This window comes from Pipistrellus kuhlii, unplaced genomic scaffold (assembly GCF_014108245.1).
Source record: "Pipistrellus kuhlii isolate mPipKuh1 unplaced genomic scaffold, mPipKuh1.p scaffold_m20_p_19, whole genome shotgun sequence".
NCBI lineage: Eukaryota > Metazoa > Chordata > Mammalia > Chiroptera > Vespertilionidae > Pipistrellus > Pipistrellus kuhlii.
Window position 1 is genome coordinate 8,824,652 of NW_023425504.1, and position 288,358 is coordinate 9,113,009.

Genomic DNA, 288,358 nt, shown 5'->3' on the forward strand with positions numbered 1-288,358 from the left:
TCTGATGCTGGATTACCCTAGCCAGAAGAAACAAAGCCTCCGGCGGCGCTGAGCCTCAGACCGCCCCGAACTCCCAGTCTGGGCCAGTCCCTGGGGACCCAGGCTGGGCAGGGGGAGACGGGGCTGTGAGGTGGAGTCCTGGGAGCGCGGCGAAAGGCCGAGCCCCCGGAGTCGCGCACACTGCGCGCAGAGGACAGTCTGTTGACTCTGATCCTGGACTCCCCTAGCGGGAGAGAGAAAGAAAGCTCCAGACTGGAGGATCGTGACGAGGAGCAGGAGCCCCCGCTGGACACCTGCCAGCCGGGTGCCAGCAAGGAGCCGGGCGACGGGGCCTCCAGGGGGGGGGGTGCCCCTGAGCCCTCGACCGCTGAGCGCAGGCAACAGAGCCAAGGACCGGGGATGCTTCCTGGGTGGCGCCAACCCTGGCGACAGGCTGAAGCAGCGCAGGAGCCCGCGGAGAACAAAGGGGTGCCACAGGCCAACCTGCTGAGATTCCAGGACGGGAAGGAAGAAACAATAGAAGTTCTCAATGTGAAGAAATCAAGTGAGAGCAAATGATAGTAAAATTACTTAAGAAAGAATGCAAAGTATATCTTGAAAAATCAAAGACTAAGTCAGAACTCAACTCACCAGCCAACATTGCAACATAAATGCGTTTTTAAAAAAAAAAAGAAAGTAAGAAAGAAAGAAAAAGGGACAGAATGTTGGAACAGCGGCGACCAGACCTAGAGTGGCCAGGCACAAGGCAGTGGCAGCCGGGCCCGGAGCAGCAGCGGCCAGACCCCAGAGCAGCAGCGGCCAGAACCAGAGCATCAACAGCCAGCACTGGAGCAGCCAGTCCTGGGGCAGGGGCAGCCAGGCTTGAGGCAGAGGCGGCCAAGCCCAGGGTGGCCAGTCCAGGAACACCCAGACCCGGAGTGGCCGGGCCCGAAGAAGCCGGGCCCAGAGCAGCCGGGTTGGGAGCAGCCAGGCCCAGAACAGCAGAAGCCAAGCCCAAAGCATCCAGCCCAGGTGCGGCCAGGCTCGGAGCAGCCGGGCCTGGGGCAACTGGGCCCAGAGCAGCCGGGTCTGGTGCGGCCAGGCCCGGAGCAGTGGCTGCCAGGCTGGGAGCGGCCAGGCCCGGAGCAACCGGGCCTGGTGCGGCCAGGCCCGGAGCAGCGGCTGACAGGCTGGGAACAGCCAGGCCCGGAGTGGCCGGGCCCGGAGCAACTGGGCCCAGAGCAGCCGGGTCGGGTGTGGCCAGGCCTGTAGCAGTAACAGCCAAGTCCAGAGCAACTAGGTGGGGAGTGGCAGTGACCAGACCTGGAGCAGCGACTGCCAGGCTGGGAGCGGCCAGGCCCGGAGCAGCCGGGTCTGGTGCGGCCAGGCCAGGAGCAGCGGCTGACAGGCTGGGAGCAGCCAGGCCAGGAGTGGCCGGGCCCGGAGCAACCGGGCCCAGAGCAGCCGGGTCGGGTGTGGCCAGGTCTGTAGCAGCAACAGCCAAGTCCAGAGCAACTAGGTCGGGAGTGGCAGTGACCAGACCCGGAGCAGCAACTGCCAGGCTGGGAGCGGCCAGGCCCGGAGCAGCCGGGTCTGGTGCGGCCAGGCCCGGAGCAGTGGCTGCCAGGCTGGGAGTGGCCAGGCTCGGAGCAGCGGCTGCCAGGCTGGGAGCGGCCAGGCCCGGAGCAGCCGCGTCTGGTGCGGCCAGGCCAGGAGCAGCGGCTGACAGGCTGGGAGCAGCCAGGCCCGGAGTGGCCGGGCCCGGAGCAACCGGGCCCAGAGCAGCCGGGTCGGGTGTGGCCAGGTCTGTAGCAGCAACAGCCAAGTCCAGAGCAACTAGGTCGGGAGTGGCAGTGACCAGACCCGGAGCAGCAACTGCCAGGCTGGGAGCGGCCAGGCCCGGAGCAGCCGGGTCTGGTGCGGCCAGGCCCGGAGCAGTGGCTGCCAGGCTGGGAGTGGCCAGGCTCGGAGCAGCGGCTGACAGGCTGGGAGCAGCCAGGCCCGGAACGGCCGGGCCCGGAGCAACCGGGCCCAGAGCAGCCGGGTCGGGTGTGGCCAGGCCTGTAGCAGTAACAGCCAAGTCCAGAGCAACTAGGTGGGGAGTGGCAGTGACCAGACCCGGAGCAGCGACTGCCAGGCTGGGAGCGGCCAGGCCCGGAGCAGCCGGGTCTGGTGCGGCCAGGCCCGGAGCAGTGGCTGCCAGGCTGGGAGTGGCCAGGCTCGAAGCAGCGGCTGCCAGGCTGGGAGCGGCCAGGCCCGGAGCAGCCGGGTCTGGTGCGGCCAGGCCAGGAGCAGCGGCTGACAGGCTGGGAGCAGCCAGGCCCGGAGTGGCCGGGCCCGGAGCAACCGGGCCCAGAGCAGCCGGGTCGGGTGTGGCCAGGTCTGTAGCAGCAACAGCCAAGTCCAGAGCAACTAGGTCGGGAGTGGCAGTGACCAGACCCGGAGCAGCAACTGCCAGGCTGGGAGCGGCCAGGCCCGGAGCAGCCGGGTCTGGTGCGGCCAGGCCCGGAGCAGTGGCTGCCAGGCTGGGAGTGGCCAGGCTCGGAGCAGCGGCTGACAGGCTGGGAGCAGCCAGGCCCGGAACGGCCGGGCCCGGAGCAACCGGGCCCAGAGCAGCCGGGTCGGGTGTGGCCAGGTCTGTAGCAGCAACAGCCAAGTCCAGAGCAACTAGGTCGGGAGTGGCAGTGACCAGACCCGGAGCAGCAACTGCCAGGCTGGGAGCGGCCAGGCCCGGAGCAGCCGGGTCTGGTGCGGCCAGGCCCGGAGCAGTGGCTGCCAGGCTGGGAGTGGCCAGGCTCGGAGCAGCGGCTGCCAGGCTGGGAGCGGCCAGGCCCGGAGCAGCCGGGTCTGGTGCGGCCATGCCAGGAGCAGCGGCTGACAGGCTGGGAGCAGCCAGGCCCGGAGTGGCCGGGCCCGGAGCAACCGGGCCCAGAGCAGCCGGGTCGGGTGTGGCCAGGTCTGTAGCAGCAACAGCCAAGTCCAGAGCAACTAGGTCGGGAGGGGCAGTGACCAGACCCGGAGCAGCGACTGCCAGGCTGGGAGCGGCCAGGCCCGGAGCAGCCGGGTCTGGTGTGGCCAGGCCCGGAGCAGTGGCTGCCAGGCTGGGAGTGGCCAGGCTCGGAGCAGCGGCTGCCAGGCTGGGAGCGGCCAGGCCCGGAGCAGCCGGGTCTGGTGCGGCCAGGCCAAGAGCAGCGGCTGACAGGCTGGGAGCAGCCAGGCCCGGAGTGGCCGGGCCCGGAGCAACCGGGCCCAGAGCAGCCGGGTCGGGTGTGGCCAGGTCTGTAGCAGCAACAGCCAAGTCCAGAGCAACTAGGTCGCGAGTGGCAGTGACCAGACCCGGAGCAGCAACTGCCAGGCTGGGAGCGGCCAGGCCCGGAGCAGCCGGGTCTGGTGCGGCCAGGCCCAGAGCAGTGGCTGCCAGGCTGGGAGTGGCCAGGCTCGGAGCAGCGGCTGCCAGGCTGGGAGCGGCCAGGCCCGGAGCGGCTGGGCCCGGAGCAATTGGGCCCAGAGCAGCCGAGTCGGGTGTGGCCAGGCCTGTAGCAGCAACAGCCAAGTCCAGAGCAACTGGGTCAGGAGCGGCAGTGACCAGACACGGAGCAGCTGGTTGTGGAACAAACCAGAGCAACAGAGGCCAGGCCCGGAGCAGCCTGGCCCAAAACAGCTCGCTCCTCACCTGCCCCTGCCCCACGGCTGCCTCTCAGACATGGCTGGAAACTTTTGCGGGAACTTGAGGGTCTGCTGAATCAAGTGATGAAGGCTTATATCTGGATGTGTTGAGTTAGTATAGTCCTGGGGTGTTGATCTGTGAGTGCCTTGAGTGGGGCCTGGATGAGGCTGGTTGTCCTATTAGGAAATGTCTTTTGTGTGAAGTGTATCATTGGGCATGTGGAGGTATTATTGATATGAGAGAATGCTAAGTAACAGATTTGCTATCTGAAAAGGGATTTACTATCGGGGAAAGGGAGGGAGGAAGAGACTGAACATAAACTGTGCACCAATGGATGAGGATGAGGGGGCAGAGGGTGGGGTGGGAACCTGGTGGAGGGGGGAAGAAACGAGGAACCTGTGTAATAATATGAACAATAAAGATTGATTAAAAAAAAAAAAAAAAAAAAAAAAAAAAAAAAAAGGACACTATATTATTCCATTTAAATAAAACTCTAAAAATGCAAACTATTTATATTAAATATACTACTGTGCAGCTGTTTACATGTCAATCATACCTCAACGAAGTTATTTTTAAAATTTAAACTAATCTTTATTGAAAAAAATCAGATCATGGATTGATTGGACACTAGGGTAAGGAGTGTTGTGGAGCGAATGCTAGTGAATGACAAAATTAAAATTTAGGGAGCTTTTAATAGCCTTCCGGTGACTGCTCTCTCTCCATGCAGGGAGTCCAGAGAGCAGCCCCAACCCTTTGTGTGGGGTCCACTTTTAAGCACATTAAGCAAATCCTGTTTTTGCAGAACAAGTAACCCAAAGTTTTTCCTAAGTAACATTAGGATCATGCCATTGATGACCATGTTATTCACAGGGTCATCCTGTTCTTCAAAAAGCCGACAGTGATCTATGAAAGAAGGCCTACGTGCTGGGAAGGGGCCATGAGACCATATCTCAAGGCCTGGCCTGATGTCAGCACTGACAACTCTATCTGATCTCTCTGGAATGAGCAAAAATTCCCACTCTCCAACAGGAGGGAGGACAGGGTTTAAATAGGTTTATGAGGAAATTTAGGGGGTGATTTATATGTTCATTATTTTGATTTTGGTGATGGTTTCATGGGTGTATACTTATGTTGAAACTTACCACATTGTACTCTTTAAGTATGTATAGTTTGTTGTATATCCTTGAAACCTCAATCTGCTTAAAAAATATTTTAATAGCCGAGACCGGTTTGGCTCAATGGATAGAACGTCGGCTTGGGGACTGAAGGGTCCTGGGTTCGATTCCAGTCAAGGGCATGTACCTTGGTTGCAGGCATATCCCCAGTGGGGGGTGTGCAAGAGGTAGCCGATCGATGACTCTTTCTCATCGATGTTTCTAACTCTCTCTCTCTTTCCCATCCTCTCTATACAAAATCAATAAAATATATTTAAAAAAATATTTTAATATATTTTACTGATTTTTTTTACAGAGAGGAAAGGAGAGAGATAGAGAGCTAGAAACATTGATGAGAGAGAAACATCGATCAGCCACCTCCTGCACACCACCCCCCTCTACCCCCCACCCCCAGGATGTACCCGCAACCAAGGTATATGCCCTTGACCGAAATTGAACCTGGAATCCTTCAGTCCACAGGCCAATGCTCTATCCACTGAGCCAAACTGGTTTCGGCTTGAAAAAAAATGTTTTAATTGAATTTGATACTTGAAGAATGAACAGTGGGAAGTTGTGGTGCTGATGTTGGAGGAGCTCTGATGGCCTGGAGACTGAGAGCACTCCAGGTACAGAGAACAATGTGCAAAGTTTCTGGGGTTGGGGAGGGTATGACATGCTTGAGGAATTCAGAAAAGTCCTATTTGAATGGGTTGAGAGATCAAAGGGAAACACAGCAGGAGATGAGATAAGAAAGGGCAGCAGAGGCCAGATCATGCAGGGCTTCACATTCACCTATTCTTTTTTTTAAAAAAAATATTTGTATTGATCTCAGAGAGAAAGGGAGAGGGAGATAGAGTTAGAAACATCAATGATGAAAGAGAATCATTGACCAGCTGCCTTCTGCACACCCCCTACTGGGGATAGAGCCTGAAACCCGGGCATGTACCTTTGACCAGAATTGACCTGGGACCTTTCAGTCTGCAGGCCGATGCTCTATCCATTGGGCAAAACTAGCTAGGGATCATCTATTCTTTTATTAAATAGTTGTTGAGTGCTTAGTATGTTCTAGGTGCTATTTCAGGTATTTGGGATTGTATTTCTTTGCTAGGGCTACCATAACAAAGTACCACATAGTGGGTGGGCTTAAACAACATAAATGTAATCTCATATTTTTAGCAGATAGAAGTTGGAAGTCAAGGTGTCTGCAGTGTTGGTTCTTTCTGAGGCCTCTCTCCTTGGCTTGTAGATGGCTGTATTCTCCCTGTGTCTTCACATTGTCTTCCCTTTGTGCATGTCTGTATCCCAATTTTCTCTTCTTATAAGGGCAACCATATTGGATTAGGGATCATTCATATAAACTCATTTTAATTTTGTTGCCTTTTAAAGACTCTCTTTCCAAATAGTCACATTCTGTGGTACTGAGGGTTAAGACTTCAACATATGAATTTTTGGGAGGACACAGAGTTCAGCCCATAACAGGGATATAGCTATATATAAAATAAAGATACATTGCCTCATGGAGGGGGTCTCATTCTTGAGGGGGAAGAAAGAGAATAACCAACAGTCATAGTAAAGTATATAGACTCTTAGAAGGAGATAAGTGCTATGAGAATAAAAAGTATGGCAGAATGAGGGGATTGTGCATATGAGCTCTGTGAAGGTGGAAGTAAGCACAGAAGTAAAAAAGGAGAGTTACAGTTTTATTTTTTGTCCTGGGGTAATGAAAAACTATTGGTAGGTTTTAAACAGAGATGTGGTATGTTTTCTTTTGAAAAAGATCACTATGACTTATGGAAAATGAATAAAATGGTAGGGGAGGCAAGTAGAAAGATATGGCAGTAGTCCAGATGCAAGGTCATACTGACCTGAACTAAGGTGGTAGTAGAGGAATGGATGATATGCCTAGATTTAAGATATGTTAAGTAAATTGAATCAATAAAATTTGGTGATTGATTGAATGGAGAAGGTAAGGAAAATGGACAAAGCAAGTATGACTCCTAGGATTCTGTCTTGCATAAAAGATGGAGGATGGTGTCATTCACTGGGATAAGGAATACTAAAAATTGACCTGGTTTGGGAGAGAAGATCTTGAGTTTGATTTTCAATATGGTGAGTGAAATGCCTGTATGATACCCAAGTGAATATATCCAATGATCAAATAGATCTGGGAACCAGAAATATAAAATGGTAGATGCAATAGGAGTAGATGAGATCAACAATGACTGGCAAGACTACTTTGTTTCTCTGGTCTTTTTGCTTTCCCACTTTCTGCAATGATATTTCATACTTTCTCCATCCTATTTAAAACTTCTACCACCTCTACTCAACCAGCACACAAACACATACAACCACCACCACTACCACCATCATAAACTGAGATCCATATCCCAACCTCATCTCCTGAATCGTATCCACTATTCCCTTTGCTATACTTTCAGTTACTCCACTTTCTCTATCCCATCATTATTTATACATGCTCAAGACTTTCACATTTTGAGAACAATTTTCTTTGACCCCCACTTATTCCTCTAGCTATCTTTCTGTCTTTTCCTGCTTCATTGTGAATCTTCTCCCAAGAGTTGTCAATTCTCACCGCCTCCAGTTTTTCACTTCCCACTCATTTCTTGATTCACATTCATCTGTATTCCACCCCCACCATTTACTGAAATCTTTCAAGAATGTTGGCAGGATCTTCATGTTCCTACATCTAATGGCCACTTTTTGATTCTCCTTGTGATCTCAGGAGCATTTTTAACAGATGATAGCAGTTAAGAACAAAGATTGCTCTGTTAGACTGCCAAGCTCACTTCACCTATTTATGAAAAAAAAAGTCAAATACTCCTTCTTTAAAAAAAATCCTTTCTTTTTATTTATTTGTTGGTTTTGAGAGAGAGGAGGGAACACACAGAGAGAAATATCAATTTGTTGTTCCACTTATTTATGCATTCATTGACTGATTTTTTTTTGTTGCATTTTTCACGTTGCTTTAAGCAATTAAAAAGACAATCAGAATTAAGTGGTTGATCATTTTTTAAATTATTTTTATTATATCTTTACTGTTGAAAGTTGATTCTTGTATGTCTTGACCAGGGATTGAACCCATAACCTTGGCATATGGGGTCTATGCTCTAATCAACTGAGCTACTTGACCAGGACTGTCAGTTGTTATTTTAAATAAAAATGGAGTTCCAGCCCTAGCCTATTTTGCTCAGTGGATAGAGCATCAGCCTGAGGACTGAAGGGTCCTGGGTTTGATTCCAGTCAAGGGCACATGCCCAGGTTGCAGGCTCACTCCCCAGTAAAGGGCGTGTAGGAGGCAGCCAATCAATTATTCTCTCCCTCTCCCTTCCTCTCTGAAATCAATAAAATATTTTTAAAATAATGTTTTTAGCAGAATTAGTTACTAGAAAAGGAGGAAGATAATAATTTCCTTCAGGTTTTTTTTGTAACTCATAAAACTTTATAGACTATTGAAAAAATGAACTTTTTCATTGACAGTTAATTATAAAAGCACCATTTTTGTGGAAAAATGATGTTTTTAAAAATAGGGTGCCATGGAAAAAGCAGCTAGTCTAGTTTGTAACTCAACTGGGTAAGTTAAATATTTTTTGAAATGATCATCATACATTTTTTATGCAGAAGTGCTTTATGTATAATTCTTTTGTCACACAGAATATTAAGAAGATCTTCCTGAAGGGTTGAGATTTAATGAAATTAACATTGCTTACTGCCCCCTGAGGTAAAATTGGATTTTATTTTTCTTTCTTCAAGTGGTGATGAAAAAGCACTCTGGAGGCCTTAGCAACTGGATCTTAGCTTTCTTTTTTTACCACAAGCCCTGCTGCCATCGTCCTGCAAGTATTCAGTGTCCACATAGCCAATCCACTCATTGCACACTGCCTTGATTTGTCCCATTGTACCAGCAGTTGTACCCACCATAACATTTGTACCATATGTAAAAATGTCCATATCTTTTTAGATTAATCAGGATTTACCCTTAAGCTACTGAATAAAGTCACATTCCCTACGAGGTGGATTGTGGGAAAAAGTAAGGTTCTTTTAGCATAGAAGAGGAGCAGAATCAGTGTTGACAGTGAATCAAATGTCTTCATTAAAAAAAACCACAGGTGTAGTTGGAATAATTAAAGGGAAAATTGCATAATGGTAGGTTTGATCAGAAAGTACAATATAATTTTGAATTAAGATACATTTCTGTGGATTGCAAGGATAATCTCTGGGGTGTAACTGTTGGAGTGGATAACTGAGGGGAGGAGAGAGTCAGAGGTCAAGGATATAATGGCCAGGGCAGTGGGTGGATTGGCTATGTGGACTCTGAATACTTGCAGGACGATGGCAGCAGGGCTTGTGGTAAAAAAGAAGACTAAGATCCAGTTGTTAAGGCCTCCAATGGATAATAATATGAGAAAATGTTAACAGAGCTAAACAGTATGAACCTCAAAGGAGGGAGTAATAACTTGAAGGTGGCATTCTTTAATGTGGAGAATAGCAACCGCACCTTCCAGCCTATGGAATGTGGGATGTTGAGAGAAAAAGCAGGCACCATTCAAAAGGGCTACAAAGGAAATGGTGTCCCCAGAGGAAAATCAGATTTCCATTAAGGTAAAGAAGTGGAAGTATGCTCAGAAAAATGTATTAAGGATATAAAGGGATGTGATAGCTATACTGTAGCCATTCCAGAAAACACATTATGGGTTTTTTTGTTTGCTGAGAAAAGAGTGGAACTTTGGTTAACAAGAGAAGCAACAGAGTATTATGGTGAGAAGTATACTTGGCAAATGGAGCTGTGAGGATATATGACTAGAGGGGCTTAGAGTTGGGAAAACACCCCTGAAAATAAGCCTGTAAATTACCCTAGACATAATCCTGCTGGCCTGTGGGATCAGACCCGGACCTTCAAAATTCAGCTAAAGTTTGGGGGGGAAAAATGCCGTGAGATAATCATATCCTGAGGATGTGGGAGATGGGATGGTGTGAAGTGGGTAGGAACTGTTGGTCTTATATTTTGTTAGACTAAAGGACACCTCAGTCATTTTTTTGTTTTGTTTGTTTTTTAGAACATATGAATGTCTGCCCCAAAGAAGTGTGAAAATCCATACCTCTTAAGAGGGAGATGATTGCAATGAACTTATCCAAGTTCTGACCTTTGGAGCTACTTAAAATTATAAGGGATTTTTACGAGAGCACCTATTCAGCTATAAAAATCATTATTAACTCTAACTGGTTTAGCTCAGTGGATAGAGCATCAGCCTGCGGACTGAAAGGTCCCGGGTTCGATTCCGGTCAAGGGCATGTACCTTGGTTGTGGGCACATCCCCAGTGAGGGGGTGTGCAGGAGGCAACTGATGAATGTTTCTCTCTCATCAATGTTTCTGGCTCTCTATCCCTCTCCTTTCCTCTCTGTAAAAAAGCAATAAAATATATATATTTTTAAAAATAATTATTAAGTGCTATAAACAGTACAAAAATTTAGTTGGAAAAGACAGGTATGAATGAAGCACATCTGTAATCAGCTAATCAATGGGTCCGTGCTGTCTGTCACTACTTGAGTCAATTAAGCAGAGACAGGGTCAAATCATATATGAACATTTATTCCAATACTGCTGGCAGTATGAGAGAGCAGCAGGTCATCCATAAAAATCTGCTTTTCAGCCCCCCATAAACCAGCTGCTTATATAGGATAGGACAAACATTTCATGGAAAAATAGGAAGCTGGGATGGGACTCTATTGTTTGGGCAACCAGGATGTTAATCTATCAATGATAAGAGGCAGTTCTTGAATGAGAATGTTTTCAAGATTGATTCCCAGGTCCAAGGTTGACACCCAGGTCCTGGAGGGGTAGAACTCCCAGTCGTCAGAATGTCCTTTAACCAACACAAGGCAATCATGGTTAACAGAGCATGATTAATATTTCCCATAATCATAGCTAGTCTCCAATATTCTATTTTTACTCCTAACACATCTACTGGTTGCCTCCTGCATGAGTCCTGACCAGGGCCTGGGCCAGAGAGGAGCCTGCAACCAAGATACGTGTTCTTTCTAAATTTTATTTCTTTTTTTAATTTTTAATTTCTTCATTGATTAAGGTATTACATATGTGTCCTTATTCCCCTTTTACCCCCCACCCCCATCCATGCCTCCACCCCCTATATGAATGCATTTAAGTCCTTTGGTTGATCTCTCCCCCTTACCCTCACATCCCCTATCTTCCATGAGGTTTGATGTACTGATTGATGTTTCTCTGTCTCTGGTATGTGTTTTATTTTAATTAAAATATTTTTATTGATTTCAGAGAGGAAGAGAGAGAGAGAGAGAGAGAGAGAGAGAGAGAGAGAGAGAGAGAGAGAGAAACATCAATAATGAAAATCATTGATTGGCTGCCCCTTGCACGCCCCCCACTAGGGATTGAGCCCACAACCCAGGCATGTGCCTTTGACCATAATTGAACCCAGGACCCCTTTGGTCCGCAGGCTGACGCTACATCCACTGAGCCAAACTGGCTAGGGCTTGATTTAATATTTTTTTAAATATACATTTTATTGTATTTTTTTGTTTTTTGTTTTTGTTTTTGTTTTTTTACAGAGAGGTAAGGAGAGGGATATAGAGTTAGAAACATCGATGAGAGAGAAACATTGATGAACTGCCTCCTGCACACCTCTTTCTGGGGATGTGCCTGCAACCAAGGTACATGCCCTTGACTGGAATCGAACCTCAGACCTTTCAGTCCACAGGCCAAAGCTCTATCCACTGAGCCAAACCAGTTAGGCTCGCTTTAATATTTTTTAAAATTTCTTTATTGATTAAGGTATCACATATTTGTCCTCAACTTCCCCATTCCAATCCCCCACCCCTCCCCACTCTTGCCTCCACCCCTCTGTTGTCCTTGACCATTGGTTAGGCTCATATGTATGCACATAAGTCCTTTGGTTGGGCTTGCTTTAATATTTTAAGATACTGCTCCAATCAAACAAAATACTTATATCTAAAAAATCTCTACAGTTTTAATCTGACTAAAGTCTCTTGATTTATCATGAGTTTTTAAGGTAATATAACTACAACTAATCACTTCATTGTGGTCAATTTTATCTAAAATGGCACAGCACTAGCCCTAGCCAGTTTGGCTCAGCAGATAGAGCTTCAGGGTCCCTGATTTGATTCCAGACAAGGGCATGTACCTTGGTTGCAGGCTCTTCCCTGGCCTGGGCCCTGGTTGGGCTTGTGCTGGAGGCAGCCAATTGACGTGTTTCACATCAGTGTTTCTGTCTTTCCTTCTCTCTTCCACTTTCCCTAAAAATCAATAGAAACATATCCTCAGGTGAGAATTAATAAAATGGCATAGCACTAATAGATGGCTAAAGGCAAAGGAAGCAGTTTTCATTGCTGATAGGTAAATTGTTGTAGTAGTGATATGATTTTTGCCTATTTTCGTAGGCTTGCATTAGGCCACAGAAGAGTAGCATTGGACCCCAACCTCCTTGGTCCTGTGGAATCACAAAGATGAGATTTTCACCTAGATCTGAATGTTTCTTATCAATGCTCTTAAACCACAGCAGTTAAATATAGAATACTGCCTTTTGCAGTGGCCATTTGGAAAAATTCTTAAAACTGTATTGGCTCATTACTTTTGAAGTACAAAATCACATGGGTTGAAGTGATTTATAATTATACACACACACACACACACACACAGAGAGAGAGAGAGAGAGAGAGAGAGAGAGAGAGAGAGAGAGAGAGAGAGAGAGAGAGAGAGAGAGGGAGAGAATGTGTCATTGCAGCATCTCCCTGCCTTGGCTTCCTCATTCCAGTCAGTGAAATCACCTGTGATGAAACATTCCCAGATGTGCTATGGCATGCACATGCTTACCTTAAAAACATTGTTTTCAAGTCTACCTTCCAAATGTGCCTATGAAGTGAGTAGATAGGTAGGTGAGTGTGCCGAGTACATCTTGGATGCTTTATGAAATTTTAGTGCCACCCTTTGGCAGGTTCCCTCAACAGGTTGTCTCAATGTAGTTTTAAGCTTTACATATTAGTATATTCTATTGAGCACTTACTGGATTACTAGATACAAACTCTTAGATTTTCTGCCATTTATGAGAGAAACTTAAGAGTTAATCATGAAGGGTTGAGTCACGGGAGTACAAGCTTTGGAAAGGAACAGAATGAAAGGCTGAAGACAGCAAGATAGCAGAATGTTACCCAGAGCACAATGTGGGACCTTAAAATTTTTAGTGAAGTTGCCAATTTTAGAAAATCCTGTGTGCCTGGATTTCTTGTGAGAAATGGCAAAACTTATCTGAGTTTAATGCAGGACAGAACCAAAATAGCATGCATATGTGTCTGAGAGCATGGAGACACTGAAGTATGAGGCTGTAAAAGCATGAAAATCCTCTGGAGAGTGCTGAGATATAACCTGGAGTTTGGGGTGACTCAAGCCAATATCTGGGCTACACCATCATTAGATAGTGTGGACTCCCCTTGAATTGTTACAACAAAGTTGTCTAGTCTCAGTGGCCCATGCCTTTATTTCTTTCTTCCTCAGGTCTCAGATTATTTGTAATAATAACTAACATGTCTTCTATGTTCCAATCTTTTTATGAACATGCATTCTATACAGACCATTATTGGAGGGAAGGTTTTACAGATGAAGAATCTAAGCTCAGAGAAGTTAAGCAACTTATTCCAGTTTCCTTAGCTCATGAATCCATGCTTTTTCTAGTAAACCATATTACCTCACATGCTTTTTTTCACAGCTGTCCTCTGTATTCAAAAGGCATTCCTGACTTTTGATTTGTTCCCTTATTACTATGCGTAAGACTATATCCTTGTCATAGTCTATTTTCTATAGCATATTGACTAGAGAGCCTTGTGTAACAGTGTTGTAACCTGACAGGTGCAAAGAGTACAGTTGCCTTAGTTGTCACAAGAGAAGGTAAAAACCATTCAGGGTCACTAAGTCATATGTTCCTCTTGGTGTCATTGAGGCCACCTCAAGCCTCTGGAACATGGAAAATGATCCCATTATTTAAAGAATAAAACAAATAATTCATACATAGTACTGACATCAAGCAGACAATTAAAAATGGTTTTGATGGTTAACTTAGTAATTTTTGAATATAACATGTGTAGTGAGGTATGGGGGGGGGGTACAGAACAATTTTTCTGCGGTTAATTCAGTAAGTTTTAGTGGGGGAGTCAGGGCAAGAGAAAGTCTATTTCCAAGACCTTGAATGAAAATTTCTGGACAGGCTTGCAATAGACTCATTGTAGTCCAGTCATTCATTCATTGTACAGGTGGGTGAATTTTGAGGCCCTTATGAAGAAAGGTCACATAGCTAGTTAGTGGGAAAATGGAAATCAGTTTCTACTTTTGAAAAAGTACTCCAGACAATTATAATGGCCTCTTTTGTCTGTTCTGCCACCAAATGTCTGCAATTTTGATTCCTGTTTACTTATTCCCCCCCCCCCCCCAAATGGTAAGAATGAAGCAGAGAGAATCTCCAGGCAAAGTTTTCCAAAATACAATAGAATGGTAATGCAATATGTCTGGACAGTTTAGAATTAAAGGTATGGCCTTTAATATCTGTGTATGCCTGGATTTGCCATGTCAGCAGATAAGAATACAGCAGAAGACTTGTTTTTGTTCAGGCCTGGTTTAGCCACATCTTCCAGTCCCAGCCCTTGACTAGAAGTAATGGGAGAACTAGGCAATATTCCCCACTGTTCTCCAAAGGCCCTTCTCAAACTAAGCTTAGGTCCAACACAGCATCCCTATTTAAAGGCTATAAGTTGCCCAGCCAGCGTGATTCAGTGGTGGAGAGTTGACCTATGAACCAGAAGGTCACGGTTCAATTCCCAGTCGGGGCACATGCCCAGGCTGTGGGCTCAATCTCCAGTATGGGGCATGCAGGAGGCAGCTGACCAATGATCCTCTCTCACCATTGATGTTTCTATCTCTTTCTCCCTCTTTTAAATCAATAAAAATAAATAAAAGAAAGAACTTAGAAGGATAAGAAATTTAAGAACTTTGATAAAACACATTTTTTGAAAAGACTATAAACCCTAGATTCTCCTTGAGTCTTAATCCCAAGATGGCCAGCGCCAATGCCTAGCAGACTTCATCTCTCCAGAAGTAGGAAATGTGAGCTCCCAGTCAAGTAGGTGAAGCCCGACAGCAAACAATTTCACAGGCAGTTCAACATCAGCACCTACAACAGGTCAGGCACAATGCCCTTTGTTGGGAATGCAAGAGTAGATAAGCTCAAGTCCAGCCCTTACCACCTTAGAGACAAACAGGAAGTGTTTAACTGCTGTGAAAGAAGTCTGCTTAAACAAAAGCTGAGGGAACTCTGAAGAGAGATATCTAAAGGGAGTGCTGGTCTCAAAACCTGGGAAATCACCAATTGGATTGAGGCAGTAGAGACCCCTGTTAAATACCAATACTTTGGCTAGTAAATCAGATTAGCTGCAAGCCATATAGCCTCAAGCGAGTTTCTGAGAGTTTAGAGCCAGAACAAGGAAATTCAAGGGGGAAGGCTTTACCTATACTACCGTGTTTCCCTGAAAATAAGACATCCTCCTAAAATAAGACCTATTTACAGGTTTCCTTCTGAGTGAAATATAAGGCATCTCCCGAAAATAAGGCCCCCCCCCCCTAGGCTCTGTCTCAAAATAAAAATTAATTTACCATAAACTTTGTGAAACCTAAAGTGCAAGAAGTTGTGACTTGGGTGAAGAATTCATGGGAGAAAATCACTGACAGTTGCATTGCAAATGCACTGCGAGTAGGCTACCTTGACAAGAAGTACTCATTTAAAGACAGTGCTATTGCTAAACATGAGAGATTTGGTCCACTGATTATGAAAGAAATGGAGTCACAAGAAATTCACCAGGAAATTCAGGAATTGGATTGTTATGATGTTCCAGAAGATGTTGGCATGATTGTCATTGAATAAATGAGTATAATATATTCTTGATACTGTAGGATTCACAGTTTATCTGGTTTGTGTTGACAACTACCATACTGTATACAGGTAATAAATTTCCTTTATTTTCATTTAACAATAAATGTGTACCGTATTCTTCATCATGGAAAAATAAGACATCCCCTGAAAATAAGACCTAGCGCATCTTTGGGAGCAAAAATTAATATAAGACACTCTTATTTTTGGGGAAACAGGGTAGTACTAGTTGCAGGCACCATTGTGAAGCACACTGAAGTTTGTTGCCCCTCTGGAGTCTCCTCCCAAGTTTTGTTCCATTTAAAAAAGTTTTTTCTTTCCCTGAAAGGCCTTTCCCAGAAAGAATCCTAAATTAATTTTTCCTGATATGTGAATAATTCGAAATAGCAGCATCTCCCAGAATTGCCTGAGGATATGAATCACCTGGTGTCATTCTTAATTATATGTTTGATCTTTTTTTTCTTCTGGTGTGATGTTTTGATTTATAATAAGTATATAGTTGGTCTTTCCCCTGTTTCTGGCACAGAACTCCTAAAACCATTGGAACTTCCTAAGTGATGAGAGCAGATAAAGGTGTGTGGATATTCATAACCCCTTTTTCAACCACACCTGAGTTTGTTAATGAGGTGACTTTTGTATCCCACCTAAGCACTGGGTAGCTGGTTGCTTGAACCAACCACGTAATTTGAAGGTTGGAACTTTTAGTCCCATCTCACCCCTGACCTCTGGGGAGGGGTAAGAGATTAGAGATAATCAATCACCAGTAGTCAATTATTTAATCAATTATGTCTATGTAATAAAGCCTTCATAAAAAATAAAAAACACCCTCAAAAACAAGGTTTAGACCTAGCTGGTTTGGCTCAGTGGATAGAGGGTTGGTGCTGTGGACTGAAGGGACCTTGGTTCGATTTCCATCAAAGGCACATGCCTGGGTTGTGGTCTCAGTCCCCAGTAGGAGGTGTACAGAAAGCAGCTGTTCAATGATTCTCTCTCATCACTGATGTTTCTATCTCTCTCTCTCCCTCTCCCTTCCTCTCTGAAACCAATAAAAATATATTAAACAACACAACAAGGTTTAAAGAGCTTCCAGTTTGGTGAACCAGAATTCTCCCATGCTGGGCCTCAAAATCCATGGGGAGAAAAGCTTCTTTTTTGGGACCTCACCTATGTGTTTCTTCTTCTGGCTGTTGATTCATATACTTTAATATGCTTGATAATAAACAGGTAATTTAGTGAGTAAACTGATGTCCTGAATCCTGTGAGCCGCTCAAGCAAATTAATTGAACCCAAGGAAGAGGTTGTGGGAATCTCTGATTTATAGTCAATAATTCAGAAGTACAGTATAGGTAACAACCTGGATTTTCAATTGTCATCTGGAGGGCAGTCTTGTGGGACTGAGGCCTTTACCTCTGGGTGAATTGGACCCAGTGATTCCACTTCTTGATATATATCTGAAGAAACCCCAAACACTAATTTGATAGCATATATGTAGTGCTGTGTTCAACACAGGTTAGTTACAGTAGCCAAGCTATGGAAGCAACCCAAGTTACCAGCAATAGATGAGTGGGTAAAGTTGTGGTACATATATACAATGGAATATTACTCAGACATAAAAATGAATGAAACCTTACTATTTGCAACAGACATGGATGGACCTAGAGGGTATTATGCTCAGTGAAGTAAACCAGAGAAAGACAAGTACCATATATTTTCACTCAAATATGAAATTTAAACAGCAAAATAAACAAACAAAACAGAAACAAACTAGTATATGCAGAGATCAGATTGATGGCTGTCAGAGGAGAGTATGTTTGGGGGGCTTGGTGAAAAATGTGAAGGATTAAGAAGTAAAAATTGGTACTTACAAAATAGTCACAAGGATGTAAAATACAGTATAGGGAATATAGTCAAATAATATTGTAGTTATGTATGATGTCAGGTGGGTACTGAAAATATCAGGGGGGACACTTTACTACAGACATAAAATTAATATTGAATATAAACTCTCAATTAAAATTTAAAAATTTAGTTGAATCATAGGACACCCAGCTGGTATCAGAGAATTGGTGGTATGAACAAATCTACACTTTAGAATTGTTGGAGCGAATCTTACCTGAAAATTTTTATTCAGTAGGTCTAGGGTAGATTCTGAGAATATGTTTTAACAAGGACTCCTAGTGATTCTTATCTTCTGGCAAATTTGGGAAACCATGTTTAAAAGCATTATGCCCAGAAATTCATAATAAAGGCTTTGATCCCAAATGTGAAGTCTCAAACACACATACCTAAATAGTATATAGGCTTTTAAAATTGTAACAATAAAATAGACCTTATATATGAAGAGCATCCTATACTTACCTTATCACATATGCTATAAATATTACCACATTAGAATCTTTTAACAGCCTAGTAAATTGTTAAAAGGGTAGGCCAAGGAGTTTTGTACCCATTTTAGGGAAGAGGAAACACTGCCAGGGTGTAGCTTATAGTATAATCGGAGAGAAAATAAATATGCATTAAATGATGCAAGAACAAAACAAAGCAACATGCCTACTTTGTAAAAGAATACCTTATAACACAGAATACATGGTTTGAGGAATATGGAGCCTAAAGGTTGCCTGGGCAAGCAGGAGTCCAAAACCTCCCAATATTAGGAGATACGTCTGGGTTTGGAAATGTAGTTATTTCTTATGGTATCAGGAAATTTTTCTATACTGGATTCTCATGTGAACTGTACCAGTTACATTTTCTACAACTACATACTGTACCAAAAACCAGTCTGACCTGCAAGGGAAGTACAAACTTTGGTCCTTTTGCAATGCTCTGCTGCCTAACCAGTTTGTGTTTGCAAAATGACATGTGGCTAGGTCAAGATGGAGATGACCTAGTGAAGGGAGGGTGGTTGTTGTATGAGGCATGACTAAGAGGCTTTATGGGCCTACTTAGGGCCTCAGATGTTGAGGAGTTGAAGTATTTCATTTCATCCAGGCATTGGTGCTGGCAGCTGAGGAATTCATTGTCTAGATAGGAGGGAAAGGAAGATATTTGTGTGGCTAGTGATGATGTAAGCCAGGAAACATTGCAAAGCAGAATAAGCAACATTCTATAGTGATGGAGCAGGAGTCTTGGAAGTCCAATTTGTTTATTTTTGCTTTTGCTTCTCTTCCTCAAGGGACATGTAAAAAAAGATATTACTCAGACTGATGTCAAATGGTTTAGTACTTACGTGTTTTTCCCCCCCTATGGGTTTTATGGATTCAGGCTTTATATTAGTCATTAATCCATTTTGAGTTTATTTTTGTATATGGTGTAAGAAGAGTGATCCAGTTTCATTTCTTGCATGTATCTGTCCAGTCCAGTTTCATGATACCATAAACTACTGAATGGGAGAATATTTTCTCAAATGATATATCCAGTAAGTCAATTCCCAAAATATATAAGGAACACATGCAATTCAATAACAAAAAATAAATAAACAATATAATCTAAAAATTGACAGAGGACATGAAGAGCCATTTCTTCACAAAAGACATATAGATGGTCAACAGATGTGAAAAGATGCTCAACATCACTAATCATCAGGGAAATGCAAATCAAAAGCACCATGAGATATGTACACCTCACACATGTCAGAATGGCTATCACTAATAAATCAACAAGCAACAACAAAATCAACAAACAACAAGTGTTTCCTATGTTATGGAGAAAAGGGAATCCTTGTGCACTATTGGTGGGACTGCAAACTGGTACAGCCACTGTGGGAAACAGTATGTAGATTCCTCAAAAAACTAAGAATACTAGTAGATCTACCATAGTATCCAGCAATTCTACTTCTGGGTACTTATCTGAAGAAAACAAAAACACTAATTTGAGAAGATATATACACCCCTGTGTTTATTGCAGCATTATCTTTAAAATCCAACTTATGGAAGCAACCTAGGTTTCCATTGATAAATGGATGGATAGAGAATTGAATAGTATGCAGCTGTAAAAAGAATGAATTATTGCCATTTGCAACAACATGGATGAACCTAGAGGGTATTATGCTGCTAAGAAGTGAAATAAATAAAACAGAGAAATACAAATATCATATAGTTTCACTTATATGTGGAATCTTAAGAAAAACACCACAAAATAAATGAACAAAAATACTCAGAGAAGCAGAGACCAAAGAGATGGTTGCCAGATATGAGGGTGTGGGAGAATGGGTGAAAAAGGTGAAGGGTAATCCTATATAATAAAAGCCTAGGTGGCATCTTGCCTTCATGCGACACTCATGTCATCACAAGATGGCCAACACAAGATGGCCGCCCCCATGTTGTCACAAGATGGCTGCCACAATATAGCTGCCACAAGATAGCTGTTATAAGATGGCCATCACAATATGGCCACTACAAGATGGCCGGCAGGGGAGGGCAGTTGGGGGTGATTGAGTCTGCAGTGGAGCAGTTATAGGCATCAATCAGGTCAGCAGGGGACCGGTTAGGTGGCATTCAGGCTGAAAGGCAGAAGCAATTATGGGCAATCAGGCAGGCAGGTAGAATAGTGGTTAGGAGCCAGTAGTCCTGGATTGTGAGAGGAATGTCTGACTGCCGGTTTAGGTTCCAGATTGGAGAGGGTCCACTGAACCTCTAATATAGTTAATAATATTGTGATAAGTTTGCACTGTGACAGATGATTACTAGAATTACAGGGGTGATCACGTTGCAAGATATAAAAATGTTGAATCACTATATTGTACATCTGAAAAAAAATTTTTAATGGAAAGCTTCACGAATTTGTGCAGGGGACATGCTAATCTCTGTATTGTTCCAATTTTAGTATATGTGCTGCCAAAGTGAGCACATACACCTGAAATTAATATAACTAATATAATATTGTACACCAACTATATTTAAATTTAACAATTAAAGAAATAGTTCTCATGGGAGATCCTGGAAGTTTATTTGAGGACATGGCATTTCCCCTGGACCTTGAAAGATAGGTAGAATTGCAAAGTCAGAGAAGGACATTATTAAGTGGAGGGAATTTGTGAGAAAAGGCATCAGAAGCTTGAGCCCAAGGAATATCTCCTGATAGCCTATTGCTTATGTGAGTAACTGGGGAGAATTCTTTGGGCCTTATGCTTGTGGGAAGGGGACCTGTGGCAGCTGCACCTTGCCCTTCCTTTCAGAAATTAAAATTTAATTTTGATAATTCTATTTGTTTTATGGGACAGTCATATTATTTAAAAAATATTTTAATTGATTTCAGAGAGGAAGGGAGAGGGAGAGAGAGAACATAAATGATGAGAGAGGATCATTGATCCGCTGCTTCCTGCATACTCCCTACTTGGGATTGAGCCTGAAACCAGGCATGTGCCCTTGATCAGAATCAAATCCGGTACCCTTCAGTCCGCAGGCCAATGCTCTATTCACTGAGAAAAACCGGGTAGGGCTTGATAATTCTATTTTTAATGATACTTCAAGGGGCCTGTAGTTATTACTGTCTGTATGGCCACCTTTTAAGGGGGATGCTTTGAGGTAGCCAACACTGGTTGGATTTTCCCAGGCCTTGCTGTCTTTCATTGATTGGGTTAGAACCGTGGTTGGCAAACTGAAGCTCGTGAGCCACATGCTGCTCTTTGCCCCTTGAGTGTGGCTCTTCCACAAAATACCATGGCCTGGGTGAGTCTATTTTGAAGAAGTAGCGTTAGAAAAAGCTTAAGTTTAAAAAATTGGGCTCTCAAAAGAAATTTCAATCGTTTTACTGTTGATATTTGGCTTTTTTGACTAATTAGTTTGCCGACCACTGGGTTAGAGTATTGGGTGCATCAGAGAAGGATTAGAGAGAGCCTTAAATCCCATGCAAAGGGGTGTAGGTACTGCTGAAACATTGGGAAGTTTTAAGTCACCTTCACATCTTAGATAAATCCCTCTGATTGCTGTCTGGGAGATGGTGTAGATAGACAAAGGCAAAGATAGGAGAGTGTCCAAACAAGAGGCCAAGAAAAAGGTCATGGGGCCTAAACAGACAGCACTGAAGATGGAGTGGAGAAATTTGGTCAATAGGACATGTCTCAGAGGTAGAATCAACTAGTCTTTGGGGCTCACTGGATCTGTGAATACCTGTAGGGGAGTAGGAAGCAGAAAGAGTCAAAGGTGGCTGCATAACAAGTGTAAAGGCAGATGTAAGTCTCTAATCTCCTCAAGAAGCATAGAGAGGGGAGGGGAAGGGAGGGGAAGAGAGGGGAAGGGAAGGAGAGAAAGGGAGGAAGGGGAGGAGGGAGAGACTGGTCAGAGACAGAAGGAAGTAGTTTGGAGCACTGAGAAGGAAGAAACCCTAGAGGCCAGGTGGCAGTAAGGAAGCCCCTCCCTCAGCTCAGGCACCGCCTCCGGCTCCACCTCTTCTTCCTTTTCCCACCCATAACAGCAGATCTCGTCCTAGAGGGCGGAGAGAGGTGGCATTTGAGTCCTCCGGTATCCCAGCAGGCAGTGCAGCCTAGAGACGCTGACAAAGGACCGAAGGAGCAGTCGCAGCTGCTTTCCTTGGAGCCGGGTTTGCCGAGGTGAGAGTCCCCCACCGTCCTGTCACACAGTCCAACGACTTCGGGGAACCTGGGAGTTACATTGCCGGGAGACCCCATGGAAAGAACGAGGAGTCCCCAAACCCAGAGCCTGGCTCAGTGACTGACAGCAGGGCTCGGTGGCGCCAGGATGCGGGTGGGAGGTGGAGAGAAGGAATCGGATGGGTTTTTTTTCTGCTCTGTCTCTCTCCATTGCCCTGCAGTATGCGGATCCAGCCTCTGGTCTGGCCCGCTCCCGTGTGTGTTTCTCGTTCACGGGCGGAGGCAGCAGGCTCGGGAACCTTGCTGTGCTTGCCAAACAGAGTTCGGTTACCCCCGGGGATGCGACTCTGGGGAGAACTCTTTGACGGATGTTTTGAGGCGAGCTGGGGGAGGGAAGTTGACTCCGCGTTTGGGGTGACAGCGTCCTTGCCTTTCCTCCAGCCCTACCGGCCCACTCATTGAGCAACTGGAAGGAAATCGGCGGGTTGGGAGCGAGGCGTCCTGGGGTGGCTGGAGGAAGATGAAAGCGGGGTGGAGAGGCTGGGAGGGCGAAAGAACGCCTTCTTGGAATGGTGGGGGTTGGGCATAGGGGCTGTGTGGCCAATGCTTCCCCCTTCCAGGACCTCTGCACGCATCCTGATGGTTGCACCAGCTGCTCGGCTGTAAACAGGCTCACATGACCTGTTTCACTCGGAGCCGACCAGTGTGGGGATGGGGGCTGGAAAGGCTGGGCCAGGCCAATCAGCTGGAGCTGAAGTCCTAGGACAGACCTTTGATACTCTCTCCCCTGCCCTCCTGCCCTTAATCAGTGCTCTGCGGTTTCCATTTCTGGGTAAAATAACTGACATCTGTCCTCTACGGACGGTAGTAGCATTTCTGCACCAGTAGACTCAAAGACCTCTCCTATAGGAGAGCGCGAGGGCAAGCATTAGATGAAAACAGTCCCTGATTTTTTATTTTTTTTTTACTTTTGAAAGGAAATGAGATCGACGCCAACCTGAAAAATGGGATCTTTTGGATCTTGCCTAAAAAGCATTCCTGTTCTCTAGGAATGCATTGCATTCTTAATGTGAATTCCAGACAGGGAAAAAGAAAGGTCTACTTTTCCAGGCAGGGCACACACAGGGTTTAATATATTCTTGATGCTGAAAATTGTGTCGAAGTTTTCTAAGTGCTGGGAAATCTCTCTGACTATAAGATGCGATACTCTGGATATTGTATAAGGAGTGGACACCAACTTTTATATCATGGCATATTTGGTATAAAGCAGTTGGAAGTTTGGAAAATGGGGCCAAACAGGAGAGGAGTTTCTGAAGTACTTCTAGAAATTTCAAAATAAGAGGTATACTCAAATATTGGTATATTTGAAAATGTGGAATTTTGCAAATGAGATAGTTATGAAGATTCCAGATACATGTAATATATAATTAAGTATAATGCACAATATTCAATATACTGAATATGGGCAAATATAGGAAATAGAACAAATAGCTTATAGTAGTAAAATAATTCGTGTTTCTTCCCTTAACTTGTTTATGCATATTTTCTCCCCAAATTTTTTTCTCTCTAATATATCTTATTGATTTTTTACAGAGAGGAAGGGAGAGGAATAGAGAGTCAGAAATATCGATGAGAGAGAAACATCCATCAGCTGCCTCCTGCACGTCTCCCACCGGGGATGTGCCCGCAACCAAGGTACATGCCCTTGACCGGAATCGAACCCAGGACCCTTGAGTCCGCAGGCCGATGCTCTATCCACTGAGCCAAACCGGTTTTGGCCCCAGATATTTTTAATGGAGCTCGTTACATTTAACTCTAATTCTTGAAAATATGAAACAATAAACTCCAAGAAAAGCTTTCTCATTCTCTACCAGACAAAGTAATTTGCTATTCTTTTTCTGTTTTTTTAAAAGTTTAGATGGAAAATAGAAAGATTCATTTTTTTATTTTAATTAAAATATCTTTATTAATTTTAGAGAGGAAGTGAGAGGGAGAGAGTGATAGAAACATCAATGATGAGAGAGTCATTGATTGGCTGCCTCCTGCACACCCACTACTGTGGATCAAGCCTGCAACCTGGCCATGTGTTCTGACCGGAAATCGAACCTAAGACCTCATGGTTCATAGACTAATGATGCTCAATCACTGAGCCTCGCCAGCTGGGCGAAAATAGAGGAATTTAAAATCTTATCTAAAATTTAAAGGAGATTATCAGTATTGCTCTTAATCTGGTTTTGCTACTCTAGCATTCTGGAGAATCTTGCCCTACAATAAAACACATTAAGTGATTTGCTCATTGAGGGCTTTCATTTCCTCATCTGTAATATGAAAATTTTGTTTTTATCTCCAGGGCCTTTTGTAGTTCTCCAATTCCATAAAACAGTGCAGTTTTTTTTTATTGGGAGTTATTCTTGGCCAAAATAAAATTGTCAAATAAGCCAAGATATTGATATCGACTAAAAGAACATTCTGTAAGTAACAAGAGGTATCCAGAGTCCTAATATAAATAGAAATTACTGAATAGGTTGACCTGTACCTCTCTTTCTCATTCTCCTCTCCATCAGGAAATAGAAGATTGCCTCAGCGAAATCCTATTTCCAAAATCAGAAATAACAGTTCCACTTGACCTTCATAGCATAGTACAAAGTCTGATTCTTTTACTCATTACAACTTTTTTTCTGAAATAGGTGGTCTATGCAATCAGTGATGATGCTAGAATAAAAAGAAGGTGGTTCTAGCAGGGCCTCACTTTGGTAGTATCTTGGTTAGATCACCAGAACATTTTTTTTTAACTTTTCAGGTTTTGAAATTTAATTTTTCCAGCACATCCAGAAATTACCCATCAATCTTAGGGATTGACTCACACTAACCAAACTTAAGAAAGATTTCTTTGTTAATATATGAATGCCAGTTCACTAACTTACAGTGAGGAGTAGAACTGCCAAGCAGACCAAGAGACACATGTACAAGCCAGGGCACCCTTTTTTCTTGACACTATGGTTCTTGACCTTCCTTTATTCTGGATCGTTCTTATAATATCTAGTGGTCAATACATTCAACAAGATTACAACCTGTTATATAAAAGCCATTTCAGTAACACCTTTGTATGGATCTCTCCTAGTCTCTTGATAGACCTTGCAAAGCATCTCTAAAATCTGTTCCTCTCCATTTCTACTTAATCTAGGCCCTCATCATCTCTCCATGCCAAAGTGAGTTAACAGCTTTTTTCTTCTCATTATGACTACTCTAGAGTCAGGTGCTGTGCTTGACTGGTCTGTGGCAACCAACTTCCACTTAAGATCTTATCCAGTCAGTTCCCTGCTTAAAATCCTATGGAGGTTTCCCATTGCCTGAAGCAGTGGTTCTAAGTGTAGTATGCATTAGAATCATTTGGAGGGCCCCAACCCCAGAATTTCTTAAAAATTTTTTTTAAATATATTTTTATTGATTTCAGAGAAGAAATGAGAGGGAAAGAGAAATAGAAACATCAATGATGAGAATCATTGATTGGCTGCCTCCTGCATGCCCTCTACTGGGGATTGAACCCACAACCAGGGAATACTTGGGGGAGTGGTAATGGAACTGTGACCTCCTGGTTCATAGGTCAATGCTCAACCACTGAGCCATGCTCAGTAGATCTAAGGTGGGACCCGAAAATCAGCATTTCTAACAAGTTACCAGGTGAAACTGCTGCTGCCAGCACCACATGTTGAGAAACACTGGCATGCAGAATCAAATGTAAAGCCCCCTCAAACTTGGCTTACAAGATTTATCTCCATCCACCTCCAGCTTACCTTTCCTGTCTTATCTCTTTCATACTACTTTTTAACCATAGGCAATGCCAAAGCTAATTTTAAGAGTCCCTTTCATGTATTTATGCATATTCTTCCTGGAATTTATCCCTCTCCACTACCTCTGAAAACTCCTGTTTAAGGAAGACTGTTACTTTTTAAAAAAAATATATTTATTGATTTTTTACAGAGAGGAAAAGAGAGGGATGGAGAGTTAGAAACATCGATGAGAGAATCATCGATCAGCTGCCTCTTGCACACCCCCTACTGGGGATGTGCCCGCAACTAAGGTACATACCCTTGACCGGAATCGAACCCGGGACCTTTCAGTCCGCAGACCGATGCTCTATCCACTGAGCAAAACCGGTTTTGGCAAGACTTACTTTCTTTATGCTACCAGAGCATTTTATATCTACCCAGCATTTTAACACTTACTACATCATATTCTAACTACTATGTATATCTGTTTTCCCTTATAACCGAGTTGTGAAGGGTGAGAGCATGTTTCCATCTTTTTCCCACATTCCATAGCACAGTGATTGATATATAAGTGATTTGTCAATGTTAGTTGAATGAATTTGTGATTCTAAAACTTCTGAGAGTACTATATGTAGCAACATACATACTTCATATAATGAATTAGTGTGGATTTTGCTTTGAGAATTGCACATCTTGGAATAATGAAGACATTGAAATATTGTAAAACAAATGTTGGAAATAACTAGCTTAAAAGAAATATCTCAAAAAAAGACATTACTGGAGGGCATCCTTATTTTTTAAATGCTTAAAGCATGTACTACTCAACTTTACATCTTTTTTTGTTTGTTTTGTTACTTTTTTGTTGTTAATCCTCACCCGAGCATATTTTCCCATTGATTTTTTTCTTAAAATATACTTTTGATTACAGAGAGAAGGGGAGAGGAGAGGGAGATAGAAAAATAAATGATGAGAAAGAATCATTGATCGGGTTCCTCCTGAACGCCCCCTACTGGAGACTGAGCCCAAAATCTGGACATGTGCCCTTGATCAGAATTGAACCTGGGATCCTTTGGTCCACAGGCCGACGCTCTATCCACTGAGAAAAATTGTCTAAGGCTCCATTGATTTGTAGAGAGAGTGGAAGGGAGAGGGAAAGACAGAGAGAAATATCAATGTGAGAGAAACATTGATTGGTTGCCTTCTGCAGGAGCCACAACCAGAACCCTGGCTGGGAGGAGCCTGCAACTGAGGTACATGCCCTTGACCAGAATCAAACCCAGCACCCTTTGGTCGACAGGTTGTGGCTCTATGCACTGAGCCAAACCGGCTAGGGCTCAACTTTACATCTTTAATATGTAATAGCTTATCACTACATATCATTTATAGCAGGCAATCCCATTAGTAAGATATCAAATTATACAAAAAAAACCTAGCAAATTTATAAAAGCAAAAGTATTTAATATTGAGCATTGAACTATTAAAAAATATAAAGAGATTATAAATCACTTATATAAGAGTTAACTTTAGGAAAATCTCAATAGATGATATTGAAACTCAAAGAGGAAGATAACCGAGTTTATGAAATGGGAAGGAAATAGAGGTTTTCATGCCATTGAGAGTAAAGCAAAAGCACTTGTTGCTGTTAACTGTTTCTTACTTACTTGGCATTGGCAAGGACTGCACCAAACATGAAGGAAGAAGATAGCCCCTGTGCCCAGATAAAAGGCAGCAGGCCTGAAGGTGGAGCTAGGAACCCTAATCAGAGTAAACACAAGAGCCAGGGACAGATAGTACAATAAATTGCTGGTGTTCTGTAGCCAAGGAAATGGGTCAGTAGTTTCTGGGCAAGTCTGTACTTTGAAACATCCCTGTCTGTGTCAAGCTTTGAACCACTTTATTGTAAAAATAACCAAGTTTCACTTTTTTTTCACTTGATTTTTATTGCGGCCTCCTCTTCTCAAAAAAGGAGGGGCAACTGACAATGATTTCTGTGGTCTTAACAGTTTTGAATATATGGTGGTAAAAGATAGCGAAATTCCCCTGTTTATCTCATTCTCATCTTTTTCTGGTCAAGCCAAAGTGAGGGGAACAGAAAATAATGAAATTTGGGGGGTATTGGTCTCCCTGGACTGATGATAGAAAGTGTATGTGATGATTTCAGTGTATTTAGGCCTTTATTGGGGGGTAGGGGAGTAGTTTGCAAACTGATCACAAGGTGGTGTACAAAAATAGGATTTTCTTTCAAATTTCATTCAGGATTGCATTTCTGTACCTTTAGGGCAAGGGGGTGGAGGCGGGGGGCGGGGTTTGGCGCAGAAGGACAAGGTAGTTTCCTGTAGCACCAGCTCCCAGCTTCACGGTTTCCCTGTAAGGTCGAGAGTATGGGGGTATCTTGGAATCTCGTATTTCTTTTTCTTTTTTTCTATTTTTTAGCCTGGTATTTATAAACACTGTTGGCCCAGTTGGGCACTGAAGAGCCAGAGGAGCTGACGGGAGGGGAGGGAGTTAGAAGAGAGGGAAGGAATGAGTAGTGACGGCTGGTCGTCTGTTCTTTTACCCCAACGTATGGCAAGTAGCCACTATTGATTTACTCTTCCTTTAATTGGAATTCTTTGCCTGTCTTTGGATGAAGTGTGTTCACTTACAAGGAAGTCGCATTACTTGATGAAGGAGACAAATATTAGTAGACACCTATAGGTTAACTGATAAGCTCAGTATCTGCTAAGAGCCTAAACACTGAGCTTGGGTATATGAAGGATGAAAATAAAACCCCCACAGGAAAACAATATGGCACTATGCCTGAAGTCTGGGGAGTCAAAATTAATCCGCACAAAACAAAAGTCAAAATAGCCAATTTATACGGTACGTACATAACAGCCCGGCTGGTGTGGCTCAGCAGTTGAGCATTGACTTATGAACCAGGAGGTCACGGTTTGATTCCTAGTCAGGACATATGCCTGGGTTGTGGGCTTGACCCCCAGTGGGTTGCATGCAGGAGGCAGCCAATCAGTGATTCTCATCATTGATGTTTCTTTCCTCCCTTTCTCTCTGAAATCAGTAAAGACATATTTTAAAAAACAATAAAATCAGTGAGACCATGTAGATCCGCGTGGTAGAAGAAGACTTCAGAGAGAGGAGATTTGAACTAGGCTTTGAAGAATGAGGAAAATAATGGTGTCCAGAGAGAACAAATAAGACAAATCTTGGTTATTAATGACCTAATGAACATTTACTGACAACCATAGCTATTTTATACTAGTAGGCAGGAAAAGAAAGTGTGCACATCCTAGTAAGTGGAATTGTCTCTTGATATTTTCTTTATAAAACTGAAAAGGAAACATATATATCAAGAGCTGAATTTTGGATCATCCTTTGAGAACTCTCTGGAAAAGAAGGGACATTTTTAGAGATGAGGGCATGTGTGGGTGTTAAGCATTAGGGAGGCAGGACTTTTGAATTGAGACACAAAGGAGATGATGACTGTATAGGGAAGTATGAGTGGTGACCAGACTCCTTCCACCAATACACTGGTAAGTCCTTTACTTACCCTGAGCCTGCTATCCTCAGCAGGAAAATGAGAAGGCTCAGGAGCTAACATTCTTTGACTTTGTGCATGCTTTTATGAAAACAACCTTATAAATAAAGTAGAGGCCCAGTGCATGGATTTGTGCATTGGTGGGGCCTCTCAGCGTGGCTTGTGGGGATCGGACTGAAGCCAGCTCTCTGACATCCCCTGAGGAGTCCCATATTGCAAGAAGGCGTGGGCCAGGCCGAGAGATTCCACTAGTATATGATTGGGGCAGGGAAGGGACCACAGGAGGGCTCCAGGACATGTCTTACCTGTCTTGCCCAGTCCCAATTGGCTGGATCCCGGCAGCAAGCTAACCTACAGGTCAGAGCATCTGCCCCCTGGTGGTCAGTTTGCGTCATAGCAAACAGTCAAATGAACAGTTGGACACTTAGCATATTAGGTTTTTATTATATAGGATTTGCATTAAGGTTTTATTGGCTCAGTATATTATCACTCCCCAGAATTTTTGTACCTTATTGGTTTTGCAATATGGACTGGAGTGAAGAGAAAGTGTTAATCTCCAGAAAACCATCAATTAAAGGCAGGTGTTAGTTTCATTGGTTTGCTGAATTTGCCCTGGTGACCTGGTGCTAATTCCTCCCTAATTTCCATTGGTTGGACTTTAGGAGATAATATATTTTTGCTAAGATATGTGAGAAATGGAATCAGGGATCTGAAAAGAAATAATAAACTGCTCAAAAAATACTTATAGTGACCAGGGGATAGACAGCCTATTCATGACTTGTGGGGAAATGTGCACATATTTAAGTGGTAAAGATAAAGTTTTAAAAATTAAAACTAAAAATTTCTACTAAGCCAAAATATATATAAACCTAGTAAAATTTCTACTTTGGCCTGTGACGATTAACTTCTTAAGGTTATTTCATGGTTAGCTTTATAAGCCATCTTATATCCTTTATAACAAAATGTTTTACATTTTTCCAGGTTTGCCAGTTATCTTAAATAAACCTTAAATTTTTCTCATTGTAAGAGTTTGTGGTACACAAAATTATTTTAAATAATTGAAATCATTCTATTTTACACACAGTTTTAAGGTTTTTTAATGTTATTAAAGGATCATAAATTGGAAATACAATTAAAAGGGGTTTTTCACACATTGTTTTTAAATTCATCCTTGTGTTTCGAAATTGGCACCTTTTTCAAATTAGGCCTAGGAGAGTTATGTAACTCGAACTTAAAAAATTTTTGAGCTCTAGCTTTTGGATCAGCCCATGGACTAAAGAGTTCTGGGTTCAGTTCTGGTCAAGGGCACATACTTCAGTTGCAGGCTTGATCACCACCCTGGTTGGGGAGGAGCAGGAGGCAACCAATCAATGTGTCTCTCACATCAGTATTTCTCTCTGTTACTCATCTTCCCTTCCACGCAATCTAAAAATCATGGAAAAAGATCCTGGGGTGAGGATTAACAACAACAATAAACATTTGAATAGATATTCACAGTGTTCAGATTTTAAAAATGCAAAAGGGCATCTTGAGAAAACTCTCCCACCTTTGTTTCTGGCCACTCAGTTTGCCTCTCCAGGGGCAACCCTGGTTATCCTACCATTGATATTTTACCCATTTCCAAGAAAACAGGTTTGCATATTCTTTTATCTCCCTTTTCCACACAAATGGCAGCATGCTCTACACTAGGGGTGTCGAACTCAATCAGAGAAGGGGCCAAAATCTAAACTCCAGCCTAAATCGCGGGCCGAATGGTTTACTGAACAGGTTTACTGAACAGTCATAAACTGTCATTGTGATGGAAACACAGCGGAGTGCAGTGATGACAGCGCGGTGCGGGCCACATTGCAAGGCCTGGTGGGACGGATTTGGCCCGCGGGCCTTGTGTTTGACACATGTGCTCTACACTTTGCATTGCACCTTGCTTTCTCACTTAATGCTACACTTGAAGTTGTCCAAATGCATATTATACAAAGAACTTCCTCTTTATTCTTCACAGGTACCTGGTATCCCAACACATGGCTATATCATGTGTTATTTAATGAATTTACTATTAATGGATAGTTGGGCTGTTTCCAATCTTTTGCTAGTTCTTACTGAGTGCTTCACATAAACGTTATTTAATCCTTAGTGATGAAGAAAAAACAAAAACAAAATATCTTTCACATGCACTATTTCACCCAGGAGGAATATTTATCAATATACCAAATAAATTCCTAGAACTAGAATCTAGATTTGAGGGTATGCACATTTAATTTTGGCAGGTATAGTGGATGTGCCATTTTATATCCATGCCAGCAATGTTAAGAACATACCTGATTGCTCCCACCATGTGCTATAAAACTTGTTGATTTTTGCCGAAACCGGTTTGGCTCAGTGGTAGAGCGTCAGTCTGTGGACTGAAAGGTCCCAGGTTCGATTCCGGTCAAGGGTATGTACATTGGTTGTGGGCACATCCCTGGTAGGGGGTGTGCAAGAGGCAGCTGGTCGATGTTTCTCTCTCATCGACGTTTCTAGCTCTCTATCCCTCTCTTCTCCTCTCTGTAAAAAATCAGTAAAATATATTAAAAAAAAACCTTGTTGATTTTTGCCAATTTGATAGGTAAAAAGTTTTTAAAATATTTTTTAAAGAATATATATATATATATATATATGTATATATATATATATTTATATATATTTATTTATATATATATACATATATTGATTTTTTACAGATAGGAAGAGAGAGGGATAGAGAGTTAGAAACATCGATGAGAGAGAGTCATCGATCAGCTGCCAAGGTATATGCCCTTGACCGGAATGGAACCTGGGACTCTTCAGTCCGCAGGCCGATGCTCTATCCACTGAGCCAAACCGGTTTCGGCTAGGTAAAAACTTTTATCAGTATAGCTTTAGTTGGTATTTCTCTTGTGGATGAGGTTATACAACCTTTTGTAAGTTTAGGAACAATCTGTGTATCATTTTCTATAAATTATTATAGTGTTTGCTCGTTTTTATATTGAGTTGTCTTTTGGTAATGATTTGTAGGTTCTTTATATATAGTAGGAAAATTAGATATTACCTGTGCTATGAATTGAAAATGTTCTTTTGGCTTTGCTTAATAAGTATTTTGCCATGCAGAATTTTAAAAGTTTTAATATAGTTGAATTTACCTTTTTTTTTTTTTTTTTTTTTTTTTTTTGGTTTCTGGTTGTTAGAAAGTCTAAATTATAAAAAAGAAAATATTTCCCAAGATTTCTAGTGTTTTATGGTTTTCTTAATATTTTTAAAAAATGTGTCTTCATTGATTTCAGAGGAAGGGAGAGGAAGAAAGGGATAGAAACATCAATGATGAGAGAATAATCAAATGACAGCTGCATGCCTCCCACTTAGGATTGAGCCCACAACTGGGCATGTGCCCTGACTTCCTGGTTCATAGGTTGACGCTCAACCACTGAGCCACACCAACTGGGTTATGGTTTTATTTCTTTACATTTAAAGCTTTGATCCATTTGGAATTTGCCATAATTTTAAAATTTTATAAGGAGTAAGGTACAAATTCAACTATCTCCTACAAATCAGAAATTCCACCTTTTATCATAAGCTAAATTCTCATTCTAACAGTTTTATTATAGAATGAAATGTTAATTTTTATACAAATTTGGATGTTCTATTCCTAATAGTCAAGCTTACAAAGAAAGTAATTATGTCACTAATCATCAGTGAGAAGCAAATTAACACAACAATGTGGTATCATCTTACACCTGTCAGAATGGCTGCCATCAACAGATCAACAAATGACAAGTGATGGTAAGCTGTGAAGAAAAGGAAACCCTACTACACTACTGGTGGGAGTGCAGACTGGTGCAGCCACTATGGAAAACAGTATGGAGTTTCTTGAAAAAATTATGGGACTGCCATTTATCCAGTGATCCCATTTCTAGGAGTATATACTTAGAAATCAGACCAATCAGAAAGAATGTATGCACTCCTATGCTCATAGCAGTGCAATTTACAATAGCTAAGACCTGGAAGCAGCCCAAGTGCCCATTAGGAAATAAGTGGATAAAAAAATCTGTGGTACATTTGCACCATGGAATACTATGCAGCAGTAAAAAAAATGGTATCTTACCCTTTGAGACAGCATGGATGGACTTGGCTAAGTGAAGTAAACCAGTCAGAAAAAGACAAGTATCATATAATCTCACTTACATATGCAATCTAAAAACAAAATAAACTGATAAACAAAATAGATGCAGAGACACAGAAGCATGAAAGAGACTGTTGAATTTCAAAGGAAAGCTGGGGGTGGGTGGGATGAAATTAACCAAAGAACTATATGCATGTATACATAACCCATGGACACAGACAATAGTGTGATGAAGGCCTGGGGTAGGGGGTAGGTGTGGGCTAAAAGGGGTCAATAGGGAAAAAAGGGAGACATCTATAATACCTTTAACAAGAAAGATAAATTTAAAAAAACAAATAGGGAAGCAAAAAGAAAGTAATTATAGAGCTTATTATTTTTTAGCTTATTATTTTCTATTAAATAAGATACCAAACTTCTGAGAGTATATTATCCAAATGCAAATGTGTATGACTCTTAGGAAAAGAAAGAAATTCATGGAAAATAAAAATTCAAAATTAGGACTTTGTAATCAGATGCTTTTCAGAATAATCTTAGTTAAGTTTTATTGAAATGGATTGTTACTTTGGTATAGTGGAAAGAATACTGGACTAAGAAGCAAGAGGCTTGCTGACATTTTTTGTCTTAATTTGGTTTCTTCCTAATTTAATAAAACAACAAACAGAACATTGCCTGGCCTAGAGTAAGTACTAAAAGTTTTACATATATTTATAATTATTTTAAATCTTTATTGTTGTAAGTATTACATATCTTCCCCCACCCCCATTGACCTCTTCTGTACTGCCCCCACCCCAGGCCTTCACCACCCTATTCATTCAATGTAAGTGATTAATGAGAAAAGTTTGAAATTTCTTATGCATCATACAAATGTTAAATGTTACAAATAAAAGTTGATAGGCAAAAATGGGACATCTGTAATACTTTCAACAACAATGATAATAAAAAATGCAAAAAATGTCTAAAGGCACTTTTAGCTCAGTTAAAAACAACACTATTATGAGCTACATGCATGCTATGGATTATATGGACATAAAGTAGCATGATGATCTGTGGGGAAGCACTTGGTTGGAAAGTCTGTAAGAAGGATTCTCTGAGAGATCAGAGGTCTCTAGGGGGACCTTGCCGAAGACCGCAGACCCTGCCTTGACTTTTCCAAACAAGTCTGGGCCTCCAGGTGTTTTGCTTGAATCTTTATATTTAGACTTCAAAAGGTTCTTGCTTAAAGGACACTACAGACACATGTGTCTTCTCAAGAATGCTTACCCTGCCGGTAGTATCTAATAGTTAATTTTAGTTCAAGCTGTGGTTTCAATAAAAACCTAAGGAGGCAGGTGAATAGGGCTGTTCGGTTGCTATAGCCAAGCAGTCCCTTAGCCCTCTCTTTAACAGAAACATGTGTCAGAGTAATCATTAATCCATTGTTCAGGGTCTGCCAATTAGTCCTGGCAAGAATGATCTAGGAGAGTGTATGAATTATGACTTTTTTTTCTTAAACTGACAGTATTTTTTGGCTTTAAAAAAAACTTTACTGTTAAGAATATTGGAGATGTCCCCCTTTTCTCCCAATTACCCCCCTCCAACCAGTTTCTGCCCCATCCCAGGCCTTTACCACCTTACTGTCTGTGTTCATAGGTAAGATCTTTGGTTAATCTCTTCCCACTCCTCCCCCCTTCCCTTTGAGATTCGTCAGTCTGTTCCATGCTTCTATGCCTCTGGTTTTGTTTTATTCACCAGATTATTTTATTCATTAGATTTCTTGTGAATTTATTTTAATTTTTAGATTTTATTGTTGATAGATATGAATTTATTGCCATTTTATTGTCTGTATTTCTTCCCTTCTCCTCCTCCTCCTCCTCCTCCTCCTGCTTCTTCCTCTTCCTCTTCCTCTTCTTAAAGAATACCCTTAACATTTCATATAATACTGGTTTGGTGGTGATGAACTTCTTTAGCTTTTTGTCTGTGAAGCTATTTATCTAACCCTCAATTCTAAATTATGGCTTTGCTGGGTAGAGTAATCTTGGTTGTAGGTCCCTGCTGTTCATCACTGATAGTTGTAGGCACTCCCTTGTTGGTAACTGCCTTTCTCTTGCTGCTTTTAATATTCTTTGTCTTTAAGCCTTGTCATTTTAATTATGTTGTCTCTTGGTGTGGGCCTCTTTGGGTTCCTCTTGTTTGGACTTTGTAAACTTGTAAGGCTGTTTCTTTCACCAGGCAGAGGAAGTTTTCTGTTATTATTTCTTCAAATAGTTTTTTTTTAAGAGCTTCTAAGGTTTATTTTATTTTTAAATTTAATAATTCTTTATTGTTCAGATTATTACAATTGTTTTTCCTTCCCCCCCATTAGCTCCCCTCCACCCAGTTCCCACTCCACCCTCTGCTCTTATCTCCCCTCCTGCACTGTCCTCATCCATAGGTGTACGATTTTTGTCCATTCTCTTCCTGTACCCCCCACATCCCTTTCCCCCTGAGAATTGTCAGTCAATTCCCTTTCTATGCCCCTGATTCTATTATATTCACCACTTTATTCTGTTCAACAGATTGTTTTATTCATTTGATTTTTAGATTCACTTGTTGATAGATATGTATTTGTTGTTCATAATTTTTATCTTTACCTTTTTCTTCTTCTTCCTCTTAAAGAATACCTTTCAGCATTTCATATAATACTGGTTTGGTGTTGATGAACTCCTTTAGCTTTTACTTATCTGTGAAGCTCTTTGTCTGACCTTCAATTCTGAATGATAGCTTTGCTGGGTAGAGTAATCTTAGTTGTAGGTTATTGCTATTCATCATTTTGAATATTTCTTGCCACTCCTGTCTGGCTTGCATAGTTTGTATTGAGAAATCAGCTGACAATCATATGGGTGCTTCCTTGTAGGTAATTAACTGTTTTTCTCTTGCTACTTGTAAGATTCTCTTTGTCTTTTGCCCTTGGGCATTTTAATTATGATGTGTCTTGATGTGGTCCTCTTTGGATTCCTTTTGTTTGGGGTTCTGTGTGATTCCTGGACTTGTAAGTCCATTTCTTTCACTAAGTGTGGAAAGTTTTTGGTCATTATTTCTTCAAATAGGTTTTCAGTATCTTGCTCTCTCTCTTCTTCTGGCGCCCACATAATTCTGATGTTGGTATGCTTGAAGTTGTCCCAGAGGCTTCTTACATGATCTTCATATTTTTGGATTACTTTTTCTTTTTGCTTTTCTGGTTGAGGGTTTTTTTGTTTCTTTGTATTTCAACTCTTTGACTTGATCCTTGCGATTCTCGAGTCAGCTGATAGATCTCTGTATAATACACACACACACACACACACACACACACACACACATATATATATATATATATATATATATATATATATATATATATATATAAATAGTTTATTTTATTTTTAAATTTTTTAAAAAAATATATTTTATTAATTTTACACAGAGAGGAATTGAGTGGGACAGAGAGCTAGAAACGCCGATGAGAGAGAAACATCAACCAGCTGCCTCTTGCACACCCCCCACTGGGCATGTGCCCGCAACCAAGGTACATGCCCTTGCCCAGAATTGAACCCGGGACCTTTCAGTCCGCAGGCCGACGCTCTGTCCACTGAGCCAAACCAGTCCTGGCTAATACATATATTTTTTTATTTCACTCAGTGTATGCTTACCGTAATTTCTAGTTGGTCCTTTTTCATATCCTTGAGGATCTTGTTAAATTTATTGGCCTTTTCTAGGAAATTCTTGAAAAACCTTATAACTGTGGTTTCGAACTCTATATCCAGTCATTTGCTTTCCTCCATTTCTTTCATTTGTGATCTGTTCCTTGTCTCCTTTTTCGCTGCTTCCCTGAGTTGATAGGATGTCTTTGTGTGCTAGGTGTTCTGTATGGTCCAATGGGTCAGCCTCCCAGTTATCTGAGGTGGACACTTTTGGTGCACCCCTTTGTGGACTGTGTGTACAGTCTTGTTGTAGTGAAGTCTTGATTGTTGTTGGTGAGGAATTGACCTCCAGGCCAATTGGCTGTGAGTATTACTGTGCTGGGGACACACTTATTGGGCAGAACTTGTTTCAGTGGGGCTTTGGTGCTTACTGAGTCTGCCTCTTGAATGTGTTCCTTATGAGGATAGTTGAAATCTGGTGTCTTCTCACACAGACCAATGGATACACTAGTTTATGGATTTCCAATGGGGTGCAGGTCAGATACTGTCTGAGGCCACCCAGCAGGAGCTACAGTGAGAACTACAGTTTTCTTTGCTTGGGGTTTGGAGGTTTTGGAGCTGTCTGATTGGAGCTGTACTTTGTTAGGTTAAGCTGTGATAGGGCAGGCCATTTATATGCAAAAGCCACTGTGTGGAGCTAGGGTGGGTTTGTAGATTGTGTGGGGCAGAGTCTCAGGGTGTCACTAGGCTAGGGCGTGGCTAACAACGATGGCTACCAGTCAGCCTTCTCTGTGTTTCTGTGTTTCCAAGACCCCGCATCCCATGCTTCAATGCAGTAAATAATGATTACTGGCTGCACCTCTGCAAGAAAGTCACCCTCACTTTCTGACCTGATGGCCAAAAGTCCAGCTTCTCTCTGTAGGAGTTTGGGTCCCCATTGTCTCTCCAGAAACTGGATTTCAGAGTAATCGGGAACTTGTCTCCCTTTGGGTTGAAAAAAAGCAGCATATCCAATCGGCATATTCTCGCACCTCCACCTTCGTACGTCAGCTTTTCAGTGCTTGTGCATGTCTCAATGCTCTTTTCTCCTTCTTTCTAGTTGTAGAACTTCTACTCAGCCAGCTTTCCCGTGGTTCTGGGTGATAGACATTTTCTCTTTTAGTTGTAGTTTTAAAATTGTTGTGTGAGGCAGCAGTTTAGGTATTTATCTATGCCGCCATATTGGTTTCTCTCAAATAGGTTTTTAATAGCTTGCTCTCTCTCTTCTCCTTCTGGTACTCCCATAATGTGAATGTTGGAATGCTTGAAGCTAACATGCTCCTTAAACTATCTTCATATTTTTGGATTCTTTTTATTTTTTTTCTTTTGATTGTTTCTTTGCTTCTTTGTATCCCAAATCATTGATTTGCTTCTCTGAATCCTCTTCTTTACTGTTGACTCCCTGTAAATTATTCTTTATTTCAGTTAGTGAATGCTTGATTTCTGACTGGTCTTTTTTTTTTTTTTTCAGTTACTAAGTATTTATTTAGTTTTCAGAAAAAAAGTCTTATAAAAACAGTGAAGTCATATAATTTCACTTAAAAATTAAGTCTGTATAGCATTATATCATATCATATAGATAAAATATTGTGATAAATTACAAGTCATTGCAAGTTTTATTTATTAAACTTTACTTCAATTTGTTACTACTAATCTATTTGAGAAAGTATTCAAAACCTGTTTTCATAAAATAAAGTAAAATTTTGGAAATAAATTTGTATTAATGAAGAAAAACTATATAACTCATGATTTAATGATGAAACAAAATATTAAAACAGACACAATTATATTACATAAGTTTTGAATTGTAGTATTTCCTTATGTGAGTACCAGATCTCATGAAGTGCACTGGAGACTATGGTAGTAACCAAGGGTTTCTACTTATACCCGAATGGTTTTATATATAGTTCCAGAAATCAATATTTGATCATCACTTTCTTTGTATTTTACGATCTATAACAAGCATATGGATTAGTCAGTCATGTTTTTAATTAGGAGACAAATTTCCTGAAACTATATTATAAGTTCTTACAATAGAGACATCTCACTTATACAGGTGGAGTGCCAGGTGAAGACAAATAGTCTAAAATAAAAATGATAAAGGGAGCTCACTGAGATATTCATCAGACAAGTCAAAAGCCTCTTGGTTCAGTGAAGGCTCCTGGCAAAGTCATTTAACAAACAGCTTTAAAGTACTATAGAAAAATATTTTATTCTCCTTCTATAGAAAATGTCTTCTGGAGATATATTATATATTGGTTGATTGATTTCTTTTAAAATTAGCAGTATATTAGGCTGAAAATGGAAAGCCAATGGAAGTGTTAACATAATTTATACAGGCTGCAATTGTTAAGCAGTTTTATTCATTGTGGGAATAAATCTATCCCTCTGTTTGAAACTATCAATTAAGCTGAAGGCTAAAATTTATTAAAATAGATGTATAGTATGATATTCAATATAAGTAAATGCTTCATTTATCACTACTAAGTAAATGATTATAAGGAAAAATTATTTGAAAAAGATGGCACCCTGAGGTTCAGTTTATATTGCATTAAAAACAAAGTATTATGGTTAACTTACATTGTAAACAATAAGTACAAAGCCCCTATTAATTTGCCTAAAGTTCGCAACCATGTTTCCTTAATGTATTCACTATTTCAATTATCAAATCTATAGAATTTAAACTTGTATAAGCATATTTGAAACAATTAAGTGGCAAAAAATGTTATTTTAGTTGAAACAATACAGACAAAACCAAATATTTTCTTTTTGGGGGTGATTTTCTTTCTTTTTTTAAGTGATACTTTTTTTTAAATACATTTATATTTATTTCAGAGAGTAAGGGAGATGGGAAAGAGAGATAGAAACATCAGTGATGAGAGAGAATCATTGCTCAGTTGCCTTCCTGGGGGTGGAGCCCACAACCTGTGCATGTGCCCTTGACTGGAATCGAACTTGGGACCCTTTAGCCTGCAGACCAATGCTCTATCCACTGAATCAAACCAGCCAGGGCAAGGATTTTTCTTTTTAATCATTTTAAAGGTATATAGTACTGAAAAAACTTAAGTGACAGAAGTGATAAGTTATGTATTAAAAATCTATACATAATTTACTAAAACATTATTATCTCTATTTTATACATGAAATTGAGATTCAAAAAGTTTAATGGGTAGGCCATAATCATCATGATTTCTGACTGGTCTTTTTTTTATGTCTTTGACATTCTTACTAAGATCCTTGAAAGTCTCACTAAGTTTCTCTCTCTCTCTCTCTCTCTCTCTCTATATATATATATATATATATATATAAAATTATTATTATTGATTTTTGTACAGAGAGGAAGGGAGAGAGATAGAGAGTCAGAAACATCGATGAGAGAGAGTCATCGATCAGCTGCCTCTTGCACACCCCCTACTGGGGATGTGCCTGCAACCAAGGTACATGCCCTTGACTAAAATTGAACCTGGGACCCTTCAGTCCCCAAGCCAACGCTCTATCCATTGAGCCAAACCAATTTCGTCTCACTAAGTTTCTTGAGGCTCTCATTAAGAAGTCTCATTAAGATCCTTGAGTAATCTTATAACTATTCTTTTGAACTCTGTATCCAGTAGTTTGCTTGCTTCCATTTATTTCATTTGTGACATGTTTCTTTGTCTCTGCATTTAAAAAATATATATATATATATATATATATATATATATATATATATATATATTATTGATTTTGTATAGAGAGGAAGGGAGAGAGATAGAGAGTTAGAAACATCGATGAGAGAGTCATCGATCAGCTGCCTCTTGCACACCCCCTACTGGGGATATGCCCGCAATCAAGGTACTTGCCCTTGACCGGAATTGAACCCGGGTCCCTTCAGTCCGCAAGCCGATGCTCTATCCATTAAGCCAAACCGGTTTTGTCTGTCTCTGCGTTTTGGCTGCAAACCTGTGTTTGTTACTATGTGTTAGGTAGAGCTGTTATGTTTCCTAGAGTTGGTAGAGTGGCCTTTTGTAGTATGTGTCCTATAGGTCCCAGTGGCTCAGTCTCCCCAGTTACCTGAGCTGGGCTCTCTAGGTGTGCTCTTGTGTGGGCTGTGAACATTGTCTTGTAGTTGAGTCTTGATTGCTGTTGGCCTCTCTGGGAGTAGTTGACCTTCAGGTCAATTAGTTTTGAGGACCAGCTTCAACCACAGTGGAAGAGCTGCTGTGCAGAAGGCAAAGCCCAGCAGTGAAGCAGGGCAGGCTGGTGTTAGTGCCAGGTCTTGGGCCTTCAGTGATAGGTTTGGGGCATGCTGTCACCAGCTGAAGTTTGTTTGACAGCTTTTAGCAAAATCTGAAGCCTGAGCCAGTACAGACCATTCATATGGAAAAGCTGTTGCAAACAGCTTGGGTGGGGCTGTAAATTGGGTTGGGTGGGATCTCAGGGAATCTCCAGGGTGGAGCAACAGTGCGCTCTAGGCTGGTTGAGACTCAGCTATGCATGCCAGTCAGCCCTGCAACAGGGGAGGTTCCAGCCCAGGAACAATTACCCTTGCTAACACCCCTGTCTGGGAGAAAGCCATCTCCAAGTTTCTGTCCTGATGCCAAACATGTAAGTTCATGTGATGTCCTTTTAAGAGGAGCACCTGGGACTCCAGCAGCCTCCTTGTCATTCAACCACAATCTCTGCTGGTTTTTACTGCCCAAAGTTACAGGGACTTCTCTTCCTAGCTCTGGAATCCTGGGCTGGGGGGGTTGAGGGGGGGGGGGTGGGACCCCTTACTCCTCAAGGGCAGCCTCCACACAATCTCCCTCCCAATTAAAAAACAACATACTTGAGTGTTGGGCCAACCTGTTCCATGCCTCCACCCCTCCTACCCTCCTACTAATCTCAGTGTGCTTTCTTCTTTACTTTTCTAGTTGTGTGACTTCCATTCAGTTAGCTTTCAGGCAGTTCTTTTTTTTTTATTTATTTAATCTTTTTTATTCAGGCGGTTCTGAATGATGGCTGTTCTGTATATTAGTTGTAATTTTGATGTGGCTGTGGGAGGCAGTGAGTACAGGCATTTACCTACCCTGCCATCTTGGTTCTCCTGACAGTATTTTTGATATTTTTTAGGTAAAGAGAGAAGAAGGGGGAGGGGGGGGAGAGAGAGAGAGAGAAAGAGAGAGAGAGAGAGAGAGAGAGAGAGAGAGAGAGAGAGAGAGAGAGACATCAATTTTTGTTCCACTTATTTATGCATTCATTGGTTGATTCTTATATGTAACCTTATCAGGGATGGAACTGCAAGTTTGGTGTATGAGCTACCCGGCCAGGGCCTTGATTAGAACCTTTTCAACATTCTTTCTTACCTTCATGTTTCTGCATCTTTGCTTATGCTGTTCCCTCAGTCAGAATACCCTCCATACCTATCTCTAACCCCTACCCCTAGCATAGAAGTGTGCATATTTTTCTTTAAGAACTACTTCAAGTGCTATCTCCTGGCCTCTCTTCCAGGTAGAATTATTCATGTACTAGTAGTCTTATAATCTCCAAGTACTTAATATACAATAGTGTGCATTATAATAGACAGCTTTAATATTTATTTTATCAGTGAGACTTGAGTTTCTTGAGGACAAGGCCTGTGCATTATTTATCTTTGTATCTTTGTACAGCTCCTGACATAGTGCCAGGCCTATATATAATAGGCATTCAGCTGAAAGAAAAGGATAAAAATGTGCATGCATGACTATACAGTATCTTATTTGATAAAAGTGGGAAAGGCTTAAATCAGAATCACAGCATGTGTACTCTAAAGGCCGGTAAAACAACAACAACAAAAATTAATCATTTGTTATATTTATTATACTTTGAATATATGAGAACTTGAAAGCAAACTGTTAAATGCTTATGACTTGTTTTAAATGTGTGATCTACAGGGTGAGAATCAGGTATTTCCTGTGATAGTATGTTTTAGCTTTTGTATTTTATTTGAAAAAGTCACACAGGGTACTAGCTAAGTAATGTTGCTTGAAATTGGTTTCGGAGACAAATACAGAAAATTGCACTTATCAGTCAGACTTATGCCAGTTACAACTGCCTGGAACATATTCAACAACCCCCGAAGGAATCCAGCAAGGGCTTTGAAGTTTAAAGAAGAAAATAGCTCTCAGGAAGTCTGTACACTTGATGTGGAGGGGGCGGGGAGGAGGCACAGTGCCACTCACATACCAAGACCTACTTACTGACTTTGAAATTTCATAGAAAACTCCATGGACAGTTTGGATATTTGACTTCCAGACATTTTTGCTTATCTTTGGTTTCAGTAGAAAAAAGTTTGAAATAACTCTGCCATCCATGCTTCCTGAAGGCACTATCGTATTGTTGAGATGAGTGTGAAAATGATTCTCATGTTTTTCTTCCATAAACTGTGGAAACTTGCTTTGTTCTATATATTTTATTTGTTTATTTTATTGATTTTTATAGAGAGGAAGGGAGAGGAATAGAGCTGAGAAACATTGATCAGCTGCCTCCTGCACACCACCAGCCCCCCCCCCCCCCACTGGGGATGTGTCTGCGACCAAGGTACTTGACCTTGACTGGAATTGAACCTGGGACCCTTCAGTCTGCAGGTCGATGCTCTATCCACTAGGCTAAACCAGCTAGAGCTGTTCTATGTATTTCTTTAGTCTTTAAGAATTCTGATTGGCTCACATAAGATTGGTGGAGGGAATACTTAATTTATTAAAAAAATTGAAATTTAAAAAGAGTGATGTCTCTGATCTCATCTCTTTGAAAAGGGCTATTAAATTGAGGTACAAAGCCTTTAATCCCTCATTCAGGTATTAATGTTATTTGTGGAAGGTTGAAACCTTGAATGTGAAAGGAACATGTATAAATTTCTTTGCTTAGTTAGCTAAAAGCCTAGAGGAAAAGTCAAAATGCTTGTTTAAATTATTTGGGGGTCTATTTTAATGCACATTAAACATGCTTTTTCATGGTGGGACAGCAAATAAAAACAGGTATCATTCAGTTTTCTTTCTCTCTTCTCTTTCTAGATTGCCAAAATGCTTTGGAATTTTTAACTGACTTTAAAAAAAGTCCAAAATAGAGTCAAGACTGTGAAAACAGAAGCTGCAGCAAGGGGGATTCAGTGCCAATGCATCAACAAAAAAGACAACTAGAGTTAGTGAAAGGAAACCTTCCTGTTTTTGTGTTTCCCACAGAACTAATATTTTATGCAGATGACCAGTCAACACATAAGCAAGTGCTGACTTTATATAATCCCTATGAGTTTGCCTTAAAGTTCAAAGGTGAGTCTCCTAGGTCTATTTGATGGATTTAACTAGTCCCTACTAATTTTTTTACTTGTAGAAACTAATTTTTTTAAAAACACTAATGGCCATTGTGACTTTTTCTTTCAGTTTTGTGTACTACTCCAAATAAGTATGTTGTCGTTGATGCTGCAGGTGCAGTAAAGCCTCAGTGTTGTGTGGATATGTAAGTCCCAACTACTTCCTGGTAACATGTTTTAAATGTGTTAATATTTATATGTTTAACTTGAAAAGGTTTTTTTCTTGAAACTATTCCCACATAGGCATTTATTATACTTTGATTTTTTGCTGAAAGTTTTAGTCTATCAAAATTTTTTGGGCGGTAGTAAAGGGTAAAGTGAGTGAAATATATGGTAATGGAAGAACATTTGATTTTGGGTGGTGCTCACACAATGCAATACACAGTTAAGGCATTATAGAATTATACACTTGAAACCTATATAATTTTATTAACCAATATCAAACCAAGAAGTTGAATTAAAAAGAAAAATAAATTCTTGTTAAGTTACTAATGGATTCTAAATAGGTCAAACAAATACTTAATAATATTTTATTATGTTAGTACTGATGTGTGTTAATATTTCTGTGAACATTTCCTCATTGTTGTGCTTTTAGTTATAATGGACATTTATGATGGTAAAGTTTTAACTTATTCCTTTAAATTTCTCTAGCTATGATTAAGAAATTCAACTTTCTTTGGAACATCTTGCTATTATAGTGAAATTTGGGAAACTAATAATACTACACTCTCAGGGCAACAGTAATATAAGTTCATCCAAAATGATTCAGCTAATAAGTTTTGAAGTTAATCTATACAAACAGGAAGCAAGTGCATAACTACTCATCTATAAAAGGTTATCTGAGCTCTTCTAGATAATTTCTTCTTAGAGTGCCAGATAAATGACTGTTTGTTCAGGCTGTTCATACTTAATTTTCACTTTAGAACTGGTGATGACCAGATGGATCCATTGAACAGCCCTTAATTTAAGCCACCCGGTGAACTGTATTTGTTTAAATTTTCTGGGAGAATGAGAAGCAGAAGTCTTTTCTTTTTAATAGACTTACAACATTAAAATGATGTATCTTTAAGAATGTGTTTTTGCACATTTCTTTTGATTTTCATTCAGTACAAAATAAGCAAGGACTATTCCAAAGAAATGTAGTTTCTAGCCAAAAAAATGTGTAACCTTTGACCTAGTTATTCTGTGTTCCTTATTAAGAACAAAGTAAAATATATGGAATTTCAGATAATTCGTAAACATTGAAGTGCTTTATACTCTTTTCAGAGAGATACAGAAGTGTATTGTTAGCCTTCTGTTGGATTGGTCACACTGGATTACTCATGCAAATGCTTATTTTTATCTGCACTCATGGATTTCAGATTTTAAATCTAGGGTGAGGTTTGTAAAATGTGTTAATATTTTTGAATAAGTGGCAACAGAAACTTTTTTGTGGAGGAAGAAACAATTTCATGTACCTTATTTAGTAAATATTATTATATTCAGATATCCAGAAAAGAAGTCATTGCCAAAAGAAATTTTCTTTGCCCACAACTTGGGCATGTGCCCTTGACTGGAATCAAACCTGGGACGCTTCAGTTCGCAAGCTGATCCACTGAGCCAAACCGACTAGAGCTGCCCATCATATTTTACTTTTATTCTCTGTTTTAGAGTATGTGCTTTTATCGAATATTTCAGCAGTACCCATTTCCTTTTGGGTTATACTGTGATTTAAAAAAAAAAGCCTCATTAGCAAATCTCTGTATTTGAATATTTGGTGATAATCAGTTAATATTATTGGAATGTATGAAATCTCTTGCTGAATTCTGTTTGACAGCCCCCACCCCCAAAACCTAAACAGCATTTGTTATTTTTTAATGTTTTCAGTGTGATTCGTCATAAAGATGTTCGATCCTGTCACTATGGAGTAATAGACAAATTCCGTCTGCAAGTTTCCGAACAAAGCGAGAGAAAGGCTTTAGGAAAGAAAGAGGTTGTGGCTACTCTTCTCCCTTCTGCAAAAGAGCAACAAAAGGAAGAAGAGGAAAAAAGAATAAAGGAACCATTAAGTGATAGCTTATTTTTTGAGCAGTCTTTTCAACCAGGTAATTTTGGGTTATTTTTAAAGCTCTTTTGAGGTCTTACACATTTCTAACTTTAAAATAATCAGGGATCTAAGAATAAGTACTAGAATTGTCTCATTTTCTGTTCTTATAAGTGTATTTCTAGTATCACATGAGCTCACTTATCTAGGGGAAATGATAAACAGCATAGACTGATGAACAAGAACAGCAGCGATCAGACTGTGGGACCTCAGAGGGAAGGTAGGGGAGGGTGGGGATAAGGGAGATAGATCAACCAAAGGACTTGTGTGCATGAATATGAGCCTAACCAATGGTCACGGACAACAGGAGGGTGGGGACATGCATGGGGAGGGTTTGGGATGGGAATGGGGGGGGATGAGGACAAGTAAGTGATACCTTAATAAAGTAATTAAAAGAAAAATAATCTGTTGCTTTAAAAATAATCAACTACTTTTGAAACAGAACCTAGAGATTAGATACCTAAAATCAAGCCGAGGTCTAGAGCTGGACTTTCAGAGGAGAGGACTAGAGGGTGCTGTAAGGAGAAGGCAAATGTTCCCATATCATTTAAATCTATAAAACCTGAGAATGCAGGCACTGTACTTTATAATGCTATCACAATTTGGCAATTATATACTCTTGTTTCTGTGACTTTCCTATATCCTTTCTCATTTAATTAGTTTTAAGAAGGAGAGATTGTGTTTGGCAATAGGCCAAGCTTGGTGCACTGTTTATATTATTTCTGAAAAAAAAAAGTCATTAAAGTTGAAGTTAATTAAACTAAGTAGATTATAATATCCCCTGTGGGCTATTGATTCAATCCCTCTTTATTCCCCATTTCCTTCCAGCTTAGATATATAGAAGTGTTATGATATATTATTTCAACATTGACAGTATCCTCATCTTCAACTCTTTGGGCATCTTTCCTTTTTAATTTTTCATTATCTCCCTCCAACCCCATTAAAAGAGGAGGTAGATAAATTTTCCATAGAAAATCATGGGAACTTTTTGATAGTGATATATAAATGTAATAGCAGCTGCCCTTGAAATTGTCACATAAAGTCTATTTGTCATTATATTAATTCATAGATTCCCTATCAGTCTGTTCATCTTAGCATGTTTATTTTGATAACACAAGGAGTAATGCCTCTTTAATTTACTGTAGGCAAGGCTTCTCAGTCCATGTAGGGAGTGCCCACATTTTCTGGTGATAACAAAACTAGGGACTGGGTAGTAGCTAGTAGATTGATTTTTTTTCTCAGCAACTGTTATTGATTGACAGGACCAGTTTTTCTTATTTTGAAGCTGAAAGAGACCCTTTGTCAAATGCCACTTTGCCCTTAGATCAATATTAAGTTGACTTATAAGTATTTATGATATTCAAGATTTCCCTTTCACAATGCTTTCTCTAGAACAAGAAAGACCATAAAATATGGATATTTGTTTTTTTTATGTTACATTCATAATTTAACTGCCATGATATATGTATATTTTTAAATTTTATTTATTTTTTCATTTTTTATTAAGGTATTATGTGTGTACATATCTTACCAATTCTCCCCACATACTCCCATACATGCCCTCCCTCCCCAGAGTTTTACGTGATATTTTTAATTTAATTAAAAAAGGTCTGCTGCTTGCAGCTATAGATGCTTATGGCATTCAAATGGTGAAAAAAGTGATCTTTGGAACTCATTTGTATTTAACAAACCAGTTTAATAGCCAAGAATAAGAGTTAATAGTTTAGTTATATTTTTATCCTCTTTTATTTTTATTTTAAAATATATTTTTATTGATTTCAGGGAGGAAAGGAGAGGGAGAGAGAGATAGAAACATCAATGAGATAGAATCATTGATTGGCTGCCTCCTGCACTCCCTCTACTGGAAGTTGAGCCCACAACCTGGGCATGTGTCCTTGAACCGAGGACCCTTCAGTCTGCAGGCTAATGCTCTATCCACTGAGGCAAACCAGCTAGGGCTATCCTCTTTTATTTTTAAGTGTATGAGAATTCGGGTGAAAAATTATCCTGAAAGGCTAAATAATTACAATGTATATTAATTGAGCATTTTATTCTTACTTTATTTTTATACTGAATCTTTGGTATCTGAAATATATTAAAGTATTCTTCTAATTGTAAAATTGGAGTAGATAAATAAATGAAATTAGGTGATACTGGAATAACACGTGGTGATCTCTATTTTGAAAAACCAAATAAAAACAAAAAACGATGTCAGGAAGCTCAATGAAAGCAGGCCTCTTATTTGTCTAGTGTACCATTATGTTCTAGGCACAGAGTACAATTGTCCTTCTGTACCCAAGGATGACTGGCTCCAGAACCCCCCCCCCCCCAATTACTAAAATCAGCAGTTGCTTAAGTGTCTTATTTGGCCCTTTGTATCATGGGTTCCGCATCCTCCAACTGCAAGTCAATGGTTTGTTGAATCTGTGGCTGACTATAGCTTCACTGAACTTCTTATTTGGTAGGGTCTGTTGGGTTGGCTTTCTTTGTCTTACAATGTTTCCACTGCTGTGGACACTCTAGAGCAGTGTTTCCCAAAGTGTGGTACTCGTACCCCCAGGGGTACAGGAAGAGTTTGGTGGGGATGTGCACTGCACCGTGCTTAGCTGCGCCTAATTCTGCATTCTCATGATTACGAGGGGTACTCAGTGTTACGAAAATTATAGAAGGGGTACAGATATGTCAAAAGTTTGGGAAACACTGCTCTAGAGCAAGGGCGATATGTTTCTAATATGGAATTGAGTAAAGTTTTCTTCTTTAATAGAGTGTAATGGTGGATGATTTAGTCTATGTTGACAAAGTGCTATTTTAAACTTGTTTATTTTTTTTAAAACAGCCATGTGTCACTCAATCACTGGGATACAGTCTGAGAAATGTGTCATTAGCAGTTTTGTTGTTCAAACATCATAGAGTGCAATTACACAAATCTACTTAGTATAGTCTACTACACACCTAGGCTATATGGTATTGCCTATTGCTTCTAGGCTACAAACCTGTGTAGCATGTTAATGCCCAAAACAACACGAGATTAAATCAAGCACAAGAGAAAATGATGCAATCAAGAGATATGGAAAACATAAGACCTGTGAGGCTGCTGTGGCCTGCATAACATGGCATACTATTTTACAGCAAACTCTAGAGTAGAAAGAGTATACTACAAAATAATGATAAAAATTATATGTAGTATAGTAAATACAGAAGCCAGTAACATCATCTTTTATTATCATTATCAAGAATTATGTGCTGTACATAATTATACGTGCTGTACTTTTATACAAATGGTAGCTCAGTAGGTTTGTTTATACCAACAGCACCAAAAACGTGTGAGTAATGTGTTGTGCTATGACATTGTGATGGCTACAGTATCACTAGGTGGTAAAAATTATTCAGTTCCATTATAATCTTAGGGAACTGCAGTTGCATATGCAGTCTGTAGTTGACCAAAACATCAGATTTGTCACATGACTATAGTGAATTATGTGTGATTTCCAGTATATAGGATTCTCAGGTTTTCCATTAAGTTTTTCTGAACTAAATTTTTTTTTTTACATATTTTTATTGATTCCAGAGAGGAAGGGAGTGGGAGAGAGAGACAGAAACATCAATGATGAGAGAGAATAATTGATTAACTGCCTCCTGCATGCCCCAAACTGGAGATTGAGCCCACAGCTAGGCATGTGCCCTTGACTGGAACTGAACCTGAGACCCTTCAGTCTGCAAGCCAATGTTCTACCCAAATTGGCTAGGACTATCCAAATTTTAAAACAAATTGAGATTGTTTTCTGAGAAGTTTTGAAGTGGTATTATTTTTTTCATGTCTTCAGCTGGGAAAGTGTTTATAAGACATGCTATCAATACAACAATTTTGTGAGGCTCTTTGAGTGAGCTGGAAAATGGTCAAAGGCTATGCTCATGAAAGATTCGGAATTTTAAATGAATTGTAAAGCAGTAAAAATGGGATTTTCCCTTCTCAAGTTTATTGTCTAAAAACATATGGCAATAAAGTTTGAAAAGGAAGCAGCCCTTATAATTCTATACACTTAACAAATATGCTGATTAAATGTTCCACGTTACTTTCGAGGACTTGTGTATGCACATACATATAATGTATATATTAATTTAGTAGAAATTTAACTAAGGGAAACTCACAAAGCATACTTTTCCATAATACTACAGCCCAGGTTATTAAAAAGATGCAGCTGAATCTTCGTGGGTTTGTCTTTATTATATTACCAATGAACTATGTCTGCAATGTTTGGGTCAGTGCACGCTGGCTTAAGAAAATTAGGGTCCTTATTATTTATATAATAATAAAAGGTTGAAAAGGATATAAATGTCTATCAGTTGGGGATTGATTAAATTATAAATGTTTGTGAGATGGGATGCCAGGCAAGTATATACAAGGTTCTTATACAATGATAGATGGTTACATCAGCAGTAACATAAAAAGAGTATATTATAGTATAATGTTATAACAGTGTATTATAGTTTTATTTATGTAAAAATTATTTTACATGTTTATATGGGCATTAATAAAATCCAAAAGGATCTGTAGCAAGCTACAAATAGTGTTCTTTCCAGGAAGATGAGATTATATAGGAACCTTTATGATTTGTGTATCTCTATAAATTTTTACAACAATCATAAAAAGAGCTATTTTCTGCCCAGGCAGGGTGGCTCAGTTGATTGAGCATCATCCCGTGCACCAAAAGATTGCCAGTTTGATTCCCGGTCAGGGCACATACCTAGGTTGTAGGTTCCATCCCCAATGGGGCACTTATGGAAGGCAACTGGTCTCTCCTCTCTCCTCTCTCCTCTCTCCCCTCTCCCCCTCTCTCTTCCCTCCTCTCCTCTCCCTCCTCTCTCTCCGCTCCTCTCCTCTCCTCTCCTCTCCTCCTCCTCTCCCTCTCCTCCTCCCTCTCTCCCCTCTCCTCCTCGCTCCTCTCTCCTCGTCTCTTCCGCCTCTCTCTCCTTCTCCTCTCCCTCTCTCTCCTCTCTCTCTCTCTCCTCTCTCTCGCTCTCTCTCTCTCTCTCCTCTCTCTGCTCTCCTCTCTCTCTCCCTCTCCTCCCTCCGCCTCCTCTCCTCTCTCCTCTCTCCTCTCTCCTCTCTCTCCTCTCTCTCTCCCTCTCTCTCCCTCTCTCTCCCTCTCTCTCTCTCTCTCTCTCTCTCTCTCTCTCTCTCTCTCTCTCTCTCTCTCTCTCTCTCTCTCTCTCTCTCCAGGTGAGTATTTAAAAAAGAGAGAGCTATTTCCATTTTGAAAAACTTCAAGCATTTATGCAAAGGTTTTTTTAATTTCTCTAAATACTAAAGATTACTTGAAATTATCTCTATTGTAGGTTTGCAGTGTGCAGTGTAACTGTCAGTTTTCCTTGAAAACATATATTTGCAACAAATATAAATGTAAGGGTACTGCATTTATTAACTAAAACAAGACTTGTTTTGAGGTATTTCCCCCCACCAAATGTCCCCCTCTTTATCCCCCGTCCCCCCACCACTCGATTCCTGCCCCGCTCCAGGCTCTAGGCCTTTACCACTCTTATGTCTATGTTCATGGGCAAGATTTTAGGTTTTAATGCTATTAGTTTACCTCAAACAGTAATCACTATAAAATGTGAATTTGTTTTCATCTACCTGGTTTTGGCAATGCTCAGTTAAACTTTGCACAAAAGCTAAAGTATTAATAATTTAGAAAAGCTGCATTTAATAATAAAATAAACAGCATTATTTCATTAACAAAAGACAAAGATTATGTTGCTGTTGGCTATTCCTTTTAATGAAAGGAAGGGTAGTGGGAAAATCCAAATAACAGAAAATGCTCTTAGTGGGTTTCTTAAATATACTCATATCCATACACCCAGAACTGTAGAATAGTAAGGCTGATAATAAATGTTTTATAAATTTTATTTTATTGTGGTAAGAACACTTAACATGAGATCTACTCTGTTCACAAATATTTCAGTGTACACAACACTTTTGTTGACTATAGGTACAATGTTGTACAGCAGATCTCTAGACCATACTCATCTCACATATTTGAGACTTTATGTCCGTTGATTAGTAACTCCCATCTCAAACACTCACCAACCCCTAGCAACCACCATTCTACTCTCTGCTTCTATGACTTTGACTATTTCAGACACTTCATGTAAGTGGAATTTTGCAGTATTTGTCCTGTGACTGGTTTGTTTCACTTAGCACAATATTTGCCAAATATTGTTTCTGCTAATTTCTTCTTTGCTATAAATGGGAATAGAGCAGAGGGCAAGAGTTTCCATGGGCAGTTTTAAAACACTGAAATAGTGCCTTTTTGCTGCCATAACATTTATTAAATATATTTTATTGATTTTTTTTTTTTTTTACAGAGAGGAAGGGAGAGAGATAGAGAGCCAGAAACGTCGACGAGAGAGAAACATTGACCAGCTGCCTCTTGCACACCCCCTACCGGGGATGTGCCCGCAACCAATGTACATGCCCTTGACCGGAATCGAACCCGGGACCTTTCAGTCCGCAGACCGATGCTCTACCACTGAGCCAAACCGGCTTCGGCTGCCATAACATTTTCAAAATTGGTAGCAGGATACTGTAGTTATTAGGATCAAATGTCTGGAAACCTACATAAGATACTTCTAGAAGATAGTGGAGCTCTAGTGCAGTGTGTTTCAGAAAGAAATGCACATAAGCGATCCATTAGGGTACAGGAAGAAAACATCAGAATTTCAATGTCTATTTTTACCCCATTATTTAAAAGTTTTATATTAAGTGTAATAGGGCAGTATTTGTGCATATAATTTATAAACATAGACAGCTGATACTTGCTTGAACACTTTCTACTGATTACGGTGAGGAGAGTGTGTGGAAGAATACTAGCCTTTCAATAGGAACCCACTACATCACAATGCTGTTTCAACATTCCACCCTATGACTCAGAGAAGAATAGGCTTCCAGATAAGTTCAGCAGATAGGTCCCTATGGAATGGGAGTGATGGAGAAAGAATCCGAGAACTTAGACAAAACCAGAATCCTAGTGAATGGTGGGCAGTATATGTGAACAAACTTTTGTCTAAGTTGTTTTTGGAAGCAGCTCAGGGATTTTTGTCTTTTGTTACAGAAAACAGAACTGTCTCCTCAGGACCTAGTTTACTAACTGTCTTCCTGGCAGTGGTGTGCATTGCAGCTCTGATGCTTCCTACACTGGGGGATGTGGAATCGCTGGTGCCTCTCTACCTCCACTTAAGTGTGAATCAAAAATTAGTGGCTGCTTACATCTTAGGTAAGTAGTTTAAAGATTTGGGACATATGTGTAGGCAATATGTATGGCTTGGAGGTGGTAGTGATGGTCTTATGTATATTGGATGATGGTGGTGGTGTTGGTTTGATTTTTTTTTTTTTTATCAAAACATAAACAAGAGATTGCTTTAAAAACATGTTGAGGCCAAGTACATTTTAAGATTTAATTTTTGACTCACATTTAGTTCTTTTTAGTTTATTTAGTACCTGATACTGTATTCAATTATCTTATTTTTACTGACTTACAATGGCATAAAATGTGTAAAATGCATATATTCCATGATACAGCTTTTCTACTTCAAGGAATTGATCCTAGGGAACACTTAGACAAAGTATATACAGCGATAGAGATGAACAGTGTGGCTTGTTTAATATTGTGAACTTTTCTCTTTATTTTTATTAATTTCAGAGAGGAAGGGAGAGGGAGAGGGAGATAGAAACATCAATGATGAGAGAGAATAATTGATTGGCTGCTTCCTGTATGCTCCCCAGTGGGGATTGAGCCCATAACCTAGTCATGCACTATGACCTCCTAGTTCATAGGTTGATGCTCAACCACTGAGCCACACAGGCTGGATAATGAACCTTTCTCTTTAAACCAATTCCCCTTTTTCCTGTTAAGGCATTTTTGTCAGTCATCCTAATTTGAAAATTTATAATTACTTCAATGGAACATTTATTCAGTACCTGCCTAACGTGTGAAGGATTAAGGTTCTAGTGATGAATAACTCTTTGCTCAGAGTCTCTCATCTCTTTTGAGATGCCCATTTTTTTTTTTTAGTTTAATAAATCTTTATTGTTCAGATTATTACAATTGTTCCTCTTTTTCTCCCATAGCTCCCCTCCACCCCGTTCCCACCCCACCCTCTACCTTAATCTCTCCCCCCCACTGTCCTCATCCATAGGTGTATAATTTTTGTCCAGTCTCTTCCTGTATCCCCAAAATCCCTTTCCCCCTGAGAATTATCAATCCCTTCCTATTCTATGTACCTGATTCTATTATATTCACCAGTTTATTCTGTTCCCCAGATTTTTAATTCATTTGATTTTTAGATTCACTTGTTGATAGATATGTATTTGTTGTTCATAATTTTTATCTATTTTTTTCTTCTTTCTCTTCTTAAAGAATACCTTTCAGCATTTCATATAAAACTGGTTTGGCAGTGATGAACTTTAGCTTTTTCTTATCTGTGAAGCTCTTTGTCTGACCTTCAATTCTGAATGATAACTTTGCTGGGTAGAGTAATCTTGGTTGTAGGTTCTTGCTATTCATCACTTTGAATATTTCTTGCCATTCCCGTCTGGCCTGCGTAGTTTCTGTTGAGAAATCAGCTGACAATCGTATGGGTGCTCCTTTATAGGTAACTAACTGCTTTTCTCTTGCTGCTTTTAATATTTTCTCTTTGTCTTTTGTTCTTGGCATTTTAATTATGACTTGGTGTGGTCCTTTTTGGATTCCTTTTGTTTTGAGTTCTGTGCGCTTCCTGGACTTGTAAGTCTATTTCTTTCCCCAGGTGGGGGAAATTTTTGGTCATTATTACTTCAAATAGGTTTTCAGTATCTTGCTCTCTCTCTTCTTCTGGCACCCCCATAATTTTGATGTTGGTTCGCTTGAAGTTGTCCCAGAGGCTCCTTACACTATCTTCAACTTTTTGGATTATTTTTTCTTTTTTCTTTTCTGGTTGAGGGTTTTTTACTTCTTTGTATTTAAATCTTTGACCTGATCCTTGCGATCCTCTAGTCTGCTGATAGATCTCTCTATAATATATACTTTTTATTTAAGTCAGTGTATGTATAATTTCTAGTTGGTCCTTTTTTATATCCTCGAGGGTCTCACTAAATTTATTGGCCTTTTCTAGAAAATGAAAAATCTTATAACTGTGGTTTTGAACTCTATATCCAATTATTTGCTCTCCTCCATTTCTTTCATTTGTGATCTGTTTCTTTGTCTCCGCATTTTGGCTGCTTCCCTGAGTTGATAGAGTGACTTTGTGTGCTAGGTCTCCTATATGGCCCAGTGGCTCAGCCTCCCCAGTTACCGGAGGTGGACAATCTTGGTGCACCCCTTTGTAGGCTGTGTGCACAGTCTTGCTGTAGTTAAGCCTTGATTTTTGTTGGTATCACTGGAAGGAATTGACCTCCAGGCCAATTGGCTGTGAGGAACAGCTGTGTCTACACTGGGAGAACTTCTGTGCTGGAGATACCCTTATGAGACACGACTTGCAAAAAGCCTCTGTGCTCAGCTTGAATGGGGCAGAGTCTTAGGGCAGAGCAGAGAACATTTGTTTCCCTGTCAGACCTGCCCTAAGTGGCCCCTGGGTCTTAGTGTCCCATGAATTGCTGCAAGCACCTCTGAGAGAAAGCTGCCCTTGAGTTTTGCCTGCTACCAGACAGTCCAGTTTCTCCCCGAATGAGTCTGGGTCCCCAGAGTCTCACCCATAACTGGAGTTCAGTGCAGTTGGGAGCTTTTGTCTGCCTCCTGCTTGAAAAAGGCAGCCGTGAACTCAATTGCCTGCCCTCTCCACACATGTGCCTAAGTACCTCTGACTTCCGTAGCTCCTCTGAGTCTCAGTGTGCTTTTCTCTAGAATTTCCACTCAACCAGCTTTCCTGTCGTTCTGGATGATGTCTGTTTTTTCTTTTATTTGTAGTTTTGAAATTGTTGTGTGAGGCAGCAATTTAGGTGTTTACCTATGCTGCCATCTTGGTTTCTCCAAGTTGCCAACTCTTTTCATTATTCCTTGGTACATTCTCTTGTTTTAAAAAAATAATAATAAATAAAAAAATAAATATATATATATATATATATATATATATATATATATATATATATATATTATTGATATTTCAGAGAGGAGGAAGGGAGAGACATAGAGAGCTAGAAACGCAGATGAGAGAGAAACATCGACCAGCTGCCTCTTGCACACCCCCCACCAGGGATGTGCCCGCAACCAATGTACATGCCCTTGACCGGAATCGAACCTGGGACCTTTCAGTCCACAGACCGACGCTCTAGCACTGAGCCAAACCGGCTTCGGCTAAAAAAAAAATATATATATATATATATTTTATTGCATTTTAGAGAGAGAGGAAGGAATAGGGAAAGAGAGATAGATACATCAACAAAAGAGGAAGTCATTGATTGCCTTCTGCATGACCCCTACTGGGGGATCAAGCCCACAACCTGGGCATGTCCCCTGACTGGGAATTGAACTGGTGAGTTGTTGGTTCCTGTGTTGATGCTCAACCACTGAGCCACATTAGGCAGGCTGGTGCATTCTCTTCCTAATTTCAAAATTGTTTTCTAAATTGTCTCCCTATCTTCTGACTATGTCCCTTCTCTTCCTATTTCTGTCTTTTCCCATTATTCCACCCCCCCCCCAAAAAAAAAAATCTATTATATTGCTGTCAGATTGCTTTCCATTCTGTTTTGGTTTCACTACCAACACTCCCTGCTCAAAAACCTTCAATGATTCCCCATAGTCCAGGAGTGGCGAACCTTTTTACTGCCAACGGACATTTGTATATTTATAACATCATTAGAGGCCCAGTGCAAGAGGGCACAGGTCAAGCCAAGGGACCCCCACCAGTGCATGATCGTGGCCAGGGAGGGATGTGGATGTTGGCTAGCCTTGGAGAGGTCTGGGAGGGCTACAGGATATGATCAGCCCATCTTTTTCAATCCTGATCTGCCAGACCCCAGCAACAACTCTAACCTGCAGTTCAGAGCATCTACCCCTAATGGTCAGTGCACATCATAGCAACTGGCTGACTGTCTGTTCCCTGGTGGTCAGTGCACATCATAGCAAGCAGTTGAATGGACTTAGCATATTTCGTTTTGATTGGTTAAATGACCAAACGGACGACCAGACACTTAGCACATTCGGCGTTTATCATATAGGATTCTTGGGCCATACAAAAGTATCTGCTTAAAAATTAGCCTGTTATATTTGGTCAAACATTTAATTAAGTAACCCTAATACCTTGGCAGGGCCAGACCAAATGATTTTGAGGGCCTTATATGGTCTACTGGCTGGATGTTCCATACCCTTGCCAGAGTCTATAAAATGAAGTATAAATCTATAGTTTGGCATTTAAGACTTTCTATGCTCTGAGATCTATCTGAGCTACTCTTGTCTAGTTGCTGCCCTACATAAATCCTTAATTAGAGTGGTTAGGTTACTTATTGGTTCTCATCCATGCCCTTGCCCTTGCCCTTCCCTCACTTTAATCTCTGCCCATCTCATTGTTCTGTATTTTTTCTGTTCATCTTTAGGCTTATTTCAGCTTTACATTTTGGGGTATGTTTTCTGACTGCTCAGTCCCACATTTGTGGTTTTTAACCACTCATTTGGGACTGAACGTTTTATTAAATTTTTTATGGTTTTATGTATGGAATCTTTCAGGGGTACTCCACTTCTGTCTCTTTGTGGCCCTAGGGCCCTGGGGTGCAAATAGGCCCACAAAGTTTTTGTTGATGAAGTCCTCTGGCTTTACTGACACTTTAATGGCACATTTGCTATTATTATATAGCTGACGTGATTGGATACACTGGGAAGTTAAAAATTAGCTATGTTCTGACACTAAATATATCCAGTGACTGCCCTTTGCTATAAATTGGATTTCTTCTGTAAAATAACAACTAAATTCAAATTGACTTAAAGCTCTTAGTAGAGTATCTGCTTATGTGCTGTATTTTATTTGCTCATTGAGGGCTAAACAATTGCTTATTGAATGGAAAATTTTGTAAAATGCATGTTTTTAACGTATAATAACAACTAAATTCAAATTGACTTAAAGCTCTTAGTAGAGTACCTGCCTATGTGCTATATTTTATTTGCTCATTGAGGGCTAAACAATTGCTTATTGAATGGAAAATTTTGTAAAATGCATGTCTTTAACTGTTCTTCATTTTGTTTTCTTTCAGGTCTTATCACAATGGCTATATTTAGAACATGAGCAAGGAATTCGATTGACTTCTGAAGTAAATCTATCTTGAAAATATGAATGTGGACTGCCTTTTATCTCTATTTCACTCCATTAATATGCTATAAACTATTGAATGATTCACAGTGATTATAAATATATAATATATATTTTAAATTACTTTATAATTTTATTCAAAGGACTCCAGCACATTATGTTATAAATAAAACAACACACACACACACACACACACACACACACACACACCAGGATGCTTCTGAGTAACAATGAGGAAATTCTTTGAGGAAATTCTTTTTATATCTAAACCTCTTGTGCATAAAATAACTTTAATGAAAACATTTGTTATTTTCTCATCTTTTTGCTGATTCACTTTAAATTTAATTGTTAGGCTCATGTGTCCTTCAAAGTTAGTTAAAGGCCTAAAACAGCAAACTGACTAGCCTAAAAATAAAATTACATTTATTTCCTTGCTACAGACATCAACATTATTATGTAAATTATACCTTGGCTTCTATTATAAACAGTTGCCATGGTGTTTCTGAAATAAGAGTTTTACAGTTAATGTGTGGGAGGGGTTTTTTTTTGTGTGTGTGTGTTTTTTTTTTATAAAGCACAAAGTATTGAGGAATCATTTTTATTCTAGGGCTCACAGAAGACAGGACATATTTAATTCATCTTCTGAATTACAGAATAGGTTGGGGTCCAGATACCAAACATGTGGGGTTATTTTAAACCTCATAAAAGTAGGCTGACCTCTCTTATTTGGCCTAAGAAACCTAAAGGAAGATAGGCATGTGTTTGGTTAGTGGTTCACCTTGGCTTTATCTCTGGATAATGAGGAAAAATCTGTTTTTTTTCTCCCCAGCCTCTTGCCTGACTGTAAGAGACTAGGCCAGGTTGGGATTACCAGATAACAGATGGTTTATGTGGAGTTGCTTTTTCACAAACCCTACGCCAAGTATATAAAATCCTTGATATCTGTGTCTATTTTATATCAGTCACCAAGACATTTTTAAGTTTATATTTATTATTAAAACAACTGTATGGAAAAGTTCCTGAAGCACAACTATTTACATTTCTTTGTAGCATCTTCTGATCTCTAACATATATATGCAGTTTTAACTGTTACTGTCATATTTAGGATTTTTATCTGAGAGCACAATGCATTAAGAGTCTCAATTGTTTTTTTCAGATCTTTTTACAGAATGAACTTGCGCACTGCTACTATAGTTTTCAAGGAGTATATGTAAACACAAAATGTATGCCTGAGGTTGGTTTTAGCAAGAAACAGTTCTTTGAGTCTAACCTAAAAGCTTTTACATACACTCTTTCACAGAAAATCCTGATTGGTTTAACCATTTGGGGAGCATAAATCATTAAATGGATCATGTCTATACATTGTGTAATGAATGGAAAGCACATAAATGTCAGTGTAATCTATTTTGAACTTTGTAAAAAAACCTGTTTGGAGGCTATCCTTGTTTCTCTGTTCATCTTAAATCCTGCGTGTGTGTGTGTGTGTGTGTGTGTGTGTGTATGCGTGTGTATGAGTATGTGTGCACATGCATGTGCACGCATGTGTGTGTATATGATAACACATTGTAATAAAAATAAGGTACTTAAAAAATAAAAGAAAATGGAAACACAAGTTTCACATTGATTTACACATTTTATTTGGGTTATTCTGAGGAACTCAAAAGTTTTAGCTCTTCTAATTCCTGTGGGTTAAATAGAAAAAAAATGAGCAAAACATATGAGCTTAAATATCTTAAATTTTTTAATTTACCAAAGCAGCTAATATTTTTAATAATTGAAAAAGTAATGGTCGTGTGCTTCAAAACTAAAATACTAAAAACTAAAAACAAAAAAGGTGTATAGTGAAAAGTTACTCCTCTTCATCCCTGTCTACCCCATTCCCTGTCCACTCATTACCTTACAAGTGAGCACTTTTATTAGTTTAAACATGCGATTCTTTCTTTATCCAAATACATATATACTGGTATCCCTTGTTTTTGGACAGTTTGCTTTATGCCACTTCTTTTACAAAAGTATTACTTAATATTTGTTTCCCTTAACCAAAATATCTGAAAAGGATTTTGCTTTTATAAAAAAAGCAAAAAGCCAAAATAGTGTTAAATGTTTGTTTTGCAGTATGCATCTGGAGCAGCAAGAGTGGACAAGCTCCTTACCTGGAAATTATACTCAGCATGTCAGCATCAAGCCGCCATAGCTTTGACCTCTGAGCATGTGTGATTTATTATCTTGCACCCATTAGCAAGATGTGTCCTAAGGTAATTGCTTCTTTGCTTTACATCAATTCAGCTTTTGAAAGGTTTCATGCAGTTCCTTAAAAGCATAAAAATGAGAATACGTTCAGATAGTGGGGGAAAACTTATTTTATATGCTTTTGTATAAAAGCTAGAGGCCCAATGCATGAAATTCATGCATGGGTAGGGTCCCTATGCCTGGCCAGTGATCAGGACCAATCTGTAGGGCAACTGGTGGGGCCATCAGGGTCCCCCCACTGGCACCCGCCTTGGCCAGCCTGGCACCACCCACTCACTAGCCCTGCCCCCCAGCCACACCCACACCCACTGCTGCCAGTCACTTACCTTTGTGGGGTGACTGGTGGGGTGATTGGGAGGCCCCCACTGGCACTCACGTTGGCTGACCTGGGGCCTGCAGGCTGGGGGAAGCTCTTGCGTTGAGTATCTGCTCCCTGGTGGTCAGTGTGCATCATAACGAGCAGGTTGTTCCGCCGTTCGGTCGATTTGCATATTAGGCTTTTATTATTTAGGATGGTAGCATGTTTTACATACCATACTGCACCTAGCATTTTTTTTTTTACTTAACATTATATCAGTAATTGAACTTTCTAGATGATTAATTGAAGAGTGTCTTCATTTTTTTTATTACAGCTGCATAGTATTTTCTTGTAAGGCCTATAGCATAATGCATTTTACCAGTTCCTCCTTGGTCAGTTCTATCAGCAATGCATGAGTGCCTGTTCTTTCATAGTTTCATTAGCCATGTGATTTCCAATCTGATACATGAGGAATGGTATTTCAGTATAGTATTAATTTTTATTAACTTATAAGTGAGGTTGAGTATATCTGTTCATAGACTAATTTATTTGCATCCTTTGTCCCCCAACCCCTGCTTTCTGGTGGGTGGGTGAGTTTTTTTCTTATTGACTTGTAGGAGCTATTTGTGATATGAGTTGCATATATTTCCTTTCAGTTTACAATTTTCCCTTAGCTTATGGTGTCTTTAGCATGCAAAATTTATTCTGGGGTAGTTGAATTTATTAATCTCATGACTTCTGTGTTTTGAATCATAGAAAACCCTACCTCACTCCAAGGTTACATGGATACATGTATATATACAAACAAACACAAGTTAGGAGATTTAATAATATAATCGCAAAAAAAAAAACTAAACTAAAAAGCCTTAGGTTTAATCTTTAAAAAGTCTCAAAACCTTTAAACTATAAGATACTGCCGAACCCGGTTTGGCTCAGTGGTAGAACGTCGATCTGCGGACTGAAAGGTCCCAGGTTCGATTCTGGTCAAGGGCATGTACATTGGTTGCGGGCATATCCCCGGTGGGGGGTGTGCAGGAGGCAGCTGGTCGATGATTCTCTCTCATCGACATTTCTAGCTCTCTATCTCTCTCCCTTCCTCTCTATAAAAAAATCAATAAAATATATTTAAAAAAATAAAATAAAATAAAATAAACTATAAGATACTCCTGGTAAACACAAAACTAGACTTGAACAAGTGGAAGACATTTGGGATATTCTTGGATATGTATATTCTTGACATCATAAAGATTTCCTTTATTTCTAAGTTATATAAATTTAACATGATTCTAATAAGAATACCAAGTGGTTTTGGTATTTTTTTTTTAACCTAGGTAAGTTGATTCTAGAATTCACATCGATAAATAGCCATAGCTATGAACTCTTCAAAAGAAGAGTAAAGGAGGAAATATTCCCAATATTAAAATATATAACCCCAAAATTCCAACAGTGTGGTATTTGTCCATGAATAGACCAATGGAAAAGAATGAGAAGTATAGAAACAGATGCAAATACATCCAGGAATTTAGTATATGATGAAGGTATCATCTCAAAATAGTGGTCAATAAATAACGTGAAATCAACTAGATGGACATCTAGGAAAGGAAGTGGGGTTGATGTATTCCACCAGAATAAACTCCAAAAGAAATAAAAAATTAAGTGTAAAAAAACAAAACAATAAAAATGCTAGTCAACAATGTGGCATCATTAATTCCCATATAATCTTGGAAGAGGTTAATTCTTGATGACTCAGCAGTATTTCATATCAATTACTAAATTTGTAGCCAGTGATTTTCTTCTCTGCTGAATGTGATTTCCCAGTTTTATAAAAGGGCCTCCACAAAAATTAATTGCCAAAGTAGATTCCTAGAATCATAAAACTTGGATCTTCCTATTAGAGATTACTTAATTCCACTCACTAAGTCTTGCCCTTTAATTCAAAACAATGCTGCACTTTGACAGGCTGTAATCAGCAAGAACTGGATGCCTGGCAAGTGATCACACACTGTGTATCTGCGCTGTCTAGATTACAGTTCACAGTTGAATGTGTGGTAGTGTTGGGGAAGGGCAGAAAAGAAAATGGAACTTAGACAGCCTTTGATCCAATTCCATGCTGAAATGCGTGGCATACCCTACAAATGTTGAAGGAGTTGGGGGTACCTGAGCTGGCTTTTAAAGGGTGGGTTTGACTCATATATGGAAAAGAGTTGGGTTCATAAGAAAAGGTAAGGATGCATGTGCCACAACATAGAGTTGTTTTGAAATAGTTTCTAGGGAGATATTTGAGGCTGCAATGTATGCGCCATTATTACCTGTCTACCAGAAAGAAAACTTTCCTGCCATGATTAAAAGGGCTGAACATAGGGTATTGAGGAAAGAACCAAGCTTACTAAGGGGCCATAAGTATTACAAAGGTTAATCAAGGATAAGGTAAAGAGGTAATTTTCATTATGAAAGCAATTATGATTCATCCTAAAAAGGATCTAAAAAGGATCTAGCAAATAGGCACTGTACACCAAAAGCCATGGCAATAGCTATAATTATCTGTAACTGCAGGTGTTTCTGCCACCTCAAGATTGTTAGGCCTCCACAATTCTGCTACCCGAGTCCACTTCAAAAGGAATTATACAAAGTCAGCACGTAAAGTTTTAGGTTTCTAGAAGGGATTCTGGAAAGGAGTGTCTTCTAGATGTTTCATTCACCAAACAATTGAGTGGAAAAACTATATAGAAGCTGCCCAGAAGACACCTCCAGGATTTCAACACGAAAACAGAAGTAGAACGCTGAGGTTTCATAACTTTGCTATTATGAAAGAGATTGAAGATTTCAAGTAATATCTAAAGCCCTAACATTTTGAGAGAACATACCTAAAGGGAACAATTTATAAATTAGAGGCAGGGTGATACTGAGACCACACAACTACACTAGGAGATTCTCTACAGAGCCTAGCTGTATCATCTCAGTGGCAGAATGTCAAGTTAGTGATTATTTCATCAGGAAAATATTTGCTACACCTATAGTCTGGAAGTGATAAACAACATACCAGAGCAGAACATTACTCTCCAGGATTAAGTACCAAACAAAATGACAAAGAGTTGACCCAGGCTTTGAGATGAAAAACAAAACAAAACCTTGTCCAATTACCACATCAAAGACCCTTTAAATAAACCATAGGGAAAAGAAAAGAAAATGAATCAATTCGGATACAGGTTTGGAGACGCTTTATATAACCAAGAGAAGAAAACATGCAAATAGAATAAACCCAATCTGGCTGTTTCCTTTATTTTGTTCATTTAGTTTCCCTGTGATTTGCCCCTGTCACTTGGTTAATCAAAAGCTGTCCAAAAATTTAAAGTGACACCTACACTGGGCTATGTCAGCTCAGTACCTAATAAAAACTGAGTCCAATAGCAAGATGAGGGGAATGTCCAGTCCACTAAATGCATTTTTCAATTAGCTGAGTGATTGCTTTGTGAATCACAGACTTAATGAAACCACAAGCCAGGAAGTTTAGGATGTGGCCCAGGTAGGTGGGGAAAAGCTATGATTCAATAAATAAGATTCTTTCATGAGCATGTAGACAGATTATAGTCCACCAAGGTAGAGAAAAACAATGCAAAATCCATTTTGACAAACTGAAGTGTGAGCTGTGCTAATGGTGAAGGGGAAATATGCTAAATCCTGGGATGGATAAATTACTTTTACACAATCGTCATAGGAGGCAAGGTTAGGAATGGATTTATTTGGGGAATTGAAATGAAACCTCTCTCCTAATGAACAGGTTTTTGGAGCTAATCACTGTATACTAGGTAAACTATCCTCTGTTTGCAGGCTGTTAGGAAACAGGTATTTTCTGTTTATGGGATTTTTTTCTTAATTTTATTACTTAGAACAGTTTTGAGCTCACAGCAAAGTTGAGCAGAAACTAGAGAGCTCCCATATACCGCTGCTCTCTCAAATACATTCATAGCTTCCTCGACTATCACATCCCAAAGTGATGCATTTATTACAATGGATGAACCACATTGATTCCTCATTATTAAAGTCCACGTTATATATAGGGTTCACAATTGGTGTTGCATATTTTATGGGTTTCGAAAAATGTATAACAACATGTATCTACCATTCTAGTATACATAATAGTTTTGCTATTCTAAAAATCCTGTTGGGTTTTCTTTTTTAACTTAATTTATTATGGGAATTATTAAACGTGTACAAAAGCAGACAAGATAGTATAATGAACCTCATTTACCCATCACCTGCCTTCAGAAATTACTAAGCATGGCCAGTTTCAAAGATACATTTTGTAAAGACTGTAAGAACATAGTTCTAGGCAGATAGGTATTACTTATGTGGAAAAAAAAAAAAGGTTTCTTCTCAGTAATTTTTGTTTGTTGGTTAATCCTCACCCGAGGATTTTTCCATTGATTTTTAGAGAGGGGAAGAGAGGAGGAGAAACAGAGAAACATCAGTGTGAGAGTGATACATCAATTGGTTGCTTCCTGAACAAATCCAGGGGCCATGGATCAAGGTACATATCCTTGACCGCAATCAAACACTAGACCCTTCACTCCGGGTAGGCTGACATTTTATCCACAGAGCCAAACTGGCTAGAGCATCTTTTCAGTAATTTTTAAGTGAGTGAATTATTTTTGGGTAATTACCGTGTTTCCCCGAAAATAAGACATCCTCCGAAAATAAGACCTAGCGCATGGAAAGATAAGACATCCCCAAAGCGCAACTTTGGGAGAAAAAATTAATATATGACAGTCTTATTTTCGGTGAAACAGGGTATGTATTAAGTACTAACTGTGCTAGGCACTTTGTACTTGATACCTATACCCTGGCAACTCAAAGTTGTGACCTGTGGGCCAGCAGCATGGAAGCTTATTGACCGTGAAGACTCTCTGGCCTCACCCCAGACCTATTGAATCAAGTCAATAGTTTAACAAGATCTGTATGTGCATTAAAAGTTAGGAAGCACTGACTCATGCCTGGCCCAGAGTAAACAGTTAAAATAATCTCCTAACAATCCTGCATCAACACCTGAAGGCAGATATTATCATTCCCAATTTATATATGAGAAAACTAAAGCTCAGAGATACTATTGGCCATTCTAAGATTTCACTGCTTTTAATAAAGCTATAGCTGTCTGGCTTCTGAGTTTATTATTTAACTACTTATAGCATGCTGTCTCTCAGCTGGGGAGTTCATTTGTGAAGCAACTCAGTAAAGGATATATAATATGTGTTTACACAAAAACAACCAGTCATCTTGATGATCTATAAAAATAAAAGCATAATATGCTAATTAGACCTGATGACCCTTCCAGACGAAGCCAGGGCTGCGAGAGAAGCCCAGGTCCTGGGTGCCGAGGGAAGCCTGATGCTGGCATCCAGGGGTAGGAAGGCCTACTCTTGCACAAATTTCGTACATCGGGCCTCTAGTAACAACAATAATAGAAAACCAAGCTTCAGTTATTCAAGCAATCACTTGCTCCACTGAAAGATCTTTTCACTTTTCAAGAAATTAGTATGGTATCATGTAGATAGCTAAATATTTCAGAGTAGTCAGAAAAACAAACAAACCGGAACAATTATCAAACTCACTCCCTTTGAGAGTGACTATTGATCCAAATATGAACCAAACTGCAAACCACAGCTCTCGCAGAACAAAAGGTTTTGCTGTAAACCAAAATAACTGGCAAATGCATTAAAATAAAAAGAACATCCCAGTTTTATAGTAGATAGGCAGGAAAGGCAGATAGTTGGCTGCTATTTCACTTTCCAACCAGCCGGGGGGGTCTAAGCCTACATATATACAAGCTCTGTGTGAGTGCCAATCGCTTACACTGAGAAGGAAGCCTTAAATGCCTGAGCACTGCTGGGCAATGAAATAGGCCCTTTTGTTTTCAGGGTGGCTTTTTGAAAAAGGTATTACAGGGAAAGATAGGAAAATCATAGTTCCTGGAGCATGCCCCAGTTTAGCAAGAACTCATTAGGTTTTAGGAACTTCCCTCTCTAATCCCGGGAGATTAGGCCATTTCCTTCTCTGCTGTCCTAATGACTTTAGGGTCCTGCATTATAAGATCAGCATGGCAATGAGCTGGTTTGATGATTAATTAGCCTCTAGCAGGAACCTGATGAAGTTCTCAACTCAAAGCTCCGGGAATACTGTTCAGGGCAATCTGCCCTGATACACAGGCACACAAACAGGCCAGGTGAAAAGGCACACAAACTGGCCTGTGATAGACTGCCACAGGGATTATGATTCACTTTCTACTTACAACCAGATGACCTGGATACAACCTGCTGTTGTGAAACAGTAATCCTGAAAAGCAGTAAACCTACTGCTTCAACAAAGCTAATTGCCTTTATGCGTGAAATCAAATTCTTAGTGTATCATCTATGTCTTATACAATAAATAGCTATTTGGATCACTTTATTCCACATTCTTTTTTTTTTAATCCCACATTATAAACAGAATGACCAAAGAAAAATTCTGAGATGTTCTAAATTATGGCAGCTGGAGAGTAAGAAAGGAACAGGAATAGTTAAGCAGTTCATAGTTGTGGGGCAACTAACAAGCATTGCTCACATTCCTGAATATATGTGGGAGCTTTGAATCAATCTTCTGGCATCTATTAACTGACCACTAGATGCCATAGCATCCTGCATATGCATGAATTTTCAGGACTGTGGCCTGTAGCCAATCGATGGTAAATATTTCTTCCTTTCAGACTGTGCACCCACCATAGAGCTGCCTCTGCTTCACCTTTTCCTGCCCGCCTTATCTGTAGCCAATGTAAATTCTTTCAAAACAACTTATATCGTTTCTTTCCAAAACAAGATACGAGAGTCTGCAACTCCAGGTCTAAGGACATGCTGTCTTTTTCCATCTGTTCATGGTGGTTTGGACTTCATGCCCCAGAACCTGGTCCTTTTCTGGATAGCATATGGCTCAATAAACCCTTTCTTTTCAAACAGACTTTAGCAGTGGAGTTTGATTTTTTGTTTAACACAGATTTAATAATAGTTTATGGCTAACCTTTCCCTCATGTTAAAAAAGTATATTTAGTACTAAAAATGGACTCAAAATAGACCAAAATAGGCAACATTTTGAATTATTTTTAAGAATGTTTTTCTAAACAGTGAAGAAAATTTTAAAACAGGTTTAGTACTGTACTGGAATGTTTTAATCACTATATTTTCCTCTGAAACTTACAATTATGTTTCTAAGATCATTTATCTAATCTTTGTAAGGTTAAGAGGTCAGTTATTATTTATACCTCTTTTGCAAATGAAGAAACTGAGGCTCTGAGAGTTGAAGTTACGTGGCATCCACAAGAAGGCTACACAGTAAGAAAGAGCAGGGCCAGAATTGGCACCCAGACCATAACCTGTCCCTGTCTTCCTTCCATTTACCATGAAAATGGTGGAAGAAAATGACAGCACACAAATAGTCACATAATTATCCCCTTTAAAATGCGTGGCAGCTTATAACATCTCAGGATTATTAAATCAGTTGGAAATAGTTTCACTTTGGAAGTTACAAATTCTACTTGGGTTATTTGGCAAGGTAGAAGACATTGAGACATGAATAGCTGCATTCTTCATGCATATTGAAGGCCTTTGGGTTGTAAACTGTGATGTGGAACCAAAGCAATGGCATTTGGTGTAGGGCACATAGCTAGATGCTTTCTCTTTCCCTCACTGCTCCTCATCCTCTCCTCACCTGTGGACCAACAGCATGGTTGTTGCAGGAGAAAGTGATAAATATTCTGGAAGGCAGGAGCCCCTACTCAGAAAGTAGGAAACTGGAGCACCATTGCTCTGACTTCAAGAAAGAAGAGAACATTCACTAAACTAGTGTCTCCTGGCCCAAAGTCAGATATCCGCCGTACCTCTACTTCTGGGGCTGGCTCCAAAGGGAGCCATTTGTTTGAAGTAATTTCTTCTAAAGGGCACATCCTAAAGTGTCTGAGTGAATTTGTGTGTGTGTGCTGCTATCTAGTTGAGAGTACAGTGTTCTTTGGGACACGAACAGCAAATTAAGTTTGTGCAAAGAGGAAAGATTGCAGAGCAGTCCAGGGAAGAAGAGGATAGAGATTCCACATAAATCTGAGCCATGGAAACCCCATGGCTTCACTTCTGCTAGCCCTTCCTGGTCTTAGCATGACTTTCAGTCATTATTTTATGATGTTATGGGCTATAGAGAACCCTGTAGTGTTCTTTCCCACAAGGGAGTTCTTGGAGTTGGACCCCAGGGGATTCAGGCTCCAGTTCAGATTACCTCAAGGAATGACCACTGTAGATATGTAGATACCACACTCACAATCAGCCCAGGAAATAAATTCCATCTATGAACCACTTACATTTGAAAGGCCCCTGTTGTTGAAGGCAAGACTATTTAATCTAAGGTTAAGGAAAGAATTTCTGAAATTTTCCGTGAGCCTTCCAGGCTTCTTGCATCACTAGGTAAAAGGAGTAGAAAAGGGAGATGTTTGTTCTGGACAGAACAGCATGTGATGGGGCTATCAACACACAGAGGGCATTTTGTAACATTTAATCTAAAGATAAGAGTTTTGCTAGTAATTGGATAAGTGTTTGGAAGCAAACAATGCCCTTGTTCTAAAATTTTTTGTATCACGTACCTTAACACTCCCCAAAAATCAAGGTTCTGGTTTGTGGTGGGAGCTGTATGGACACTTTGAAGAGATATTGTAGAGGGTATCTGGGCATGGGACAGGAAGTTGGGCTGGAGAATTCACTAATTCAACCCTGAGATTCTATGAAAACTAGAGGTGCCAATCCTTTTTTAAGCAAATTGTACTCTTTAAAGTATAAAATTATAGAGATGGAGAACAAATTAATGGTTACCAGAGTTTGGAGATGGTTGGGGTGGGTGTGATTATAAAGAGGCACACCAGGGTGATTTTTGTGGTGATGGAATAGTTTTGTATCTTGATTGTGGTGACGGTTCCACAAATCTACACATGTAATAAAATAGCTATTCACACACATTGTACCTATGTCAATTTTCTGGTCTTTATATGGTATAATTATGTACAATATAATCATTGGGAAAGTCTGGGCAACTTCCTATAAATCTATAATTATTTCAAAATAAAAAGTTAAAAACATCTTAAGCACAATCCTGCTTATGTTCTATGAAAGCCTTTCTTTATCTAATTTTTCTTTTGAGAGAACCTTAATCCCCTACCCCTTCCACACATACACACTATAACACTTTGATTCTTGAGAGTTAGAACTATGGACTTAAGAAAAAACTTTCTTTTCCATCTTAATTTCTTCATTGGGGGAAAAAGGTCCAGAATGCATGTTCCCTTCTTATCTTTTAATTAACAGATCTGATGTTTCAGATGTCCGGATGCAACTATTTGATTGGTAATGCCTTGAGTAAACTGGGAAGATTCTACATCTGATTGAGCCAGCTCTTCTCCCTGTCATGAAAACAAAATTAAAACATTTAAAATTCCTTTTATGCCTTTGATGTAAATAGAAGCATAAGCATAGGAAGGAGCAAGAGGTGTCTGGTAGTTGTGAAATAAGAGGCACCTGGTTGGTCATCACACAATGCAGAGGTTCCTTTCAGCTCAGAGAGAGCTGTGCTTCTGGGGTTCAGAAACATGGAGAAATTGACCCAGGAGGTCAGGGACTTGGAAGACTAACAAAGCAGCTTGCTTCAGAGAGGGGGCAATTTGAGCAGAATGTAGAAATGTGAGCCAGCTTCTCCTTCCCACCTCCCCAAGTACACCAGAAGAGATGACAGAACCTGAGCCCTTCAGTGTGTATAGGTGGTTGTAAGGGAAGGTTATAAAGGGACTTGGAGGGGAGAACTGCTAAAGACTGTCAGCTTCCTGACACTATCTCCCAGAGGCCCCATCTTGGTTTTCATAGATTCCAAGTTTCTATGACTGAAACTTCTTTAGTACATCTTATCTGGCCCATGAAACCAAGCACTTGACTATAAACTGTCTCATATTATTTTGAATCACAGAGGCCTAAGTTCAAATCCTAGTCCTACCACCTACTATTGTAGCTAGGTGATTTTGGGCAAGTTGTCTTAACCTCTCTGCCCCGCAGTTTGCTCATCTGTTAAGTGGGAGTAATACCTGCCTTACAGGGTTTGTAAAGTTTCTGACACCTAAGAGGTGCTTATGTAATCCTTCTCTTCATTATTTTTCACGTGAAGGCCACATTGCTCACTAGATTGGAAGTTCCTTGAGAGAGGTTCTTTCTGATCTCCAACCCCCACCCACCACCACCACAGTAAATAGCATAGGATTGGGCACACAGCATGTGGTTAATGAGTCCTTGTTGGCAAGGCTAAATAGAGCTTTCCTGGCTACTTCAGTGATGTTGATGAAGACCCAGAAATAAGTATAAGGGAACATCAACATTCCATTTCAAAGATATGAAGTTAACATCCTGAATTCTTACTTCCTTGATACATTGTTATCATAAAACTGTTCATGTGATAAGAATTTTTTTGTACAAATATGTAGTCCAAGTAAAATTAGTGGCTTAAGAACCTTGATCAGTTTAGCACATGTGGAGCAGTAAAAAAAATCAATTATAGACTGATGTGCTTTTAAGAACAGAATTCAGAAGGTTATCTATACATGTAAAAGCCTAAGTGACCCTTACGACCATATGACTGGACAACTTGCTGGTAGCTATGATGCACACTGACCAGCAAGGGGCAGACACTCAACACAGGAGCTTCCCCCTGGTGGTCAGTGTGCTCCCATAGCAAACCTCCTGTGGCTAGCCAACTTCCTGGGGTCCCTCCCCCCATTGGCCAGGTGGTCAGTACACTCCCACAGCCAACCTCCCATGCCTGGCCAACCTCCCGTGGTCCCTCTCCCTGGCCAGCCAGCCCCGATTGGCCCCAATCAAGACTGGGTAAGATGGCCCCGATTGCCTTTGATCACCAGCCAGGCCAAGGAACCCCACCCATGCATAAATTCATGCACTGGGCCTCTAGTCAAATATAGAAAAAGAATCTGAAATTGACCAAGTCACAGCTATACTCCAGTCATTGTCTTGAGACCACACTTCAGTCTACAGTCATTTGTGTGATCCAATGGAAAGAGTAATGGATCCACAAATGAAGACCAGAGCGATAGTCTCAGATTTAGTCATCCATTCACTCATTCAGCCAACAAATATTTACTGAGCGCCTACCATTGGGCCAGGCTCTGTGCTTCACAGACATGACTTGGCTCTGCATGAAATTTCCTATCAGTAGCTGTGTGATCTATGGGAAGTCACTTCATCTCACTGGGTCTCATGTTCCCCGTCTGTCAAATGGTGACAAATCTATTTATATAATAATTATGATAATTCTATAAAGAATGCAAGGGCCAGAGTCTTACAGACTGTGGATTGTTCTCTATTATTGTCCTCTATGTAATGGTTATATGAATAACTTGTGATCATTTGAAAATTATGTCCAAAGTCTATTTCAAGGAGGCTGAGCATGTTCTGTCTGCTCAGTTTCTTTCCTTACATATTGGTAGTGCCAACCAAGACCAGAGTGAGCAGAAGGGACTGAGGGCCCTATTATATTAGCAAGATGGCACTCCACTTTGTGTTCTCAAATGGGTTGGATTTCAGACATGGTTCCTGTTATGGGTTAAATTAGCTCCCATTCAAGTTCTAGCCCTGGGCACCTGTGCATATGACCTTATTTGGAAATGGGTTAAGATGAGGTCTTTAAGTCCTTATAAGAAAAGGGACATTTGGATATAGACACATATATAGAGAGAACACACAAAGATACATGTTGAAGGCCAGCGGGGTTTGCAGGAGAACCAACCTCATCTAAGGTTTTCAATCACTGCAAAGTATCATTGTGTTTTAGAGCCAAGCTGCTAGCTTGTCTCCTAGACTCCACTCTTGCAGCCAACCAGAAAATGCTGTCCTAGTGAAGGAGGTGTGCCTTCTGTTGGACACATAAATGAATCATATTAATCAATGCATATGTATTATTTTGAAAATTTACTATTTGGCAACTACCATAGTAGTTGATTCAGGCAAGAGTCATAAATGGATCCTAAAACAAATAAGTGAACGTTTTATGGGAAGCATAATATTTATGTACTCTCTAAGTATCATCCCACATATTAGTTATTAAGTACAAAATGAAAAAAAAAGTATATTTATAGGAAAGACCTGGCAGACATCATCTTAACCAAAGTAATCAAAGTTAACACCACCCACAATCATGTATCTTTTTATGTTTTACTCTTGCTATAAATGCATAACTTCTCATTATGAGGGCACATCAGGCAAACCCAAATTAAGGGATGTTCTACAAAATAACTGGCATGTACTCTTCTAAAGTGTTGATGTAATGAAAGGCAAAGAAAAGTTGAAGACTATACCAGATTTAAGGAGACTTAAGAGAATTAAGAGACATGACAACTAAATTCAATGTGTGATCCTAGAATGGATCATGGACCAGAAAAATAAAATAGCAATGAAGGACGTTCTTGGGACAATTAACAGAATTTAAATATGATCTGTATATTATATAATAGTGTACAGTATCAATGTTATATTTCTTGAACTTGTTAACTTTACTATGTTTATATTATGCAATGTCCTTGTTCTTTGAAACACATTGAAGTATTAAAGGGCAAAGGGAAATAATGTCTGTGACTTACTCTCTAAACTGTTTCAGAAAAAAAGTATGTGTGTGTGTAGGGGGGAAGAGAGAGAGAGAGAGAGAGAGAGAGAGAGAGAGAGAGAGAGAGAGAGAGAGAGAGAGAGAGAGAGGGAGGGAGGGAGGGAATGAGTGATAGGTAACAAGATGCTAACAACATGAATCTTTGTAAAGGGTGTGTGAAAGTTCTTTTGCTATTTTTGTATACAATTTTCAGGAAACTTGAAAGTATTTGAAATTTTAAAAAACTAAATATATTATTTTTAGCATTTAACTATGTGCCCGATGCCATGTAAGTGTGAGATATTCATAGGAGAAGATAGGGTCTCTGTCCTTAATCCAGGAGTTCACAGTCTGGGGTGCACTGGACAAATAAAGAGGTCAGCACAATTCAGTGTGATAAAGGATGGTGTGAGGGCAGAGAAGAGGTATGCTAAATCCAGACTTTGAGGGGAAAGGGTGTCAGAAGAGGTTCTTAACAGAGAAAACAAAGGGAAAGCTTAAAGTTTAGTGAACTAATTACGTTTGGGGTGTCAGTGGAACGTGCAGGCAGAGCTGAATGACAGAATATGGGACATAGAGATGATGCCTGGGCTATAAGCAACAGGAGGAAGCCACTTGCCAAAGCATGGATTAGCATGTGTCTGGGGTCAGGCCAAAGTCACCATAGCCTCTAAGGTAACATAAACACAGACATCATAAAACAAAAGCTTGAGGCTAAAAGGCTGAACACAATTGTGCTTTTTGATGGTGTGGGTCGAATTTTGTGGTGCTGTATACTGAACATCTCAGAGACACCAGCCCCCAGATTGATAAATATAAGTAACTTGGACAAGGGCATGACCTCCCATATCAGTTAGGATTGCCAATAATAGACTGTGAGGTGGGAAGGGAATGTCAAGTGATCATAAGAAACTAATGAAGTGATTTTTCAAGAACAGGATGAGCTTTACCAGCAATAAGGATAAGGTAGTATCCAATTAACACAACAGGATGGGGAGAGATTGTTGTTAATAGGAAAAATCCTGAGAACAGTACCAGGTCCCATAATAAAGGGAAATCAGTGAGGCAGTGCTGCTGTTTGAGAAGTTGATTGGGGAATGGGAATTTCCACTCAATTATGAGATACAAGAGCCAGGATAAGAAAGTACATGAATGCTCTAGCAAAGGTCTAGTGGGAGGTCATTTTTTATCTTTTATTTGAAAACTTTAATATCGTGGAAAATTTACAAAAATAATGAGAATCGCACTAGCTTAAAACCATGTGAAATTGCCAAAATGACATTTTTTTAAAAGTGAAAAATGGCATTTTCACTTTTCAAATGAAAATGAAGCTCATATCCCATTACCCACCTTCAGCAATTATTGACACATTGTCCATTTCATTTAATCCCAAACCCACCCATTCTTCTGGCAAACTTGAGTGATTTGTAGTAAATCATGATGGGAGTTTTAGTTACTTAATTTTCTCAGTAAGGTATTCAAATGGCTCAAAATTCAAAAGGCACATCACATTGTACACGTTTAGTATATATAACTTTTGTAAATTTACACTTCCATAAAGTTGAAAAAAGGTACAAAAGAATAAGTGAAAAGTCCCCTTCTAAACCCTGCCACCTAGCCAACAGCTCTCCCTCATTGGAGACAACTAATATTGTTTTAGGTCTTTTTTAATGTATCCTTTCAAAGATGTTTTATGAATAAGTTAGCAAAGAGATTGCAAACTACTCACAATGATCTGCACTTTGCTTCTTTCACTTAGCAAAATATTTTGGAAATTCTTTTATATCGACACATAAAGAGCTTCCTCTTTTTTTCAGGTTACATAGCATTCCATTTTTTTTTTTTTTTTTTTTTTTTTTTTTTTTTTTTTTTAGCCATACTTGAATCAAATCACTGTGACGAACTTTTAGGCCGTTTGCAATCTGCTGCCATTACAGACAGTGCTGCTATAACTTACCTTACACATTCATCTTGCACGAAAACAAGCAAGTTTATTTGTAAGAGAAACTCCTCAAAGAGGAATTGCTGTTTGAAAGGGAATGTGCATTTGTAATTTTAATAGATATTGCCAAATTGCCCTCCATCAGGTAGGAGTTATTTTAATGCTGTCTTTGCCCTTTTATCACTCCCAGTTTCCTTGCTACTTTTTTTCACTTACTCCCGGGGGCCCCCAGGGGGCCACCTCAATATACAAACTCAGAAGCACTCATCCCTCTCACCTCAGCCTTCTATGGGTATCCTTCTACTACTCTCTGGCCCCCACAGCCACCAGCCTGTTTTTCTTCCCCTCTCTTTCCCCAGAGGTCATGTGTAACATGCTGTTTTTCTTTCTTCCTCCCAAGTCACCTCATGATCGGTCGTTTTACCATGCTAGTGTTGACCTTTGGACTTACTCTCCCATGACATTCTGTAGCACCTGCTGTGCCAATCCTTGGCCCTTTGAAAACTCCACCATCCATTCTATCCATCCTCCATCCTCCCTCTGCTCCCAGGCTGCTAACTTTTGCTGGAGAAGGTCATGAGCTGGCTATACAACAAAGCCAGGACAGCTAGCCTCAGCAGGGCCCCAAGGGCTGGGAGGCAATCCTTTCATATACTTGTATTGAATTTCTCTCAGGGATTGTTCCAAATCCTCCCCCTCTCCTCAGGTCCCTCGTCATACCCTCAACCCAACCCCTCAGTGGAGGGTCTAGTTGTGGATATCAATGCCAGAACACAGGCCACCTAACAAGGGTTTCCTCAATTCTTTCTTTATCTTGTCCTTCACTGTTTCTCTGCATTTTTGCTTATGCCTGCTCATCCTGCATCCCTCAGCCTCATGGGAACCAGGGGACTTTCCTCCTCAAGGTTACCTCTTCCAATTGTGACCATGACAGTAGGTTTTTTTTGTCTTCTGCACTTACTCTAGGACTATCCTCTTCCCCTCTGGGCAAGCTCTCCCCACCCATTAGTTTTTTCTCTCAGTGGAAAAACATTTTCCCTTGTGCCATTGTTCCATATTACCATCAAACTTTAAAATTACACAACTAATTCATACCTGCTGACTTCACTTACTTCTTCCCAGTCAGCCCCAAAGCTTAACAGAAAAGTCAGGAAATAATAAGCCAAAAGAAGAAAATAAAACCACCCACAACCCCACATCCAAACTGTTAATATTTTGATGTATTCCTTTCCAGTCTTTTTATATGCACATATAAACATTTGTATATCTATATATATTTTTCTTACAAAAGTGGATCATAGTGTACATCCTGTTATAATTTATTTCAGACATTTCAACTTTGCTATGAGTTGTCTAACCATGGCTATGTAGATTAAGTTCACTGAGTCCATTTCCTCCTGTGTAAAATGAGGACTATTTTAAGTAACTACCTCACAGGGCTGTTATGAGGATTGAATGAGATAAAAATACATAAAAACACATCACAGTTCTTGACACATAGCAAGTTGAATTAATGTTAGCTATTATGATCTTCCCACGTCAATAAATATAGCTCTACATAATAATTTAATGAGTTCTGTCACTGCTGTATCTAATAGGCGTGACTAAAGCACTGCAGTGACTCACCAGCACATATTCATTTGGCACACGAACAAGTTTCTCTGTGGGATAAACTCCTAAAAGCAGAACTGCCACTCCAAAGGCTATGTGCATTTGTAATTTTGATAGATATTGCCATGTACCCCCTGTCAAGTGGGAGTTACCATGATATCTCTAACTTATTCTTTAAGGCTGCTTGATATTTTTCACTAATACAAACCCAAACTATGAAAAACATTCTTACAACTAAATCTTTGCGTAGGACCATGATTATTTATCAGGGCAGAGGAAAGAGTATGAGTAAATGTTGAGATAGGGGAGCAAATAATGTGCATGGGAAACCACTCATACCGGTGACACATAGAGAGGAGAATGACAAGAGGTGAGGCTGAAAAAGACAGACGAAATTCTGAAAGACTGTGAATGCCTCCATTATTTATTAATTCAGTCACCACATACTTAGTGACCACCTACAACAGACCGCACTAGTTTATTTTTTAAAATATATTTTATTGATTTTTTACAGAGAGGAAGAGAGAGGGATAGAGAGTTAGAAACATCGATGAGACAGAATCATCCATCTGCTGCCTCTTGCACACCTCCTACTGGGGATGTGCCCCCAACCAAGGTACATGCCTGTGACCGGAATCGAACCTGGGACCTTTCAGTCTGCAGGCCAATGCTCTATCCATTGAGCCAAACCGGTTTTGGCCAGACAGCAGTAGTTTAGACACTTTGTTTGCTTAGTGAACAAAAAAACAGTAAGAGGTTTCTGCCCTGGAGGAGCTTATGTTCTAGCAGAGAGATGAACAATAAAAATAACTCAACTATAAAAAATGTTAGAAAATGATAAGACCTATAGGATAAAGAAAAAGTAGATTGGATTAAAAGAAATTAAGAAGGCTGGGAGTGGGGAAAGTTAATAATAATTAATATTTATATTGTACAGTGCAATAGTAAGTAGAGTGGCTGCTCCATTATGGAGTTTGAACTTATTCTAGCCATGCAGAATCATTGGAGTAGCCATTTACTTACAGCATCACCATCTTTGCCATATCCACATACATCCTGACACCTGGTGTCTAATGATTTTTGTTAACAAACTTACCAAGCCCTATGTTAGATTAAATTTATTTCATTTTTTCAAATATATTTTTATTGATTTCAGAGAGAATGGGAGAGGGAAAAAGATATAGAAACATCAACGATGAGAGAGAATTGTCGATTAGCTTCCTGCATGCTCCTCACTGGAGATCGAGCCCACAACCTGGGCATGTGCCCTGATTGGGAATCAAGCTATGACCTCTTGGTTCATAGGTCAATGGTCACCACTAAATTATTTTTATTTATTTATTTTTTTAAATTATATTTTATTGATTTTCTACACAGAGGAAGGAAGAGGGATAGAGAGTTAGAAACATCGATGAGAGAGAGTCATCGATCAGCTGCCTCCTGCTTGCCCCCTACTGGGAATGTGCCCGCAACCAAGGTACATGCCCTTGACCAGAATCGAACCTGGACCTTTCAGTCCGCAGGCCGACGCTCTATCCACTGAGCCAAACTGGTTTTGGCACCACTAAATTATTTTAAAGGAAGCTTTATAACACCAACATAAATAGAAATTAAGTATTGTATGCAATGAAGCTCCAGAAAAGAAGACTAGAGAATAACTAGGACTGGCCTCTTTCTTTCAGAAACCAGCTTGCAAATAAGAAGAATAACAGCAAGCCATTTTCAAATTCTGTGCTTATTATTTCTCAAGTAGCTTAGTGTTTTACATGTAGCTGAAATTTAATCTTAACAACTTTATGAAGTAGGGACCATTATTGTACCCGTTTGTTTAGGAGGAACTTGAGCAAGTGATTAACCCTCCACAGCTCCAATGTCCTCCCAAATAAATGGGGCAATAGCCCGGACCAGTTTGGCTCAGTGGATAGAGCGTCGGCCTGTGGACTGAAGGTCTGAGGGCATGTACCTTGGTTGCAGGCACATCCGCAGTAGAGAGTGTGCAGGGGGCAGCTGACAGATGTTTCTCTCTCATTGATGTTTCTAGCTCTCTGTCCCTCTCCCTTTCTCTCTGTAAAAAAAATCAATAAAATATATATTTTTTAAATGGGACAATAATGGGGCTATAGGAGAGTAGGATCCATGGCTTCTGCCCACTCCATGCCATTCTTGGAGGACAAGAAAGGGACAGAAGCTCCAAGCTACTTCATTCTCTGACCACTACCTCCCAAATTCCAATGATTAAGATTAGAACTATAGTACTTCTTTAGACTAAACCCCCACCCCCATTAAATTTGTTGGTCACTTTAATTTTCCTGTGAAATTTAAACAGAATGTTCAAATTTATTTCAGACTTGATAGAATAGAAGTTTAATAATGCACCTTAGGAGCATCGGTCCTGGCTTCTTTCGGAAGAGGGCAGACATGGGCAGATTTCAGTGGGAAGGAGAGGGTTGGCACTTGGGGAGCTAGAGGGAAAGAGGCAGCAGAAAGTAAGGTAGGAAGAAATGAAAGACAAACTGTATCAACTTCAGTTGTCTTTAATTCAAGTCCCTCGGAGAAAAGAAGCAAAATATAGTAAATAATACATTGTTAGAGAGATAGTGCCTAGGCTCTGTTAATGTTCTCTCAAAGCATACCACTGCTATTCAAACTTCCTGAGAAATGTGCTTTGTTTCTTTTATTTTTTCTTTTTTTAAAATAAGTCATTTGACCAGCCATCATGGCTCAGTGGTTGACCATCGACCTATGAACCAGGAGGTTACAGTTCAATTCCTTGTCAGGGCACATGCCTGGTTTGTGGGCTCAATTAGGAGGCAGCCGATCAATGATTGTCTCTCATCATTGATGTTTCTATCTCCTTCTCCCTCTCCTTTTCTCTCTGAAATCAATAAAGATATATTAAAAAATACAAGTCATTTTCCTTTAATAGAAAATAAAATGGGACTTTGAACCACTCAACTGAAGACATTTGAACCAGAAATATGTCTTTCCCTGGTTTCATTTAACACTGAATAATGAGAATTCCGCAAAGTCACACAGATGAACCCAGGTTCCCTGGAAAGCTTACAAACAAGAGAAGTTCAATTTAATATAGAAACCCTGGATTGTAAACACTAGTGCTGTCCTTCAATATTTGATTTATAAAGGGAAGATGAGTCATTGTATACAGTAAATAAGATTTTAAATAGCTTAGAGAAAATTGGAGACTAAAGAAAACTTCTCATGGAAACAAACAAAAAAAAAATCTAGGAGCAGAAGGAGTTAGGATCGTGGGTGCAGAGCAGGCATCGCCCAATGATCCCACATAGCCCATAAATGTAATGTATTATGTGGGTAATGTGTCATAGAAAAAAACAGTATTGGATCTGATTGGTGCAGACCATCTATAACGGGAAAGAAATCTTCAAAGGCAAGCATAATACCCCTGGTTTACACAATTTAGGAAAGGAGACATCAAAATCCTTTAGTTGATAGCCTGGTGAATGTAAATGTAGGATCTCAAATCCAAAACATTGTTTAAATGAACTAGTGTATGTGAACTACATAAATGAACATGCATTGCTGGTGGGAATATAAAATGGTAAAATCACTTTGGAAAACAGGCTGGCAATCTATACTAATAAAAGACTAGGTGGAGCACATGCATGATATTGTCACAAGATGGCCACATGCACAGAGGCAGGGCCTGGTGGCTGCTCCGTGTGATTAGACCTGGGGGTCCCACAGCTCTGCACAGAATGGAGGAGGCTGGTCCCGGCAGAGGAGGCAGGTAGTGGCAGGGAAGGGCAGTTGTGGGTGATAGGGCCAGCAGGGGAGCAGTTAGGCACCGATCAGGCTGGCAGGGGAGTGGTTAGGGGGCAATCAGGCTGGCAGGCAGAATCAATTAGGGGCAATCAGGCAGGCAGGCAGATGAACAGTTAGGAGCCAGCAGTCCCAGACTGTGAGAGGGATGTTCCAGATTAGAGAGGGTGCAGGCCGGGTTGAGGGATACCCACTCCCCATGCACGAATTTCATGCACCGGGCCTCTAGTTTCTTATAAAGTTAAACATGCATTCATCATATAATATAGGTATTTACTCAAGAGAAATGACAACACACATCCACACAAAAGCTTAAACACAAATATTCATAACAATTTTATTCAGAATAGTCCCCAGTTGGAAACCCAAATGTCCATCAAAAGTTGAAAGAATAAACAAATTGTGCAATATATGTACAATGAAATACAACTCAGCGATAAAAATTGAACTACAGCCGAAACTGGTTTGGCTCAATGGTAAAGCATCGGTCTGCGGACTGGAAGGTCCCAGGTTCGATTCCGGTCAAGGGCATGTACGTTGGTTGCGGGCACATCCCCGATTGGGGGGTGTGCAGGAGGCGGCTGGTCGATGTTTCTCTCTCATTGACGTTTCTGGCTCTCTCTCTCTCTCCCTTCCTCTCTGTAAAAAATCAATAAAATATATTTTTAAAAAAGTTGAATTACAGATATAGGAAGCAACATGAATTTATCTCAAGGATGTTCTAAGCAAAAGCAATATTATATATATATATATATATATATATATATATATATATATTACAATATATATTATATGATTACAAATATATATTTCTATAAAAGAGAAAGCTAATCTATAGGAGTAGATTACAGTTTACAGATTACAACAGTAGGTTTACAGTTGTGAGTACATGAAACACAGAGTTTATTCTTACAACATTACAATCATAACCTGCATGCCTTTTTTTACATACAAACAACTGTAAACCTACTTTTGCCCAACCTTGTATAGTGATGAAGAAAAGGAAATCAGTGTAATCTGGAGCCAGCAGTGGGGATGAACAACATTAACTACAAAGGGGCAGTAGACATTTTCTGTGGTAACGAAAGTGGTCTATATCATTTTAAAAATATTCTCATCTGCCCTAGCTGGTTTGGCTCAGTGGATAGAGCATAGGCCTGTGGACCAAAGGGTCCCATGTTCAATTCCAGTCAAGGGTGCTTACCTTGGTTGCAGGCTCCGCCCTGGCTCAGGCCCTGGTAAGGGTGCGTGCTGGAGGCAACCAATTGATGTGTTTCTCTCACGTTGGCGTTTCTCTCTGTCTTTCCCTCTCTATGCCACTCTAAAAGATCAATGGAAAAATATCCTCAGGTAAGGATTAACAAAAAAAATTATATAAATTATATCTTAATAAAGTTGATTTTTTAAACAGCATAAATGTAAAACTCTTCAAAAGTTGAAGATTTAGCCCTAGCTGGTTTGGCTCAGTGGATAGAGCATCGGCCTGTGGACTGAAAGGTCCTGGGTTCAGTTTTCTTCAAAGGCACATGCCCATTTTGTGGGCTTGATCCCCAGTGTGGGGCAAACAGGAGGCAGTACATCAATGACTCTCTCTCTCATTATTGATGTTTCTATCTCTCTCTCCCTCTCTCATCCTTGCTGAAATCAATAAAAAAAATATATTTTTTAAATTGAAGATTTAAAGTTATTTCTTCTTAGCAAGTACCTAATATGAGGAATCCTATGTGAACTGTGCAGTCCCTTCAATCAGAAAACTACTCTCTTGAAAAAAATAAGCACACAGACATATATGCATGGTGGAAGGCATTGGGTTCGGTGCTATATGGAGCTGGAATATAGTTTACCAGTCTCTTTTATTTTCATTTAAAAATATTTTTATTGATTTCAGAGAGAGAGAGAGAGAGAGAGATAGAAACATCAATTATGAGAATCATTGATTGGCTGCATCCAGCATGCCCCCTACTGGGGATCGAGCCTGCAACCTGGGCATGTGCCCTGACCAGGAATTGAACCGTGACCTCCTGGCTCATAGGTCGATGCTCAGCCACTGAGCCACACCAGTTGGGCACCAGGCTCTTTTAAATATTGCCTACCATGTTTGAGGAATGACAGGAAGAATTAAAAGCAAATGATTTATTAGGCTGGAAAGAAGACCAATGTATACACTAGGTTGATCAGAACTGTGATCAGATCAAGGACAAAAAATGTATTCTATTATACATCACCATGTACCCTGGCTTATTACTGTCATCTTGTGAAGTACCTTGCAATAGAGAGGCCAATCAATCTGGAGGTAGCTGGACTTTGTCTAAAACATGGTACCAATAACTGGAACAAAAAGTAGAAAGTGTTAAAGGACAAAAGGTATTTCAGATTCCTTGGCCAGACTGCAGGGATTCCCTAGCCATCCCTATCAGGATGGAAGCTCTCTCATTCTCCTTTAAGTGTTGGGTAAAAAGTTGTAAGGTGTTTTGTTTTGTTTTTGTTAATCTTCACCCGAGGATATTTTTCCATTTATCTTTTAGAGAGAGTGGAAGAGAGAGGGAAAGACAGACAGAAACGTCAATGTGAAAGAAACACATTGATTTGTTGCCTCCTACATGAGCCCTGACCAGGGTCCAGGCCAGGGAGGAGCCTGCAGCCAAGGTAAGTGCCCTTGACTGGAATCAAACCTGGGACCCTTTGGTCCACAGGCCAATGCTCTATCCACTGAGCCAAACCGGCTAGGGCTCTACAAAAATTTTAATAAATGCAGGAGATGAGGAATTGATGTGCAATATTTTATTCATCTATATAGCTTTAAAAATGAAAAGATGAGGGAATTATATAATTGAGTATATATCATATATAATCTTAGGATAAAATTCATCGAATAGGCACACTAAAGTGGGAAATTTCTGAAATTACTTTTTGAATCAGAGGAATCTGATTAAATTAAAATTTTTAGGAACTGATGAGATGTTTAAAAAAAGTGTGGAGTGCTGTGATCATTTCTGGGTACCATGCTTGAAAGATATTAAACTTGAAAATGATTGGAGGCCAAGGCCATGATAGTAATAGTGCCTGGAAACCATCTCATAGAAGAAAAAAAAAAAAAGACTAGAATGGAAACCTAGAGGAGAAAAGTTTTGTGGAGACATGTAGCTGTTGCCAAATATTCGAAAGTTTATATCTATGGGAGAGAAAATGGATTTTGCTTATTTTATGGCATTCCCAATAACAAATTAGGACCAATGGATGGAAGGTAGATTTTAATTCAATATCAGGAAGAATTTTTGAATGAGTAGAATTCTTTAATAGTTTAAAGGCCCTTTGACTTTCTTTCATTGAAAATTCAAACAGAAGTAAGTAAAGAGTCCAACAGTGATAAGGGAGTTCTGATCTTCTCATCCCTTCCCTCACACAATTAATAACTACTTCCTATAATGTTTATTTTAAATTCTATTATTTCTTGATTATACAAGTAATAGATATTCCATGTTGAAAAAACTGAAAATAAAAAGAGAAAAGCAAATGAAAATAAAATCATTCATCTTCCCACCCCCCAAAGACTTGAACATTTTGACATATAGCTTTACAGACTGTCTGCTATTTATCAATTATATATTGGCATATAGCTTTACAGACTGCCTGCTATTTATCCATTTTATATATATATATATACATATATATATATATGTAAATATATATATATATGTAAATATATATATACACATAATTTTTAAAAACAAAAATGAGATTCCATTAATCACACTGTTTTTTAACTTTACAATATAGTGTAAACATCCTTCCATGTCAAGTGATATATGATACTGTGTCATCATTCTTAATGGGTGTGAAGATTTCTATGGGATGAAGGTACTATAATTTGTTTAACTCTATGTTTCCTTAAAGGTATTCTACATTACAGCAATCCTATAAGATGATCCTCAAAAAAGAATTTTGGTTAAACAGTTTTAAAATGTTCCATACCAGCCCTAGCTGGTTTGGCTTAGTGGATAGAGTGTCGGCCTGTGGACTAAACGGTCCCAGGTTCAATTCCAGTCAAGGACACATGCCTGGATTGCAGGCTTGATCCTCCTCCCCCCAGTAGGGGGCGGACAGGAGGGAGCCAATCAATTATTCTCTCTCATCATTGATGTTTCTATCTCTCTATCTCCTCTCCCTTCCTCTCTGAAATCAATAAAAAAAAATTTTCAAAATTGAAAAAATAAAATGTTCCATACTATATTCCAATTTTGGGTTTTCACAATGTTAAAGAAACAAATTTAACTGAATTTCCCAAACTTACTTGACCATAGATTGCCTGTGGCCTCCTCCTTCTTTAATTCTTCAGGACACTTATTTACATTTTCTAAAACACTCTGAGAAATGATGCCTCACCTTATCCTTTAGTGTTAGGTTTTTTTTTTCTTTTTACTTACCAGAGGGTATTTTTCCATTTATTTTTAGAGAGAATAGAAGAGAGAGGGAAAGGCAGAGAGAAATATTGATGTGAGAGAAACAGATCAATTGGTTGCCTCCTGCCGAAACCGGTTTAGCTCAGTGGATAGAGCGTCCTTTTGTGGACTGAAGGGTCTCAGTTTCGATTCTGGTCAAGGGCATGTACATTGGTTGCAGGCACATCCCTGGTGGGGTGGTGCAGGAGGCAGCTGATCAATGTTTCTTTCTCATCGATGTTTCTAGCTCTCTATCCCTCTTCCTTCTTCTCTGTAAAAAATTGATAAAATATACTTTTTAAAAAATGGTTGCCTCCTGCATGTACCTCTAAATACTTTGAAGAACTGCCAAACAGTTTTCCAATGTCACTGCATGATTTTACATTTTGCATTCTAACTACCAATGCATATGGTTCTTATTTCTCCATATCCTTACCACAACTTGTTATTATCTATCTTCTATTTTGTAGCCATTTTAGTGGGTATAAAGTGTTACCTTTCTAGTTTTAATTTGCATTTCTCTAATGACTAATATTGTTGAACATCTTTTCATAGACAGTTGTATATCTTCTTTGGAGAAATATCTATTCATAAAGTCCTTTGCCATATTTTTTTCTTTGCCCATATTTCAATTGAATTGCTTATCTTTTTTTTTTTTTTGAGTTATAGGAGTCTTTATATATTCTGGATTCAACCCTTATCAGATATGATTTACAAACATTTTTCTCATTTTAAAGATTGTCTTTTCACTATCTTGTTAATGTCCTTTGATGCACAAAAGTTCTTAATTTTGATGAAGTCCAATGATAATTTTTTTCTTTTGTTGCTCATGCTTTTGGTACTATTTCTAAGAATTCATTGCTAAGTCTAAGAGCATAAAGATTTATTCCTTTTTTCGCTAAGTTTATTCGTTTCAGCTCTTTTAAAAAAATATATTTTATTGATTTTTTACAGAGAGGAAGAGAGAGGGACAGAGAGTTATAAACATCAATGAGAAAGAATCATCGATCAGCTGCATCTTGCACACCCCCCACTGGGGATGTGCCAGCAACCCAGGTACATGCCCTTGACTGGAATCGAACCCAGGACCTTCTGGTCCTCAGGCTGATGCTCTATCCACTGAGCCAAATCGGTTTCAGCTGTTTTCAGCTCTTAACATTTATGCCATTGATCCATTTTGAGTGAATTTTTGTATACAGAGTGAGTTTGAGTCCAATATCATTATTTGCATGTGGATATCCAGTTGCCCCAGCATTTGTTGAAAACATTAGGTTTTACACAATTACAAATAAGATTATAGTAAACATCATTTTCAACCTGTCCAATATTTTTCTCTAAGAAAAATTCCTAGAAGCATTAATATATATTAAAAATGTGCACATTTTGAAGGCTTTTTTTAATGTATACCATCAAACTTCTTCCAGAAATGACATTAAGAATCTATCATAGTGAATTCAAATACCACCTTCTCCACACTATCAACAGCCTTGCATATTTCAAAAAATATTTTTAATCTGTGCTCATCCATGTGATATGAGAATGTATTCCAGATCAAGCTTAAGGGAGTTTTAGTGAACTTCTCTCAACAGCCCCAAAATCCTAGCTTCAGTACCCTCCTTTCCAAAGACCTCACACTTATGGAAAGATTATATCCAAGAATAGTACTCGATGTAAACCACTGCAGAATTTAATATAAGTTTAGTTTAAGGAAGCAATCTAAACCCTTCTTCTCAGAAGAGAGAGACTAGAAATGGAAAGTGTAATTACTGTAGGTTTCTCTGCTGTATAATGTAATTTCAAATATTTTCTTCCTCAGCACAAAAATCACAAACCAGCTGTCTGCAACTTTCAAATGTGTCCTTTTTCTCTTGTGTTTAATGGAGAATTCCCAAGCACAGGAGTCATGCCAAGAAATCAAGTAAACTGAAGATAGAGTATTTTCTTATAGCCATTTGATAATTATTGAAGAAAAAGCAAAAGTTACTTTGCTGGCAGTATGCTTTTTAGTACTAGTTGAGTACTTCCAAATGTATATTGGTACAGAGTTTTTATAGTTGATGTAGCTTTAGGCCCCATCTCCTTCACTTCTCTGAAGCAAGCGTACCAAGTATATCTTTATTTTATTTTGTTTCAAGCGGTAGTTACAGTAGAAGAAAAATTTTATGATGAGTGGTTTGTCAATGGGAAGTTGTTATTAACATGGAAATCCTGAGAGGATCATTTATCCACACAAAACAAGAAACCGGGGGAAAATTAGCTTTCCACATTTCTTCACAAAGCATGCATAATTCATAGAGGAGAGGAAACTATTGATGAGGCTGAACAAAATGAGTTTCTTGTTGCCAGAAAGAATAAAAACATTAGGTAATAAAGCTCTCTAATTTCCTAAATATTTTCTTAAAGTCTTTTGAAGTTGAATGCCATTGTGACTTTCACTGTCATGCTAGCAAGATGAAGGCAGATGTTTTTACACAATCAATAAAATTTTAAGAGACAGAAGGGACCTTATAAATATATAGTCCAACTACACTTTACAGATTGGAAATCTGAAGCCCACAGAGGTGAAGTGACTTCACAAAGTCATACAGAGCTAATGATAGAGCGGGAGTTACAAGTCAGGTCTCCTGACTCCTGTACTCACTGATAATGTAGTCTCGTCACTTCTCTAAAAGTTTGACATGAACAATTATGTTACCAGTTTACTTTGACATCAATAATCCACAGAGTTCTCCAATTTCATATATCTATGTTATTGTTCAATTTATAGGATTTAGTTAATAACTATATTTATTTGATGCATTTACTTTGATAGAACATAGTCATTAAGTCTCCCACTGTTAAGAAAGTTGAGCAAGTTTCCACTGTTCAGAAAGTTCTTCAGCCGAAACCGGTTTGGCTCAGTGGTAGAGCATCGGTCTGCGGACTGAAAGGTCCCAGGTTCAATTCCGGTCAGAGGCATGTACATTGGTTGCGGGCACATCCCTGGTAGGGAGTGTGCAAGAGGCAGCTGGTCTGTGTTTCTCTCTTATCGACATTTCTAGCTCTCTATCTCTCTCCCTTTCTCTCTGTAAAAAAATCAATAAAAATATATTAAAAAAAAAGAAAGTTCTTCAGTTTCCAAGAGTCCTATATGATATATGATTCTCTCCACCTATACATTATAGACATTTGTAAAAATCAATCTTATTTATTCTTGCGTTAAGAACCACATTTTAAGAAATCTGTGAAATATGGACTTTACGGAAAACAAAACAATCTTTTTTCAGAGTACTTACTGTTCTTTGGCCTTTTCTAAATGTACAATTTCAATTATTTGACAGTGAAGTCTACCTATATGATATGTTTTTCAAGCTCAACTTTTATGTTCTAAAATATTTAAAAACACTTCAGGCAAATTATAATTAGTTTTCTCCATAGATATTTAAAGTACCATACATGCATTTTCATCATGGATATTTATATATAGTTGCTTCTAGGTGAATTTTAAAAATTCATTTAGAAGATGAGATTAAATATATCCTGTAGTGGAAGTACTAATAATTCAAAGAGCAGGGATGGCGATTAATAAAGAAGTAGAATCTTAACTCGTGGGCTTTTAATAGCTCATTTGATTTGATTTAATTCTGAAGAGCCAATAAAACAGGCCACTTTGATATAAGTTCTAACCCCACATCCCTTTTTAATGTGTAAGCTTCCTTTCCCCCCCTTCTATTGAATTGTATGAGGTGACACTGGTTAACAAAATTATACAAATTTCAGATGCACAATTCCACAATGCAATTCTAATTGTATATTTGTGTTCACCACCCCAAGTCAAGTCTCCTTGCATCACCATTTATCCCCCCTATACCCTTCTTGACCTTTCCCCAGCTCAACCCCCACAATCATCACACTGTTGTACCTGTCCTTGATTTTTTTCTCTTTTTATTGGCTCAATTCCTCCACCACCACCCTCAGCCTCCCAACACCCTCCCCCCCAAAAAAAACTATCAACCTACTCTCTATCTATGGGTCTGTCTCTATTTTGCTTATTAGTTCATTTTGTTCATTAGATTCCATGTATGAGTGAAAGGGTATTGTCCAGCAATAGAATTAACTGTCATGTGAGGGAGTTGGTTTATTACTACAAGATTTCAAACTAAGGCTAAAAGATAATCTGTCTGGAATTCTCAAAAATGATTCTTGAATTGAGAAGTACAATAGATTAAAATCCACCCTGGCCAGTGTGGCTTAGTTGCTGGAGCTTCATCGTTCCATGCACAGAAAGTTTGCCAGTTCAGTTCCTTGTCAGGGCACATACCCAGGTTGTGTGTTTGATCCTTGGTCAGGGTGCATAAGAGAGGCAACTGATCAATGTTTCTCTCTCTTTCTCCCTCTCCCTTCCTCTCTAAAATCAGTACAAACATGTTAAAAAAAAAAGACTTCTAAATTCCTCTATGTTCAAAAATTTTGTGATTCCTATACTAATATTGCCTTTCCTACTTCTATGGCACAAACAAAACAGAAATAGACTCATGGATACAGAGAAAAAACTGATGGTTGCCAGATGGGGGGCGCTGGGTGAAAAAGATGAAGGGATTAAGAAGTAAGCACAAATTGGCCATTACATTACAAAATAGTCATGGGGATGTAAAATGGAACACAGAGAACATAGACAATAATCTATATAAAGAGGAAATATGCAAATTAGGCCAGGACTTCATAATGGGTCACGACCATACAGGAGGGGGTTGTGCGCACAGGTGAGGCCTAGAGTGGAGACAGAGACAGAGACGGGGCTGGCAAGCCACCATGCCCGGCTCAGGCCAGCCCCCCAGAGCTGGAGCAGACACGAACAGGGACAGGGGCTGCCCCACAACCTCCGAAGCTGAGCACAAGCACCAAAAGGAGACAGCGGGCCTGCCTCCCATGGAAGCAGCGTGGGTCCCTCCGGCCTCCCGCGGAAACAGCACGGGTCCCTCCGGCTCCCACAGAAGTGGTACAGCTCCTTTCTGGCTCCCATGGGCAGCACGCTGCGGTTCCCTCTGGCTCCTGCGGAAGCAATGGGCAGCCTACTATGCGCGATATCACGTGATGGGCTACTAGTATAGTAATAACTATGTATGGTGCCAGATAGATACTAGGCTTATTGGGAAGACCACTTTGTACATTATATGAATGCCTAAGCATTATGCTGCATAGCTAAAACTAATATAATACTGAATGTCAGCTATTATATTTTTTAAGGCCATATGATAACACAGGGACACAGGGAGAATCCCATGATGAAGACAGAGATTGGAGTGATATGTCTGTAAGGCAAGGATTTCCAGCAACTACCAGAAGCTAGGAGAGAGACATTAACAGATTCTCTCTCAGAGCCTCCTGAAGGAACCAATTCTGCTGAAAATTTGATCTTGGAATTTTAGAATTTCAAGAACTGTGAGATAATCCATGTCTATTGTTTTAGGCCAACCATGTCCAACTCACAGCCCACAACGAATATTTTTTGCACACCAGCCAATATAATAGTATGTAAGAAACATTTTGATAAAAATTTCATAACTTAATTTTTACAATATCCTGTTATACATAACTAGAGGCCTGGTGCACGAAATTCATGCATGGGCGTGGTCCTTAGTCCTGGCCAGCAATCGAAGCAGGGATTGTCTGGTGTGGAAGGGCAGGTCCCAGCTAACCTGTGGGCCCTAAGTAGCACCTGGGTCCCTGGGCCCCCATGTGTCCCCCTCCACCTGAGTCATCGGGCCTCAGTGCCTGGGAGCCAGGTGGTGCCATCTCTCCCTGCCACTGGTTGCAGTCTGTGGGGCAATAGGTGGGGGATTGGGCCCTGCTCACACCTGCCTTGGCCTGGTGTTGCCCACTCACCTGCTCCACCATCCCACCATGGTCCTGCTCTCGTCAGGGCCCATCGGGGCTGGCAGTGTCTCCACTGCCGCCTGTTGCCAGCACTGCATTGCCAACACCTGCCATGTTCCATGCTGCCCCCTGGTGGTCAGTGCACATCATATCGAGCAGTCAATGTCCTGATTGAACTAGTTGAGAGGACAATTTGCATATTAGGCTTTTATTATATAGGATTATTAATAATGAACTACAATATTCGATAATGACTGATTACCATAATCATGTTGTATTCATTTCCCTTACACGCCTTATGGGCAGGCGCATCATTTCTCTCCACTAATACTAGCAGTGAATATTTTAGCAGCCAATTGCCCTGTCATTAGTCTTGGACTAACTTGTTTGGTGTGCACAACAGGAAATATTTCACTTTCGAAGAACAAGAAAAAATAGTTTTATTTGCATTATGCTTACTAATTTGTGCAGATATTCAGTGTTTGAAAAGTTAATGTTCAAGAAAAAATATTAATTTTTATTAATATGTTATATTATTTTATATTAATAATTACTCATTTATCTTAACCCTTTGTATTCACCATGCCTCTGTTGAAATAAACCTACGTTTCTATGAAAATTGAAGCTTTTGTTTTTTTGCGGCCCACATAAACCTTGTTTATCTGGCCCATGTTAGCCTTTGAGTTTGATATGCTTGTTTTAGGCTGTTTGTGGTATTTTGTTATAGAAGCCACAGGAAACTAACATATGTCCTTCACTATGGAAAACTGATATGACAATCTCTTGGCATGTTTAGGATAACAAAATAAGTCTTACCATAATTTTGAAAAATCAACCACAAAATATCATGAAAAAATTATATTTGCATTGATCTGAAAAGCAATAAATGAAAAATCATTTAAGAAATGGATCCTCCTAACACATAAGTTCAAAAGACTGCAGAATGGAAAATCTTTGATTCTGAGCATATTACAGTGAGTGTGGCATCCTAGGGTACAACTAAAATTAACTGAATAAAGTTAAATTGTTGGAGTTGAGATAAGTATATTGAGACAGTCAAGTTTACCAAAATTTATTGATTAAAGTTCCTTATACAACAGAGTAGTAGTCTCACCTGCATTGTTCACTTTCTCCATCCATAGTCTTTGTACCTGAACATACTACAAAACATTTTTTTTTCTAAAGTGCCAATAATGTATGAGTACTTTTTTGTCTGTCAATGATCAACAATTTCAGCAATGAACATGACAGCAATCACACCTTGTTCCATGAGGGTCCTCTTATATATTCACAATTGACCCACTAAAGGTCTGGCAAGTAGAGAAGCTGGGTAAAAAAAAAAAAGGCCATAGTGATAGTTCACTTGTCCTTAGCAAAGTAGAATCCTATCCTAGTTTCAGGATTGAAGACCATCATGATCCCAGTCATTTCATAAATATTCACTTATTCACAGGTAAATAGAATTTCCCCCTACATATATATCTATTCTAATCAATTCCATCAGGGCCATTGTGAAAAAATTTGTTGGTGCCACAGCATGGGGCATACTTACATCAAATTTCCAACATGCTGATTATTTCCAATGATAAAGGAAAACTTTTATAAATATTTTAAATAATCATTCCTATTTCGTTAGTGAGGAAATTTAAACTTCATTTCATGAAGATAGATTTCTATTTTCAAAATGCTGAAACTATCTTCAATTACTTAAAACACTTTAGGTTTAAATGTTTTAACACATGGTATTATTTAAAGAAACACCTTTAGACTTTGGATTAGAAAATTGGGGCTTAACAAATATTTATAGCCCTTAGGGAGCAACTAAAAGAACATAATTCTTGCAGAAAAGAGCCCTAACATATTAAATCTCTATTTAATCAAATCAGTAGTCATGACGATGAATAATACATTATTTATAGAAATTTGAAAGACCACAATTTATTGACATTGTCTTTTTTTCACACTTAATTAGAATATAAAATTGATCAGGGATAATCAGGTAAAAGTGCAAATTGAACGAAGCCTCAATTACGTATTATTTTTTCCTATCAATTAGCTTTTTATTACTTATTTATTTATTTATTTATTTTAATGATTGGCTGTTAGTAAACTTGGTAAGTTTATTTTATTTATTTATTTATTTATTTATTTATTTAAATATATTTTATTGATTTTGTACAGAGAGGAAGGGAGAGAGATAGAGAGTCAGAAACATCGATGAGAGAGAGTCATCGATCAGCTGCCTCTTACACACCCCCTACTGGGGATATGCCCGCAACCAAGGTACATGCCCTTGACTGGAATCGAACCCAGGACCCTTCAGTCCCCAAGCCGACGCTCTATCCATTGAGCCAAACCGGTCTCGGCTCAATTAGCTTTTTAAAATTTAAATTCTTTATTGTTGATGTCTCCTTTTTTCCTCATTGACTTCTCCCCACCCACTTCCATCCCCCATCCAGCACAGGCCCTCACCCTCCTACTGTCTGTGTCCAGTGGTTATGCTTATATGCATACAAGCCCTTTGGTTGATCTCTTACCCTCCCTCCCCCAATACCCTGCCTTCCCTCTGAGGTTTGATGGTCTGTTCTATGCTTCTAAATTTCTGTATCTATTTTTGTTCATCAGTTTATATTGTTCATTATATTCCACAAATGAGTGAGATCATGTGATACTTAGCTTTCTCGAACTGCCTTATTTCACTTAGCATAATGCTCTTCAGGTTCATCTATGCTGTTGAAAATGGTAAGAGTTCTTTCTTTTTTACAGAAGCATAGTATTCCATTGTGTAGATGTACCACAGTTTTTAATCCATTCATCTGCTGATTGGCAATTAGGCTGCTTCCAAATGTTAGCTATTGTAAATTGAGCTGCTATGAAATAATGGTACATATATTATTTATGATTGCTTGGGATATGGTTCTAGAAGTGGGATTACTGGGTCAAATGACATATAGCTTTTATTCATCTTGCTTCCATTATTGCTTCCTAAGAAATTAAATATCCAAGGATCCATGTGTAAAATAGGCAATCCTTGGATCAGTATGCTACAACTAGCTTAGTTTTAAAAACATCTTGTAATAGCTGATTTTTCCATACCAAGTGGAAACTAGCAATTACTGAAAATATTAAAAAGTAACATGGACATTCAGTATATAATCTTTAAAAATCATTTTACCATTAATATTCCATCAAGACAGAATTTTATTTATGTATTCACATAAATAAATAGAGCTCTCAATTGCTTTTAACAATTGTTCAGCATGCTTCTATATATTAGCAACTGTATCTTCAACATAGTCCTTATTTGAAAAATATCATTGAAAATATTACTACATTACTTTTAAGGGCATACACAGGACATAGACATTCAAGTTCTATAAATACACAGAATTTTAGAGAAAAATAAATAGGAAATAATCTAAATTATATATACAATTATGTTATTGCTTCAACTTATGTGTGTGTGTGTGTGTGTGTGTGTGAGAGAGAGAGAGAGAGAGAGAGAGAGAGAGAGAGAGAGAGAGAGAGAGAGAGAGGGGAGAGATGCAGTACATCAGCAAGAGAATGCCCACATGTGTTTCTCCAATGGTGAGAAAGTCTTGGGATGGGTGAATCACTTAGTTGAAAGTTCAACTATCAACTATAATATATAAAGAACTAGAATCAGCAGGTGACACAGGAGAATTTGTGACAGTTCTGATTTTAGCCAGTGAAATACAAGGAGATCTTATATTGCTGTTGTTTCCATCAAAATTGTCTGAACAAATGATAGATTAGAAAAAGAAAATACCACTTATTGATAAAAGAATTCAAGGCCTTTCTAGTTTTGCAAAATTATTAGAGCATCAACCCTTGGATTGAAGCATCGTGGGTTTGATTCCCGGTCATGTACCTGGGTTGCAGGTTTGGTCCCTGGCTCTGTTTGGGGCTCATGCAGGAGGCAACCAATTGATGTGTCTCCCTCGCATCAATGTTTCTCTCTCTCTCCTTCCCTCCATCCGTTTCACTCTCTTTAAAAAATTAATGGAAAAATATTCTCAGGTGAGGATTAAGAACAACAACAACAAAAATAATTCAAAAGCCCTCTGTGTACTCTACCTTATCTACAAATAAATGCAAAATATATGAAGAAAAAAAAAAAAAAAATGGCACTACTTATAAGAGCAGCAAAATAAACCAATAGTAACAATAAATAAAAATCCATTCATTGAATTTCCCTTTTTGATTATTAAAACATGCTTTTTCAATAATATCCTCCATCTAACAAGACACACAAAAATCCAAGGTAGAAATGATGGGCAGAAGATTACTTTTTTCCAATCTTGCATTTTTGTGTATTTCTCTAATACCTCTTAATCTAATACCCATGGTTAATGTAACACATAAATGCTAGGGAGGAGAACTCAAGTTAATGGTATCTCTTTGGGATATTAATTTTATAACTTCCAGAAATCTATACTAATAAAAGGGTAATATGCTAATTAGACTGAACATCTTCAGGATGACCTTCCGGATGTCCTTCCTGACGTCCTCTCCGACAAAGCCATGCTGGCAGGGCAAAGGCAGAGGAGGTTAGAGGCGATCAGGCAGGCAGGGGAGAGCAGTTAGAAGGATCAGGCTCGCAGGCAGGTGAGTTGTTATGAGCCACAGGTCCAGAGGGACCCAGATTGGAGAGAGTGCAGGCCAAGTTGAGGGGACCCCCTTCCCAGGCACGAGTTTCTTGCACCAGGCCTCTAGTATTTAATAATATACCATACTTGTGTCCTAACCGGTTTGGCTCAGTGGATAGAGTGTCAGCCTGCGGACTGAAGGGTCCCAGGTTTGATTCCAGTCAAGGGCGTGTACCTTGGTTGCGGGCACATCCCCAGTAGGGGGTGTGCAAGAGGCAGCTGATCGATGTTTCTAACTGTCTATCCCTCTCTCTTCCTCTCTGTAAAAATCAATAAAATATATTTTAGAAAATAATATACCATACTTGTGAATATATACAATAGCTAAAATAGACTTAAAAATTAAGTGAAAATGATCACTGAATATTTTAAACCTCATGTTAAGTACTCACTACCGCCCATTCAGCATGGCTCAGCGGTTGAACATTGACCTATGAACCAGGATGTCAATTCCTGTTCAGAGCACATGCCCAAGATGTGGGCTCGATCCCCAGTTTGGGGTCTGCAGGAGGCAGCTGATCAATGATTCTCTCTCATCATTGATGTTTCTCTCTCTTCCTCTTCCTTCTTCTCTAAAATCAATAAAAATATTTTTATAACAAAGACTCACCACACATTTACATCAGACAGCTGGGTAGTATCAGAATAAACCACATTGGTTTTTGCCTTGGAAAAATCTCTTTGGCTGATCTTCAAATATCATTTCACCTATGACAAAAAAAAAAAAAAAAAAAGATCAAGGTATAAATATATTTCATCTAATATGTTTATTATGTTTTTCATTGCAAAAGTAAAACTTGTCCTACCCAGTTTGGCTCAGTGTATAGAACATCGGCCTGTAGAGTGAAGGGTTCCGGGTTGGATTCAGGTCAAAGGCACATGCCTGGGTTGCAGACTCAATCCCGGGAGGGGAGTGCAGGAGGCATCCAATCAATGACTCTCTCTCATCACTGATGTTTCTCTCTCCCTCTCCTTTCCTCTCTGAGATCAATAAAAATATATTTTAAAAAATAAGTAAAACTTGATCATTTGGTTAGTTTATAAAATACAGGGAAAACACAAAGAAAGAACATTTCAGAGATGACCAGTTTCTAGTAATTACTGAATATTTGTATGTACATACACTTTTTTTCAAACTAAATTGGATTTTTACTATATATAATACCAATATGTAATCTACTTCTTATTTTTAATGATTGTAATTTTATCATAGTATTCACTAAATTCCAAAGCCTGGCTTTATATAGCTATATAGTAAGGCTGTTTCATAATTTAATCTTATTTCTTACTTTAAACCATTAGGTCATTGCTATCTTTATTTTGCTAATAATGCACAATGAACTAAATATAAATGATAAATTCTTTGTAGCATACAATGAACAAAATAAATGTTTTTAAAGATTAAGGAGAAACATCTAATCTCCAAAAACTGCACTACTATAACCTGCACCTTGAAATAAATGTTAAAATAATGTACATTGTTACACATTCCATGTGATAACCATATCTGGCTATGAGAAAAACTGATGTCCAAGTCTGTAACTTCTAGGGTGGAATATATTTAAATGCTAAAACACGAATGCCTCTACTCATTAAAAAATACCCATAGAAACAATTTCCCCAAACCTTCCTTAGGAGTATTATCATGGTTCATAAAGCTCAAAAAGCTATCCTATCCCATGTAAGATTACACTGACACCATTAGGGAAAAATGACTCATCTCTTATTTTTGGTTTATATTAAAGATGAGACAAATTAAAACAAGTTCATCAAATAAAATAATTAAAAATTTATTTGCTAAAACCATTATTACTTATACAACAATATTATAGCTGCCCAATTTCTGCATTTTTCTCAGAACTCCCACTTGAAGCTTTATTTTCTCTTGCTAATTCCCAATGGAAGAAATTGCTGCTTGTTTTCACAGAGTATGCCTTCATATGCTTGGAGACTCTAACCTTTATCTGCTTAATTTGTTACTGCATCTGAAAGATCAGATGGATTTGTAACATATTAGTATAAGTTATGTTTAGGAGGGTATGACTTTAAATATAGGCCATGAGGTATATATAGAACTTGCTTTGGAAATCTTAGGGACAACTTGAATAAACGAGGCAGTCATCTTTCAGAGCAGCTGAAAACCAGGAACAAGAAGCTTGCAAGTGACATGCCATGCCCACCAATGTACTGAGCCAAAATCGAGTCTATTATGCCAAAACTGCAATATAAAAACAATTTTAAATCATAAATTCTAAGTAAATGCCAGGGAGTTTCAATGTAATAAAACATTGTATGAGTAAATGATTAAAGGAGAATTAATTTAATTTAGTAAAACTGTTTTTGACTTAAGCTTTTTTTTTAAAAAAAATACTCAAATAATCCCAACTCCCTAATAGCTATTTAACTGTTAATATACTTGAATGTTTTTGTTTTTTTTTTCAACACTAGCCCAAACTTCATAGAACCGGCAAAAGACCCCTAAGCTAGGTCATTGAGCCATCTTCATAACACAATGCCTTTACTTTGGAAAAGAGTATTTTCCAGAATTGATCTAGTCTTAGTCTTAGAATATAATAAATACATGCTGAGCTAGGTATAATGGTAGGAAGACTGCCATGAATTAATCCAAAATACAATGAACATTGAAGTACATTTCAATTTCTTTCCATATAGTTTTACTCTTCTCCTTTCCTGTCTCCTACTACTACTTCTTCTTTCCCATCTTAATGAATTTTTTTTGCAAATACACATTTTAAAAGTTTTATCTCCTTTATCATTTTCCCTTCCTATCACATTTAAAGTTGATACTAAGCCTATAATCCGGTAGTGGTGTTAACAAAATAGGAAGAACATAGCTTAGTGAAGCAAAGTTTAGATCAGGGATCTAGGATTATAGGAATTAAAATAAATTCAGTTTTTTATTGCCATTTTGTTCCTGAGTAGGTGGGTCATTTTCCATATATTTAAACAAAAATAGCTCTCATAAAGAAGTAAAACATTGAACTTTAACATATATGTTGGTGTTCTAAGTGTATCTAATTTCTGTCACTTGTTCATATGATATCAACATGTATATGTGGTGGCGAGGTAAGGTAGGGGTTGACATTCAGCAGAATAGTTGATGACTGATTTACTCTATTTATTTGTTCATTTGTTCATTTCCTACCTTTTTTTTTTTCCAGAAAGCATTTATGGCAGCTAGCTTGGTGAATTCTACTCACATCATAAAAATCATAACCATTGACTAAATGGGAATTAATTTTCTCAATTTACAGTTATATGGTACTTTATAGCTTTCAAAATACCTTTACATATAGTTTCATTTCAGTAAAATAAATGTTATCTAGTAACTTATCAAACATATTATAAATAAATCATTTAAGACAAAATTTTGTATAACACTTGATTTTATAAAATATTTAATAAGAATAATTCAAAGCTATATTTATTTCTGCTGATAGATAATGATCTGGGGATATTTGGTCTAATCATGTTGGTAGAACTTTGACTTCTTCTAAAATAAAATGATCACAATCATTACAAGGAAATTTTAGAACAAAATCAGCTATCTATGACTATTTCATTATAACAGACCTTAGAACATAGACTTTAAAAGGAGACTGTATAGTACCTTACATCACATCATTTTACTGCTTTTCTCTAAATCTAGGTAAAAATAGAAATGCCAAAGGACAGAAAATTCTCTTCTAATTTATAGGGATTCAGGATTTTCCTAAATTGTTGGGGAAAGAGCTGGAATGATCTGCAGTCCTGGCCTTGACTTGCCTTGAATCAAGTAAGAATCACGGGTAAATTAGCAGATACAGTTGTTTAAAGTTGAGAATTAGCTCTGATCCTTATCAACAAGCTTGCTCATCAGAAGATTATTTTCAAACAAGATTAATGAATTACTGATTCATTATGTTCACATATTCTCAGTTATTTGATTCTTTTCAATATACAAAATTATAAACCCCAAGCAATTACATTTTAATGTAGCTAAAAAGACATTTCTTTGTCACAGAACCTGGAGCTATAATTTCTTTTCTTTTTAAAATATATTTTATTGATTTTTTACAGAGAGGAAGGGAGACGGATAGAGTTAGAAACATCAATCAGCTGACTCCTGCACACCCCTTACTGGGGATGTGTCCCCAACCAAGGTACATGCCCTTGACCGGAATCGAACCCAGGACCCCTCAGTCCGAAGGCTGATGCTCTATATACTGAGCCATACAAGTTAGGGCATATAATTTATTTTATATTTCTAAAATTCTTATTTTATAAGCAATTTGGTATTTTCATTTGAACTTACATTGCAAATTGTTGTGTAAGACTGGGAATAGGGCTTGCAATCAAATTGGTGAAATTCCCTTAAGTTAGTAATAATGGAGAAAAGCACTTCTGAAACCAAATTGAAAAGAGGTTTTAAAGCTGCCACTTTTCTTTCTCTGAGTGGCTTATTTCAATGATTTCACTTATATGTGGAATCTAATGAACTAGATTAACAAACAAAACAAACTCATGTGAAATTATAAAACTGCCAAAAATAAAAATAAATGAGAATATAAAAAATTACAAAAACAAAAACAGACGGATAGATACAAAGTATAGACTAGCAGCTGTCAGAAGGGATGGGGGTTGCAGGGCTGGGTAAATGGTGAAGGAACTAAGCAAAACAAAACAAAATAAAACAAACAAATAAAAAAAAAACCCTCCAAAACTCACAAAGTATGGTATTACCAGAGAGAAAGGGGGTGGGGGAAGATTAAAGAAGGTAAAGGGGGGATAAATGGTGATGGAAGGAGAATTGACTTGGAGTAGTGAACACACAATACAATATACAAATGAAATATTGTAGAATTGTACATCTAATCCTATATAATTTTATTAACCAATGTCACCCAATAATTTCAATAAAATTAAAACACAAACAAACAAACAAACAAACAAAAAAACCCTACCACTTTTCTCAGAAACAGATTAGTGGTTTCCTAGAGTGAGCAGGGGTAGGAAGGAAAAGGAGATCAAGTGCAAAAGATTATGAGGAAATTGTTTAGAGTATGGGAACTGTTCTGTATCTTGATCATGGTTACAGTATTGCACACAATTACCAAATTAATCATATTGTATACTTGAAAGTTGGTGACTTTTGTTACATGTAAATAATAGTTTCGGAAATGAAAAGAAAGGAAAAGCTATCATTGAGAATAAAATATATTATAACAACACATATCTCCTAAAAGATTTGAATGGAGAATCATTAATGTTTCATAAACATTTCAAGGGACATAGACTTTTAGTAACTTTTCTCTTACTTTCCCAATATCCCTGGTGGGAGAAGCTGCTGAGGATACTGGAATTAAATCAATACAATTTAGGGAACATGGTTACTTTAAATTGTTGTCACTCTGTGTAAACAGAAAACAGTGTACAATTGTAGCACCAATTGCTTACCTATCAAATAATTAGGGAAATAAGCTTTTGCCTAAGGAAGGAAATTCTTACTGAGTCAGTGGTCGTACCATGATGTACAGCTCTTACCATCCTAAAGCAAGCATGGAATCCAAGACTCACAATAAACAAAGATACCATTTGTCTTTTGTGAAAGAGAGCCACATGGTAGTTGAGGGCTTCCCTAGTGCCCAAAAAGACCAAGAATGTGAGTTCTCAATTTTGAGCAATATACCCACAAATACTAAATTAAAATTTTTTTGCTCTTTGGGTTTGACCTATGCTTTATTATTGAAAACTACAATAGTATATCTAGGAAGGAGTAAAAAAAATGGTTAGAACTAATACACAAATGGGAGAACAAAAATAACTATAGCTATTAATATGTTTATAGATTTTTATGTAGACAAAAGTCAGCACCACATAATTCTGAATTTTAAAATGTCCTCTTTTCATGCCCAGCGGTGTGGCTCAGTGATTTAGTGTCAACTTATGAACCAGGACGTCACAGTTCAATTCCCAGTCAAGGCACATGCCTGGTTGCAGGCTCAGTCCCCAGTGTGCAGCATGCAGGAGGAAGCCAATCAATGATTCTCTCTCATCATTGATGTTTCTATCTCTCTTTCCCTCTCCCTTTCTCTCTAAAATCAATAAAGTTATAACTTTTAAAAATGTGCTCTTTTCTTTTCCAGGCCACAAGTTATATTACATGTTCCTTTTCTCCTCCTAATACACTCACAGATTCACTCATACCAACAACTAAAGTGATCAGAATTGAATCAGTAAAGGGAAATCAATGCATCTATAACTTGTATTAGCACCAAATTTTGAAAAGTGACAGGCTCCAGGGATCCTTACTCTTTCTTCAGGACTACTGAATAAGGGATAGATGCTCATCTAAGGCACTCCAAGCTCAAAGAAAAATAAGATGTCACTGCTTCTGCTGATGACCCCTTTCCTTCTCTAATAATTCTCAAATCTGGAAATTGACATCTAATCACAAACTCCTCTAATAAAATTTGAGCTAATTCTTATTCTGCAATAATTTGAGATTTCCCTGGAAAGCAACCCTAAACATCATTCAACTACCCCAACTAAGTAATCATAATATATACAGAGATATTAACAAATGTTAGCAGGTAATGTAACTAAATTCCAAATACATTTAAGGTAAAATTGAATGTTAAAATATTAGCGGGAATATATATGTTACAGGCATAAAAATGTGGCTATTTTCCTACAATTGAAAACATTAATAAATCCAAGGTCTATGGATTAAAACTCTAATATATAGTTAATAACTTATATAAAAGTGAGTGAAATAATTTATTGTTTTGTCATCTGAGCAATTTAATTAGTACAAATGAACTTTTTAAAGACCCACTAGGATAGAGAGGAAGCTGATCCACAAATATTATGGTTTTGTATCAGACAAGTATTTACTTTGAACCCCACTTTCAAACAATGTTATTTATTTATATGGGTAAATCATAAACTCTTTCTTAAAAGCAATAAACATTATTTATACAGCCCTGGCTGGTGTGCTTAGTGGTTAGAGCATCAGCCCACCCACAGAAGGTCGTGGGTTTGATTCCCATTCAAGGGCATGTACCTGGGTTTCAGGTTTGATTATGTCCCAGGTCTGGGTGCATGCAAGAGTCAACAAATCGATATGTCTCTTTCATGTCAATGTCTCTCTCTCTCTCTCTCTTCCCCTGCCTTCCTCTCTTCCACTCTCTCTAAAAATCAATGGGAAAATATCCTAATTTCCTCATGTGAGGGTTAACAACAACAAAAATTTATACAGCATATATAATTTTAGTTTCCAATGAGAGCTTCAATTTCTAGAAATTACAGAAAATCTAGGCAGCACCAACATTGAAATCAATAAACATTTTCTATGAAATTAAAGTATTAATATCATACCAATTTCAAATTTTCTTCCCAAGACTGATGTATTTGTATTGTAGTTTGTATCTCCCTACAAAAGAAAAACACACTCACACACACAAAACATCAGTACTGCAGTTAGCCTATCTAAAAGAAAATATGTAACTGAATATACAAATGATCAGAATAGTAACTCAAAGTACAATACTCACCATTCATTTTTTGCTTCTTTAGTTATTAAATCCATACCTTCTTCCTGAAAGGCAGGAATATGAGAATAAACTGAATATAGTTCCTATGGTTTTACAAAGTGATTTCTTTCAATGGGCTATTGAATGGTCAAATGAACCTCTAAAAAAATTTTCTGGTTCTCTACCTTTCATTGTTGCACCTAACATACTAAAAAGATCCGGTTTGCTAGTGGGTAGAGCGTCGGTCTGTGAACTGAAGGGTCCCAGGTTTGATTCCGGTCAAGGACATGTACATTGGTTGCAGGCACATTCCCAATAGGGGGTGTGCAAGAGGCAGCTGGTCGATGTCTCTCTCTCATCGATGTTTCTAGCTCTCTATATCTCTCCCTTCCTCTCTGTAAAAAAATCAATAAAATATATTTTTAAAAAGATCTATCACTTACTCATTATAGTACATCAGATAAGCAAAAATTGATTGATTATGAGAAAAACTTTGTACCCTTATTCATTCAAAAGAAAAAATAGAAAACATCAATATTATACTATTTTCCCAATATTAATACTATGATATTAATACTACTCAGAGCCCAAAACATACTAAATTTCTGTCTGTAAGGGTGCACTTAAGCATGATTTAAATCTAGTCATTCACATTGAAAAATACGTATTATATGTTAAGTAAGAAAAATGGATTCTATTTATGTAAAATTTTAAATAAGAGGTGTTCAGAAGGATGTTCACCAAAAATTTAACAATATTTATCAATGAGTAGTGAGGTTTGGGTACTTTGTTCTTCCTTTCTTTGTACTTTACCATATTTTCTGTCTTTGTATAATATGCAAGTATCATTTTCACAGTTATTTTAAAAAATAACCCACATATGGAAAGTCATCCTGTGTTGGTAGATGTGAAGACACAATACTGTTAAGAAGGGAATGCTATTCAAAATGATCTACAGATGCTATGCAACCCTCTATCAAAAATGAATGGCATTCTTTTAAAAAAAATATATATATTTTATTGATTTTTTTACAGAGAGGAAGGGAGAGGGATAGAGAGTTAGAAACATTGATGAGAGAGAAACATCGATCAGCTGCCTCTTGCATTCCCCCCACTGGGGATGTGCCCACAATCAAGGTACATGCCCTTGACTGGAATCAAACCTGGGACCCTTCAGTCCGCAGGCCAACACTCTGTCCACTGAGCCAAACCGGTTTCGGCATTAATGGCCTTCTTTTGCAGAAATACCTATCCTAAAATTCACATGGAATCTTAAGGGGCCCCAAATATTCAAAACAATTGTAAAAATGAAGAATAAACTTAAAAGATTTCCAGTTCCCAATTTCAAAACTTACTACAAGTCTACAGTAACCAAAAACAGTGTGGGACTGGCATAAGAACAGACTTTATGGAACAGAAATAAACCCTGACATATATGGTATATTGATTTTAGAGAAGGATGGAAAACCATTTAATGGGGAAAGGATGATCTTTTCTACAAATGGTACTTGGAACACTGAACATGCACGTACAAAACAATAAAATTGAATGTTTTCCCTACACCACATACAAAAATTAACTCAAAATATATATATGAAAGAAAAAAAATTAAGTAAAAAGAACAAGTAAGACAGGAAGACCAATAGAGGCAGAATTGTTTAATAATAAGAAGAAAATAGTGTCTCAAATAAAGAAAACTAGAAAACACTATGCTAACTGAAATAAGCCAAACACAAAAGAAAAAGTATTGTATGATCCCACTTATAAGAGGTACTTAGTATAATCAAACTCATAGAGACAGAAAGTAAAATAGAATATAGGATATAAGGGAGGATCCAAGATGGCTGCTCGGGTAAACACCTAACCCCAGCAGCACACAACAATTTCAATGGAATACAACTAAAATGTAAAGTGGACATCGCCCAGAGCTATAGGTAGTCAACTGACTGAAAATTCTACAACAAGAAGGAAAGAGAAAACCAGAAGGAAAATCAGAGGAGCTGAAAAAAAGCCTAAGGTACGAAGACATGCTGCACGCTCGCACGCACGTGTGCGGAGAGGTGGCAGCCGGAGAGGAGGAGAGGGCTGGGTGCTGCCTGGCATTCCCTAGCAGGAAGGAAATAAAACCCCCAGCCTGGGCTAAACCCCAGAACCGGCAGCGCTGACCCCCAGTTATGAGCCAGACCCTGGGGACCCAGGCTCTGGCCGGGGAGACGGGGCTGTGAGGTGGAATCCCAAGCGAGCAGGGAAAAGCAGGGCCCCCGGAGTCGTGCGCACATTGTGCGCAGAGGACTGAATGTTGATTTTGATGCTGGATTACCCTAGCGTGAAGAAACAAAACCTCCGGCGGCGCTGAGCCTCAGTCCGGACTGCTCTGAACCCCAGTCCTGGACCAGACCCTGGGGACCCAGGCTTGGGCAGGGGGAGAAGGGGCTGTGAGGCGGAATCCCAGGGGAGTGGCGAAAAGCAGAGCCCCCAGAGTCGCGCGCACTGCGCGCAGAGGACAGTCTGTTGACTCTGATCCTAGACTCTCCTAGCAGGAAGGAGAAAAAAAAAAGCTCCAGACTGGAGGAATGCGACAGGGAGCAGGAGCCCCTGCCGGACACCAGCCAGCCGGGCGCCGGCAGGGAGCCGGGCAACGGGGCCCCTGGGGGGGGGGTGCCCCTGAGCCAGCGACCTCTGAGAGCGGGCAACGGAGCCAAGGCCGGGGGCTGCTTCCTGGGCGGCGCCGACCGCGGCAACAGGCTGGAGCAGCGCGGGAGCCCGTGGAGAACAAAGGGGTGCCACAGGCCAACCTGCTGAGCTCCCAGGACAAGGAGGAAGAAACCAAAGTTCTCAATGTGAAGAAATCAAGTGAGAGCAAAAGATAGTAAAATTACTTAAGAAAGAATACAAAGAAGATCTTGAAAAATCAATGACTAAGTCAGAACTCAACTCACCAGCCAACATTGCAACATAAATGCGTTTAAAAAGAAAAGGACAGAATGTTGGAACAGCGGCGGCCAGGCCTAGAGTGCCCAGGCACAAAGCAATGGCAACCGGGCCTGGAGCAGCAACGGCCAGGCCCCAGAGCAGCAGCAGCCAGAACCAGAGCAACAACAGCCAGCACTGGAGCAGCCAGACCTGGAGCAGTGGCAGCCAGGCCTGAGGCGGAGGCAGCCAAGCCCAGGGAGGCCAGTCCAGGAATACCCAGACCTGGAGTGGCCGGACCCGGAGAAGCCGGGCCCAGAGCAGCCGGGTTGGGAGCAGCCAGGTCCAGAATAGCAGTAGCCAAGCCCAGAGCATCCAGGCTGGGAGCAGCCAGACTCGGAGCAGCCGGGCCCGGGGCAGCCGGGCCCAGAGCAGCCGGGTCTGGTGCGGCCAGGCCCGGAGCACCAGTTCCCAGGCTGGGAGCGGCCAGGGCCGAAACAGCCGGGTCTGGTGCGGCCAGGCCCGGAGCAGCGGCTGCCAGGCTGGGAGCGGCCAGGCCCGGAGCAGCGGCTGCCAGGCTGGGAGCGGCCAGGCCCGGAGCAGCGGCTGCCAGGCTGGGAGCGGCCAGGCCCGGAGCAGCGGCTGCCAGGCTGGGAGCGGCCAGGCCCAGAGCAGGGGCTGCCAGGCTGGGAGCGGCCAGGCCCGGAGCAGCCGGGTCTGGTGCGGCCGGGCCCGGAGCAGCAGCTGCCAGGCTGGGAGCGGCCAGGCCCAGAGCAGCCGGGCCCGAAACAGCCGGGCCCAGAGCAGCTGGGTTGGGTGCGGCCAGGCCCGGAGCAGCAGCAGCCAGATCCAGAGCAACTAGGTCAGGAGCGGCAGTGACCAGACCCGGAGCAGCTGGTTGTGGAATGAACCAGAGCAACAGAGGCCAGGCCCGGAGCAGCCAGGCCCGGAACAGCTCGCTCCTCGCCTGCCCCTCCCCGACGGCTGCCTCTCAGACATGGCTGGAAACTTTTGTGGGAACTTGAGGGTCTGCTGAATCAAGTGATGAAGGCTTAGATCTGGATGTGTTGAGTTAGTATAGGGCTGGGGTGTTGATCTGTGAGTGCCTTGGGTGGGGCCTGGATGAGGCTGGTTGACCTATTTGGAAATGTCTTTTGTGTGAAATGTATCATTGGGCATGTGGTGGTATTATTGATATGAGAAAATGCTAAGTAACTGATTTACTATCTGAAAAGGGATTTACTATCGGGGAAAGGGAGGGAGGAAGAGACTGAACATAAACTGCACCTATGAATGAGGACAATGGGGGATGGGGAGGGGGCGGTGGGTGGGGTGGGAACCTGGTGGAGGGGGGAAGAAATGAGGAACCTTTGTAACAATATGAACAATAAAGATTTATTTTAAAAAAAAGAATATAGGATATAAGGATAAAATGGGTCATTATTGCTGAATGGGTACAGAGTTTCTGTTTGGCATGATGATGATTAACATTGTGAATGCACTTAATGCCACTGAATTGTATTCATGGTTAAAATGTTTAATAAAAAAACCCACAGTCCAAATTCATCCTGGCATTCTTAAAAACGTATTTCACACCTAATATAATATCTAGAATAGTGCTGGGAAAATATGATGCTAAGTATTATGGAGAACATAAAATAAGCAGACGAGCCTTCCTTAAAGACACCTGGAATCATATGTGAGTGGCAAGTTTTATTATATTAAGTTGGAGCTCTCCAAAGTAAGCATGATCAGAGCCCAGGAGATGTACAATATGATCCACTGAGAAGCAAAAAGAAAAAAAAAATAGAAATTCACTATATATATATATATATATATATATATATATATATATTGCCTTTAACTAATTACAACTAATTACAGTTCACCTGAATCAAGTTAGGTGGACATATGGATAGCAAAGTTGTTAGAAACACAGGCTTTGGAGCAAAACAGAATTGAGTCAAATCCCCAGTTCTGTAACTTATTACTTGTGCAACCTTAGGCAAGCAACTTATCCTGAACCTCAGTTTCCTCATCCATATGAATATTGTGATAATAGAGGACAAGGAGGTGGTTGTAGAGTTCTCATTATAGTGCCTGGCAACCTATGTAAGTAAATGCTCAATATAAACTAGGTGTTCTTATTCTTATTCAATAGGTAATAAGAAGCCATTGTAACATTTTGCACAGGAGAGAAAAAGAGGTTAAAAATTATGTTTTAGAAAAGTTATCTTGGTGTTGGTTATAGAAGTCAGATTAAACTGGCATAGATGGGAAATCTGTTAGATTATTATTAGAGTAATCTGGGCTCAAGGGACAGAAGGAAGTAGCAGTGGGAACAGAGATGCTGTCAAGGAGAATTAATAGGATTAGCTGCATAATTAGATACTGTAGAAAAATAAGGAAGAAGTGAAGATGAGCTTCAAATCTTAAAACTGTGTGACTCTGACTATTTTTTAAAAATACATTTTTTATTGATTTCAGAGAGAAAAGGATGAAAAGAGAGAGAGAAACATCAATGATGAAAGAGAACCATTGATTGGCTACCTCCTGCATGCCTCCCACTGGGGATCAAGCCAGCAACCCGGGCATGTGCCTTTGACCAGAATCAAACCTGGGACCCTTCAGTCCACGGGCCAATACTCTGTTCACTGAGCCAAACTAACTAGGGCTGACTGTGACTATTTTTGATGTCATTATAGAAAACGAGAGTGTAAAAATGGGAGCAGAGTAAGTGGAAAACTCACAGTAGAGAACCTTGATACAGCTGATCAATGTTTCTTTCTCATTGATATTTCTGACTCTCTATCCCTCTCCCTTCCTCTCTGTAAAAAATCAATAAGAGCCAAAACCGGTTTGGCTCAGCGGTAGAGCATCAGTCTGTGGACTGAAAGGTCCCAGGTTCAATTCCGGTCAAGGGCATGTACCTTGGTTGTGGGCACATCCCCAGTAGGGGGTGTGTAAGAGGCGGCTGGTCGATATTTCTCTCTCATCGATGTTTCTAGCTCTCTATATCTTTCCCTTCCTCTCTGTAAGAAAAATCAATAAAATATATTTAAAAAATCAATAAGATATATTTAAATAAATAAATTAATTAACAAATAAATAAATAAATGAAACCAAGAGCTGGTGCTCTGAAAGAATAAACAAGATTCATCAAGAAATAAAGAGAAAAGACTTAAATAAAATAAGAAACAAAAGTGGAGAAGTAACCACTGACACCACAGAAATACAAATAATTATAAGAAAATACTAGGAACAACTATATGCCATTAAACTGGATAATGTAGATGAAACAGACAAATTACTAGAAAAATACAATCTCCCAAAACTGAATCAGGAAGAATAAAAAAGCCTGAATAGGCCAATAACAAAAAAATGAAATAGAAGCAGTAATAATAGTAATAATAATAAACTCCCACCAAATGAAAACCCAGGTGCAGATGGCTTCACAGAGGAGTTTTACCAAACATTCAAAGAAGAACTAACACCTATACTCCTCAAACTATTTTAGAAAATCCCAGAGAAAGGAACACTTCCAAACTCTTTTTACGAGGCCATCATTCTCTTAATTCCAAAACCAGACAAAGATACTACAAGGAAAGAGAATTACAGGCCAGCATTCCTGATGAACATATATACTAAAATCCTCAACAAAATATTAGAAAATCACATCCAGCAATATATTAAAAAGATCAAACATCATGATCAAGTGGGATTTATTCCAGGGATGCAACACTGGTACAATATTTGCAAATCAATAAACTGGATACATCACATAAACAAATTGAAAGACAAAAATCACATGATCATATCAACAGATGCAGAAAAGGCATTTGACAAAATCCAACATTCATTTTTGATAAAAACTCTCAGTGAAGTGAGAATAGAGGGAGCATATCTCAATATGAAAAAAGTATAATAACAAACCTACAACAAACATCATACTCAATCAGTAAAAACAAAAACCATTTCCCCTAAGATGGGGAACAAGACAGGAATGCCCACTTTCACCACTGCTGTTTGACATAGTACTGGAAGTGCTCATCATTGTGATCAGACAAAAAGAGATAAAACACTACCTAAATTGGAAAAGAAGGAGTAAAACTGTCATTATTCACAGATGACATACTATATGTGGAAAACCACAAAGGCTCCATAAAAAAACTACTAAACTTAATAAATGAATTTGGCAATGTAGCTAGATTCAAAATTAACACCCAGAAATCTATGACTTTTTAAAAATATATATTTTGTTGATTTTTTTTTTTTTTACAGAGAGGAAGGAAGAGAGGGAGAGAAAGCCAGAAACATCCATGAGAAAGAAACATCAACCATCCGCCTCCTGCACACCCCCCACTGGGGATGTACCTGCAACCAATGTACATGCCCTTGTCCGGAATCGAACCTGGGACCCTTCAGTCTGCAGACCAACACTCTATCCACTGAGCCAAACTGGTTTCAGCTGTATGGCTTTTTTACTACACCATAATGAACTCACAGAAAAGAAACTGGGGGGAAAAAAAATCCCATTTACCATTACACCAAAAAAAAATTAAGATATCTAGGAATAAACTAAGGAGGTAAAAGATTGGTAGTCAGAAAACTACAGGATGTTGAAAAAAGAGATAGAGAAAGACATAAACAAATGGACGAATATACCATGTTCATGGAGTAGTAGAATGGACATAATTAAAATGTCTATACTACCCAAAACAATCTATAGATTCAATGCAATCTCCATTAAGATACTAAGGGAATATTTCCACAGACCTAGAAAAAAACTCCAAAAATTCACATGGGATAAAAAAATTTTAAAAAGACCCCAAATAGCCACAGCAATCCCCTGATTACCCACAACTGCCCTCTCTGGCTGGCCTGATCGCCCCAAACTACCCTCCCCTACCACAACCCGCCTGCTCCACCGGGACACAACTCTGCTTTGCACATGGCCATCTTGTGAAGGCCACCTTATAATGATATTAGGGTGTGATGCATGAGGGAGTGACGACCACCTAGGCTATTATTATTGTAGATGGAATAGTACAGAGAACCAGAAATGGATTCAAGCCTTATGCTCAATTAATATTTGACAAAGGAGTCAAGAGCATACAATGGAGTCAAGACAGTCTCTTCCATAAATAGGGTTGGGAAAATTGAACAGATACATGCAAAAAAACAAAAACAAAAACAAAAACTTCATCACCAACTTACACCATACACAAAAACAAACTCAAAATGGATAAAGGACTTAAATGTAAGATGGGAAACCATAAAAATCTTAGAAGAATCCATAGGCAGCAAAATATCAGACATATGTTGTCGCAATATCTTTACCGATACAGCAGCTAAGGCAATGGAAACTAAGGAGAAAATAAACAAAAGGGACTACCTCAAAATAAAAAACTTCTACACAGCAAAAGAAACCATCAACAAAATAACAAGAAAGACCACTACATGCGAGAACATATTTGCCAATTTTAGCTCCAATAAGGGTTTAATCTCCAACATTTACAAGGAACTCATACAACTTAACAAAAAGAAGATAAACGATCCAATAAAAAAAAAAATGGGCAAAGGACCTAAATAGACACTTTTGAAAAAGGACATACAGAAGACCCAGAAACATATGAAAACATGCTCAAAGTCACTAACCATCTAAGAGATAAAAATCAAAACAATAATGAGAGACCATCTCACACCAGTCAGAATATCTATCATCAACAAACAACAAGTGCTGGCAAGGATGTGTTAAAAAAGGAACCTTCCTGCACTGCTGGTGGGATTGCAGACTGGTGCAGTCACTGTGGAATACAGTATGGAGTTTCCTCAAAAAGTTAAAAATGGAACTCCCATTTGAACCAGTAATCCCCTTCTAGGAATATATCCCAAGAAATCAGAAACACCAATCAGAAAGGATATATGCACTCCTATATTCATTGCAGCACAATTTACAATAGCTAACATTTGGAAATAGGCTAAGTGCCCATCAGCAGATGAGTGGATTAAAAAACAGTGGTACATCTACACAATGAAATACTATGCTGCTGTAAAAAATAAGGAACTCTTACCATTTACAACAGCATTGATGAACCTGGAGAGCATTATGCTGAGCGAAATAAGCCTGCTGGAGAAAGTTAAACATCACAGATCTCACTCATATGTGGGATATAATGAACAACATAAACTGATGAACAAGAATAGATCCAAAGACAAATGGTGGTGGTGGTGGTGGGGTGTGTGTGAGAGAGCAAACAAAGGACTTGCATGCATGCATATTAGCATAACCAATGGACACAGACACTGGGGTGGGGGGGCTTGCTTAGGGTGGGAATGTCTGGGGGGGATGTCAATTGGGGAAAAACAGACATGTAAAACTTTAGACAATAAAAAAAGAACCATTATTTAGAATCCTGACAACACACACACACACACACACACACACACACACACACGATAAACAATCCAATAAAAAATGGGGAAAGGACTTAAATAGACACTTTTCAAAAGAGGCCATACAGAAGGCCAAGAGACATGAAAACATGCTCAAAGGCACTAATCATCTGAGAAATGCAAATCAAAATGACAATTAAGTACCATCTCACATTTGTCAGAATGGCTATCAACAACAAATCAACAAACGACAAGTGCTGGGGAGGATGTGGAGAAAAAGGAACCCTTCTTCACTGTTGGTGGAAATACAGACTGGTGCAGCCACTGTGGACAGCAGTATAGAATTTCCACAAAAATTAACAATGCAACTTCCATTTGACCCAGAAATTCCTTCTAGGAATATATCCCAAGAAACTAGAAACACCAACCAGAAAGGATATATGCACCCTTATGTATATAGCAGCATACTTTACAATAGATAAGATTTGGAAACAGCCTAAGTGCTCATCAGCAGATGAGAGGATGAAAAAACAGTGTTACATCTACACAATGGAACACTATGCTGCTGTAAAAAAAAATAAGGAACTCTTACCATTTGCAACAGCATGGATGGAACTGGAGAGCATTATGCTAAGCGAAATAAGCCAGCTGGAGAAAGTTAAATATCACATGAGCTCACTTATTTATGGAATAATGAATATAAACTGATGAACAAAAATACAGCCCTAGGAAAAAAATGTTAGAATATAATAGAAGTAATCCTGTTTTTTGGAGATTTTTAATATTTCCACAACTTTTGTTGTATTATACTATGCTAGTAAAGTTTTGGTAATCCATATATATAAAACCTTAATGTGCAAGTAGACTGAACTGCCGAACAAGTGAACAACCAAACAACCCATTGCTATGATGTGCGCTGACCACAAGGGGTCGCACACGGAACATGGCAGGCATCATCTGTGGCAGGATGTTGGATGTTGGAGCAGGTGAGCAAGGGCGCTAGATCAAGGCAGGTCACCCATCGCTGTCATCGGGGCAAGACTCTAGTGGTTACTGAAAATTCTTTGCTCACACATGCCACAGTCCTGCATGGTGCTCACACCTGCTGCTGGCACCAGCTCTGCTCACACCTGCAGCCAGCACCCAGCACTGGCCCCAATTGCTCGGTGCTGTCAGTGGGTGTGAGCAATGGTTGCTGGACCTGATCGTCCCTCAGGGCTTTTCCACCTCCCCCGGCCCTTGAGGAGTGATTGGGGCCAGCAGCCACCTCTCACACCCACTGCCAGCAACAGCCCTGCTTGCACGCACTGCTGTCACCAACTCTAATGGCTCTGCACCATCAGCAGGTGTGAGCAGCTAGAGCTTTCAATGAGTGGGAGTAGCAGTGGTGGGAGTAGGCTGTGGTTAGACATGGGCCCAAGGTTCGCTGTGGGAGTGCTGGGTCTGGGTGCGGAGGATGGGCCAAGACCTGCCCCTGTGCCCATCACAGCTTTGCGGCCCATAGTTCCTTTCAATGTGCGTGAATTCATGCATTGGGGCCCTAGTATTAATATATTTAAATTTTTTTCCTTGACCTATTAATGTTTAATGTATGTAACATTATTATGTTTAAAATAGTTTTTCTTGAAATGTTAATGTTTATAGCATGGGAAAATATAAATAAAATTTGATTTACATTAATATAATAAAAGAAAAATAAATTTTAAAAAATTAGGGAAATCAGAAAAGTTAGTTAATAAAATTAACCAGTCTTTTAAAATTAATTAAATTTACTGGGGTAACATTAACAACATTATATACATTTCAGGGGTACAATACTATAATACATCATCTGTGTATTGCATTGTGTGCTCACCTCCCAGGGTTTAATCTCTCTCTCTCTCTCTCTCTCTCTCTCTCTCTCTCTCTCTCTCTCTCTCTCTCTGTAGTTGTTTTGTTTTTGTTTTTGTAACACAAGAGGGAGAAAGGCAAAGGAACAGGGCCCAACCAAGGCCCCACAACAGCTTCTGAGGCACATGTCTGTGTGGATTTGTTTTGAAAAGACAGTTTCAGGTCTGTTCCAGGAAAACTCCCTGGACTGTCAACCTCAGTGCAAAGACCTTAAAATGAAAACTTCCCATCTGTTTTCCACACAGGGGTCCAACAAGAGATACAAAACAAACCTGTTTGAAAATGCCCCCGTTAACACAAGGGGGAAGACTGTACAGATGCATTAACACAGAACCTTCCAGGAATCAAGTTGGCTGCGACTTCACAAAATCAAAACCAAATAATATTTCCAACTATAGAAATAGTTGGAAATATGTGGCTTTAAAAAAATAAAAATAAAAATAAGGACTTAATGCCCTGGCCAGTGTGGCTTGGTTAGTTGGAGCATTGTCCTGTACACAAAAAGTTGCAATTTCAATTCCCAGTCAAAGTACATATCCAGGTTGCAGGTTCCATTCCCAGTCAGGGTACATGGTGGAGGCAGTAGATCAATGTTTTTCTCACATCGATGTCTCTCTCTCTCTCTCTCTCTCTCTCTCTCTCTCTCTCTCTCTCTCTCTCTCTCTCTCCCCTTTCCTCTATCAAAAAAAAAAAAAAAAAAAAAAAAAAGACAACATCAAAAGAACCACAAAATGCAGAAGTGGGGTCTCCCAACACCTGCCTCCTTTTTTTTTGTTCTGAACACTCATGGACTGGAGCAGATGTACAACTTGTTGGGGAAGGGCTTAAGTCTCTGGGGGTCGCCGGGCCAGTTCACTGTTTACCCGCCTGCCTGCTGGTCTTCTTTTCTGGTTGACCTCTGCCATGGCCGCCAAACACACCTCGTCCAGCACCCTCCATGCCACGGCCTTTCTGCTGCTTCTGCTGCTGCAGGCCACCACGGCCACGACTCTTGGCCACCACCTCTTCTTTGACCATGTAAATGATCTCATCAGAGATGCACAGGTACTTGACAGTGCTGCCGCGGATGTAGCACTCGGGCATCCGCCAGAACTTGTCCCCATCCCTCGATGTGCATATCACCTTGCGCAGGTTGATGTTCATCCAGTTGTCACAGCTGACCTTTGTACGTCTCCCTGTTTTTAAGCTCCACTAACATGGGGTGATTCTGAGCCATCTTCAGCAGTGACAATGGGAGCATGGTGGCGGCAGGGACCTGGCCTGCCGGACACTTCTGCCACGGCCACCTCCATTCACGCGCCCGAGTTTAGTCTCTTTCTGTCACCATATATTTGACTCCCTTTACCTTTTTAATCCTCTCCCCCTCTGGTAATCATCATACTTCTGTCTGTGTCTTTGAGTTTGTTTTCTTGTACTCAAAGACACAGACAGCAGTCTGTGTGTTCACTGTTGCTTTTTTTTTTATATCCCACATATGAATGAAATAATATGGTTCTTGTTCTTTTTCACTTTTGTTCCCTGAAGGAGAGTATGCCTGTAATATTTGCCTAGTGTTGGCACAGTTCTCAATAAATGCTTGCTGAGAGAATGAAACAATTTGTAAATATCAAATTACATTTCTTTTAAAACAAGCTAGACTATTCCCCTAAAGAACTTCTCTTCATAAAAGAGAATAGGTCCTTAGTAAGTTCTAAGGACAAAAAAAAATAAACATATTACAGATCTCTAATGTCATTGCTTTACTAAACTAAAATGGTAGCAAAGTCCATAAGACAGACTATGAAACCTGGCAGCAGAAGAAAAAGATCACATGTAACAGATGTATCTACCAGTAAATTGATCTTCCTATCATAATCAGGCCTTGTACTCCAACTGGTAGAGTCTGTTTTAAATGGCTTTATTTCACAAAGTTCCCTTACATTTGTGTGTAAATCAAGTTAAATTTATCCAAACCAGATAAGATAAAAAGAAGATGGAAACTTTAGCAAATCATAGTATTACTATGATTTGCTAAAGTTTACATTTGTGAAGATATAAATACAAAGGATACTAGAAATACAGAGGCAATATGTAAATAGATAATGTTAAATTAATTTTATTCAACACTAGAGAGAAAGTCAGGTTATTACTGAGTACTAATTTTATATTTTATTAAACAAGTCAGGAGATAAATGTAAAGTCATAGAACAATTTACTGTGAGCAAACTCTGATGGATTGACTAGTTTCTCTTAAATCCAATGGTTAAAATTCTAAGCCCTAGTGCCTCAGAATGTGACTTTATTTGGAGAGAAGGTCTTTGTAGAGATAATCAAACCTGCCAACACCTTCACTTTAGAATGCTGGCTGCCAGAATTGTGAGAAAATAAATTTCCTTTGTTTAAGCCCTCCAGTTTGTTGTACGTTGTTATGGCAACCCTAGCAGACTAATACACAAAGTATTTCTCTATGGTGGTTATTTTTGTTTAGGGCTTTGGGAGATAGGGAACTAAAAGCCAAGTGCTTTCAAACCTATTGAAGTACTAGCTCAATTAATATTAGGAAAGGAAAATCAAATAAAAAGTATAATTCCTGGAACCCAAAGATGGTGACTGGCAGGAAGGCAGGAAGGGAGAGAGTGTGAAAGAGTGAGGGCGTGATAGAGGAGTGTGTGGTGTGTGTGTGTGTGTGTGTGTGTGTGAGAGAGAGCTAGGGAGAGTTAGATCCTGCAGGTCTTTTCAGGGGCTGCAAAACCAGGAAGTCTTACATGGCAGAACCCCGCTGCCACTGCGGACACTCTGGGGGCGGCAGCATGGGCACAGAGACCATACCATTTTGAAAAACATAGCTGCTTGATAATAGGATCCTGGCCTCAGCACCACCCAACCTGGTCTCAGACACAAACTGGGACCCTGCAGCTACTGGGGACAGAGACCTGCAACCATAGCTGCAGAGCCACAAACACCTAGAATTCAGACATCCCGGCTGCAGATTTCTGTGAGTCACAGAGCCTATAACCCTTCCTGCAGGCTAACAGCAGCACCATAGGAACTGGTAGACCAACCATTTGCACAGGGCCACAGAGGCATTGCAGGAATTTGAGCCTGGGCATGTGCATGGACACTGAGAATCTGTTCCTCCCATGCAATTGGGTGACCAAACCCCACGCCCACTCACAGCAGCAGTGCCACCCGACATGGATTCTGGGCAAGTGCACATGGAAGTCTGTTTTCCACAGCACAGGAGTGGATTTCCTGCTGACATAGTGGTACTGTGAAACCCGGCCCCCCAAGAAGACAAGTCCCTGATTCTCTATGCAAGAGACAGCACTGAGCACCAGTGACTTGACTCTGTTTCTCATTGTCTGTGCCTGGGATCCCTGGTTCCCAGTGCATTCACACTAAGAGCAAGTGACTCCAATTCTTGGTGCACGCACACACAGGAAACCTGATTCTTGGCACAAGGCTGCACCAAGCAACAGAGACTCTGATACTCAATTCCTGGAGTAGGCACAGGGGAACTCTGACTCCTAGCATGAGCTAGGGGACTCTGATTTTCTGCACATGCCATTGGGTTCTCTATTTCAGCATGGCACAGGTGGGATCCCTGATTCTATGTATGCACACGAGGCCACACTGAGTGACAGTGACTCTGATCCTGAATGAGTGTGGCTCCCATCAAACCACAGCGGCCGCATGTCTTAGTGTCAGAACTCTTCAGTGACACTCAGGTGGTGCAAAGCTTCTACTGCACACGGCCAGGCCCAAGCCCATGCAATTCAATGTTTGAACCTTCTGGGGATAGTCAGAATAGGGAGATGACACAATCCCCAGAGGAAATAAATAAGTGAAATGGAAGCATGCAACATGACTGAAAAAGAATTCAGATTAATGGTAATATAGTTCATACACTAGATGGATGAGAAAATCAACAACCTATGCACAAATCAGGAAGAAATCAAAAGTGATATAGCTACAATAAAAAACACTGTGGAAGGTTTCAACAGTAGATTAGAAGAAGCAGAGGACCAAATTAGTGAGTTAAAAGATAAGGTAGAGAAACATGCTTAAATCTGAACAGCAACTAGAGAAAAAAATTAAAAAGCAGGAGGAGAGCATAAGGGATTTTTGAGAAAACACAAAATTAAGTAACATACGTATAATAGGGCTGCCAGAAGGACAAGAAGAGCAGCAAGGATTAGAAAATCTATTTGAAGAAGTAATGACAAAACAAACAAACAAAAAACACAAACAAACAAACAAACAAAAAACTTCCCAGATATGGGGAAGAAAAAGGTTACACAAGTACAGAGAGTCCCAACAAGATGAATCCCAAAAGACCCACATCAAGACATGTTATAATTACAGTGGCAAATGTTAATGACAAAGAGAGAATATTAAAGGCTGCAAAAGAGAGACAAAGAGTTACCTATAAAGGATCCCCCATCATTATCAAATGATTTCTCAACAGAAACATATCAAGCTAGAAGAGAATGGAAGGAGGTATACAAAGTGATGCAAATCAAAGGACTGAACCCAAGAATACTCTGCCCAGCAAGGCTATCAATCAAAATTGAATCAGGAGCGTTAAAAAAAAAAAAAAAAATGCTGAGGGGGTTTATCACGACCAAGCCAGCAATGCAGGAAATGCTAAAGGGAATTCTGTAAAAAGAAGAAATAGAAATGGAGGAAGGAACACAGGCATGAAGTACAGAAATGGCTACAAACAAGTACCTATCAATAATAACATTAAATGTAAATGGATTAAATGCTCCAATCACAAGGTATTGAGTGAGTGAATGAATAAGAAAACATGGCCCATATATATATGTTGTGTACAGGAGACCTACCTCAGAACAAGGGACTCACACAGACTGAAAGTGAAGGGATGGAAAAATATCAGGCAAATGGAAATGAAAAAAAAAAAAAAAAAAAAAAAAAAAAAAAAAAAAAAAAAAGCTAGGGTACCAATACTTATATCTGACAAAATAGACCTCAAAGTGAAGACCATAACAAGAGACAATAAAGGCCACTTCATAATTCTAATGGGATCAATACAACAAGAGGATATAACTCTGGTAAACATTTATGCACCCAAAGCTGGAGCACTCAAGTGCATAAAAAAATTTCTGGAAGATATCAGGGGACAGATTGACAGCAACACAATCATACTGTGTTTCCCCGAAAATAAGACATCCTCCGAAAATAAGACCTACTTACAGGTTTCTTTCTGAGTGAAATAAAAGGCATCCCCTGAAAATAAGCCCCCACCCCCAGGCTAAACATAAGAGATTTGGTCCACTGATTCTGAAAGGAATGGAGTCACAAGAAATTTGCCAGGAAATTCAGGAATTGGATTGTTATGATGATATTCCAGAAGATGATGACATGATTGTCATTGAATAAATGAGTAAATTCTTGATATTGCAGGATTCACAGTTTGTCTGGTTTGTGTTGACAACTACCGTACTACCATACCATATACAGGTAATACATTTCCTTTATTTTCATTTAACAATAAATGTGTACCGTATTCTTCTTCATGGAAAAATAAGACATCCCTGAAAATAAGACCTAGTGCATCTTTGGGAGCAAAAATTAATATAAGACACTGTCTTATTTTTGGAGAAACAGGGTAGTAGGAGACTTTAATAACACATTAATATCACTGGATAAATCCTCTAGACAAAAAATTAGCAAAAAACCAAATATTTAAATGATTCACTAGATAAGATTAATTAATTGATATCTTTAGAACATTCCACCCCAAAATTACAGAATATACATTATTCTCAAGCACACATGGGACAAACATAGACCACATATTGGGACACAGGCAAAGTCTCTCCAAATTCAAGAGGATTGAAATCATATCAAGCTTTTTGTCAGATCACAGTGGCATAAAATTAGAAATCAACTACAGTAAAAACATAAAATTAGAAATCAACTACAGTAAAAACAATCACAAAAATTCAAACACTTGGAGGCTGAATAGCACACTATTAAACAATGAGTGGGTTACCATAGAGATCAATGAAGAAATAAAACACATCCTAGAAACAAATGACAATTAAAATAAAACAATCCAAAATCTTTGGGACACAGTGAAAGCAGTCCTGTGAGGGAAGTTCATAGCATTACAGGCCTACCTCAAAAAAAACAAAAAAAAAAAAACAAAAACAAAAACAAACAAACAAACAAACACACACACACACAAAACACACCACAAAACAAAAAACAAATAAGAAAAACGGGTAGTAAACAATCTAACTCAGCAACTTGAAGAATTAAAAAGAGAGCAACAAGAAAAGCCCAGTGTGATCAGAAGAAAGGAAATAATAAATATCAGGGCAGAAATAAATAACAGAGACAAAAACCAAAACAAAACAAAACAAAACAAAACCCAAAACAAAAGATCAATGAAACCAAGAGCTGCTTCTTTGAAAGGAAAAACAAGATTGATGAATCTCTAGCCAGGCTCACCAAGCAGCAAAGAGAGAGGACCCAAATAAACAAAATCAGAAATTAAAGAAATGAAATAACAACAAACCCCACAGAAATAAGAAGAATCATTAAAAAAATAATATGAGCAACTCTACTCCAACAAACTGGTCAACCTAGAAGAAACGAACATACTCCTAAAAAAAATATGACCTTCCAAAACTCAACCACAAGGGATAAAAAAAATCAGAATAGGTCAATAACTATGGAGGAAATTAAAGCAATAATAATAAAAAAAAAACCTTCCAAACAAAAGCCCTATACCAGATGGCATCACAGGGGAGTCTTATCAAATATTCAAAGAAGAAAAAAAAAGTATCTTCCTCAGACTATTCCAGAAAATTCAAGAGGAAGGAGCACTTCGAAACTCTTTCTATGAAGCCAGCATTACCATAATCCCAAAACCAGATAAAGCAATACAAAGAAAGAGAATTACAGGTCAATATCCCTCATGAACACAGATGCCAAAATCCTCAATAAAATTATTGCAAATCAAATCCAGCATTACATTAGAAAGATCATACACCATGACCAGTTGGGATTTATCCAGGGGATGCAAGGATGAAACAATATCCGCAAATCAATAAATGTGATACACCACATAAACTGTGAGATAAAAACCATATAGTCATATCCATTGATGCAGAAAAAGCATTTGACAAAACCTAACACCCTTTCTTTTTTTTAAAATATATTTTATTGATTTTTTTGCCCCCCTCTCCCTTCCCACACATCCCCTCCCTCCCCAGAGTTTTATGTCCATTGGTTGTACTTATATGCATGTATAAAAGTCCTTCGGTTGATCTATTATCTCCCCCAGATCTTCCTCTCCTCCCCGCTGTAATTTGACAGTCTGCTTGTTGGTATACTGTCTCTATATCTATCTTTTGGTTCATCAGTTTATAATGTTCTTTATTATCCACAAATGAGTGAGGTCATGTGGTGTTTCTCTTTCATTGATTGGCTTATTTCATTCAGCATGATGTTCTCCAATTCCATCCAGGTTGCTGCAAATGATGAGAATTCCTTCTTTTTTATGGCAGCATAGTACTCCATTGTATAGATGTACCATAGTTTTTTGATCCAATCATCTACTGACGGGCACCTAGGCTGTTTCCATATTCTGGCTATTGTAGATTGTGCTGCTATGAACATAGGGGTGCAAATATCCTTTCTGATTGGTGTTTCTAGTTTCTTGGGATATATTCCTAGAAGTGGGATTACTGGGTCAAATGGGAGTTCCATTTTCAGTTTTTTGAGGAAACTCCACACTGTTCTCCACAGTGGTTGCACCAGTCTGCATTCCCACCAGCAGTGCACGAGGGTTCCTTTTTCTCTGCAACCTCGCCAACTCTTGTCGTTTGTTGATTTGTTGATGTTGGCCATTCTGACAGGCTAACACCCTTTCTTGATAAAAACTCTCAACAAAGTGGGAATAGAAGGATCATACCTCATCATAATAAAAGCCATATATGACAAACTCACAGCCAACATCATACTCAGTGGGCAAAGATTAAAACCATTTCTCCTAAGAACAGGAACCAGGCAGGGATGCCCACTCTCAGCATTCTTATTCAACATAGTACTAGAAGTACTGGCTATTGCAATTAGATAAGAAGAAGAAATAAAAAGCATCCAAATTGGAAAAGAAGTAAAGCTGTCCTTATTTGCAGATGACATGATACTGTATATAGAAAACCCTAAAGACTCCATAAAAAAATTACTAGAATTAATAAATGAATTTAGCAGAGTAGCAAGATACAAAATAAATGCCAAGAAATCTATGACATTTCTATACACCAATAGTGAACTTACAGAAAGAGAAACTAACAAAGCAATTTTATTTACCATCGCATCAAAAAAATTAAGATACCTAGGAATAAATTTAACTAAGGAGGTTAAAGACCTATACATGGAAAATTACAGGACACTGAAAAAAGAGATAGGGGAAGACATAAACAGATGGAAGAACATACCATGTTCATGGATTGGTAGAATCAACATCATTAAAATGTCCATACTACCCAAAGCAATCAATAGATTCAATGTACTCCCAATTAAAATACCAACAGCACATTTGAACAATTTGGTTTCAATTGAACAATTTTCAGAATCTGTAAAGTGAACTAAGAATCTTGTGTATCAGCCAGAACCGGTTTGTCTCAGTGGACAGAGCTTCAGCCTGCGGACTGAAAGGTCCTGGGATTGATTCCGGTCGAGGGCATGTACATTGGTTGCAGGCACATCCCCAGTAGGGGGTGTCTAGGAGGCAGCTGGTTGATGATTTTCTCTCATAGATGTTTCTAGCTATCTATCCATCTCCCTTCCTCTCTGTAAAAAATCAATAAAATATATTTTAAAAACAAACAAACAAAAAAGAATCTTGTGCATCAATTCAAATATGTGAGAATATGTATTTATAAAGCGTGGATAAGTTTTTGTTTGTTTTGAAATATTCATTTGCTACATTAACCATGGTTTTAGAATTTACCACTTGAACAATTTGGTTTTAGAATCTGTAAAATGAACTAAGAATCTTGTGTATCAATTCAGATATGTGAGAATATGTGTTTATAAAGCGTGGATAAGTTTTTGTTTGTTTTGAAATATTCATTTGCTACATTAACCATGGTTTCAGAATTTACCACTTGAACAACTTGGTTTAAGAATATGTAAAATGAAATAAGAATAAAATACCAACAGCATGTATCACAGACTTAGAAATAACTCTCCAAAAATTCATCTGGAATAAAAAAAGACCCTGAATAGCCACAGCAATCCTGAGAAAGAAGAATAAAATAGGAGGGATCTCAGTACCAGATTTCAATATGTATTACAAAGCCACTGTTCTCAAAACAGCCTGGTACTGTCACAAGAACAGACATATAGACCAATGGAATAGAATAGAGAATCCAGATATCGACCCAAACCACTATGGTCTATTAATATTTGACAAAGGAGGCATGAACATACAATGGAGTCAAGACAGTCTCTTCAATAAATGGTGCTGGGAAAATTGGACAGATATATGAAAAAAAATGAAGCTAGATCACCAACTTTCACCACATACAAAAATAAACTCAAAATGTATATAGGACTTAAACATAATACAGGAAACCATTAAAATACTAGAAGAATCCACAGACAGCAAAATCTCAGACATATGCCGAAAGAACTTCTTCACTGATACTGCACCTAGGGCAATGGAAGCTAAAGAGAAAATAAACAAATGGGACTACATCAAAATAAAAAGCCTTTTCACAGAAAAACAAACAAACAAACAAACAAAAACAACAACAACAAGAAACCCCACTGTATTGGAGAACATATTTGCAAATGATATCACTGATAAAGGTTTAATTTCCAACATCTACAGGCAATTTATACAACTTAATAAAAGGAAGATAAATGATCCAATAAAAAAATGGGCAATGGACCGAAATAGAATCTTTTTGAAAGAAGACAGAAAGAAGGCCAAGAGACACATGAAAACATGCTCAAAGTCACTAATTATCTGAGAGATGCAGATCAAAACGACAATACTGTACCACCTCACACCTATCAAAATGACAATCATCAGCAAATCAACAAACAACAAGTTTTGGCCAGGATGTGGAGAAAAAGGAACGCTCGTGCACTGCTGGTGGGAATGCAGACTGGTGCAGCCACTGTGGAGAACAGTATGGAGTTTTCTTAAAAACTGAAGATGGAACTCCTATTTGATCCAGTAATCCCACTCCTTGGAATATTATATATTCTAAGAAACTAGAAACACCAATCAGAAAGGATATATGCACCCCTATGTTCATAGCAGCACAATTTACAATAGCTAAGATTTAGAAACAGCCTAGCTGCCCATCAGCAGATAGCTGGATCAGAAAACTATGGTACATCTACACAATGGAATACTATGCTGCCATAAAAAAAGAAGGAATTCTTACCATTTGTAGCAACCTGATGGAACTGGAGAACATTATGCTAAGTAAAAGAAGCCAGTCAATGAAAGAAAAATACCACATGATCTCACTCATTTGTGGATAATAAAGAATGTTATAAACTGATGAACAAAAAGATAGATACAGAGGCAGTAAAGCATCAAACAGACTGTCAAATTACAGCAGGAAGGTTAGGGAGAGGTGGGAGAGAAAAAAGATCAACCGAAGGACTTGTATGCATGCATAGAAGCATAACCAATGGATGCAAAACACTGGGGGGTGAGGGAATATATGTGAGTGGGGTGGGAGGGCAATGGTAAGATATGCACACATATAATATCTTAATAAAAAATTAAAAAAAATAGACAGGGGCAAAGAAGCATCGAACAGACTGTCAAACTACAGCGGGAAGGTAGAGGAGAGTTGGAGAGTAAGAGATCAACTGAAGGACTTGTATAAATGCATACAAGTCTTGCATCTGCACAACCAACAGATGCAAGACACTGGGGGTGGAGGGATGAGGGGAAGTGCCAGGGGGGAGGGGAGGCCAGGGGGAGGTCAGTGGGGAAAAAAAAGATACATATGTACTACTATTTGTAATACCTTAAACAATAAAATTTAAACAACAACAACAAACTAACAAAAAAGTATAATTCCTGAATTCTTAGGAATTACTGTGTGTTCAGAAATTTAATTTCCATGGTAATTATATATATATATATATATATATATATATATATCCTTCCTAATAAAAGGGCAATATGAAAATTAACCATTCTGCCCCACAAGCTACACCCACAAGCCATGCCCACCAGCCAATCAGAGCGAGTATGCAAATAAACCCAACCAAGATGGCTATAGCCACAGAGAACAGGATGGAGGTGTTTCCCTGGCAATGGAGGAAGCCAAGCTTTCTGCCTGCCCTTGCCGGCCTAAGCCTCCACTCAAGGTTACAAAGTTTCAATTATAGAAGGTAAACAAATCCAAACAGAAATGACTGCCACCACTAAGTGAGCAGGAGGCTTGGCTCTGCTCCAGGCTACAAAGTTTCAATTGTGGAAAGTAAATATATCCCAGATACCAGGGCCTCCACTTGGGCCGCTCGGGGGTGTGGCCAGCCTGCAAACCACCACAGGCCCCTCACTAAGGTTGCCCCATGCCCCAAAAGAACCCCCACACCCTGATCCGGGACACCCTTCAGGGCAAACCAGCTGGCCCCCACCCATGCACTATATCTCTATCCTATCTAATAAAAGAGAAATATGCAGATTGACCATCACTCCAACACACAAGATGGCTGCTCTCATGTGGTCAAAGATCCTGCCCCTATGTCGACACAAGATGGCCACCACAAGATGGCCAACAGGGGAGGGCAGTTGGGAGGGACCATGCCTGCAAGGGAGGGCAGTTGTGGGTGACCAGGCAAGTAGGGGAGGGCAGTTGAGAGGCACTAGGACTGCAAAGGAGGGCAGTTGAAGGCGATCAACCCTGCAGGGGAGGGCAGTTAAGGGTGACCAGGTCAGAAGAGGAGGGAAGTTGGGGGCAACTGGGCCTGCAGGGAAGGATAGTTGGGGGGACCCAGGCATATGCAGATGCCGAGTAGCCGGGGGTGGGGTGGGATGCTTGCCTCATGGTGGGATGCTTGCCCCATTGCCATGGCAACAACACAGGCATTTCACACTGTCCCAGCTGCTCTGGGCCTCTGGGCAGCATGGGAAGGCAGTTAGGTTGCTCCGGGCTAGAGCAAAAAGGCAGCTCCTGCTAGAGCAAAGGCGGTGCCAGCAGCCAGGGGAAGGAAGGCCCCTTCTTACATGAATCTTCATGTGTCAGGCCTCTAGTATCTTAATAAATCTAAGTAGGGGGGTGGAAATTAAATTCCAGCTTGATATTCTCAAATGAATACCTAGAAAACAGCTAACAATCACAGTAAAAAAGAAATTGCTCATTAGCTATAGAATGGGGAAAAGACTACTTAAATCACATACTTACTTAAATATTGACCCAGAATCTTAATATTGACTTGAGGCAGTGTGCCTATTTAAAAATAAAAGTAAATTTAATGAAACCAGTTTATAGGAAATACAGGAAATAAAAGAACATTTTAAATAACATCACATGGAAGCAGAATCAGAATGTAGGTATTGTATAGGACAAATGGTCTGGTTTCTCCAATTAATAAGTGGCATGGAACAAAAACAGGAAAAGGAGGCTGTTTTAAATAAAACAGACCTAAGAGATCATGGCTGGAACAGGTTTGAATCAGAAAAAAAAGCATTTTTGAGAATCTATAAAAATTTAACATGAGCTGGCTATTAGACAATGTTAAGGAATTACTTAATTTTTTTATTTATTTCCTTTTTATTGAGTTTATTAGTGGCGACACTGGTTAACAAAATTATACAGGTTTCAGGTATACAATTCCACAGCATATCATTTGTACACTGTATTGTTTGATTACCACCCTAAGTCTCGTTCCATCACCAATTATCCCCACTGTACCGTCCTCCACCTATCCCAACCCCCAGAGGAATGACTTAATTTTGTTAGATGTAATGATGCAGAGATGCATACCTAGTGTTTATGGTTTATGGTTAAAAAATGTCAGAGATTTACTTTAAAGCACCCCTCCTCCAAGAAGAAGAAGAAGAAGAAGAAGAAGAAGAAGAAGAAGAAGAAGAAGAAGAAGAGAAGGAGGAGGAGGAGGAGGAGGAGGAGGAGGAGGAGAAGGAGAGGAGAAGAAGGGGATAGATTAAAAATCATGAATAAAATTTGGATAATAGTTAAAGTTGAAGATTGTGGAATATAATGAACAACATAAACTGATGAATAAAAATAGATCCAGAGACACAGAATCATCTACAAGACCATCAAACTTCAAAGGGAAGGGCGGGGCGGGGGTATAAGAGATTAACCAGCCGAAACCGGTTTGGCTCAGTGGTAGAGCATTGGTCTGTGGACTGAAAGGTCCCAGGTTCGATTCCAGTCAGGGGCATATACATTGGTTGCGGGCACATCCCCAGTAGGTGGCGTGCAAGAGGCAGCTGGTCGATGTTTCTCTCTCATCGATGTTTCTAACTCTCTATTCCTCTCTCTTCCTCTCTGTAAAAAAAAAAAAAAAATCAATAAAATATATTAAAAAAAGAGAGATTAACCAAAACACTTGTATGCATGCATATAGGCATAATCAATGAACACAGACACTAAGGGAGTGAGAGCATGTGCTCAGGGTGAGGGTGGCCGGGGAGAGGTCAATGCGGGAAAAAGGAGACATATGTAATACTATATGTAACACTTTAGCAATAAAGAATTTTTTTAAAAGTTGAAGATTGGGTACATGAGGCTCTATTTTGTGTCTTAAAAAATATATGTTTTTCCTGATTTCAGAGAGAGGAAGGGAGAGGTAGAGAGAAACACCAATAACAAGAGAATCATTGATCGGCTGCCTCCTGCACACCCCACATTGGGGATTGAGCCCGCAATCTGGGCATGTGTCCTGACCAGGAATTGAACAGTGAGCTCCTGGTCCATGGGTGAATACTCAACCACTGAGTCTCACCAGCCAGGCTATTTCGTGTCTTTAACAAATTTTTAATGTAGTGTACTAGGCACTGTGCATATATTCATCTGCCCAAAGTCACTAATCATCCGAAAGATGCAAATCAAAACGACAATGAGGTACCATCTCACCTGTCAGAACGTCTATCATTAACAAATCAACAAATGACAAGAGTTGGAGAGAATGGGGAGAAAAAGGAACCCTTATGCACTGCTGGTGGGAATGCAGACTGGTGCAATCTGTGGAAAACAGTATGGAGTTTCCTCAAAAAATTCAATATGGAAATCCCATTTGAACCAATAATCTCACTTCTAGGAATATATCCCAAGAAATCAGAAACACCGATCAGAAAGGATATATGCACCCCTATGTTCATAGCAGCAAAATTTACAATAGCTAAGATTTGGAAACAGCCTAAGTGCCCATCAGCAGATGAGTGGATTAAAACACAGCGGTACATCTACATAATGGAATACTATGCTTCTGTAAAAAAGAAAGAACTCTTTCCATTTGCACTAGCATGGATGGACATGGTGAGCATTATGTTAAGCAAAATAAGCCAGTTGGAGAAAGATAAACATCACATGATCTCATTCATTTGTGGAATATAATGAACAACATAAACTGATGAACAAAAATACATCCAGAGACAGAGAAGCATTGAACAGACCGTCAAATTTCAGAGGGGAGGGCAAAAGGGGGGAGGGGTAAGAGATCAACCAAAGGACTTGTATGTATGCATATAACCATAACCAATGGTCACAGACACTAGGTGAGTGCAGGCATGTGTTGGGGTTTAGGGGTGCCTGGGGAGAGGTCAATGGGGAAAAAAGAATACATATGTAATACTTTAAACAATAAAGATTTTTAAAAAGAAAAAAGCACATAATCTAAGCTTCCAAGAAAACTTTAAAAAAATCAATCTTTTTTTTTTTTTAATAATTTGATAGAAGGTGGAGGAAACAGCTAAGGATGTATTACTAACAATAAAAAATTGATATATAGATAACTGAAAATTCATTACATACAAAGTATATTTCACAATTAGAGAATTACTTCATTATAATAATTCACTACCAGAAAAAAAATAGGACTAACTTTTTTTTTTATTTGCCATTATCACCATTTAAAAATTTTTAAAATTGATTTCAAAGAGGAAGAGAGAGGGAGAGAGACATAGAAACATAAATGATTAAAGTAATTGAAGAAAGCAGGGAGTGAGGGGATAAGAGATCAACCAAAGGACTTGTATGCATGCAAGTATGTATGAACAAAACCAATGGACCCAGATAATAGTGGGGTGAGAGCTTGTGCTTGGGGAAGGGGGTGGTGGGAGAGAGGTTAATGGGGAAAAAGGAGACTCATGTAATATTTTTAAACAATAATTTTTAAAAAATACAGGTAGATTATAAAAATATAAATACAGAAAAGTAGAAAGAATGGAAAAAGCATTAGTATTCACCCACCCTTATTGAATTGTCATTCATTTCTTTCAAGGCTTTTCCTGACTGCAATTTTGACATGGTTTTGATCACTTTGTAGTCTACTTATTTCATTCGCTATTTTAGCATACCACTTCATGTTACTGAAACATTAATAAATATAATTTTTAACAATTAAAACATAAAGTAATTGATTGGCTGCCTCCTACACACTCCCTACTGGGTTTGAGCCTGCAACCTGGGCATGTGCCCTTGGATTGGAATTGAACCTGGGACTCTTTAGTCTGCAGGCTGACACTCTATTCACTAAGCCAAACCAGCTAGGGCCTAACTCTTAAGTATTCAATATTTTTGAGCCCTTGTTATATGTAAGAACCTGTTTTTCTTCTCAGAAGGGAAGGAAAGATTTTTTTAAAAAAATCAAATAAGCCATAGTTATCACTCTCAAAGACCTTACAATCCAGACATCATAGCAAATATGATGTAAGAGACAAGAAAATGAGTGTGAGATGGAGGCAAAGTGTGGTAGGTATAAAAAACAAAGATTAAGTATATGGGTTGTATGGGGTGGGAGGTGGGAGACAGATAAGAAAAGCATAAGGTGGAATTTGAGTTAAACCTCGTAGGACAGCATAAGCAATACGAGTGCTTGAAATATTTTAGGAAAGGTTGCTAGTCCTGTTTGGCATGCCAGGCATCTGTGGAAGGATAGAAGACTCTGAGGCCAGGAGGGTGAAGATGATGGAAAGCCTTGAATTCCCTTCTCAAAAAGTTTAAACTTTTTGAGTAGAAAAATTATCTACTTTGGTATCTATAGAAAAGCAGATTATACGTAAAAGCACCGTCTATCTAACTTTGGAATAGTCATAATCAAGTATTCATCATCCCCGAGCCTGGTTCAGTTTCTATCCAGTGATGAGTTTAAAGAAAGAGTGGTCAATGGACTGCTTACTGGCTAGAAACTCAGGCTGGCTTGTACTAATATTCCAAGGTTGATATTTCAAGAAAGTCCCTAATGAAAGTCAATAATGCCACTAGGTGAACCCTCTCACAAAAAGTCAGGAAGTTTTTCTCGATAAAACTGACACAAAAGGGTGAAAAAGGTAAAGGGGAATAAGAGGCACACACTTAGTTATAAAATAAATAAGCTACCAGGGTGTAGTGTACAGCACAGGAAATGCAGTCAATAATATTACAATAACTTTTCACGGTGACAGATAGTTACTAGACTTATTGTGGTGATCACATTGTAAGGTATATACTAGTAAATGTCAAATCACTATGTTATGCACTTAAACTATACCATGATATTGTATGTCAACCATCCTTACTAATAAAGGCCTAAATAGTCATCATGGTGTGATGCCCTCACACTATCACAAGATGGCTGCATGCACAGTGGGCATGCGCAGGTGGGTGGGGCTGGGCTTGATGCTGCGTGCGCTACACGGAGCCTGTCTGGGAGTCCAGCCTACTCCTGGCTCCACCGCAGCAAGGCATGTCTGGGAGTCCCACCTCCTCCCAGTTCCACGTGTGGAGCCAAGATGAGGCAGGTCCCCAGGCTCTGGGTGGCAAGGCCTGCCTGACGGGGGTCGCGCCTCCCAGCTCTGGCCTACCTCTTTAGGGCAATCCATTGAGGAGCCCTGGATGGGTGGGCAGAGCCTACCTCTTTGGGCCAATCGATCTTGGGGCTCCTGCACTGTGACAGAGTACAGGCCAGGCTGGGGAAACCACCCCCTACCCCCCCAACCCCCAGGCGAGTGCACAAATTTTGTGCACCAAGCCTCTACTACTTTAATAAAAAAAAATTTAAGCATACAAGGGATATATTTGCTATATAATTTGTTGTTATATGGAGTAGTGTTATTAAAACTATAATAGTTCTTTCAAGCTTCTGCTTAATACAGTATCTGGCAAATAGTATGTACTCAATAAGTGCTAACTATCACTACCACTACCACCATTATCACCACAATCATCAAACACTTATAGAATTGAATGTTTAATGATCTACAAACAACACCTTGGATTATATGTGATACTTATAAAACTATGGCTATCTATTCCCTATCACCCAGCATTCTTCATTCTTTTTCCCATCTGATATTTTATTCTAATTAGTCTTTAATAAACTTAATTTTAGAGTAGTTTTAGATTCACTACAAAATTGAGTGGAAGGAACAGAGATTTCCCTTATACTCACATAAGCATAGACTCCCCTACTATAAAAAACCAAACAATTGTGGTAAATTGTTATCCTATCTAATAAAGAGGGAATATGTAAATTGATCATCACACCATTACAAATATGGCGGTGCCATAACCACAAGATGGTGGCATCCAGTCCCCTTAGCCCTGCTGGAGTCCCCCAGTCCTTTCAACCCCACCGGGAGTGTGTGGTAGGCACACAGTGCAGCCAGGCCCACCCCCAATCCCCCAGCTACCCAGGGCAGGCCTGAGGCACAGGCAAGCCTTGTATGGCAGCTGCCTAGCCACCCAGGATAGCCCAAGGCTCAGGTAACCAGGGCCATCCGAGGCTTGCACTGTCAGTAGTGGCAGCAGCAGAGGTGTGATGGGGCATCGCCTTCCCCTGATCACTGGGTCGCCTCCTGCCCCAGAGGGTTCCCGAATTGTGATAAAGGGCAGTCCGGGCTGAGGGACCCCCCTCCAGTGCATGAATTTTCATGCACCAGGCCTCTACTAATAGATAAACCTACATTAATACATCATTATCACCCAAAATACATAGTTTACATTAGGGTTAACTCTTGTTGTACACTCTATGGATTTGGACAAACTCAAGATAACATGTATCCATCACAGTATTGTATTGTGTAGTTTCACTGCCTTAAAAATCCACTGTGCTCCACCTTGTCACCCCAATCTTTTATTTTGCAATAAAAATCTATTCACTTTTTTCTCATTATAAAGCAATACATGCTCAGTATAAAACATAATTCATGGGGAAAAAAACAGCATCACCCACCATCCAGGGATGACCATAGTAAGTATCTCAGTGTTTATTTTTCCAGACCTGGGTCCTACTGCACATACTATTTTCCAGGCTTTTAAAATAATAATAATACATTCTGGCTCTGCATCTGGGGATGTTTGCAGTTCTCAGCTCCTAGGCCAGCTTCTATAAAAATGTCCACTGTTCATGAAATTCTGAGCAAGCTCAGCTTGGAGAATGACCACTCTACATCCCTAAGTGCATACAAGTCAGTCAAAGCATACATCAACATTTATACTGAGCAGGATACTTTGAACAATGAAGCAGCCATCAAGACTAAAGGTGAACGAGGTCACCATTGTCAACATATTTCCAGCTGTAGCAATGAAAGGAAACAGCATATTGCTTTTGTCTGCCACAGGACCAAAATGTAACTTGCATCAGTAGTCAGCCTTGTCTGGCCAACTGGGATTCAGAAACAGATGATGATTTGGGGCCTACTAAAAATATCTGCTCAGTATGAAGCTTCCGAGCTGAAAGCTGTCTTCCTCCATGAAGGGTCTGGGGACTGATGAGGACTCTCCATTGAGATAATCTGCTCAAGGACCAACCAGGAGCTGTGGGAAATTAAGTTTACAAGGAATAGATCTGAAGAATTATCTGAAGAAGGATATTGTTTTTGACTTCTGCAAGCTGATGGTTGTCCTTGCAAATGGTAAAGAGCAGAGAGGGTGGCTCTGTCATTGATTATGAACTGATTGACCCAAGATGCCTGGGATCTCTATGATGCTGAAGCAGAGGAAAGGAGCTGATGCTCCAAGTGGATCAGCATCATGACCGAACAGAGGGAATATTACCTCCAAATATTATTTGAAAAGTGCAAGAGCTACAGCCATTAGGTCAAGAGAGACCTGGCCCAGTGTATTCAGAACAAGTGGCTGTGTTTTTTCTGACTCCATCCAGGAAGACAGTAAAGGCAATTATCAGAGAGCTCTGCTGTACCTGTGTGGTGGGGCTGACTGAACCCTGAGAGCATGGGCATCCAGAAGTAGTGTTCCTATGCTCTCAGCTAAAAGTTATAAAAAATCAGCTTGCAATTAATGGCCCCCATGTGCCCATTCCTGTGAGGATGATATTAGCATCACTCCCCCAAACTTATTTTAGTTAAGTAGGCATTGCCTGGCCTTCTCAGCTACTCTCTCTTTTTATTTATTTATTTATATATTTTTAAAAAATAGATTTTATTGATTTTTCGCAGAGAGGAAGAGAGAGGGATAGAGAGTTAGAAACATCGATGAGAGAGTCATCGATCAGCTGCCTCTTGCACACCCCCTACCGGAGATGTGCCCGCAACCAAGGTACATGCCCTTGACCGGAATCGAACCCGGGACCTTTCAGTCTGCAAGCCGACGCTCTATCCTCTGAGCCAAACCGGTGCCGGCTACTCTCGCTTTTTAGAAAAAAAAAAAAAAAGCACAAAGGAGCTGGAAGTGAAATCTATTATGTGAAACACATTGTCTATTGTGTTTTTTAGAAACAAAACAGAAAAACTTAATACATTACAAATATCTTTCCAGATTTAATTCAACCACACCAGCGTTTTTAAAGGCTAAATGTTATACTTTATGGATGTCCTGTAATAATAAAAAGCACTCATTATGTACCAGCCATATCTTATCTCATTCAGTTCTCAGAACAACCTTACAACATAGGCATTGTTTCTATTTTAAAGATTAGAAAATTGAGGGCCAAAGAAAATAAGCAACTTGTCCAAGGTTGTATAGCTAGTAACTGCTAGAACTGGGATTCACATACAGATAATGAAGGGTAGTCATTTAACATATTCCCTGCTGTTGGACATTAATACTGTTGCTACATTTTTGCTTGCTCTTATAACTAGAGGGGGGTTCCCTCAGCCCGGCCTTCCCTCTATCAGTCTGGGAGCCCTCAGGGAGCTGGAGGCAACCCATTGATCAGGGGAAGGTGACACCCTCATCACACTCTTCTGCTGCCACTGCCAGCAGCACAAGCCTCAACTGGCCTTTGTTACCTGAGCCTTGGGTGGCCCAGGGTGGCTGGGCAGCTGCCATCTGAGGCTTGCCTATGCCTCAGGTTGACCCTGGGTGGCTGGGGGGCTAAAGGGACTGGGGAACTCCGGCAACAGGTGCACGGAGTGGCTGGGCCTTGCAGTGTGCCTGACGCCCTGGCTGGTCTAAGGGTACTGAGCGTTGCCATCTCGTGGCTGTGGGTGCTGCCATCTTTGAGGGTATAGCAGTCAATTAACATATCCCCTCCTTATTGGCTGTGGATTCTGCCACCTTTGCAATGGTGTGAGGGTCAATTAGCATATCCCATCTTTATTAGATAGGATGCTATAATAACCTTAAAGCTGAATCTTTGCATGAACCCTTAATGAGTTCTTCAGGTTCAATTTATAGAGCTGAAGTTTCTGGCTCACAAGGCTGTTGATATACATTGCCAAACTATCCTCCAGAAAGCTTATTCAAATTTACTTTCCAGCAGTGTGTGAGAATATGGATTTCCTTGTACCTCTCCAATATTAGATGTTATTGCTAGTTTAAAAATATTTGTATTCCCATTCTTAAGGCATACTGTAAAGATAATCTACTTTCCAAAGCAAGTAGAAACTATTTTGATTTATCTAGTTTGGTATATTCTCCCCCAATGCTCTCTTTTATTAGCATGGATCACTGAGAAGTTGTACATGCACCAAATCTAAAAAAACAGTTTTCCTTAAAAAAAAAAAATAACCCTTCAAATGCGCCCTATCTGGTTTGGCTCAGTGGATAGAGCATTGGCCTACGAACCAAAGGGTCCCGGATTAGATTCCAGTCAAAGGCACATATCTTGGTTGCATGCTTTTCCCTGGCCGGGGCACTCATCAGAGCTCCTGAAGGAGGCAACCAATCAATGTGTTTCTCTCACATTGATGTTTCTGTCTTTCCCTCTCTCTTCCACTCTCCCTAAAAACCAGTGGGAAATATCCTTGGGTGAGGGTTAACAACAACAAATAAATAAAATAAAAATAAAAACCTTGAATGCACACATACCTTTGAGTTTTAATACATTTAACTCATGCTACTGATGTTCATATCATCATCATTCAAATGCCCAGAAAATTCACAATATAGAATGTGAAACACTAAGGTTTATAATTTAATTGAAAAGCCATACTAACCTGATCTTAAATATATACATATACTCTATATACAGACATTATGGTCCTTTAGCTATATTATAGTAACATGAGTGAATAGAAGGAGAGTTGCTTAATGAACAACTCTATTCCCCCTACCACCACCACCCAATATAACATTAGTACATTTGCAGTTTGAACAAAAAAAAGGGACTCTAATAAATCTGACAAATTCAGTAATTGAAGGTAATATCATAACTTAATGTATGTAATCATAAATTCCTAGCTGGGAAGGACAGGGGGGATAATCATACTGCAGGCCTATAAAAGGTTTATCTTTGCCTTAAGCAAGCCCTCTCCATTGTTCTTGTGCATCTAGGTTAAAATTACTATGAAGTGCCAGAAGTACACATAATCCTCTTTTCCAGACCCCTCAGGGGTATAACCATTCTCGAAAGAGCACATAATCTTGTTTAATCTTCCTTCTTTCCCTCCTTATTCTAAATGTATAAAAAGAACCAGAAAACTGTCATTTGTCAGAGCTCTAAGATCTTGCTTCCCAGGATGTCATCAGTTTGGCTCAAATCAACTCATAAAATTCTCTACAGATTTGCCTGTTTCTGATGTTGACAGTGGAGTAATATTGGATATCATTCTAGAAAGAGGAAAATGTCCAGTTCTAAGATTAGGAAGCAATATTTAAAAATGAGTTCCAAGCTACAACATTTCACTGAAATATGCTCTATAGATTCCATCATGTTAAAAATCATATGAGAAGTCTATGAACAATTAATTTTTGCCTTAGACAGTTTGGTTTAGTGGATAGGGCGTTGGCCTGCGGTTCAGAGGGTCCCAGGTTTGATTCTGGTCAAGGACACAAGCCAGGGTTGTGGGATCAATCCCCAGTAGGGGGCATGCAGGACACAGCCAATGATTCTCTCTCATCATTGATGTTTCTCTCACTCTCCCTTCCTCTCTGAAATCAATAAAAACATATTAAAAGAAGAACAACAACAACCCCTCCTTTACAATTAATTGTCAACAAATTAGATAATCTAGAGCAGCAATTTAAAAAAATATATATTTTATTGATTTTCCACAGAGAGGAAGGGAGAGGGATAGAGAGCTAGAAACGCCGATGAGAGAGGAACATCGACCAGCTGCCTCCTGGGGATGTGCCCTCAACCAATGTACATGCCCATGACTGGATTCGAACCTGGGACCTTTCAGTCCGCAGACCGACGTAGAGCAGCAATTTTCACTGTTGACTGTTTTGTGTGTGTGTGTGTGTGTGTGTGTGTGTGTGTGTGTGTGTTTTACCTTAGATTGTCAAAGAAATAAATGACAACAGCCACCCTGGCCAGTAGAACTCAGTTGGTTGGGTGTCATCCCATTCATCATAAGGTTGTAAGTTCAAATCTGTCAAGGCACATGCCTAGGGTTGTGGGCTTGATCTCCCATAGGGAGTGTGCAGGAGGCAACCAATCAATGTTTCACTCTCACATTGATGTCTGTCTGTCTGTCTGTCTGTCTCTCTCTCCCTTTTTCTTTCTGTAAAAAAAAAAAGAAAAAAAAAGAAAAAGAAAATCATAAACTATTTTTAAAAAAGAGACAAGCGCGGCCAGTGTGGCTCAATGGTTGACCTGTGAACCAGGAGGTCGTGATTCCTGGACAGGGCGCATGCCTATGTTGTGGGGTCAATCTCCTTGTGGTGCATGCAGGAGGCAGCCTATTAATGATTCTCTCTTATCATTGATGTTTCTATTTCTCTCCATCTACTTTCTTCTTTGAAGTCAATAGAAATATATTTCTAAAAAGATTTAAAAAAGACAACAGCCAACACAATAGCCATCCAGTGTGAATTAATGAATGAATAAAAATTATACATAACTTTTTCTCAAATAGGCAAAAACTATGTTTTTTAGTGTGCTGAGGAATTTCAGTAGTTTATGTGTGTCATGAGATGAAAAAGGTTGAAAATCGCTGACCTAGATGAAAGGGGACAAATTCATAAAAACACACAAATTACCAAACTAATACAAGATAAAATAGAAAATCTAAACAGATCTGTAACAAGTACTGTAAAAAAAAACTAGAATTTATTTCAAAAACCTCTCAATAAAGGAAAATCTAGGATCAGATGACATCACTGGTGAATTCTAGCAAACATTTAAAGAAGAATAAACATTAATCTTCCTCAAACTCATCCAAACAAAGAAGAGGAGGTAAATTTCCTAATCCATACTAGGAGATTAGCATTACCCAAATACCAAAGCCAGCAAAGATACCACAAGAAAAAAACAAAACTATATACCAATATTCCTTATAAATATAGATGGAAAAATCCTCAAAAACAGAATCCAATAGTACATTAAAAGATGATACACTAGGACCAAGAGGGATTTATCCCAGGAATGCAAAGGTGGATCAACATAAGAAAATCAATACAATACATCATATTAACAGGATGGGGAGGGGGGTGAAACCACATGATAATCTCAATAGATGAAGAAAAGGCATTTGACACAATTTGACAGCTTTTTCTGATAAAAATATGCAACCAATATCAAATGGCAAGATTTCACTCTTTTTATTGCTGAAAGGAAACTTCACCAACATGATAAAGGACATTTACCAAAACATATATCTAATATCATACTCTGTGATGAAAGACTGAAAGCTTTTCATGGTCAGGAACATGTGTGCTTTTTGAAACAAGAGAGAGATAGTGGTCGAACAACATTGTGCATGCACTAAATGTCCCTTAGTTGTATATTGTACTTTAAAGTAGTCCACTGTATGTTATATGAATTTCACTTCAATAAATAGATTCATATAGTGAATCATTTACTCACTTTGTTTTACTAATCTACTAGCATTTTTCCTATGTCTACAGGATAATTAATAGATAAGAGTTATAATTTAGAGATTGCATTATAACATCATGGAAAGACAAACTTTATTTTCAATTCAAGATAAATTCAACTTAAAAGTCAAACCAAAAGCTTGAAAACTACTCTTAGGAGTCAAAATTAGAATATTCTTTTAAAAATTGGAAGCCAGATGTTTTTATACATGAAGACAAATCTCAATTTTAAATCCATATGACATTTAAATGTAAAAACAAACAACCACCTTGCCCAATCAGTGTGGCTCCGTGGTTGAGCATTTACCCAGGAAACAAGAGGGCACTGGTTTGATTCCAGGCCAGGGCACATGCTTGGATTTCTGGCTCGATCCTCGGTGGGGGGCATGCAGGAAGCAGCTAATCAATGATTCTCTCTCATCAATGATGTTTCTATTTCTCCCTTCCTCTCTCTCTAAAAAATAATCAATGAAAACTAAAACAAAAAACAAAAAACAAAAAAACAACCCCTTAATTCTGCTGCAGTTTCAGCAAAACAATTGTGACTGTAGTCAACATGTATTTATTTGCCTTCTATAATGTTTCCGGTTTGTGGGAACTTGTCAGAAATGCAAATTCTCAGACCTCACTCAGAATCTCTGGGTTTGAGGGCCAGGAGACTGTATTTTTGTTTGTTTGTTTGTTTGTTTGTTTGTTTTACATTTCTATTGGATTGAGAAATTCTTTTAGAGTAATAGACTCTGAATACCAGTTAAATTTATATTCAGTAGTCTGTTTTAATAAACTTTCCAGGCGTACACTTAAGTTTGAGAACCACTAGTTAAGGCCAAGAGCACAATCTTGTCCAGTGAGGATGTTATAAGCATTTTCTTATGAGACAGTGTTTGTCATAAATGTTGTACTGTTTCTTCTAGATCTTAATCTGTCAGCTTGGAACACCAGTGAGTTATCACTAAGAAGAAAAAGAGATCATTTGTCATTTAAAATCCATTATAATTTTTTTTTAAGAAATAAGATTTCAAAAGATTTCAATATTCAAACAGAAATGCCATTCATCTTAAATGGCTTCTTTTTGGAGATGTTGTGCAGATGTAGAAATTAAAACATGCACACACACATACACAAAGCCTTAGTTGGCTGAGCCTAAACAAATGTCCATGTAAGGTAAGGAATTCTCAAGCACACCACTTTACCTCTAGTCATGCTACCAAGAATAAATATAATTTATTCTGGCCTTGGAAATAGATCATTTTCTGTTTCAATTTGATCTAAATTTATGATTGGAGCTACAATGTGCTAGATTCAAATCCCTCTCAATTCTCAAACTGTCACAGGAATAGGAGGTATAACCAATAGGGGTCCATAGAACCCTTCCTCCTTTTAGGTTTCATGTCTATGACCTCACTTATATATATCTTACTCTTTTCAGTATCCAGCCTCAACCCAATTCAAAGCCATTTTACTTTTCTACAGGTTCTGCAATGGTCTAATTGGTCACCTCACCTCTGCTCTTTCCCCACTGCCATATCTGTAACAGACTACCAGATTACCTTCTTAAAGAACAACTTGCTCTCCTGCTCACAACTTTCAGTGATTCTCTGCATCACCTGCCAAATTCAGTTACCTTTTCACTATAACATTCAAAGCCTTCCATAATTTAGCTTGAGACTTTGGGATTTCATGGACTAGTAAAATGTCATAACAAAACCACACAGTAGCTATCATTTTCTTCTGTCAAGTAAGATTATTAAAAAACAAACAAAAAAACAACAAAACAACCTCACCAACTACCAACACCATTGTTTCATTTATAAAAGGACATCTTGGTAGTTTAAAATAAAAGCTAGCACTAACAATCTCTGAGTAAAATATAACCCTTCCCAGGAAAGGACAATTGGAAACTACATAAAAACATTTAATTATGCTGTACTTATTAAAAAAAAAAAAACAACACCACATGAATTGGTAAAAAACTCACTAGGATCAGCAATAATCAACAGATGAACATTTGGGAGACAGTGATGCAGGCAGAGTTGGCCAGCTATCTGGAATACACCTATGCTTTTATGCCTCCAAGCCTGTTCCATATAGGAATGTTGACATAGTTGTCCAACCCCCTCTCTTCCAGTATGCATTTTATCAATCCATTAGGATTCATCTAAAATGCTACTTCTCCAAGATCCTTTTCTTTTCCCTCACCAGTTTCACCAATTTCTCATTCCTTTCTTTGAATTTCTCTGGCACTTTCTTTCCCTCCCTAAGCACAGGTCTAACTCTAATATAATAGTCATTTGTGTATATTTTTCTTTTTAAAAAAAATGTATTTTATTGATTTTTTACAGAGAGGAAGAGAGAGGGATAGAGAGTTAGAAACATTGATGAGAGAGAATCATGAATCAGCTGCCTCTTGCACACCCCCTACTGGGGATGTGCCCGCAACCAAGGTATATGCCCTTGACTGAAATCGAACCCGGGACCTATCAGTCCACAGGCTGATGCTCTATCCACTGAGCCAAACCGGTTTTGGCTGTATTTTTTTTCCTATTAAATTAAAAGCCTATTGAGTCTTGAGATATAGTTTTTCAACATGGTAATTTGCATATACCAGGCAATAACTTAGTATTTTATGAGAGGATATACATACACACACACACACACACACACACACACACACACACATATGTGTGTGTATATATATATATATATATATATATATATATATATATGTCTAATTTTTGCTTCTTTTTCCAATTATGTTCCCTATAAAAACAGGAATATATTCCAGCAGTCACTTATGAGGATGCTAGGGGTCACTAATGGCACTAATGGGTTACATATTTCAACTATATTTTGTGTCAGTGTGGAGGTAATTCTTATGGCTGGTACTTATATTCTCCCCTAAATTTCTGACTGCTAATTTTATTTAATAAAAACTATAAATGAAATAAATCAAGGTAGCATATACTCAATTGGTACAAGTCACTCAACATGAATTTGTAGAATCCTAAGTGATATTTACAACTGAGTTCAGTGCTATACTACTTACAATTTGGAAAAAGTGAAGGTAATATAATTAGATAGATGTTTAATTCTCCAAATCAAACAATCAGTAAGCAGCTCTGTCTAAACTACAATATATTAATATGTCAGTTATAGTTCCAAATCATTCCTCATGACCACTATTCTTCTTCCAGATTTGTAAGATTTATTAAACCAGATGGTTGGCAAACTTTTCCTACAAAGAGCCAGATAGTAAAAACTTTGGGCTTTGTCAACTATGCAATCTCTGTTGCAACTATTCAACTCTGCTATTGCAGTGGGAAATTGGCCATGAACTAGTAAACATATGGACATGGATATGTTTCAATAAAACTTTATTTACAAAACCAAGGCTGGATTTGGCCCAAGGGCAATAGTTTGACTTTCAAACAGAATTGATGCAGTGAGAGTTTAAATACAGGGGTTGGGCCAAAGGTATTTAAAGTGGGAAGGCACTGGCAGAAATCCAAGAACTTAATTTCTAATTCCAATAAAAGCTAGAGAAGGAAAGAAAAAAAAACACTACTCCCTTTAAATATAGTTATTGACACCAGTAGTGAACTATGGGTAAGCCAACTAGAGGGCTAAAGATTATAAAGAACCAAGAGGTTCAAAATTGTAGACATTGGTATTTCTATTAATACAAGATGTTCTCAAAAATAGTAAAGGGACTTCTTAAACACAGTAACACATGTATTAAAGAACTGACCTTTAAGGAACAAATTCTGCAAATGCCGGTGCAAGAGAGACTGATTCTTTATGTACAGGAAGTATCAAGCAAAAGTGGAAAATTACTTGAAAGAAGTTCAATACTATTTAGCAGCCTATGAAAGCAGCAAGGCAACAAGTATTAGAGGCCCAACTAAGAGAAGGTGAGAAAAGTGAGCAGTGCACATGTGCAACTGAAAATAACTGAGGTAAAAATGAATTCAACTAAGGTTTAAAGTAATTCTACTCTAATTTCCCTTCCTTCAGTGTAACCTCTCTGACCACACCCTAAACTTGCCAAAACAGCACAAAACAAGCACATAGATCATTTGGACAAGTTTCCTGGCCTCAGGCATGTCATATTCCATTCCCATGTTATTTCTTTTTCATAAACAAGAGGCTTTAGGCTTGGTCCACTTTGAGGTTTCTTTATCTTTAACTCCTTCTCGATAAAGATTCAATTGCACCACAACCCTTCTATACAAATTTCTCTTCATGCATCAGGATCTTAAGCTATAGAATTTGACACTGTAACTATACTGTCATGATAAAATAAAAAATTCAAATCCTTTTCAGAACAAAGCAAAGTATGATCACTATTTGTTTCCAGAACTTTGGGGGTTTGGGAAGGTCCTGCCATTTCTGCCCTGCCCCAGCACTTAATATATTAAACAGGATCCACATGTTCCTTCAAGTATATATCCTCTATCATCAATATGCAACTTGTTTTTTCATTTCATAAGGCTTCCAGGAAAACCAGCATTCTCCCTAAGTGCTTTCTTCTATTAGCAGAGTGGGTCCATAACAATTTATCCACACAACAAGATTAGAGTAAAATTCTCAACACAACATGCAGAATTGTTCTGTTTAGTCTTAGTTTGCTTTTCATTTTAGAACACTATATTCTCCCTTACCTCAAATGACCAGAAAGCTACATTTGTTTAGAGTTAATCAGCTTAGATGTTGATTAGTAGTGGACAAAGCAGTAACTTAGGAGTCAGGAGACACAGGTTCCTAGTACTGGCTCCACTGCTTTGTCATTGTGAAGATTTATGGGCCTCAGTTTCTTTATAGGTTAAACAAGGAAGGAGGATCTGCTCTTTGAGTTCACTTCTAATAGTTGCTATTTACAACTCTAGATTAGTTTAATGCCAGCAAAAGGTGAGGAGCAAAATTAATAACATATGCAGCAAATACATTTTTTGACATTTTTACAATATTGAGAAAACTTTATGATATTGGGATGTGAAATGCACGATTTCACTTGAAAATTCTATTTTAAGAAAAAATAAGCATGATTCATGCCAGACCTTTGGATATGTGCAGAAAATACAGTTAACTATCAGTTAGAGCAGTGTTTTAAAATCATATTTGTTTCATTATCAGCCCTCTAAGGAGCCTTTATATAAAGGTCTCCTCCAATTGCACTCCCTTGAAAATCCCCATGAAATTTATATATATATTCTGCTTTACACATAAAAAGAGTTGTGTTTTTCCCACACACACCCAAGGACCAAGTTGGGGGCAGTATTAGCCACTGAGAATACAAAATGCAAACTTTAGATCAACTTTCTGTAGTACTTAACTTTTTGGTGCCAATAAAAACTATATATATATATATATATCAAGCTTATTTGTTTGCCAATTTATTTAAATTTGCTGGAGGTGAAGGTCAGAGGTGACAAAGCAGCTAAGAGAATGACAAAAATTATTAATCACAGAAAATATGGAGGGGAATATTCAGTTTCTTCAAAAGAATGGATAAGAAATGGGGTGACGTTAGAAAAAGTCAAGTTCCACATCAATTGGTTGCTGCCCTTGGGTGCTGGTGGACTTTCAGAAGAGGAGATTCAAGTTCAAATCAACCTCTGGGTGGGTGTGCACTTTCCCTCTAGCCATCCCCTCCACTCCCTTCTAGGCTGAGGGTGGGGTCTCTGGACTCCAAGACCAACAGAGATACCTGCAGAATCTTGATGAATAAAGAAAAGGATGGAGATATTTTTGGAAGTCACTTTCTCCAACTCTTGCCATGCCCCCCGCCTCTTGATTCCAGTATTTCAATCCTGCTCACCCAAGTTCGCTGATCAAAGGGGTGCTGTTGGATCTTCTCTGGATGTTGCGGGCTGTGATGGTTGAACTTGGCAGCAGCTCCACGCCTAGTTCCATTTTCTCCTGTACCATGTCCGTGTTGAGGCAGAAGCTACTGCTTAGTTCTATGATCTCAAGGTTTTCCGGCATAGGGACAGGTCAACTTGGTGAGGAAATGATGGAGGGAGAAAGAGGGGAGAAGAGAGGAGGAAGCTATTAGACCACAGAGGTGCTCACCTTTGCTGCCTTACCAGCCCTAACACTACCAGGCACAAAGTGGGGCAGTGCTGGAATTGATAATACCCCCCTCTCCCGCCTTCGAGCTCGGGGTCACAAACTCTGAGATCTTCCGCCTCCAAACATATAATGAAAATGAATTTGTCTTAGTTTATGTCCGTAAATCCTTCTCTTTTAATTTGCAGAGCCAAAGCAAAAACCAGATAAGCCTTTTGGGTTTAAAGTAAAGACTACAACCGATGATCTTGGTGTATAAATTGGGCGTCACCCTTCTGCGCTTGCGCCATGTGCCTGGCTGGTTAGAGTGTGCTTACTGCTCAAGCAATGAGCATTATTGCTGTCGCTTCTGTTAGTCTGGCCACAGACGCAGGCGAAGTCAGGGAGCTGCTGTGTTTTTGTTTGTTTGTTTGGCCCAAATTGGTCTTCCCTTCTCCTTCTAGTGCAGATTAACAGAAGTCATTCCTCTGCTTCTATGTTAACCCTGGAATGGTTTCCTTAACCACCATTTAATAATGGGTGGGGAGGAGTATGGTGTATGGGAGAGCCATCTTTTTCGCCCTATACCTAATACTCAATTTTCTCAGTTTTGGTTAAGCCATTAACCCTGTATGACTGAGGCCAACAAGCTTGTAACCTCCCATGACAAATTTTTCCATCTTGTCACACTATGTAATTTAAAAAAAGCTGAAGTCTGGGGTGGGGGTTGGGGAACCAAAACCACTCCTATGTGTTTAGAGGCCACATACTCTCAAAGGGTCCTGGTAAGACGCTAACCTGTATGAATCAACTGCCCAAACGAATCATTGTTTTCCATGCTGTTTCATTATTTTTTTTTTAACATAGTCATATAATGTATATTTTTTACACGGAATAAAATCTAACTCTTTAAAACTAAGAAAAGAAAAGTTAGTTTTCTAAGATAACTAAGAAAAGATTAGTTCTCTAAGAAAAGATTAGTTTCATTATTTTTCTAACAGTCATATAATGTATATTTTTTACACGTAATAAAATTTAGCTCCTTAAAGCTATTCATCTAAGAAAAAGATTAGAGATAAAGCATAGAGGCTTATTTTCTTAAATATCGCAGAATTTAGTATCCATCCAAATCAGTATTTCCATCTAACAACGCTGTGATGGCTCAAAACATTTTAAAAACCGCTCTTTTCAAATTTTGAGTGCTGAAATTTCATGCTCATAATTTTGTAGAACCGCAATTTTTAGGAATCATAGAGAATTGGGAAAGAAGACAAGTGCAACTAGTGGCATGGGAGTTCTTAAAATAGTAATAACATGGCATAGCACTGTACTGTTTTAAAAAAGATTTCATATACTTGTCTCAATTGGTTCAATTATTAACCCTGCTCTTCTAATCAATCAGTGGTGAACTTAAAATAATGGGATTATCTTGAAACAGTTCAAGACAAGTTATGACATGAAAGATCATAATTATTCATTCATTCTGAGAATAGAAAAAGAAAAGCTTAATTATATTAGGCAGGATTAAGTTACTTAAATCCCAGATGATGAGGGTGATTTGGAGTCATCATTCCTGATGTAAGACATGTTAAGAATAGTGACCATTTTTTGAGCACTTACTCTGTCCAAGGTACTATCTGTCCTAAGAACTTTACGTATGTGATTGCGTTTAAGGCTTACAATAACTCTGAGGTAGGTACCATCACAATAGCCATTTTTCAAAGGAGGAGACCAAAGTCCAGAGGGGTTACTAAAATTACAACTAATAAGGGGTAAAGTCCAGATTCTTCTGTCCTATTTAAGTCCAGTTGTCCGGTTGGCCCATGGGCTGTATAAAGATCAAGAAACCATTTGGTCTGGCCTTGCCAAGGCATTAGGAGTGAGTTAATTAAATGTTTGACCAAAGATAGCAGGCTAATTTTTAAGTTGATAATTTTGTATGGCTCGTGAATGATGTTATAAATATCCAAATGACCCTTGGCAGAAAAAAGTTTCCCCACCCCTTAAAGTGAAAATGAGGTGCCTCTGGATATTTCTCTGGCCACTGTTTTTGTACTCATAAACACCTGATGACTACTTATTAAATTATTTCATTAATAAATGCAGGTTTAAAGAATCTGTCTTTCACAGTTATCTTGTTAGGTAGGTAAATCATTTCTATTTTACAGTTGATACAATTCTAGAGCCATTCAGGTCACGTAATTAGGTGGCAGTAGAATCTCAGCTAGTACCAAGTTCTCCTGAAAGCCAATGTCAGTTTCCAAGACACTTGTAAAGTTTATGAAAAATGGCAGCTAAATGTGAGGACAGTGTATTCAGGAGGCAGTAGTTGAATACAGAACAGAAATTCAAAAAACAAACTAAATAGAAGGAAAATATGAGTACACCAGAGAACAAGATCTTACCTCCACTCTACTGCTCATTATAGTTTTTAAAGAGTTTGTTAAATATTCTTGGCAGGTAAAAATTTTTAGTGGATATATTTTGAATGAATAGACAAAATTTCATCATGCCTAAGCATAATAGATACTTAATTTTAAAAATTCTAACAAACAGCAGACATTCTCTTTAACTAAAGTGCAGCTACATGACAAGAACCCAAAACCTGTAAAGATATAGCCGGGACTCAATACATACACAAGTTGGAATGTCAAAAGGAACAAGTATTACAAAAACAAAGACTTCTGTATACTATAGTGGCAAACACGACATTTAAAGAACTTATTTTTACTACTTCCCATTTCCACCTACACATTATTATACCAACTTAGCCATGTTTCATGATCAACTCTTGCTGTTCCATAGTAAATATGCCATGATCTCAGATCTCTGGTTTGTTTAGGCATACCTTGACACTTATGCTGCTCCTGTTTCTATGACCCTGTCTGTTGCCATTTGCCCCTTACAAAAGATGTCCCACAAATATGTCATAATTAGCTCTTTATTTCACCAGTTGTCATGGCAACTTTTAAGCACCGTTCTGACTCACAAGAGCAAGCCCACAATTACAAACATCCCAAGTCTCCCGTAAGTTTACATGAAGAGCAAAAAAAGCTAGATAGGCAAGAATGATGTGAATAAAACCTGGAAATGATGGCCAAGGTAGCATCCATCTTCTTTTTTTTTTTAAATCAGTCTTTATTGTTCATATTATTACAAAGGTTCCTCATTTGCATCCATCTTCTTACATATCCTTGAGTTTCTCCTAATTGTTAAGTTCCTGAAAATTAGGGATTCTACGAAATTGTTTGACTTCTCAGAGTTAGGGACTGTGCATGTGGTCATCAAATGATTGTATAATTGCTATTGTGAACAACAGAATGCACTATAATTTTTTGAGCAGATGGAGTGGGAGTTATGCTAAGACCATGAGATAAAGAGATACATACATTGGTCAAAAACAGAGTTTGGAATTTTAATCCAGCAGGCAGGAAAATATAGGCAATTTTAAAGAAACTTTTCAAAAGTGGTTTTAAAAACTCGCATACTGCAAGTACAAAACATAAACATTGGGGAATAAAATGATAACTGGGCTTGGCAAGTTTAATATGAATCAACTGAATTAAGGGCCAAGTAAAATTAGTTTTGCTAAATTTTGTAACCAACTTTGTACTTTCTAGATATGTATGATTAAAACAATACAATGATCATCTTTCTCTCAGGGTCATTCAATTGGTGAGGATTAAATGTGTGGATGAAAGGGGACACATGCTGACCTGATAAGCTCAGGGGAGGCCTGCATAGCAGCCTTGCAAACTCAGAAACCTAAAGTAACCACAAAGGATGGGCTGAAATTAAACTTTAAGTAAAAGAAGTTATGGTGGGCAGTTACTGTTCTAGGTTGGTATCTTCACTGACAAGGTCAACCTTTACCTTAACTGAGCCTGTTTTTTTGCATCTATAATAACGTATTAGTACCCTTGAAATGTCTGGGTAACTTGTAACTTCCCTTTTTCTGGACCCCCTGGGGCACAACCCAATGTGCTGGGTGCCAGGACAGATACCACACATTCCTTCATTATCATGTTAATTGTTCCTGCAGCCACCTAATTATGTGTTCATCATTTTACTTTTGATCCAATCCCAGGGTCCCCCCCCCCCTCGCTTTGTTTTATTCCACCTCCTTAATCTATCACCAGTGGATTTCCTGTAACCCACCTAAAGTCCCTCCTTTCATTGCTATGTATATATGCAGACCCGCCATTTCTCCGGAGCATTATCTCAGATGGTTGAGGCACTGCTTCCCTGTATATGTCGACAGTTTGGCTCAAATAAACTCACAAAAATTCTTTACAGGTTTCAATGGTTTCTTTACGTTAACAAAGGATTTAGTATCTCAAAAGTTCTTAGAATAGTGCCAAGCACAGTAATGGCTGTGTAGGTGTTTGTAAAATAGAATAATTTCAGGTCTCACACATGCCAAATAATTTCCAGGGTCTCCATAAATCCTAGAAAGTAAAACACTTATGCTACTTGCTCTTCAGGGCTTTCCCTGACATCTTTGAAGTTAACAGCGCTTGTAAAACGGGACAGGAGTGCTTCTCGCTATGAATGCTTGTCAGAGTCTTTGTTTTTACACCATTGCTTTTGTTTTTTCACTTCCCTTTAGTCTAGTGCATCCAAATACATCTTCTGAAAACAAGATCTGCCGCTCCTGACGAAGACCAACAAAATACAAGGCTTTAAGAAATGAGCGGGGATAGCGGACATCAGAGCATCCAAATTGGGAAGGACATAACGCAGAAGCCGCACGTTTCTGTTTCCCTTGAATAATTGGCTCAAACTCTTCCAGAAACATATTGCTCCAGTGTCTCTAACTTATTGGTTCTATTCAAAATCGGGCGCTAGGTTTCCCTGGCCAATACCAACTTGGAAAGCGCCGGGGACCCCCAGGAAACGCTCCTCCCCTTCGGGGGAGGTTGGCGGGGGCGGGGCTCCCACGCATGCTCTGTGCCCGTGGGACCATGGGCGCGGTTGCCGGGCGCGTGCGCAGGACCCGATGGGTGCCCGAATGCGGAAGACCTGGCTCCGAGGAGGTTCCCGCTTCCGAAGCGTGGGAGGAGCAAAAGCAGGCAGGTTGTAGTTTTTGGTCTTGGCACCGAGGGATTCCCTGAACCGTTAGAAACAAAGAGAGGACGATCGGGCGCCCGTGGTGGCGGCTGAGGGGCTGAACCCCCCACCTGTTCTCCAGGTTGCAAGGGGGGTAGGGAGAGAAGTACCGAAAACAAGGCTGAGGAGCCTCTGGGACAGGGTCCCATAGCATGGGGGGCTGGACCCCGTCCCTAAGCACGGGGAGCTGCAGCTGCCAAGGCCACCCGATTGGGTCCTGCCCTAGTGTCAGCTCCTTGGTGATAGCGCCGGCGGGGCAGCTGCAGAGGCTGTAGCCTGGCCCCCGCTTGAGGTCCTCGGCCAAAAGATAGCATGAGTTCCGCTGCTGCCTAGTTTCCTCTCCCTCCTACTCTTTTCCCCTGCCCTCTTTCCTTCTTTCTCCCCCATACATTGTCCTTTTCCTCCCCCTTCTCCCCCACCCCCCCGCTCCTCTTCCTTCCCCCGACCCTGCCCCCCTTCTCCCCCCTATCTTTCAATTCCCTCCTTCCTCCGCTTTTTACACTGGTTTCAATCTGTCCTTTCTCCTCCCGTTTTCTCCTTTCCATCCTCCTTCCACCCCTCTTTATTCTTTCTCCCTTTATACTGTCACCCTCCGTTACAACCTTCCCATTCTCCTTCCCTCCCTGGATCTATCTATCATCATCCCTCCTCATCCTCATCCTCCTTCCCTGCCGCTTTTCTCCGCCCCTTAGCCCCCGCCCCCAAGCCTCCGCCCCTTAGCCCCCGCCCCCAGCTGCCAGTCCCCAGCAGCTCAGTCCTGCCGTGAGTCCATAGCTAAGCGCCAGGAGCTGAGCACTGTTCCGCTGTGCCTGGCTGCAAGTCTCTGGTATGGCCCAGGAGAAAATGGAGCTGGACTCTGAGCATGGCACATCTCTTGGGGGCACCCTGAGGAGATCCAGCAGCGCTCCCCTGATTCGTGGGCTCAGGTGAGCAGGGTTGGGGAGGATGGACGATAGGGTTCAGGGGCTCCCGGAGCCCCTGCAGGCGGACTTCCTTCCCTAAAGTGAGAGTTGGGAGCTCCTCGGGGCATTCCAAACTTGAGGGGGTGATGACTTGTGTGCTTGACGGTGGGGTCCCGCGGTGGAGTGAAAGTTTGACCGCAAACTCCGGGCAGTGTGGGAACCACGGGGCTCTCTCTACCTGCGGCTCTGTTAGCTCACTCTAAAAGTAACGACAAGAAGCTTCTGGCTCTTCTAACAGGTTGCCTGCCGTGCCTAATTTACACCACTGAATGTCAGACCAAAGCCCCTGGAACCAGACTTGCAATTTGACACCTGTCTCTAAGAGCTGCTATTTCTAAGCCACGTCGAGGAACCCTGGGGTTAACAGTAGTTTACTTTTTTTTTTTTTAAATCACAGTTTATCTAATAACTTGAAATTAAATCATGTGTGCATGTCATATTAAGTGATTCAGATTTGTCATAATGTTTTCAGATTCTAAAACTGCCTGAAATGCATTCCGGTGAATAAGAAGGAAGGAGATAGCATGCAGCCTGGGTCAGAGAAAACACGGGTTTTAGAAAACTATGGAAAGAGTGCACCGTTGAATTTTCGTGGCAGGGTTTTGTGTTTTCATGTGAATAAGTCATCAGTGGGTCTATTTTAAGGTGGAACATTGTGATAGTGAAGGTTAGGTTAGCAGACCTCCTGAACCTATTACATTTCACTTTTATAAGTAGACAATTCATCTTAGGCAGAGAGCCGTTTTTTGAGACCCTGTAGAAATGGAATTAGTCCAAAAAAGGGGATAGGAGTAGAGTTTGCCAAAAACATTAATCAAGTGCAGGGAAGGTAAAGATTAATGTTTAGCAAACTGATTATAATATCCTCATTTGCGGGGGGGAGGGGGGACGGGTTTACTTTTTTTCTTTTATTAATGTTTGAAACTACAGGTGATATAGAATGATGACGCTTTTCTACTGCTGTCCTCGGTTTTGCATTTATTTTTGCCACTATAGGAATAAAGTGGTCTTTTTTGGCTGTCTTTTAAAATCTAGTAGGCAAGCAATTGCTAGAGACGAGGGTAATCCTGTTGACCTGAATTTAGTTTACTGTGGAAATAACATACTGTTTTTTGAATCACAATTTAAGTAATTACTTGAAAGGTAGCATAATGACAGCAGAGTGAGTGAGGAAAGCAGGCTTAGTCCCAATTTTCTCCCTGACTGGCTATGATTATGAATGAGTCACTTAGCCTCTTTGAATTTCTGTTTTCTCACTTAAAACACAGGCGAGCTGGATTGGGTGATATCTATATCACCAGTCCTGAAAATCCTTCTTGGCCTCTTAACAATGGCATGGCACTCTGCTGGGCACTGCAGGGTAATGTACAAGGGTGACCAAAACACCTCCACCAAGGATTTAAAACACACACATAGTTTTCATTTATAAAAGGTAAAGAGGGTGTTCGAGGAAACATCTACTTTCCCATTGTGCTCTTTGAGTTCAAAGGAGGGAAAGATTGCATTAGATTTGTGGAATAAACAGGCTTCACGGAGGGCATGGCATTTGAAATGAATGTTGAAGGAAAGGAAGGACTTTGACAGATGGTAGTGGGAAGGAGGGCATTCAGCTCAGAAGGGGCAACCTGAGCAAAACTCCAGGTATGATTATTTAGTGGGACAGTGTGGCTCAAAAGTAAAACATGTGTTTAGGGCACAAATGGGAGTTTCTGATTGGGCTCACACGGCTCAGTTCTTGTCATGTCACAGCACACACACAGAAAACAGTACTGATTGTAGGTCCTCTAGGATAAACAGACGAGTTTCTCTGCTAGTTTGAATCTGGTGGTAACCGGTTTTGAGCGGGGGGGAGGGGGGGCTAGTGGGGGGTTTGAGTTCTAAGCAGAAGCAGCTGGAGGCAACCAGTCTGGAGCTCCGCCCCATACCTCTCCTAGCTGCCCCCCAACACCCCTAGGAGATCAGTATCTCCGCCAACCTGTAATCACCCCACACCAAGGAGGAAGCTCTGAAGAGGACGGTGAGGAGTTTATGCATTCTGTGATACGAGGAGCCACTGAAGATTTCATTGTTAATTTACAGAATTGACATCAAATATAGTTGAAGGGTATCTTACATGAGAAGACATTAATAATTTTATTTTTATTTTTTAGTGACCTTTCGCAGGTTTTTCAGCCTTACACACTTAGAACTCGGTGGAATAGTGCAACAATTATGAGCAGTCACAACCTGGTGAGTATAGAAGTAAGTATGCTTAGTGGTTTTAGTTGTAGGAAACACTTTCAAATGTAGTTCTTTCTTAAAATTATGTGCTATGCACAATTATTTACAAAAGAAAGATTTCCTTACCTATCTTGTTTGCTGCTTAATGCTGTGGCCAATTTCAGCTTTCAGTGCACAAGAGAAGACCTGGTTAGAAATATTTCTTGGCTGTGGAACTTTGTATTTTTAAACATTGCTCTTTGTTTTGGGCTACTACTTGCATCATGATTGTGAGGTAAGTCAGGATTAATTTCTAATTATAACTGAGAGCTGTGGTCTTAATTTGTCCTAGGATGCAAAAAATCACAAAAATGGTGGCAGAGTGTTTATTTCTGTTGGTGAATGCTGTTTATCCAAAGAAAGACCCCTTGAAAATGTGTGTATTTGTATTCTTAGTGGAGTTGCTGATCGTGACTGTTCTATATTGGCAGAGCTGTTGGGGATCACCTTATTAGTTGGTTGTGTTGGGAGAAATTATGATGAGGTTTTTATATAGCAGCACTTCACATGTGGAGCCCACTTATGCTGTAGCTGCAGTGCTCTGGAAGACATCTGAGATGTACGCAAACAGACCTCTAAATGGCTGAACTAGATTTCCATAGTCTGTGCACAAATGTTCATCAGTTTATTTATAGGAGAGCCTTTCTGACCTCTGAATCATCTAAAATTTATGCACAATTATAATAAGCTTCCAATCCAGTAGTGTGTGAGAAGCAGCAAATCAGAAGAGGTACATTTGTGTTAAAGGTATACTGACAGCTGCTAGCAAAGGAAGAGAGGAGAAAACTAAAAAGCAGACAGAGGTTTTCTTTAAAAAAAAAAAAAAAAAAAAAGTACATGGCTGAGTATAAGAGCTAAGAACCTGGTAATGGATCCTGAAGTGTTAATGGCATAGAACCGTAAAATAATATGTTTTTAAGGATACCTGGGTCTTCACCTTTTCTTAAATTATAGTAATACCTACTCTTGTATGACATTTTACATGTTACAAAGTACTTTCACACATTTAATCTCATAGCAACCCCAGTGAAGTAGGCAGGGTAGAAAATGTTTTTCCCAATTAAAAGAGGCAGCAGCTAAGACTCAGCCGATATAAGGGACTTGCTCAGAATCACACAATTAATAAGTGGCAGAGCTGGGATTAGAATAGAGATCTTCCTATGCCATTCTGCTTGGTATAATCTGTTTAACAAGGGGGAAAATATCACACTTTTAAGAAAGATTTCCATCTGAAGTGCTAAAAATACTTAAAGGGGAAAATGTTAGCTGTCTGGAGGTTTGATTCTCCTCACCACATTCCCCGAGGATACTGGAAAATATAAGTACTTATTTTTGCCGTATATATGAAAAATGTTCTTGTATCAATAGCATAGCAAAGAAGGGAAAATGAATTTGCCTCTCCTACACTTCACTTTTCTCTTTTCTAAGTTATAAAGATAATTATCAGCTCTATCTAGGCTTAGTTCTCACTATTCCTTGACAAATACCCACCCTAGGCTCTGGCAGCACCGGTTCTTGGGTCGATGCTCAACCATGGAGCCACACCAGCCTGGATAGATCTTCATGATTGACAACTGATTAGATATAAAAAAGGCAGGGAGAAGGAGGACTCAAAAGTCACTGCAATTTTATTTCTTGATGACCAAGGGGAGAGTGTTACCTTGGGAAAATTGAGTGGCATTGGTCATTTGAAGAAACAGAAGATAAATTCTTTCTGGGTATGCTGGGTTCAATGTGCTCTTTTTCCAAAGCAATATTCTAAATCTTTTTTTTCCCCCCGAACTACAAGCTTCCTATCTCACCACCTTTCACATTCGTCAGATGATGCTTTTCATTTCACAGAGAAGGCAGACACCTGTCTTGTATTCATGTCAGTTTTCTTCTCCTTAAAACGTCTTTACCTTCACATGTGGTGTTTTCTCCTAATGGTTCATATATTTTATGACTCTCCTGTCACTGTGCTTGGTCAGTCATCTTCTCTCTGTCTCGTGTCTTCAGTCTCTTCCTCACTGGCCCTTTTCTTCTACCTTCTCCCGACTCACACCTCTAATATATGAAAAACAAACTTACCTATTTTCTCCTTCCTTTTTTCTTCTCCTCTGGGAGCTTTTCAAAGCTTAATCTATACTCCACTGCCTCTAATTCCTTGTCTCCGAATTTCTTGTTAACTATTGGGTCAGTTTGTAATCTCATCATTCCTACCACAACTCCATAAAATATCTGTTCTTGCAAAAGTCACCAACGCCCACTTATTGCCAAAGTCAGGGGCTCTTATTCCACTTGAGCTCTTTGCTTGACTTATCATTAACCAGACCTCCTTGAAGTTCTTGGCTTTTTTTTTTCTCAGCTTATACTTCACTCTTATATCTGGGACTAGACATGGCTTTGCTCCTTTGCCCCTCTTTCAAGTCTACTCAGTTCTGTGTTAAATTTACAAGTTGTACATCATATAAATTCAGCGTTTACATTTCTGACTTTCTTCACAATCAGGCTTGGTAACCCTCATTTTGTCTGTCCTGATTATTTCACTGCCTTTGGGGTTTCCTTTGTTGTCTGATGGACACATTTATGCTCTCCTTTATATTATCCTGTTAGAGTCTTTCTTGTCTCATTTACTTGCCTAGTAGCTTAATGTTTTTCAAATGACCTTATTAAGAGTTCACCAGTAAACATTTATTGCTTTCATAATGGCAAAGTACTTTTTAAAAGAATTGTACTGGTAAAGTTTTTATTTTCAAAGCCTAGAAGAGGTAAAAATTAAAGACAGGGGTGGGTAATGAAGAGATATATTTTGAGGTAAAATCATATTTTAGTGAATAACTTTATTTTAATTGATTTCAGAGAGGAAGGGAGAGGGAGGGAGGGAGGGAGGGAGGGAGAGAGGGACAGAGAGAGAGAGAGAGAGAGAGAGAGAGAGAGAGAGAGAGAAACATAAATGATGAGAGAGAATTATTGATAGGCTGCCTCCAGCACGCCCCACACTGGGGATTGAGCCCGTAACCCAGGCATGTGCCCTGACCAGGAATCAAACCATGACCTACTGGTTCATAGGATGATGCTCAACCACTGAGCAATGCTGGCTAGGCATAAAAAAACTTACCTGAATTACCTTTTGCTTAAAGCAGTTTATGACCATTTTATAATCCTCACTACAATAGTATTTTTAATAAGTTTTAATAGGTTAGGGCCTCCTGTAACAGGATAATTGTCTTATTTACTTTTATATAGTATTATAATTTCATTTGTATTTCACTAGGGAATAAATAGTAGTTATTTATATTATGGCTATTAGAACCCTAAGGTCCATTTATATGAATTTTATCTTACATTTTGTAATCAGATTGTGATTATTTTGAAGGAACATAATTTGCCCTCCACAAAACATTCCATCTTTGTGTTATTAAAAAATGGTGATCTAAGGGAAAGCAGCAGCTATTTTAAAAATGTACTTTGCCTTCCACATTGATTTTTCTTAACTACTAAGGTTTGTGGTGATAGCATTAGTGATCAAATTTTAGATTTGATTTAGGTCATGGAAACAAAATCTTGAAGTTTTAAAGTGTTTTTTATAAACTTAAATCATAGTCACAACATCATACTAAGCTTCTTAGTCTTACTTTGTCCATTGGCAAAGTGCTAATAAAAATGAATAAAATCAGTATTTTCTTTCCCTTCTTATATAGTTCCTTATTTTAGATTAGTGGGGTAATGGATATTTCCAAGGCCTGGAGTCTTTTTTTGTATATATAAATGTACACAGCTCTGCATTCATTTGGGAAAAGCGTTAAAGTAAGTGCCTGTCTAGCGACAGATGGTGCCTTGAGGTTGGACACCTGGTGTACTTTCTAAAGACTGAATGTACTGCCTCTAGTGCATTAATGTTCAGTAATTTAAAGAGCTAGATTTCTAAGAAGAATATGAAAAATTATCTAGGAAGAGGTCATACACTGGTACTGACAGTAGATTGCCGCTTTGTGATTCAGAAAATAGTAAATGTTTACTTTTCTTTCCAGTTGCTGTCATCGTCATCTAATGGGATTTCTAGTAGCAGACTGTATCAAATCAAAAAGGTAAATTTTACTTTCTAGTGCAGGTCTACAATTTTCTGAATTGATTTTATTTTCATTTTGAAGACTTAGATATAAAAAATGCAGTACGCTGCTACTGCTTTGTTGTAGACAGATTAAAAATCTCCTGCAGGTTCAAATAAAATACAGATGTGGTGTGAGTGACAGTCTTAGAATGTTATTTCTGCTATACTGTGATTATGTCAAATAAGGTAGAAAAGTCTTTTTTCTTTTCTTCGCAATAAAGAACTGGGTGGATAAATATTATGTTTTCAGCACAGGTTTGTCTTTGCAGGAGGAAGGCACGGATATCATGAACAGAGACACTGCCCATGAAAGGTTAGCGCTTCACAAGAATGGGACACAGCATTGTGCGCGTCTTGTTTCTGAGCACTGATGGCCTTTCATTTTTGTTTATTTTAGGGAAGTGCAAGCAGCCATGCAGATGAGCCAGTCATGGGATGAGAGCTTGAGCCTGGTAAAGTTTTCACATTTGCTTGCGTGTTTTTAATTTACAGAAACCTTTGTATTGTTCATTAGCTTTATTAATTTTTTCATATACTCATATTCAGTTTTGACCTCTGCTTTTCTACCAGAATATTATATTGCAACTTTTTAGAGTCTATATATTTGTACTCTAAAAATATAGGCATGTTTAAGTAGCAACAAATAGCTGTGATGTGCTGAATTGTGTATTATGAGGAAATAACACTTTATATTCACAGAGTGATAGTGATTTTGAGAAGCCAGAGAAATTATATTCTCCTAAAAGGATTGACTTCACTCCAGTTTCTCCGGCACCATCACCCACCAGAGGACTTGGAAAGGTAGGCTCATGGACAATATATTAACTCTCTTTCACACACTGAGCTGTTTACTCTCTAAAACACACACACGCACTTTTTATTTTTTTAAATATATTTTATTGATTTTTTTACAGAGAGGAAGAGAGAGGCATAGAAAGCTAGAAACATTGATCAGTTCCCTCTTGCACACCCCCTACTGGGGATGTTCCCACAACCCAGATACATGCCCTTGACTGGAATAGAACCTGGGACCTTTTGGCCTGCAGGCTGACGCTCTATACACTGAGCCAAACCGGTTTCGGCTGCACTTTTTATTTCTTTCTGCTGCCAGGACCTAGGTGGTGGCAACCCCTAACCTCTGCTGGCTCCCCTAAATCTCAACCTCCTCTCCCTCATCCTGGATATGGCTGTGGTCAGTGCCCACCCTCCAGGGGTCACCTCCTTAGTGCTTTCCCCTGGGGAGCAGTGTGCCCAACCATCTCTGCCCAACTGGAGCTTTTGCTCTAGGAAGAAGCTGAGTTACAGAGATGGAGGGCAGATGAAGCCACAGCAAGAGGGCTTTCAGTCAGATGTTAAGAAGAACACCCTCTTGGGGAAAGAGTTGAAGTGATCAGACAGGGGCACCTCAGTTTCTCCTTGCCCAAGTTCCTTAGGAAAGCAGCGTATGGCCCACCAAGCCTTCAGTGGCAGGACATCCTCACTCAGTGGTAGCACAGTGTCTGTACCAGGGTGGAGTTTGTTCCAGTACCTGGTTCCTTAGAACCCCATAGGGATGAGTGGGAATCCTTAGCAGGCTGGGCAGATAATTGACGGCTGCCGGGCAGGCAGGCCCAGGGTCCAGGAATGATGAGAAGTCCCAGAAGCAGCCATGATCCTGTGCTTGCAGACACAGTGGTGTAAAGTCTTTCCATCTAGGGCCTTGAGCCTGAGCATTGTGATAAGGGGAGGTATGCAGAAAGACCAATGAGGAGACATGGGGGCCAAGAGATAGAAACACAGCCGAAACCGGTTTGGCTCAGTGGTAGAGTGTCGGTCTGCAGACTGAAAGGTCCCGGGTTCGATTCCGGTCCGGGGCATGTACCTTGGTTGCGGGCACATCCCCAGTGGGGGGTGTGCAAGAGGCAGCTGATCGATGATTCTCTCTCATCGATGTTTCTAATTCTCTATTCCTCTCTCTTCCTCTCTGTAAAAAATCAATAAAATATATTTTTTTAAAATAAGAGAGAGAGAGAAACACAGAGAGGGAGATGAAGACTTGGAGAGAGACAGAGATGGGATTGAAACACAACAGAAGAGATAATCAGAGAGAAAGGAGGAGGCAGGGGCACAGAGGGCAAGATTGAGCCCTGGGGCAGAAAGGCATCTATAAAGATAGGAAGTCAGAGACAAGAGGAACAGAGATATACAGGGGTGGGGGGGAGACAAACAGATGGAGGCACAGAGACATGTGACAGAGATAGAGAGATATCATATTGCTTTTAGCCCTAGACGGTTTGGCTCAGTGGATAGAACTTTGACCTTCGGACTGAAGGATCCCGGGTTCGATTCTGATCAAGGACACATGTCTGGGTTTTGGGCTCAAGCCCCAGTAGGGAGCGTGCAGGAGGCAGCTGATCAATGATTCTTTCTCATTATTGTTTCTATCTCTCCCTTTCTCTTCCTCTGAAATCAATAAAACAAATATTTTTTAAAAAATTGTTTCACTTTTAGAAAACTCATTGACTGGAAGAAAAATCAAAACCTGTGATAGTAATTTGGGAAAAATTATAATATATTCAGATATATTCTCATTCATATATGAGAGCAATGCATAGACAACTAAACAATTCTAAATATATTGTTTCTGACATTTTGAGAAGAATCTTTTGAAAACTGGAGCATTAGAACTAACTATTTTAATATTAAATATGTTTTTCTAGCAATCTTATTCACCAACCTTACAAATGTTGAGCAGCAGTGGGCTACCACCAAGTCCCACTACTAGTCCGAGACATTTCTCCAGGTAGGTAAACCTGCTTTTTATATGTGAGTGAAATGCTACTTACTGAAATTGTTTCTCTGAAGAACTTACCCCCTCCTGACATCTTATTATGGAAATTTTCAAACAAAGCAAAATTGAAAGAATTGCTCAGTGAACATCCAAGTACTGATTACCTATATTCTACCATTAACATTTTACCACATGCATTTTTTGAGACTTAATGCCAATTTATATTCAGAGTACCTGCATGTGGGTGTTTGATGATATGTCTTCTATAAAGAAAAAGTTTAAGATTATAGAGCAGTCAAATCCAAATAACATTTTTGGTTGTTTTTTATTTTTTGTTGTTTTTTTTTTGTTAATCCTCACCAAAGGCTATATTTTTCCATTGATTCTTAGAGAGAGTGGAAGGGAGAGGCAAGGTTAGGGGAGGAGATAGAGAGATAGAAATTGAGATAGGGATAGGGATAGGGATAGGGATAGGGATAGGGATAGGGATAGGGATAGGGAGGGAGGGAGAGAGAGAGAGAGAGAGAGAGAGAGAGAGAGAGAGAGAGAGGGAGGGAGGGAGAGAGAGAGAGAGAGGGGAGGGAGGGAGGGAGGGAGGGAGGGAGAGAGAGAGAGAGAGAGAGAGAGAGAGAGAGACACCATTTGAAAAGGTACACGGGTCTGATTGGTGTGTCTAAGTATTTGGTTAACCTATGAACCAGGAGGTCTTGGTTCAATTCCCTAGTCAGGGCACATGCCCAGGTTGTGGGCTCAGTCCCCAGTAAGGGGTATACAGGGGGCAGCCTATCAATGATTTTCTCTCATCATTGATGTTTCTATCTTTCCCCCCTACCTTCTCTGAAATCAATAAAAATATATTCTAAAAAGGAAAGACACATCAATTGGTTGGCTCCCTCATATACTCAACTGGAGCCTGGGATCTAATCTGCAACCCAGGTATGTGCCCTTGACCTGGAATTGAATCTGCAACCATTTGGGGCATGGACCAATGCTCTGATCATTGGGAAACAACAACAAGGCAACTTTTAAAAAAATCCTCACCAGTGCATATATTTTTAAAAATATTTTTATTGATTTCAAAGAGAGGAAGGGAGAGGAAGAGAGAAAAACATCAATGATGAGAATCATTGATCAGCTGCTTCCTGCATGTCCCACACTGGGATCGAGCCCACATCCCAAGCATATGCCCTGACCTGAAATCAAACTGACCTCCTGAGCCATGCTGGCTGGACACAAATAACTTTGTAATAAGGTTTATTATATTTTTAAAGAAACTGCTGTGGGTATTTGGTATTCTAGAACGATTAAAATACCGTGTTATTCCAGATTGTCATATGCCAGTTCAGATCATATATTAGCATTTCATTTACTCAACCTCTAGAACACAGGCATTTTATATTTCTTCCTATATGAATACTAATTTTATTGACTTATTTGGTGGGTTTAAATGTTTCTTGCATCTTAGAAGTACTTCACATCATCGTGTTTGTTCTTTGAAGCAGGAGGAGTCAGAGCCCAGTCAAATGCATTCGACCCAATGCTCTTGGTCCTGTTAAAAGAAAAGGTAAGCATCACATTTCTGATATTAAACCTAGTCAAACTTGAATTACAAATTAGAATTTCTGCCTGAAATTTGTTTCAAGACAGGACTCCTTTTTCCTAAAGAAACATGCATTACTCTTCCCCATGTATGCTTTACTAATTCTATAATTTGTAAATTAGTTATTTGATATTACCCATCTTTTTTTATACTTCATAACTGAGTCTTATTAATATATTTATATTATCAATATATATTCCAAAATTTTGCCTCTTGGTGATCTGAATAGAAAAGAGATGCAAATTGATATGTTGCAGAAATGTATACTTATGTCATAGTAAATAGGTCTATAAACAAGCTGTATTCTCAAATATAAGCCACCACCAAATTACACCTTGGCAGAGAGAATTGCCTCATATTCAAGTCTATAGGATTTTTGCTGTAATTGGGGTGCTCTCTTAATTACCTTATTTTGAATCACAAAGCACTAAACTAAAATGATCTTACTCAATGCTAGTTTTAGATGTTTATGGGCACCTGATGGAGTCTATTAAAAAGAGGCAAAGAAATTTAACATTATTCATTTTAGTCATTATTCCTGGGGATATGACCACATGATCACAAGTGTTGGATGTCATTTTAAACAAGAGTTTTAGCAATAATTTAAAAAAGCAATTCAGTAAGTGGTTTCTTTGTGCAGATCAGCTTCAGGGCCAGTAAACAAATCAACTCTCCTCACGGGTAGGTAAACAGATACTTGCTGGTTTCGGTGAAAAATTTCCAGTGATAGACTCATATACAGATTCAAAAAGTGCTGTATTTCAGACAACATAAAATTAAAGATGGTATGTTCTGGAAAATAGAACCTGATACACTGACAATATTTGTATTAGAGAATAAATTTTATTTTATAAACCAATAGTTTTTTTCTTAATTCTTTAAGGAATTATTTATAATCTTAAGAAGCTTCCCAAGAGCTAGTACATGAAATTAACATAGGGACAGTAAAGCTATTATTGTTGTCCTCATTAATTTTAAATTTGTTGCAGGAAATTGGTGGAATTGTTTTTTTAATTTCAAAGCTATTCCAACATATACCAGCAGATGGAGGAATTCTTTGCTAAAACGTGTTTTGCTAATGAGGTGTTGAAAGCCAGGAGGCAGCTTCTAAAAACTGCATATTAAAGGATGGAAAAATAAATAAAATACAACCTTTTTTTCAATTTTAGTCATATTCAGAATAGCTCCAGAGGAAAGATAATATAAATTAATTGATAAATGGGGAAAAATTGAATGTTGTATTTGTTTTTACTTGATCTTTTTTCCTCATAAGAATCTTGTAAAGGTTTAAGTTCACAGTTATTAATTTTCCTACTGGAGTATAGATAGGCCCACGACTAAAAGTTTCTTTAATATTCCATTTAAAACTCAAATGGAGCTTCCATTTCCAGATAAAGAACTTTAAAACAAAAGTATTTGCATGTTTTATTTCATAACTTATTTGGAAAAGGGCCTTTTCTGTCTAATTTAGGGTTTAGTGTTTGCACTCCTGGTGGCAAAATGTTAACCACTGTTACTTGGATGCAAAGTTTTTCTATTACCAGTTCTGAGAAAAATCTATAGGATTGAGATAGCCAGTATACCAATTTTATGAATTGGTTAATGATTGCTTTCACTTAAAAATGTGCTTTCAAACTTATACAGTCCTGTATCCCTTACCAGTGGAGATATGTTCTGAGAATTTGTCATCAGCTGATTCCATCATTGTATACACATTATAGTGTGCACTTACATACACATCTAGGCCATATGGTACAGCCTATTGCTCCTAGTGTACAAGTCTGTACTGCATGATGCTCTACAAAACAGCATGAGATCAAATCAAGCACAAGAAAAAATTATGCAATCAAGACACAGGGCAAATGTGAGATGTTTAGCAGTGTGACATGACATACTGTTTTACAGCAAACTTTTTAAAAAATATATTTTATTGATTTTTTACAGAGAGTAAGGGAGATGGATAGAGAGTTAGAAACATCGATGAGAGAGAAACATTGATCAGCTGCCTTCTGCACACTCCCCACTGGGGATGTGCCCGCAACCAAGGTACATGCCCTTGACCAGAATCGAACCTGGGACCCTTCAGTCCGCAGGCTGACGCTCTATCCACTGAGCCAAACTGGTTAGGGCTTACAGCAAACTTTTAAAAACATTATTAAGAGTATGTTTATTAAAGCTGGAACACTGATAGAAGGAAGGGCTTAGGATAGAAGAAGTACTAAGCGCAGTTGATTTGGCTCTCTAGAAAATCAGAAAAGGGGGCCTTGGAGATAGGTTCTGGGGGTTAGCCTGGGACAAGCTGCTGCTGTCCATTACTCACCTGGTTGCAAGTCTTGTAGGGTTCCTTAGAGTGTAGGAGATGCATGCTAAAGGGAAAAAGAGTAAAGGGAAAGGAATGGGCGTGGTTTTGGGAAGGAGAGTGTGCCAGCAAACTTTTTTTTTTTTATAAATAAAAAGAATACACTCTAAAATAATGATAACAAGTATTGTATAGTAAATACATAAGCCAGTAACATAGTTGTTCATTATCATTGTCAAGTATTATGTATGGTACATAATTTTATGTGCTGTACTTTTATGACTGGAAGTGCAGGAGGTTTGTTTATACCAGCATCACCACAAACACATGAGGAATGTGTTGTGCTATGACCTTATGATGGCTCCATTATAATCTTACTAGAGGCCCTTGGCAGGAAATTCATGCACAGGTAAGGTCCCTAGGCCTGGCCTGTGATCAGGGCCCATCAGGTTCCCCACCTCCCAGCCTTCCCACCTCCTCTTTCCCTCACTCCCTCAGCACCCCTGCTTCTGCCACTGGTCACTCTCCATTTTCTGTGCCACCCCCTGGTGGTCAACATACGTCAAAGCAAGCAATCAAATTCCCAGTCTCTCAGTGGAACTCCAGAGGGGATAATTTTCATGTTAGCCTTTTATTATATAGGATGGTACCACCATCTTACATGCAGGCCATCATTGACCAAAACATCATTATGCAATCTGTGACTGTATTTTTACCTTCATTTTCACTAAGGAGGCTAAAGCAACCTTTGATTTATATACTCGTTATCAGATTGAATACTTTTTTAAAAATTGATATTTCAGAGAGAGGAAGGGAGAGAGAAATATTGATGTGAGAGAGAAACTTTAATTGGCCATATCTCATGAACCCTGACTGGGGACTAAACCCACAACCCAGGCCTGTGCTCTGATCAGGAATCAAACCAAGTGAGCCACGCTGGCCAGGGGAAGACTTAATACTTTTTAACCCATTTGAATTCAAATCAGGAAATGTTCTGATATTAAAACATATCAAATCCTTACTAATCATCTGGCATAAATTATTACTTGCTGTGAATTTCAGCTATTTGGAGATACTTTATTTCTGCTGTGGTTAGCCTTGATTCGTTTTACCTGATGCAATCAGTGTCCGACTCTACTATTAAGTAACATGACTATATTAGTAGCATGGTACATATAAATGAGGTTTTCTTTAGGGCTGTTAACTTTTTGGTTGAGATTACGTGGAAGTATATTTCTTCTAGTTAAACACATGGAAAATATCTTTCAAGTAACAGCTTCAAGAAGTATGCTCAGCTTTGGTTAATCAGAGATCATCCTATTTTAGCACTGAGCCTGTAAAATTGTTTACAGTACTATTCTCTCTTTTTGTTTTAGGTGAAATGGAGTCCGAAAGCCAGCCTAAGAGGCTCTTCCAAGGCTCTACCAGTATTCTGCCTTCGGAAAATGCACACTTGTCTGAACTCAGTTCATGGTAAAAAATGAAATAAAATCAAAAGGATATTAGGATATGATCTATTTCAAGAGTCACATCAAAAATATATTGGGATCATTCAAAATATATTCAGCTTTTAAAAAATATATTTTATTGATTTTAGAGAAGAAGGGAGAGGGAGAGAGAGAGAGGCATCAATGATGAGAGAGAATCATTGTTCGGCTGCCTCCCCCACATCCCCTACCTACCCGAGATCAAGCCTGCAACCCAGGTATGTGCCCTTGACTGGAATTGAACTTAGGACCCTTCAGTCCGCAGGCCAACACTCTACCCACTGAACCAAATCAATGAGGGCATATATTCAGCTTTTTATCCATGCTCCATAGAGGGGAAATCTCTCAGAGGTATAGATAATGTGAAAAAGCAGATCATTTGAAAGTCATGAGTACATTTTTGGAAGTGTGTATCTTTTGGCACCTCCACCTTCATTCCTAGCTCCTGTTAAGTCAGCCTCTCTCAGTAGATGCTAGGTGTGGTAGAGTGTCAATAGCTGGATGGTATGAGAGTTTCTGGATTTCTTGGTAATGGAACACTGATTATAGCTGATCTGCCTGTATTTTGTATTATATCCTTTTAAAAAATATATCTTTATTGATTTTAGAGAGGAAGGGACAGAGATAGAAACATCAATGATAAGAGAGAATCATTGATTTGCTGCCTCCTGCATGCGCCGCCCCCCCCCCCCCTCCCTGGGGACCAAGCCTGAAACTCCAGGCATTTGCTCTGACTGGGAATGGAACCATTACCTCTTAGTTTATAGGTTGATGCTCAACCACTGAGGAACACTGGCTGGGATAATTTGAAAGTTTTAAGTACATTTGAATCAACTCACTGAACATCCATGTTCTAAACATGATTGTGTACTGCCTTTCAGAACTTCCTCTTTCCTAAGTTTTATGTCTGAGGATCTTTTTTCCCCTCAGTTTTTTTTTTTAATTTCAAGAAAAATGATTTTAAATATGATAATGTTACATGCAATAAACCAATTATTTAAGAAAAGTGACCTTTCTGAAACCAGTTTGGCTCAGTGGATAGAGCGTCTGCCTGCGGACTGAAAGGTCCCAGATTCAATTCCGGTCAAGGGTATGTACATTGGTTGCAGGCACATTCCCGGTAGGGGATGTTCAGGAGGCAGCTGGTTGATATTTCTCTCTCATCAATGTTTCTAGCTCTCTATCCCTCTCCCTTCCTCTCTGTAAAAAATCAATAAAATACATTTAGAAAAAAAGAAAAGTGAGCTTACATATAATATTACATGCAATAAATATTAATATTTCAAGAATAAAAGGACTTTAAGTATAATAATGTTACTGAAACTGTACTAACCTAGTATGCCATCACAACAGTTGTAGGAAACATTAAAAATCTTCAAATAACAGGATTACTTCTATTATATTCTAGTATATTTTACCCCTCTAGCTCTAATTTTATTCTTCAGTTTATGTTGTTCATTATATTCCATAAATGAGTGAGATCATATCATATTTATCTTTCTCCAACTGCGTTATTTCGCTTAGCATGATGTTTTTAAAGTCTATTTTGTCGATGTGAGTATTGCTACTCTAGCTTTTTTTTCTTTTTCATTTGCATGGAAATTTTTCCCCACCCATCACTTTCATCCTGGTGTGTCTTTTATTTTGAGGTGGGTCACTTGTAGACAGCATATAGTTGGGTCATGTTTTTGTATCCATTCATCTATCCTACACCTTTTAATTGGAGCATTTAATCCATTTACATTTAGGGTTATTATTGAGAGGTACTTATTTATAGCCATTTTAATTCTGTTTGGCTAGGTTTCTCTCTCTGTTTCTTCTCAGCAATCCCTTACAGCAATCCCTTTAGCATTTCTTGCAATGCTGGCTTAGTGGTGATGAACTCCTTTAGTGCCCCCCCCCCTTTTTTTTTTGTCTGGGAAGTTATTTGACCATCTATTTTGAATGATAGCCTTGCTGTATATAGTAATCTTGGTCTCAGATCCTTGCTTTCTATTACCTTAAGTACTTCATGCCATTCCCTTCTGGCCTATAGAGTTTCTGATGAGAAATCAGGTGTCAGCCTTCTGGGAACTCCTTTGTAGGCAACAGTTTTCTTTTCTCTTGCTGCCTTTAAGATTTTCTCTTTGTCTTTAATATTTGGCATTTTACTTATGATGTGTCTGGGCATGAGTCTGTTTGGGTTCCTCTTGTTTAGGGTTCTCTGTGACTTCTGAACTTGTGTGACTTTTTCCTTTACCAATTTAGGGAAGTTTTCTACCATTATTTCTTCAAACACATTCTCTATGCCATTCTCCCTTTCTGCCTCTTCAGACTCACCTACTATTCTAATATTGTTACGTTTCACATTGTCCCACAGCTCCCTTAAGCTGTCCTCCTGTTTTTTCTTTTTGGTTCTCTAATTGAGTGATATTTTCCACTCTGTCTTCTAATTCACTGATTCAATCCTCACCTTCCCATAATCTGCTGTGTATTTCTTCCAATGTGTTCTTTATTTGTGTTATGTCATTCTTTACCTCAGACTATTCTTTTGTCATAGTTAACTATATCTTTTTTTCATACTGTTGAGCATTTTTAACATCATTACTCTGAACTCTGTTTCAGATAAATTTCTTATCTGATTGGATCAGGCTAGGACTCAAAACCTCCAGAGACCACCTCTGTCTACAGACTAATAGAATTCTGACTTGAATTGCCCCTAGGCAATCGTCCTCAGGCATGGCAAGAGTTTTTTTCAGCAGTGTGTGACAATTGCTTCTGCCTGGAGGCTAATTGTTACTTTTAATCTCTTAAGTGGCCTCAGGGCAAGGTGTTTTCCAATAGGGTGTGTTGACTGCCTTCCCCCCAGGCAAGGCAAATGTCTACATGGGAAAGATGTCCTGTGCTATGTTAGGGAATGACTCAGCCCAAGAAACTTGGGGTGTCTACCTTCTGAGCTCTATCCCCTGAGTCCCCAGTCCTGAGTTCTGCTCTCTCAGCTCCAGTCCACTTTACCCTCCCTCTGCTAGAGCACAGGGTAGGTGGCTCCACAGGGAATTTTTGTGTATTGGCCCTTTAAGAGGATGCCTGAACTTTCAGCTGCCACTCCCTGGCAGACAGCACCCCACTGCTTTTCACAGCTAGATGTTATGTGGGTACCCTCCTCAGTTTGGTGCTCTCTGCTGGGGAGCTAGCTTTGGGATTAGATCCCAGAGTTCTTAGTGGCATCTCCCCCCCCCCCCCCCCAACACACACAAGCTGAGATATCTCTCTGGGACTTCAGTTGCTATCTGTGGGTGCCTGGCCAGCCCCTTTGTGCCTCTGCCCCTCCTACCAATCGCTATGTGGTCTCCACCTTCAGTCCTTGGGTATCAGAGTTCTCTCTTTTGAGTTTTCCATTGATTATTCAGAAAGCCTTTCCGTATTTCAGTTGTAATTCTAGCTTGTTCCTGGGAGCATGTCCATGCAGCGTCCTCCTACTCTGCTGCCATTTTTAATCTTAGGAATAATTTGAGTTCAATTTATGTTAGTCCATTTGGGCTGCTGTTGAAAAATCAGTTTAGCAGCAAACTGGCTTAAACAACAAACATTTATTTCTAATAGTTTTGATGGCTGGGAAGTCTAACATCTAGGTAATGGTAGATTTAGTGTCTGGTGAGAGCCCAATTCCTGGTGTATGGACAACCATCCTCTGTGTTGTCACATGGTAGAATGTGAGGATCTTTTTTTAAGAGTCCACAAGGGCATTCACTTTAAAAGACTTGTATCCTTTAAATGGAAGAATTGTGTAAGCCACTTATAAGGTATGAGTGTTAATTAATGATTCCTTCTTTCTAGATCACTTATTTCATGTTTTGTGGAAGATAACTTGTACTTCTAGTTGACTAGGAAGTTGAATTTTTCTAGTTTATTAGACTTGTTGATCAGCACTCTTCTAACCTTGGAACAGATGCCTTTTAGATTGTTCCAGCTATTTTCAGCCCCACAGTTTTTCTTCTCTCTCATCTCTGTCTGTCCTTGGTCATTCAGTGTGCTAATTTTGGTACAGAGTGCCTTTCCAGGTATGTAGACGATCAAAAAGAGAAAACCTCTAAAGCTTGTCAAGATAACTAGCAGATGTAACTCTATACTTAGTGGAAACTACATATCACTTTTATGGTAAAGTATGTTTTAATATAGGCACATGGCATTATAAATAGATTTGCTTACCCAGTTACTGACCAAGTAACCAAGTTAGGTAAAAGACATGAAAGGTTTTTGCCAAGCTAAAAACGTACAGACAGGGTGAGGTGACTTATTAAAAATATTGCCATAGACTGATTGTGGAAGTTGCCATAAAACAGATTCATGTAAATAAATAAGAAAGGAAAGAGAAGGCATGGTATTTACCAAAAGTTCTCTTCTCTTGTCCAGTCCTTTATTCCTCTAAGGAGCAACCTAAGCTTTAGATTATGATGGCTGTTGTGATGTTTCTATTTCTGTTGCCTCTACTTCCATTCTCTGAGGACCTGTGACTGGCAATGTGAGTCCTGGGAACATTGATGATAAAGGGCACTTTTGATCCATAAACACAAAAAATGTTCCCTCATACTGGAGAGATTTGCTTTATTCACGGCCACTCATAGAATGCTTAGAAGCCAATATATGGCTCAAATGATATGTTAAAAAGAAACCTATTACTCAAAATTCACAAAATTAAGTTTCATATATATATTTAAGCAATTAAAAATTTAAAGGACATTTTTAGTAAGTTTGTCGCATCTGGACTTCCAAGGATATTAAAACTTAACATTTCACTAAGTTTTTGGGACACCTTGTATAATAATATTGTTGACATTTGTCTATAGCTAAGAGATTTTAAATATGAGTTATTCCTGATATGTAAAAATTGGATCCTGCCTTTGCAGAAACTTTTTTTTCTCTCTCTTTAATGTATTTTCATTGATCAGATATACATATTTCTAGAAATGGGGAGAAAGACAGGAAGTAGCTGTGTTCTGGTTTTTATTGCCATAGATAGCAATCTACTTGACAATGAAACCAATGAAACAATTTTTATACCATTTAGGGAATAGAAAAATTATCAGACCATTAGTAAATGATCATTTAAACTGTTATAGTTAATTTCTTGACCTACCCTGCAAATAAAAGATGGGCTTTAACACTTTTAAGTTTATATACTAGATCAGTGGTTGGCAAACCGCAGCTTGTGAGCCACCTGTGGCTCTTTGGCTCCTTGAGTGTCGCTCCTCCACAAAATACCACGTGCAGGTGTGCATTTACAGTGTGATTGAAGCTTTGTGGCCCATGCACAGAAGTCGGTTTTTGGCCTGGGCGAGTCTATTTTGAAGAAGTGGTGTTAGAACACTCAAGGGGTCAAAGAGCTGCCTATAGCTTGCGAGCCGCGGTACTAGATAAATAACCTTTAAAATCTGACATCTTTGAAATAGAAATTAAATGTGAAATTTGAATATGCACCCATCTGGAATTAGTGTCCAGTGTGCCAACTGCCACCCAAAGAAATACTAAGACTATTCTTTATATCATATTTTTTACTAAAAGAAAATTCTGAAATCTCTGATAATAAAATCTGGGGAACTTTGTTACCACAAGACAGGAATTATGCCATTTTGCATTTAGTCTTCATGAACATCAAGAGTTTTAAGTACACATTTCTTTGTATGGTGCTTTGATTTTTTTTTTTAATGGTGGGAACTCATGTTCTGTTCCTTATTTTGGGGGAATAAGTCCGTGGCATGAAAATTAAGGAATTTGCCTGGCTGGCATGGTTCTGTAGTTGAGTGTCACAACCCATGAAATAGGAGGTCACGGTTTGATTCCAGGTAAGGGCACAAGCCTAGGTTGCAGGCTCAATTCACTAGTGGGGCATGCAAGAGGCAATTGATCAATGATTCTCTCTCATCATTGATGTTTCTGTCTCTTTCTTTCTTCCTCTCTGAAATATATAAAAATATATATTAACAAAAGAAAAAAAAGGAATTTTCAGGGCTGCTAGTCAAGATTAAGTGGTAGTCTATTTCTCCAACAGAAAAGGAAAAAGTCAATGAAATTTCAGTTTTAATGTGACTGCTAATTTAACCTTTATGATTTTAACATTTTTATTAGATTAATTTTAAAGATTTTAGCATTATTTTTAATGTTATATGTGTCATGAAAAGATAATTTTATAGTGAATGTGTGATATACCAAGAGTAAGGTTATTTAATTATTTTATATATTTTATTTTTTGTTGATCCTCAACTCAGGTATTTTTCCATTGATTTTTATAAAATATATTTTTATTGATTTCAGAGGAATGGAGAGGAAGAGAGAGATAGATACATTAATGATGAGAGAGAATCATTGGTTGGCCACTTCTTGAATGTCCCCTACTGGGGATTGAGCCCATTATATGAGTATGGATTCAAACCATTCAGTCCACAGGTCAATGCTCTATTCACTGAGCAAAACCAGCTAGGACTCCATTGATTTTTTAAAGAGAGGGGGAGACACACACACACACACACACACACACACACACACACACACATCGATGTGAGAGAGGCATTGATTGGTTGCCTGCTACAGGTGCCCTGACAAGGGTCAGGATGCAGCCTGCAACCAAGATATATGCCCTTGACTGGAATCAAACCCAGGACCCTTCAGCCCATGGGTTAATGCTTTATCCACTGAGCCAAATCAGCTAGGGCCCAAGAATAAAGTTTAATAATAATTTATTTTAAAAAATATATATTTTATTGATTTTTTAGAGTGGAAAGGAGAGGGATAATTAGAAACATTGATGAGAGGGAAATATCAATCAGCTGCCTCCTGCAACACCTCCTGCTGGGGATGTGCCCACAACCAAGGTACATGCCCTTGACTGGAATCGAACCTGGGACCCTTTAGTCCGAAGACCTACTATGCTCTATCCACTGAGCCAAACTGGTTAGGGCTATGATTTATTTATTAACAAAAATGTATACATATACTTTGAACATGTTTATGTGAGCAACTTAGACATCTGTGCAGATACTTTTAAACTCTTGTTCCCAAGGTGACTGAAAATTATCATATTTAAATGTATAATCTTAAGAATTTAGAGGTTATATGGGAAGATAATCTTGGGCTTTACTAAGGTAAAATAGTAGAGACTAGAGAAAATGCCCTATGGGCCAGTTTAACTCACATCAAGAGGTAAGGATACCCTATTATCTTTCCTTATTTCAATATCTGCTGAACTTGATAAGGCTGTGGCTAATTTTTAGTGCACTTACCTGTCTGTTCATCAATCTGATTGAACCCAATTTATTGACTAGATAAGGCAAAGTGGCTCAACCAGATGGGGTGAGAGTACGTGTCCCAACAGACATCCTAGTTTTGTTGTTTAAATGTTTTAATGATTCTTTTACAATTTCACCCTTAGTTTTTTTAGACAGAGGAAGTTACTTTCATAGTCATAAGTATTTTTGGTTGTGTGGTTCAGATACATATTGCCTCAACATTATGTTCAGTGGTTGGAATTAATTAGTTCTCTCTCTCTCTCTCTCTCTCTCTCTCTCTCTCTCTCTCTCTCTCTCTCTCTCTCTCCAATCTCATTCAAGAATATTTTTCCATTGATTTTTAGAGAGAGCAGAAGAGAGAGGGAAAGACAGAGAGAAATATCAATATGAGAGAAACACATCGATTGGTTGCCTCTTGCAAGAGCACCAACCAGGGCCCAGACTGGGGAGGAGCCTGCAAACCGAGGTGCATGCCCTTGACTGGAATTGAACCCAGGACCTTTCAGTCTGCAGGCCCACGCTCTGTCCACTGAGCCAAACTGGCTAGGGCTGAATTAGTTCTCTTTTGATTCATGTACTCCTATGTTCAGTTTGAATTATGTAGATCCTTTGCTTTCTTGCTATTGTCTGGCTCCATCAGACTTTAAGCTAGGAAAAAAAGAAGAGAAAAACTCAAATTGGACCATACTTTTTTGCTTTTGGAAGCCCTGGTAGAAGTTTAATAGCAGATACTGTGAAAATCACTTTTATTTCCTAATCTATAGATTAAAATATAACATAAATCTTGCTTTATGCAGATATACTGACAATGAGTAATTTGTGACTTGTAGTCTGTGCTTTCTGACCATCTGTAGTAGTGCCAGATTAATTAGAACAGAAAGTAGATTCTTTTTTTTTTAATGAAAGCCTACCTTGTCCGATATCAATACAGTTATGCCAGATCTATTTATATATATTTTTATATTTATTTATTTATTTATTTTAATATATTTTATTGATTTTGTACGGAGAGGAAGGGAGAGAGATACAGAGTTAGAAACATCGATGAGAGTCATCGATCAGCTGCCTCTTGCACACTCCCCCCACTGGGGATATGCCCGCAACCAAGGTACATGCCCTTGACCGGAATCGAACCCGGGACCTTTCAGTCCCCAAGCCGACGCTTTATCCATTGAGCCAAACTGGTTTCGGCTAGAACAGAAAGTAGATTTTTAACTTGGTGAAAATATATAGTTAATGGTTTATTAAATTCTGAATCTGAATTGCTTTGGTGACTAAATATAAGTATGCTGTTTTTCTGTTAATCAAAATTTTACATATGTTTATTTTTAATAATAGAGGAAAAATTCTTGAAAAGATATGAAATGTTCAGATTTCTTTTTTTCTTGGTAAATTTCCCATTAGCTTATTTCTCTTAAGGTAATCAATAGTGTTAGATGACAGATTTCTCTGCATGTTCTGTGGTTTTTACATTAAATTTATTGGAGTGACATTGGTTAATATAATTTTATAGGTTTCAAGTGTACAATTCTATAACTCATCTTCTGTATATTGCACTGTGTGTTCATCACCCACATCTTCCGTGTTTTGAATGAATAAAAGATTCACCTAAGCAGCAGGTCTTGTTACAAATGGAATCTTTTAACCTAGGGCTCACCATAAGTCTGTTGGTTGGAATAAGAAAGTCTTTATTTATATTCAGATTATTTGCTTGGTAGCCAAATTTTAATCCAAGCCTGTTTATTCCTTCCAACTACCACAGAGCATGTCCGTCAGCTGCCCAGCCAATATGTACTTTAGGAAAATAAATTTATTTTAATATTAGTCTAGGCCAAATCCTGCAGAAGGAAAATATCACATATATTCCAAAGCAAATATAAAGGTGTTTTGATTTTCCAATGTCTTAGATTATCTGTGCAACTTTCTTTCAGTAGTTTGAATAATTCATATTTTAGACCTGTTTTGCCTGTTGGTTGAAAAAATATCTGAGCCAGCTAAATTATCCAAACTTCTTTCTTAAAAGTGGTATTATTAATGATGCATTTGACAGCAGTGAGCATAGAGTAGGAGTACTATGGAATATACCATTTCCATTTTAATTTTTACTATTCTGAAGCCTGTTTATATTCTGTCTCCACCTAAAAAAATCCAGTGGCAATAGAAAGAAATTACATTTTGAAGATAAAATAGAAGAGTAGAGAAGCAGCGTGGGTGGGAAGTTATATTTCATTGGAGGTGATATAGGGCCCAGAAACTTCCAAATATACCACAGGTTACTTAATACTGGAAATATATTAACTTAGAAATTCATAAAAATGATAATATTAAAGGCTCATAATCTTTAACCTTAGAACACATTAGATCAGGATGGGCTTTTTCAAAGGAGCTAATGACCAGATTTAAATTAGAACTTTTATTTTCTGATTCATAATTCCTTCTCTAATTCTATGCTTTCTTTTTCAAAAATAAAAAGTAACCGAAACCGGTTTGGCTCAATGGTAGAGCGTCGGCTTGGGGACTGAAAGGTCCCGGGTTCGATTCCGGTCAAGGGCATGTACCTTGGTTGCGGGCATATCCCCAGTAGGGGGTGTGCAAGAGGCAACTGGTCGATGGACTCTCTCTCTCATCGATGTTTTTAGCTCTCTATCTCTCTCCCTTCCTCTCTGTACAAAATCAATAAAATATATTAAAAAAACAAAACAAAAATAAAAAGTATTTCCATATAATAGCTAAAACTGCCTGACTACCTCTCCAGCTTTGTTTCTCATGTTCTTCTTACTGTCTATATGACAGCCACACTAGCCTGCTTTTGGCTTCTAGAACTATCTTTGCTTCCTCCCAAACCTTACCTCATTCATGCCTACTCATCTTTCAGATGACAGCTCAAATATCACTTTTAGGGAGCCTTGTTCCTTCCTGTTTCTTTAAATTAGATCAGGTTTCCCATGTTATATACTCTCATAGCCCCTTGTATCTTTCTTTTATTACTTTGATCACAGATTATAATTATATGTTTATTAGCATAATTATTTCAATGTCTGTATTCTGCCCTGTTCTGTAAATTTGATGAGGGCAGGAACAATGGTTGTCTTATATACCATTGTTTTCTAATATCTAGCATAATTCCTGAACTTGGCAGGAACTCAGTAATATTAGAATAAATGAATTAGTGAGCCAAAACCGGTTTGGCTCAGTGTATAGAGCGTCGGCCTGCGGACTCAAGGGTCCCGGGTTTGATTCCGGTCAAGGGCATATACCTTGGTTGCGGGCACATCCCCAGTGGGGGGTGTGCAGGAGGCAGCTGATCGATGACTCTCTCTCATCAATGTTTCTAACTCTCTATCCCTCTCTCTTCCTCTCTGTAAAAAAATCAATAAAATACATATTTTAAAAATTGTTTAAAAATAAATAAATGAATTAGTGAATTTGAGCTAAATATAGAGCATAGAGCTTATATTTTAGATTGATGGGAATCAAAGCTGGAAAGGCAGCCTGATGGCAAATGGTGAAGGCTCTTAATTGTGAATGCTGAAATATGAAGGCAGATTTATGAGGAAGGCCAGGCTGATTGTTGGGAGGCATGAGGGTTTGGGCTGATTGGGTAAAGTATCCCTGTGCTGGGCTATAGAGGCTCTTGATGCCCCAGATAAGGAGTTTTAGTGGGAGGGTAGGAGCAGAAGCCAGTTGTCAAGATTAAAGAGACAAATGGACTGTGAAGGTATTGGGTCTGTGAATATAGAGCATTCCTTTCATTTAAAAAAAATATTGATCTCTGAGAGGAAGGGAGAGGGAGAGAGAGAGAGAAACATCAATAATGAGAGAGAATCATTGATTGGCTACCTCGTGCACGCTCCACACTGGGGATCAAGCCAACAACTTTGTATATGCCCCATACCCCGGCTGGAATTCAACCGTGACCTCCTGGTTCAAAGGTCAGTGCTCAGTCACTGAGCCACACCAGCTGGGCTATAGAGGGCATTCCTTTTAGAAGCTTAACTGGATAGTAATAGAAGGGGTCAAAGAAAGGAGTATTTTAGAGGTGGTAGAGAGACCTTTGGGTTTTGAAAGCAAGAAGAGAGGAAACAGTATAGGAATTTCATAAAATGAGAAGAATATGAAAGGCAAATAATGGGGAAAATTAGAAAAAATGTGCTTGAATTAAAGTCCTTTTGGGAGTGGGGAAGTGGTAAAATGTAGTGCAGTTGAAAGGCTTGGTTCTGGAGTAGAAGGACCATATAGCACTGTTTGATAGAATACTTCACACAGCTCAGGGTAGGTACTTCAATGAGTAACCATTTCCTTCTACTGTGAGACTGATGGGAAGGTAAGAAGATAAATATAAGGTAGAAATCTCTTTAGCTGAAGGTAAGGGAACAACCTCACTAAAATTGTGACTTGTCAAGAGGAAGGCTTATTGACATTCTGGCGCCTCCTGGAGAGCACTAAAATGATAGGGAACCTCGAGTATCTTACTTTCACAGGTATCTGAATGATGTAGTTCATTTGCTATTGCTTTTTTTGCTTTTTATTATTTACAAATGCTGTACTAATTCACGAGTTCTTGAAACTATGTTTTTGCATGCTATGTTTACTTTTAACCTTATAGATTCATCTGCTTATAATTCTTTATGCTTTGTCTTTAGTTCAGATACTTTGGATGACAGAGTAGGAGCAGTAGCAGCAATGGCTTATCCTCAGATTCACTGGCTATAGGCAGCATGACTGCAGAGTCTCCAGTGGCATGTTCCAATTCATGCCCTCCATTCATCTTGATGGATGATTTCTCACCCAAGTGATTTACCCATTTCTGATTCAGTGTTTTAGCTGCTGTTTCCTACATAAATCATTCAGTGAGAGGAACACAGAGAACTTTGATCCATAATGAGGATTAAAGTATTACATATTTAAACTATTTTGACACCATTCTTTTCTTGGCATCTCTCTTCTCTAAAGTTCAATTTTGTGAGAATAGTGACTCTCTCTCTCACATTTTGGATCTAGGGACTAAATCTCAAATATGTTTAAGGAAAGCCCTGATACGTTTTTGTTTTTTTGTTTTTTTTACTGATAGGTATTTTTATAATGGTTCCTTTTCCCAGCAGTTATATGACACCTAGAGTAGATCAGAAATTCTCTTTTGCTTGACAATTTTTTTGTCCTCTGTTGGCTACATAGTTTCAAATATATTTCACAATAGATGAGTAGCTTTTCATTATATCAATTTTTTTATTGTTCTGCATCAGTTTAAAGCACATTGTTTTGTTTCCTTTTCCTGTTGGAGCTGCTTACTTGTCATTTCTCACAGAACAAAAAACAACAACACATAGTTGCTTTCATTACTACCCATATCGTTTCTTTGATGTTAGAGTGTATGACGTGAGGATTAATTTTAGCGCTGAGTGTAAATGAATTTATAGGATGCCTGGAGTAGTCACCACACAAGTTCCTATGACTCAGCTACCACAGTTGCTATTTTTCTCCCCAATTCTGTTGCCTTAAGAAATATATAAAATATTATTAATATTTCTAGGTGTTGTTATCAAGGAGAAGAAATTCCTGACTTGACCAGATGTGTGGAGCACCTTCAAATGAATGAATAATATTATTTACCCACAAACTACTGTCTAGAAAGCATACCTGAAGCTTGACAGCTTGCCTTGGGTAGTATTATGAGGCCTGAGATGCCTTGGGGTACAGTGCTGTGCTGTAAAGATGTATATCATAAGGTACGTAGAAAAGGGAGCTTTATGTGACTGCCACATACTGTTTTGATTGCTGCTTTTTTTCTGATTACTTTTGTGACATTGGATTCTTTTGTTTTGTCATGTGATGAGTGGTGCTGCCGACTGTGTTTTGGTCATTGTGTTGCCACCAGAATCAGAATCCAGTTCTTGTTCATGCTGCCTTAGAGCAAGGCAATTTAATATCTATGAGCTGAAAAAAATCAATGTTGTTGTGAATTCTGCTTTTTAAGAAGCTGTTTGAGCTGTGAACATTGTTAATGATAGTCTGTGATGCCAGAAGTTAAATTTTAAAAGGTAAATCCTGAATGGAGCTATTTTAAAAACTCGAGTGTAGTCTATTGTTGTGTTATTTATTATTTAAAATTGTGTAAAAATGTATGTCATGGTAGATTTCTTTTAATGTTCATATATCGTGGGTGGATAGTGTGTATTTAATATGCAAATTTCCCTGCTAGGATCATAGTATTCCATTTTTGAATGTATGTAAGAAACAAAAACTACTGCACTTGTGTGTTTTGAAGGCAAAGATCCTTGAATCTTGAAGGAAGATGTTGCACTTTGCAGGTACTCACAGGCTAGAATACTGTGTGGCTTGAAGGGAAACATATTCTCTTTGAATTGTAAGAGAGCATCACTTAGCTATCAATAAGTAGTTCTGTTATAGCATCAGATGCGTTGTTTATTTTAAATAGTAATAACAACCATTAATGGTTTTATTTCTCTTATTGCTTTCACCTGTGCAAAGGCCATAATCCTTCAACCTAACATAAATGTGTATATTATGAAGATTTTTCTCTAGTATGCCATTTTAAAGAAACATTATTTCTGTGGCATTCAGTGTATTTATTCTGTTTGTGAAAGAATCATGTTCAGATGTTTCTGCCTATATCATATTGAGCGATGGCTTATCTTACAGGATACTTATCCACATTCACTCTCCTGTCTTCTTGCCTTAAAGGGACACTTTTGGCCATTTATTGGCTCTAATCTAGAACTCTTAAGAAGTAACCTTTGGAATATGATATTTATTTTTCAAATTCAGTGGTGGGGTAGGATTAGGGCAGGAAAATGAAATTGTTCCAATGGTATGAGAACTAGGAAGCAGGATGGTTAACTTTATTGTTTAAATGAACTAGAAAGTTAACTTTCTGCAGGGATTGTTTTGAGATAAATAAAAGATAGACATGCTAATCTTCAGATTAGCTTGGTTAAGAGTACCCCTTTATTTTTATATAAAATTTAATATTTGAAAAGTGATCATTATTATATATTAAAGTGATCTCTTCCTATTCTATATTATATCATATTTCAAGCTTCTATTTGAAAATAAGTACAAGAGATGATAAGGTAAGAAAATCCTATAGGTGATGCTCTTTTTGCTTGGCTGACTTATGTAATCATTGTATTTCATGATAACTGCTTTTGAAATAATGGGAAATTTTGTGAAATGATGACCTTGTGTATATCTTAAATGCAAATTTAATAAAGTGTGTACACATGCATAAAATTCTGTACAAATTTTAAAGTGTATTTATTTTCTTCTTATTAATAATGATTTTCTGCCTCCATAGTCCAGTATTACATTCTCTGTGACTAATTGTGATCAAGTTTTGAATAAAAGGGTATCAGGAGCACAAAGGAACTAATGACTATATTGAAGTTTGGATTGTTTCTCCCCCCCTCCAAAAAAAAAAAAAAATCTCTCCTCATAACCTGTCAAATTTTCAAGAACATTTTATAGAATTTGGCAATTTAGAATGTTCTTGCCAAGGTCACATGGATTTCATACTTGTTTTCAATTTATTTTATCTTGTTTATTTTTTACATATTCATAAAACTAAATTGTTTTTTTGGAACTTGATGGAGGAGTAGACAGGTAAAAAATAAAAGCCTTTTTGTATGACTCAGGTTACAAGCACACAGTTTTCTTTTCAGTATTTTAAAAATATATTAACTGTTTTATTTCACACTTAAAGAAAAGTTGTATAACTAGCCCAAAGAACTCCAGTATATCCTTCACCCAGGTTTCTCATTTGTTGATATTTAACCATATTTGTTTTATCATTTCCCCCCCCTTCTCTCTCTCAATTCTTGTATGTATGCATCCATCTATATATCTAATGTGTGTATGTGTATGTACACACATTTTTTCCCCTGAACCAACAGTTACAGGCATGATATGCCCTGTTATTCTTAAATGTGTCAGTGAAAATTTCCTCAAGACTTGGACATTCTATATACCACATTACAGCTTTCAAAATTAGGAGGTTAACTTTGATACCATTTAATCTTCAGACCCCTTTCAAATTTTTCCTATGGTCCCAATAACATTCTTTAAGTTAAAGGAAAAGAAATATTTTATCTGGCCCAGGATTTAAGCCAGTATTATATGTTACATTTAATCATTATGTGTGTGGTTTCCCTCAATCTGGAAGTTCCCCGATCTTTCTTTATCTTTGGTGACCTTCATATTTCTGAAAAGTGCTGGTCAGATATTGTGAGAAATGTCCCTTAATTTAGGTTTGACTAATGTTTAAATTCAGGTTTTTTATTTTGGGCAGGAATACCACATAAGCGATGCTGTGTTCTCAATATATCATTGCAGGAGGCACATGCTGTCACTGTCCTATTACTGGTAATGATAACTTTGATCCTTTAGTTAAATTAGTGTCTACCACGTTATTCCACTGAACAGTTAGTGTTTTCCCTTTGAAAATAATAAAATATTTTGTATAGAGATACTTTAAGAGTATTACTTACCTTGTTTTCTTATGAAACTTTCATTTACTACTAGTAGTATCCACTGATCTTTCTTCCCTGCTGGTATTTATGATGGCTACCTAATCCTATCATTTTGAAAACAGTTATTTTTTTAAAAAAATTTTAAATTAAATTATTATCTGTTTACATATTTTAACATTGCCCCCCCTTGAATACAGTTATTAATTAGCATTCTACTGTAAAGAAAATTCCCTTCTCTACCATTTATTTAAATCAATGTAGACTCATAGACTCCTATTTTAGTCAATGGGGTTTAATCTATTACCATGTTATAATATTATTGATATTCACCTCCCAGATTTGGAGGGTGAGTGCTCCTCCATGCCAGCTCCCTTATCCTGTTGACAAATTTCTATGATTTTTTGAGAGTGTTTTACTTTCTGGCATAAGATCTTGCCCCAGCCCCAGGATCAGCCATTTCTCTAAGGAGCCCTGATTTCCTTTAATGAGAAAGATATTTCAAAATCAAAGTGTAGGCTAGGCACTGGTATAATCATTGCCACTGGGAATGGGGGTGGGCATCATGGTTTAAAGGACTTCTCAGCATAGATCCACACATATTTATATCTGTTCATCTATTAAAAATCATGAATTCAAATTCATACCTCTAGCATAGGGTTCATCCTAGCATCTACCCTATAATTCCATTCTCAGCTAGTGACAGACCTGGTTCCCTTTGTCCTCCAAATAATTGGTCATTTCTCCTGTGTGTAATCAATTTCCAGCCCTGACATCCTGGTGGCCTTGTTAGCCCAACCATCTCTTTGGCTCTGACTCTCATGCCCCTCTAACCCCACCAGCCCTGGCTGCCTCTATGAAGGGAAAGGGAAAAGTATCTGAATACTCAAGTGTTAAACAGCCCTAGCTTATACCACCAACAACCTCCTCTTCCTTTGTGTTCAACTGTTCACAGTTCAGGGAATTTTTCCCCTCTTTTTTGGACAATTTTTTATTACAGTTTACATTCAATATTATTTTATATTAGTTTCAGGTATACAGTGGTTAGACAATCATAAACTTCACAAAGCGTTCCTTCCAATATTGTCAGTATTCACCTGACACCATACAGAGTTATTACAATATTATTGACTATATTCCCTATGCTATAGTTTACAAGGGATTTCTTAGACTGTTTATCAAGTTAACATATTTATTGAGCCCTGTGCTGGGAACTATAAGTGCAGATTAAGTTCATGCCTTTAAGAAGACAAGTGTAGTGGAATAAACAGAAATACACAGACCATTGAAAGCACCACTTTGAGCGTGCTGGGTGAATACAAAGGGGGAGCACCAAAAATAGGCTGTGCTGTGCTTCTAAAATGCTTACCAGAAGAAGTAGCACTGAAGCTGAATCTTGAAGAGCAAACTTTTGGGTGGAGGTGGGAATCAGGTAAGGGGAAATTGGATACAGACAAGAAGAGACCAAATCACTCTCACAGAAACACAGTAATTTGACAATTATGGAAAATGAGGCTGGATTAACAAATGTTAAGTCAATAAATGAAAAACAATGAATCTGGAGAAAGAAATAGGCTGTGGTCTTTTAGAATTTGAGAGTTTTAGCTTGTGTAGGTAGAAATCTTTGTGCCTATGTGTGTAGACATAAGCAGGGAGGTTGTATGGAGAAGTGGGTTAAGGACAAAATCCTGACAAACACCAACATTTAAAAGGAAGCTGAAGGAGAGATGAGGTGGCAGGAGGAAACTGGGGAAAGCAGCTACCTATATCAGTGAAGCTAAGGAGGGAGTCATTGCCAGGGTCACTTAAGGTGAGGACTGAAAACTCCTTCTGATTCTGATAATTAGGAGGTCCCTAGAGCCTTTCATATGTGTACCTTTGGTGAAGTAAAAGGGGTAAAAGTGAGATTGCAGAGGCTTAAGTAAATGAGGGGTTACTATCTCTTCTGACTAAAGGAGTGGTTAGAGCTCCAAAGCTAAGTAAGGTCAGAATATAGACCTTATAGACAAGCTTCTAGCTTGGGTCACTGAGACCTGCCTACTTTGGACAAAAGGAATCTATGTCCAAATTTTCTAGCTTCCTCTTTTCCTTCTTTCCCAATCTTTGTTCATTACATATAATAATTTTCTCATTTTCTGCTCTGTATTCTCAACAGCCAGCACTGTATCTGAAACATAATAGTAGCTCAATAAAGTTTGTTGAATAATTGTGGAGTTATTCTCTCTAACCAATAGAGGGAGCTGAAGGAATATCATCAGGGAGTGTTAACCTATAGAAGGAGTGGGAAGAAAGCCACACACACTCTGCCCTCTAGGAGGAGCATCAAGCTTCTTCCACACAATTCCTGAGGAAACACATGAGGAGTTTCCACTTTTAGCTAATATTTTTAATATATACCTAATATGTGTCTTTTGTTTGTGACACATGACACAGATTTTCCATTTATGAGAGTTATATGAAGTATCCTGTTATAACAAATTTAACAAATAATATTTTAAAATACATATATCATAGAAAGAAAAATATCGCATAATCTCACTGATATGTGGAATCTAATGAACAAAATAAACTGATGAACAAAATAGATCCAGAGACAGAGAAGCATGAAACAGATTGATGAATTTCAGCAGGAAGGTGAGGGAGGGGGCTGGGGATCTGGAGGGTGGATGGGTGGGAAGAGGTCAACCAAAGAACTTGTATACAGCCTGGCAGGCATGGCTAAGTGGTTGAGTGTTGACCTATGAACCAGGAGGTCATGGTTCGATTCTGGGTCAGTGCACATGCTCAGGTTGTAGGCTTGATCTCCAGTGGGGGGCATGTGAGAAGCATCCAATCAATGATTTCTCTCTCTCTCCCTCTCCTTTCTTTCTGAAATCAATAAAAATATATATATTTAAAAAGAACTTATATGCATATATGCATAGCCCATGGACACAGACAATAGGTTGGTGAATACTTATAGTAGGGGATGAAGGCGGGCTAGAAGGGGTAGTGGGGGGTAGGGGGAAAGGGAGACATATGTATTAATTTCAACAATTAAGGTTAAAACACACACACACACACACACACACACACACACACACACACCAAAAAATGAACTGATGAATTTCAGAAGGAAGGTAAGGAGTGCAGAGTGTGGATTTGGAACCTGTATGCATATATGTATAGCCCATAGACACACAAAATAGTGTGGCGAAGGCCTGGGAGGGGCTGGTGCGGGCTGGCGGGGGTCAATGGGAAAAAAAAACAAACAAAAAAAGGGATATCTGGCCGAAACTGGTTTGGCTCAGTGGATAGAGTGCCAGCCTGTGGACTGAAAGGTCCCGGGTTCGATTCTAGTCAAGGGCATGTACCTTGGTTGCGGGCACATGCTGGTCGATGTTTCTCTCTCATCGATGTTTCTCTCTATTCCTCTCCCTTTCTCTCTGTAAAAAATCAATAAAATATATTTAAAAATAAATAAAATACATATATTTTTAAAAGGGACATCTGTAATACTTCCAACAATAAAGATAATTTATTTATAAAATATATTTCATAACTGAATGAATGAATGAATGAAGTGGAAACAAAAAGTATCGTCTACAATGTAGACTCTACATCCATGTTTTCTTTAGTTCCCTTTCCCCTTCTGTGTCAATTCTTAGCCAGTTTCCATAGTAAAATCACTCTCTTAATTTTTCTCCCAAATTATCATTCCATGTCCATTTATTAAGTAAAGTAAAACCTTAAGTACAACCCTTAAGCATAAAACAAAAACAAGATAAGCTGCAAGATTTAAAGAGCAATTAGTTACTATCTAAAGTGCTTGAAAATGTCCCACTTTCTTATCTTTCTATAGTTATTTTCTCATGCACCAAAACATGAAAACTGAAAAATAATTTGTTGTTAAAAGCATCCCAACATTTGTTTTATTTTATTGCTAAAACTTCATTCTACAGTTTCGTTGCAAACATAGAGTATTTTAGATTTTAGCTTTATTTTGTAAATTAACTTGGAACCCTACTACTTGGCACCCCCCCCAAAAAAAAAATTAATAAGCATTAGAAATGTAACACACTTATAAGTTGGGGAGACTAAATTTTTATGAGAGCTCATTGATTGAATTTCTTAAGGAGCCTTTATGCAGTTGTACTTTTTATTCTACCAGTAGAAATCCTGGAGGATTTTACAATTATACCTAATTTTTAACAGGTAAAATAAAGCCTTCTTCAAACATTGATTTTTTTTTTTTACCTCAGAATTTGAATGAGTCTCTTGATTTTGCAAGTCCAGAAAGACAAACGGTCTCCCATACAGTCATTGTAAAAGGAGCCTCATGGTAGTAGATCCTATTTTCTCTACTACTGTAATTATAGATTGATTTAAGAAATGTTACTTTAAAAATATTTCTCAATTGAAAGGCACTAGAGAAAAATCATATCTTAGACTAGAGTAGCTTGAGTCTGCTACAAATCGGTTTTATCCTTATTTTTGTGTGTTTAGAAGTTTTGATAATCTATATAAATAAACATGCTGCATAGCAGTGGTTTACTACAGTAAAGCAGCATTTTGCAGGGTGCTGTTAAAAGGCTTTGATGAATGTTAATACAAGTTGAATTGGGACAACTAGGGTTTGAAGTTAAAACTTAGGTAGCATGCTTTACATTACTTATTGTAAAAGTACTATATGCTCATTTGAGAATATATAAAAAGCAACAGAAAATAGAAGGAAAACATTTAAGTGAAAATAAAACCACCACAATTACACCAGGCAGAAATAGTTACATTTTTTCCTACATAATTGAGCTCATATACTATGTGCAATATTTTAATCTATGAAAGTGCTTACACTTTGATAGTATTTTTAAAAATAAATAAATTGTCATTCAGGGTATTAAATGTTGTGTTTTATGTTTGTATACTACTGTGATGTCTGGTTTGATAGTCTGGTGTCTAGAAAACAATTCCTATAAGTCCTGCTTCAACTACCTGCAGATGTCAGTGTGGATCTGAGTGTGGTTCAACAGTTTGTTCCTTTATGTGCTGGAGCAGTTGAAATCCAGTTGTGAACCGGTTTCTTATTAAACAAATACCAGTTTAGTTTGGATGAGAAATAAGAGTTGCAAGGGCCTTCAGTTGATGAAACTTCTTTTAAAAAATTTAATAAACATGGATATATTTTCTAGTTACAGAGATTTGCCTTCATTAAATGTTATCGTGGAATTGATATAGCTGGGTTTATTAAATCTAACTTCAACCCAGATGGCAAGTCTCAGGGTATATTACTAGCTGTGTTGGTTTACTTTCTGCTGCTATCATTTATTTATTTACTTATTTATGTATTTTGCTATTGCTTATTTAAAAACAAAGTTTAAAACCAATAATTCCACCTCTCAAAGAGCATCACTTTTGTCATTCCTTTTAACTCTTCTTTTCTATGTGATTCCACTCTTCTACTTCACAGTATAAAAAGCAATAGTGTTTATTAGGCTAGGAAATTGTCAGAGAGACTTGCAGTGGCTCTTTGTGGCAAAACCCTGTTTTTCTTGGGCTACAACATAAATCTACCATCTGTTTCATAAACTAGCAGGCTTCCTCTCAGCTATAATTTGCTATATATATATATGGGTACATAAATTGTTGGTGGCTTATGTTTACCTAGCAACAGAATCTGTTTGGCAGAAGGCTGTGGGAAAGGAGGCTCCCTTCCTTCATTTCTTCTCTCTCTCTCTCTCCTCTCTCTCTCTCTCTCTCTCTCTCTCTCTCTCTCTCCTCTCTCTCTCTCTCTCTCTCTCTCTCTCTCTCTCTCCCTTCCTTCCTTCCTTTCTTTGTTTCTAGAAGTTTCATCTGCCAATTTTCTTCAAGTGCAAGAAAGGCAGATGTACTGGGCAAAACAATCTGCCTTTTATATTATTTTAACCCAAATTGCCTGGTAAATGCCCACTCTGGAGGATATTTTTGCTACTTTGATTACCTTGTGTATAACTGAAAGCCTTCTCTTGTTTTTCTGTTATAAGCAAATTTCTTATAAATCATTATGAAAAAAATGTCTTGATATTTTAGCTCTCAAAGATCACTGAGTTTTGGGATGGCCCACATCTGTTCAGTAAAATTTCTCCAGTGTTCTTAGTGTCACATAGGTTTTGGGTGTTGAATGACATTTCAAGAATATTGGTTGGGAAACAGAAAGACAAATATTGTATTGTGGACAAATAATTATATGTGTAATCTAAAAAAATAAAAGTAAGACTCATAGAAAGAGTATTAACTCATGACGGCCAGGGGGCTGGTAGGTAGAGGAAATGGGAGATTGGACAGAGGGCTCAAACTTCCAGTTAGAATATAAATAAATTGTGAGAATCTAATAAACATCTTGGTAACTACAGTTAATAACAGTGTTGTGTAAAAAAAAAGTAGCTATGTGAGGTAATGGATGTGTTCATTAACTTGATAGTGGTAATCATTTCACTTATCCTATATAATAAAAGCGTACGTAATATGCTAAGTGTCCGACCTTTCAGTTGACCACTCGACCAATCACTATGATGTGCACTGACCACCAGGGGCAGATGCTCCAACTGGTAAGTTAGCTTGCTGCTGCTGGGGTCTGGCCAATTGGGACTGGACAAGAGGGCCAGATACACCCTGGAGCCCTCCCATGGTCCCTCACTGGCTGTCTGGCCCCCATAGGCCCCAATTGGGACTGGGCAAGAAGGCCCTGATCGGACTCCAATCACTGGCCAGGCTAAGGGATCCCACCTGTGCACAAATTTGTGCATTGGGCCTCTAGTCCTAATATATAAAAACCCCTAGTCATAATGACCACTAACAACTGAGGCTCCACCAACTGGAAGTTGGTCCTGCAGTCTGCCCTGGGTTGCTGTGGCAACCAAGTGCTGACTGCTTCTGTTGCAGGTGTGGCATCCCAGCACTGAATGCTGAGGGGGCTGCGAATCAGGGCCAGAGAGAGGCCTGAAGAGAGAAGCAGGACTGATCCTTTGTGGCAACTTTTGATCAGCATTTGCCTTTTTCTTTCTCTCCCAGTCTGGTCAGCAGCAACACCCCCATTTCTCTCTAGGCCTCCACCAGGGCTGCTGATCAGCCCTGCCTTTCCGATCAGGCCCTGTTGATAGGCCAGAGATACTGACTGGCATAGAAACCAACCAATCAGAACCAAATTTGGGTGAAGTGTGAGGAGCCAATGGCTTCCTAGAAGGCAGAGCTTTTGATGCTGACTGGCATAGAAACTGGCCAATCAGAACCAAATCTGGGTCAACTGTGAGGAGCCAATGGCTGCCTAGGAGGTGGAGCTTTTGGTGCTGACTTGCATAAAAACTGATCATCAGAACCAAATTGGCTGGCAGAGGAGGGCAGTTGGGGGCAAGATCAGCCTGCAGGGAAGAGCAGTTGGGGGCAAGATCAGGCCGGCAGAGGCAGTTGGGGGCAATCAGGCAGGCAGGTGAGTGGCTAGGAGTCAGTGGCCCCAGATTTCAAGAGAGCGCAGGCTGGCTGAGGGAATCCCCCCTCCATGCACAAATTACGTGCACCTGACCAGTAGTGTATATATAATCAAATTATCATGATGTGCATTTTAAATATATTACACTTTTATTTTTCAACTATATCTCAATAGAGCAGGTGTGGTGCAGGGTGGAGGAACACTGGTCAGGACCTGGTAGTTTTTGTTTTAAATATATTTTTTATTATTTTCAGAGAGGAAAAGAGAGGAAGGGAGAGAAAGAAACATCAGTGATGAGAGAGAATCATTGATTGGCTGCCTCCTGCACACTCCCCACTGGAGATCAAGCCCACAACCTGGGCATGTGCCCTGACTGGGAATCGAACCGTGACCTCCTGGTTCATAGATCGATGTTCAACCACTGAACCACACCAGATGGGAAAGACCTGGTAGTTTTTAAGTTAAGTGTAACAGAGTCAAGCATCTTACACTGTGTTGTCTGCATTACTTTAATTTTTCTTTACTTGAATGAGTTTCATATTTCTCCCAATTCACTTTTTTAGCTTTCTAATCAGCAGAACGATGTTTCTGCTAAAAGAAAAATAAAGGGAGAAAAAAAATTCTGACTTTCCTTCACATAGTTATAGACATCATATGCTGTTAAAGGTTAGAGTGTATTTCATGCTTTCATTTTAAGAAGGGAAGGATGTGTTGTCCTGTCAACTTTCTTCACAAAGCACCAGGGTGTAATTTTCTGTGGTCTTATTGCATTACTATTGCTTTTGTGCAAGTGGCTGGCTTTTTGTTTTGATCTACAACTGTTGTGTAATTTGCTATGAAGAGGCAGTTTGGAGGTTACTAACACACTCCTCCCTCCAAACAAAAAGGGAAAAAAAATAAAGAAGAAATGATTAGGAAAAAAACTACTATTCTGTTCTTCAACATTGAAACTAGTCATAAGAGAGACTGTAGCAGAATTATTATATAGAAAATGTTCCTTTGGCCAGAGCTTTCTCATATCTTCCATTTTACAGTCTTTGTTCCTGCCCCCTTAAATCTCTGACTGTTCACAAGGGAATTAACTGGCATGTTTCAGGTGTACAGCATAGTGGTTAGACAATCATATACTTTACAAAGTGTTCCTCCTGATATTTCCAGTACCCATCTCGCACCATAGTTATTAAAATACTAGAGGACTGGTGCATGACATTTGTGCACTGGGGCTGGGGTTGTGGGGAGGCTCAGCCTGGCCTGCACTTTCTTATAGTCCGGGACTCCTCGGGTGATGTCCACCTGCCAACTTAGGCCTGCTCCCTGATCCCTGAGGGGTCCTTAGCACTGCCTTGGAGGCAGGACGGCTCCCGCCACTGCCACAGCCATGAGCCTGCTGGCGAGCCCAGCTTCTGGCTGAGTAGCGGTCCTCCTGTGGGAGCGCACTGACTACCAGGGGCCAGCTCCTGCATTAAGTGTCTTCCCCCTGGTGATCAGTGCATGTCATAGCTACCAGTTGTTCTGCCGTTCAATCTATTTGCATATTAGCCTTTTATTATATAAGATTATTGACCATATTTCCTATGCTGTACTTTACATTCCAATGGCTATTTTGTAACTACCAACCTGTAGTTCTCAATCTCTTCACATTTTTCACCCAGTTTTTCCACCCCCTTCCCTCTGGCAACCATCAGTCTGTTCTCTGTATCTACAAGTCTGTTTCTGAGAAATTAGCATCTTGAGACAGGGCATCAAGACCCATTTCAAAAAAGCAAATACTAGTAGTTAAAGGTGAAGGAGAGAAGATGAGCTAGTCAGAGAAGGGCTGACAAAAAAAAAAAAAAAAAAAAAAAAAAAAAAAAAAAAAAAAAAGCAGAAGACTGGGCCTTTGAAACAGGAGTGAGTTGCATGATGGATCCTGGAGGACTAAGTGATCAAGGAGGAAAGTTCATTGTCTCAGCTAACCAACATTTATTCAGCAATGATTATGTGCCAGGTACCAAAGGTGGGAGAAACAGGTTAGAGAGAAGTAATTTTAGGAGGATGATAACTAGAAAAAATGGTGTAGGATGCACCAAAAGTCTTTGGTGGCTTTATTTCTGCAAAGAAGATACATGAGTCAAATTGCAAAGGACTAGAGAAGGAATGTAGGGGTAAAAGCAAATTCTCATTCTAAAAGTTTGGCAGCATTTAGAGACTTGTAGCTAGCTACAAGGGTAGAAGGGTCACTTGTAGGGTAGTTGTTGCTATTGTTGATGATCCATGGGATAGGAAAGAAATCAGAGGACCCTATTGAAAATTGCTACCCAGTAAACTTTCTGTGATGATGGAAATTTTCTCTGTCTTTGCTGTGCCATATAGTAGTCACATGTGGCTTTTAAGAACTTGAAATGTGGCTAGGTCAATTGAAAAACAACTTTTAATTTAATTTTAATTAATTTATATTTAAATAGCTTCGTGTGGCTAGTAGCTACCATATAAAATGGTGCAGGTCTAGAGGGAGAGGATAAATGTGGGAGTAGAAAAGTGAGAAGGGGTGAATTCCACAACAGAGGAGAAAATAGATAACTTTGAGAATATTCAGGGGGGGAAACATCATCTGATGTGAGAGATATTCTAACATTTCCAATAGCTAAGTGAGTTTACATCCATAGCTTCAAGCAACGTTTGTAAGAGGTTTGTAAGCAAGCTCATCTACTAAGAATGGGGAGTTGGGAGGAAAACTGGAATATTCACAGTATAAGATGAATAAGGAACAATTGGGCCATGGTGGGAGCTAAGCTGTAGTTGACAGCATGAATTTGTGTTGGGCCAAGTCTAAGGGGTTTGAAATGGGCCAAAGTTGTACTGGGCCAAATGTGAACAATCCCATATAAGGTTCTTTTTGGAGTGAAAAAAAAATGAACTAAAAGGATCTGGAAAAGATTATTATGCAGTTTAAGCTTAGAAAGTTATGTTTAAGTGTATCTCAGCAGCTCTATTACTCTACGTTAAACATTTCCTGGTAAATTTCATTGTCTTTTTCTGATGAGTTTAAGCCTTGATACAAAATGCATTTGAAAGAATCTTACCAGACCAGGTTGGGCCCTTTTGCCTGAGTGCTATTTGGTTAGGATAATCTGCTGGATTCTATTGCTTATTCTCATGAAAGAGTTTTGGGGCTCACTCATCTCTGGTGTAGGGATGTCGGTGGCAGGTGGCTTCCATATAGCTATAAAAATTATAACACTGTACAAAACCATTGCTATTTAACACCCTTTCCAAATGTCCTTGGAGGGTAGTAGCAGGAGATGGTCATTGCAATATACTAGATCATATTTAGGGGGAAGGAGAAAAACATACCCAGGTTGTGGGCTCAATCCCTGGTCAAGCCATGTGCAGGAGGGAACCTCTCTCTCTCTCTCTCTCTCTCTCTCTCTCTCTCTCTCTCTCTCTCTCTCAATCCCCCCTCTCTCTATAAAACAATAAAGAAATCAATTAAAACAAAATTAATAAACTTAGTGACTAACAGAGAATTTCCCAATGAGGTCTATACTCTTTCCCCACTCCCACAGACCCCACAGACATTTAATTTCTCTTCTCTGGCAGAGTGCAAACTTCACTCACTACAGACTACTGAACAAAATAATGTCTTTTAAAATTATTAAGTGGAGCCCTGGATGGCGTGGCTCAGTCGGTTGGGTGTTGTCCCATGTACTGTTTGATTCCTGGTCTGGGTACATGCCCAAATTAGAGGCTCAATCCCCAGTAGGGGGCATGTGGCAGGCAGCTAACCGATGTGTCATTCTTACATTGATGTTCCTCTCCCTCTCCTTCTCCCTTCCTCTCTCTCTAAAATAAATAAATAAATAAATAAATAAATAAATAAATAAATAAATAAAAATATTGGGGGGAAAAAAATAAAACCATTAAGAGGAGTGACCAGGCAACCTACAATATAGGAAGGTATTTTTTAGGGAGGTTCTTCCACATTTATCTTTCCTTCACTATCAGAATGCAAGCTGCCATACAAAACCACTGGATAGACATTCTTTTGGCCTCATGCATAGGCCAACTTTAGCCACAGGAAGCAAGCAACTGAATGGGGTGCTCTTGCTACAGGTTGGCCATGGGTTAATAAGAGGTTTCGTTTAACTTTAAATGGTGTTCCACCCCACCTCTCCCAGAGTATCTTATTGTCCTGAATGAAAGGCCCAAGGGCAATGCTTAGAAATGAGTTTAAGCTGTTATACATCAACTAAGGATAAAGTCCTCTGTACTTCTGCTGCATTTATAGCCTGCTCTATACCATTCTTTTTGACTTAGCATATACTACCTTGGATTGTTTTTATGATAATTTTTCCAAAGCATATGGCATGTATTCCTTACTAAAACTCTTGTAGTCCCTTGAACATTGAACACAATGTTCTGTACACAATATTCACTTGATTTGAAAAACAAATTCCAAGTAATGTAGAAAATACCTGTATGATCTTTCTAAGTTATTTACAGTCCAAGGGAAATTACACTGATACTACTCCAAGAAACTTGCAAGTCTATTTGCTTCTACCCTTTCACTTCAAATAATGCAGATTGGTTTAACAGCATACTGCATCTTACCAATGTTAATGTATGGTTACCTCTGGCAGTCAGTGCTGGGAGCTGGGAGTGGAGTCTGGGCATTAGTTAAGTTTTGCCAATGACTGTGATATATCATCTATAATATATGATACGTGATATAGCCAGCAGAGCCAAACAAGTCACTTGGAGAGTGAGTTATTGGCTTTCTGAGCAGAAAACGTATTGGGTAAAGTCCAAAAACAGCACTGAATTTTCCTACTCTGTAGAAGCAAGAAAAATGAGGGCCAAGGTGACCACAATCCTATCTAGCTTCTACATCTGCATTTACCAAGATATTTTCAAAGTCCTTGATGTTAATTCCAGAGAGGCAGTAAAAAGGGTCCAAAGCTGGAGAGATGTAAAGGGTGCCTTCCTGTCTCTTGGGACAATTAGGCAGCCAGCCAGCCTCGCCAGCTGAGGGAGAGAACAAGGCAGCCTGCCCAGGGAAACCACGGAGAAGTCAGGCAAGAAACTGAAACCGTCTGCGAGAGGGGTGGGAGGTTTGAAAAATTAAAAACAGGTCAAGGAGGAAGCCAATGGTGGGAACTGAACCCTGAGGCACAGGCCTGTGGTCGTATACATTCTAGGACAGAGCACATAGCGCTCTGCAAGTAGTCCAGCCTTGCCTGTGCCAGTCCTCAGCCCGAGCTGGGGTGAATCTTGGTTTCTCAGACTGATTCATTATATATTCAACACAAACAGTAGAGAGACGAGGAGAGGAATTGATTTTAGGACCTCCTTAACTCTCTCTCTCAAACTGCAGCTAGTGTTTTTTAACCCAGCACCTTCAAACAAAGGGAGAGCCATGTTAGCTTCCTTCTGGGAAAGGAAGGAACTAGGCTGTCTGTGGTTTGGGTCACGCTTGCTACTGAGGCATTCATCAAGGTCCTGACATAGCTGGAAAGGGCTGGTTTCCTCTTCATGTATAGAATCATAAAGGGGCCACGACATTCAAACAAAAGGCCAAGGAAACCTCTCCCAAAGATCCTATCAACTGTAGTTATGGACTAAGGAGTCTGGCCAGAAGGGAAAGCCCATTTTAGAAAGGGGCCCTGTTTTTCCAGGCAGTGACATTCCTGTTACTCCGGATATGACTATAGTTCCAAAGAGGTCACTAGGGCACACCTTAACTTTAACTTGCTTTTAAGGAGTGTCCAATTATTCATGGTAGGGTTATTTTTTATGATCGCCAGCATTAAGGAGCAAGGATATCCTATGCTTAAGGTGGGGGCCATTGTGAGTTGATATCCTACCATTTGTTTTACCTCTCTCACATTGTTTAGCACAAGTATAATTTTGGGGATTGCTTCCAGTTTCAGTGGGTGAAGCCTAATTCTTGGTAATGCCATGTTCCTGAATATTTCAGATATACCTGGCTATAAGGATTAGTTTGGAAGTGGGCATATATTAGTTGGGAAGTGACCCAATACATATTTTTAAAAGATGTTTTTATTGATTTTTAGAGAGAGAGGAATGGGAGAGGAATAAAGAGATAGAAACATTGATGAGAGAGAAACATCATTTATCAGCTGCCTTCTGCACACCCCCTGCTTGGGATCAAGCCTGCAACCTGGGCATGTGTCCTGACCAGGGATTGAACCAGTGACCTCTTGATTCATGGATCGATGCTCAGCCACTGAGCAATACTGGCTGGGGGACCCAGTACCTATTAATGAGAGGTGAAGGAAGGCCTGCTATGGATTAAATTTTTTTTAATTATACTTTAATCCTCACCTGAGGATACTTTTCTCATTGATTTACAGAGAGAATGAAAGGGAGAGAGAAGGGGGAGTTGAGAAAGAAACACCTCAATTGGTTGCCTCCTGAACTAGCCCCTACTGAGGCTGGGTAACGTGCAACCCAGGTATATGCCCTTGATCTGGAATGGAACTTGGGACCCTTCAGTCCCCAGGCTGACTCTCTAACCATTGAGAAAACTGGCCAGGGTTCTGTGGGCTCTGAGAATGTTTCCTCATTGTTAAGAAAGAGGTCTCCCTCCCTCTATATGTTGTCATATAGATGCAAGGTCTGAAATTGCTGTAGACATCTCACTGAAACTTGAGGATAAAGTCAACTCACAGATTTGTGAGCCAAAAACTTTTCTTATTTTGAGAGGTAGATGGTTACAAGAGAGGCTGGGTGGTCACTGAAACAAGAACTCCCATCATCCTGCAAGGACTCTGTGGGACTGACAGACAAGAACTACTAGTAGACTCAGAGGAGACTATAATTCAGGAGACCAGTTTATTAATTGACAATGGAAGGCATGCCTTTCCAGTGCCTGGAATATTTGTGATCTCCAGCTTTCTTTCTCAGTATCAAGGTACCTGGGAAACCAAGTTGGTAGTAATAATAGTGACAACAGCAAATGATAATAATAACAAACAGCCTGGTTTGCCCAAAGTTACATAGCCAGCAAATAGCAGAGTACAGGATTTAGGTTTTAATCTACCTAAGTCCAAAGCCAGACTCTTAAAAAAAATGAGGACATTTATTCTTTTTAAATCATTAAATTTTTTTTTATTGATTAAGGTATTACATATGTGTCCTTATCGCCCCATTGCTCCCATACCCACCCCCGCTCATGCCCTCACACCCCTGGTGTCTGTGTCCATTGGTTATGTTTATATGCATGCATACTAGTCCTTTGGTTGATCTCTCCCCCTTCCCCTTTCCTTCCCCTACCTTCCCTCTGAGGTTGGAAGGTCTGATCGATGCTTCTCTGTCTCTGGATCTGCTTTTGTTTATCAGTTTATGTCGTTCATTATATTCCATAAAAGATTGAGAGCATGTGATATTTATCTTTCTCTGACTGGCTTATTTCACTTAGCATAATACTCTCCAGTTCCATTCATGCTGTTGCAAAAGGTAGGAATTTCTTCTTTTTTACCACAGCATAATATTCCATTGTGTAGATGTACCACTGTTTTTTAATCCATTCATCTGCTGATGTGCACTTAGGCTGTTGGCAAATCTTAGCTATGGTGAATTGTGAAACTGTGAACATAGGGGTGCATATATCCTTTCTGATTCTTATTTCTAGTTTCTTGGGATATATTTCTAGAAGTGGGATCACTGGGCCAAATGGGAGTTCCATTTTTTAGTTTTTTTGAGGAAACTCCATACTGTTCTCCACAGTAGCTGTACCAGTCTGCATTCCCACCAGCAGTGCACGAGGGTTCCTTTTTCTCTGCATCCTCACTAGCACTTGTCATTGGTTGGTTTGTTGATGATAGCCATTTATGACAGGTGTGAGATGGTACCACATTGTTGTTTTGATTTGAACCTCTCGGATGATTACTGACTTTGAGCATGTTTTCATATATCTCCCCTGCATATGCCTTCACCTTCCCGCCTCGTGTCTTGTATCCATTGGTTATGTTTATATGCATGCTTACAAGTCCTTTGGTTGATCTCTTAAACAGCATTTTGTGTGTGCTTATCCTGAATCAAAGTCAGATGGCACTGCCACTTAGTGTGGATGTGGGGTCTGGTCATGCAGGTGTGCGCTGTGGAAAACATACTCCCTGTGTCCATATACCCAGGCTCAAATTCAGTGCTGCCTTCTTGTGAGGGCACAGTGTCTGGTCGTGGGGAACAACCTCCCTGTGTTTGCACGCCCAGGCTCAAACTCAGCGCTGTCTCACTGCGTGGGTGTAGGATTTGGTCACAGAAAACAATATCCCCAAGGTCGTGTGCCTATGCTCAAATTCAGGACTGCCTCCCTGCCTGGAGGTGGAGATGAGTAGAGGGAAATACATTCCCTAAGTTCACAAGTCCGTGCTTAAGTTCAGTGTTGTCTCCCTGCCCTGTGTGGGCGCAGGATCTGGTCACAGAAACTATATCCCTAGGGATAGCACCAAGGCTCAAAGTCAGGCAGAGTCACCACTGCTTTGTGTGGGCAGAAAGCCTTTTTGTGCGGCTGGGGTCTGGTAGTTTTTACGTTGCTGCCATGGGGGCTTCAGGGAAGGGGGATTGGCTTTGTGACTCACAGAAATCTGCAGCCAGGTGCCTGGAGTCCTGGTGTCTCTGGGTCTGCAGCTGTGGTGACAGGTCTTCTACCAGAGCAGCTGTAGGGTTCTGGTTTGCTTCTGAGACCAGACTGGGTGGTGGCGAGGCTAGAATCCTAGTCTCAAGCAGTTCTGTTCTTCAAGATGGGGTGATCTGTGTGCCACTGCCAGTGTCCTTCCCAGAGTGTTTGCAGCGGCAGCGGGGTTTTGCCATCTAAGACTGCCCGGATTGGCAGCCCCAGAAAGAACTGCAGGGTCTAACTGTCCTATTTCACTCACACACATACCCATACACATCCACATACACCTCTATTACTCCCTCACTCTCTCACACACTCTCCCTACCTTCCTGCCGGTTGCCATCTTGCCTCCCTCCCCTTTTATTTCTTTTTCTTATCTAATTGCTATGGCTAGTACCATTGGTATTTTAAAGGAGAGTGCATTGAATCTATAGATTGCAAAGCTCAGTCTCTTAACTACCAATTCATATAGCCTTTAGTAGCAATCAGGAGGTTATCATGGTTAACAAAAACAATAGCAAACTTTTACTGAGCTCCTGATGTACTGTAGGCCTTGTGCTAAGTACTCCACATGTATTACCTAATTAAATCCTTATCATATACAGTGGGGGTGGGTATCATTATAATAATTATTATTATTATTATCATTGTCATTATTATTATTCCCACTTAAGAAAACTTAGGCTTCGGAATATGAAGTCAATTCTCAAGGCTATATGAGTAATAAGTGGAGGGGTCACTTGGTTTGAATCTAAAGGAATCACTATTTTTAAAATATATATATTTTTATTGATTTCAGAGAGGAAGGGGAAGGGAGAGAGAGATAGAAACATCAATGATGAGAGAGAATCATTGATCGACTGCTTCCTACACTCCTCTACTGGGGATTGAGCCTGAAACCCGGGCATGTGCCCCTGACTGGAATCAACCCTGGGGACCCTTTGTTCTGCAGGCCCACACACTGTCCACTGAGTCAAACTGGCTCAAGGAACCATTATTTTTAAGAACATTATAACCAAGGGAAGGGTAGAAGGGTAACATCTGGTTGCCTCCTGTATTCTGATCCAAAGTATTCCTTTCTTAAGGCCAAAAAAGCTTAGATCCACTTCTGTAAACAGTGCTGTACACTTATTAACAATTTCTTATGATTCACATCTCCTCATTCATTATTCACATTTAGTTACCAAAAATTTTTTGTGACACAATATCAAGATAACTGATTTTGTACGAGCTAGCCCTTTAAATTTTATTTATTTATTGAAATTTTATTTTAATTAAAAATTAATTTATTTTAAAATTTTTGTTTTTAATTATAGTTGACATACATATTATATTATAATAGTGTCAGGTGTACAACAGAGTAATTCAACATTTACATATCTTAAAAAATTGATCACCACATATAGTTGAGATTTTGGAAGCCATTCTTGGTCTCCTGTTGATTTTGAGACAGTACCCTCAACTTAATAGAACAAATGGTTAGAGTTTTTCTTAACATCAGTTGTTAATGACAGTTCCAGAGCATGACATTGGTTAGCCTTATTCCTACAGCCCAAGTCCACCTTATTTGCAATCCGTAGGACTCTCCTTACTATCTTCAACATTTTTATGGTGTTGATTTGCCCATTTTTGCCTGAACCATACATCTTTGCATCAAAGTATGTTTTTTATTCTTTATGATGTCTTTATTTTCTGATTTAATTATTCTATGTTTGGAAGTCTTCTCTCTTCCAACAAAATAGCAAACTTCTTGTAGGCATTGACTGTGTTTTCTGCTTCCTGAATATTCCTACAGCATGAAACAATGTTGAGCACATAGTAAGCATTCAGTGAATGCTGATGGAATTGAATTATGAACTATTGTCTCATGTTCAGTCTTTCCTCAAGGGCTTTCAGTTAGAATATTTGGCTGGAATTCTGTACAGACAAAACTGAATTAGGAAAAAACATGCAATGTATGTTACAGTCAAGGCTCAGCATTTCACATTACCTAATGTTTTGACTTTTTTCCAAATCAGTTATTATCTGGTCTCACAAACATTGCCTCACTTTTCATATTTCCTAGGTGGGAATTTTCTTCTCTTTGCCCCTAATTTCACATTTTTCTTTCTCAAACAATCCTGAGTGAAGTTCTTTATTTGTGGTGAAGAAGTTACTGTTTTGGCCATTCATAGTGACTTAATTTGGAACATGTGCCATTTCATATCTGTCTTCATGTTTCTTCTTTTTCTTTTTTAGATTCATAGCTGCATGTAGATGACAACAGCTCAAAGGTGACAACAGAAATGGAGGGCCCAGCCCTTACTGTCCTTGTGGCTAACACTTTAAAAGAAGAAAAGCAGAGCATTCACAGAGACCACAACACACACTGTTTTTTCCCTTTTTATTGAATATATTGGGATGACACTGGTTAAAAAATTATACAGGTTTCAGGTGAACAATTCTATAATGCATCATCTGTACACTGTATTATGTGTTCACCACCCCAAGTCAAATCTTCTATCACTATTTTCTCCCCATACCCTCCTCCACCTCCATACCCCACTTTCCCCTAGCAATCACCATACTGTTGTCAGTGTCCATGAGGTTTCTCTCTATCTCTTTTTCTTTTTTGCACAATCCATCCACACCCTCTGCTGCCAAATCCAACAGCTGTCAGCCTGTTCTATATCTATGAATCTTTCTCTATTTTGCTTATCAGTTCAGTTTGTTCATTAGATTCCACATATGAGTGAAATCATATGGTACTTGTGTTTTTCTGACTTATTTCACTTACCATAATGCTTTCCAGGCCCATCTGTGCTGTCACAAGGGTAATATTTCTTTCTTTTTTATAGTCAAATAGTATTCCATTATATAAATGTACCAAAGCTTTTTTTAATCCATCATCTACTGATGGACACATGAGTGCTTTCAAATCTTGGCTATTATAAATAATGCAGCAGTGAACATGAGGGTGCGTATATTCTTTTGAATTAGTGTTTCAGGATTTTTTGGATAAAATTCTGGAAGTGTAATCACTAAGTCATAAGGTCCTTTCATTTTTAATATTTTGAGATAACTCCATACTGCTTTCCACAATGGCTGTACCAATCTGAATTCCCACCAACAGTGCATGAGGGCCCCCTTTTTCCCACATCCTCACCAAAAATTGTTGTTTGTTGACTTGTTGAAGATAGCCATTGTGACAGGTGTGAGGTGATATCTCATTTTGATTTTAATTTGTACAATATTTCTCTGTTGATCATTCTTATAACCAGTACCTTGACTCTATATCTGATAAATTGCTTGCCTCTATTTCATTTAGCTCTTTTTCTGGAGAGTTCTCCTATTCTTTCATTTGGGATTTGTTTGTCTCTCCATCTTGGCTGTCTCTTTGTGTTCATTTCTATGTATTAAATAGTTCTTCTATGACTCCAAGCCTTCATGGGGTGATCTTATGTAGTAGGTGTCCTTTGGGATCCAATGGTAGAGTCTCCTTGATCACCTGAGCTGGGTGTTTCAGGAATGTTCCTTGTGCGGGTTATGTGGGCCTCCTATTGTAATTGAGGCTTGATTACTGTTGGTCCATTTGTGCATGGGATCTACCCTCAGGCTGGCTAACTGTGAGGTTCAATCCTGACCATGGCATGTAAACTGCTGCACAGCATACACATTTGTGGATTCCAATGCAGGAGGGAACTAGAAGAGTCATCAATTTTAATCTAATTTGGCCCCTTAAGGAAGTCAGCACCCAAACCATTGTCAAAATTTTGCTTGCTCCTATTGTGGACTTCAAAACCCCTCTCACAGTTTAAAGAATACTACTGTTGTCTTTTTTTGCTGTGTACTCAGTGCCCCAGACAATATGGTCACATTCACATGTTTTTGGTGTATGAGCAGGGCTAATGGGAGAGATTCTGCTCCATCATGAGGAGAATCAGTAGACCTATCAGCCCAATTTCAGTGAAGAGGCTTTCTTAAACTCAATAACTGGATTTAGGCATCAGTGGCCTCCTTCAAGTAGACATGCCTGAGAACTGATTTATAGAGGGTAGGAAAAGGCCCCTCCCAGGGGATTCCATCTCCTGCCCTGCGCCTCCCTGCACCTGTGACTGTATGAAATCTCCACCCTGCCAGCTTTTCCCCCCAGTAATCCCTACTGAGAGAATTTGGGCCTGCTCCCCACAGCCACTTCCATCTGCACTTGGCTTTCATCTTGAGTCCACAGTTCTGGCAAATGCTGACTTCTTCTAAGCCAGTGTGAGGAGAATGCACGTTCAAAGTCATATGCCTGTGGTTGGAAGAAATAGAAAATGGAAAACATGCTCATTTTGGAGGCATCTCATTCTTTTGGAAAAAATCTGAAACCACTGGTTTATTGTTTGCAGGCTGCCAACTGTGTTCTTTTTTTCTAAGACAAGGAAATCATCTTTGAATTTCATTCTTAATAACATAGGAACTATTTGCAGTACCTCTCTCACTCTGCAAAATTTCCAGATAAGTTGGGGTTTGGGTTGAGCTCCTTTGTGTTGCTGTTGATCACAAAAGGCTAATAACTGATCCACTTTGAGCAAAATCAAGGTATTTGTCATTACCCAAAACTTCTAGATAATTTCGGTCTTAGAGATTTACTATCCCTTAACTAACCTGCTAACTACTTCAACAAAAAGGAAAATATGAAAAATGGATGTCTGCTCCTTCTAACATCCTGTCTTCCAATGTTCTCTCACCATACTACAGTGGAGGGAAAGGCTGTGATTATACATTTATTAGGAGCATTTTTTTTATTTCACGAAAGAATTTCCTTCCTGTTGTAAAGCACAGCTTAAACATAAGCAATAAAACTTCATAAAACCAGCCTCTCTGTTTACTCAAAATGGTGAGTAATTGGGAACTAGATTATAGAAACATGATTATTATTTTTTTTTGTTAATCCTCACCTGAGGTTATATTTTTTCCATTGATTTTTAGACAAAGTGGAAGAAAGGGGGAGAGACACAGAGAGAGAAACATCAATGTGAGAGAGATATATTGATTGGTTGCCTCTCACACAAACCCTAACTGGGGCCAGGGATTGAGCCTGAAACTGAGGTACATGCCCTTGATTGGAAATCAAACTTGTGGCCCCTCATTTCAAGGGATGGAGCCCCAACCACTGAGCCAAACCAGCTAGGGCAGAAACAAAGATTTAAAAAAATAATTAAATGTAATATACATGTAAAAAGTATACAAATTATCAGTGTATAACATGATGAATTTTTACAAAATGAACATACTCATGTAATCAGTACCCAGATCAAGAAACAGAATACCTTCCCTATAATAGTTTTCTAGGACTTCTATTAACACATTACCACAAATTTAGTGGCTTACAACAACATAAATTTATTCTCTCGCAGTTCTAGGGGTGAGAAGTTTGAAATCAAGATATTAGCTGGGTCATGCTCCTTCTGGGTTCTCTATGGCAGAATCCTTCCTTGCCTCTTCCAGCTCTGGTGGCTCCTGACCTTCCTTAGCTTGTAGCCACAGCATGCTAAATCTCTGCCTCCTTTACAGGGCCCTTCTCCTTCCTCTTCTGTGTCTTCCTCTATTTAGTCTCTTATAAGGACTCCACTCATCTTTTTTCCCCTGCCCTTTTACAGTCCAGGAGCCCTTGGGGGTTGTCCAACTGATGGCTTAGGCCTGTTCCCCTTAGACATCCTTAACACTGCTAGAGAGGCGGGAGAGGCTCCTGCCTCTGTCGCCGCACTCACTAGCATGAGCCCAACTTCTGGCTTAGAGGTGCTTCCCCTAAGCGTACTGACCACCAGGGGCCAGCTCCTGGGTGGAGCATCTGCCACCTGGTGGTCAGTGTGTGTCATAGAGACCAGTCATTCTGCCATTCAGTCTATTTGCATATTAGCCTTTTATTATATAGGATAGATGAAATGACACAGGATATGCTTTTCTTTGTCTAGCTTCTTTTGTTCAACATCATGCTTATGATATTTATGTATATATTTACTTACAGCTGTAGATCATTCATTCTCATTGCCCTGTAGTATTCCACTGAATGACTTTATCAGAATTCATTTATCCTACACTTGATAGACCTTTGAGTTGTTATCTGTGTTGGCTATTATGAATAACTAGAGGCCTGGTGCACAAAATTCATGCATGGGGTGGGGTGTCCCTCAGCCCAACCTGCACCCTCTCCAATCTGGGACTCCTTGAGGGATGTCTGATCACCTGTGTAGGCCTGATCCCAGGGTGGTTGGACATCCCTCTCACAACCCAGGACTGCTGGTTCCCAACTGCCCTCCCCTGCAGGCCTGGTTCCCCCCAATAGTCCTCCACTGCAGGCATGATCCCTCCCCAACTTCCCTCCACTACAGGCCTTGTCCCTCCTCAGATGCCCTCTCCTCAGATCACCCACAACTGCTCTCTCCTGCAGGCCTGTTCCCCTCAACTGCCCTCCCTTGCTGGCCTTATCTCCCCCAACTGCCCTCCTCTGCTGGCCTGGTCACCCCTAACTTCCCACAACTGCCTTCCCATGCAGGCCATCTTGTGGTGGCCATCTTATGTACACATCGGGGCAGCCATCTTTGACCACATAGGGGTGGCCATCTTGTGTCTTGGTATGATGGTCAATTTGCATATTACTCTTTTATTAGATAGGATTCTGGTATGAATATTTATGTATATGTGTCTTGGAGCACATACACATACATTTCTCTTGAGTATACCTAGGAGTAGAATTACTGGTTTCTATCTATGTTGTGGATGTGTTCAGTTTTGGTAGATAATGTCAAAGAATTAAAAAATTTTAAAGTTAGAATTAATTTTTGACATTAAGGAGATTCTTCACCTAAATTAAACTCAAATACTAATTCCAAATCCATTTATTTCAAAGCCCACTCTTTCCCCTGGCCTCAGACTTTTTGAATTGGGAAGATGTTATTACATATTGTCATTCTAACTTAGTACCCCATCAAGGTGCTGGGCCAAAACCATACAGCATTGTTGCCTAAACCGGTTTTGCTCAGTGGATAGAGCGTTGGTCTGAAAGGTTCCAGGTTCAATTCTGGTCAAGGGCATGTACCTAGGTTGTGGGCACATCCCCAGTAAGTTTCTAATTATCCTCTCCCTTCCTCTCTGCAATAAATAAATACATAAATAAATAAGTAAATAAATAAATAAATATCAATAAAATATATTTTAAAAAACAACAAGCATACAGCATTGCATTTGTCAGATCAAACAAGTAAAAGAGAATTTGATGATACTGGTTATGAGGGATGCAAGAGGCAAACCATGTGGCCAATAGGGGTTAATTGATTTCCTCTCTGCATTTAGGTGTCCTGTTTGCTCCAGGAGTCAGCTGGCTCAGGATTAAGTATCTCATGCAGGATCTTTCATCCTCACTGGTGTAAGCAGAGGAGTAAAGAGCTTTACATGTGAATCTTTCATTGAAAGGAGTATATGTTTCAGAAAAGAGTCCCATCTTTTGTACCCAGAGCTATGGAAAGCCAAAGGCAGCTAAAAGTAAAATAAAAAGCAATTTAACAAAATATCTACCCCAACCTGACTCCTACCCTGCTGTGTTATTTTTTTTTGAACACCATTTAGTGTAATTAAGCCATTGCCTCATAAAGTCGTTTCATCAGGATCTTCAGTTTCCCCAGGAAGATATGAAAATAAACTGAACTTTTCATGCCACTGTTCCCACAAGGTTTTTAAAATCATATTTTTCTTTAACAGCATGCTAGGAAGCATCTCTTGTCAATAGTTGTTTTACTTCAGAATAACAAGGCAACAGAATCTATAATGAAACCTTAAGTGCACATTTTAAGCATGAATTCTTCATATAGATTATCAGGCATGTTGGACTACACTGTATTTCCCCACATAATTGTTTCTTTTAAATACCCTAATTATTTCGTTCTGTTGAATACCATCTGTCCTGGAAGAATTGTGTGTAAACAAATCAACAAGTTTTGGGTCATTGTTCAAATATGAGGGAAAAACCACCCCCAAACTATATTCTGGCACTTTGGTGAAAACTAACAGAATTCTGAATCCCACAGTGGGAATGCCTCATCTCTAGCTCCCCTGGAAGCTAACTTTCATAATTTGTGGAGCCCAAAACAAAGCCAATTCATTTTGGAAAGAGCAGTGGGAAAGGGATTGGGTTGGGACTTTCCCCAAAAATGTTTGAGCCTTTGCTCTGAGAACTGTCTGGTCACCCGGACAGTTTGCACTTCTTAGAGAGGGTGGAGAAGAGAACAGAAGCCAGATACCTGGGATATGCCCAGTTTGCTTGGGGGCAGATATCACCCTGAGCATCACATGATTAGTGTAGTTATATCAGGAATCTTGGAGAATGAACCACGGCATCTGTGGAAAGAAAATTGCCAAGGATGTTTGCTTTGTGTCTTGTTATTTAGAGAATTGCTGATGTGTTTCAAATAATCAAAACTGTTCGCTGGGAAAGCCCTTCTCCCTGAAGCCAGTTCTAGGCACTCTGGATCTCTGGTATTTCTGTTAAGGACCTGCATACATTGCTGTTAGTAGTCTACCTTCCAAAAAATAATTGGCCTTATATTTTCTTTTCTTTTTCTCACCTTGTCTGTCTTGCTCTCACTACTCGCCTCCCCCAATTTATTTCTTCACTCAAAGATGTAGCCAAGAAGCCCCACTGGCTCTCAGGGTTAGAAAGGAGGTTGGGTCTACTGGCCTTGAGAATTGCCAGCAGTTCTGAGAAATCATTAAGTAAGTCCTGGGACATTCTTTTCTTTGTTCTGTGATTTAATCAGCCTCATTGTCTCCTTCTTGTCTATATTATCTTTTTATATACATTCAATTCTAAATCAGTTTATTCAGATACTGTAAGCCCCCACCTTCAGCTAATTAACTGATTTGGTTAGAAGCTCAATCAAAAGGGACCAGAATGAAGAAATAGACTGTTCTTCAGCCCCAATCATTTCCCCAGGCTCAACTTTTTCAGAAGCCATGGTGTGATTAAAGCTTCCATATCTCCTCCCCCAACAGTTCAATGCAATGTCAGAGGGAATGGTAAAGGAGCTCCCCATTATATTGTTAGGTATCAGCAATGCTCCTCAAATGTGGCATGCATACTAGCATGCACGCACTTCCTAGACTCTCCCCTGCCTCTACCCAGAACACCTGCAAGATAATTGCAAGGAAAATGTGTGTGCATGCATGTCAGGAGTGTGCGGGCAGGTAGCTTGCTTCAGAATGAGCCTGCAGCATCTCTTTTTCTAGTTGCCATCCAGTATTGGACATGCTAACCACACCAGTTAACACCCCAGATTGGCTTAGGATTATGAATGGAGGGAAGGGAGATCCCCGTGCATACAAGCAGCTGTCCCTTTGGTTAATTATTGGGATCCACAAGCCCAACCCCATTGCCCAGGCTCCAGTGTCGAGATGATGAAATAGGTGATTAAGAGACTTGGAGGCCAGTCTACACTGCAGCTTTGTCTGGAGTGTTCCAACAACAAGTGTTATTAGTCCACTAATCATAACATTGTCTGCAGTGGAATTTCCTTGGGAAGGAATGGGGCAGTGCCTCCATGCCAGAGGGCTGCTCTGCATGAAAATACTAACACATCACAATTGGCCATTCTGTGGGAAGGGGATTCCAACATCCAATTCAAGAACTAGATCACCAGGCTGCTAGATGCACCATGACTTTGATTTACTTATATTCTTGCAGTTTTATACACTTCGCTCTGGGTAAAACAAAACTCCTTTGAGTTGTTGGCTTCTGGAATGCCACACGGGGAAATATGCAAGCAAGTTCTGCAAACAGCGGCATGTGTTTTCTGTGGTCAGGTCTGCAGGATGCACTTGCTTCAAAGAATCAGACAAGATGCCCTTCAGGTTAATACTCCTCACCTGGACCTTTTTTCGGTGGGGTCTCTCAGAGATCTGAGGTCATGGCTCTAATGAGCCTGCAGCTGTGCCTGCCAAACAACAAATGTTTGGAGAGAGGATAAAGAGATACAAATGGGTTGGAGGGAGCCAGAGCCTTCTCAGTAATAAGCATAGCAAAGCTTCCATGTTCAAGGATCTTGGGAGGATAAGATGTACTCATTTGGAGTATCACACTGCCAGGGCCATTTCTACCAGCTGTTGGATTCTGGGACCACCCTGTTGGTGGGGTTAGGGGGCCATCCAAACCTTTTATTTTATACCTCTTGACACTTGGACCTTAAGAAGCAGGAGGCAGGGGCTCTGGGGGTCTGACACCAAACAGCTGTCTCCTCTTTCTTGGATCAGTCTAGAATTCCCCCAATTTTTCCTTAACCCAAGCAGTTGTCTGTTGCATTGGAGTGTCAGCAAAGGCTATTTGTGGGTCCAATGGTATTTTCAGATTTTACCATCAGGCAAAAGCTTGTATTTCTTTTTTAAAGGTAGACAGGTGGTCTGACACTGGGGGCTCTGAACATAGTCCCATTCCCTTTTCGTTTTTAACCATTCAACTGCTGGGTATTTCTAGATTCATCACATCTTTTTCGGTGCCCAGAGACATACTATATTTTATTGGGGTATTAATTCCGGCCTCCAGCTTACCTGCCCAGAGATACCATTTCAATGGATTCTTTTAGGAGAGGAAGAGTTGTGCCAATGGTGCATTGGGCATTGAGAAAGCATGGGGAGATTTGGAGAGGTCTCTTGGAGAGTAAGACCAGAGGGAATTCTCTCCCTCCCCCCCCCCCGCCCGCCCTTGATCATTATCTATCTAGACCACATGTGTCAAACACAAGGCCCGTGGGCCAAATCCGTCCCGCCAGGCCTTGCAATGTGGCCCGCATCGCGCTGTCATCACTGCACTCCGCTGCGTTTCCATCACAATGACAGTTTATGACTGTTCAGTAAACCATTCGGCCCGCGATTTAGGCTGGATTTTAGATTTTGGCCCCTTCTCTGATTGAGTTCAACACCCCTAATCTAGACAAATAGGAAGGAGGAAAGGGAAATCTTTGTATGAACTCCTCAAGCATTATTTTATTTATTTGGGCTCTGGACTTGAAAAGAATTTTACTGCCTTTTAAAAATTATAAGTAGCCTGTTGAACACAATCTCTATCCTTCAATTTTGTTTTTTTTTAGAATAAGGTGACCAGATTGTCCAGGTGTTGGCGGGACAGTCCTGATTTCTAACAATTTTTTCCACATCCCGCGGCATTTTAAAATAGTCCCGATTTTTGGAAAGAATCTTTCCAATCTTTCCAAAAATTGGGACTTTTTAAAAACGCCACGGGATGCGGGGAAAATTGTTAGAAATCAGGACTGTCCCGCCAACACCTGGGCGATCTGGTCACCTTATTTTAGAAAACTTTAGAGCACAGGTTGTCACACTTAAGCAACTGGAGTCAAATTTGTAGTCATCCCAGAACTATTGCATCTCTATTGCATGTAATGCAGAGACAAGGAAAAGATAGGACTTTCTAGAATCGTGAGAGCAAGCACAGTACAGTACAGCAGACAGTAATGCAGAATGGTTACCGAGACACTGATATAAGCCAGTTGGGTTTTATTCCCAGCTGGGCTGCTTTCTAGCTCTGGGGCTAGGCAAGTGTCTGAGCTCCTCCTAGGAGCTTTCAACAAGAATTTTCAACGCAAAAGGGTTGAGAAGGTTAAATGATAAAATTCAGGAGATGTGCTTTGTTAGTTCATTCCTGGAAATGAGCAAAGTGGCCGTTAAATATTGACTTTTCTCATTATGAAAATCACCTCCTTGGCTCTGTAGTCCCATTTCCTGTTTAAAAACAACTGAAGGAGTTTGCAGGAGCCACCCCCTATCTGAGTCAGGATATTTGTGAGGCTCCCTTTGGAATGGGCTGGCTCCAGCAGTCTAGGGGATGGGAGGCAGGGAGGGAGGCATTATTCTCTGGGTTGCAGCTGTAGCAGCCAGTACAGTATCCCCCACATGCCAGATGAATCAAGCTGAGGGCCAGATATGGGCTGTGGGCCAGAGGCTCCCCACCCTGATTTATAGTGTGGACAGAGATGTGGGTGTTTTGTGAATATATTTTGATGATGATAAAGGGAGAGACAGACAGAGAGGGAGAGAGGAGAGAAGAAAGAGGAGAGGGAGAGGGAGAGGGAGAGGGAGAGAGAAGAGGGAGAGGAAGAGAGGGAGGGAGGGAGGGAGGGAGGGAGAGAGAGAGAGAGAGAGAGAGAGAGAGAGAGAGAGAGAGAGAGAGAGAGAGAACCCTTCATAAAAAAATGTGCTGAGGAAGGGAGGTTTTCGCCTATCTGCAAGATTAGAGTGGCCTGACTGTGAGCAGCAGCAACTGGTTAGAAGGAGGCCCAGCGGCAGAGCAGCCTGTGATAGGAAGTGCCCCTGAAAACCCAGTGAATTGTGAATGAGGCCCCTTTATGCCAGCCACTGGGGGCAGATCAAGCCTGCTGTCCCTCCGCAGGTGTGGGATAGGGGACTGAGCCTGCATTTTAAGGCCTGCAGGCCTCATGAGTGGGGAGAGAGAGTACTGGTCTTCCTGGGATCTGTGGGGACCCCTTTCTCCCATGCTTCTTTACTGCTAACACTTTTCCAGAAACGGGCCAGGCTTTGCCCTTGGGGTCAGGCCTAGATAATTGCCAATGGGCTGGGGACAATAGGCTAAGCGTGGGAAGGCAGCCCTGGATGGAGTTTTGGGAAAAAAACACACACATTCAGGATTTATTCTCAACCTTCAACCCAACACATTTGCGAGAGCTCCCAACTCTGGGGCTGAGGGAGCAGAGTGGAAGCATGGGCTCCCTCAGGAATGCTTCCCCCTCCCAGACAAGGCAGAGCCAGGCACAGCCCTCCTTGCTTTACTCATAAAATGTCAGGCACAGCTGTCCTGGCTTAATGTATTTCACCCAAGAAAGAACCTAGGTTTCCTAGGATCCATACAGATCTCTGAAGGCAAGAGATTTATTCCTTAAAGTCCAGGCCATTAGGCAGATATTGTGCTGGAAAGCTTACTTAAACTCACATCGGTCTGCAAACATTTTTTCCCTCGGGAAGGACTGTGAACACTCTCATGCCAATAACCTGTAGTATCTGACAAGTACAATCTGTTTTGTTTTGTGTGGGGTTTTTTTCCTCACTTCCTCGCCTCTCAACACTTCTGACCTAGGCCCTGTGTTCAAGCCAGGCCTCATTCAGGTCACTTGCACCGCTGCCACCCCACCATGCTCATGTTTGCTTTTCAGATTTTGCTCCATCTGGAATCCTCTCACTTTTGATGATACAAAGCCTCCTTTTCTTTCACATGGTCAGTTCTCTGAAGAAACAGCCCCAGGTACCCTGAGTCCCCCCATTATAGCCCAGGGATTTGGGGCACATACTGCCTGTGTGAACATCCTCACACTCACAAACTCCAAAATTCAGTCCAGAGGACAAAGAAAACTCAACTGACAAGTCTAAAAGGAGAGAGGGAAGCCTTTCTCTGTTTAGTTTCCCCTTCAGACCCAGCTCAAGTGTTTTTTGGAGCTTTTCCTGTGATTTTTTTTTTTTTTTTTTTTGCACATACTCACTTTTGTGTGTGTTTATGTCACCAAAGCACAAATCCACAATACCCACAAAGCCAACCCTGGGTTACATTCAGAGCCTACTGTGATTTTCTCCATCAGATGAAGCTTCTCCTGCCCTGAGGCCTGGAAAATCTCTGTTTTATATCTAAGATGAGAAATAAGACTCCATGAGAAGGGTTCTGGTCTATATCACTCAGGGCTGGCTCCTCTGCAGGACAGCGAGAAGACCCCTGAAAAGGAAATGCAATGGCTTCTCAGGCTCTTCATTTTAGAATTTCCCATTTCCTGCCCTGTGGTTCAACAAAAGACTTGTGTACGGAGTGTGTATGTGAGTATGTGTGTCATGGCAGGAGAATACACACAAGATCCTTGTTGTCCATTTACTTTTCTTGGGAGGAAACAGAAATGTTTGTCTATTCCCAGCAGTATGAGGGAGCAGCAGTGGGGGCCTCTCACCATCTCTCTTCCCCACTTGCTTGGGATATCTTTTTCCCCCTTTTGTTGAATTCATTGGGGTGACACTGATTAGCAAAGTTATACAGGTTTCAGGTGCACAATTCTACGACACATCATCTGTACACTGTATTGTGTATTTAACACCCAAAGTCAAGTCCCCTTCTATCACTATTTATATCCTCTATACTTTCTTTATATCCTCCACTTCCTGGCACTCACCCCACTGTTGTCTATGTTCATGAGTTTTTTCTCTCTCTCTTTTTTTCTCTTTTTGCTCAATACCTCCACCCTGCCACTCAATCCCCACCCTGACAGCTCTATATCTATGAGTCTTTCTCTATTTTGCTTACCAGTTCAGTTTGTTCATTAGATTTCATGTATGAGTAAAATCATATGTATTTGCCTTTCTCCAACTGGCTTATTTCCCTTATCATAATGCTCTCTAGGTCCATCCATGCTGTTGCAAAGGATAAGATTTTCTTCTTCTTTTTTTTTTTTTTTTTTTTACAGCCAAGTAGTATTCCATTGTGTAAATGTACCATAGCTGTTTTATCTACTCATCTACTGCTGGACACTTGGGCTACTTCCAGATCTCAGCTATCTATATATATAAAAGGCTAATGTGTTAAGTGTCCAACTGTCTGACCAGTCACTATGACACGCACGGACCACCAGAGGGCAGACCTTCACCTCAGGAGCTGCTGAGCTGCAGTGACTTGGCAGCGGCGGTTTTTGGGTGATGCAATAAAAAACCAGAGAGGAGGGAGCCCAGTTCCTCGTGGGGCCACGTGATTCCACCTTTGGCCATAGGTTATGTTGCTGGAAAACTGTTGGCACTATATCTGGTTTACTGCACACTTGTGTTTGTGTTCCACACTCTATACAACAGCAACTTTGCAGAGTGTCCTCTCACACTCCAGGACCCCTAAGGGGATGCCAGAGAGCAGTTTTGGCCCGATTCCCTCAGGCCAGGCCAAGGGACCTCACCTGCTGGAGGGACACCACTCACTCCACAGATGCCCTTCCAGCCACAGCACCACCACAGGTGCAGCTGGCCGGGGATGTGTGGTGGGAGGTAGCCTCCAGGGCATGTCCAGTCCATTTCATCCAGCCCTGCCCCACCAGCCACCTTCTAATTAATTTCCTTTCAATGTGCATGAATCCATGCTCTGGGTCACTACGGTAGTTATAAATAACGCAGAATGAATATAGGTATGCATATATTCTTTTGAATTTGGGTTTCTTCAGATAAATTCCTAGAGTGAATCACTGAGTCATTACTAACAGCTTGGTTTGACCCAATTTAAAAGTTGCATCTCTGGCTTCTAATTACCCACCACTCCACATTTGTTGCATGTGCAGTGCGTGTGCGCGCACACACACACACATGCACGCACACACACACACACACACACACACAAACACACACTTCAGTTGATGTTTGAAAAGACTGCATACTCTTAGCAGATAAGGGAGTCCGTGCCATTCCTTTCTCAGGGTGCTGGTGTTTCATTCTAACAAAATCAGGGTTTCTTCTTCTCCACAGTATTGCTTACTGATGATCTGGCAACAGTCAAACTTTGGTCACTGCTTTGGATGGCCCTTTCTCAGCATTGAGAGCATTTTCTTGGGGCTGGGCTTCATAAATCTTTGGCTTTATTTGAGATCCTATTAAAATGGAGTAAGCATTGTGGGTACATGCTCATCACAACCATGGGAACAAACTGTTGGCTAGGAGGTTAGTAAATCCCATTTACAGACCAAATGTGCTAATTATAAATGGTTCTTATCTTGTCATTTAAGGAGATCTGGCAGGCCTGGAACTTGGCAGCCCTTAGTTAGCTATTAGTTCCATGCTACTGTGCCGGCTGGGCAGTCATAAAACTGTATCCCTTTGAAAAATAGTCTGTAATGTAGACTATACTCCTCTGCATCCATTAGCCCAAATTGGTATGACTTGATGGTCCAATATTGGGCTCCTCAAACATTGGATTTAATTTCTATCTGGAGTTTTAGGAAGACTGAGGAAAGGACACAAAGGTTAAGTGCAGTGAGGTTGGATCAGAAGCTTTGACCCCAAGCCCCCAGATTCCCACCTCCTCCTGCACCACTTGCCTTCTGGCTGCCAGTACAGTCAGCTACCAAGTTCATATCATCATTCTGTGCCCCACTCTTTCAGGATCGGCTAAGCAATTAACTGGAGTTGGGAGTTAGCTGGTAAGAGCATGGGGTATAACAGGCATACTTGTATATTAACAGGAGTATGCAGAAGACCAAAAGCCTCCATGGTTGGAGGCCACAGTTCTGCGATGAGAACTGATAAGATAGATATTTTTGGACTGCGTCTTCTCAGAAGACACTGGGCATTTCAGGCACCAGGAAGAAGTAGTTAAGAAAATGTGTGTGTGTGTGTGTGTGTGTGTGTGTGTGTGTGTGTGTGTGTTTTGGGGAGAGGTGCTTCCCAATGCACCAGAAATATCACCAAATATACCACAGTAGGCCATTGGTCAGATGATGCCAATCTGTCTACTCCAATCTGGCAGTGTGGTAGAGAGCATTTATGAACTATCACACATTTGACACCACTGGATAATCCTCTAAACAAAAAAAATCAGCAAAGAAACATCAATCCTAAATGATTCAATAGATCAGATGTAATTAATTGACATCTTCAGAACATTTCACCCCAAAGCCATAGAATATACATTATTCTCAAGTGCACATGGGGCATTTTCAAAGATAGACCACATACTGGGCACAGGCAAAGCATCTTCAAATTCAAGAAGAAAGAGATCATATCAAGCATCTTCTCATATCACAATGGCATAAAATTAGAAATCAACTACAATAAAAAATGAAAAAAATCAAATACTTGGAGGCTAAACAGCATGCTATTAAACAATGATTGCATTACCAAAGAGATCATAGAAGAAATAAAAAGCATCCTGGTAATAAATGACAATGAAAACACAACAATCCAAAATCTATGGGACGCAGTGAAAGTAGTTCTGAGAGGGAAGCTCATAGCTCTACAGACCTACAAAAAAAAAAAAAAAAAAAAAAAAAAGCAATAAATTATCTAACCCTGCAACTTAGAGAATTAAAAAGAGAGCAACAAAAAAAGCCCAGAGTAAGTAGAAGAAAGGAAATACCGGTAATAAAGATCAGAGTGGAAATAAATGGCATAGAAACAAACAAAAAAAACAACAACAAAACAATACAAAAGATCAATAAAACCAAGAGCTGGTCCTTTGAAAGAATAAACAAGATCAATGAATCTCTAGTCAGGTTCATCAAAAAACAAAGAGAGAGGACCCAAATAAACAAAATCAGAAATGAAAGAGGTAAAGTAACAACAGATCCCACAGACATACAAAGATTGTAAAAATATACTATGAACAACACTACTCCAACAAACTGGACAACTTAGACAGAATGGGCATATTTTTAGCAAAAACTACAAGCTTCCAAAACTCAGAGTAAAAAAACCTGAATAGGCCAATAACTACTGCTGAAATTGAAGCAGTAATAAGAAAAATCTTCCAGTAAACAAAAGCCCTGGTCCAGATGGCTTTAAAGGGGAGTTCTACCAAACATTCAAAGAAGAACTAAAACCTATCCTCCTCAGACTATTCCAAAAAATTCAAGAGGAAGGCACACTTCCAAGCTCTTTCTATGAAGCCAGCATTACCCTAATTACAAAACCTGATAAAGATATCACAAAGAAAGAGAACCACATGCCAATATCCCTGATGGATATAGATGCTAAAATTCTCAACAAAATTCTAGCAAATAGGATCCAGCATTACATTAGAAAGATCATACACCATGACCAACTGGGATTTATTCCAGGAATGCCTGGATGGTACAATATCCACAAATCAATAAATGTGATACATTATATAAACAAATTGAGAGACAAAAATCACATAATCATATCAATTGATGCAGAAAAAAAAAAGCATTTGACAAAACTCAACACCCATTCTTGGTAAAAAAAAAAAAACTCTCAGCAAAGTGGGAATAAAGGGATAATACCTCAACCTAATAAAAGTCTTATATGATAAACCTATAGCCAACATAAAACTCAATGGGCAAAAACTAATCCCATTTACCCTAAGAATAGGAACAAGACAGGGAGGCCCACTTTCACCACTCCTGTTAGACTTAGTACTGGAAGTGCTAGCTATAATGATCAGACAACAAGAAGAAATAAAAGGCATCAAAATTGGAAAAGAAGTAAAACTGTCATCATTCACAGATGACATATATTGTACATAGAAAACCCTAAAGACTCCATCAACAAACTACTAGACTTAATAAATTATTTGTCTTACCAGCGGTGTCTACTTCAATTTGGGGTGGATGTTATTTGATTTAGCTGCTCTTTCTATCTGCTCTGGGAAAAGGCTTGTGACATGTCTGCCTATTCCACTGCATTTTGTCTCTCTAGACTTATTGATAATAAATGAATTCAGTAATGTAGCAGGATACAAAAGCAACACCCAGAAATCTATGGCTTTTTTATACACCAATAATGAACTCACAGGAAGAAAAACTAAAAAAAAACACAAAAAACCAACAATTCCATTTACAATTGCAACAACAACAATTATAAAAATTAAGATACCTAGGAATAAATTTAACTGAGGAGGCAAAAGACCTGTACTCCACAGGACTGGAAAACTATAGGACACTGAAAAAAGAGATAGATGAAGACATAAACAGATAAAAGAGCATACTGTGTTTATGGATTGGTAGAATCAACATCATTAAAATGTCCATACTACCCAAAACAATGTATAGATTAAATGCAATCTCCATTAAAATACCAACAGTGTATTTCACAACCTAAAACAAACCCTCCAAAAATTCATATGGAATTAAAAAAACAAACTTGAATAGCTGCAGCAATCCCGAGAAAGAAGAACAAAGTTAGAGGGATCACAATACCAGATATCAAGCTATATTACAAAGCTAGTGTTCTCCAAACTGCCCGGTACTGGCACAAAAACAGAAATATAGACCAATGGAATTGAACAGAGAACCCAGAAATTGACCCAAGCCATTATGCTCAATTAATATTTGACAACAGAGGCAAGAGCATACAATGGAGTCAAGATAGTCTCTTCAATAAATGGTATTGGAAAAATTGGTCAAATACATGAAAAAAAAAACACGAAACTAGATCACCAACTTACACCATACCCCAAAATAAACTCAATATGGATAAAGGACATAACATAAGATGGGAAATCATAAAAACCTTAGAAGATTCCCATAGACAGCAAAATATCAGACATACACTAAGTGGCCAGATTATTATAATCTCTGAAAACATAATAATTCATGCACTGGGGGCGAAGTGGGGGGGTGTTTCTCAGCCCAGTCTGCACCCTCTCGCAATCCAGGACTGCTGGCTCCTAACAGCTCATCTGCCTGCCTGCCTACCTGATTGTCCCTAACCACTCTGCCTGTCAGCCTGCTCACTCTCAACTGCCCACTGCGCACTCCAATCTGCACCCCCCCCTGTTGTCCTAATCACTTCCAACTGACCCCCACTGACAGCCTGCCCGCCCCCAACTGCCACCCAGCTGGTCTGCTTACCTCCAATGGTCCCGCCCCCATCAGCCTGATCACCCACAACTGCTCTCCCCTCTTGGCCTCTCACCTCCTCTACCTTGGCCACGCCACCATAGCTTTGTCCAGAAGAACGTCCGAAAGGTCTCCCAGTCTAATTAGCATATTACCCTTTTATTAGTATAGATAGAGTCCTGGTGGATGGGTAATTTTTGTTGTTTGTTTGTTACAGTTTACAAAGCATAACTCCCCTTACTGTTTGGTTTGGGTGACCCAAAACTTGTTTTATGAGGCCTGAAAAGAATCCCCTAAAAAGAATAAGCTACAATATAGAGAGCAAGTTAAAATTCATGTCATCCAGGATAAATGCCCTGAGCCCTTTCTTTTCATTTCAATAATTCTTACTTTTGAGGGCAGGGTAGCACACCCTTTAAAACTAGAATTGACTAAGTCTTGCAGTATTGCCACAGGCAAGGGTGCCTATGTGAGGTTCTTTAATGGCAATCTGGAGGCAATCAGAGACTGAGGCAGGACTAGAAAGGTAACCTGAGGAGTATGTACAGTGTGTCTTTGGCACTGAATGGAGATGGGGAATGGAGACAGGCAATGGAACAGAGAACAGTCAAGAAATTATGTATCATTGGGGTAGGCTTAGATCAAGAGGCAGTGTGCTTTTTCTGATTCCATATTTTCAACAACCAGTTTTAATATTGTTATTTTGGTTTGTGAGATGTTTCTCAACCATTACCTTATATATTCATTCAACAAAAGTTTATTAGGCACTGGAAATAATGATGTGAATAAAACAGTTTCCTCATGGTTATAGGGGAAACCAATGTAAAGGATTTTATAATAAATTTCACTGAGGAAAGTCTAGAGAACTGGGAGCCCCAATAAAGCCCCTTGGTCCAGCTTGGGGTGGGGTTAGGAAGTAGGATTCTGTAAGACCTCTGTAAAGAGAGGATTCTTGAGCCAAATTTCTAATATTAAAGTACAAGAAGTTTATCAAGTGTTGGCAAGAGGAATATGTGAGGGTGTAGGCATCTTAAAGAGAAGGAACAGCAATTGCAGAGAGAAGCAAGAGAGAGAGCTTCTGGTTCATTCTAGAGTGGAAAATCACTTTGGAGGATGCTGGTATGGAAGGTACCAGAAGAAGATGAAATTAGAATGTTAAATAAGGCCCAATCGTGAAATGTACTGCATGTTTTAAAGAGACACATGTGCTTTCTCTTGAAGGTCAAGATGTGGCCCTCTACCAGCAGCATTTGCATCACCTGGGAACTTACTAAAATGTAAATTCTTGGGCCCCATCCAGACCTACTGAATCAGGAACTCTGACGATGGGACTCAGTCATCTGTGTTTTAACAAGCTCTCCAGATGATCCCAATGAATGTTCAAATTGGCTAACTACTGTCCTAGACAGACTACCTAGCTGGAATTCTAGTTCTCCCATTATATAACCTTAGGCAAGTTTGAAACCTTTGTAAGCCTCAGTTTCCTCAGCTGTAAAATGGATATTATAAAATTTTTATAAGGGTTAAGTACATTAATTTATGATCCATTATATTGTCATCCAAATTCTTTTTGGTGGTCAAGCATTTTTATTTGACCTGTGGGCCTTAGTTTAGTGTCACGACTCTATCTTCCCTTTCCTTCCATATCTTTCCCTTCCCTTCCTTCATATGAAGAAAAATATCCATTAAATGTCTATTACAAGCAAAGAGATGCTTAAGGGGAATTCATTTGGAATAGTGGTAGCACCCTAATGAGGGTACAGATCTGCTGACTTTATAGAAGAGATGGAACTCAGTGTATGGACTTAGATAAGTCTTGTCTTGTCATTAGTATGGTGACTGTGGAGTGAGGGAATTGGAATCTGCTTATCTTTAAATGACTCAGATTCAGAAAATATTTTTTAATACTATTCTAGTAACTTTCAGAGAATTCCACAAGCCTGTTAGATGGGCATTAATATTATCTCCCAATTAAAAATAAGAACATGAAAGCTGAGAGAAGATAAGCTTGCCTCAAATTGCAAAGCACCCAAGTGGCAACACTGAACTTTGAGTCAGTCCCAGTTGATTCTAGGGTCTGTCACTTCTGCTGGGTCACACTGCCTTTTGTGGAACACCGTGGCTAACATCAATAATGAGAGAGGATCATTGAATGGCCACCTCCTGCACATCCCCCAATGGGGATCAATCCCACAACCCAGGCATGTGCCCTTGACCCAAATCGAACCTGGGACTCTTCAGTCTGAAGGCTGATGCTCTTTCCACTGAGCCAAACCAGCTTGGGCAACTGTGCCTTCCTTTAGAGAGATAAATTGGTTTGCCCAAGGTCACACAACTAAGCAAAGGGCAGGGAAGGGACTAAAACCCAGGTTTTCTGACTCCAGGGCCAGTGTTTGGTCTACAAATCACATTGGCCTCTAACAATGAAGGCTAACAGCATGCTAAGTGCTGGACAGATTAATGGCCTGCCTCTTGCCTACAGGCTCCAACAATCTAAAGTCAATAGAGAACACTCCAGCCATGTAACAATCAGCCTTGTGGCACAGAGGTCAGCAGTCCTCTGCAGAAGCCAATTTGAAATGCTTGGAGGAGTCCAAGAGGGTTTGAGCTGGACTTCCTGACTGAGGTCTCTGTCAGGAGCTATTTGAAGCACATGTTCCAGTAATGAGGTGGGGGGTCAGTAATATCAGTTTTGGTCCATTCAAACAAAGGACCTTTAACTCTTGTTTTAAAATGGTGTTGGAGAAAAATGTTATGATGTGGAGAGATGATCTTGTAACTATATAAAGAAAAGTAGTTTACAATTACAACGGGATGATTGGTATTTTTATTAAAAGAAAAATCCCACAAATTGTGTATATATGTGTGAGAAAAGACTAAGAAAAAATTGCCCAACATACTCATTGCAATGTGCAATTGCAGGCATTTTTGTTTTCTTCTTTGTAGTTATTGTTTTCTAAAATTTCTATAAGAAGTTTATATTGCTCTTGTAATCAGGAAAAACTATTTAAAAAGAAAATAAATCAAGCACATGCCCTCGAGGAAGATGTAAGCATCCTTTAGTGCAACATTGCATGCCCACGGGGGAGGGGGTGGGGGAAAGAGCCCTGCTTGTTGCTGCTTTCTGCAGGAAGATGCTGGGAACCTTATATCAGTGAGTGGTGAGGGGCCTCAGGGAGAATTTCTTTGAGGTCTCAGAACCAGGAAGAGCTTCTCTGGTGTGCTTTTATCTTATAGACACAGTGACTCATAACTCAATAATCTTCAGAGATTTTTGGCTTGGGAATCCCCTGACATTTTAAAAACTTTTTATTTTGAAGTAATTTTACATTTATACAAAAGTTGAAAAAATTAATACAGAGGGCACATATACCTTTAACCCATTTTCCCCTAATGTTAATGGACTTAAATATAGTACAGTGATCAAAACAAAAACAAAAAACAAAAACAAAAACAAAAAAAACACCAGTACGATAATACTAACTATATGTCTTATTCAATTCAGGCTGCTAAACAAAGTACCATAGACTGGGTGGCTTATTATCAATAGACATTTATTTCTCACAGTTCCAGTGTCTGGAAGTCTGAGAAATGGGTGCCAGCATGGTTGGGCTCTGATGAGAGCCCTCTTCTGGATTGCAGAATGCTGGTTTCTTTTTTAAAAATATATTTTTATTGATTTCAGAGAGGACAGAAGAGGGAGAGAGAGAAACATCAATGATGAGAGAGAATCATTGATCGGCTGCCTCCTGCACACCCCTCACTGGGGATCAAGCCCACAACCTAGGCATGTGCTCTGACCAGGACTTGAATTGTGACCTTCTGGTTCATGGGTCAACGCTCAAGTACTGAATCACTCTGGTAGGGCCAGAATGCTGTTTCCTTGTTGGATCCTCACATGGTGGAAAGAGGGAGAGAGAGCTCTCTGGCTCTATCCTCTGACCTAATTACCTATTAAAGGCCTCACTTCCTAATAACATCACATTGAGGATTAGGATTGGGTACATAAACCGTCAGTCCATTGCACTAAATAAAAGAGTTTGTTCATATTTCTCCAAACTTTCCACTGATATTTTATTTTTGTTCCAGGATCTAATTTAGGATCTTTCACAGCATTGAATTGTCATGTTTCCTTAATCTCCTCCAGTCTGTAACAGTTCTCCAATCTTTGTGTTTTTCATGGCCTTGATGCTTTTAAAGATGCTGGCTTTTTTGTAGAAGACCCTTCAATAGGGCTGCCTAATGTTTTTCCATGATTAGATTGAGCTTAAACACATTTTTATAAAAATACCACATAAATGATATTGTGCCATTCTCAGTGTTTCCTGACCTTCTAATAATTAAGTGTCCCCTTTCACATTTTTATCATAGTTTTAAAGTCATAAGTTTAAATAATTGCAAACTTATGTTCTTTCCATTCTACTGTAAACATCAGCATTTACAACAAAACTTATTTCACTCCTTTAAGTGTGTTAAATGGAATCTAAATACCAAGGTGATTTTTACCCACCATCATTTTATTTTAAAACATAAACAAGGTCTTTTTAAACATTTAACATTTTACTCATTGAATCTGTACATCTAGTTCATTTTCCCCAGAAACTTTTATCTTATGGTAATCCTACATAATAAAAGAGTAATATTCAAATTAACCCACAAGCCACACCCACACGCCAATCAGAGCAAGTATGCAAATAAACCCAACCAAGATGGCTATAGCCACAGAGAGCAGGAGAGAGGTTTGGGATTCCCAGGCAACAGAGGAAGCCAAATTTTGTAGCCTTGAGTAGAGGCCTAGGCCCTTGCTGGTCTAGGACTCTACTCAAGGCTACAAAATTTCATTTATAGAAGGTAAACAAATCTAAACAGGAATGGCGGCAGCCACAGAGCGAACAGAAGGCTTGGCTCCTCTCCAGGCTACAAAGTTTCAATTGTAGAAGGTAAATATATCCCAGATACCAGAGCCTCCGCTTGGGTCGCCAGGGGGCATGGCTAGCATAAAAACCACCACAGGCCCCTTGCTCAGGAGGGGCATCCTTCAGGGCAAACCAGCCTGATCTGGGACCCAAAGGAACCCCCACCCTGATCCGGGAAACCCTTCAGGGCAAACCAGCTGGCCCCCACCCATGCACCAGGCCACTATCCTATCTAATAAAAGAGTAATATACAGATTGACAATCACTCCAGCACACAATGGCTGCCCCCATGTGGTCAAAGATCCTGTACCCATGTGGACACAAGATGGCCACCACAAGATGGCCAGCAGGGGAGGGCATTTGGGAGGGACCAGGCCTTCAGGGGAGGGCAGTTAGGGGTGACCAGGCTGGCAGAGGAGGGAAGTTGGGGGCAAACAGGCTGGCAGGGGAGCAGTAAGACATCAATCAGGCTGGCATGGGAGTGGTTAGGGAGTGATCAGGCTGGGAGGCAGAAGCGGTTAGGGGCAATCAGGAAGGCAGGCAGGCAGGCAGTTCAGAGCTAGCAGTCTTAGATTGTGAGAGGGATCCCAGATTGGAGAGGGTGCAGGCTGGGCTAAGGGACACTCCCCCCCCCCCCCCGGTATATTTTTTAAATAATATTTTATTGATTTCTAGAGAGGAAGGGAGAAGAGAGAAACATCAATGTAAGAGGGTAACATCTATCAGCTGCCTCTTGTATGCTTCCCACCAGGGATTGAGTCTACAACCTGGGCGTGTGCCCTGACTGAGAATCAAACCAGTAGCCCTTCAGCACTTGGGACAATGTCCAACCAACTGATCCATACCATCTAGGACAGTAATACATTTTTAAACATGAAAGTCTTATAATGCCTCCCCTATCAGACTTCTCTGTAGCAAAAATACACTTATAAATTAAAATTAATGTTTACTTCCTGTGTCCATAAAACAAATTATTAGAATTTATTACAATTATTATACACAAATGATTAAAACAAGTAAATTAAAAGTTTTTTGAAAATTTTTATTTTAATGCATGTCTTAATAAAATGGATGGGACTTTTTTCAGGTATCCATGGGTAAATATTACTTAATAGAGGCCCTGTGCACAAAATTCATGAACTCTTCCGGGAGGGGGGTGGTTCTTCAGCCTGGCCTGTGCCCTCTCACAGTCCAGGAACCCCATGATCAATTGCCCCAAAGAGGTAGTCCCTGCCCATCCGGCCGGGGCATTGTGATGGATCACCCCCCTGCAGAGGCAGGCTGCATTCATCCACCACAGCCTGCTGGTCAGTGGTCTGGGCCTCCCTCTTTGGTGAGATCATGGAGCACTCCCAATTGGTCGATATCCCTGCCAGCTGGTGGCCTGGGCCTCCATCTGAAGGGTGATCATGGGGCAATGGCCAGGCCCCTGACCAATCGCATTGCACCTGCCTTGGCTGGCCTACAGCCAGTGGGTGTCATGGTGTGGTCATCCGGATGGTTGTCCTAATGGTTGTTCCACTGTTCAGCTGTTAGGTTGATTTACATATTATGCTTTAATTATTACAGATTGCTAGTAAGAAACAATATTCAGCATCAATTCTCTTTCTAATTTTCAATCTTTATATACATAAGGACTGAGAAATCTTGTTAATATAAATAAGATGAGGTTTGAAACGTTTTATTATAAGTCACATAATAATTCTGAGTTCCTTCTGAGTTATAAACCAAAAACCTGAGTGATTCTCCAACAAAAATAACTTTTTCCATTTTTACTGCAATATAATTCACATACCATAAAATGCACCTTTAAAGTATAAAATTCAGTGGTTTTAGTATATTCATAAAGTGGTACAATCATCACCACTTATCCAATTCCAGAATATTTTCATCACACCAAAAAGAAATTTCTTGCACATTAGCAGTCACTTCCCATTTTCCTTCTTCCCCCCCCCCCCCCCCCCCCCGAGCCCGTGGCAACCACTAATCTCTTTCCTGTCTCTCTATGGCTTTCCATATTCTGAGATTTCATATAAATGGAATTACATAACATATGGCCTTTTTTTGTTTAGCTTATTTCACTTTTCTTAATGTTTTCAAGGTTCACTCTTTTTATGGCTAAATAATATTCCATTGTATGGATATACCACATCTTCTTTTTTTTTTTTTTAATAAATCTTTATTGTTCAGATTATTACAAATGTGATCCTCTTCCCCCCCTCAATTGCTCCCTTTCACCAGGTTCTCACTCCACCCTCTGTCCTTTCCCCATCCCCCATTGTCCTCATCCTTAGGTGCACAGTTTATGTTCAGTCTCTTCCTGCACCCCCACTCACCTTTTCCTAGAGAATCGTCAGTCCACTCCCCTTCCATACCTCTGATTCTATTATATTCACCAGTTAATATTGTTCATCAGATTTTTTAATTCCCTTGGTTTTTAGATTCACTTGTTGATAGTTACGTATTTGTTGATCATAATGTTTATCTTTATCTTCTTCCTCTTCCTAAAGAACCCCCTTCAGCAATTCATATAATTCTGGTTTGGTGGTGATGAACTCTTTTAGCTTTTTTTTTTTATTTGTGAAGCTCTTTATCTGTCCTTTGATTCTGAGTGGTAGCTTTGCTGGGTAGAGTATTTTTGGCTGTAGGTTCTTGCTATTCATCACCTTGAATATTTATTGCCATTCCCATCTGCCTGCATGGTTTCTGTTGAGAAATCAGCCTCCAATCTTATGGGTGCTCCTTTATAGGTCACTACCTGCTTTTCTCTTGCTGCTTTTAATATTCTCTCTTTGTCTTTTGCTCTTGGAATTTTAATTATGATGTGTCTTGGTGTGGTCCTCCTTGGATTCCTTTTGTTTGGGGTTCTGCGGGCTTCCTGGACTTGTAAGTCTATTTCTTTCCCCAGGTGGGGGAAATTTTCTGTCACTATTTCTTCTAGTATTCTTTCGGTATCTTGCTCTCTCTCTTCTTCTGGAATCCCCATAATTCTGATGTTGGTTGGCTTGAAATTGTCCCAGAGATTTCTTACACTATCTTCAAGTTTCTGGATTCTCTTATCTTCTCCCTTCTGCAGAGGAGTGTCCTCTGGCTCTTTGTGTTCCAAATCTTTGTCTTGATTCTTGTGATTTTCCAGTCTGTTTTTAGGACTTTGTATAATATTTTTTATTTCAGACAATGTTTTCTTCATTTCTAGTTGATCCCTTATTATTTCTAGTTGCTCCCTTTTCATATCCTCATAGGTCTCATTTATTTTATTGGCCTTTATTAGGATATTGTTGAATAATCTTATAACTGTAGTTTTGAACTCAATGTCCAATCTTTTCTTTTCCTCCATCTCATTCCTTTGTGTCCTTCTTCTTGTCTGCATTTTAGTTGTTTCCCTGATTTGATGGAATAGCTTTGTGTGCTAGGTGTTCTGGTAGAGCCCAGTAGCACAGCCTTCCCAGTTACCTGCGGTGGACAGTCTTGGTGTAGCCCTTTGTGGGCTGTGTGTGCAGTCTTGTTGGTAAGCCTTGCTTATTGTTGGTATCACTGGGAAGCGTTGATCTCCAAGCCAATTGGCTGTGAGGATCAGCAGTGTCTCAGCTAGGAGGACTTCCGTACTCCACTTGGATAGGGCGGGGTCTTGGGTGGCGCAGATAATCTTTGGTTCCCTGTCAGTCTCGCCTTAGAAAAGTCCTGTTCATGGAGAGTTTCAGAAGATTGGTTGCAGGTGCGCGCACCTCTTTGGTAAAGGCTCAGACAAGCTTTGGATTCTGGCCAGTCCCTCCTTAGAGAAAGCCAGCTTCTGGGAGAGCTTCTGTGCTCAGCCACAGATGGGGTGTAGTCTTGGGTTGGTGCAGACAAACTTTGTTTTCCCTTCGGCTCCTCCCCAAGGCCCGCAGTAATGGCCTCTGGCTTCACACACCTCCAAGAGATCTCTGACTGCTGCCTGACAGTCTAGCCTCTCCCTGTCTGGGGCCATCTATCAGAGCAATATGGTGATTCTGTTTTTCTCTCGAACAAGAAAGCCAGCCATGCGTTAGCTTTTCGCCCTCTCTGCGAGCCAGGAGTAAGCCAGTAGCGAACTCAGCCTGGCCCGCCTTTCTTTGCTCCGGGAGTAAGCCAGCAGCAATCCCGGTCTGGCCCTTCCTCTCCACCCACAGGGCATAAGCCAGTGCCTTTTCTCGCACTCAGTTCTCTGTACCTTCACAGTTCCTGAGGTTCAGCGTGCCTTCTCTCTCCTTCCCAGATGGCAGAGCCTCCTCTCAGCTAGGCTTCCGGCACTTCAGGGCTATGCCTCCCCTGTTTTTCAGTTCTAAATTCAAATTTGTTGTGGTAGGCTGCATTCGGGTGTCTACCCTATCCCGCCATCTTGGTTTCTCCCCCTATTCCCACATTTTCTTTATCTATTCTTTAGGTGATGGACACTTAAAATGTTTCTACATTTTGCCTATTGTGAATAATGTTGTTATGAACATTTGTATTCAAGTTTTGGAGTGGACATATGTTTTTATTTCTCTCGGATATATATAGTATACCTAGGAATGGAATTATTGGATCATATGATAACTTTGTGTTTAACCTTTTAAGTGAGTACCAGACCATTTTCCAAAGTGGCTGAACCATTTGACAATCCCACCAGCAGTGTATGAGAATTCCAATTTCTCCACATCCTTGTCAGCACTTATTATCTGCCTTTTTTATTATACCAATCCTAGTTGGTGTGAAGTGGTATATTTTTCTGATTTTTCTTTGCATTTCCTTGATGGTGAGTGATGTTGAACATCTTTTTATGTACTGACAAGAGGCCTGATGCATGAAATTCATGCAAGAGCCTTGGCCCCAGTTCTCACCTGCCTCTGCCAGCTCTGCCTCGGCCCCCACCCGCTGTGGCTTTGTCCATAAGGAAGGACATCTAGAAGGAAGTCCAGTCTAATTAGCATATTATTATAGACTAGAGACCCAGTGCACCAAATTCGTGCACTGGTGTGTGTGTCTGTCAGCCCAGCCTGCACCCTCTACATCACATGTGTCAAACACAAGGCCCGCGGGCCAAATCTGTCCCTCCAGGCCTTGCAATGTGGCCCGCACTGCGCTGTCATCACTGCACTCCGCTGCATTTCCATCACAATGACAGTTTATGACTGTTCAGTAAACCATTCGGCCCGCAATTTAGGCTGGATTTTAGATTTTGGCCCCTTCTCTGATTGAGTTCGACACCCCTACTCTACATTCAATGGGGTTTCGAACTCAATCAGAGAAGGGGCCAAAATCTAAAATCCAGCCTAAATTGCGGGCCGAATGGTTTACTGAACAGTCATAAACTGTCATTGTGATGGAAACGCAGCGGAGTGCTGTGATGACAGCGCAGTGCGGGCCACATTGCAAGGCCTGGTGGGACGGATTTGGCCCGCGGGCCTTGTGTTTGACACATGTGCTCTACAATCTGGGACATCTCTCTCACAATCCAGGACTGCTGACTCCCAACTGCTCACCTGCCTGCCTTCCTGATTGTCTCTAACCACTTCTGCCTGCCAGCTGGATCACCCCCTAACCACTACCCTTCCAGCCTGATTGATGCCTAACTGCTCCCCTGCCAGCCTGATTGCTCTTAACTAATCTCCCCTGCAGGCCTGGTCCCTCCCAACTGGCCTTCCCTGCAGGCCCAGTTCCCCCCAACTTCCCTCCTCTGCCAGCCTGGTCACCCCTAACTGCCCTCCGTTGCAGTCCTAGTCCCTCTCAACTTGTAGAGGGCGGCCTGGAAAGGCACATGGGCATTTCTTTTCATTGTTGCCAGCTGAGACCGAGACAATTGGCAGCTGCATCTAGGATACACATTTCCCCAAGATGGCAGAAAGTATAATCAGCTTGGCCTTTCTATTAGTCCAGGTGTCAGCAGGGTCGTGGTAGATATATAAATCCAGGAATGTCAGGGCCTACTTAAGAATGCAAATAAGTTGGTGATAACTTCCTGGTATTGGGGGTATAAAATAAATGCACTGGAAGGGGTCACATCATCATCTTTCTCTTCCTGCCTCTCCAGCAGACAGAATGGCAGCCCACCCAGCTCCAAGCTTAAAATCTATCTCTGTGTCTTCTCTTTTTATTTCTACTATTTATCAATCCCTGGCCACCTCCTCTTAGAACCTGTTTGTTCATCTCTCTTTCCATGCAGGACTCAGAAAAGGGAGATCCCTGCCATGTTTGGTCCCCTCTGCATCAGACCCCACACCAACTGCCCTCACCTGCTGGCCATCTTGTGGAGGCCATCTTGTGTCCACATGGGGGCATCCATTTTGTGTGTTGGAGTGATGGTCAATTTGCATATTACTCTTTTATTAGATAGGATTGGCCATTGTATATCTTCTTTAGAAAAATATCTACCGGTATTCAGATTTATTCAGATTTTTTTACCCACTTTAAAAATCTTCTATCCTACCTAATAAAAGAGTAATATGAAAATTAACCATCACTCCGCTACACCCACCAGCCACACCCACCAGCCAATCAGAGGGAGTATACAAATAAACCCAACCAAGATGGCTATAGCCACAGAGAGCTGGAGAGAGGCTTGGGATTCCCAGGCAACAGAGGAAGCCAAGCTTTCTGCCTGCTCTTGCAGGCCTAAGCCTCCACTCAAGGCTACAAAGTTTCAATTACAGAAGGTAAACAAATCCAAACAGAAATAGCTTGTTATGAGGAGGAGGCTTGGCTTCGCTCCAGGCTACAAAGTTTCAATTGTTGAAGGTAAATGAATTCCAGATACCAGGGCCTCTGCTTGGGTCGCCAGGGTGCTTGGCTGGCCTGAAAACCACCACAGACCCCTCGCTCAGGCCACCCCATGCTCACCCTGATCCAGGAAACCCTTCAGGGCAAACCAGCTGGCCCCCACCCATGCACCAGGCCTCTACCCTATCTAATAAAAGAGTAATATGCAGATTGACCATCACTCCAACACACAGTAGCTGCCCCCATGTGGTCAAAGATGGCTGCCCCCATGTGGAGAAATCTGTCTAATGGAGAAAATCTTCGGGAGGAGGGATGCCCAGCATGGCTACAGGCAAAATGTCAACTTTTGTCTTCTTTGACCTCTAACATACCCTTTCTTCTGCTGTGTACAGTGCTGAATGTCCTCAAGTAGCTGGGTTCTAGGATAATATTTCTGAAGTCTCTGCTCCCCAACTGGGGCCTTAGGCCCTGAGACTGCTCTCAAAATGGTTCCCTATTGGATACCCCTTGGCTACAAGCCTTGTTAACTGGCCAGATGACATCCTCTTGCTTGAGCCACACGTTCTTATTTTCTAAGACCTTCATAAATTACCCTGTCCAAATTCTTTGACCATGAGGAATGTCAAGCCCTAAAGCTATATATATGGTGACTCACTGGAGGCCAAGAAGCAGGTATTTCTTGAGAGCAAGGTTTTCAAGTAATTCACACAGGCAAGTTCATTATTTGGTGAAGCAATTTCATGGAGTAGAGAATGAAAGGTTACACTCCTACCCTCACAGTACCCCCTCAGATCCTAAGTCCACCATACAGCTTTGTTGATAGCTTAAAGTCCCTGGAGTGACTTTGTGATGAGATTTTTTTTCCTCCAGGGAGGTTTTCAGACTCCAAGGACACTTCTAGACTCTCAGTGATGTCATTGGAATGTTTTCAGATAGAGAACTTAAGACTAGCTATGACTTCATGTGCTTTGTGTTTCCAGCTGAACTCAAACTTTCCAAGACTTGGGTTAATTTACCTGTAGTCAAAAATACCCTTTCTGGGCTCCATTTCTAATTACACATGGGCCTGTCAGTCTTTTTGGCCTTCAGGTACTAGTTTGTCAAAAGTGCCGCATATTTAGGTGAGGCCAATGTGGCTGACATGTCTTTTAAAGTTTAAATAGGGTTGGAAGTAGTACAATATTGCTCATATGATGTCAAGTCACATGTATGAAATATAATGTGTGACATTTGACAAACTCAAGCACATGGTAAGACAGCTGTTTTTATAGATCTAAAGACTTGTTCTCAAGAACAGGGGAGTGACTTCCCATTGGGGTATGCTTCTCTGTTGATGGCAGACTCAGACTGGGGAGTACTTTGATAAAGAATCAGAATGATATTTCCAACACCCTAGGCAAATACTGGATTATTAGAATGGTTTCAGAATTTTGGGCAGGTCTATCCTCAACTCTTGCTCACACTCTATGGGGAGGTCCTTACTGAAGGCATAATTTTTTCCTCCCTATACCTGTAAGGTTGACAAAAGCTACATATTATACACACACACACACACACACACACACACACACACACACACACACATATATATATATATATATATATATATATATATATAGGCAATATACTTCTGCTCCCTGAAGACTACTCCATATGGTTTGAGTTTGGCCATCTGACCAAACCAGAGAAGGCAAATCCCATGCAAGTTCCCACTTCTGTCCTCTTCACCCATACCTGGTCTTAGAAGTCTCTTTTTCATTGAATCTGGATATAACCACAGAACCCTCAATTCAGCATCCTTGGCAATTTGGACCAGTTGCCTGGAGTTGGTATACAGAATTATAATAATAATAGCTAATATTTTACTGAGAACTTAAGGGTCAGGCACTGGCTAAGTACAGTACCTACATTATCTCTCCTCAATTAACCCAATAGTCTTGTTGTGATACTATACTTTTTATTTTTATTTTTTAAATATATTTTATTCATTTTGTACGGAGAGGAAGGGAAAGAGATAGAGAGTTAGGAACATCGATGAGAAAGGGCCATCGATCAGCTGCCTCTTGCACACCCCCCACTGGGGATATGTCCGCAACCAAGGTACATGCCCTTGACCGGAATCGAACCCGGGTCCCTTCAGTCCCCAAGCCGACGCTCTATCCATTGAGCCAAACCGGTTTCGGCCTACTTTTTATTTTATAGACAAGGAAACTGAGACCAAGGGAAGGTAACTTATCTTTCCCAAGATCAAATTATCAGAACCTGGGATGGAATTCTGTTCTGACTTCTTAACCATTACACTATGCCAATTCATTCATTAACTCAACAGGTATTTAATCAGCACCAATTATGTGTTAACACTGTTCTAGGAACTGGGGTACAGCACTCAGAATATCTTCAACCAGAGGAACATAAATAACACTGTGTGTGCCTCATGAAAAAAAGAAGCTCTCTAGGGATCATGTATAACAGTGGGTTATACATCCACTTGCTAGCAGGAACAGGGATCTAAAAATATGAGAACTCCAAACTTGAGTACATTGAGTGTATAAAAAACTCAAGCCATGAGGCAAAGGGGCAATGGTAAAGTTTGAACTTAACACTGGTTTTAAAAGGGCTCTGTTTTCTTAGTATAAGCTGTGGCCCATGCTCCAATGCTTGAGTTAGAGAATATGCCCCATTCATCTTTATAACTCTGTGGAGGTGAACCACCTAGGGCCCCCTAACTGTAAGTCAACCTTATAATACTCAAGAATCCCATGTCTGTTTGCCTTTTTTTCCTTTTGCTATTAGCAGTTGACATGTGAAGTTCACAGTTCCCTGAAAGGAACCCTGAGGGCAGGTCACAGATGGGGCTGAGCTCATCCATCCTATAGATACATTTGTCCCTTATTAAGGGCAAAGGAGATAGATCAAAGGACACCTGTGCCCATTTGCTAGCTATGGAGACCAGGGTAAATTGGAAAGGAAGGGGGAGGAGGGGATTGGGATAGGCTAGAGCTGTGCCATGATTTATTGGCTTGTTTTTCTCCTGCACTTCTGTTTACCCAGCTGGGCCTGCTGCTGCCCAGGGCGCCAGCATGTGCACGGCCACTCTGGCCAGCCTTTGGAGTGGTGTCATAGAGAACTGTGGACCTGGCAAAACTGAGGCAGCGGAATTTTGTTTTATGTTTGCAACTTCCCTGCCTAACTGGGCCTTTTCTCACCTCCCTGAGTGAACCTTGAGGACGTTATGCTAAGTGAATGAGCCAGTCACAAAAGACAAATACAATACTATTATGATTCTACTAACATAAGGGCTCTAGGGTGGTCAAATTCATAGAGACAGAAAGTAGTATGGTGATTGCTAGAGGTATATAATGTGTACAGAATTTCAGATTGGGAAGATGAAGACTTCTGGAGTGGATGACCAAATAACAATATGAATTTACTTACACCTAAATAGTAAATTTTATGTTATATAAATGTTACTACTGTAGTTTTTTTTTTAATTCGTGTTCTAGAATTGATGTAATTAAGAATATATGCATGAAGAATGAGAGAGAGAAAATAAAAGTCATGGCAAATAGATGAGTGCCCCAGTGAAAACTTTGCTGGGATTCTACTATATTCTTCCCTACTCTGAGAGAGCAGTTGATTTTCATAAAAGGGAGAGAGCGAGAGAGAGAGAGAGAGAGAGAGAGAGAGAGAGAGAGAGAGAAGAAGAAGAAGAAGAAGAAGAAGAAGAAGAAGAAGAAGGAGGAGGAGGAGGAGGAGGAGGAGGAGGAGGAGGAGGAGGAGGAGGAGGAGGAGGAGGAGGAGGAGGAGGATTGCCTGGGGCTATCAGTGTAAAACAAAAGATACAAAAGTATGGAGGTTTGAAAATGCAGCCAGCATGGAAAGAAGGTTCTATCCCATCCTTAGGTTATGGACATTTGGGGTGAGGCCTGAAGTCTATTTGGCCATAACCGCAGCCTGCGAGGAAGACTTTGATGGAAAGAAGGTAATTGGAGCTGGCCTGAGGTAAAAATTGCAGATTCACAAATGCAGTCAGCTCCTTAATTCTCCTCCATTTCTAAGGCAGAGTGGCTGAGACCAGCCTCTTCTTTACCTCCAATCCCACTCCCTCCAGGCTCCCCAGAGCCCCTCAAGGCTGCTTTTCTCCTTCAGCTGCGCTGCCTGATTTCCCTGGATAAGAGGTTGTGGAGGCAGGGCTTCCAGTCCTCACTAGACCATCCAGGCTCCAGCACACAAGGCCCTTGTCCACGTGGACACACCTGAGTCCAGGAAGGACACAAGCTGTAGGCATCCCAGCCTAGGCATGGAGGTAATTAGGCACATCTTCTGTGCTCCTGAAGTAATGTTTATTTGTCTTTCAATTTCTGCCAACCAAAAATAGCTTGGGCTGTGATTTACCATCACACAGTTATGTCATACTTCCTTACTGCTCTTAAGACCAAGAAAGACTCCAGGCACAGTAGCCATATTATGTCCCAGCAAATGCCTACGTAAGTTAAGTCACTATTTATGGTCCCTGTTGCTGGTCAAACATGACAACCAAGGGTATTTGCTGTTTTAGGGGCATATTTTAGGGGAAATGAAAAAAATAATGAATATACCTATTTTCTGACTGAAATTTGCATCTGTCTTTTTACCCTCTCCTGGCAAATATGTTTTATATTTATTTAAGCAGCCCTTCATAAAAATGTACAGCTGCAAAGCATTTTATGACTCAATGCTTTCTGGTTAGAAAATTGTCCATAACCATAATTGACTTTCCTACTCATAACAGAATATTATTTTTCATCAATGCAAGGCTGAAGCCCAATATGTGAATGTTATAAATGCACCGGAGGCTTATCTGAGGTTGAGAGCACTTCACTCATTCCTTCAGTCAATCAGCAAGCTTGTTTTGTACACATATTATGTGGGGTTTAGGACCTTTTGAAACAGAGGGGAAAGCATATAGTGAGACATCAGAGTGTGACAATACACTGATATAATAAGGATAGCCATTGCAACCACAATTTGACAATTTGTCATGCTTGGGTGTAAAGTGTAACATAAATAATTTGTTACTGATAATAGTGGATGTACCAAATTGCTGAATGGTTTACTTAGGTATAAATTGTAATGGTTTCATGTTTATCCTTATAATAGCAGCATTACTCTTACTTGTTTGCATTTCAGTATGTCCTAATGAGAGTTAGAGAAAAGAGTCCAATTCATAGCCAACATGCCAAGTATTGTGTATTCTCTGAGTACCCTCATGTGAGTATCATCTGTCAGTTGTATCAGTGTTTAGAACTATTGAAGTGGCCCACTAGGTGTGTGTTATGTGGGGAGATCTGAATGTAGGGAGGCAGGATGGATAGGTGCAGCTTTTCAGAGCTTGAGTAAACACATTTTTAGCTGGATTGTACCCAATTTTTTTAGAGCTAATTGCTGTTGATATCATAGAGCTACTCCATGCTGTCCATTTATCAGGTTCCATTATCTCTGCCAATTACAGAGATGGGATTTTAGGTAGTGACTGTCAGCTCATGCTTGTGAATCTAGCTTCACTTGGAGAACCCCTAATTATACTTCTCATAATCAATTACTTCTAGTACTGGCTGCATTGAATGTTGAGCTCCATAGAAATGAAAATGTAACCCAAGAGAAAATATCCAGGTTAGGTTTCATGGAAAGATTGTACTGGGGACCTATTATATCGGCCTTGGAAAACACATGGGAATTCTCAGTAATGAGGCAAACAGAAATGGAAGTTAATAATAATGAACTTGATATGCTATCTCTACTGGTTGTGTGGGAAGCTATTGTGAGTATAGAGAAGGGATGCCCAGGTTGCCTTACTTTTCCAATGTAAAATGGATTTCTGGAATTAACCAGAATATATCAGGGTTAATACCTCACATGAAAATAAAATAAGTGATTGGCTTGGTGTTTTGGTTTGAAAGGTACAAAATGTTTCCCTGCCTCTGAAAATACTGTGATATTGGTGCTTGATTTTGTAATTTTAGAAATGGTGGTGGAATCGTATTTTTTAAAAAACTATGCATTATTATTTTAACTATTTTTCTTTTCTCCAAAATGTATGCTTTCAGAAAAAAGGACTTTAAAAAGAAAAAGGAGCACATTCAGGAATGAACTGAAAGTTTTGCTAGAATTGTTGTTAGGAAGACCAGTTGTGTGTAGATGCGACCTCAGTAATTAATCAGTTAGCATCTAGTGGCCAAATAGCTGATGGGAGGAAGGAGAGCCTCTCCTTTGAGAAGGGGAAAATGACTCCCTTCGGACTGAAAAAGCACCATCCCACACCTTGCTGCTGACATGCAGATGTACATCTGGCTGTAGTCTCTCATTCCCGGCTAGCCTTTGCCAAGCTATGTGGAACAGAAAATCAGTTTCTCCACATGTAAAGGAACAGAGAAAAATTGAATAGTTAGATAGTTAAAATTCTGAGCACTGGCTAGGAGAAGGAACATGCCCAAACCAATAAAAAGGCTTTCACTGAAAAACTGTGGCTGAAGAAAGATTAGAGCAATTTAAACAACTGGTAGAGTTGATTGGTGTAATGGGAGTAGGAGTCTCAAAGCCTTGAACAAGCCTTGATACTCTATAGACAAGCCAAGAAATATTTAAGTTGTGTTAACTTTATTCAAGATGGATGAACAAGATAGAATAAATGCTTGATAAAATCTGAAGAGATTTATTTGCACATGGGTGTCTATGTTTCTCTAAATCTTGTTCTAAATTTTATGTAGAGTTGTTTTAAATGCAGTTTTATTTATAAAAAATGGAAGTATAATTGAGTGGGGAAAATGAGCTCTATTTCCTCTCTCTGAACCATCCAACCTAAGGGAAACCTGTCCGTCTGTCAAAGTGGTAACAACTTGTCCAAATTGCAGGACTGGCACATAGGAGGAAAATAACATGATTTGAAGTTCCATCTTCAAAACTTCATAACACACAACTCATAAATGACAGCAAATATTGAAGTGCCTAAACCTTTGTATTAAACACTGCAGCCTTCTTTGGAAATGAAAATGTCCCTGGGAAGGTTAACATATAAAATTACTGGTAATCTTAATATAGTGATTCCCCCAAACTGAGTATTTATCAGAACCATCTGACACCACACACCTTTCATTTATATGGAAAACTTTAAAAATAAAGGAAAGTACAGAGAAGAATGTAGCAAATACTTGTGTTCTTGCCACACAGAGTGGAAATACATTATTTATTTTATCTCCCATTTTCTTAAATAAAAAGAAAAATGCTACAGGAAAATTGAAGTTCCTTTTCTCTCACACTTCCATTCAACCCATTTACTTTAATTTGGGATATTTTCTTCAAGGCCTGGAAAATACATTATATGATTATGTATGTAGTGTTTTTACTCAATATTATGCTCTTGAGATCAGCCCATGTAGGTGCATATTGATCTAGTTCATTTAAACTGCTTAACAATAACCTGCAGTACAACCAGGGAACATTTGATTTATTCATTCCTCAATTGATGAATATTTATGTTGTTTCCAATTTTTTACTATTAAAAACAAACAGCTTGCAAGGAACACTGGTGTCCATGTGTCTCAGTATACTAAGTGGGAATTTCTCTAGGGTATGTATATTTTAGAAAGTAGGGTAGTTAAAGAGTATGCACATTAAGTTTTTCTGTGTCTTGGCAGGTTGCTTTTCAAAATGGCTTTTCCAAATAATTCTCTCACTAGTGGTCAATGTGTTCCCATTGACAACTTTTGAGTTTTATTTTTTGCCAATCTTACAAATAAAAATAGTATCTTTTTTATTTCTCTGAACACTAGTGAAGTTGAAAATCTTTTCATATATATTCATATATATATATATATATATATATATATATATATATATATATATATATATAATTCCAATTTCTTCTGTCCTTGCCTGTTGATACTCTTTACCCATTTTTATTTCTGGTTGTTTGCCTTTTAAAAACTGATTTATTATATGTCTTTTGGATGCTGTTTCTTTTTCAATTTTATGTGTGGCAAATGTCTTGGTTACTATATGGCTTCTCTTTAACATTATAGTGCTATTTTTTCTATAGACATTTTAATGTTTAATGCAGTTACATTTATCAATCTTTTCTATGAAAGGTTGTGAGGTTTCGCCGAAACCGGTTTGGCTCAGTGGATAGAGCGTCCGCCTGCGGACTGCAAGGTCCCGGGTTCGATTCTGGTCAAGGGCATGTACCTTGGTTGCGGGCACATCCACAGTAGGGGGTGTGCAAGAGGCAGCTGATCGATGATTCTCTCTCATCGATGTTTCTAACTCTCTTCCTCTCTGTAAAAAAAAATCAATAAAATATATTTTTTTAAAAAAAGAGATCAGAATTCGATTCTTGGTCAGACACCTACAGGCTCAATCCAGGGGGCGTGCAGGAGGCAGCTGACCAATGACCTCTTAAAACAACAACAACAACAACAAAAAACTGGGCATATTTAGCTTGCTTAGTGTTGCTCAGAGGTTGAGCATCAACCCATGAAACAAGGGGTCACTGGTTAAATTCCTGGTAAGGGCATATTCTCAATCCTCAGTAAGGGGTGTTTAGGAGGCAGCCAATTGATGGTGTTTCTATCTCTCTCTGTCAAATAAATTTTAAAAACTGAACATATTTAATTTATACAATTTGATGAGTTTGGATATATTCATATACCTTTGAAACCATTACCATAATTAGATAATAAGCATATCCAGCACTTCTGAAGAGAGAGGGTCTGTGACTAATGAACTCTCTTAGTCTTTGAAAAAATTTTATTTTTATTACTCTCATTCATGGATGACAATTAAACTATATAAAATTTTAAGTTAATGGTTATTTTCCCTCAGCACTTTGTAAATATCATTCCACTGTCTTCTGAGCTCTGTTGTTGCTAATGTAAAATCTATTATCTATTTTCATTCTTTATTATGTCAGTTTTTGTATGTAGTCTGTCTATTTTCTCTGGTGGTTTTTAAAGTTTTCTATTTGTTTTCACATGGTGTGTCTGGGTTTTTACTTAGTTTATTTACCTTAAGATTTTGGCTTCTTCGGTTTGGGTTTCTATTGTCTTAATACAAACTACACTCATAATACATTTTTTTTCAATTTGCAGATTCCAATTTTTAAAAGTGGGTCATGATCTTAAAGACTTTTACAAAGCAGTTCTTCTAATAATTATTAATTTCCCCAATCTTTAATGGTTGTCTTATTTATATTAAATTCAACATTCTTTTTGGAAGGGGGTTCTTTATTAAGCCTTTCTAAAGCATTCAATTTTCATAGAAATAACTCTTCATTTTCACATCTGCATATCATCAATGTACAGAATATTTGTTTAAATTTCATAGTACAAGACTGGGGGGGGACACAACTGGCTCTTGGTAAATACAAATCTCAACTAGTTTGAGAAAAAACACATGGATTTGCTAGAGATTAGCCTACCACTTTCAAACACCCAGCATGCATGGACATCAGTCAATATATTTTACAGAAGGAATGGAAAGAGTTGATTAATCAGAACAGTACATAAAGAGGTTAGATATGAGAACATCTAATGTATTGAGCACCTACTATGGATCAAGTACTGATTTAGGATATGAGGGTATAGTAGTGAATAAGATAGACAAGGCTTTTCCTCTAAGGTAATGAGGGGAGGATACAAAGTAAATATATAAATAAATAAGAAAATTAATTTCAGATAATAACAAGTACTATGAAGGCAATAAGACAGGTCAATGAAATGCAGAATGATTGAGGAGTGAGAGGCTATTGTGACTTTGATTATAATGACAGAAAGTGAATATAGCAATGACTATAGAGATAATAGGATAGATTTAAACTTTATGTTAGAGATAGATTTGAAGTTAAAGAAAATAGAAGAAGTCAAATTGATACCTTTTTGGCGCCTGAGTGTGCATGGTAATGTCATTTTCTGAAGTATGGAAGAATTTAATTGGAGTATTTGGGGGGGACAAAATTAAGGGTTCTCTTAGTCACATTGAATTTCAAATTCTGTGACAAACATACAAGTAGAATTCCAAGAAGACAATTGAATATATGAATCTAAAGCTCAAGAGGAAATGTCAAGATTTTAGATTTAAACATAAATACTATACTGTTTGAAGCCATAGGATTGTATGAGATAGAAGAGGGCTCAGCAGAGAGGGGGAAAGAACAAAAGAGAATGAGAAGAAACAGCAAGCAAAGTAGGAGTAAAACCAGGAATTTATCCTATTATGATGATTGGACAAGCAAGTAAAGATATATATATATACAAGTATACTCATCACAGTATTTTTTTTATACTAGCAGAAATTAGAAATAAATGTCTATAGGGAGATGACTAAAGAAATCATGGTGCATATATACTATATAATATACTAGGCAGACCTTAACATGATGCAAAAAATTAATACTTATTGACATACAAAGAAGCACATAACTAATTATTGTATGAAAGAGCAGATTTGAGCCCATTAATGTAAAATTATATTTGTGTATGTGTTTGTGTGTATATGTAAACTGGGCCATGAGGGTAGAACTTTTGTTGTTTTAACTTTTTTATTAATATATCCTGTAGAGTCTAAAAGTGCTTAACACCCAGTAAGTACTAATAAATATATTTGAAAGAATGAATGAATTTTGAAAACTGCTCATCAAAATGTTCAGAGTGTTATCTCTGAGTTTTAAGATTAAGGCTATTTTATTTTCCTTTCTTTTTTTATCTTGCTTGAAATTTTTTGCAATGAATATACATTCTTTTTATTAGGAAGAGAATTATTTTAATTTTTTAAACCACCCTACCCTCATCAGTTACCTATGGCTTCCAAGTACTCCTATTTGGCTGAATTCAGAGCAAAGCAGTTGCTTTGTAATTGTAAATCCATATTTGGGTAGGAAGATCAGAATGATAGCAAAAGATATGTTGGCTCTTGAAGAGCTGGAGGCAGAAAAGTGAACTAGGAGGTAAAGATCAACAGGAACTTCAGTGAAGAAAGACTTGTGCCTTGGAGGGAAGAAAGGAGTTAAGCTGAGTTTTTCAAAGCAGAGCTGCATAACATAAGCTGAGAGCTCCTTGCAAGACCTGACCTGGGGGAAAGGAGCTTGTGGAACTCAGAGAGCACAGTGAGTTTTGAAATCTAAATTATTTGTTTAAAATACATTTGTATTGATTTCATAGAGGAGGGGAGAGGGAGAGAAGGGCAGAAGCATCAATGATGAGAGAGAATCATTGATCAGTTGCCGCCTGCACGCCCCTTACTGGGGATCAAGCCACAACATGGGCATGTGTCTTGACTAGGAATCAAACCTGTGACCTCCTGATTCATAGGTTAATGCTTAACCACTGAGCAACACCGGCCAGGCAAAATCTAATTTCTTGACTCAAAATTGTGGATGGACATAGGAATTAATAAAGTTGTCAAGCTGTGATTTCAAGATTGTGTGGTCTGGTATAGAAATGCCTCAATTCCCTTTGGTGGTGACAGTGAAATATGACAAAAGCCTCCTGTTTGAAGAAATCCTTGATTCTCTATTTTTTTCTGAGGCTTTAAGAAAAGCAAAGTGTATTATATTCGTTCAACAACTGATTGGACATACTTTGGGATTTAATATGTGTGTTTTCCCAAACACTATCCTCCCCAATATCATCCTCATCACCAGAATATCACTAGATTTTTTTTTTTCAGCATGGAAAGTTAATCTCCTGCTTCCATTTCTCCTATACTGTAGTATGCTAAGCGAGTGCTCATTTTCTTCCTGGACTTGAGTTACAAAATACTGTCTTCTGTTGCCTAAGTGTTGGGAAGTGCAGGCTCCAGGAAAAGGGTGGTGGTAGACAGAAATAAAATACAGGATGCCCAATTAAAACTGAATTTCAGATAACCAAATAATTTTTAAATATAATTATAATCCATATATTGCATGAAACACACTTATGTCAAATAATTTGTTCTTTTTTACCTAAAATTCAAATTTTATTGGGTGCTTTTAAAAAATATATATTTTTATTTGTTTCAGAGATGAAGGGAGAGAGAGAGAGAGAAACATCAGTGATGAGAGAAAATCATTGATTGGCTGCTTCCAGCCATCTGGGGATTGAGCCTGCAATCCCGGCATGTACTCTTGACCGTAACTGAACACAGGACCTTTCAGTCCTCAGGCCGACACTCTATCCACTAAGCCAAACCGGCTAGGGCTAATTGGATAGTTTTTGTTGTTAAATCTGGCAACCCTAGTGAGAGGAAAAAACCTTACTTGTGATACAAGCATTTTTAAAATACTGTTTATCTAAAACTTATCAGATTTTAGATGGACTTCCAATTTGCAAAAGGGAAAAAAATAACTGATTAAATCAAGATTAGACAGAAAATCAGTCCTAGGGCTGAAAATTTGATTCCGGTCAAGGGCATGTACCTTGGTTGCAGGCACATCCCCAGTAGGAGATGTGCAGGAGGCAGCTGATGAATGTTTCTCTCTTATCGATGTTTCTCTCTATCCCTCTCCCTTCCTCTCTGTAAAAAACCCATAAAATATATTTAAAAAGAAAAAGAATGAGGTCAAGAAGTACAACTTGACTTTCAAAGCATCCCTAGGACATGTGTATAACAAGAATGACTATATAAATTGAGGAATTACTATTATTATGTATTAAAGCAAACCAAGTGCATTTAATCAACCTGTCATTTCACATTTATAGCAAACAGTCTCACATTCGGACAATTTCTTAATCACACACAAATAAAAATAACAAATAGTTTGGTAATTTACCCCATGCTACTAAAATGCAAGTAACCTAAGATGGCTCAGCTATGGTGATCTCATCTCATTTTATCACCAGGGACTCCATTCTTTTTAGTTATTCTTATGTGCTGCTAGTTGATACTTGCCTAAATATTTCCTTCATACTCACAACATTATAGTTACTTTTCCAGGCTTCAAATATTTCCAAATAATTCTAGAAATTCGAGAGGCATGCCTGAAACTCTGACAGCTGTAGTTGAGATCAAAAATAGTCAGGCCTGCTCTAGGAGACACATTAAGCAAACAGAACCAGGAGTTTGAAGGTGACAGCTGAATAGGCATCAATAGCAAACTGCCAGGTGCTCAGTTGATCCAGAAATTGGAATAGACAGATTCTATCTCTAGAAATAGCACAGAAGATGCCAATAACTTATGGGATATACTTGATAGTATAAATCTTCCTTTCCATTTTCTGGTTGCTCCTCAGGAACCTTAAACTTGCTGTGAAAATTAATGTGTTTGATGAATAATCTTTGACATTGACTTGTTCTGTTCCTGATGTTTTCAAGTCACTTGGCTAGGCATTGTCTACAAAGAAGTTTATGATACAGTCTCTACTCACATGGCATTTTCACACCAGTTGGGGAAACAAACAAGTAATGGGAAAGTCCTGTCTTATGAGGGATTAGATTCCTGGTGAGCAAAAATAATTTATAAACAAAATACCCCTCAAAAAATCCTTTGAAAGGTGCTGTATTAGAGATAGACATCATTTCTCAGCAAGTCCAACACAGGTTTGTTTTTATCTTTTCCTCCAAGATTATACCCAATCATTCTTTTTTAGTCAAGAACCAAGCCAACTAGCTTGCATATAGGTACCATCTTGAATTTATAAAGCACATACAGAGATGGGTAAAATTGGGTTAATAATAATAACAAAATAACAAATAAATAATACAATAATAAGCTTCATTTTTACAACTGTAAACATGTAAGCATGAGAATCACACAATGAGAGACCCACAGGAACTAATGCCATCTGAGGGAAAAGAAGATCGACATCTCCCAGTTTGAGTTAACTCCAGGGCAAAGCTTGAGTTAAATGGTGGATAAAATTGTCAACAGTTTCAATTGCCTTCATTTCCTCATTCCTTCTCCATTCTTCCCTCTCCCTTCTTCTCTCTCTCCCCACCCCCAGCTTTCTTTCTATATTATCAATGAATTCATATAAGAATGGTTTGATTATGATGTGCCTTTTCATACCCATATACCAACTGTATGACTTACTAACTGTATAACTTTGGCCAAGGAAACCCCACTGAATATCCATTCCGTCATCTATAAAATGAGGATAATAATTGCATCTTCCTGATACAACTATTTTGTTGATCAAATGCAATGTGTCTCTTTTGACCTTATACAAAGGCAAGAAGGAAAGACCAAGATCCTAAGTTTTGATGGTGAAGTCACAGTAGTAATAAATTTTCATATGCCAAAAAAAATTCATCTAATGATGCTTATCAAATTCTTAGCCCAGTGCCTTATAAAAGTCTTGATAATGGTTAACTATTTTTATATATAACTACTTTTATTTAATTTTTTTAGGTTTATTGATATACAATTAACAAGTAAAATTGTCAGATATTTAAAGTATATACATCATGGTAATTTGATATTTGTATATATTATGACAGTACTACCATCATCTAATTAATTAACAAATCTATCATTTCAGATATTTATCTCTTTTTTTGTAGAACATTTAAGTTCTACTCTTTTAGCAAACTGCAATGGAATAATACAATGTTATCTATTATAGTCACTATGTTTTACATTAGCTCTTCAGACTTTATTCATCTTATAGCTGAAAGTTTATATCCTTTTACCTATCTTTCCCTATTTCCCTCACCTCTCAACCCATGGCCATCACTTTTCCACACTCTGTTTCTAAGAGTTTGTCTTTTTAAAAAGATACCACATACAGTATGTGTCTTTTTCTATCTGGTTTGTTTCACGTAGCTTAATGCCCTTAAGGTCCATCCATTTTGTCACAAATGGCAGGATTTCCTTCTTATTGATGGTCAAATAATATTCCCTTATATGTCACACTAGAGGCCAGATGTATGAAATTCGTGCAAGGGGTTCAGCCGTCACAGCCCTGGCTGCCCTGGCAATTCCTTACAGCCTCTGCTGGCCCACACAGTCCCTCGCAGCCCCTTGTAGCCTCTGCCAGCTCTCACAACCCTGGCTGGCCCTTGCAACCCCAGCTTCATCCGGAAGGTCGTCCAGAAGATGGTATGGCTGTTTGGTCTAGTTAGCATATTAGCTCTTTGTTATAAAGAATTTTCTTTATCCATTCATCCATCAAAGAAACAGGTTGTTTTTTTATATTAGCTATTGTGAATAATGCTGCAGTAAACATGGGAATGCAGCTATATTTTTGATATCCTGTTTTCATTTATATTGGATATATACCCAGGAGTAGAATCACTGGATCATATGGTAGTTATATTTATAATTTTTTTAGGAACTTCCATGCTATTTTCCATAGTGTTTGCACCAATTTACATTTCTACCGACAGTGCACAGGATTCCCTTTTCTTCACATCTTCACCAAAACTTATCTCTCAACTTCTTATGTCAGTCTTTCTGATAGGTATGAGGTGATGTCTCATTGCAATTTTTTAAAAATTAAATTCTTTATTGTTTAAAGTATTATATATGTCTCCTTCCCCACCCCCCCGCATTGATCTCTCCCCAGCCATTCCCGCCCCCAGCACATACCATCATCCCCCTATTGTCCATGTCCACGGGTTATGCTTATATGCATGCATACAAGTCCTTTGTCATTGTGATTTTTATTTCCATTTCCCTGATGATTAATGATGTTGAGCATTTTTTCCCACACATTTTGGGCCATTTGCATGTCTTCTTTGAAGAAATATCTAGTCAGCTCCTCTGCCTATTTTTAATCAGATTATACCTTTCCCTCCTTCTTTCTTGGGTTGTATGAGTTCTTTATGTACTTTGCATATTAACCCTTCATCATATATGATTTTCAAATATTTTTTCCCATTCCATAGGTTGCCTTTTCAGTTTTTGATGGTTTTCTTTGCTGTGCAGAAGCTTTTTAGTTTGATGCAGACTTACTTGTTTATTTTTGTTTTTGTTACCTTTGCTTTTGGTGTCAAATCCAAAAATTAATTGCCAAGATCAATGTTAAGAAGCTTTTTTAATACGTTGTTTTTTAGGAGTTTTAGGGTTTCTGGTCTTATGCTCAATTCTTTAATCCATTTTGAGTAGTTTTTGTGTATGGTGTAATATAGTGATCGAGTTTCATTCTTTTGCATGTGGCTGTCCAGTTTTCTTAGCATTATTTACTGGAGAGACGACCCTTTCTTCATTGTGTATTTCTGGCTTAATCAACCTGTCAATTGGATAGTAGCCCAGTGGTTCCACGCTGAACCTCAGTCTTTGTCATAAATTAATTGACCATATATGGTTTGTTGACCATATATGGTTTATTTCTGGGCTCTCTATTCTGTTCCATTAATCTATATATCTAGTTTTATGCATATCCCATACTCTTTGATTACTAAGCTTTATAATGTAGTTTGAAATCAGGAAGTGTGATGCATTAAGTTTTATGCTTTTTCTGAAGCTTTTATGGGGGTACTGTTTGGGGTCATTGGTGATTCCATATGAATTTTATAATTGTTTTTTTCTATTTTGGTGAAAAATGCCATTAGGATTTTAATAAGGATTTCATTGAACCTGTAAATTGCTTTGGGTAGTATGAACATTTGAAGAGCATTAACACTTGCAATCCATGAGCATAGAATATCTTTCCATTTAATTTGTGTCTTCTTCAATTTCTTCTTCAATAACTTATAGTTTGCAGTGTACAGGGCTTTTACACCCTTGGTTAAATTTATTCCTATGTGTTTTATTTTTTTGATGCAATTGTAAATGGGATTTCATTTATTTATTTATTTATTTGCTTTTTATTTTTTTAAATTAAATTACTATCTGTGTACATATTTTAACATTGCTCCCCCCTTCCATACATACCCTCCCTCCCCAGAGTTTTGTGTCCATTGGTTGTACTTATATGCATGTATACAAGTCCTTCGGTTGATCTCTTATCTCCCCTGTAAATGGGATTTTAAATTATTTCTCTTTTTGATGATTTTTTTTAGTGTATAGATATGCAACTAATTTTTATATATTGATTTTGTATTCTGCATCTTTACTGAATTTGTTTATTAGTTCTAACAGGTTTTTGGTGGGGTCTTTGGGCTGTTCTGTGTTTAATATGTTATTTACAAATAGAAACAGTTTAACTTACTCCTTTCTGATTTGGCTGTCATTTATTTCTTTTACTTGCCTAATTGCTCTGGTTAGAACATATAGTACTATGTTGAATAGAAGTGGAGAGGGTAGACATACTTGTTTTCCTCATGATCTTAGATGGCAAGCTTTTAGCTTATTATCATTTACTATGATATTAGTTCTTAGATTATCATGTATGGCTAGGTACATTCCCTCTATACCACATGTGTCAAACACAAGGCCCGCAGGCCAAATCCGTCCCGCCAGGCCTTGCAATGTGGCCCGCACCGCGCTGTCATCACTGCACTCCGCTGCGTTTCCATCACAATGACAGTTTATGACTGTTCAGTAAACCATTCGGCCCGCGATTTAGGCTGGATTTTAGATTTTGGCCCCTTCTCTGATTGAGTTCGACACCCCTACTCTATACCCAGTTATTTCAGAGTTTTTATCATGAATGGACATTGAGACTTGTCAGAAGCTTTTCTGCATCTGTTGAGATGATCATATAATTTTTATTATTCATGTGGTATATTGCATTGATTTGAGGATGTTGAAACATGCTTGCATTCCTGGAATAAACCTTACTTGATAATGGAATATGATACTTCAAATGCATTGTTAAATTCAGTTTTCTAATTTTTTTGAGGATTTTTCTATCAATGTTCATTGAGGATGTTGGTCTGTAATTTTTTTTTATTTTATCTTCAGTGTCTTTGTCTGATTTTGTCATCAGAGTAATTCTGACCTTATAAAATGAGTTTAAAAGTGTCATATCCTCTTCTGCTTTTTGGAAAAGTTTGAGAAGAATTGATATTAATTATTCTTCAAATGTTTGCTAGAATTCACCAGTGATACCATCTGGTTTTCTTTCTTGGGAGGTTTTTGGTTACTGATTTGATCTTTTTACTAGTCATTAATCTGTTCACATTTTCTGTTTCATTATGGTTCAGTCTTGGTTAGTTGTATGATTTTAGGAATTTATCCATTTTTTCTAGGTGTCCAGTCTGATGGCACAATTCACAGTAGTCTCTTATGATCCTTTGAATTTCTGTGATATCACTTGTACTGTCTCCTCTTTCATTTATAATTTTATTTGTTTTATCTTTTTTCTTGGTAAGTTTAGCTAAAAATTTGTCTATTTTATCTTTATAAAAACAGCTCTTAGTTTCATAGATCCATTCTATTGACTTTTTAGTTTCTATTTCAGGTTTGATTTTTGTTATTATATTTTTTCTTCTAACTTTGTACATAGTTTGTGCTTCTTTTTCTAGTTTCTTGAGTTGTAAAGTTAGGTTGTTTATTTGAGATTTTTCTTAATGTAGATATTTATTGCTATGAAAACCCCTCTTAGAACTGCTTTTGCTGTATCTCATAACACCCCGTTGTTAACTATTATAGCAAGTGGTTTAGATGTGGTGTATCAAATAAGAGACCCATGCCTTATGTGTTAAACATAACTTCAACCCTGGTTGCATGGCTCACTTTTTTGGAACATCATCTCATACACCAAAGATTGTGGGCGTGATTCCTGTTCAGGGCACATACCTAGGTTTTCAGTTCATTTCCCAGTCAGGGCATATGCTAGAAGCAGCCAACTGATGTTTCTCTCTCATGTCAATGTTCCTCTCTCTCTAAAATCAATAAAAACATATAATTGGGTGAGGATTAAAAATAAAAATTTCAGGGTAGGGAGACATAACTGAATGTGTGTTGGCACAGAGAAGTCAGGCTGAAGTGATTTTCTAACTTGGTAAGGAATTCTAGTAACAGAATTGGAGGGGAGGGGAAGAGTTAAAGTGAAGCACAGAGAAATCCAAGGTGTAGACAATTAGTTTTGCTCAAAATTCCAGAAGTAAATGGGAATAGATGAGGAAAGCTTTGTTGCAGAACACTAGAAATTACTGTTGCAGGGGGAAGGTAGGGAGGTGTGGCCATACAATTAAAGGCCTTGAATACCAGGCTGTGATTCTGGAGTCATTATTTGAGATTTTTCAATCAAGAGTGACTAAATTATTCAAATATGCTTTCCAAATACAGACACTTCCTAGTGGAAGCCTTATTGGACCTCACTCTTCCTATTTCAAATTCTGTTGATACTGATTGCTCTTCCCCCAATATAATTTTGACCCTAATCTTTTATCGCCTCATCTTGGAAACTAAATGTTTTCTCTTGTGTGGTGTGGGGTGTGGGAGAGAGAAAATTAGCTTTTCTCTGAAGATATGGCCCTGCTTTCACTTCCTGTCCACCACACAAAGCTTAGCACAGTGTGGGTTCTGAAGGACTACTTAGTGAATTAACTCAGTGATTGATATTCACAGATGTGCCTAATTGGAGAAGGAAAAACAATGTGTCTCATAAGCAGGGCGAGGTCTGACTCTGTAAGGAAGATAGTAAAACAGAAGAAATATGGACAAGTTTCCTGGACATAGGCTCATTCCTGAATTCTCAGAATCAAGTTTTTTGAAAAATTTCCTAGATATCTTTGCCTAAGTTAACCAAGGACCTGCCAAGCCAAACAAAGGCCAGCTGGCTAACTAATGTAATGGCTGCAGGGAATGGAAGGCTGGCTAGGAAGAGCGGCCCTAAGTGTAGTCTTGTGGGGGAGATCTGCTTTTGTAGAGTCCAGAGGAGGAAGAGAAATAGCCTCTATCTTTAATTATAGCTATTCAAGAAACAGGCTCTGAGGAGAAACCAAGATGGTGGCATAGGGTAGACACCCGAATGCAGCCTACCACAACAAATTTGAATTTAGAACTGAAAAACAGGGGAGGCATAGCCCTGAAGTGCCGGAAGCCTAGCTGAGAGGAGGCTCTGCCATCTGGGAAGGAGAGAGAAGGCACGCTGAACCTCAGGAACTGTGAAGGTACAGAGAACTGAGTGCGAGAAAAGGCACTGGCTTATGCCCTGTGGGTGGAGAGGAAGGGCCAGACCGGGATTGCTGCTGGCTTACTCCCGGAGCAAAGAAAGGCGGGCCGGGCTGAGTTCGCTACTGGCTTACTCCTGGCTCACAGAGAGGGCGAAAAGCTAATGCGCGGCTGGCTTTCTTGTTCGAGAGGAAAACAGAATCACCATATTGCTCTGATAGATGGCCCCAGACAGGGAGAGGCCAGACTGTCAGGCAGCAGGCAGAGATCTCTTGGAGTTGTGTGAAGCCAGAGGCCATTATTGCGGGCCTTGGGGAGGAGCCGAAGGGAAAACAAAGTTTGTCTGCACCAACCCGAGACTACGCCCCATCTGTGGCTGAGCACAGAAGCTCTCCCAGAAGCTGGCTTTCTCTAAGGAGGGACTGGCCAGAATCCAAAGCTTGTCTGTGCCTTTACGAAAGAGGTGCGCACGCCTGCAACCAATATTCTGAAGCTCTCCATGAACAGGACTTTTCTAAGGCGAGACTGACAGGGAACCAAATATTGTCTGCGCCACCCAAGTCCCCGCTCTATCCAAGTGGAGTACAGAAGCCCTCCTAGCTGAGACACTGCTGATCCTCACAGCCAGTTGGCTTGGAGATCAATGCTTCCCAGTGATACCAACAATAAGCAAGGCTTGCCAACAAGACTGCACACACACCCCACAAAGGGCTACACCAAGACTGTCCACCGCAGGTAACTGGGAAGGCTGTGCTACTGGGCTCTACCAGAACACCTAGCACACAAAGCTATTCCATCAAATCAGGGAAACAACTAAAATGCAGACAAGAAGAAGGACACAAAGGAAGGAGATGGAGGAAAAGAAAAGATTGGACATTGAGTTCAAAACTACAGTTATAAGATTATTCAACAATATCCTAAAAAAGGCCAATAAAATAAATGAGACCTATGAGGATATGAAAAGGGAGCAACTAGAAATAATAAGGGATCAACTAGAAATGAAGAAAACATTGTCTGAAATAAAAAATATTATACAAAGTCCTAAAAACAGACCGGAAGATCACAAGAATAAAGACAAAGATTTGGAACACAAAGAGCCAGAGGACACTCCTCTGCAGAAGGGAGAAGATAAGAGAATCCAGAAACTTGAAGATAGTGCAAGAAACCTCTGAGACAATTTCAAGCCAACCAACATCAGAATTATGGGGATTCCAGAAGAAGAGAGAGAGCAAGATACCGAAAGAATACTAGAAGAAATAGTGACAGAAAATTTCCCCCACCTGGGGAAAGAAATAGACTTACAAGTCCAGGAAGCACACAGAACCCCAAACAAAAGGAATCCAAGGAGGACCACACTAAGACACATCATAATTAAAATTCCAAGAGCAAAAGACAAAGAGAGAATATTAAAAGCAGCAAGAGAAAAGCAGGTAGTGACCTATAAAGGAGCACCCATAAGATTGGCAGCTGATTTCTCAACAGAAACCATGCAGGCCAGATGGGAATGGCAAGAAATATTCAAGGTGATGAATAACAAGAAATTACAGCCAAAAATATTCTACCCAGCAAAGCTATCACTCAGAATCAAAGGACAGATAAAGAGCTTCACAAATAAAAAAAAGCTAAAAGAGTTCATCACCACCAAACCAGAATTATATGAATTACTGAAGGGGTTATTTAGGAAGAGGAAGAAGATAAAGATAAACATTATGATCAACAAATACGTAACTATCAACAAGTGAATCTAAAAACCAAGGGAATTAAAAAATCTGATGAACAATATTAACTGGTGAATATAATAGAATCAGAGGTATGGAAGGGGAGTGGACTGATGATTCTCTAGGAAAAGGAGAGTGAGGGTGCGGGAAGAGACTGAACATAAACTGTGCACCTAAGGATGAGGACAATGGGGGTGGGGAAAGGACAGAGGGTGGGGTGGGAACCTGGTGAAGGGGAGCAATTGAGGGGGGGAAGAGGATCACATTTGTAATAATCTGGACAATAAAGATTTATTTAAAAAAAATAAAAAATTAAAATAACAACAAAAGCTAAAAAAAAAAAAAAAAAGAAAGAAAGAAAGAAAAGAAACAGGCTCTGCTGAGAGCAGCAAACTCTGGGAGAAACAAATATATAGTTTTTGCAAAGGAAACTTTTTTCTAACCTGGGGTGAACCTGAGGAGTCAAACTGTAAAGGGACAGTGAGGAAGAGCCTAGATATAAAATGAAGAAGAGTACCCTCCTTCCAAAGCCAAATATCCATGTTTGTCATAGTCCATCTTTCCAAATACTCATAAAATAACCTCTCTGTGACTAATCTAGAAGCCCTATGCTTTTCGAATATTAATCTAGTTGATTACTTTGCAGAAGACTCCAAGCATATCAACATGAGAAAGAAGGTGCAACAAATTCTGGTTAGATCTTGTCCCCTTCTTCATGTTCAAAATAATGTCATTGCCAACAATTCAGAGCCTTGATACTTACCACCCTTCCCTGGCCCCACACTGCTTTCTGGATTCCAAGCTGAAACTCTTTCCAGGGCTCCAAAATGACCCCTTCCTGGACATTTACCATTGAGAGTCCCAACCCTCATCGTACCTTTCTTGTCCAGGGAGAACACATTTTGATTTAACTAATGCACACTAAGGTATAAGTGAGATCATATACAAACTTGCCCCAGTGTTATTGCATTTTCAGAGGGGCTTTTGTAAGGAACAGAATTCTGAACAGTCAAATTTCCAGAGTTATTTTGGGTCAATGTGTGATGAGACAAGTCTTATTTGGCCAGCTCAAGTATACCACATGAATAACCACATCAGCTACATCTGATGCCATTCCTTTCTGTTGGAATGTTCTGGCCTCTCTTGTATCTCTCTCCAAGTTCTTTTTTTTTTCTTCAGGGGTCAGCTCAAAGCTTACCCATGAAGCCTTCCAAGAGTGCACCTGAATTTCTGCCCCACTTAGAAGTCATTACTTCTCAATTGTTCCATCTGGGTTAGTTTGGTTTCCTCAAGCATATCCTAAGCTCTGTGAGAGCAGGAATCATGTTTTTAAACTTGTCTATCTTCCACATATTATAGCATGATTCTGGACTCTTAGAATGGTAGAATGAATTTTCATATTAACCATCATTGCTTTCCCACATGTTATCTAATTTGAGTCACAGCAACTCCATAAGGTAGAATGTCATTACTCCAATTTTACAGAGGAACTTATGTGGTGGAGCAGATAACACTACTGAAAAGGAAGAGATTGATTTAAAATGTTGTCTCCCTTTTATTTATTGGAATTCTCAATTCATCAATCAATACAATATTTTTGAGTTTGACCTCTATGACCAACACTGTGCATAGAAATGTAAGAGGCATAGAACTGGAATGTAAGAGGCATAGAACTGGAATCCCGCCCTCAAGTCAGTCATGGAGCAATGTCTCTAAACTTAGATGATTATCATAAATACCATCCCTAGAGATGATTATCACAAATACCATATGACTGAGTAGGTCTGGGTTATGGCCCAGGTCTTTCTCAAAGCTACTTGAAGAATTCTGATAAACAGCCATGATTGAAAATCACTGCTCCAGTGATCTATATATTTTTAGGTTTTGATAGATCTATGAAGATGATAAAGTCAGATGTTTCCTAAAGAGTGTGTGTGTGGGGGGGGGGGGGGGGGAAGGGGAGGAGCACACTAGTGATGGGACTGAAACACACAAACTTTATTTTTATTTACTTTATTTTTAAAATATATTTTATTGATTTTTTTACAGAGAGGAAGGGAGAGGGATAGAGAGCTAGAAACATCGATGAGAGAGAAACATCGATCAGCTGCTTCCTGCACACCCCCTCCTAGGATGTACCCTCAACCAGGGTACATGCCCTTGGAGGAATCAAATATGGGACCCTTCAGTTTGCAGGCTGACACTATCCGCTGAGCCAAACTAGTTAAGGCCAAACTTTATTTTTAAGTATATATTTTAATGTACATTAAGAAAGATATAGCCATTTTATAAACCTATTATTTCACTGATATGATCATTTCCTTTTATTAAGATGTATTTAATTCTAACAAATATTATAATATGGATAAACCTTGAAGACATATGCTAAGTGAAATAAGCCAGTCAAAAGAGGATAAATACTATATGAGTCCAGTTATATGAAATACCTAGAAACATACAATCTTCCAAAACTAAGTCAGGGAGAATCAGAAAACCTGAATAAACTGATAACAACTAGTGAAATTGAAGCAGTAATAAAAAATCTCCCAACTAATAAAAGTCCTTGACCAGATGTTTTCATAGGGGAGTTTTACTAAACATTCAAAGAAGAACTAAAACCTATCTTTCTTAAACTATTCCAAACAATTCAAGAGGAAGGAAAACTTCCAAGCTCTTTTAATGAGGCCAGCATTATCCTAATTCCAAAACCAGATAAAGATACCACAAAGAAAGAGAATTACTGGCTAACATCCCAGATGAATGTTAGCCAGTAGATGCTAAAATCCTCAACAAAATATTAGCAAATCGGATACAGCAATATATTACAAAGATCATACACAATGACCAAGAAGGATTTATTCTGGGGATGCAAGGCCAGTACAATATCCACAAATCAATAAGTGTAATATATCACATAAACAAAATGAAGGATAAAAATCACATAATCATATCACTAGATGCATAAAAAGCATTTGAGAAAATCCAGTACTCATTTTTTATTTAAAAAAACAAACAACCACAGCAATATGGGACTGGAGGGATCATACCTCAACATAATAAGGCTATATATGACAAACTTACAGCCAACATCATGCTCAATGGGCAAAAATTAAAAACGTTTCCCTAAGTACAGAAACAAGACAGAGATGTCCATTTTCACGACTTTTATACAACACAGTACTGGAAATCATAGCCACAGTGATCATACAGGAAAAAAAAAACAAAAGGCACCCAAATTGGAAAGGAGGAAATCAAACTCTAATTACTCACAAATGGCATGATATTATACATAGAAAACCCCAAGGACTCCATCAAAAACCTACTATCCTATATAATAAAATGCTAATATGCAAACAGAACAAACTGCAGAACAACCGAACAACTGGTCATATGATGTGCACTGACCACCAGGGGACATACAGTGGGATGGTGGACGAGGTGAGCAGGGATGCCAGACCAAGGTGGGGCGCCTGTCGCTATCATCAGGGTGAGCCTCTGGTGGTTAATGAAAATTTTTTGCTCCTGCATGCCATGGTCCTGCCTGGTGCTCACACCTGCTGCCAGTGCCAGCCCGACATTCACCTGCAGCCAGCACCAGAGTCGCTGCTTGCACCCATTGCATGTGCCCAGCACCATTCCCAATCACTCAGGGCCATCAGTGGGTACGAGTGGTGTCTGCCAGCCCTGATCGCCCTTGAGGGCTTCTCCATCTCCCCTTGCTCCTGAAGGGTGATTGGATCAGCAGCAGCCTCTCGCACCCACTGAAGGCGCTGGCCCTGCTCGCACCCACTGTTTGTGCCAGCCCCAATCATTCTGTGCCATCAGTGCATGGGAGTGGTGGTGGCAGGAGCAGTGCTGCTGTCAGATAGGGGAATGGGGGGCCGCTGCAGGAGGGGCTGGGCAGGTGGGCAGAGGATGGGCCGAGATCTGCCCCTGTGCTTACTGCAGCCTCATAGCCCACAGTTCCTTTCAAGGTGCACGAATTCATGCACTGGGGCCCTAGTATTTAATAAATGAATTCAGCAAAGTAGCAGAATACAAAATTAACATCCATTTTGTGTTTTTGCATGTACCTGTCTAAATTCCAAAAGGGAACCCTAGTACACTGCTGGTGGGATGCAGATTGGTATTTTTATAAACAAATAATGAACTCTCAGAAAGAGAAAGTTAAAAAAAAACACACATTTAATATAACAACAATAACAACAACAAAATACTTAGGAATAAACTTAACCAAGGAGGTAAAAGATCTGTACTTGGAAAACTATAGGACAATGAAAAAAAGTAGTAGAGGAAGATACAAACAAGTGAAAGCATATACTGTTTTCATTAATTGGAAGACTTAACATCATTAATATGTTCATTCTAGCCAAAGCAATCTACAGATTCAACACAATCCCCATTAAAATACCAATGGTAGGATGCTGCTGTGGAGTATGGCCGTGGGCAGCCAGGCAGCAGCCTCAGCTTCCCTGTGCTACAGCCAAGCCAACTCCCCATCTAGGAGTGGTGTCACAATATTCTTGGAGGCAGCAGTACTCTGCCCAGACTGCAGCACATCGGGGTCATCAAGGTGGTTTTCCGAAGTCAGGACTGGACTGAGAAGTGGGGAGGCCCAGGACAGAAGCCAGTTGGTGTGTTTTGTCTTTGTCTCAAAGAAGAGCTGGTTCAGGAGAGAGTCATTCCCTGCTCCCTGTCCTGATCACACTTCCCTCCCTGTCCTGGCCCGTCCTTAGCTCCATAGCTCGCCCTCCTTTCAGGCCTCTGACTGCATCTGAGCTCCTTCCCTGTGCCCTGGAATCCTGGGTGGTGGCCACCCCAGCAGCCCCAACAAGCTGATTAGTGTGGCATCAGGGGACACATCAGCTTACCTGGCAGCAGGATAAATGCCCGCTGACCCCTGGTGAATGAGGCCACCACTCACACCGATGGCTCCCAAAGACCTGCCCAGTGTCTGTGCCCAGTGTGAGGGAGTCCAGAAGCCCAAGGTTGCCACAGGGTCTCTGCCAGCTTGGCCATGAACCAGGAGCCACCCAAGGCCGAGATCCTCTCAGCCACCAGGGTGATGGGGGGGCCCCGTCACTCCCAGGAAAGGGTCCTCCAAATTCAAGCAGGGCAAACCTGGCAGTTCAAGAGCAAGCCCCCCAAGAAAGGTGTCCAAGGGTTTGGGGATGACATCCTTGGAATGGAAGGCCTGGGGATAGACATCACCATCATCTGCCCGCGGGAGGCCTTCAACCATCTGGAGCTGCACAAGCTGGCCCACTATGGCACCATCTAGCTGCATCTGTTGTCCCAACCCCATTGTCCCCCCCCCCCACCTCCACCCCACATACACACTCAGGATTAGTGTGAGGAGGCCAACCTGCAGCCAGGGCATCAAGATTGCAAGATGTCTGGAGACCTTCAAAGGGCAGCTACATCAGGCCCCCAGACATCAGGACCCCCTCCCCCCTCCCCTGCCTCCTCTCAGGATGCCCTTGCAGGCCGGCCAGGCGCTGCCTGACCTCCCGGGAGTCCGGCCCACATCCTCTCTCCTCCTGCAGCTGGAAAACCAGGGCAGGAGGAGCTCTGCCCATAGCCACTCCTAGCTGGTACCACCAGGTCAGCATGGTGGGTGGCCATGCTCAGTCTCCCTGTTTCAAAATAAAATGATCATGCCTCCATCAAAAAATAAAAAATAAAATACCAATGGTATATTTAACAGATCTAGAAAAATATTACAAAAATTGATATGGAACCACAAAAGACCCAAAATAGCCACAGTAATCTTGAGAAAGAAGAACAAAGGTGGAGGGATCACAACACCAGATATCAAATTATACTATAAGGTCACTGTAATCAAAACAGCCTGGTACTGTCACAAGAACAGGCATGTAGATCAATGGAATAGAACAGAGAACCCAGAAATCAACCTACATCAATATGGTCAATTAATATTTGACAAAGAAGATAAGATAATACAATAGAGTAAAGACAGTCTCTTCAATAAATGGTGCTAGGAAAATTGGACAAATACATGCAAAAAAAAATTAAACTACCACTAAATTATACCAAATATAATAATAAACTCAAAATAGATAAAATACTTAAATGTAAGTCACAAAACCATAAAAATCCTAGAAGAAAACATCGACAGCAAAATCTCAGACCTCTCACAAACAGAATTTTCACTGAAACATCTTCTAGTGCAAAAGAAACAAAGGAAAAAATAAACAAATGGGACTGCATCGAAATAAAAAGCTTCTCACAGCAAAAGAAATTAAAATTAAAATGAAACCCACTGTATGGGAGAATATATTCACCAATGATACATCTGGTAAGGGGTCAATTTTGAAAATATATGAAGAACTCATACAGCTCAACAAAAGGAAGACAGATAAGCCGATTAAAAGTGGGCAAAGGACCTAAATAGACACTTTTCCAAAGTGGGCATACAGATGGCCAAGAGACATATGAAAAGATCTTCAATGTCACTAATTATCTGAGAGATGCAAATTAAGATCACAATGAGGTACCACCTCATACTTGCCGGAATAGCTACCATCAATAAATCAACAAAAAACAAGTGCTTCTGAGGTTGTGGAGAAAAAGGAACCCTAGTATACTGCTGGTGGGAATGCAGAATGGTGCAGCCCCTATGGAAAACAATATGTAGTTTCCTAAAAAAAATAAAAAATAAAAATAAAAAAATTAAATTAAATTAAAAATTAAAAATTAAAAATTAACTGCCATTTGGCCCAGCAACCCCACTTCTAGGAATATATCCTAAAAATTCCAAAACACCAGTCACAAAGAAGATATAAACCCCTATGTTCATAGCAGCATTATTTATAATAGCTAAGATTTAGAAACAATCTAAGGGTCCATTAAGATGAGTGGATTAAAAAGCTGTGGTACATTTACACCATGGAATATTATGTGACTATAAAAAAAGGATCTCTTACCCTTTGAGACAGTATGGATAGAACTAAAAATTATTACACTAAGCAAAATAAGCCAGTCAGAGAAAGGTAAGTATCACACAATCTCACTTATATGTAGAATCTAATCAACAAAATAAACTGACAAATTGATCCAGAGGCATGGATGCGTGGAACAGTCTGATAGATCTCAGAGGGGAGATGGTGGGGGAACAGGAAGAAATTAACCAAAGAACTTATATGCATACTGGTACTAGAGGCCCAGTGCACAAATTCATGCATGGGTGGGGTCCCTCAGCCTGGCTGGCGATCAGGTTGATTGGGGCCAGCTGGCCAGGGGGAGGGACCACGGGAGGTTTGCCAACCATAGGAAGATGGCTGTGGGAGTGCAGTTACCACCAGGGGGCAGCTCCTGTGTTAAGCCTCTGCCCCCTGGTGCTCAGTGTGCAACATAGTGACCGGTCAACCAGTTGTTCGGTCAACTGATCATACTGATTGCTTAGGCTTATATATATATAGATATGCATAGTCCATGGACACAGATAATAGTGTTGTGAAGGCCAGTGGTGGAGCAGGGGCTGGGTGGAGGGGGGCAAAGAAGGTGAAATGTGGGACATCTGTAATACTGTCAACAATTTAAATAAACAATTTTTTTTTAAATAGCAGTACAACCAGGACTTAGTCATCTATGAAAAGGCAGACATAAAAAGGAGAGGAATACTGGATGATCCCAAGGTTTCTGAGTTTAGATGTTGTGGTAGTGCCCTCAGCTGAAATGAAAAAAGTGAGAAGAGGAGATGGTTTGGTGCAAAGGTGAAACATTTAGTTTTGAATATAGGGTATTTGAGGTAATGGTAGAACATCCAAGTAGAGATGATGCCCAAGTAACTTGAAATATGGAATTGGAGCTTGGGTTAGAAGTTCAAGGTCATTAAGCTCATTTTAACTCTGGATACTTTATACAAGGATGGCCTTCTAGTGACATGTTCATTTTTATTTAGCATTGATTTAAAGACATATTGTTTTCATAAAATATTGTGGTGTAAGACTTTGAATATAAGGGAGTAAACACTTAATTGTCTTCAAAGCCAGAAAACATCAAGGAAAGGGTGGGAATGGCCCAAGTGAGTAATTACAAATTTTCTTTTCTGGAAAGAAAAGAGAGAAAAACCATAGTGTAATTTCCAGTTGTCCTTTCTTGGAGCTCTAATGCATAGAAGGATTTAGTGTCCTTGTTACCCAATGCAACCTTTCAAAGAACTGTTGGATGAGAATTTAGTAATGAACCTTTGGGAACACCTTGTATGGAATCCAGCTCCCCTGCAATTAATGCATTATGACAGCTGCTCAAATGATTTATATCAGGGTATCACATAACACCACCTCATTTGACAAAGAGAGAATGGGAAGATTGACAATATTTGCTGTGCTGTCTTTTACATACGAGCTCAGTATATGAAAGGCTATACCCCCTTAAGCATGACTGACAAAATTCTTGGACTTGCTATCCCACAAAAATCTCATCTCTGATTTCTGTGAGTCAAACTACTGGAAAATGTCCGAGTTGGGGTAAAAACAGCATGTTTAGCAGATGTTCTGCTGTGCTATGCTCTTAGAAGAGAGCAAGAGAGGAAATGGTTTTCTTTGGACACATTTATAGACAGAGGTACTGTGGGAGCCTTTTCTTCTAAACCAGTTTCCTGGTTTAGAAAACCAGGAGAAAAAATCAGGAAAACTTATGAAGTTTGTTTTTAGCCCTTTCACCTCTCTTCCTGTCTTCTGTTTCTTTCCTCACAACTATTGTTTTGGGTTGTTTTTTTTTTAGGGGTTAAAATGTATTTTAATAATTTGATGCTGCATTGTTGCTCCATTTCTAGAAAAACTCCAGAAGTATCATGGACAAATCAAACATGGTACACCAATTTAAAAAATACATAGCTTCACTACCTAAGATGGGCAATGCTTAGAGCTACTGTCTGACCTTCAGCATACAGCAAACCTGCTCCCAAGACTGTACTAGACCTATCAAGAAAAGCTGTTGGACAGCAATATCAAACACAAAAGGGCCATTCCAGGGTTGTCCTTACCCAGGAAAAAAAGTGGAGGCAAGTTAATATAAGATTTTTAAAGATATACTAAAATGAGAATCTCTAAGAGAAAATGTCTTCCTTAGGACATGAAGGGATAATATATGGGACACAACAGAACCGTATGTATGTTATCTGTGATTTCTGTGGACATTTTGGCTTAAATTCTAACCTGGGAGTGAATGAAATGATGGGGTTAAGGTCATGGGGGGGGTGTTTATGGTTTTTGTGGTATATGTGGCAGTGTCTATGGGGTTGGGAAATTTAAGAATGAGGACACAAATAGAACAAGATAAACAAAGAAAGGAATGATCAAGATTAATGGGGGCTCTAACTGGATCCACTTTGCCATTGTTCCCCCCTCCCAAGCCCTCAGTAATCACATGAGACTTCAGGAATGCATCACACAGTTATGATTAAATGATATATCACACAGAACTGATTTGTTAAATATTGCCCATCCCTTGCCCACTGCCTCTAGCACAATCCCTAGAGTAGTACAGGCAGGGAAGACCCAACTATTGGAAGGAATCTCTAACACTTTTCCAGGATACAATTCTGGCTACCCAAAAAGTGTCCTTCTCTTAAGGGTTTTGTGAAACTAAACTTCAATTTTATTAGTATCAGCGATTTTTGTTTGAAGAAAATTCAGCTCCGGGATCTGCACAGTTGAATGCAGGAGGTGTTCCACCAATTGTTCTTATTCCTTCCATTGTAGCAGTGTGGCCAAAACATTTGGTAGTTGGTAGGGTCAATCTCAAGGTTTCATCTGGCATCATAGTAGAAGGCCCTGGAGGAGCTGAGGTAACAGCAGGCATAGGAGCAGGGGGGAGGGGCATGGCACTTCTGTTGTTTATGCCCATAGCACCTTCCATAGTTGTCTGGCCCATTTGTATCTCCTGCTGTCTGGCATCAGGGAAGAACCCCTTGAATTATTCTTGTTGTCATGGCCTCTCTTCTTCATGTTGTCTGTGCTCCTCCCCTGGTCTGAGCTCAAGCTGCTTTAGTTTTTGCACTTCTTGATTGTACAGGTTTTCAATCCTCCAAATTCTTTCATGTATCATCAAATCCTGCCTCATTAGCATGCCTTGGTGCTCATGGTGAGCAGCCTCCATCTCATTTTTTAATGAGCTTCCTTGATGTTGTGATCCACTTGGTCCTGCTGCTACTTCTCCATCTCAATGAGTGTCTTCCAGTGATTGGCATACTCATACTCAAAGGAGCCAGGCTGTGCAAATCGAAGTGACTGCTCCCACTTGCTCCTTGTGAAACTGCTGATTCTTTAAAACCAGATTCTCTGGAATTCCTCCATCATCTAACTGGTCCATGGGCTCCACAGTCACAGGCAAAGGCAATGTAGTAAACAGGAAAGAGCCTTCACTGCTTCTGTCCAGAGCTTTCCAAGCAGCTGTCTTCCCTGAGAATTCAACAATGCCTTTTGCTGAGGGCCTTCCTCAATTATCCACAATAACTATCGCCCTCTCCATCTGGCTGAACACAAAAGGGCTTCCTCCAGCAGTTTGTTGGATACATACTGAGGAAGGGTTCAGACTGTAAGGGATACTCTGTGCTCGGCAAAGTACACATGCAGCTGCTTTCCACGGAGTGGCATGTTGTCCAGCTCTACTTTAGCAATTTCTGCTAGAGTTTGTGTTTCCAAGCAGATAAAGCCAAAGCTCTTATCGTTATGAATGAAGACTTTGCCTGACTTCCCATATTTCTCAAATATTCCCTCACTTCATCCTCAGTGATATTAGGAGAAAGATGGCACTCAAAGAGCTAGGTACATTAGGTGAAGGTCTTCTCTCCTGGCTTCCTAAAATTCTTCAGGTCAATAGTCAAGCCTTCATTTTGGCTGCTGGCTTGTTGCCCTTTTACAGGTATTGATGCAGTAGTGTCTGCTGCTCTTGCTGCTGCCTTGGAGCATGGTTTTGCTCCTCCAAGTTAAAGGTTTTATTCTCCTTTTTGCACCCCTCTATCGACTGTTCTCACCTCAGACTAATGGTGACCACAACTAGTTTCAATAGTTTACAGGCTTACTTCCAAGTGCCCAGAGCTATCACACAGCCCCAGATTTCCACTGTGATGCCTCGCTAAAACTAATAATAATAACTACTATGTATTGAAAAATAACAATGTGCCAGACATTGTTCTAGGTGCTTTATATAAGCATTATCTCAATTAGATCTCAAATAAACTTATGAGGTAAATACTATTATTCACCTCATTTTATAGATTAAGAAAGTGAAGCTTAAAGAGGTTAGATAGATTTTATTAAGGCACAAACTCAAGTCCAGTGCCCTTTTCATTACATCACTTTTTTGTCATAGAGTGATAAGAAAGAAAAGGACATACCTGGCCATCCATAGCAGTCATATCAACTCGAACAACCAGAAGATTCTCACATCACATTTAAAAAAAAACATTTTTATTGATTTTTAGAGTGAGAGGAAGGCAGAGAGAGAAACAATGATGTGAGAGAGAAACAAGGATCAGCTGCCTCCTGCCCCTCTGCCTCCAGGGGGGATTTAAGCCTGCAACACGGGCATGTGCACTGACAGAGAATGAAACCAGCAACCTTTTGGTGCATGGGACAACCCCCAACTAACTGAGCCACACTGGTAAGGGCTCATATCATATTTTTTTCAGCAATTAACTTGCCAAAAGATCTTAAATCTAACCCTAAGACAGACTCCACTAATGGTCCAAAGGAAACTGTGGAAATGTTTTTTATCGTTGATATAGGTAAAAAGAGAGTTTGGGTGTGACAATAAATTTATAGGTGCTTTTAGATGAGAAAACTATAACATGTATTTTCTGTTGTCATTTCAAGTGATTTTTTTTGAATTTGCACTTTGTTTCTATCTAACCCCTTTCATGACCAATTTATGATGGAGCTTTAATGCCAACATCCCTTTCATAATCTCTTTACTGATACATCAGTCTTAAAGTGGCACAAGATTTGAGGGGCACTAAGAAAACTTCAGGATTTGTATTTATTCCCCTATTAAATTGTAAGTCCTCTGAAAGGGTAGGCTATTGTCACTACTTGAATAATCACACAGTTTCTTATTGATATTAGTTCATCCCATTGTTTTCCAATATGAAGGCTAAGAACCATGATTATAGTTCATGTTGGATGGAGAATTAGGGGCAAAGGACAAGCTGCAATTGGGGTTCTGGAAGGGAGCCACCAAGAGAAGCCTAGGCTCCTTCTCAAATTTATTGAGGGTCAGTGCTGACCCTTAGCATGTGGCTTTCTATATGGCTAATCAATACGGAGCTCACATTAAGACCCCTTGTCTTCTGTCTATGATTTGCAGGAAGCTGAAGGAAGATCATATATATAATATGTTGAGGAAGCTGACCCCTGCTGACCCACCCTGAGAAGGGCTTGGTTTCAAGGTGGTTGTCCAGCAGTAAACAGGACTTATACCAAGTATTTCACACTCTTTCACCTAGATCTCCCTGTGCCAAACAAGATGGATGGTTGAGATCAAGTGGGATTAACAGCCAGAATAAGGCATTTTTCTCTGTTTATTTACTTTTCAATAAAACTAAGTAGCCCACAAAAGAGTCAAACCAGTGAGTCTGCCCCTCCTTGGTATACACTAGGCTTGGCATTGTACCATGAAAGATATATTCTTGGCCACCAACTTCTCTATCTTCAAACCATAGAATGTCAGAGCAGTAGGAAGACTCCTAACTCACACAGTTCCACCCTTAGTTGCACAAACAAGGGACAGAGCAGCTCAGAGAAGGAGATGGATTTGCTCAAGGTCGTGAAGTGAGATAATTGTGGGCTAAAACCCAGATGTCCTGATTCCTGGATGAGTACTCTTCCACTCCACCACATTGTAACCTCATCAATGGCAGACCTCCAATTAGGGCCTCTTGGCTTACATCTGTTTCAGCTCCTAGCTGGCTTTTGGGGCTCACTTTGTAATCCAAGGCCGTTTGGATAGTGCCTCAGTGTCATTCTGGATTGTTCTTCCCAGATCAACTGAGATACAGGCCAGGATAGAACACTGCCACAAAATCAGTCCCCCCTGGCCTCTGCACTATGAGTAAAGGAAAATAAATGTCTCCGTCTTCTGTCTGGGGCTCTCAGATTGCTAAACAGATGTCTGTCTCAAAATGACTCCTTAGATACTAGGCAGGGAAAATATTGGTTACATGCCCTGGTAAGGGAACACAAGCTTTTATAGTGCCAAAGAGCCGCTGTTGCCTACCTCCCCCTCTCCCCCACAGGTCCAAATGTACAAAATGTTGAATTTTCCTTGTCAAAGATGTGTGCAGAGCCCACTACTTGAAACATTCTGGTTATCCCTCTGTTTTTGGAAAATTTGCTTTTTAAGTACAAGCTTGAGCTCTTCTCAGAAGGCCTTACCTGTTCTTCCACCAGGCACTAGACTCTTGACACAGTTTTTCCATTCACATGAAATAACCAGTATTTCCCCAGTCCTGACCAAAAAAGAAAAAAAAGAAAAAAGAAAATATGTCATTTTGTTTAGCGTTCTGTATTCCATTTATTTGCATGCTTCTCCTCCCTGAACCCACAGGACTGTGGCAATGAATGGGCACTATTTTTGGAGCTAACCTAAGTGAAAGGACAGTGGCACTGGAGTGAGGAATTTGAAAAGGGATTCCTATGTCTCTGGTGCTAGGCTCTGCTCCTATTTCACTTTAAGCCTCAACTCAGTAAAAGTAATCATTTGGTGTTGCTGCCTAATGCTGAAGATACTTAGTTCCTGCTGGGTCTACTTTCAACAGCTCAAATATAGCAGGGTACACAAGTTGGAGCATGTTCCTTAGGAAGGGTTCATGACATATGGCCACTCGCTTAGCAGGGCCAAAACTATTTCTCCCTGGAGGCTGACAGCTGCTCTGCTGAGGCCCTCTGGACAGGCTAGGCAGCCTTCCAAGATGGGAAAGTACATTTATTCTCCACCATCACCTTTACCATCAAAAAAAGAAGCTAGAGTGAGACTGTCTTCTTACATAGTTTAAGTTAGGGATGGCTCTACATAAACTTCATATGATTCAAGTGACATGCCTAGGACCAGCTTTAGGCAAAGCTGAAAGAGGTGACCATCTACACATTCTGATATAATGGCTGTCCGGAAGGGCTGTAATTATCTCTGCTTCCAGGCCATTATGCTGACAGAAATCTTAGACCAAATATGTAAGTTATGGATTCTGACATCTCCACCATTTCCTTTTAAGGGAAACTACATGGCCCGTGGTTCTTACTTAAGAAAATAGCCCTAGACTATTCTTTGAAACTTGAATGGTTACTTCTTTAGTCATGAATGAACATTTGACCTGAGGGCACTGACTCTATTGCCTGGTGGATGACTTTGTATGAAGTGGACTAGCTAGAAAGCCATGCTTAATAGGGCAATGGGAAGTAGCTAGGACAAATCCTTGGGATGCAAGTATGAAAACACTGGGATTTTTAATTCATTGGTAGCAGAAGCATAAATGAAAAGGTACTAGACCAAACCAGAGAACAACTGCAGTGTTGTTTCTTTTTAGTGGAAGAACACTTGATAACATTCCAGCTATTGAAGAGATAATGAGATTCAATCCCTAAAAACTCTCTTAGTTCCTGAATGATGCCAAATCCTAAGTTACTCTTAGAAGTTTTGAAGGCACATTTATTTGTCTTCATGTAGTTGGGGGTCAGGCTGAAATATGCAAAAGAGATCCTTCTCTTGAGAGTAATGGGTAAAAAATCATAGCATCAGTGGGCTCTTTTCCCTTAGAACTAACCTTAGACTATTGGTAAGCCTTGGTAAGCCCACCAATTTCTTGCATATCATATAAAAGTCCCATCCTCCGTCCTTTTCTCTAATTCCATCCATCTGCCCAAATCTAGTCCAAGACTCATCATCACTTGATGTGGCCAGCTTCCCAGCAGGGTGACAAGGAAATCAATCTCTCTCTTTCTGAGCATTCCAACCCAGATCAATCCAATAAGGCAGTATACAAGAGCCTTCTGTCACCTTGCCTATAGTGGGAGAATACCAACTTAGCTTTTACCTTTAGATCTAGGCCAACATGATTGCAGATTTCCAACTAAAATTTCAGGCCTTATACATGGTCCCCACACTGACTAATGTGGGCACCAAGAGGGGTTGGGCACAAAGCCAATGTTGATTTGTGGCAGCTCCGAAGGCCTTTCAAGGCATAATAATTATCCTTCCAAGCCTCTTGTCATAAATAGCTAGCATGAGTGATTTTGCAGTATTTTTTAAGTTGCATGGGCAGTTCATTTTGGGCTTGGTGTTGTGGACAGAATTGTGAAAGAACCCTAACTATCCCAGATTTTACCAAAAGCCAACCCTATCATCTTTTTTCAGTCTGAGATGAATTAGCCTGTGTGGGGAAGCAAAGAAAGATAAATGATACAAGGCCACTGTTTTCAAACCTCTGGAAAATCCGTGGTGGAAAATATTCATGACACAGATATTTGTACCATCATATGGTGAGAGCCCAATAGAATTTCCTCTAGAAAAAGAACCTAGATGATAGTGTCCCTCAAGTAGGCCCATCTGAACCAGTTTTTGAAATTCAACCCTCCATTTATGATATTTATGCTGGAGATTAGCTAGGCCTGCACTGATGGAAAAAGGATGCTCTAGGTGACATCTCAAGAATCTCTGTACATAGTGGGAGAAATGGCCATGGAAGTTATAGAATGATTCCAGGACCCAATGGACTAAGCAAAATCTCATTTCACTGCTGGATCCATACAACAAAAATCAATTTTGCAGCTTCAGTTACAGAAAAAGTGAAAACTTCGAAGCTAATATAACTCTAGATTTTTCTTTTTTAAAATAAATCTTTATTGCTCAGATTATTACAATTGTTCCTCTTTTTTCTCCCCCTAGCTCCCCTCCACCCAGTTCCCACCCCACCCTCTGCCCTTACCCCCCTACTGTCCTCATCCATAGGTATACAATTTGTCCAGTCTCTTCCTGCACCCCCCAGAACCCTTTCCCCATGAGAATAGTCAGTCCACTCCCTTTCTATGCCCCTGATTCTATTATATGAACCAGTTTATTCTGTTCATCAGATTTGTTATTCACTTAATTTTTAGATTCACTTGTTGATAGTTATGTATTTGTTGTTCATAATTTTTATCTTTACCTTTTTTCTTCTTAAAGAATACCTTTCAGCATTTCATATAATATTGGCTTGGCGGTGATGAACTCCTTTAGCTTTTTCTTATCTGTTAAACTCTTTATCTGACCTTCAATTCTGAATGATAGCTTTGCTGGGTAGAGTAATCTTGGTTGTAGGTTCTTGCTACTCATCACTTTGACTATTTCTTGCCACTCCCTTCTGGCCTGCATAGTTTCTGTTGAGAAATCAGCTGACAGTCATATGGGTACTCCGTTGTAAGTAACTGTTTTTCTCTTGCTGCCTTTAATATTCTCTCTTTGTATTTTGCTCTTGGCATTTTAATTATGATGTGTCTTGGTGTGATCCTCTTTTGATTCCTTTTGTTTGGAGTTCTCTGCACTTCCTGGACTTGTAAGTCTATTTCTCTCACCAGGTGGGGGAAATTTTCTGTCAATATTTATTCAAATATTTATTCAAATATCTTACTCTCTCTCTTCTTCTGGCACCCCCATAATTCAGATGTTGGTATGCTTGAAGTTGTCCCAGAGGCTCCTTACACTATCTTCATATTTTTGGATTCTTTTTGGTTTTTGCTTTTCTAGTTGGGTGTTTTTGCTTCTTTATATTTCAAATCTTTGACTTGATTCTTGTGATCCTGTAGTCTGCTGTTGGATATTTGTATATTCTTTATTTCAGTCATTGTATGCTTAATTTCTAGTTGGTCCTTTTTCATATCCTCAGGGGTCTCAATAAATTTATTGGCTGTTTCTAGAAAATTCTTGAAAAACCATATAACCGTAGTTTTGAACTCTATATCCAGTAGTTTGCTTTCCTACATTTTTTTTTTACTTGTGCCCTGTTTCTTTGTCTCCACATTTTTGCTGCATCTCTGTGTTGATAGCATAGCTCTGTGTGCTAGGTGTCCTATAGGGCCCAGTGGCTCAGCCTCCCCAGTTACCTGAGGTGGACACTCTTGGTGCACGCCTTTGTGGGCTGTGTGCACAGTCTTGTTGTAGTTAAGCCTTGATTGTTGTTGGTATCACTGGGAGGAATTGACGCCAAGGCCAACTGGCTGTGAGGATCAGCTGTGTCTACAATGGGAGAACTTCTAAGCTGGAGACACCCTTATGAGACAAGACTTGCTTCAGTGGGGCTTTGGTGCTCACTGAGTCTTCCCCCTAAGTGTGTCCCTTATGGATCTGAGGAGTTGTAATCTGGATGGTCCCACTCTGACTCCTGAGTACACTGGCTCTTGGATCTCCAAGGAGGTGCTAATTTAGTTTCTGTCTGAGGCCACCCAGCAGGAGCTATGGAGAGATCTACAGATTCCTCTTCTTTGTTTGGATTTTGGAGGTACCCAAATGAAGCCCAGCTGTGTAGCAATTCAGGCTGCTGTGGGGCTTTGGGCCTTCTTTTTGATGTTCTGTGTCTTTCTGGCTCAGCTGCAATTTGTTAGATAATTGTAGATTTCAAAGGACCAAGCCATTCATATGCAAAAGCCTCTGTGCACAGCTTTGGGGTGGGTTCTCAGGGTGGAGCAAACAGCAATGTCTTCCCATCAGCCCTGCCCTAAGAGGCCCCTGGGTCTCAGTGTCTCTTAGTAATCGCTGTAAGCACCTCTGAGAGAAAGCTGCCCTCGAGTTTTACTTGATGCCAGACAGTCCAGTTTTTCTCTGTATGAGTCTGGGTTCCCAGAGTATCACCCAGAACTGGAATTAAAGAGCAGTTGGGAGCTTTTGTCTCCCTCCTGATTGAAAAACATAGCCACATACTCAGCTGCCAGCCCTCTCCGCACCCGCTTGCCTCTGTACCTCTGCACTTTACTTCTGAAGCTCCTCTGAGTCTCAGTATGCTTTTCTCTTTCCTTCTAGTTGTAGAATTTGCACTCAGCCATCCTGTGGTTCTGTATGATGTCCATTTTGTCTTTTAGTTGTAGTTTTGAAATTGTTGTGCGAGGCAGCAAATTCAAGTGTTTACCTATGCCGCCATCTCGGTTTCTCCCCTAAAAATATTCTTTTAAGTTATTAAAAAAAAGAATTCATTGGAAGGAATACACAGGAGATTAGGGGAAGACAAAGATTGGATCAGTAAATTAGAAAAGAGGGTATAAAAGAACCACTCAATCAGAGAACCAAGAAATAAAAAACAATGAAAACACAGGAGGGAACTGTGGGAAAACATGAAATGAAATAACAATACTTACATCATAGGAGTATCAGAAGATGATGATAGTGAGCAAGGGATAGAGAACCTATTTGAAGAAATAATGGCAAAAACTTCCCTAATCTGGTGAAGAAAAAATCACAGAAGTTCAGTAAGCATATGGAGTCCCAAGCAAGGAGAACCCAAACAGGCCCATATCCAGACATATCATAATTAAAATGCCAAAAATTAAAGACAATTAATTTTAAAGGGATCAAGAGAAAAGAAAGTTGTTACATACAAAGGAGTTTCCATAAGGTTTTCAGCTGATTTTTTATCAGAAACTCTACAGGCCAGAAGTGAATGGCAAGAAATATTCAAGGTACTGAAAAGCAAGGATCTAAAACCAAGATTACTATATTCAGCAAGGCTATCATTCAAAATAGATGGTGAAATAAAGAGCTCCCCAGACAAAAAAAAAAAAAAAAAAAAAAAAAAAAAAAAAAAAAAAAAAAGGCTAAAGGAGTTTATCACCATCAAATTAGCACTGCAAGAAATGCTAAAGGGACTGCTGTAATATTACCATCAAGTAATCAACAAGTGCTGGTGAGGATGTGGAGAAAAGGGAACCCTAGTACACTGCTGGTGGGAATGCAGACTGGTACAGCCATTATGGAAAACAGTATTGAGTTACCTCAAAAAATTAAATATGAAACTGCCATTTGACCCAGTGATCCCACTTTTAGGAATATATCTTAAGAAACTCAAAACACCAATCAGAAAGAATGTGTGCACTTTTATGTTCATAGCAGTGTAATTTACAATAGCTAAGATCTGGAAACAGCCCAAGTGCCTATGAGTAGATGAATGGATAAAAAAAACCGTGATACATTTACACCATGCAACATTATACATCAGTAAAACAGAATGATTTCTTATCCTTTTAGATAGCATGGAGAGACCTGGAGAGTATTATGCTAAATGAAATAAGCCAGTCAGAGAAAGTTAAGTATCACATGATCTCACTCATATGTGGAATCTAATGAATAAAATAAACTGATGAACAAAATAGATCCAGAGATATAGAAGCATGGGACAGATTGTCAAATCTCAGAGGGAAGGTGAGGATGGGTGGGAGGAGATCAACCAAAAACACAGCCAACCCATGAACTTCAAAGCTATTGGTGAAGGCCTGGGGTAGGAGGTGACAGCAGGCTAGAAGGGTTCAATGGGGGTGGGGAGAGGGGCTCTATAATACTTTTAGCAATAAACATTTTAAAAAAATATTGGGACACTGAAAAACACATGTTCTTTGGGGATTCAAGGTTTTAGAATGTTTGAGATTGGGATTTTCTAGAAAAGTCAGTTTCTGTGCCTAAGAGGTAGCTTGTATTCTGCTCTTTGCTACCTAGTCCTGAAAACTCTGCCCAATGGCTTGGTCAAGTACAAATTTACCACTTTTGGAGGAAAATGAGACTCACAGACATTAGGACCTGGCAGGAATCTCAGAATGTAGCTAATGCAATCCTCCTCCTCCCCACCTTCATGAATAAACACCCAAAGGACTCGGAAGCTCAGAAAAAGAAAGTGTATTGCTCCAAGTTACACATTAATCTCATAGTGGAGCATTGATTTCTTCCTCTTAATCTTTCACCTGAGCCTTTATTAGTAAGGGTTTAGAAAGAAAATGTGTGCAGCACAAAACAGATAGTTAAAAAAACCCACAAATCTAGGACACTTAAGCTATTACCTCAGTGTCTCAACTTCAGAACTATTGATATTTTGTGCCAGATAACTCTTTGTTGTGGGGAATTTCTTGTGCATTGTAAGATGTTTAGAAGCATCCCTGGCCTCTATCCACCAGATGTCAATAGTAAAAATGTTTTCAATGTTTCTGAATGGTCTATGCAGCTGGGGGGGAGGGGTGCAAAATCACCTCAGGTTGAGAACCATTGATGAATAGGAGCAGCACTGTAAACTCAGCTTCCTCGTTGGCTATCTTCTGAACCCTTAACTATACTTTCTCCAGTGGTGATATAAGCTAGCCGCATGGTTGATGGCTCCCATGTGTGCATCTCTAGCTTTGACCTCTTCTACCCACTCTTGTTTCATATATTCACTACCTACTTGACATCTTTATTGTCATAGGCATCTCAGACAGTATGTTTAACACCAAACTCCTTATTCTTGACTCTTCCTTTTCCCCATCTTATTCTTGCTTATATTCATTCATTCATTCATTCATTCATTCTTACATTATACAATATTGCAAACCTACTGTATAAATTTCCCGTGGCTGCTGTAACAGTTTACCACAAACTTGGTAAGACTTTAAATAATATAAATTTATTATCTTATAGTTCTGAAGGCCAGAAGTCCCATATCAAGGTCTCAGTAGAACTGTCCTCTCTCCAAAGGCTCTAGGAGAGAATCTTTCCTTGCCTCTTTCAATTTATGGTAGTTACAGGCATTTCTTGACTCGTGGCTGTGTCACTCCAGTTTCTGACTCTGTCTTTATATAGCCTTCTCATTTTCCTCTCTCCTTTGTATGTCTCTTGTAAGGATACTTGTCATTGGATTTAAGACCCACCCAAATAATTCATATGATCTCATCTCAAGATCTTTAACTTAATTACATCTGCAAAGATCCTTTTTTCAAATATGGTCACACTCAGAGGTTCTTGAGGTTAGGACATGGACATATATTTTAGGGGCCATTATTTAACTTATCATGCCTATTATGTACCAGGGATATTATATTATAAGCACTGAGGATGGAGTAGAAAACAAAACAAAGTCCCTGATCTCATGAAAATTATACTATATTATAGAGATATAGATAATAAATAGATAGCTATTTAATATATGACCCAGAATATACAATGTAATGCCAGGACATAATTAACATAATGATATAATAATATAATATCATATAATCTATAATAATAAAAGCATAATATGCTAATTAGATCAGAGAAACAACCTTTCAGACGTCATTGCTGATGTCCTTGCAGATGAAGCCACGGCAGTGGGGGCAGAGGCAGGGGCAGAGGCAGTTAGGGGAGGCAGGCAGAGTGGTTAGGGGCAATCAGGCAGGTGGGCAGAGTTGTTAGGGGTGATCAGGCAGGCAGGTGAGTGCTTAGGGACAATCAGACAAGCAGATGAGTGGTTAGGGGTGATCAGGCAGGCAGGTGAGTGCTTAGGGACAATCAGACAAGCAGATGAGTGGTTAGGGATGATCAGGCAGGCAGGTGAGTGCTTAGGGACAATCAGACAAGCAGATGAGTGGTTAGGGGTGATCAGGCAGACAGGTCAGTGGTTAGGAGCGATCAGGCAGGCAGGCAAGTAGTTAGGGGAGATCAGGCAGGCAGGTGAGTGGTTAAGGGTGATAAGGTAGCCAGGCAAGTGGTTAGGGAAAGTCAGGCAGGCAGGCAGAGGCATAAGGGAAGATGATGCAGGCAGGCAAGCAGTTGGGGGTGATCAGGTAGGCAGGCAGAGTGGTTAGAGGCAATCAAGCAGGCAGGTGAATGTTTAGGAGCAATGAGGCAGGCAGGCAGAGGTGGTTATGGGTGATTAGGCAGGCAGGCAAGTGGTTAGGAGCAATGATGCAGGCAGATGAGTGGTTAGGGACGATCAGGCCTAAACTGGCAGTTGGACATCCCCCAAGAGGTCCTGGATTGAAGAGGGTGAGGCTGGGCTGAGGAAACCCCCTGTGCATGAATTTCATGCACCAGGACTCTAGTATAATATATTTAATATAGGGCAAAAGTAGGTTTACAATTGAAAATACACAAAACACAATTTATTCTTATATCATTATTTATTAACTAGAGGCCCAATGCATGAAATTTTTGCATGGGTGTGGGGGAGGTGTCCCTCAGCCTTGCCTATACCCTCTCCAATCTTGGACCCCTTGAGGGTTGTCCAACTTCCAGTTTAGCCTGGTCCCAGAGTTCATCCCTCTCACAATCCAGGACTGCTGGCTCCCAACTGCTCACCTGCCTGCCTTCCTGATTGCCCTTAACCACTTCTGCCTGCCAGCCTGATCACCCCCTAACCACTCCCCTGCCAGCCTTATTGATGTCTAACTGCTCCCCTGCCAGCCTGTTTGCCCCCAACTTCCCTCCTCTGTTGGCCTGATCACCCCTAACTTCCCTTCCAAGCAGGCTTGATCACCCCCAACTGCCCTCCCTTGAAGGCCTGATAAATAAAGAGGAAATATGCAAATTGATTGTCACACCATCACAAAGATGGCAATGCCGATAGCCACAAGATGGCAGCACCCAGTTTCCTCAGCTCCACTGGAATCCCCCAGTCCTTTCAGCCCCACTGGGCGGGGGGGGGGGGGGGGGAACACGCGGGGAGAGGGGAGAGCAGGTGCACGATGTGGCCGGACCTGCCCTCAAATCCCCCAGCCACCTAGGGCCAGCCTGAGGCACAGGCAATCCTTGGATATTGACTGCTCAGCTACCTATGGCCAGCTCAAGGTGCAGGCAAGCCTCAGATGGTGGCTGCCCAGCTGCCTAGGGCCACCTGAGGCTCAGCTAACAAGGGCTTGGCCAAGGCTTGCACTGTCAGCAGTGGCAGCAGCAGAGGTGTCATGGGGCATTACCTCCCCTGATCTCCGGGTTACCTCCCACCCCTGAGGGCTCCCAGACTGTGAGAGGGGGCAGACCAGGCTGAGGGACCTCCCCTCAATGCATGAATTTTCATGCACCAGGCCTCTAGCAATATAATATACTACAACATTGTTAAGGAGAAAAATACAGCAGGGTAAGAAGAAAAGAAAATATATAGGTTATGACAGGGGCTGCTACTTTTGATAGAGTGCTCAGAGAAAGCCTCTTGGAAGAGGTGACATTCAAGTAGAGAACTAAAGCACAGGAGCAAAGCATAGGAAGGTCTGGAGAAGGTGCTAGAGGTAGAGGGAACAGCAAGTGCAAAGGCCTTTAAAGGACTCCTTCTTACCATGTTTGAAAAAGAACAAGGTGGGGCAGGGTGAGTGTTTAATAGACCTGACCAGAAGAGTGGCAGAAAATAAGTTTGGAAGCGTTATCAGAGACCAGAACACATAGGGAATTGTGGACCATGGAAAGGACTTTGACTTTATTCTAAGTGTTATGGAAAAACATTTGTTTGAGGTTGGAGATCAAGGGGGTGATACTGTCTGATTCACATTTTGAGAAAATTAGCCTGGCTGCTATGTAGAAAATGATGTGCATCAGCAGGGAAAACGCATAGGTACAGGCAATGATTCCAGCCAATAGCAAGGGAAAGGTGGTAACACCATCCAGTTATTCAGGCCAAAAACCTGGGAATCATTCTGGATTTCTCTTTTTCTTTATTGCCTACTTCTAATCCATTGGAAAATCCTGTTGGCTTCATATTCATATTCATATTCATATTCATATTCAAAGTGTATCCAGAGTCTGTCCACTTTCTCTCCCTCTACCAGCATCATCCTTATACAAACCACCATCATTTCTTACCTAGACCATGATAACAGCCTCCTAACTAGTCTCTCTACTTTAACTTTGCCTCCCTAGTCTATTTTCAATACAGCAGCCAAATCAAACCTTTAAAAACGTAAGTCAGAACATTCACCCCCTGGCTTAAAACCCTCACTTAAAATAAAATCCAACACCATTTTCTACTATTCTCACATTCACTTGCCACACATCCCAGCCACTCCATTCTTCTTTCTCTTCCTTGAATATTTTCATCTTGTTCTTACCTCAGGGCCTTTGCACTAGCTATTCCTCTAGATAGTAATATAGGTGGTCTCTAAAAACTACATACTTCTTTTAGTTAAATATACTGAAATCTTCCCAACAATGGCAGATCTATTATTTTTATTATTTTTCTTAAACTGCTATATATTTTTCATTTATTTATTTATTTTATTTTTAAATTAATCTTTATTGTTGAAAGTATCACAGAGGTCTCCCTACCCCCCTCATTGATCCCCTCTGCCCCATACCTCGCTATCACTTTCTCCAAGAGGCCTCCCAGATTACCCTCATGAAAACAGAACCCTGACAGATATCCTATTTTTGTTGTTACGTTTTCAGAACACTTCTTACCCTCTGAAACTATATTATACCAGGTATTTATTTAACTTGTTCTGCATTTATATGGTTACTTATTAAATATTTGTCTCTCTCCACTATAAGATAAGGTTCTTGAGACAGAATTAATGCCTGGCATGTTCAGTGCTATATTTAGTACAACATTTAGTACAACAATTCAAATCCAGGCAGTCCATATTCTTAGCCAGAATTCTATTGCCACTACACAGTAGCTTCTGTGATCAGCTCTATTTGAGACCCACAGATAAATATACTCTGATGAGGACAGTGAGGCCCTGAAAGAGAACGGACCTCTTTGACGCCACAGTCGGAAGTGAGATATGTTTTATGTCTCTCCAGCTAATGAGCATTCCATTCTGTTCAGTCATTCTGTGTGCTGTGAGGAGCAGCGCCTGGAGCATGTTACCCACATAAAATCCCAGTTGCAAGAGGTTATCTAGAATGTTTTTGCTATCAGTTGCTGGTTGCCAGGGAATGCAGGAATACACCCTGTCATTGGTTTCTCTAGCCATCTCTCAGGGAATAAGTACAAGCTTAAAGTTGGAGAGCCTGTTCCCTCAGAACACAGTTAGCAAAGCCAAAGGCATGGAAGGCTGGCTCTGTGGAGTGTGGACTAGTAGAGTATGATATTCAGGAGCAGCCCCATACCATGTGTGGAGGGAGCAGTAAATGCTGTACAGTTTATCCACTCCAATCACACACAAAAAATGCAACAGGCCTAGGCAATCTCCACTCCCTGACCCCTGCAGCCCCACTGAGGGAGCCATGGGATGGCTCAGCCAGATGACATGCATCAATTACTCTCCAAGTAGGTCCTGGGCCAAACAGGTTTTTCAATTTCCATATGCTTTTTAATTAAAATAAAGGCCACTCTGTAACCTGACTTGGAATGGACAAAGTTTCTTTAGTAGAATAACTATACAAGTTCACCCGTTTTCCATTACTTTTCATTGATCAACTGAAACGTTTGTAACCAATAAATTATGACTTGAGTCACATTGCAGCAAGGGCCATGTAAGGGTTAAGTGACTTATGGAAGGGTCACTCTGCTAAAGAAAGACTCTTTTGTTCCTGCCTCCCCTTTTGCTCCTGCTTCTGCTAGTACTCATTCAGCCTTTGGGGTAGATAGAAAGAGGCTAGGCTGCCTCACTCAGAACAACAGAGGATTGAGCAATGATGTGGTGATCTTGTCCATCTGGGAATTCAGGCTCTCCATCTCTGTCCCAAAAAGAATCTTGTGAGCTAATATTTTCTGTCCTGGTTGTCCACACTGTGAGTTCCAGCTCGGCACTAATCCTCGGAGGACGGAGGCAGCAGGGCGGAAAAGACCAGTTTTATTTCCATCCAGACCACAGTTAGAGGAAATGTTTGGAGAGGTCTATGGGGACAAGCAAACCTCATCAGCTTTTGTCTTGGACTTTCCTTTTCTCAAATTCCAGCATAGGAAAGGAAGAAGGAACCAGATGGCAGCACTGGGCTCTGCTGAGATGTGATAACATATTTTTTCTTCTGGATTAATATATTGGTTCAGCCATTAACAGAATTCAGCAACAATGGTTGTCTATGGGCGTATAACAAAGCCTGTGAGCCTAGATTGCAGAATTGGATGTGATCTGAAGTGATGACCAATTCAGCTTTCCAATTCATCCCTCTGAATCAATGTTATTGCTTTCCACAATAACATTGGCAACTGAGATCCAGGCAGTCTCATGATTTACCCAAAGACCCTCTATCAGAAATTGAGGCTAGTAAACAGATGTTTCTTTGATCATTTTTCCTTAACAAACATCCTCAAACTTCTATCCTGTGCATCATTTTATGGACACAGAGTTTTCTCGGTTTTTTCCCACCATTCTGCTGAAAGATTGGGTCTAATCTGTATTGCCAGCTAAAGAGACAGGAAGAGGCAGAGAAACCAGTGAGAGAACCCATTGTTTTTTCTTTTTAAAATATATTTTATTGAATTTTTACAGAGAGGAAGGGAGAGGGATAGAGAGTTAGAAACATTGTTGAGAGAGAAACATTGATCAGCTGCCTCCTGCACACTCCCTACTGGGTATGTGCCCACAACCAAAGTACATCGAACTTGGGACCCTTGAATCGAACTTGGGACCCTTGAATCAAACTTGGAACCCTTGAATTCACAGGCTGATGCTCTATTCACTGAGCCAAACTGGTCAGGGTGAGGGAACCCATCTTCAAGTTTTCCTTGAATATGCCAAAACAATTTCTTCAACATTCTGGAAATGCCAAAGCATTTTGTGTGGTCTATCTCGTGCAATATGTAAGTGAAACCAATATAGCCATATAAAGGTCACACTGTAAGCCATAGGAAACTGAGGACTACAGTCAACCCATTTGAGAGGCTAGTAACATTTGTTTATTATTATACAACTCTAAATTACCCATTTCAGTATACCATAGAAACTTAGGGCTCAGTGCATGTGAATGAGAAAATGGGAAGAAAGTTCTAAGAATTAAGTTTATTTTGTCTAGGGTTCTTTCTCACTTTATCTTTCTTTTACTGGATGTATAAGCTTTCCTTGTTTGGGTCTACTGAAGACACAGAAACTTCCCCACATTCTACCCCAGCCCTACCAATTTCTTTCCTGAATGGACTCTGAGGTGGAGGCTCTCTTAGCTTTACAAAGATTGATGGTGCTTCCATGAGTTCTCTTCAAGCTTCCTAAGAGAATTTGAGGCATGAATCTGACAAAATGAATTTTAGGATTCAGTACTTAGAATATTAGAAAAATATTCTAAGTACTGAATCCTAAAATTCATAAGCTAAAATTTCTGGGAAGATCAATGATGTCAGGTACATTTGGACAACTTTGGCATCCTCACATATCCATTAAACTTGTGAAATACCACAAAAAGGCCATATCCAAAATGCCTCCGAAATGGACTGTTGGGCCAAGATTTTGATATCCCAGGCAAGTGTCTTATGTTTTATCACTCTAAGGAACTATAATCACATGTAATAGATGTGTAGCTTAAAAAAAAAAAAAAGAATGGGTGAAAACCAAGATGGCAGCATAGGTACATTTAAACTGCTGCCTTGCACAACAATTTCAAAACTACAACTAAAAGACAAAATGGACATCATCCAGAACCATACGAAGGCTGGCTGAGTGGAAATTCTGAAACTAGAAAGAAAGAGAAAAGCACACTGAGACTCATAGAAGTTGCGGAAGGCAGAGGTATGGAGGCACGTGCGTGGAGAAGGCTGGTAACTGAGTACACAGCTGGCTTGTTCAAGCAGGAGGAAGAAAAAGCTCCTAATTGCTCTGATTTCCAGTTCCGAGTGAGACTCTGGGGACTCAGACTCATACAGGAGAAACTGGACTGTGGGTGAAACTCGAGGGCAGCTTTCTCTCAGAGGTGCTTACAGCAATTACCTTGGGACACTGAGATAGGGACCTCTTAGGGCCACTTAGGGCAGGGCTGATGGGAAGCCATTGCTTTCTGTTCTGCCCTGAGACACTGCCCCATACAAGCTGAGTGCAGAGGCTTTTGCATATGAATGGCCTGGTCCTTTGAATTCTAAACTTACCTAACAAATTGCAGCTGTCAGTGAGACCCAGAACATCCAATAGAAGGCCCAAGGCCCCACAGAAGTTTGCATTGCTTCACAGCTGGGTCTCATCTGGGCACCTCCAAAACCCAAACAAAGAAGAGGAATCTGCAGATCTATCAGTAGCTGCTGCTGGGTGGCCTCAGGCTGAGGCTATATTAGCACCTCCTTGGAGATCCAAGACCCAGAGTACCCAGGGGTCAAAGTAGGATCACCCAGATTACAACTCCTCAGATCCATAAGGGACACACTCAGGGGGCAGACTCAGTGAGCACCAAAGCCCCACTGAAGCAAGTCTTATCTCATAAGGGTGTCTCCAGCACAGAAGTTTTCCCAGTAAAGACACAGCTAATCCTCACAGCCAATTGGCCTCGAGGTCAATTCCTCCCAGTAATACCAACAACAATCAAGGTTTAAATACAACAAGATTGTGCACACAGCCCACAAAGGCATTCACCCAGAGTGTCCATTTCAGGTAACTGGGGAGGCTGAGCCACTGGGCCCTATAGGACACCTTGCACACAAAGACATGCTATCAACACAAGAAAGCAGTCAAAATGCAGATACAAAGAAACAGATCACAAATGAAAGAAATGGAGGAAAGCAAACTACTAGATACAGAGTTCAAAACCACCGTTATAAGGTTTTTCAAGAATTTTCTAGAAAAGGCCGATTAATTCAGCAAGACCCTCGAGGATATGAAAAAGGACCAACTAGAAATTAAGCATACACTGACTGAAATAAAAAATAATATACAAAGATCCAACAGCAGACTAGAGGAATGCAAGAATCAAGTGAAAGATCTGAAATACAAAGAAGCAAAAACACTCTACTGGAAAAAAAAAAAAAAAGAATCCAAAAATTTGAAAATAGTTCAAGATGCCTCTCGGACAACTTCAAGAGTACCAACATCAGAATAATAGGGATGCCAGTAGAAGAGAGAGAGCAAGATACTGAAGGAATAATGAACAAAAAATTCCCCCACCTGGTGAAACAAATAGACTTACAAGTCCAGGAAGCCTACAGAACCCCGAAAAAGAGGAATCCAAAGAGGACCTCACCAAGACACATTATAATTAAAATGCCAAGAGCAAAAGACAAAGAGATTATATTAAGGCAGCAAGAGAAAAACAGTTAGTTACCTACAAGGGAGTACCCATATTACTGTCAGCTGATTTCTCAACAGAAACTATGCAGGCCAGAAGGGAGTGGCAAGAAATAGTCAAAGTGTTGAATAACAAGAACCTACAACCAAGATTACTCTACCCAGCAAAGCTATCATTCAGAATTGAAGGTCAGATAAAGAGCTTCACAGACAAGAAAAAGCTAAAGGAGTTCATCATGGCCAAACCAATATTATATGAAATGTTGAAAGGTATTCTTTAAGAAGAGGAAGAAGAAGAAAAAGGAAAAGATAAAAATTATGAACAAATATATATCTATCAAGTGAATCTAAAAATCAAGTGAAAAACAAATCTGATAAGCAGAATAAACTGGTGCATATAATAAAATCAGGGGCATAGAAAGGGGATGGACTGACAATTCTCATGGGGAAAGGGGTGTTGGGGTGGGGAAGAGACTGGACAAACATCGTACACCTATGGATGAGGACAGAGTGAGCGGGGTTAATGGCAGAAGGTGGAGGGGAGCTATGGGTGGGGGGGGGGGGAGAGGAACAAAAGTAATAATCTAACAACAAAGATTTTTTTAAATAAGTAAATAGAAAATTAAAAAATTTAAAAAACGAAGGTAACCTGTAAAATATCCATCTGTTGAACATTTTCCCTTTCATCTCCAGAATAGAGACAGTGTGAATAATGCTGTCCAGCCCTGTGCTAGATTATAGTGACAATTTAAAATTATTATTTATTTTTTTATTTTAAATCTTAATTGTCAAGAGTATTACTGATGCCTCTTCCCCTACCTCCATGCCCCCATTGCTCACCTTCACCTGGTTCCTGCCCTGCCCCAGGTCTTTAGCATCCTATTGTCTGCATCCATAGATAATGCATATATGAATATAAGATCTTTGGTTAATCTTTTCCCACTCTCCATGCCCCTTACCTCTGAGATTCCTCATTCTGTTTCATTTCCATATCTCTGATTCTATTCTCTTCATCAGTTTTTGTTCATTACACTTTGTATTCATTGATTTTTAGATTCAATTGTTGATAGATATGTATTTATTGCCATATTGTTGTATACTAAAAGTGACAATAATATACAATAAAAACTCATATTACATAGTATTAATACTAGAAGCCTGGTACACGGAATTTGTGCACAGGAAGGGGGTGTGTCCCTCAGCCCAATCTGCACCATCTGTAATCTGGGACCCCTTGAGGGATGTCCAACTGCCCATATAGGCCCGATCGGGCCTAAACAGGCAGTCGAACATTGCTCTCACAATCCAGGGCTGCTGGCTCCCAGCTTCTCACCTGCCTGCCATTCTGATTGCCCCTTATCGCTTCTGCTTGCCAGCCTGATCACCCCCTAACAATTCTGCTGCCAGCCTGATTGATGCCTAACTGCTCCCCTGCCAGCCTGTTTGCCTCTAACTGCCCTCCCCTGCAGGCCTGGTCACCTCTAACTGCCCTCCCCTGCAGGGTTGATTGCCTTCAACTGCCCTCCTTTGCAGGCTTGGTCCCCCTCAACTGCTCTCCCCTACAGGCCTGGGAACCCCCAACTGCCCTTCCCTGCAGGGCTGGTCGCCCCCAACTTCCCTCCTCTTCTGGCCTAGTCACTCTTAACTGCCCTCCCCTGAAGGCTTGATCACCCTCAACTGCCCTCCCTTGCAGGCCTGGTCCCTCCCAACTGCCTGTCTTATGGCAGCCATCTTGTGTCCACATGGGGACAGCCATCTTTGACCACATATAGGCAGCCATCTTGTGTGTTGGAGTGACAATTTGCACATTACTCTTTCATTAGATAGGATAGAGGCCTGCTGCATGGGTGGGGGCGATCTGGTTTGCCCTGAAGGGTGTCGCAGATCAGGGTGGGAGTTCCCTTGGCATGTGGGCCAGCCTAGGTGAAGGGCCTGTGGTGGTTTGCAGGCTGGCCATGCCCCTCGGCTAACCAAGTGGAGGCCCTGGTATCTGGGATTTATTTATCTTCTATAATTGAAACTTTGTAGGCCTGAGTAGAGCCAAGCCTCCTGCTTGCTCCGTGGCTGGAGCCATTTTTGTTGAGATTTATTTATATTCTATAATTGAAACTTTGTAGCCTTGAGTGGAGGCCAAGGCGGGCCAGGGCTTCAAGAGCAACTCACCTTCTTGCTCTCTCCAGCTCCAGGGCTGCAGCCATTTTTGTTGAGATTTATTTATCTTCTACTAGAGGCCCTGTGCACAAAATTCCTGCATGGAGGGGGTGTCCCTCAGCCCAGCCTGCACCCTCTTCAATATGGGACCCCTTGAGAGATGTCTGATTGCCTGTTTAGGCCCAATCCTGGTGATCCCAGTGGGATCGGGCCTAAATGGACAGTTGGACATCCCTCTCACAATCCAGGACTGCTGGCTCCCAACTGCTCACCTGTCTGCCTTCCTGATTGCCCAAAACCACTCTGCCTGCCAGCCTGATTGATGCTTAACTGCTCCCCTGCTAGCCTGTTTGCCCCCAACTTCCCTTCTCTGCCGGCCTGGTCACTTCTAACTGCCCTCCCCTGCACGGTTGATTGCCTCCAACTGCTCTCCCTTGCAGGCCTGGTCCTTCTCAACAGCTCTGCCTTGTAGGCCTGCTGCCTCCCAATTGCCCTCCTCTGTTGGCCATCTTGTGGTGGCCATCTTGTGTCTACATGGGGACAGGATCTTTGATATCATGGGGGCAGCCATCTTGTGTGTTGGAGGCATATTACTCTTTTATTAAATAGGATAGAGGCCTGGTGCATGGGTTGGGGTCAGATGGTTTGCCCTGAAGGGTGTCCTGGATCAGGGTGGGGGTTTCCTTGGGGCATGGGGCAGCCTGGGTGATGGGCCTGTGGTGTTTTGCAGGCCAGCCAATGCCCCCTGGCAACCCAAGCTGAGGTCCCGGTACCTGGAATTTATTTACCTTCTACAATTGAAACTTTGTAGCCTGGAGCAGAGCCAAGCCTCCTGCTCGTTCCGTGGCTGGCAGCCATTTCTGTTGGAGTTTATTATTCTTCTATAACTGAAACTTTGTAGACTTAAGTGGTGGCCTGTGCCAGCCAGGGTGTGCAGAAAGCTTTGCTTCTTCATTACCAGGGACAACCCTAGCCTCCTACTCTTTCCAGCTCCGTGGCTGCCACCATTTTTGTTTGGATTTGTTTACCTTCTATAATTGAAACTTTGTAGCCTTGAGTGGAGGCTTAGGCCAGCAAAGGCAGGTGGAAAGCTTGGCTTCCTCTGTTGCCTGGGAAATCCAAGCCTCCCTTTTGCTCTCTGTGGCTGTAGCCATCTTGGTTGGGTTTATTTGCATACTCACTCTGATTGGCTAGTGGGCATGGCTGGAGGGTGTAGTGGAGTGATGGTTTATTTGCATATTACTCTTTTATTAGGTAGGATAATTCAAATTTTGTAGCCTTGAGTGAAGGTCTGGGCCTGCCAGGGTGTGAAGAAAGCTTGACCTCCTCCTTTGCCAGGGAAACCCAAGCCTTCTTGCTCTGTGGATGCAGCCATCTTAGTTGGGTTAATTTGCATACTTGCTCCTGATTGGCTGGTGGGTGCGGCTTGTGGGTGTAGCAGAGTGATGGTTAATTTGCACATTACTCTTTTATTAGATAGGATTTCTTCTTCTTCCTCCTCCTCCTCCTCCTTCTCTTCTTCTTCTTCATCTTCTCCTCTTCCTCCTCCTCCTCCTCCTACTTCTCCTACTCCTCTTTCCTCTTCTTAAAGAATACCCTTAACATTTCATGTATGACTGATTTGGTGGTGCTGAACTTCTTTTGCTTTTTCTTGTCTGTGAAGCTCTTTATCTGATATTTAATTATAAATGATAGCTTTGTTGGATTGAGTAATCTTGTTTGTAGGTCCTTGCTGTTCATAACTTTGAATATTTCTTTCCATTCCATTTTGTCTTGCAATGTTTCTGTTGAGAAATGATCTGACAGTCATGGGAATTCCCTTGTATGTAACTAACTACTTTTCCCTTCTGCTTTTAAGATTGTCTTTTGAGCCGAGACCGGTTTAGCTCAATGGATAGAGCCTCGGCTTGGGGACTGAAGGGACCCGGGTTCGATTCCGGTCAAGGGCATGTACTTTGGTTGCAGGCATATCCCCAGTAGGGGGTGTGCAAGAGGCAACTGATCGATGACTCTCTCTCATCGATGTTTCTAACTCTCTATCTCTCTCCCTTCCTCTCTGTACAAAATCAATAAAATATTAAAAAAAAAAAAAAAGATTGTCTTTTGCCCTTGACATTTTAATTATGTTGTGTCTTTGTGTGGCCTCATTGGGTTCCTCTTTTTTGTGCTTCCTAGACTTGTCAGTCTGTTTCTTACACAGACTTACAAGGTAGGGGAAGTATTCTGTCATTATTTATTCAAATAGGGTTTCAACAGCTTGCTCTCTCTCTCTTCTCCTTCTGGCATCACCATAATGTGAATGTTGGTATGCTTGAAGTTGTCCCAGAGGCTCCTTACACTATCTTCATATTTTTGGATTTATTTTTATTTTGCTCTTCTGACTGGTTGTTTTTTGCTTTCTCATATTCCAAATCCTTGACTTGATTATTTGAATCCTTTACTCTACTGTTGAGGCCCTGTAAATTATTCTTTATTTCAGTTAGTGTATTCTTAATTTCTGATCAATCTTTTTTTATGTCTTTGACATTCTCACTATGATTCTTGAAAGTCTCACTAAGTTCCCTGAGCTCTCATTAAGATCCTTGAGTAATCTTATAACCATTGTTTTGAACTCTATATCCAGTAGCTTTCATGATTCCATTTCTTTCATTTGTTGTATCTTTCTTTTTCTCCATTTTGTTTGCTTCCCTGTGTTTGTTTCTATGTGTTATGTATAGCTGTTATTATGTTTCCTGGAATTGGCCTTGTGTAATAGGTGTCCTGTAGGGCCCAGTGGCACAGCCTCTCTAGTCACCTAACCTGGGCACTCTAGGTGTACCTCTGTGCGGGCTATAAGCACAGTATTGGTGTCATTGAGCCTTGATGGCTTCACTGGGAGGAATTGGCTTCCAGGCCAATTGGTTGTGAGTAACAGCTGCATTTACAACGTAAAGGAGACACTTCTATGGAGCAGGACTTGTTTCAGTGTAGCTTTGGTGTTCATTGTGTCTCCTCCCCCTTCAGTGTGGCACTTGTGGATGTGTAGTGTTAATCTGGTATGGTCTGAAGCTGTCCACTGGGTCACTAGCTCTGGAGTTTCCCAGGATATACAAAGTCAGTCACTCCCTGAGGCCAGTTGGCAGGAGCTACAGAGAGGTTTGCAGATGGCCACTACATGCATTGGGCTAGGAAGTGTCCAGGCAAGGTCCAGCTGAGAGGCAAGGCAGGTTGGTGCTAGTGCTAGGTCTTGGGCCTTTTATTGATAGGTTTGAGGTACACTGACTCCAGCTGCTGCTTGTTTGAGAGATTTTAGCAATGTCTGAAGCCTGTGCCAGGACAAGCCATTCATATGGAAAACAGCTGCAAATAACTTGGATGGGGCTGCAAATTGGATGAGGCAGGGTCTCAGGGAATCACCAGGGTAGAGAGAAAAGTGTGGACCAAGCTGATGGAAACTCAGTGGCTGCCAATCAGTAGCTCTATGATGGAGGAGGTTCCAGCACAAGAGCAATAAGCCCTGATAGCACTCCTATCTGGGAGAAAGCTGCCCCTCCCTGCATTCCTTCCCTGATGCCAGACAGTGCAGTTCCTCCCCATATGTCCCTGGATTTCCCCAAAGCTACCACCTGGCACTGGAGCTCAGAGTAATTGGGACCATGTAAGTCTGTGCCTGGCCCTTTAAGAGGAACACCTAGAACTCTGGCAGCCACTGTGTCACTCAGCCACAATTCCCACTGGTTTTTCCAGCCCATAGTTACGGGGGCTTCTCTTCCTAGCTCTGGAACCCTGGGATGGAGGTCTGATGTAGGGCTGGGACACCCTCCTTCTCATGGGAGGCCTTGGAGATATCCCTTCTAATTAAAAAAAAATGCCACATGCAGGTGTAAGTCCAGCCTGTTCTCTAGTTGTAGGACTTCCATTAAGCCCTATTTCACAAAGTTCTGAAGGATGGTTGTTCTGTATTTTAGTTGTAATTTTGAGGTGGTTGTGGGAGGAGACAAGTACAGACACTTAACTATGCTGCCATCTTGATTTCCTCTATAGTGACATTTTTTAATCATTAATGAAAATCATAAAATGTAAAGAAGATTAAAAGACAATGAAAAAATTTGTGAATTGGCCAGCAGTGCCTATATCATATTGCTAAAAGTTCTTTGGGCCCTAATTCTGGGATTACATTACGTTAGAGAACAAGGTGAACCCCCATTCCTCCCTCTGTAAATAGAGATAAAAAGGCAGTGTCCACCTAATCATCCACAAATTTCTCCAGCATTTGACACTATGAATAAACACCATTTCTTTACTACCAAGATAGAAATCTGGAGCAGCCTCAATTGGAGAGAGGGCTTGGGTACCAGGATGGGTACTACATCTTATGCCATTTCTCATTTGGAGCACTAAATATCTCTGTTTGTAGAGTTTAATTTTTAAGACTATGATGAGGCTTTCACATGATAGAGTTTCTAGCCTGGATAGAAATTGCCATGGAAAAGGGCCATTTCCTTTCTCACATCCTGTCATAAATCCACTCAACTTTTTCTTTTCTACCTCCCTCCATCCTTCCCTCCCTCCCCCATCTCTTCCTCTTTTTCTTTATACTTTCCTTCCTTCAGTGTCCTCTCTGCCCTCTTTTCTTTTCTTTTTCTTTTTACTTTTCTTTCTTTTTCTTTCTTTCTCTTTCTTTCTTTCTTTCTCTTTCTTTCTTTCTTTCTTTCTTTCTTTCTTTCTTTCTTTCTTTCTTTCTTTCTTTCTTTCTTTCTTTCTTTCTTTCCTCCTCTCAATAAGCTTGCAGAGGCTTGCTCAGTATAATTTCAGTACGTTTACAAGCCTGAGATGTTTCTCTCTCTCTCACCTTTCTCCCTGTCAGCACTGACTGATTCTCCAAAAGGGCTGTTTCAGCTTAAACAGATACAGAGAAGAAAAAAAACCATCTTCTCATGACTTACATAAGGAATTTGAACATCCCCACAGCCTCCAGTAAGTCTCAAGTTTGCCTCTAATAGTATTGCTGAAGGAGACTCTGAAATGACAAGATTTGTAGACATGCCAAGCAGTGCATTCAATAAAGAGGAAAAACTCACCAGAACCAGTTTCTTAAATCCAGAGCCTGGCCACTTGCCTCATTCACCAGCCAGTCACCTATTGTATGGAATTGTTAATTCAGACACTTCTGTGCAGTAAATAGTCACCTCCTCATTGTTCATGAGTAGATTGTGAGCTGTGGTTTCTTCAAATGAAACCTTCTTTGGGGTAGCAATTATGATTTCTGAATAAGTTCCATGCTCTATTTCATCAGAAACATGAGTTTTTACCATGAGGTTAATACTTATTAAAGACATTTTCCTCAGAGTGAGGATGTTTCTCCAAACAGCTGGTTAGATTGGCAACACCACTATTCTCAGTCCTTGAGGAAGATAACCAAGTATTGCCTGAATTTAGTACAGCAGCAGGAGGACACTATTTAGCATTAAAATAAAAGGCAAGAGAGAACAAGAGAGATTGAGCAACAAAGAACATGAGAGAACTCATATTTCAGATGCCTCTAAGTACACAGCCAGCTAGGGTTTTGGGACCACCCAGAAAGAACATGTCAGCCTCTGAGTTTCCCACAGTGGATGTTATTTTAAGCCCTTGGAACTTATGGGGAGGGGCACTTCAAGGTCATCTAATGATTCTTGAAACCCACTCAAAAGTCCCTACACCAAATGGCTAACCAGACTCTCTTTACACTCTTCCAGTGGTGGGAATCTCACCTCCAGAGGGGATTTTGCACTCTTGAATAACTAACTAAAAAGATTTTCTTTTTCTTTATTCAGTCTCAGTTCTATTTATTGAGCACATACTATGTGAGAGGCACTGTACTATGTACTGGGGACACAACAATGGATGAAACAAATGTGATTCTTACCTTCATAGAATTTACAGTCTAGTGGGGGATAGGTAATAAAAGAACTGAACTTCCCCACCAGCTTATCACTCTCCCCTTACCCACCAGTCTGTGGTACCCAAAATGGAACCCAATGACTCATGAGGGTTTGGCTTGGTCTCTGGGGCCAGACAGAGCTCCTTTATTCTGAAGACTAGACTTTTATGAATTCAACTT

General features: G+C 39.8%; 3 protein-coding genes, 1 long non-coding RNA gene and 5 pseudogenes across 15 annotated transcripts; 4 read left to right on the forward strand and 5 right to left on the reverse strand.

Annotated features, from left to right (window-relative positions):
* Positions 1-20,527: 20,527 nt before the first annotated feature.
* Positions 20,528-20,625, reverse strand: LOC118722237 (annotated as a pseudogene).
* A 1,543-nt stretch (positions 20,626-22,168) lies between these two features.
* Positions 22,169-61,348, forward strand: MOSPD1 (motile sperm domain containing 1). 3 transcript variants are annotated; one of them, XM_045583501.1, is made up of 7 exons: positions 22,169-22,327; positions 44,452-44,706; positions 44,818-44,893; positions 46,614-46,831; positions 53,940-54,101; positions 59,045-59,101; positions 61,216-61,348. In XM_045583501.1, exons 2-6 carry the CDS (start codon positions 44,553-44,555, stop codon positions 59,074-59,076), a joined length of 642 nt encoding a protein of 213 aa, XP_045439457.1. In that variant the 5' UTR covers positions 22,169-22,327; positions 44,452-44,552; the 3' UTR covers positions 59,077-59,101; positions 61,216-61,348. The 3 variants fall into 3 exon arrangements, with proteins under 3 accessions (XP_045439457.1, XP_036299257.1, XP_045439458.1); XM_036443364.2 differs by lacking the exon at positions 61,216-61,348 and having other exon boundaries at positions 59,045-59,275; XM_045583502.1 differs by lacking the exons at positions 22,169-22,327; positions 61,216-61,348 and adding an exon at positions 34,336-34,443 and having other exon boundaries at positions 59,045-59,275.
* Positions 61,246-88,048, reverse strand: LOC123652579. Its single transcript, XR_006742003.1, has 3 exons — positions 87,951-88,048; positions 77,889-77,895; positions 61,246-61,350 (listed from the first exon to the last, which is right to left on the reverse strand). It is a non-coding gene; the product is annotated as an uncharacterized LOC123652579 (long non-coding RNA).
* Positions 88,049-95,627: 7,579 nt separating this feature from the next.
* On the reverse strand, positions 95,628-146,241 carry LOC118722022. The gene is given in 7 exon segments (XM_045583449.1): positions 95,628-95,744; positions 104,038-104,092; positions 104,214-104,296; positions 116,256-116,563; positions 133,829-133,832; positions 140,654-140,726; positions 145,593-146,241. Coding segments are annotated over 7 exon segments (807 nt in total). The 5' UTR covers positions 145,760-146,241.
* Positions 116,098-116,685, reverse strand: LOC118722021 (annotated as a pseudogene).
* Positions 146,242-150,794: 4,553 nt separating the features above from the next.
* Positions 150,795-180,917, forward strand: PABIR2 (PABIR family member 2). Of its 10 annotated transcripts, none has more exons than XM_036443361.2 (11): positions 150,795-151,857; positions 154,044-154,134; positions 158,166-158,222; positions 158,515-158,558; positions 158,643-158,697; positions 158,945-159,046; positions 160,945-161,027; positions 162,518-162,579; positions 166,291-166,387; positions 171,368-171,380; positions 178,328-179,186. In XM_036443361.2, exons 1-11 carry the CDS (start codon positions 151,760-151,762, stop codon positions 178,457-178,459), a joined length of 834 nt encoding a protein of 277 aa, XP_036299254.1. In that variant the 5' UTR covers positions 150,795-151,759; the 3' UTR covers positions 178,460-179,186. The 10 variants fall into 10 exon arrangements, with proteins under 10 accessions (XP_036299254.1, XP_036299256.1, XP_036299253.1 ...); XM_036443363.2 differs by having other exon boundaries at positions 154,044-154,122; XM_036443360.2 differs by having other exon boundaries at positions 150,796-151,857; positions 162,515-162,579.
* LOC118722253 lies at positions 172,305-172,431 on the forward strand (annotated as a pseudogene).
* A 74,705-nt stretch (positions 180,918-255,622) lies between the features above and the next one.
* LOC118722032 lies at positions 255,623-256,411 on the forward strand (annotated as a pseudogene).
* A 4,293-nt stretch (positions 256,412-260,704) lies between these two features.
* LOC118721942 lies at positions 260,705-265,948 on the reverse strand (annotated as a pseudogene).
* Positions 265,949-288,358: the final 22,410 nt, after the last annotated feature.

Coding starts and splice junctions, on each gene's coding strand:
- MOSPD1 (XM_045583501.1), top strand. CDS start 44,553: ATGCATCAACAAAAAAGACAACTAGAGTTAGTGAAAGGAAACCTTCCT. Junction 44,894..46,613: donor CCTCAGTGTTGTGTGGATAT/GTAAGTCCCAAC, acceptor TAATGTTTTCAG/TGTGATTCGTCATAAAGATG. Junction 46,832..53,939: donor TGAGCAGTCTTTTCAACCAG/GTAATTTTGGGT, acceptor CTTTTGTTACAG/AAAACAGAACTGTCTCCTCA.
- PABIR2 (XM_036443360.2), top strand. CDS start 151,760: ATGGCCCAGGAGAAAATGGAGCTGGACTCTGAGCATGGCACATCTCTT. Junction 159,047..160,944: donor CCACCAGAGGACTTGGAAAG/GTAGGCTCATGG, acceptor ATGTTTTTCTAG/CAATCTTATTCACCAACCTT. Junction 162,580..166,290: donor TGGTCCTGTTAAAAGAAAAG/GTAAGCATCACA, acceptor TTTTTGTTTTAG/GTGAAATGGAGTCCGAAAGC.